This window comes from Felis catus, chromosome A1 (assembly GCF_018350175.1).
Source record: "Felis catus isolate Fca126 chromosome A1, F.catus_Fca126_mat1.0, whole genome shotgun sequence".
Classification (NCBI taxonomy): domain Eukaryota; kingdom Metazoa; phylum Chordata; class Mammalia; order Carnivora; family Felidae; genus Felis; species Felis catus.
The window spans coordinates 94580750-94824542 of record NC_058368.1 but is presented as its reverse complement, the minus strand read 5'-3'; the positions used below and the strand labels follow the sequence as shown (position 1 = coordinate 94824542).

Genomic DNA, 243793 nt, shown 5'->3' with positions numbered 1-243793 from the left:
TCTCTCTCTCTCTCAAATAAATAAACGTTAAAAATTATTTTGAAAATATATTTCAGGAAGAAATTATCTTCTCAGTTGGAATTACACCTTCTACTTGTCCTTTCTTCAATGCCTTTGGTCAGACTTTCTTGTACAAGACTCATGGAGAGAAAACTACCTACCACATTTTTGTACAGGTTTAGATATACTCTTTAGAGAGCATAAAAGCAGGTCTTTTAGGGAGCGTAAAATGAGCTACTAATCGAGAATTTCATTTTGGAATGTCACATTTAATTTAGGTACCTACACTGGGAGTTAAATTGGCCATTAAACCAATGAAAACTTCTACCTAGCCATATGGTCACTGTCAGGAAGGCCTAACAAATTTAACTTGAGATGATGTATGTTTTGTTGCATATAAGAAGTCTGAAAGAATATTTACCAAAATGTTTAAGCAGTCAGGTAGTTCCCTCTGGAAGTGGCAGAACACAGCATAAAAAAAATAAGGCGGCTCCCATAAGCTGGATATGGAAATAAAGGCCATTATATTATAAATATGTCTTCCTGATACCTTATCAATGGAAGTTAAAGTTAAAAAAACTTTTCAAATTAATCAACTATGGACAGCAACTATAAATTACTTTCTGACATAATCCAAACTCCCAATTCTAAGCAACATTATAGCACACATAAATAAAGGCATAAATTCCATATACTGAACATTTATTTGAAAGGCTTTCTGGGTCTTGTATTATGCAGATGCATTTAATCCTGATGGCTCTGTTTGTTTAGCCACAGGACATTTCTGAAATCAAATTCCTTCATATGAACAAAGTTGTGCTTACGGGCACTTGGGTGGCTCAGTCAGTTAAATGTCCGGCTCTTGACTTCGGCTCAGGTCATGATCTCATTGTTCATGAGTTTGAGTCCCACAGCAAGTTCCAAGCTGACAGCATGGAGCCTGCTTGGGATTCTCTCTCTCCCTTTCTCTCTGCCCCTCCCCCGCTCATGCTCTCTCTCAAAATAAATAAATAAACTTAAAAAAATAATGATACAGAAAGTCATGCTTGACTCAAATTAATCTCTAAGTCTCTATCATTTTCTCCTCTCCTCCTCTCCCTCTGTCTGTCTCTCTGGAAACAACACAGAACAGATATTTCATTTCATAAAAAATCCAACTGATAGTATTGCTTTTAGAGGCAACCATACTCACATTTATATATAGTCAAAGCATAAAACACTGTGGACTTCAACTAATTCTAAAACATAAAAATTTTATTGACTAAAATTAACATATTTACAGAAATAAAGTGTCAAAGGTATCTGTTTCAAAATTTTAAGGATACCCATATTTCACACTCACTACAATTATTTTTACTTACGATCTGAATCTGTCTTCCATACTATGAAGTGAATCATTATTAACTTGCAGTACAAAGAAAAGAGCACAAAAACCTAGACTATTATTAAATCATTACACTCAGAGAAAAAATTAAAGTGCACAGAGAAGCTCACACTGGAATCAACTGATGTACCACAACCAGCTCTAGTTTAAATTTCTTTCCTATGTTACTTCCCAACCAAACATACTCATTATATTCAAGGAAAAAGGAAGTTTCTGATTGCATTTGGTTCTGTTCTTGCTTTTGTTAATATAAATAGCCGCATTCTGTATTCCGAGGTACACATTATACTTTGCATCCATGGACTATCCACGAACCCTCCTTGATACATAAAGGTGTCATCAAAAATGTAAAAAATAAACAGGTCAGGCAATAAAGCAAAAACAAGACAATAAAAACAGTATGGTATTTACTGCTGTTTCATTTATTTTTTTTCCCTTAAAATTTAAAAAATGTTTTTATTTATTTTTGAGAGAGACGGACAGAGCATGAGCAGGGGAGGGGCAGAGAGAGAGGGAGACACAGAATCTGAAGCAGGCTCCAGGCTCTGAGCTGTCAGCAGAGAGCCCGACGCAGGGCTCGAACTTGGAACTGTGAGATCATGACCTGAGCGGAAATCGGAGGCTTAACCAAATGAGCCACCCAAGCACCCCTATTGCTGTTTCCTTTAAAGCAAAAGTATTCTTAACAACTGTTTGCCGCTGGTTCAAAGAACGAGGGGATGTGTCCTAGAAGCTCTGGAAACAATGATCTCCCTTGGCGGTTATTTCTCTCAGAAGTGATAAGCCGGGTAATTTACAAGAAGAAAGCTACTGAATCCTTCTGAAAACACAACCTGGCAGTCTATCTTCAGGGCGGAATGATGAGGTGGCAAGAGTGTGATGGGGAAACCAGTCTTCGAGAACATCACGTCAGGGAATCCAGCTGTGCTTGTATGGTCTCCAGCTATTTATAAAGATAAAACAAGAGAACAAGTTGCTGAAAGCAGAGAAATGCTATGAAGGTTTGTTCAGAAACTTGCAAATAGAAGGGAAAGAATGGCAGTGGCAACCGTGCATATTAAATCCATTTACACAGCAACAGATGAAGCAGGCAGAAAAGTTTTCTTCTTATGTGAAGATATTACAATTCACGCCTGCAATTTAAGTTTGCAAATTTGTAAAGGAGGATTTCTAAACATGGTTTGGGGTGTCTGGGTGGCTTAGTCAGTTAAGCATCCGACTTGGCTCAGGTCATGGCCTCACAGTTTGTGAGTTTGAGCCCCGCGTCAGGCTCTGGGCCGATGGCTTGGAGCATGGAGCCCGCTTCAGATTCTGTGTCTTCCTCTCTCTCTGCCCCCATTTGTGCGTGCTCGCTCTCTCTCTCAAAAATAACTAGACATTAAAAAAAAAAAAAAAAAAACCTGGGGCACCTGGGTGGTTCAGTCTGTTGAGCATCCAACTTGGCTCAGGTCATGATCCCACAGTTCATGAGTTTGAGCCCCCACATAAGGCTCTGTGCTGATGGCTCGGAGCCTGGACCCTGCTTCAGATTCTGTGTCTCCTTCTCTCTCTTTGCCCCTCCACTCGTTCTCTCTCTCTCTCTCTCAAAAATAAAAAAAAAATACACTTAAAAAAAAAAGGGTAAATACAGTTTTAAATATACTCAGCTGTTTTAATTTAAGTGATCACTACACAAGATTTCTGAAGGTGGGGAAGAGGAGGAGGGGGAGTACATTTCCCTGGATTACAAAGTCAGTATTTGTAAAGAAACATAACATGCACTCAAAGTTAAATCTTTACAGTTTGGCACCTCCCTTTTTCCTTGGGCCCAGAATTAAAATATTTAATGTTAAATTATAAAGTGCCAGTGTGGCTAGGTACCACATAGTTCATTCCTTAATGCTTTACATTAAAGTAATAATCCTATTGCCTTAATTAAAACCATTTCCACTTTCTTCCTGATTTAGGCTGTCAGATTCTCTCCATCTCCACAAAGCTTCCTGCTGTGAAACATAAGGTGTTTACAAGGGATGTTTAAAGAACTTAGCGCCATAATAGGGCATTTAAAAATAAGGATTCATAAAAATGAAGGAAACATTATGCAAAACCCCACACAGCAGAAATTATTTGAAAAATACAGACCTTGTTATAGAAATCAAACAACTCCTGGTGACTGAATTCCACAAGAACTTTCTCCATGCTCTGCAAGGAAGAACAAGAAAGAAGAAAGAATTCAGTTGTACGCAATTTGCATTGCATTTTTTTTTCTTTCTCTCTCTGGCTGGCCCCAGAAGATGCCCTATTATTCTCTGAGTGGTTTAAAAAAAAAACAAAACAAAACACTCACCTGCTCTACTCAACCCCACTGTTCCTAGAACTCACAGCTGCACTTAATAATGTTCCACTTTTAGCAAAAGGTTTCAACTCTAGAGGGACATCTGTTCTTTAAAGTTGACTCCACAGAGGTTAATAAAATATAAGCCGGCAAGAGAACAATTTCATTATCTTTTTTTTTTTTTTTCTAGACCGAGATACGTGAGATTGTATTTCATTTTTCTCAGCAGTCCATTTGAAATCGAGTAAATACCATCACACAAAGACATTGGAGGCGGCACGTCTGATTGAACTCATCTAGGCATTAATGCCTCCCGTCAGCACAGCTGCTGCCTCTACGCATTAATCTAGCAGTTATGATCTTAACATGCTGAGATGGTTACCTTTCCTAATGTACGGACTCAGCAAAAGTTCGCAATTAACATGACAGCTTCAAAGCGGAGACTCAAACACGCTCTTTCCTTTTGCTCCAGACGTGACGGGGAACCTTCCTGGGTGCTGTGGGCACCAAGGAATACTGTGCACGTACGTGTGATGGTGCAGCAAAGCGCAGCGGTAATCCAGCCCACCCCAAGCTACTTTTGGTTCGTTTTGTAAACTGAGGCATCACTTTGAGTAGTTTCTGAAGATCGGCTAAACATGTCTTTATTTTTATTTGTTTTTAATTTAAATTCAAGTTAGTTAACAAACAGTGTAGTCTTGGTTTCAGGAGCAGAACCCAGTGATTCCTCTCTTACATAGGACACCCCGTGCTCATCGCAAAAAGTGCCCTTTTAATGCCCATCACGCATTTAGCTCATCCCCCACCTCCTCTGCAACAACTCTTAGTTTGTTCTCTGTACTTAAGAGTCTCTTTACTCTTTACTCAAGGTGCCTTTGGGAACTGAAAGTTAATAAGGAGAGAAAGCCAAGGACGTGCTACCCGCTCTGACCAGACTGGCACCAGGGAAGGCACCTGGGTGGCTCAGTTAGCTAAGTGACTGACTTCAGCTCAGGTCTTGATCTCACTGTTAAGGGTTCGAGCCCCGTGTCGGGCTCTATGCTGACAGCTTGGAGCCTGGAGCCTGCCTCAGATTCTATGACTCCCTCTCTCTCTGCCCCTCCCTGCTCGTACTCTTTTTCTCTCTCTCTCTCAAAAACAAATAACATTAAAAAAAAAAAAAACCCAAAACAGGCACCAGGAACTGAAGAACTGGACAAATGTTGAAAACAACATTAATTCATGTACTTAATCGCTTGTGATCATTTCCAACATTCTCTTAATTCTACTTCTCAGTTTCTATGGCTACTTTTTTTCCCTTTGTTTTATCTGTTGGTTTTTTTTTTCCTGATTTCTTTTTTTAAGTTTATTTACTTATTTATTTTGAAAGAGACAGAGACAGCACAAGCAGGGTAGGGGCAGAGAGAAGGAGAGAAAGAGAATCCCAAGCAGGCTCTGTGCTGCCAGCGCAGAACCTGATGCAGGGCTCAAGCTCGCAAACCATGAGACCATGATCTGAGCCAAAACCAAGAGTCAGAGGCTCAACCAAGTGAGCCACCGAGGCATCCTGGTTTTAAGGATTTCCATTTCTGTTGACAAAGCCAGCATTTTCAAAACAAGTTCACTCCAGCACACCCCAGGAGAGTCGATGGGGCTATCTTCAGATACAGCATTTCCTTTTTCAAAAAAGCCAACGCACCGGAGCGCCTGGGTGGCTCAGTCGGTTGAGCGTCCGACTTCAGCTCAGGTCACGATCTCGAGGTCCGTGAGTTCGAGCCCCACGTCAGGCTCTGGGCTGATGGCTCAGAGCCTGGAGCCTGCTTCCGATTCTGTGTCTCCCCCTGTCTCTCTGCCCCTCCCCCGTTCATGCTCTGTCTCTCTCTGTCTCAAAAATAAATAAATGTTAAAAAAAAAAAAAAAAAGCCAAGGCACAGAGGATCAAATTCCACACTTCTTCCTTTTCTCTAGTAATACCTACTAGAAGAGTTAAACTTTAAAATGAATAAGGACACAAAGCTGCTTTAAAGCCTCATCCTTTAAATGATTAAAAAAAAAAAAAAAAAGTAGGCTAACTGCCACACATCATTAAACCCCAGAGGTTGAGATCAGCATTATCTAGCAGTGCTGTATTTCTTTCCAGCAGTTAAAGGGAGAGGGCAGGCCTCAGTTTACCCTATGGAAAATCAAGGCAAGTTCATTACTCTCTCCACAATCCAACTGTTAGGAGGGACTGAAGACTGAATTAGTATGTGAACAAGTGATTTGCTGTATGGATACTTACAGGTAGTGGTCAAGCTAGGTTCTTGTTTCCTGAATTTTGCTTTGTTTCAAGGTAGTGTTTTTCTAAAATGTTACACTGAGGAAAGGGAAGGAAGGCAACTTTGAAAACATACTTCTTGAAATAACAATAGCTAAAATGATGTGTGTACATACACACACACATGTGAGTATGTGTATGTATGTATACATATATGTATACATTGGGAGAGATATGTATATATTGTCTTGGTTTATTGAAATACTTAGCCCCAAGAAGGGAAAATGCTGATACCTGAGATAAAATATGCAAAGAACTTATACTGATGTCTGGTAGGTATAATCACTGGTAGCCATTATCATTATCATTTCCCATTCAACCTGCAATGATTTAGGGAAGACCAGGAGAATTCTGGAGAATACAGGAATGGTTTTAAGTGTTGCATATCTACGTGTATAGAGATTATCCTTAGAATTTGAGAAGCTATGTTTACCCAAGGGGTGGCCAAGGGCAGTTGTTTTAGGGGGGGGGTCATGATGGAATTTAGTTGTGTAGGACAAAAAGGAAAGGGGGCTGGCTAAAACTCAATTCCATAATGTCATGCTCTGACATGAACTTCATGGAGTCCAAGAATTCTAAATTCAAATCTTTCCTTCTGGGACATTACTGAAGGTATATTATCACAAAAAGAGCATAGGTTGCATCTATTTAATAGTTTGAGAGCTTTATTTATGACATTAAATTTCGGTATATGGCCCATGGCCTCCATTTTTACTCATGCTTTAGGTCCCGCACATATTAGGAACAGGTGTGGTCAAATCTTTCCTTGGACCGTGACATTTTTCAGAGGAAAACACACTCTGAGCTTTATTTGAGAATGTAATTAGAAAGTCACAAATGTGCTTTATCAAACCACAATCAACTCTCTACCTGCATTGCTCATTCTGCAGAGAATGTATGGAAGATTCTTTTCACTAAGGAAGCATGTTTTCAAACAACTTCTCTTTAGTTTCATGTCCGGTCACAAATCAGTGGCAGTCCAGACCCAACAAAAATGTAAGAAATGCATTAAGTTAAATGTCAGTCCAATTATTGGTATTTCAGGGGTGCTTGTGCTTGGATTGTTTAGCTCTGTAAACACTCCAAGACTTTGACTCAACTCATGGTTCATTAATATCTTTGTTAAGGCAAGAAGAGAAAATGAAACTGAAATTCAAAAATGCCATCTCAGCTATCAGTAGCAGCTCTAACAATAGGCTTTCAGAAGGACTATGTAGAAAATCCTGGCTACTGTAGTTTTATAGGCTGTATTTGACAATGGGTTTAAATATCCATGTGCTTCCTGTCTATCACTGTCAATAGATAATGAGACTTGACTATTTGGTCCTATTTTTTTTTCCCCTAAAGAGTCAGAAAGATAGTCTGGATAATAAAAAGTAGCCTGTTATGTCATAGTAAATAAGAAGAGAAATATCTTTGTGACATAAAACTACAGTGGCAAATAATCACAATGCACTGTCATCTTGTCAATCATATATGGTAAGTATTTTAAACTTGAACTACATACCTCTAAATCACACATGTGTATTTTTCATATGTGTGCATATATATACACATCTTTAGATAGTACTGTGCCTCACTTTTTACATAGTCAAATGTTTAGGAAAAAGTTTATGAGAACATTATATCCCCATTCTTCCAGTAATTAGATACAAAAGATATTTACATATAAGGCAAACTATATTTTAAGTTAAAAGAATTTAAAAAAATGAGAATTCTAACAGAGAGTTTATACTGTCTTCCAGAGGAATATAATAACTAGGTAAGTACTAAAAATTATTTCTGGAAGGGCTTTTCATTGCTTGTGTGTTTAACAGGCCTATCAATGGATACTGCTATTATCCAGGATAGCTCATGGGTAACATTTACTAGATTTGGTGGAAAAAAAAAAAAGAAGTAAATTCAGACATAAAGGAAGAAAATGACAGTAATACAATAATAGTAGGGGACTTTAGCAACCCACTTACTTCGATGGATAGATCATCTAGACAGAAAATCAATAAGAAACACTGGCCTTAAACAACACATTACATCAGTTGGACTTAACTGACATATAAAACATTCTACCCCAAAACAGAATACATATTCTTCTGAAGTGAACATGGAACATGTTGTAGGAAAGGTTACATGTTAGGTCACAAAACAAGTCTTAATAAATTTAAGAAGACTGAAATCATATCAAGCATCTTTTCCTACCATAATGGTATGAAAATAAAATCAATGACAAGAAGAGAACTACAAAAACCATAAACATGTGGAGGCTAAACAACATGATAATAAACAAACAATGAGACAACAGAGAAAGAATAAATAAATACCATGAGACAAATAAAGATGGGAACACAACAGTTCAAAATCTATGGGACACAGGAAAAGTACTTTAAGAGGGAAGTTTATGGCAATACATACCCATCCTAAGAAACGAGAAAAAATTTAAGACAAACAATCTAACCTTACACCTAAAGGAACTAGAAAGAGAACAAGCAAAACCCAAAGTTAGTATAAGGAAGAAAATAATAAATATCAAAGTGGAAATACATGAAATAGAGACAAAAAAAAAAATCAACGAAACTAAGAGCTAGTTCTTTGAAAAGACAAACAAAATTGTTAAACTTTTAGCCAGACTCCTCAAGAAAAAAAAAGAGGGCCCAAATAAATAAAATCAGAAAGGAAAGGGGAGAAATTACAACCAATTCTGCAGAAATACACAGGATCATAAGACACTACTACAAACAATTATATGCCAAAAAATGGGATAACCTAGAACAAATGGGTAAATTCCTAGAAACATACAATCTTCCAAGACTCAGTCCAGAAGAAATAGAATATGTTGACTCATGACTAGTATTGAAATTCAATCAGTAAAAAAATAAACAAAACAAAAAAACCTCCCTAGAAACAAAAGTCCAGGACCTGATAGCTTCACAGGTGAATTCTACCAAATATTTAAAGAAGAGTTAATGCCTACCCTTCTGAAACTATTCCAAGAAAAGGAAGAAGGAATTCTTCCAGACAATGCTTCTGTGAGGCCAGCATTACCCACATACTAAAATCAGACAAAGCCACCATAAAAAAAGAACACTACAGGCCATTATCCCTGAGGAACATTGATACAAAAATCCTCAACAACATATTAGCAACTGATTTTAACCATACATTAAAAGGATCACACGCCATGGTCAGGTAGAACTTATTCCCAGAATGCAAAGATGGTTGAACATCACCAATTAATCAGTGTGGTACACCACACTAACAAAAAAGGATAAAAATCATAGGATCATCTCAATAGGTGCAGGAGATGTATTAGATAAAATTCAACATATATGTATGATAAAAAGTCCCAACAGAGTGGATACAGAGGGAATGTACCTATGAAAGACCCACAGTAAACATCTTACTCAGTGGTGAAAAGCTGATAGCTTTTCCTGTTAAGATCAGTAAGAGCCAAGGATGCCACTCTAGCCACTTTTATTCAACACAGTATTAGAAGTTCTAGCCAAAGTATTTGTACAAGAAAAAGGAATAAAAAGCATCCAAATTGAAAAAGAAGATGTAAAACTCTCACTATTAGCAGATGACATGATACTAAATATATAGAACCTTAATAAAAGACTCCACCAAAAAAACTATTAGAGCTAATAAATTCAATAAAATTGAAGGATACAAAATTAACATATGAGTCTGTATATACAATATGCGTAAATGTAATTGTATAACTTACGTACTATATATAAATTGTAATCTATACAATTACAACAAAATATCAGAGGGGCCCCTCGGTGGCTCAGTTGGGTAAGCATCCAACTTTGGCATAGGACATGATCTCACAGTTTGTGAGTTCAAGCCCTGCATTGGGCCCTGTGCGGACAGCTCAGAGCCTGGGGCCTACTTCAGATTCTGTGGCTCTCTCTCTCTCTCTGCCCCTCCCCTGCTTGTGCTCTATCACTCTCAACAATAAATTGTAATAAAAAAAAAATACAACAAAATAACAGAAAGAGAAATTTAAAAAACAATACTATTCACAATTGCTTCAAAAGGAATAAAATACCTAGTAATAAATCTAATCAAGGAGGTAAAAGAGCTGTACTCTAAGAACTACAACACATTGATGAAAGAAATTGGAAATGACACAAATAAATGTAAAGATGTTCTTGCTCATGGATTGGAAGAAATAACATCATTGAAATGTTATTACCCAAAGCGATCTGCAGGTTCAATGCAATTCCTATCAAAATATCAATGGCACCTTTCACAAAAACAGAACAAACAATCCTAAAATTTGTATGGAACCAAAAAAGACCCCAAATAACTTAAAGCAATCTTGAATAAGAAATGGAACTAGAAGTATCACAATCCCAGATATCAAGATATAGTACAAAGCTGTAGTCATCAACCCAGCATGGCAGTGGCACGTAAGTAGACACATACATAAACAGAACAGAATGGAGAGGCCAGAAATACTATGCTTGTACAGTCAATTAGTCTTCAAAAAAGGAGTCAAGGGCATACAACAGAGGAAAGACAGTCTCTTCAATAAATGGTGTTGGGGAACCAGGACAACTTCATGCTAAAGAATAAAACTGGACCACCTTCTTACACCATATACAAAAATAAACTCCAAACAGACTAAAGACTTAAATATTAAGACTGAAAATCATAAAACTACCAGGAGAAAACACAGGCAGTAAGCTCTTAGAAATCAGTCTGAGCATTATTATTTTGGCTCTGTCTCCCCATGCAAGGGCAGTAAGAGCAAAAGTAGGCAAATGGGACCACATCAAACTACAAAGATTTTGTACGGTCAAGGAAACCATCAACAACAACAACAAAAAGCAAGCTACTGAGTGAGAGAAGATACTGCAAATGATATAACTGACAAGGGGTTAATAACCAAAACATATAAAAAAAACTCACACAACCACCAGCAAAACCCCAAACATTATGATTAAAAAATGGGCAGAGGAACAGAATAGACATTTCTCCAGATGGCCTACAGACGCATGAAAAGATGCTCAACATCACTAGTCATCAGGGAAATGCAAATCAAAACCACAACGAAATACCACCTCACGACTTGTCAGAATGGCCATTAACAAAAAGACAAGAGACAACAAGTGTTGGTGAGGATGAGGAGAAAAGGGAACCCTCATGCACTGTTGGTGGAAATATAAATTGGTGCAGCCTCAACAGAAAACAGTATGAAGTTTCCTCAAAAAATTAAAAATAGACCCACCATTTGCTATGGTCTAGTAAATCCAATTCTGGAAGTTTATGGAAAAAAAAAAAAAAAACAACCCAACAAAAAACAAATCACCAATCTGAAGAGATACATTCACAACTATGTTCACTGAACATTATTTATAATAGCCATCATCAGATGAATGATCCATCAACAGATGAATGGAGAAGATATGGTGTATATATATTCACCAGGGAATATTACTCATAAAAAACAATGAAATCTTGCTTTTTTTGAAAACATGGATGGGCCTAGAGGGTATTATGGTAAGTGAAATAAGTCAAACAGAAAGGCAAATAGTATGTAATTTCACTTATAAGTGGAATATAAAAACTAAAACAAACGAACAAACAGAAAGAGACTCATAGATACAGAGGACAATCTGGTGATCGCCAGTGGGCAGAGAGGGGAGGGGTAGGTGAAACAGGGAAAGGGGATTAAAAGGTACAAAAAACTTTCATTTATAAAATAAGTAAGACACAGGAATACTATGTACAGCATAGGGAATATAGTTAATAATATGTTCTAATTATGTATGGTGACAGATGGTAGCTCGATTTATCATGGTGATCACTTTGTAATGTACAAAAAGGGGATCACTAATGTTGCATAACTGAAACTATAGGTGACCCTTGATCAACATGGGGGTTAGGGGTGCTGGCCCCCCATGTAGTGGAAAATCCATATGTAACATTTGACTCTGTCAAAACCTAACTACTAATAGCCCACTGTTGACCGGAAGTTCATTAATGTATATTCTGTAAGTTACATGAGCTATATACTGCTTTTACTTTATATACTATATGTATGTACCATAAAGTAAGCTACAAAAAAGGAAACGTTAAGGAAATCACAAGGAAGAGAAAACACATTTACAGTGCTATACTATATTTAAGAAGAAAAATCTGTACCTAAGTGGACTGGCACAGTTCAAACTCATATTGTTCAAGGGTTAACTATAATATAGTATTGCACATCAACTATATTTTAAGAAAAAGAAAAGAAAAAGAAAATTCACCCTAGGGCTTTAGCTGTAATGGGTAACTCCCAGGAAAACTCTTCATAGAGATGGACCACATACGTCCCACAAAAATTGTTTGGTTGTATGTTTTTATATCATTCCCTTTTCCTGTTAATATGGATAACATTAAATTCCATAAATGTGATTTTTTTTATTTATTTATTTATTTATTTATTTATTTATTTATTTATTTTGAGGGAGAGAGACAGACAGACAGAAAGAGTACACATGAGCAGGGGAGAGGGGCAGAGGGAGAGAGAAAATTCCAAGCAGGCTCCATACTCAGTGTGGCTTGACACTGGGCTCAATTCCACGACCCTGGGATCAAGATCCAAGCCAAACCAAGAGTTGGATGCTCAACTGACTGAGCCACCCAGACGCCCCATAAATGTGATTTTAAATAGAAAGCACTGCAGTTGTTTTTCTCACACGAATAAAGAACAGGCTCATGTGGTTATATACATTCTCAAAGTCCTGACACTGGTAACATTTCAAAACACTTTCACCTACATTACTTCGCATTAACTTTAAAATAGTCCAAGGAGGTGGGCATGTCATACAATATGACCCTTTAACAGATGAGGGCACAGAGGCACACTGTGGTAAGAAAGCCACCTAAGGAAAACAACCATGTAACAATGGACAATGAACTAGAAGAGTCAGAGCTGGAAATTAAGGCCTATTCAGGACTGTTTCTTAATGTGACACAAAATACAGAGAACAGTATCAATAGGTAAATGTCACTAGGAAAAAAAGGGCAGTAATTTATGATAGCCAACTAGGTCAAGATATTATTATACATTCCCTTCCACATAAATGAAGAATTTTTCAAACATAAAAGTGAAGTCGGTAAATAAGATAGTTGTGTGTGTGTGTGTGTGTGTGTGTGTGTGTGTGTCTGTGTGTCTGTGTGTTAGTTTGCTTTGTTGCTACTGTTTGGTTGGGAGGAGAGAGGGTGGGTGATTTGTATGGAGTCATCCACACTACTGAATGGTCCCTTTTTTGAGACAAAAGTACCAGTACTCAAGATGTTTTGCAGGCTATTGTAAAAAAAATTTTTTTAATGTTTACTTATTTTTGAGAGACAAAGACAGAATGTGAATGGGTTAGGGGCAGAGAGAGAGGGAGACACAGAAGCAGAAGTAGGCTCCAGGCTCTGAGCTGTCAACACAGAGCCCGATGAGGGTCTCGAACTCACGAGCTGTGAGATCATGACCTGAGCCAAAGTCGGATGCTCAACCGACTGAGCCACCCAGGCGCCCCTTTGCAGGCTATTATAAATGATACTTGCTCATGTGACAAAAAAGCAGAATAACGTTTTTCTTACTCTACACAATCCTCCTAGATCTTTTTTTTTTAAATGTTTATTTATTTTGAGAGGGAGCACGTGCATGCATCAGTGGTGGAAAGGCAGAGAGAGAGGGGGAGAGAGAATCCCAAGCAGGCTCCGCACTGCCAGCCCAGAGCCTGATAAAGGGCTCGATCTCATGACCATGAGATCATGACCTGACCCAAAATCTAGAGTCAGACACTTAACCGACTGAGCCACCCAAGCACCCCTCGGATCCAACTTTCTGTTTTTATTTCCCACAAGGCCCTCTCGCCACCACCCTCCACCCCTGCCCACCAAAAGACCTCTGTGCTCTAAGCAAACTATTGTGCTCATTCTCTCCCCGATATCCTACACTTTCCTGCCGGTTTTTATTCATGTGGTCTCCTCCTTCCAGATGGACTGTACTTCTAAATGGTAAGTCAAGACAAAAAAGCTAAAAGAAAATACATGCAAACTTCTCCATAATCTTGGCATATATAGAGACTCCTTTAAAAAGACATGAAGATATGTGTTAGTTCACAAGTAAGCTGTGAGCAGATATACCAACTCTAAAGAAAATGACTAATAAATGAAAATATATTAAAATCTAAAACTTCCATTCATCAGGACACATCAAAAGACTAAAAGGTAAGCCACAGAGACTCAATCAAGAATATACAAAAATTACTACAAATTAATGAAAAAAGAGGCAAAACGCCATTGAAAAGTGGACAAGAACATGTACCCAATCATTGCGTTGTACATCCAAAACTAACACAGAGTTGTGTCAATTATAACTCATTAAGGCAAAAAAGAAAGCCACCTAGGTGGCAGTGTTAGGCTGCAGTGAAGAAAGAAACTATCAGTTCTAGGCACTATATATACATTTACATAATGAGCCACAGAGACAAACTATCATGATGCCACATGAGATTCTTAAAAGGGACTCCAGCTAATGTGCTGCCCTGGAAACCTGGCTCTGGGGGGAATACAAGTGGGAAAGAAACTAACAATTACAGACAGTCCTCCTCTTGGTAGGTTTCCCGGAAGTTTCCCTGCAGAGAGGGGTACCTCCAGGCTGCTCAAGAGTGCCCTGGCTTGGGGCGCCTGGGTGGCGCAGTCGGTTGGGCGTCCGACTTCAGCCAGGTCACGATCTCACGGTCTGTGAGTTCGAGCCCCGCGTCGGGCTCTGGGTTGATGGCTCAGAGCCTGGAGCCTGTTTCCGATTCTGTGTCTCCCTCTCTCTCTGCCCCTCCCCCGTTCATGCTCTGTCTCTCTCTGTCCCAAAAATAAATAAACGTTGAAAAAAAAAATTAAAAAAAAAAAAAAAAAAAAAAAAAAAAAAAAAAAGAGTGCCCTGGCTTGACAGTCTTGCTCTGATTAAAAAAAAACAACAACAAAAGCAAAAGAAGACAAGAAAAAAGAAAGAAGAAAAAAAAGAAGACAAGAGACTTGATCAGTCACTTCGCAAAAGCTGAGGTCCAAAGAGCCAAAACCACAGTAACACATATTAGTAACCATACTGCTGGAAGGAGTGGAAATCTGTATAATTATTGTGAAAACTTCTTTGGTATAATTTACTAGAGCTGAATACACTCATGCCCCATTACATCCAAATTTACACCTAAGTATGAGCGTTGTGCTCAATAGAAATGTGCACATTTGGACACCATGAAACAGGTATGAGAACGCTGATAACACCAATATTCAAAAGAACCAAAAAACGGAAGTAATGAGTTTCTTTCAACAGAAGAATGTATAAATCAACTGTAGTACAGCAACAATGCAGACATGAAAATAAACTAGAGCTAAATACGACAGCATGCATAACTCTCAAACATAATGTTAAAAGTCAGAGGAAGGCACAGAAGACACATTGATTGGTTTCATTTATGTGGGGATTTAAAAAACAATAGTAAAAAAGGTTTCAGAGACAAACGATTGGGTGGTACAACCATCCAAGCTATAAAGTAACAAAGCAACAAAGATGTTACCAGAAGTATCTGAGTAGTGATCACCTCTGGGTGACTGGAGAAAGGAGGTCATAATTGAGGGGAGGCCATTCTGACGTAATGGCAATAATGTATATATTTCTCGATCTTGGTGGTGGGTAAAAGGTGCTTTTTTTTTCTTATGACAAATCACTGTGCTCTTTTTCTGTATGTGTGCTATATTTTCCCAGTTAAAAAAAAATAATAATGGCATTGCTAGGTGTAAAATTCATTCATTCATTCTTACTCAACAAATACGAATTAAAAGCCTACAAGGGTTGTTCTAGGCACTACATATACATTTACATATTGAGCGACAGAGACAAAAATGTCCCACTTTCTAGTTGATGAAGACAGAAAACAAACAAGATTTGTGATAATAATAACGGTAACAATCCATATACATACATATAGAAATGTCTGTTGGTGTTAAGTGCTAGGAAGAAAAAGCAAGGATAGAGAATGTGTTTGGAGGTAGGAGGAGATTCAGTGGTAGGTGGTCAGAAAAGGTCTCACTGAAATGGTGACATCTGAGTTAAGATTTAAAAGAAGTGAGGAAGAAAAAAGACAATTCACAGAATGGAAGAAAATACTGCAAATCACTGTCTAATAAGAGTCTAATACCAAGAATATATAAAGAGCTCTTATAATTCAACAACAAAAAGACAAGCCCAATTAAAAAAAAATTTTAATGTTTGCTTATTTTTGAGAGAGAGACAGAGACAGAGTGCAAGTGGGAGAGGGGCAGAGAGAGAGGGAGAGACAGAATCTGAAGCAGATTCCAGGCTCTAAGCTCTCAGCACAGAGCCTGACGTGGGGCTCAAACCCACAAACCCAGAGATCATGACCTGAGCTGAATTCGGATGCTTAATTGAATGAGTGACCCAGGCGCCCCAAGCCCAATTTTAAAAAGGCAAAGGACTGGAACAGACATTTGTTCAAAAAAGATATGCAAATGGTTAAGTAAGCACATGAAAAGATATTCGAAATCCTAAGTCATTAGGGAAATGCAAATCAAAACTGCAATGAGACAGCTCTTCACACTTAGTAAGAAGGATATATGGTAAAACCTTGGATTGGGAGTAACTTGTCCTGCAAGTGTTCCACAAGACGAGCAAACATTTCTGATAAATTTTTTAATTTGATAAATGACTGACGTCTCACAATACAAGTAGTATGTGATGCTGAATGTCACATGATCACAGCTGAGCCAACGGTTTTTGAAATTCGCTTTGATATGAGCACTATGGATTACAACCATGTTTCCGAAATGCACTGTGCTCACAAACCAAGGTTTTACTGTTATTTTTTTTAAATGGGGAGGGTTGGGGTGGAGAACAAGTGTTGGTGAGGACACAGGGAAATTGGAATCCACATACATTGCTAGTGAGAATATAGAATGGTGCAGCAGCTGTGGAAAGCACTGGCCATTCCTGAAAAAGTTAAAGAAAGAATTTCCATATGACCCAGCAATTCCACTCCTGGGCATCCACCTGAAAGGAATGAAAAGAGGAACTCAAACAGATACTTGTGCACCAATGTTTCCGGTATCTTTTCAACAGTATTTTAAGGTAATATGTTGACCTAATGACAGTTAAGATTTCGATGAAAAGATAGGAGTGGAGGTAAGACCATAAGGAACATAGAGACATTACTCAGAGTGGTACATTCTGTACATGTTTACTCCTCCATTGACCATCAGTTTAGGCTCTGTTGTGGGCTGAGTTGTGTCTCACCCCAATTCACATTGAAATCCTAACCCCCAGTACCTCAAAATGTAATTGTGTATAGTGTTAGCATCTTACAGAGGTAATTAAGGTAAAATGAGGTCATGTGGATGGGAGCCCAGTCCAACATGACTGGTATCCTTGTAAGAACAGGAAATTAGGACCCAGACACACACACAGAGGAACAACCATGTGAAGACACTGGGGGAAGATGCCATCTACCAGCCAAAGATACGGGCCTTAGAAGAAACCAATCCTAATGACATGGTGACCTCAAAACTTCTCATCTCCAGGCTGTGAGTACATAAATTTGTTTTTTAAGCTACCCAGTCAGATGTACTCTGTTATGGAGGTCCTACCAAACTAAGATAAGCCCCAATACCTCTTTGGGGATGGACAGAAGAGAAGATCTGTCCTCTAAGAACAATGGAAAGCCACTGGAGAGTGTTAAGTATAAAAATTATATGATTACATCTACATATTAACAAGTGCCCTTGGCTTCTATTCCCCTCACTCCCCTGCCTTGGCTTTTCTTTTCTTTTTTCATTTTTTAAAGTTTGTTTGTTTATCTATTGGGGGGGGGGGGAGGCAGCGAGAAGATTTGAAGAAGGAGATAGAAAGAGAATCCCAAGTAGGCTCTGCACTGTCAGTGCAGAACCCAATGCGGGGCCCGAACTCACAAGCTGTGGGACCGTGACCTGAGCCAAAAACAAGAGTTGGACGCTTAACCAACTGAGTCACTCAGGCGCTCCATGGCTTTTATTTCTAAATGGAGTTGGCCAAACTCGATGTGAGAAACCAATGCGGAGGCTACTGCATCAGTCCCGGCAAAAGACAGTAATTTGATCTAATGTGATGGCAATGGTGATAAAGAAAAGCAGAAAAACTTGAGATGTGGATTAGAGGTAGAAGAGACAGTACTTGGTGACAGATTTGAACGGAGGTGTGTGTGTGAAGGAACAATAGTCAGAATGACTCTCAGGTTTCTGGCAAGAGAAAGTGGACAGAGGCAGTGGAGATAAGGAAACTCTAGAGAAGATCTGAAGAAGGAGAGCATCAAAGGGGCAGTTTAGGACACAATTAGCTTGATATGTCTGTGAGACTTCCCTGAAAATAAATGAAATAAGTCTACGAAGCCAAAAAAGAGACTTAGGTAAGAGATGTACATTTGATATTTCCATATTATATATTGATATTTAAAACTGCAAGACTGCAGGATGCCCAGCTGGCTCAGTTGGTAAAGCGTGTGACTCTGGATCTCAGGGTTGTGACTTCAAGCCCTATGCTGGGCATGAAGCCTACTTAAAAAACAAAACAAAAAAACCCAGCAAGAGTAGATGTGACCGCCCAAGATAAGAATGCTGTATGAGAAGAGAGGCAAGCCTGGGGCGGAAATCTATGGAATTGCAACATTTAGGGTAGGTGGATGTTCCAGAAACAGTAAGTACCAACAGGTCCACAAATGTGTTCTGTGTGGTATGTGGAAATGTATGGTGGGCATACATTTATTATTACATGGATTATTATGTGGATCAAAATAATTTAGTGAGTTAGTATACAGGCAATAAAACTGGGTAGCTTATTTTTAAATATGCCTTCAATATTGCATTTTCCAGTAAAACCCATTAAAGTCACTAATATTGTTAAGTAAACACACAGACTAGAAGATTTACTCTCTTTCTTCCGCCTTATGCATATAAGATTACAGCCAAGAACCCACTTAGGAAATTCATTACTTATGTTGCCTAAGCTGGTCTCCCGCATTAAAACCGAACTTAGACTTTCTGCGTCCTATCTGAAAAACACCACAAAGTGAAAATCGAAGTGCAAAGATTAAAATTCTGCCAATTTCTTAAAACAGAAGAAAAATGTATTTGTTTGCCCATTCCTTTTCATTTTTAATTTGTAATCCTGTCTACAAGTACCTGGGTAATGTTGCACATACCCATTAGCAAAATTCCCATGGAAATAAAATGTAGCGAGGCCTTCAGAGAGGTCTAACTTGATGAAAGCTGACAGTAAAAATATCCTCTGCCTTCCCATTAGTTAGGAATTAGGAACACCTATACATTTTCCAAGAGAGAAGTGCATTAGCCTCTGTACAAATTACCCAAGTAAAAACAGCCTCTAAATCATACAGATATAAACTGGGTAAGAGTTAAACCACATTTACAGTGCTTAGCTTTTAAACTTAAGTTGGATATCAGAATTAGAAATGATACAATTAGCTTTTCACCTAGAAAATCAGGAATAAAGAATGCCAGGAAAAGAAAAACTACTAATCTCATGTTCTGACTGATCTAAAAATACTTTTCTAGGTATTTCAAGAGGAAGTTTTCTCCTTTTCAGTTACAGAAATGAAGGGCAAAGATAATATATAAGTATTTCAAGTTCTACTGAATGCTCAATGGGTTTATAGCACATAAATTATTAGGCACCATTTAACAAATATATCTAGAGATTATGTTCTACATAACTATATACAATATGTTAATTGTGAATATATTCTAGTATCTCTATTATTACTTGTTGACTATCTTCACTATTATTGTTCAAAAAACCCTGGGGTGTAATTTAAGCTCTCACCACCAAAAGAAAAAAAAAACCCATGAAATTCTACTGATACATACAGGCATTAGCCATTTCCGTCACCTGTAATATTCCATCATTCAATAAACATTAGAGAGTGCCAATACAAAGGTAAACAGGAACGTGTGTACCCTTGACCAAAGAAAGGTCGTTCTCTAAGCAGGCTGGTTGCCCTTTACAGCTAAGCTCCCAACTACAGGAAGAAGGTACATAGGAGAGAAGGGACAAAGGGATCCTCTGCCCATCTGTCAGATCCGTGGAATCAATCCTGGCAACCAAAGGGGGTAACAGATGTTACAATGGGCTCTGATTCAGAGGGTGCCAGCTTCAGAAGGGGCAAGCAAAAGCTTGCTGTAGGTGGAGGGAGAGCAAATTTCTACTCTTCTTTGAAGCAGCTTGACTATGTGACCTCCCAAGGTTCTTTTCAGTTCTATGGCTTGACGATGTTGGAAGGTGTACCTGACATAAGCAAATTAAGCTAGTGAGCTGAGAATCACAAAATGGTAGTAAGAAAGAGCTTCGGCAATAACCTAGCTCAACCCTTTTGTTCACTAAATGAGGCAGCAGATCCCACAAAGATGAACTAATATGCAGTATATCATGGTGAGACCAATCGCTGTTCTTTCTGCTTTACTATTATGATAACTCAAGATAAAACTGCACTTTCAAGCTAATTTAAAGAAAACATTTCTCTCCATGAATTTGCACATTTATGTCCCCTGTCTAATTCTACACAGAAATACATAAAAGCTGTTCTGAGAGTACATATTTTGATAAATATGGCTACATAAGGTAATGTTTGTCTTGGTTAAATTAATTAAAAGAAGAAAAAAAAAAAAAGAGGAGCGCCTGGGTGGCTTGGTCGGTGAAGCATCCCACTTGGGCTCAGGTCATGATCTCACAGTTCTTGAGTTCGAGCCCTGCATCGGGCTCTGCACTGACAGCTCAGAGTCTGGAGCCTGCTTCAGATTCTGTGTCTCCCTCTCTCTCGCACGCTCGCTCTCTCTCTCTCTCTCTCTCTCTCTCTCCCTCTCTCCTCTCTCCTCTCTCTCTCAAAAATAAACTTAAAAAAAAAAAAACCACTGGGAGTATTTCACAGAAGTTAACACAGCACTCCACCATGCTCAAAATTCTAATTCCAAACACACAAAAATATGTCAGCCCAATGGATAAAGTACATGAATCAGAGACAGAGGAAGACAAATAATCACTTGCACCTGAATATGGAGCTGATGCCTGTTGCTCCACTGACCCCTGTGATTCCAAAGGCTCTTCATGAAAACTACTGCCCGGTCCAGCAGGCCCCCGACACCTCCTGGGCATGGATGGTCCTGCTGCTGGAGGAGGGTAGTAGGCAAAGTGGAAACCCTGAGCTTTTATCAAGGCTTGTTAAAAGTCATAAAAGGACAACTTCAGCAAAGAGATGGAACACAAGTTACAAAAGGCATTTATTTCCTGGGGTTAAGTCAACCAAATTCGAACTTTCCTTTTCGCCGTCTTTGAAAAAATGCAGCTTGACAAAGGCACTTGTCCATTTAAGAATACAGTCAGTACATACACAACAAAAGCAAATTTCATGCTTGTTAGCGTGGCAGTCAAGACTTCCAAAATCTGGCCCCCAACGCTGCCTACAGCCTCGAGTTCTAGCACCCTCTGAATGCACTGTGCACACCTGCAGTCCTAGCAGGCTTTCCACAATGCCCTTTGAGTCTCTGTTCATGCTGTTCCCTGCGTTCTCTCAGCAGCACTCCCCACAGCTCTTGTGCATGCACGGAGCACACACATGCATTTGTCTAGATCTTTGAGTCCTTTTTTTTTTTTTTTTAAAGTTTATTTATTTTGAGACAGAGACAGAGACAGAGACAGAGAATGAGGGAGGGCTGAGAGAGAGGGAAACAGAGAATCCCAAGCAGGCTCTGTGCTCAGATGTGGAGATCGAACTCACAAACCATGCGATCGTGACCTGAGCCAAAAATCAAGAGCTGGACACTTAACTGATTGAGGCACTCAGGCACCTCCAGATCCTTTAACTCTCAATTGAGTTGACCTAATAGCTCCTTGTGCATATGTCAGTCACTGCCCTTCCCTAATACACTGTATGGAATTGCCTACCTTTGTACTATAGATGGGAGGAACTTCAAGGGCAGGGCTATGCTTTCTTAGATGGGAGGAACTTCAAGGGCAGGGCTATGCTTTCTTTATTGTAGACCAGTAGCCTAGCTTGGGATTGATCACCAGTACCCGGTATCACAGATGTTTATTGAGCTCAATTTTAAGAAAAGGTAGCTGGTAAATTTAAAAAAAATTTTTTTTCTTTATTTTTGAGAGAGAGAGCCAGAGATACAGAGCATGAGTGGGATAGGGACAGAGACAGAGAGGGAGACACAGAATCCGAAGCAGGCTTCAGGCTCCAAGCTGTCAGCACAGAGCCTGACACAGGGCTTGAACTCACAACCTGCGGGATCATGACTAGAGCTGGAGTTGGATGCTTAACCGACTGAGCCACCCAGGCGCCCCAGGTAGCTGGTAAATTTAAATTGACTTTTTCCCCCATGGGGGAGAATACTATATAGAGAGTATCAAAATAATTGGATTTTGCCTAAATGATGACAATATTTTCCAATTATACTATAATATTTGCCCTAGTGATGACAGTAGTCTTGTTGGTCTCCTAAGTCTTGTTTATTCAGCATGTATGTGTGCTACAAAGTACAGTAATTTTGCTATTGATTTCCTAGTTAGCTTGAAAAATGGCTTTTCACACTTGAAGGGTCCTGCCTGAGCTGGTGAAATCAGAAGATTTGAGGTTTTGCACATATTTAGCTAAAACCACAAATTTTGGCTGTCAAGAGAACAATAAACCATTTTTAACCAGAAACCTTTATTTAAGAGATAAGTGGTGTCAAAGTGTCCATGCCATATTGTCACAAAATGCTTAATCAGAGGTAACTATTTCAGCTGTGAGGACACTTAACCTGTTTTCTGTATGGGCCCTTTGCATTCTGGCTAAAATATTACTTCATTCTTGTGTAGACAAACAGTGTATGGCAGTCATCTCACGACCACATTTTCTATCCTCTGAAAAATTACAACATTCTGGGCTCCTGGGTGGCTCAGATGGTTAAGCATCTGACTTTGGCTCAGGTCGTGATCTCACAGTTCATGGGTTCAAGCCCCATATTCAGCTCTGGGCTAATAGCTCAGAGCCTAGAGCCTGCTTCGGATTCTGTCTCTGTCTCTCTGCCCCTCTCCCCCCTTGCACTCTGTCTCTCTTAAAAAATAAACATTAAAAAAAATTACAATGTGCTATGCATGAGCAGATCACAAACTTGGAGCCAATCACAATGCACCTCTTAGAGTATTCATTAACTGTAATTTATTATGTGTATGCTGATATGTCATTATGATTTTCAGCTCTGGTACTGAAATATTTAGCTATGGTTGCTGAATATAATCAGCAAGATAAGAGGTTTTGAATATGATTACAAGAAGCTCCTTAAATGTAGTGAGAAATTATGTTAAGAGCACTGACAGCTAAAAAAAAAAATGGAGCATTTCTCTGTAATAAATATTATAGGTGATGCTATCTTTTTCTGGAAATTACTCTTTATTCTAATTATAAGCACTTATCTGATTACTGAAGCATTATCATTACAGATTTAGAATGGCTGCATTACTTAACTTCTCAAAACATGTGTTAGTATCCCAGTTGAGGGATTCCGGGTAAACTAGACACTAAATTGAAATCATGTTCCCAGTGCGTGGTTTCTAAAGACTATGAGCTCAATGCCCAAATTGGGGTTTCTCCTTTGTTCATAAAATCACTTTATTGTATTCAGAGACAGAAATTTGGATGATGTGTGTGTACTTTCAAGAGCTACCATGCATTCTGCATCCTAAATTAAATAACCTAATATAATTCACAGTGTTAAGAAAAAGGTAATTAAAAACATATGTTGGTTTCATTTTTTTCTGTCTTGTGCCATCACGTCAGTCTTCAAGGAAAAGAAGACCACTATGTGCATCTAAATGAGTATTAATTTCACAATTTAGTTACAATTTATACTTCTTATTGGCTACCTGGAGGCTCTGTTTCCGGAAAATAAACACAAGGGTAAAGTCAGCATTTGCTTCATGTTCTGAAGGGCGCTGAATGTATCATGTAACGGGCACCCAGAAAGGCACCGTTTGCAAATCTGCAGCATAATCAGACACCCCTGATTCTATTCTCAACCCTTAGGGATCCTAAGTCCTAGAGACTGGCGGGAACAATAACAAATTTCATCATGGAGTTAAGGCAGTAACTGTCTATTAGAAACTGTTATCTTGTAATCATGTTCCATTACAAATTTTTAACTTGTAATGGTGACAGATGAAGACTGAACTCATTTTTCCACCCACATTAGTTCCCTGCTAACCTAATTACCTGATTACGATTTGCAGAATCCTCTTGGAATCATGAAATTAACTAACAATGCACAGTCCAAAAATGAAATGGTCCTAATGAGTTATTACTTTTCTATAATCCTGAGTATATCCGGAGCTTGTGAATAAGGGTGCAGTATCTGTTCGTACAGATTAGTTTTTTTAAAAAGTTCATGCTCGGGACACCTGGCTGGCTTAGTTCGTTGAGTCCGACTTTGGCTCAGGTCATGATCTCATGGTTCTTGGGTTCGAGCCCCACGTCGGGCTCTGTGCTGACAGCTCAGATCATGGAGCCTGCTTCGGTTTCTATGTCTCCATCTCTCTCTGCCCCTCTTCTGCTCTCACTCTGTGTCTCTCTCTCTCAAAAATAAACATTAAAAAAAAATTTAAAAGCTGATGCTCTTTGATCCAGTAAATACTCTTCCAAGAAATCTACTCTAAGAAATAGGAAGGTTGAAAGAAGATTAATTTCAAAGAAATTCACTGCCATTCAATGGAACATTACATAGCCAGTAAAAATTGTATTTACAAAACTTTTTTTTAATGTTTATTTTAGAGAGAGAGAGAAAGAGAGAGAGAGAGAGAGACCACGAGCAGGGGAGGCGCAAAGAGAGAGGGAGACACAAAATCCAAAGCAGGCTCCAGGCTCTGAGCTGTCAGCATGGAGTTGGACGCAGGGCTCGAATTCATGAACTGTGAGATCATGACCTGAGCTGAAGTCAGATGCTCAACTGACTGAGCCACCCCGGCGCCCCCAAAATAGTGTGTTTAAGTGAGGCACTGATATGGGCAAATGTAGACACTATAATTACTACACATTAATGGGGCATACTACTGTGTCTGGCCTTAGCTACTATGAACTCAACACAGAGAATGCTGGCAGACAGTTCACTCTGTGCTACGGTACTTGAGGAAAAGGTGGAACATGGGTTTTATTTTCAATCTAGGGAAAATAATAACATTGGAGAATTTAATATTTTTTTAACTTTATGGAGATATTAATACACCACACAACTTGTCCCTGTAAAGTGTGTAATTTGGTGGTTTTGAGAGTATTCACAGAATTGTACAACTATAAGCACAATTAATTTTAAAGCATTTTCACCACCTCCAAAGAAACCCCATACCCTTTAGATATTATCCACCCACCCTCCTAACCCTAGTCCTAGGCAACAAGCAATCTGCTCTCTGTGCCTGTATATTTGCCTATTCTGGAAATGATATAAATTTTAAACAGATCCCTCATGCACACCAATATTTAAGGAATGGTATAAGCAAGTGGAACTTTGTAAACACAAAAGAAATGAGGAATGCCTTGAAAGGTAGAATAAAAAAAAAAAAAGAATAAAAAACAACCTAGAAAGTGTTATCATGGACCCTGAGGAAAGAGTTTTAAGAAGGAAAGAATAATTCAAATGTCAAAGGCTCCCAAGAACCAAGTGAGACAAGTATTGGTAAGTTTTTATTTCAGATTAAATGACAAAGAGAAGGTTAGTGACACCAGGGGTTGATAAACTCTAGTCCACAGGCCAAATCTGGCTTGCCATCAGTTTTTGTAAATAAAGGTTTATTGGAACACAGCTCCGCTCACTTGTTTCGGTACTGTCTACGGCTGCTTTTGGGTTACAAGCTTGAAATATTTACTATTTGGCCCTTTGCAGAACAAAGTCTGCCAACCTCTTGTAGACAAATGTCTCAAATCATTAGTGCTATTAACCAAAAATGACCCAATCATCATCCACATTCCATGGTACAGTCACTGCTGCCAGTTTTAAAGGCCTGGTTGTTTATAGGCAAGGGGACAATTCAGCTCTACTGAAAACAGAGTAATCGCTACTCATCTCAAGGTTGACAACTTCCGACTCTCTTTACCACAATCCGATGTACTGCTGTTTTACAGCACAGGCTGGTGACAGGTGCAGAGGCTGTTAGATCACACCTTCCGAATATGTAGGCTACATCCCTTAGTGGCTCCTATTTATGTAATTTCTCAAACATGAGTAAAATCTGATCTCATGCACACTTCCTTAAGAGAACACAAATGTGATTTATAAATTGATACTCTGTAAAAAGTAAATGCTGGCTCAAGTTTTATCTCTTTTCTAAAGTTTACTACTCACAAATGCTTTTTTGAATGATTAGTTCCAAGTGTTTTATTTTAACGAGCCGTGTACTCATATGAAGTCCATAAGAACTCCGTTCAAGTGTTTGAGTGCTAAAGCTCCAGTGTGTCTACAAATAGAAGTAAGAAACCAAAGGTTTGGGTCAGAAGCATTAAAACGGAATTGTACAGCTTTTGCTTGTCCTATGTGGTCTCTGCCTGGAATGACTCATAACATAATAAAGCTACACAATTTGGTTTAATGCTTTGTATCTGTTGATGATTAGAGAGCCTTAATGCCTCGCTAGTCTAGTCATTAATATTAATGAGTTTTGTGACCTAGGCCAAGTTAATAAAAATAAAACTTTAAATATCCAATTAAGAAGTTCTCAATAATTTTGAAGTTGAAATTACTTTACGGATTTTTTTTTTATAGTGCTGGAAAATAAACAAGGGTTTCAAAGGCATTTCCTATCCTGATGGGGGAAAAAAAATGACAGAATGGTAAGAGCATCTATCAAATACCACTTTTTGATTACAGGTCACATAGGGCTGCTTCAAAATCACAGATTAATGGAAGAGGGAATTTAGATGTACATTATTCCACAGATGACTGGAATACAGTATTGGAAGAGGTTAGATCTGTTTAACCCCAAAGCGATTACAAGTAATTTTTACTTTCAAATCAGATCTGAGTTAATAAATGGAAAACTGATAAGGTTGGTGAGATTTACCCAAGTAGCTGTGAAACAATTACTCATTTGTGGCACGGAACTGGAAAAAGTCAGTGATTTTGTAAAAATATAGAATGTTTGTGTGAAGCAATGGGTATTTAAGGTGGGGTGAAAGAAAGATTTCTCTTTTAGACATTTATAAAGAGACTGGCTTAAGCAAAAGTTTGCAGAAACCTGTAGAAGCAGCCAAAGACTGTGTTGCAAATCAGAGCTCTGCCAAATAGACAGGCTCCATGCAGACGGGCCAGACTTAATTTGAAATCTGTATTGCTGGTAACAGAGCTAACTGATGTTCTTGGAAGATCATCTTCCACATGGATGACCATATTACTGGTCATGATCTTGGCCTGGTCTGGGTTTGGAAAGGTTAACCCAGTTCACGGAGAGGGTTTATATTCAAAGCATTAATAGCCAGATCTGAGAGAGGCAGTATACAAAATGCATTAAGCAGAATTGGTAATATACTCGAACATTCATTCCAGAACGCTTACCAAAAATAGAAGGAGCATTCCTTCCCCTTTCCTCTCTATTCTCTATGCCACCACCTGGTCTAAGAACTTATTTAACAAAACCCAGAATGCTGAATTTTCTTAACTTCCATCTCTTCAGGGGGCACCTAGGTGGCTCAGTCAGTCGGTTGAGTGTCCCACTCTTGACTTCAGCTCAGGTCGTGATCCCAGGGCGATTGAGCCCTGCGTCGGGCTCTGTGCCGAGCATGGAGCCTGCTTGGGATCCTCTCTCTCCCTCTGCCCCTCTGCCCCACATGTGAATGCTCTCTCTAAAATTAAAAAAAAAAAAAAAATCCATCTCTCCAGTTTCATCATTCTCTAGATCATTCTAAATACTGAGGCCAAATCCAGTTTTCTACGTGCCACTTCAACAGACTGCTCTTCAACTAACAATGGTCAGTATTGCCGCCGTTAACATCAGTTAAAGTTCTACCTCTTTTGCCTTAGAGCTCCAAACTTTCCATAAACTGGTCCTAGTCCATCTTCTCCTTTTAAATTACAAAATATTTAAAATATTAAAATTATAGGGACTGATTTGGCAGATACTCATGTATTCCCAACACTCATATTTATCTCATATTTACTATTTTGTCTGTCGAAAGAGTAAATATACAGTTAAAGTCTGACACCATCCATCAGATTTCTTTCCCTTTAGTAGGATGAAGATTTACTGGAGATTAAGATATAAAGTAGGAAACAGGAGACAATGAACAAAAGACTTAAAAATGTAAAAATATAATTATTAACTACACTAAGATAAGAACTCTTTTTAATTAAAAAAAATTTTTTTCTTTATTGTTGAGAGAGAGATTGAGAGACAGAACATGAGCGAGGGAGGCGCAGAGAAAGTGGGACACAGAATCCGAAGCAGGCTCTGAGCTGTCAGCACAGAGCCTGATGCGGGGCTCAAACTCACGGACCGTGAGATCATGACCTGAGCCAAAGTTGGACGCCCAACTGACTAGGCCACCCAGACGCCCCAAGAATTCTTTTTTAAAAATGGTATCCATTTCTTAGTCTTAGATTGAAAAGTTGAAAATAAGAAGGAAACAACAAAACGGCAGTTAATATCTCTTTTTACCTTCATTTCAAATTTGCACAAGAGGTGAAGTCAGACTTCGTGTTTCAGGATGGGATTTGAATATTCAGAAATAGGGTTAAGAATGCTCAGGAATTCTCCCTCTTCTATCCCTTATTCTTCTAACAAAATGTAGAAAATGAAGACTGGCAAGGCATAGATCAGAAGTGGTTAGAAGTTAATTTTCTTTAAAAACCTGTATGTGTGTGGGGCACCTGGGTGGCTCAGATGTGGTTAAGTGTCCGACTTCGGCTCAGGTCATGATCTCACAGTTTGTGAGTTTGAGCCCTGCATCGACAGCTTGGAGCCTGGAACCTGCTTGAGATTCTGTGTCTCCCTCTCTCTCCACCCCTCTTCCACTCATGTTCTGTCTCTCACAAAAATAAACATTAAAGGAAAAAAAAAAACCTATATATGTGCAAACCAAGATGGCTTGCAAGCTGTAGAACCAAAACACAGCAAAACCTTGGATTGAGAGTAACTTGTTCTGCAAGTGTTCCACAAGATGGGCAAACATTTATAATAAATTTTAATTTGATAAATGGATGATGGCTTGTAATACGAGTAGTCTCTTTAATGTTATAAATATCAGCAAGTTACAGGAAGAGATTTAAAGTAAAAAGTATAGTGAGAGTAATTCTTTACTACTACTGCTATTTTTTTTTTTTTGAGAGAGAAAAAGAATGCAAATAGGGGAGGGGCAGAGAGAGAGGGAAAGAGAATCACGTGGGGCTTGATCTCATGAGTCGAGATCATGACCTGAGCCGATATCAAGAGTCAGAGGCTAACTGAGCCATCCAGGCACCCCAAGAGTATTCTTTAGAAGGTAGGTTTATTTTTGTTGCATTAACACCAAACCTATTAGTTCAGCTACAGATAGTGTCTTTTAAAATCAGACATAAAACATTAAAATATATAAAATATTTTATAATATCTTTACAGGAAAGTGACGTTAATGTGTAGCACCATGGCGAGATTCTAGTTTGGATAATTCTCTTCATTGAACAATTCTCCTACAGTTAAAGAAGAAAAATGTAGCGATTCAATTTTAAGATAATCTACAATTTGGATCTATAATTTTCTAACACCTCCAAAATGATGTAAAGTTTCCAATTTTAAATAAAAACATGTGTGTTATATTCAAGGATCTGTTGAGCACAAAGATTTTCCTATTCTATATATTCAAACTAACTGTGGCCACTCTCGTTTTCATTTAGTTACAGAGTAAAATATATTTTAAGTATGTGATGCAATTTCTATCTATGCTCTCTGCCCAAGTTTTAAAAAGTTCCCGGGCCACTCTCCCCTTCCCACTTCATTTCATCTAACTCTGACCACGGACTTCTTTCTCTAGGGTTTAGGTCTTGTGAAGATTCTCCATTATGGGCAGAAGTCCAGATTCCTCAGGTTACCACTTCAGTCCTTCCACAACTCAGGTTGAATTATCTTCTTCCTCTTACTTCCCCAAGGATGTTATTATACAAACTTGCTAATTACTACCCATGAACACTTGCGTTTTCTCCAAACAATGCCTTTGTTCCCAGTGCCTCCTTCAATGAGAATATACTCCTCTAACTACCGTGTGGCAAAGTCCTGCCATTCTTCAAGGGTTAGCCCAAACACCTCGTCTATGAGGCCTTCCCCCACCTCCCAAAAGGAATGCATCTCTCCCTCTGAGCTCCAATATCTTCCATACTTGAGGTAGTAATGTAGCACCAGAAAAATTCTACCCAGTACTGATTTTTTTTTCCCTGAATATATCATCCCCTTTCTAGCAGGATGAAAGCTTCTGTTGGGTAGGGTCTTGTCTTCATTTTAGTATGGCACAGTGGTTAAGAGTGTGGCCTCCTGTGTCAAACTGCTTGTGTTTTAAACCAGTCTTTGTAAGTCATCGGCATATTTTATGCTCCGCGTATACTTAGCCCAGAGCCTTGAATGTAACAGACGTTTCATATATGCTTGCTAAGTTGAATAGAATTTTTTTTTTAGCTTCTTAAATCGAATGGAAAATAAAGCCATGTGTAAAATACTGAGTAGGGAAAATAAAAAACAAAAACTCCCTCCAATGTAACATTTTAAATAAGCAGTAAATAAATAATTAAACACACAGAGTTATATAAATGTTGTCCAAATATATTACTTTTTGGAAAGGGTGCAAAATCACTGCTTGGATATAATCTAAATATGGTTACAATTCTGAAAGCTATTTTCATACCTACATGTTGTCTGAGAGACCCTTTACATGTAAAATTAAGGTCATTGGTTTCAACAGCATTATCAGAACTGCACAAAAAATCCTGGCTTGGGGCAAAGAATGAAAAAAAAGCCAGTATGTAGAATACCGATCTAGGCAGAGAACATGGGGAGTGAAGGCTTCCTTTCCCACATGACACTACTTCTTCTTAAAATTGCAACTTCCGGGGATGCCTAGGTGGCTCAGTCAGTTAGGCGTCCGACTTCAGCACAGGTCATGATCTTGCAGTCTGTGAGTTCGAGCCCTGCATTGGGCTCTGTGCTCACAGCTCGGACCCTGTTTTGGATTCTGTGTGCCCCTCCCCAGCTCATGTCTGTCTCTCTCAAAAGTAAATAAACATTAAAAAAATTTTTTTTTATTTTAATTGCAACTTCCAGCTATTTTTATATGTAATGTCTCTTGAACACAGACCACCAAACAATGCAGAACTAGGTTACTGTTTTGTGAAGTAGACAAAAATGACTTCAATAGGCTGACTCTATGGAGTTCATTTCCACCGGTGACCTAATCCAGAGGGGAAGCCATAATATCGGTATCAGAAACATTTTCACTGCTCTTTTTCATGAATAACGTGCAAGCAAAATGAAATGCCAACTATTCCAAATATAGTCAGTATCCGAGACATTTTACTTGAACTTACTTGAATCTGGACATGAACTTACTCGTGGTAAGTACTATATAGCCATATGGTACAGACTTGTACTCCAGGACAGACTTGTACTTGAAACAAACATAGACTTGTTTTAAACAAGTACTGTATTATTCTCGATGGCAAGGCAGATAAATCAAATGATGTCTCAGACTGAAAGAACTGACCACATTTTTCATGGAGATGACACCTACCTTTCAAAGAGTTCAAGGTGTTTTGCAAAACCTGACAGAAACGGGATTTCTCCCCATCACGCTCCTAATTAGGAAAAATACATGCTAAGACAGGCATGCGAGAAATCAATACAATGCAGGGTCACAATGGAGCTCACAATGCTGTGTCTGTTACGTCAACAAGTAGGTCTTGAAACTGGATGCTTCTATTTTCAATTTAGGTTCGTGTTTTACGTGACACTGTGGTTGATGCACTTTTCTCTTCTGATAAGAGAAGAAACTAAGACTTGTTGAAAATCCAGCCGTCACATGCTGAGCACTGTGGTGGGGGTAACGGGTGGCGGTAGGTGCTGTGAAGTGTTACAAAATGGCAGTCAGATTTTGGTGAAGGGATATCTTCAGTAGCTGAACCTGCACCACGCAGTACATTTTCTAACTACTGAAGGGGATGAACTAGAATATTAAACAGTATTATGGCTTCCTCCATACATTCACAATTTGACCTGAATTACTACTGAACAAATCTGCAAGATTTGTTTCATCCCCACAGCACCATGTCCTGCATTGTAATCACCAGGGGAAACGTACACCCGAGAAAGTACAGCCAGATGAAGCCGATCTGGCAAGAGGCAGGCAGAGCCTGGAACAGTCTGGCCTGATTTAGGGGCCACACTAGTAGTGAAAGGCTCTTAAGTGCTGGCATTTGAAAAACCAGGTTCACACTCTGGATCACGTCCAGCTCTCTTTAGTTCTTAATCTTTCCGGCAAGTATGGTTTGCTGCAATTCAGATACATTTGAGCATTTAACACATGTTCAAGGAAAGTCCTCGAAGAGCACAGTATGAACTATGCATTTTCTAAAATGCATGTGTGTCTAAATAAAAGTTTATCTGTTAGTGAAAAACCATAAAACCATAGAAATTTTCAGTCATGACAACCAGATATCACAATTCAAGTTTTTTTTTTCTTTGCTACATTAACTGTTTCTATTACAGAGACTAAAGAGACAATTTCCAGAGCACCATTTTTGACTTTTATACTTTCTTTTTTTTTTTTTTTTTTAAGTAAGCGTCACGCCCAGCATGGAACCCAACATAGGGCTTGAACTCATGACACTGAGGTTAAGACCTGAGCTGAGATCAAGAGTTGGACGCTTGACTGACTTGAGCCACCCATGTGGCCCTTATATTCGTTTTTAAAAAGGTAGTAACATGCCTTATAATACACTGGTTGCTTTACGTGCAAGACTGTAAAATATTTGACATAGAAATATTGCCAAATATTGTCCAAATGGGCCTAACTTGCACCTCAGATTGTTTTGGAAACGAGGAACAGAGTTCTGAAAAATTGTTTTTGTTGTGCGGGTACAAAATGCAAAGAACAAAATGCAGAAGCATTTTTATCTTTGACTCACTTCAGAATGAAAGACTTGGGAACGCATACATTTGGGCCTCACAACCAATACTCAGGCAGTAATCTGTTTCTAATGAATAGAGTCATACATTTCCATATAATGAACAATGAAAAAACTGGGCCTGGATTCACTCTTCAACTCTAAGAAAATCATACCTTAATCGCTAACGATAAAATCCAGGCATTATAACGTCTTGTTACAGTATTGGCAATTAAGAAATAAAGATTTATGGATAAAATAAAAACGCATATGTACGCCACCTATAAATCCTCTTAGGTCTAACTCTGAACCCTGTGATGATTGTTCTCCTTTCAATTTCATTCCAAAGGACAACAAAAAGAAATTTGTCCATAACATGTCCTCAAGCTTCCACTCTTGCAAATTACACTACCCGATATTTGGACAGTTTTGAGGGATGTAGAAAATTTTAACATAATAGGTAAGTGTGGGTCAAATGAAAAATGTAAAAACGTAGACTCAAACAGAAAATGATGAGAGGAAACACTGATTCAAAAAGCAGCAGAGCTCTGAGAAGTTAAAAGCACTGACTCTGGGGTCAGACTGCCTGTGTCTGAATCCTGGTTCCTCCAGCTACTGAGTGGTGAAACTTCACAGAAAATAATTCATCTCTCCGTGCCTCACACTCCTTATCTGTAAGTAACTTAGCTGAGGACTGTAGTGAAGATCTTATGTCATTTAAGGTCTTGGAAGAGCAAATGACACAAAGTAAGTGCTCAATAAGTATTCGTTAATATTATTAAAAACTAAGGGAGACGGTATTTCTGATGCCCAAACTCTACAAATGGCTGGCTAGTAATACCAGGGGTTGACGAGAGATCTAGAAGACACAGAACAGGGGCATGGAATCTGCTGGTAAATCTTAAACCAGAACAACTAGAATTGATAAGTGAAGATAAAATGAAGGCAAACTAAAACTCAGTGCAGGTTGACAGGAATGAAAAAGCCACAGATCTGTACATATGCAAAAGGCTGCAAAATAAAAATTAAAAAAGGGATGAAAATAAAGAAGAGGCAACAGTCAGGTGTTTTGGTCAATAAAAACCACAAAGATGTCAAATAAATGCACTGAAATGAAAACTATACATAGTAAGATAATTTTTTTTTCATGGTAACATATCTTTGAAAGGACCCAGCTGCAGGCTGTACTAATCAACTTGATAAAAGAATTTTACTAACATATAAGAAGAGTACATATTAACATCACTCTAACTTTACTAAAAACTAAGAAACATCACCTCCCTCCACACTGCCCCCCCACTCTCCCCAAAACCAAGAAAATCCTCCAAATACTTGTAGAACTACTTAGTATTACCATGGCAAGATTAGCCAAACTTAAAAAGGAAATAGCAATTGTCACATCAAGATTTTTCAGATTCGGTATCTCCACGGGTACATCTCTGATTTCTGATTGCATCCAGATTTTCTGTTCAATAAACAGTTTTGAACATTATAATCAGCTTCTTTTTAATCAAAACTAGTCATATTGGCAAATTAGGTAGTACTGAGAAATGTAATTCATTATGGCAGTTTTCTTTTTAAGTATGTTTTTAATCAGTTTTGGATGCAGGTGCACTTTTAAAAGAAAAGCAGCAAATTTCCATGGGCGACTGAGGTCTCTAAAGCAGAAATTGGTTTTGGTAGAAAAAGTAAAAAGAAAAATGAAATCAAATTTTGTAAGTCTCCATGAGGCCGTTCGTATACAAAACCACTCGGACTGATTTGTTAATAATTCCTAACTTTCATGTTGTTTCATGTTCTCCTATTTCTGAAGAGTTTCATGGAAAAGTATATAATACTTATACCATAAATAAATCAGTACTGTACAGTGTAAACTAAACTCTTTACTTTTTCTCCTCTAAACACTTATTAGCAAACTTTGTTTCAGAAAACAATTATGAAAAATATGACAAATTCAAGCCTGGGGTCTCATATTAAATTGCATTCATTTTTCCAGAAATGTAATTAATTACAATGAGGTTATAAAGAAATCAATCTGTCCATTTTAGCAGATAATTGATTTACTTGCACAGATTAGCCGCTGCTTTGCATGACTATTAATATAATCCCTGACTTTCTCTTTCTACTGAATTGTGTCTAGAAAAAGACAGTGAAATTCTTTTATAATGCCCACTAAAGTATGTGTTTACTTCTCTTAATGTTGATAGTTAAAATGTACTGATCAAAATGTTGATACACCATGCTACTTTTGAAAATAGCACGCCTACGTAATAAATTGGGTCAACAGAGAATACTGAATATATCAAAATAACCCATGTTACCTTGGACTAAAAATACCACTTAATTGGGGCACCTGGGTGGCTCAGGTGGTTGGGCAACTCACTCTTAATTTCGGCTCAGGTCATGATCTCATGGTTTGTGGGATCGAGACCCGCATCAGACTCCTGATTGGCAGTGTGGGACCTGCTTGGGACTCCCTCTCTCTCTCTCTCTCTCTCTGCCCCTCCTTCACACACGTTCTCTCTCGAAATAAATAAAACATTAAAAAAAAACCCCACTTAAACAACTTTTTCTTAAATAGGATGACTAATAATAATGCCCAAGAAATGACTCAAATCTCAGAAGTCGACTTTAAATCTGCTTTCCGGGGGCGGGGTGGGGGTGGCGGGGAATGAACTCACGAAGAAGGTTAATGCTAAATAAATAGCTTTTATAGATTCATTACGTACTATAAACATTCCTAACATTTTCCTCCCTTTAAAATATGTTGATAAGCCTCCATTAAACGGTTTCATCATTTTGCCAGTTTCTCTTAATTTCAAAGTCTGTACTTTTTTACATTTTATTTTTGAGAGAAAATGAATCACGATGGCAAATGAGGACACATTTACCTCTTTCAGTTTCCCTGAAATTCCACACAGAATGTATTAAAAAATAAACATTAATAGTTTAGGAAAACAAGAAAGCATACCATTGCAGAACAGAAAATGAGAGGAAGTTCTATAAGCTAAAAAGCAGAGGAGATTCGATTAAAGGGAAAAACACCAAATCAGAGAAAACTGGAGTAAAAACAGGCAAAGGAGAAGCCATTACAGAAGCTCACAAAAACAATGCTCCTGATCAGTAAATAATAAAAGGAGGAGCATATTGTCTCACATGTGCTTCGTGACCGTGCAGAGTCCCAGAATGCAAAGCGGGATTAGAGGAACAGAGCAAGGTGTCAGGTCACTTATGGGAAGGAAGTCTCAAGCCCAGATGCCATATTCCTGCAACAAGGCACACCCAGCCCTGTAAGTCACTGGCTGAAGGCTTCTGTAGTAAGAATCTTCTTATCCCCAAAAATGAAGAGGAACAGATTCCCATTTGGATTGAGGAGTAAATACCCTACAACCACCAAAACTGTTCTACCTTGAGTTTCAACTAGACATACAAGTAACCAAGAATCACAATCACTTGAGGAGAAATTAGCAAGAAAGTCATCACATTGAAACTAAAGAAATAGGGGCACCTGGATGGCTCAGTTGGTTGAGGGTCTGACTTCTTGATATTGGCTCCGAGTCATGACCCCAGGCTCATCTCTCTCTCTCTCTCTCTCTCTCTCTCTCTCTCTCTCTCTCTCTCCCTACCCCTACCCCTCTCCCCTGCTCATGACTCTACAAAATTATATATATAAAAAAGAGAGACATTCTTAAGTGAAATGAAAACACATCAATGACAAAAAAGAAGGAACAAGCTCTTGGTATTTTGATAGGATCTCATTAAATCTATGTTAAATCTAATCCAAAGTAATCTATAGACATTTTAACAATATTAATTCTTCCAATCTGTGAGCATGGTAAATCTTTGCATTTGTGTGTGTGTGTGTGTGTGTGTGTGTGTGTGTGTGTGTGTGTGTGATCTTCAAGTTCTTTCATCAATACCTTACAGTTTTCAGAGTACAGGTCTGCCACCTCCTCAGTTGAATTTACTCCTAGGTATTTTATTCTTGTTGATGCAACTGCCACTGGGATTGTTTTCTTAATTTCTCTTACTTCTACTTTATTATTACTGTACAGAAGTACAAGGCAGAAATGTAATGTATTTTAGTTTTGCATCCTGCAACTTTACTGAATTCATTTATTGGTTCTAATAGTTTTTAAGGTGGTCGTTAGGGTCTTCTATATATATAGTTTCATGCCATCTCCAAATAGTGGTACTTTTACTTCTTTCTTACCTATTTGGATGTTTATATTTCTTTTCCTTGTCTGACTGCTGTGGCTAGGACTTCTAGCACTAGAATAAAAGTGGTAAGAGGGGCATGTTTATTTTGTAGGAATAGCTTCCAGTTTTTCCCCATTGAGTATGATGTTAGCAGTGGGTCTGCTATGTAAGTCCTTTATTATGTCGAGGACATTCTTTCTACATCCACTCTGTTGACAGTTTTTAATCATTGAACAGATGTTGAAGTTTGTCAAATGCTTCTGCATCTACTGAGATGATCATATGAGTTTTGTCCTTCATTTTGTTAATGTGGTGTACCATGTGAACCGAGTTACAGATCCTGGATCATTCTTGTATTCCTGGAATAAATCCCACTTGATATTGCTGAATAATCCTTTAAATGTATTGTTGAATTAGGTGAAAGGTGAATTAAGAGGTACCAACTTCCAGGGGCGCCTTGGTGGCTCAGTCGGTTAAGCGTCCAATTCTTGATGTCAGTCAGCTCAGGTCACGATCTCAAGGTTTGTGAGATCAAGCCCCATGTTGGGGTCTGTGCTGACAGCGTGGAGCTTGCTTGAGATTGTCTCTCCCTCTCTCTCTGTTCCTCCCCCATTCCCTCAAAATAAATAAATAAAACATTAAAAAAAGAGAAAGAGATACAAACTTCCAGGTACAGAATAAGTCATAGGGATAAAAAATTGTTCTTTTTATCCTATAACCCATAAGGAATACCGTTAATAATATTGTAATAACTTTGTATGGTGACAGATGACAGCTACACTTACTGTGGTAAGCACTGCACAATGTATGGAATTGTTTAACCACAATGTTGTGCACATGCAACTAACAGAAAGAACACTGAATGTCAACTATGCTTCAATAAGAAAGACTCTTTTGAGAAAGTCCTACTCAGCTAAAAACATGATAAAATGACAAAACAAAGCCAAAAAAGGGACTGAAAATGTAAAGGACCCATCTAAAGATCAAATTTTTGAGTTTAGACGAGGACAACAGAGTCTCCACAATCCATTGCAAAATGAGAAAAACATAAGAGAAATGGAAGGCAGATTTAGAAGCTCCAGTAGCCACCTAACGGAAGGATAAGAGAGAAAGAAGTGGGTGAGAAAGTAATCACAGAAATAAAAGAAAAAAAATTTTCACTTGGCTAAGAATAGATTTGGGCTTTCAGACAAGAGTGGGTGGAGGCACCTAAAGGAGAATGCTAATAATAAAAACTGATACTTAATCACATGTTTGTATAACAGCAGAACTCTGGACACAGATTGAAAAATCTTATGGGGGGGGAGGGTAGTGAGGAGGGGAAGAGACAGAAAGAGAGGGCAACAGGTTATTTACAAAGGTATGAAAATTGTATGGATATCAGAATTCTTTTTAACAAAATCAGATAATGAAAGTCACTACAGCAATGTCTTCACAAATCTTCAGTGCATAATTGTTAAGTCTAATAAGCAGTCAAGTGAGAGATTAAATAAATGCACACTTAAAGTCATGCAAAAACTCAGGCTAGCTTACACCTTCAGATATAATCTTAAAGAATTGCTGAGCCACCTGGGTGGCTCAGTCAGTTAAGCATCTGACTCTTGATTTTGGCTCAGGTCATGATCTTACGGTTTGTGAGTTCAAGCCCCACATCAGGCTCTGAGTTGACGGCATAGAACTTTTTGGGATTCTCTCTCTCCCTTTCTCTCTCTCAAAAATAAATAAATAGGAGCACCTGGGTGGCTCAGTTTCTTAAACGTCTGACTTCGGCTCAGGTCATGATCTCATGGTTCATGGGTTATAACCCTGCGTCGGGCTCTGTGCTGACAGACAGCTCAGAGTCTGGAGCCTGCTGTGGATTCTGTGTCTCCCTCTCTCTCTGCCCCTCCCCCACTTGCACTCTGTCTCTCTCTTAAAAATAAATAAACATCAAAAAATTTTTAAATAAATAAACTTAAAATAAAAAAGTAAAAATAAAAGAATTACTAAGTGGTCAATTCTAGTAAAACAAAGCAAAACAAAACAAAATCAATGAGGAAGATGTAAAAAAAAATGCAATGTCCAAAAGCAATGAAACTAAATTTAAATAATTATTGATAAAGTTAAAAAGAAATAACAATCTAAAATTAAAGTACAAAAGTACTTTAATGAAACCAGGGAGGAAATAATCTATACGAAAAAGTCTACATACTATTCTAAAAGAACACCAACATTCAGTAAGAGAAAAGCTTTTGGATAGCCTCAAAATATCCCATTTAAGGAGTTATACAAAGAAATGCCAAACAGCGAAAAAAAAGATTCAATTTCTGTGCTTTTATAGTTAAAATGAGTTTGCTTAACTCCAGATATACCCATATTTAAGCAGAAATAAATCCTTACTGGTATGTAAACATCACCATTATACTGTTCCTGGAGCTATTGAGCCCTCTTTAAAACTAAGTAGACAAAAATGATAATATATGGCATTGAATGTATGGAGTGGAACCAAACAATGAAATCAGATGTATGGAATTGTGATTTGAAATGGTTCAGTATTAATTCTTGGAATATACCTCCCCCAAAGTTCAGATGACCACAGAAACTTTTTTTTTAGGTTTCATACATTTTATTTTTTTTCAGTTTCTATTTAAATTCTAGTTAGTTAACATACAGTGCAATATGAGTTTCAGGTATACAATACAGTAATTCAACACATCCAAACAACACCCTGTGCTCATCACAACAAGTGCACTCCCTAATCCCCATCACCTATTTAACACATCCCTCCAGTTTGGTAACAATCAGTTAAAAGTCTGTTTCTTGGTTTGCTTCTGTCTCTTTTTATTTTCCCCTTTGTTTCATTTCTTAAATTCCATATGTGAGTTAAATCCTATGGTATTTATTTTTCTCTGACATTTTGCTTAGCATAAAAATGTCTAGCTCCATCCATTTCACTACAAATGGCAAGATGTCATTCTTTTTTATGGCTGAGTAATATTCCATTGTGTCTCTGTGTGTGCGTGTGTGTGTACACACATCTTGCTTATCCATTCATCAGTCAATGGATACTTGAGATGTTTCCATAATTTGACTATTGTATATAACGCTGCTATAAACATCAGGGTGCATGTAACCTCTTGAATTAGTATTTTTGCATTCTTGGGCAAATATCTAGTATCGCAATTGCTGGACTGTAGCATAGGTCTATTTTTAACTTATTTAGGATTCTCCATACTGTTTTCCAGAGTGGCTGTATCAGTTTGCATTCCCACCGACAGTGCAAGAGAGTTCCCCTTTCTCCATATCCTCACCAAAACCTGTTGATTCTTGTGTTGTTGCTTTTAGCCATTCTGGCAGGTGTGAGGTGATAGCTGGTTGTAGTTTTGATTTGTATTTGTTTGATGATGAATGATGTTGAACATCTTTCCATGTGTATACTGGTCATCTGTAGGTCTTTGGAAAAAATGTCTATGCATGTCTTCTGCCCATTTTTAAATTGGATTATTTGTTTTTTGGGTATTGAGTTTGATAAGTTCTTTATCGATTTTGGATACTAACACTTTATCAGATATGTCACTTGCAAACATCTTTTCTCATTCTGTAGGTTGCCTTTCAGTTTTGCCGATCATTTCCTTTTTTTTTTTTATTTTGATGACATCCCAATAGTTTATTTTTGCTTTTGTTTTCCTTGCCTCTAAAAATAAATCTAGAAAGAAGCCACTGTGGCTGATGTCAAAGAAGTTGTTGTCTGTGTTCTCCTCTAGGGTTTTTATGGTTTTAGGTCTCACATTTAGGTCTTTAATAATTTTGAATTTATTTTTGTGTATGGTGTAAGAAAGCGGTCCTGTTTCATTCTTTCGCCTGTTGCTTTCCAGTTTTACCAACACCATTCACTGAAGAGACTTTTTCCCACTGGATATTCTCTCCTGCTTTTCAAAAATTAACTGACCATATAGTTATAGGTTCATTTCTATGTTTTCTATTCTGTTCCATTGATCTTTGTGTCTATTTTTGTGCCAGTACTATTTGTTTTTATTACTACAGCTTTGTAATGTAACTTGAAGCACAGAATTGTGATGCCTCCAGCTTTGCTTTGCTTTTCCAAAATTGCTTTAGCTATTCAGGGTCTTTTGTGGTTCCATACAAATTTTTGGATTGTTTGTTTTAGCTCTGTGAAAAATGCTGTTGATATTTTGATAGGGATTACATTAAATGTGTAGACTGCTTTGGGTACTATATGCATTTTAACAATATTTGTTTTTCCAATCCATGAGCATGGAATGTCCTTCCATTTCTTTGTGTCTTCTTCAATTGCTTTCATCAGTGTTTTATAGTTTTCAGGATACAGGACTTTCACCTCTTTGGTTAGGTTTATTACCAGGTATCTGACAGTTTTTGTGAAATTGTAAATAGGATCGATTCCTTGATTTCTCTTTCTGCTGCTTCAAAATTTGCACATAGAAACGCAGCAGATTTCTGTACCTTGATTATCCTTCAGCTTTACTGAATTCTTCTATCAGTTCTGGCAGTTTTGGTGGAGTCTTTTGCGTTTCCTATACAGAGAATCATGACATCTGCAAAGAGTGAGTTTTACTTCTTCCTTGCCAATTTCGATAACTTTTATTTTTGTTTTCTGATTACCGTGGCGAGGGCTTCAAGTACTATGTTGAACGACAGTGGTGAGAGTGGACATCCTTGTCTTGTTCCTGACTGTAGAGGAAAAGCTCTCAGTTTTTCCCCACTTAGGATGATATTAGCTGTGGGCTTTTTTTTTTTTTTAATATGTGAACTTTATTATGGTGATGTATGTCCCCCTGTAAACCTACTTTGTTGAGGGTTTTTTATCATGAATGGATGTTGTACTTTGTCAAACTCTTTTCCTGCATCTATTGAAATAATCATATGGTTCTTATCCTTTATTTTATTAATGTGGCGTATCATGTTGATTGATCTGTGAATACTGAAACACCCTTGCAACCCAGGAATAAATACAACTTGATTGTGGTGAATGATTTTTTTTAAATTTTTTAATGTTTATTTATTTTTGAGAGAGAGAAAGAGAAAGAGAGAGAGAGCGCGCGCGCGACAGAGGAGGAGCAGAGAGAGGGAGACACAGAATCTGAAGCAGGCTCCAGGCTCTGAGCTGTCAGCACAGAGCCCAACACGGGGCTCAAACCCATGGACCGCGAGATCATAACCTGAGCTGAAGTCGAACGTTTAAGGGATGGAGCCACCCACATGCCCCTGGTGAATGGCTTTTTTAATGTATTGTTGGATTTGGTTTGCTAGTATTCTATTGAGAATTTTTATATCTTTTGTTTATCAGGGATATTGGCCTGTAGTTCTCTTTTTCAGTGGTCTCTTTATCTGGCTTTGGTATCAGGGTAATTAATGCTGGCCCCACAGCATGAATTGGAAGTTTTCCTTCCATTTCTATTTTTTGGAATATTTTGAGAGAATAGATATTAACTCTTCTTGAGATGTTTGACAGAATTCAGCTGTGCAGCCATTTAGTCCTGGACTTCGGTTTTTGGGAGTTTTTTGATAACTGATTAAATTTCTTTGCTGGTTATTGGTCTATTCAAGTATTCTATTTCTTCTTGTTTCAGTTTTGGTAGTTGATATGTTTTGAAAAACTTATCCATTTCTTCTAGTTTGTCCAATTTTTTGGCAAATAGGTTTTCATAATATTCTCTTATAATTATATTTCTGTGGTGTTAGTTGTTATTTCTCCTCTCCCATTTGTGATTTTATTTATTTGGGTACTTTCTCTTTTCTCTCTCTTTTTACATTTTTTAACGTTTGTTTTTATTTTTGAGACAGAAGGAGACAGTGTGTGAGCAGGGAAAGGGCAGAGAAAGATGGAAACACAGAATCTAAAGCAGGCTCCAGGTTTTGAGCTGTCAGCACAGAATCTGACATGGGGCTCGAACTCACAAACCCCGAGATCATGACCGAGCTGGAGTCAGATACCCAACTGACTGAGCCACCCAGACATCCCTCTTTTCTTTTTGATAAGTCTGCTAGACTTTCATTAGTTTTATTAATTTTTGCAAGGAACCACCTTCCGGTTTCATTCGTCTACTCTATTGTTTGTTTGTTTTTTTTTTCAGTTTCTTTATCATTTATTTCTGCTCTAATCATTATTATTTCCTTCCTTATGCAGGCTTTAGGCTTCATTTGATGTTTCTTATTATAGCTCCATTACGTGTATGATTAGTTTGAGATTTTTCTTGCTTCCTGAGGTTGGCCAGTATTGCTATAAACTTCCCTGTTAGGACCACTTTTGCTGCATCCCAAAGGTTTTGGACTGTTTGTTGTGTTTCCATTTTCATTTGTTTGCTTTTTTTTTTTTTTTTAATTTCTTCTCTAGTTTCCTGATTGACCCATTCATTCTTTAGTAGCATCTTGTTTAACCTCCATGTATCTGTGGTCTTACCAGATTTTTTCTTGTGGTTGATTTCCAGTTTCAAGGCACTGTGTTCAGAAAAGATGTGTGGTATGACTTTAATCTTGCTGGATTTGTCAAGGCCTATTTTGTGACCTAGTATTGTGATCTTTCTAGGGAATGTTCCCTGTGCACTTGCAAAGAATGTGCACTCTGTTTTAGAATGGAATGTTCTGAATATATTTGCTAAGTCCATCTTTTCCAGTGTATCATTCAAAGCCACTATTTCCTTGTTCATTTTCTGTTTAGACAATCTGTCCATTGATGTAAGCAGGGTGTTACAATCCTCTACTATTACTGTATTATTATTAATTAGTTCCTTTATGTTTGTTATTGTTTTATATATTTGGGTGATCCCACAGGTGCATAAATATTTATAATTTTTTGATCTTCTTATTGGATTGTCCACTTTAGGATTATATAGTGCCCTCCTTGGTCTCTTGTTACATTCTTTGTTTTAAAGTCTAGTTTGTTTGATATAGGTATTGCTACTCTTACTTCTTTTGACATCTATTTGCATGATAAATGTTTTTCTATCCCTTTACTTTCAATCTGCAGGTGTCTTTAGGTCTAAAATGAATCTCTTATAGGCAGCATATAGATGGGGTCTCCTTTTTCCATCCATTCTGACACCGTTATGTCTTTTGATTGGAGCATTTAGTGCATTTACATTCAAAGTAATAAATGACAGATATGCATTTATTGCCATTTTATTACTTGTTTTGTCATTTCTGGAGATTTTCTCTGATGCTTTCCTGTCTTTGTCACTTTGGGTCTCTCCTTTCCACTCAAAGAATCCCCTTTAATATTCCTTGCAGGGCTGGTTTAGTGGTCATGAGCTCCTTAGCTTTTGTTGTCTGGGGAAATATCTCTCTTTCTATTCTGAATGATAGCCTTGCTGGATAAAGCATTCTTGCTGCAGATTCTTCCCATTCAGCACTTTAAATATATCATGCATTCCCTTTTGGCCTGCAAAGTTTCTGTTGAGAAGTCTGCAGTTAGACCTTATGGGTTTTCCCTTGTAAGTTAAGGACTTCTTTTGTCTTTCTGCTTTTATTTATTTACTTAAGTTTATTTACTTATTTTGAGAGAAAGAGAGAGAGAGAGAGAGAGAGAGAGAGAGAGAGAGAGAGAGAGAGAGAGAGAATATGCACATGAGTGTGGGAGGGGCAGAGAGACAGAGACAAGGGAGAGAGAATCCTAACCAGGCTCCACGCTTGCAGCATAGAGCCCAATGTGGGGTTTGATCCCATGAACTCTGAGATCATGACCTGAGCTGAGATCAAGAGTTGGACACTTAACCAACTGAGCTACCTAGGCACCCTAGTCTGCTTTTAATAGTTTTTCTTTATCACTATATTTTACAAATATAATTACAGTATGTCTTGGTGTTGTCTGCTTTTATTGATTTTGATGGGAGTTGTCTGTGCCTCCTGGATCTGGGTGTCCGTTTCCTTCCCCAGATGAGGGAAGTTTTAGCTATTATTTCTTCAAATAAATTTTCTGCCCCCTTTTCTCTCTCTTCTTCTTCTGGGATTTCTATGATACAAATGTTATTACTTTTGATGGAATCACTGAGTTCCCAAGTCTATTCTTGGGATAATTCTTCTCTTTGGTTCAGCTTCATTATTTTCTATTATTTTGACTTCTGGGTCACTACTTCATTCTTCTGCTTCTTCTAGCCTGCTGTTCATTGCATCAATCCTGTTTCCAATCTTGTCTATTGCACTCTTCATTCCTGACTTTTTTTTTTTTAACCTTTTTTATCTCTGTGGTAAGGGTTTCACTGATGTCTTCTATTCTTATCTCATGCCCAGTGAGTAGCCTTATGATTGTTGCTTTAAATTCTCCACCAGGCATGTTACTTGCATTTGTTTTTCTTAGATCTAAGGCCATGGCCTTATGTTGATTGGGATCAATTATTCTGTCTTGGCATTTTGTCTAAGTGTCTGCATTCTTCTCTGTGTTAGAAAGGCCAGTTCTATCTCTTACTCTTTCTTCAGTGTGGCCTCTTCTCTGTCTTCAGTTGTAGAGTTTCTTCTGTCAGCCTTCAGGTTGATTCCTGGGGTAGTTAAGATGATTTGATAGTTATCTAGTTGTGTTTGCGGGATGAGGTGAGTGTAGGGTCCACCTACTCCACTGTGGTCTTCCTCTCCTGACCACAAAATCTTGATTTTGGAGTTACATTGTATAAAAGCAGTCCAGACATGAGAATATCCAAATTATGTAATGCTTACATTCTAATTAAAATTGACCTGAACCCACCATAACAGCCTTCTTTTGTTCAGTAAACAAGTTTAACATCTTATTTTTATTTCTGAGAAATGTACATAATTTTGAAAATAACAGGTATTTGCTAAAAAGAATAGCAAGTCCTAAACTAGCACCATGATTTCAGAGAGAGGGCCCTCAGTGCTAAGAATGCTCATGGAAGTTAATTTTGAGGGTCTAAATGAGCCTTCAATGTACAATGTTCTCATTCAGAGCAAACCAGTGTCAAAAGCTGTTTCATCTTCATTGTTGTATTAAAATGCCTTCTGCACAATCTCCTTTCATAAATTTCAGATGAAAGTAAATAAATGTTTTTATAGCACAGGGCATCTGGATATGGGTAATATAGGTTTAAAATATAAAATAGAAGAAAAACAAAAGAAGCCTAACTTCTTATTGTTAAGAGAGAGAGAGAGAGAGAGAGAGAGAGAGAGAGAGAGAGAGAGAGAGAAAGAGAAAGAGAGAGAGACAACAGGTTCAAAATGGAGTCACTTGTGCTAAGTCCATGTCAGGAAAACTAGAGGTAACACCTAACTTAATTAGTTTCAACCTCTCTCAGAAGTGGAATCCTAAACCAGTCAATCTGCAACTATTGGTGAGTACTAGTGAGATCATCTGCCTGACAGACCCCCGTCATCCCCTATAGGAAGTTAACCAGAAACAACAGACTTCTTGCTAGTAACTTTCTTGTCCTGGCTCCTCCCACCTATAAAAATCTTTGTGCAGCTCTTTGGAGCTCGTTTCTGTTAGATGAGATGCTGCCTGATTCACAAATGATGAGGAAGAAAACTAATAAAGTCTTCAAAATTTACTCAGTTAAAAAAGTTTTTTTAAACACTACTCAGTAAACAATAAGCTATATACTTAAAATATCTAGAAAGGGTCTTTATAAGATTTGGAAGACTTGTTTGTATCTTGTTTTGAATGTCAATATGACACAGAGGGGAGATGATCCCCATCCTCTGGCTTCTTGAAATACAAATCCTAGGACCATTAATCAAGGCTCTTTGGATCTCAACTGTCATATACACGCATGGAACTAGTAATTTCTGTAGCGCTCAGAATAAGAAACATAAAAGTCTATTACAGATTAAAACCCATACTCAAATTATACTTCAGCATCATCTTGTCCATACTTACTGACCTTTAGGAACAGATATAACAGTGTTCTTCATATACAGTAACTCCAAAATGAAGAGAAGTTGGAAACTACCATGTGAATTTTCCCCCAGCTTCTCAGTTCAGTCTCATTCGGTGATACAAGATCATCTTGGACTTTACAGCACTACGGTTAACTTTCAAAGATTCTTTTCTTCTGATCAAATATCCATCCAGAAGCCAGGCACAGCATGTTAATACAGGAAAATATTATGGACTTGCCACCCTTGGGATATTTTTCAGATGCTTTTGAACATTTTTATAGAAGGTAATTTCAGTCATGCATATTTGGGCTAATTTATTTAGCTGAGAATGAAGACAAAAATAGCTCCATATGCATATCCATGAAAATTTAAGAAAATGAGAAAAATTAAGATTGGGTCTAACTGCAGTGTTTCTGAACATTGCAACTCAATTCGCATTAGTAAATGTTTTAAAGACAAGAAATATGTTCTTCTCTGCCACTTAATGAGATCAACATTTCTCAATGTTTTAATAAAGCATTTTATATCTCTTACAGGCAAAAAAGAATACAACCCAAGAGTCTAAACAAATGTGAATTTGCAGTTAGCATATACATACACTATTAAATATCAGTGCCAACTCATGCCATCATTAAATTCAAACTAAGATTATGAAATGTAAAGACTAACTGTTCCTAGATCGATCCCCATCAATAGATGAGCAAATAAAAACGTCTTCAAAGGGAAAAAGTAGTTTCTGGTAGAAAAGTAGTCTCTGGCCCTAAGGCTGGGCCACCAAAAGTGAAATTACTCTTGAAAAGAGAGTCTGCTGCAATGTGTGAACAATCTGTATGACCGGGAAGAAAAACTTAACGAACGATAGAAATTAAGATAACAGAACACAAAAGCCAGCACTTGTAGTAATATGATGGCTTCAGAAACAACAGACCCGCATAATAATGAAAATAAGTTTCCTCTGTCATTCTGCCTGATTGGTGGCGGTGAGTAGGAGCTCTGCGCGCACAGGTGCACCCGGACGCAGGCAAGCTCCACGTTAGGCAGGAGCCGTGGACAGCAGATAGGAGGCCGCCTGCCAGGCTCCAAGCCCTCAAAGGCTGGAATAATGCAGGCCTATCTGTGCAGTGCCAAGGTGCACAAAAGAAACCTTTCCCCTTCCCACCTGGTTTGCTCCCTTTCTCCTGGGACGAGGCTCTGGCTTCGGCCTGGGGATGTGGACGTGGGTAAGGGCGCCGACTGTCCTGGTTTCCTGTACAGATCTGTCATGAATCCTCCTGTTTTCAGCTCTACATCGTCCTCCTGCCCTCCCTCATACCCACAGACTGTCAGTGCTGAGGCTCCTTTGGGTTCGGCCGGGGGGGTGGGTTTCTTCTCGTCTCTGTGGCCCCTCATGGCTTGTTTCAGCCATCAGCTCATTCCTCTCTTCTCTCACTACTTGAAAAGCTGCAAGCACTAGTAAGCCTCTCTGGTTTTCTTTGCTGCATGGATCTACTCCTTTATGTGCCTCTGTGTGTGTCTATTTTCGTGAAGTCTCAGAAGGGGCAAGAAGTCCACCCTTCTGCTCAGGCCTCTATCCCACACTGGCTGGGACTACTTGTCAAAAAATTTTTTTTTGCTATTTATTTTGAGAGGGAGAGAGAGAGAGAGAGAGAGAGAGAGAGAGCGAGCAGGGGAGGGGCAGAGAGAGAGGGAGAGAGAATGCCAAGCAGGCTTCACGCTGTCAGCACAATGTGGGGCTCGATCTCACGGACCATGAGATCGTGACCTGAGAAGAAATCAAGAGTCGGGTGCTTAATCAACTGAGTCATCGAGGTGCCCCTACTTTTCAAAAATTTTAACCAGCCTACTTCCATCTAGTGCCTGGAACTGTGTATAAAATCTTATCCGCTAACTTGTAGCACGGCTAACCTTTCTCAGTTCTAAACACATTTTAAAACTCTACAGCATTTCAATTTAACATAAATTGATGGGAAATCAGCAGTTATTTTCATACCTGAATGATAACAAATTACTCTTGCTACACCCAATGCTTACTGAAGAAAACCCAATCCCTCCAGTGAATCTCAAGAAGATTCAGCTTCTGCTTCAAGTTCAAGGGTGTCTTTACAAACTAAAAGATAAAATGTATTTTTTCCAATTATCTCAGCAAATGAATGATTATCAATTAGTTGCAAGATAACGAAAATAAAAATCTTGTTTTTTCCCCAAAAGAAGGCAATGAGTCAAAAGGATCAATGACAATAATAATGAAAGTCTGGGGGAATAGAGTTTACCATTATTCATAAAACCAAATTAGAAAAAACAGCAATAACATAATCCTTAAAAATTCTAGAAACAGACACTAATTTTATGACAAACACACCACTGAATAACAAATATGATTGTTAAGTGACTTATGTGAATCACAATTAATTGAATCATTATGTTGATTTATGACATTACTGCCATTGTCTCATTGCTGGTTCATAAAAGCAGATGCGGAACTGATCTCTGGCCAAGAATTCCCAGCGAAACAGAAGGATAACAAGAAGCACAAGCCCTATAAAGGCAGCTTAAAGTCTGCACCATATTATATGCTAGTTTTAAGATTTTAATAAGCTGTAGAAAAACATTCTGAAAAATTACCAAACGGTGTAGTTTTATGTGATATAAACCCACAGAACATCTCTGCCATGCTGGCATTATCTCTTAATCTTTCAGAATTCAAATTTAATGTAGTGGAAGAGGAGGGCCAAGGTGGCGGTGGGAAAAGGGAATATACTGACCGCCACAATGTCTTCTTGGTGCTAAATTCACTACTTGGTTTCACAATCTCAGCCCTTTATTTATTAATGCTTTAGTATCATTAGAAAGAAAAATTACTTAAAAAAATTTGTTTTTATTTTTTTTTATTTTAGAGGGAGAGAGAGAATGTTAAACAGGATCCACGCCTGGCGCAGAGCCCAACGCGGGGCTCGATCCCATGAACCTTGAGATCATGATTTGAGTTGAAATCAAGAGTTTAATGCTCAGCCGAATGAGCCACCCAGGTGCCCCAAGACAAATGTGTTTGGAATAAAGATCCTACATGAAGACAAATAAGCACCAGAAAAAGCACGGCGTGGTCTGCTGTGGCGCATTTACTTTACTCACGTGTCCTACAGATGAAAGATCTCAATGCTGATTTGCAACAATCACTAGAATAATGTTTGGGAACATACCTAACTATTGTTATAAAACAAAAAGTAAAAGATATTTCAATAAAAAGGAAATATCTACTTGTAATCATTTACATATTTGAAGTAGCCCAAACCCTAACAGTCCTGAACAGACCAAGGTAAAGACAGCATGTGATACAAATTTTGACTTTAAAGGAAGAACACGCTGATAACCGTGCTTTGAAGTGAACTGATAACATAGTTCAATAAATGTGTTTTCTTACACTAAAAACAATAAAAACTGCTAAAGACAGGATCACTAACATGTAACACAGCATAAAACTCTAATAATGTACAGAAAGAGAGTGGGGGTGGGGGAGAAAGAATGTCAAGCAGGCCCTGCACTGTCAGCGAAGAGCCCGACACGGGGCTCAAACTCAAAAACCATGAGATCACGACCTGAGCTAAAATCAAGAGCCAGAAGCTCAACTGACTGAGCCCATCCAGGCGCCCCTACTTTAGTGTTATTTTTAAAGACTGGTGGGAAAGTAAAGAATAAAAGATTATCTGCACAGCCAGGCCACAGTGGTTTTCAGCTCGGGTTCTAACAGAACCAACAGGGAAGACTATTTTCTTTGCTCAGGGCCACTCCCAAAGACTCTGTAAATCTTTAGGCTAAGATAGATACGTTAAAACAAACAAAATAAAAAATTACATCAACAAAAACACAATTGTTCTGATGCCTGCTTAGGATCTGGAATGCCTGGCACAGACCAGCTTTACTCTCTCACGTTTTCCTCGACCTTTCCAAGTCTTCGGTGCAAAAATCTTTACTCTTCCTCTGTCATCCAGTTTACCTTTCCTAACTTGCTTTCGATTTTTAAGTTTACTGTAATTCCAGTATAGTTAACACACACACAGTGTGTGTTAGTTTCAGGTATTCAATATGGTGACTCAACACTTCCTTCCATACGTCACCATCATCACAACAAGTATACTACTTAATCCCCATCACTTTTTCTAACTTTCACATTGTACTTTCTCTGATTATTCCTTTACAGGGTTGCCCTGTAGTGAAACTTCAGGGTTGCCCAAAAGCTACACTGAAGTCAACCTATGCACTCTAAACTTTTTTTTTAATGTTTATTTTTTTAAAGAGAGACAGAGAGGGGCGCCTGGGGGGCTCAGTCAGTTGGGCGACCGACTTTGGCTCAGGTCATGATCTCACAGTCTATGAGTTCGAGCCCTGCATCGGGCTCTGTGCTGACAGCTCAGAGCCTGGAGCCTGTTTCAGATTCTGTGTCTCTGTCTCTCTCTGACCCTCCCCCGTTCATGCTCTCTCTCTGTCTCAAAAATAAATAAACATTAAAAAAAATTTTTTTTTAAACTAAAAAAAAAAAAAAAATAAAGAGAGACAGAGACAGAGTGTGAGTGGGGGAAGGGAAGAGAGCCAGGGAGACACAGAGTCCAAAGCAGGCTCCAGGCTCTGAGCTGTCAGCACAGAGCCCGACGCAGGACTCCAACTCACAAACTGTGAGATCACGGCCTGAGCCGAAGTTGGACCCTCAAACAATGCGCCACCCAGGCACCCCCTAATCTTTTTTTAATGTTTATTTATTTTTTAGAGAGAGTCTCAACTTTTATTTAAGGGGAATTCAAGGTCACAGAGGGATGACTGTTTAATGAATATTCTGATGTGAGCACACGGCAGCAGAGTCTAAGGAAAAATACTCAGTGTTTAATTCTTTATTCAGTTAAGAAACATAATACATGACAAAGAGCATGAGTTTATGGTGACAAGTAGTGCATAATGATATCTCAGTTTACACCTGGCAGAGTTCACTGGGTACCCCAAGATAGGTTTGGATCTCAGCAATCTGAAGAAAAAAACTTTGATAATCTTTTGGTCAAAAGCATCTCTGAGTGCTAAGAGAGTTTTCATCAGTCATGATAGGGGAATCTAATGTAGTGGCCTTGCATGGTACCTCTCTTTTGGATTTAAACAGATTATGTGGCCTAGAAATGGTTAGACGTATTGAGGTCTGGTTTGAAATTTGTTTCCTCTAATCTCTGATATTTTGGGAAATTTTATAATGTTTTTGCAACAGCTTTTATTCTATCTTAATGATTTCTAATTTCTTATTCTGCAATTGGTAAGCTCCTATGAATATCATAATACTAACTCTGATCTTATGATGCTAACATACATAATTTATCAACCTTCAGACTACGTACACATGTCACTGGAATACATACACTTTAGCAGTTGCTCTAAGTACAATGAGTTCTGCCAACAGCAGACTTGCGCCTTTGTTTTTCACTCCTTATATCCATGTCTAAAACGTTTTACTCTAGTCCAAATGCATTAAAACTCCATTTCATCGGAATTCAAATTTTCTGATAATTATGTAATCACCTCTAAAAACTAATGGCTACATAGTGGAGGTTATTGGAAAACCAGATGCTTAAATAATTCCAGGAAACCTATTTCCTTCTTGATTGTTTTGAAACCTAATTAATACTAAAATATTCTTTAAATTGTTTTTCTTTTGACTTTACCCTCACATACAGATTAAAGAAAAAGAGGATTTTATTTTTGATACAAGGGAATACTCTTAACACTAAAACGATAATAACTTAAGAGCCAGAAATAACCTCTATTTTCTACATTTTTTTGGGTAAAGATTCCAAAATAAGTTGTCCAAGATATGAATAGATTAGAAGGTCAAATAAACAGACAAAACTGAGTTTGTTTTGAGCTCAGAGAAGATTTCTTTTAAACTATGTCAATTCCTGCACAAAACAGATAATCTAAATGTGCTTTTATCCCAAAGCACCATTTGTAAAAGGTCTAACTTTGGGACTACTGATCCCACATAAGAAGCTTTGTGAAAAGGAGAGAAAGAACCAGATGACATTTATTGTGCTTAGTGACTCAAGTCATCATAAACCACAAATTTACATATTGGAAAATAGAAACATTCTTTAAAATACAAAAGTCTCGGCTCAGCTATTTAAAAAAGGGAAAAGAAAACTGCCATGTTTTTTTCTTAACATTTCATGGTTAGTTCAAGTCTTTAGTCTATCCGAGCAAATCTCATAAACATAAGAAAACCTTCAGACAAATGTATGATGCAAGGACCTGTATGGTGAATCATTTGAGGATTCAAAGTAGGGAAATAAAATGATTGAAACTACATTTTGGGAAAAAAAATCAAGTATTTGCTAAGTGGCTATCCTAGGCCTAAATAACTCAAGGCTATGTCCCTTCCCAAATTAGAATTTGTAAAAATCTAGGGAATAACTTGTCTTATAGACTATTTCTTCAAAATGTTATCAAGCAGATTTCCAAATAAAACTTTCTGCCTGGACTTTCAATGAGTGAGGTTTCCTACATGACACTACTTACTTACTTACTTATTTATTTAGAAGATCTAGTTGGCTTTCTTAAGTGATTCATGAATTGGGCAGTATTCCATCTAGCAAGTAGAGGGGGACCCCCTCCTACGTGACAGTTTAAATAACTTACTTGACAATATTATTTGATTCTAAAAAGGCTGACATAAAGTGTGGTCTGTATAAATCAGGAAATATTTAATATAATATTGGGGTGTGGGAAAAAAGACATCTGTATTTAATTATTTTCTTATTTTCTAGCTTTTTTAATTTTATGTAAAAATGGGTATACCGTATACATAGTATACATATGATACATATAAATAAATGATATGTATATACACTATGCATATTCCTACATTTTTGTTGACAGGACATACAATCGGGGAAGGCTGGAGTAAAAAAAAAAAATTTCCTCCAATAACATTGAAGAAAATTTCATGACATTAGAATAGAATCATTTCTTACATAGGACACAGAAAGTAGAAACCATAAAAGAAAATGTTGAGAAATAAATGAGATAAATTGTACCACAGCAAAATTTAAAATTTCCTTTCTTCAAAAGATACCTTAAGACAGTTTAAAAGCAAGGCATGGAGTGGAAAAAGAAAATTTCAATATATACAATCAACAAAGGGCTTGTATCTAAAATATCGACAACTCAATATGAAAAACAAGACAACTTGGTAGATAAATGGACAAGAGATTTGAGAAGGTACTCTGTATCAGTGGATATCTAAATAGTCAATACACATGTCAAAAATGTTCAACTCACTAATAATCAAGGAAATGAAAACTACAAGTCCAGCGTGACACCTGTCTACAAACTCACCAGAAATTAAAAACACAACAATACCGAGATTTGAAGATATGTAGCAATCACAGCTCTCCACAGCTGGTGGGAAGCGAATTGGTAGAGCCAATCTGGGAAACGTGGTTATCCACCAAAATTGAGCCTCTGATCCAACACTTTATTTTTCATTTTATTTTTTTAATGTTTGTTTATTTTTGACGGAGAGAGAGAGAGAGACAGAGCATGAGCGGTGGAGGGGCAGAGAGAGAGGGAGACAGAATCTGAAGCAGGCTCCAGGCTCTGCGTTGTCGGCACAGAGCCCGACATGGGGCTCGAACTCACGGACCACGAGATCATGACCTGAACCGAAGTCAGACGCTCAACCCACTGAGCCACCCAGGTGCCCCTGATCCTATGCTTTATATCTAAGTATAGTATACTCAACAGAAAGGCACGCGTGTGTGCTTCAAACACAGTACGAACTGAGATTTGCATCAATATGAAAAATGGTTGAATATGCTGTGGTCATATTACATGAAATACTACGCAGCCAGGGACATAAAGTAGGGCCACACAAAATATGGAGGAAGCTCATACCTACAAAGTTACACAAAAGGACCTAGAGGCAAAACAGTACATTCTGACTGATTCAGTTTATAAGAAGTTTATAAAACAAACAAAACTAATCCAGCATATTAGAATAGTAGGGAAAGGGGTTAACTTCAGGGAGGAAAGGAGGGAGAGTGGTTAGGAATTGGTAAGAGGGCTTCTGGAAGATGCAGGTAATGTTTTCTTTCTTCAATGCGTGGCGGTTACACAGGCATATTCATTTTCTAGTAACTCACAGAGCTACAGGTGTTATACTTCATTAAGACATAGGAACACCAAAGGCTAACTTTAGCAACTTTAGTCTGAAGATGAACTTATTATTTTCTTAAACAATGGGCCAATTGTTCTTCTGACTGTTCACAAAATCCTGATGAGAGGGAAAGAGGAAGCTATTTCAGCATAACAGCTAAAATGTTCTCATTTAAAAAAAAAAATCACCAGTAACAAGTGTATTTTCTTATTTTAATTTTTGTAGAACTTGTCACCGGAAACTTACAAGTCTTCAAAGAAACCAACAGGGAAGTAACAGTTGAACACGAAGACCTGAGCAATTCCTTCAATCTAATCCAGAAACGAACAGATGAAGAGGGATAAAATGAAATGTGTTTAACATAAAAGTCAAGTTGTAAAGAACTATTTAAGATCCGTATGAAAACAACTACTTCTGAAGGGAACAACAGTACTTCACACTCCCTCCAAGGCCGGGAAGTTATCTAAATTAGTTGTACTCCACTGTGTCAAGCTCAAGAGCCACTTCATACTGAGGTGAATTTTTTCTAGTTGCTGGAGAGCCACAAACTTCACTTGTACACTCTCAAGGGTTTGCCCCTAAGAGCAAGCCAGGATTGCATACTGTATCTGTGTAGGAAGTCGGAGTTATATTTGCGTATTTGTTTTGTTACCCGCAGCATATACGCTGCCTTTTGTGAGGCATCCATTGGCATAATGCTTTGAACCAAACTGGGCTGAACCAAAGTGGCAGCTCTGATTGGAGACGGAAGGCTTTAAAGATGTTACAAGGCCGGGGGCCAGGGGTCGGGGGGGCTAGAAGTGGGTTGATGTGACGTTGTTGGGACATACAAGTTAAATATCTCTGTCCTAAAGAAAGTTTTTTTATTTTTCTAATTAAAAAATTTTTTTAAACATTTTTACCTATTATTTTCAAGAGACAGAAAGACAAAGAGCACAAGTGGGGAAGGGGCAGAGATACAAGGAGGCAGAATCCCAAGCAGTTTCCAGGCTCTGAGCTGTCAGCACAGAGCCCAACACGGGACTGAGACACCCAGGTGGCCCTAAATAAAGTTTTTTATGCCGAAGTATCAAAGTCATCCTAAGGAAAAAAAGATGAACAAATGAGTTAGAATAAAATTCAATCCATGGTATCAGGACTAGTACTCTGCTCAAAAGTACCTTAGCATAAATACTCAGAAATAACAATGCTTAATCACCTACAAAAAAAAAAAAAATGACAAAACCAAATGTGATGAGGTTGAATATTTTCTTAGGCATAAAATTATAAAGCACTTATATGTGTCAGACACTATTAAAATTGCTATATGTTAACTCATTTAATCCTCAGGCAACCTCTGAGGCCTGAGACACAGATGCAAACTAAGTACATGTATGTAAAATCACATGAAGCCTATTTAAACTCCAGTAATGTGATTCTAATTCCATGCTCATACTGCAAGAGACTGGTCAATTCTAGCCAAAATGTATGCCCGTGTAAAATATGGAGCATCGTAGCATTTATTATATTCATTAATTCAACAAATATTTATTTATGATGTGTCAGGCACTATTCTAGGTGCTCAGAAAAGTTTATAAAACTAAAGTTCCCTGTTCTGGTGAACTACACGTTCCAGGGGAGGGTAACAGACAATAAACAAACAAGTAAAATATATAGTTTACTTAAGTAAAATATATAGCTTCTCTGAAGCCGTGAGGTAGGAGGTATGCTAAAAATATGATGGGGGTGCCTGGTGGTTCAATCATTTAAGTTTCCAACTCTTGATTTCGACTCAGGTCATTCATGATCTCACAGTTCGTGAGTTCGAGTCCCACCCAGGGCTCTGCTCAGACAGTGTGGAGCCTGCCTCAGATTATGTCTCCCTTTTTGTCTGCCCCTCCCCCACTCATGTTGTCTCAAAAACTAAATAAACATCAAAAACCCCCTGAAAATATGATGAATTATTAGTTCCTACAGGAGACAGGGAAGGCTTCACTGGTAAGGTGACATTTGAGTAAAGACTTGACACAGAAGCAGAGGAATGCACCATGAGCTTATCTGGGAATAGAACATTCCAGACAAAGAAATCAGCCAACTACTAAAGTCCCTGAGGAGAAAGTGTACATGATGCCTTTTTTTTTTTTTTTTCAACGTTTATTTATTTTTGGGACAGAGAGAGACAGAGCATGAACGGGGGAGGGGCAGAGAGAGAGGGAGACACAGAATCGGAAACAGGCTCCAGGCTCTGAGCCATCAGCCCAGAGCCTGATGCGGGGCTCGAACTCACGGACCGCGAGATCGTGACCTGGCTGAAGTCGGACGCTTAACCGACTGCGCCACCCAGGCGCCCCACATGATGCCTTTTAAGAAACAACAAGGAGGGGCACCTGGGTGGCTCAGTTGGTTAATCGGTTAATCCTCTGACTTCGGTTCAGGTCACGATCTCACCCTTCCTGAGCTCGAGCCCTGCATCAAGCTCTGTGCCAACAGCTCAGAGCCTGGAGCCTGTTTCAGATTCTGTGTCTCCCTCTCTGCCTCTGCCCCTCCCCTGCTCATGCTCTGTCTCTCTCTTCACAAATAAATAAAAAATTCTTTTTAAGAAACAACAAGGAGACATTATGACTGGGACACAGTAACCAAGAGGGAAATCATTTGAGGATTCGGGAAGAGACATTGTTAGGATTCCACTGTTAGGATTTTGGCTATTTTTAGATGGGAAGTCAATTGAGGGATTTGTACAGAAGTCCAAAATTCAAAATATTTCGGGTTTTAAGGGTTATAAAAGAATCCTCAGCAGGGTGCCTGGTGGCTTAGTCCATTAAGCAGCCGGCTCTTGGTTTCTGCTCAAGTCATGACACAGCAGTTTTGTGAGTTCAAGCCCTGCTTCCGGCTCTGCACTGACAGTGTGGAGCTTGCTTGGGATTCTCCCTCTCTCCTCTCTCTCTCTCTCTCTCTCTCTCTCTCTCTCTCTGCCCCTCCCCCACTCGCGCTGTCTCTGTTTCTCTCAAATAAATAAATAAAAAAGAAAAAAAACTGAAAAGAATCCTGGGCAACTAGAAAATGGAGGTTTCACATTAACACAACGGGTGAAGAGTAATAAACGAAAATAGGACGATGGAGTGAAGTTAACAAGGCTGACGGTCGGGATCCCTACGGGCAGTAAGGAAGGACGTGAGGCGAGGCCACAGCTTCCCCTGGCACTGGGGCTGGGAAGATGGGTCTGAAACGAAATCTGCTGAGGATGCCAGTGTGACAGTGGAGGCAGGAGTAACCAGGAAAGGCACAGGCAGCAGCACACAGTGAATCCCTCAGAGAAATACCGCCAGGGAAACACAGAGAATGTCATCTGGACAGCTCTGCTTACCAACAGACACTCTCAAGGCATTTGAAAGACTGTTCTAGAAACAAAGGAATGGGTAGCATTGAAAAGGAAACAACTTCAATTCTGCAACAATCATTAAAACAGGGTCATCAAAGCAGGGAAATACTTCACATAGAAATTCTCATGGTGGCAATAATCTAATGCATATGGCCTTGAAGATGGGTAAAACTGTTTCTTTCATACAGCAATAGGGGTGAATAGAGAATGACAGAGACTGCTTAGGCAAACACAGTTGAAATGAGGTAAAAAAAAAAAAATCAAGTGTTCAATGGACAAACTATTGAAGTGTCCAGTAATGATGCATTTAAATAGGGCAATTTGGCTGGAACTGTACTCATCTGTAAATAATTTAAACACAGATCGAGTTATGAACTGGCTAAAAAAATAGTATGAGTTCTAAAAACACACCCAATAGGATAATTTCATCTGTAAGGTTAAAAGAGCCGATTTTAAAAGGGTCTCAGAGTCCCTTTTGTGCAGAGATCCCTTAAAGTATAAATGGCTGATGGAGCACAGGAAGGAGCTGACAAGGAGCCGGGGGGCGGGAGTGGCGGCTGGGGGAAAAGGGGAAAAGGGCAACAGCTCTACTAATCAGCCACCCAGAAAAGAGTCTGGGTCACAGCAGTCTGTGTGGGGTCTGAGACTTTTCTTCTTGCTAGAAAACCCTCACCCTGTCTATCCAACTGTCTATACCCTACCAATGAACTTCAACCTTGAAGGTACCATTTGTAACAGGACACAGAAATCAATCACTTGTGTGATATGATTTCAGAGCTGTGCTTTTTATACATTACTTCACCCTTTATTTTTTCCAGTTGTGAATGTGCCAGAATCTACTCATTTACTTTTTCTGTTAAACAAACAAACAAACAAAAACACAGACACAATTAAGAAGAGAGAGTGTGGGCTAACAATAAGCTCATTTAAAAATATACATTAAATGGAGAGAGTAAATACTTTTTAATTCCTTTGAGGCGTCTCTGTGGTCCTTCTGGATTCAGAATTATAAACACTGCAATTGCCTTTGGCTGCTAATTGTGGGACTGTTGTGTGTTCGTCAGAGGTTGAGTCCCAATTTGAGTCGGTTGCCTTCTCCGATAGCTGCGAAGCTGCCACGTAAGTATCTCGGGCATCTGACTTTCCTATTACACTCCTGAGGCTAGAATCCCTGTTACTCAGCTCTCATCTCTTCACCTCTTGTCATTTTATTGGAGATGCACTTTCAGAGTTTTTGCTGTCGGAATTATCTTTATTTGTGTTCACATTTCATGGATAGTGTCGCTGTGCATATATGTTTCTAGCTTCAAAACCAGCCTCGTATATTGGGACGCCTGGGTGGCTCGGTCGCTTAAGCAACAGACTTTGGCTCAGGTCATGATCTTGAGGTTCATGAGCCCGAGCCCCGTGTCGGGCTCTGTGCTGACAGCTCAGAGCCTGGAGCCTGCTTCGGATTCTGTCTCCCTTTCTCTCTGCCCCTTCCCGGCTCACACTCTGTCTCTCAAAAACAAATATTAAAAACAAAACCAGTCTCGTATAGAGCCCTAATGACCTTTTCTCCATTGTGCCTTGGAATTTAGGGTTGCTGATGAGTTTAACAGTTTGATTCCTGTTCTTTTGTTGGTAACTTTTTTTTTTCCTTCTTTGGTATCTCTTAGGATTTTCTTCTTTATCTTTGGCATGTTGAAACTCCAAGAGTATGTATTTACATGGCAGTATTTTAATTCATTTATTCTGCTTGATACTTGTTTAGCCCTTCCATCTGAAAATTAATAGCTACCTTCAGGTCTTGTGATTTTTATTATTATTATTATTATTATTCCCTTAACTTCTTTTCTGTAGTGCACATACATTATTTGTGCCCATCCATGATCTTTGAACAGCCTTCTGTGTTTTATTTCACACATTATGTTCTTAAATAGTAAAAATATTATACAGTAGGTTAGAAAGTGATAGACCATAAAGCAGGAAGTCCCTGGCATGTGTGAGGAGCAGTAAGAGGGTTATTGTGGCTGCAGGGAACTGAGTGACGGAGAGAGAAGACTGGATAATAAGATCAGAGAGGAAACCTTGAGCGGACCGTATCATTTAGGATTTTGTAGGCTAACATAGAGACTTCTCAGTTTGAATGAATGGCAAGTCTTTGCAGGGTAAAACGTGTGGTTATATCACACATTTCCTGAGACACACACGTCGCTTAATTAGTGACTGACTTGATTTCAGCTCAGGTCATGATCTCACAATTCATGCAATTGGGCCCCCCGCTTTGGGCTCTGCGCTGACAGCACGGAGCCTGCTTGGGATTCTCTCTTGACCTCCATCTCTGTCCCTCCCATGTGCGTACTCTCTCCCTCCGAAACAAAACAAAACACACTTAAAATAAATGGCACATTTCCTCTTTCATTAGTATTATTATTAAAACAGATTTAGTGTTCCAGTTATAAAAATTATGTGATTTATATTTAACTTATTTCTATCATAAGCCCGGAAATTTTGAAAAAGAACTGTACCACACCATGCCTTTATTCTAAATTGAGGGATGCCAAAACAAACAAACAAACAAACAAACAAACAAAATTATATGCAAGATCTGTAAGCTGAAGTACTCTTTGAAAAGATTTCCATAAGTAATCATCGTCTCTAATGGGCTTTTTATTAAATGGCCAAATTATTACTTAGCAAAGTTCAGTTGGTTATATTTATTTTTTTAAATGCAATAAATACATCCTGCATTTCCTCCAAAGTCAACACTGTTGTTAAATCTTACGTTTCCTGATCTGTACTATCAATTAGAGTTAGGCTAATGGTGGACTTTTCGGTAGTCAATGACAGCAAAGCTCAGGGGTCAGAAGATAATATCACTGTTGTTTCAAAGCAATTTTCTTAGTTATAATCCAAGTAATTTTAATAAAACTAAAAACAATCTGGTTGTACAATGTTACAATCTCCTGTTTTGAATAAATTCATATTATCTGGAAATCAATAAGGCTCACAGTTGCATACAAACCAGGTCTGAAAATAGTAATGCCCCAGAGCTCCAACAGGATGCCATATCCTTGAACTTTTTTAGGCCAATATGAAAGGCTATTTTCTGGAAGAAATGATGCTTCTGAGCAAGACATTTCTTCAAATGCTATTTCCAGAATGGCTTGCAACCACCATAATAAAACATTATCAGGAAATCGTCAGCCTGGTTGTTCACAGCATTGGTGACACAGAAAAACTGCCCAAATTTTCTGGAGCACATGATAATTAAGAACAGAACATTTTCATGATTAATAGGCTAAAAGGCAGGAGTTTTCAATGAATCTAGACTGGGCAACTTTCACATCTTTGATGATTGTCCTGACCACTTTTAACTGGTTTACTACAATTTAAAAATGTTTCCCTAAATGTTACATCTGTTAATGGTTAGAAACCAGGCTATATTCCCATGAAGTTTTATTTAACAAACCTCAAGGTTCTGTGCCAAGAACCTCATAAGCAAGTACCCTCTATGGTGTAACAGGATTAGTAGTGTATTTCAACATTAATCTAACAGTTGGTAAAAATCTTTTTTTCATGTGTAGGTTCTCCAGGAGTTCATAGTGAAGCAAGTAATATCAGTTCTACTTAAGGTATAGAAACCCATTTCTATGGGCAACAATACAAAAACCCAGACCCAGGAACAAATTCCCAGGAAAAGGGCCCAACAAAGCACAGGACCAAGACCGTGATGGAGACTTAACTTAGCTCTGACAAAGTACCACTGGGTCATACTTAAAGCAGTAATCACAAAGGTCATTTTCAAATACGGATCTGTTTAATGCCTTCCCTTGTTTGGACCCACCATTTGGAGGATCCCAAAGTGCTTTGAAGCCTTGGCATTTAGCTGTCCAAGTTTTTGTTTGGCTTTGTTTCAAACTTAGAGTAGTTCAAGGCACCCTCTAGTAACATATTGCATCAACAAGTTGATTTTTAAAAAATAAATATCTTCCACTAAAGAGATCAGTGTTCTTAACTACTGTCTCCTTAATTAAAGGAATGGGAACAGTAAAGCTTACTTCTAATGTCAGTCATGAATCTTTACTCAGTTTAAATCATGGCTTTCAACCACAACTGCTATACTAACTTAATTTTTCACTCAAGGATCATCGTGTTATTTACCCACTCCTAGTTAACTAACAACTGTCACAATATTTGTTAATTAAAGTTAACAACAAATATTTTAACTTTGTTTTTTAATGTTTATATTTTTTGGTTTAGTTCAACTTAAAGAGAGACAGAGAGAGAGAGCGAGCACACAGGGGAGGGGCGGAGAGATGGGGAGACACAGAATCTGAAGCAGGCTCAAGGCTTCAAGCTGTCAGCACAGGGCCTGAGGCGGGGCTCAAACTCCCCAATGATGAGATCGTGACCTGAGCCAAAGTGGACGCTAACTGACTGAGCCACCCAGGTGCCCCTATAACAAATATTTTTTTTAAATGAACCTCTATTTCACCCCATCCAAACTCTTCCATCCACCCTTCAACTTTGTCACAGAAAAATGAACATAAGCAAAGCCAGGCAGAGAAGAGAATGACAGAGTGTATCCTTTATTAAACTCAATAAGGGGAAGACACAATGGCACATGAAGGAGGCACATTAACTATGAGAAAGGAAGTGAATACACGTGAATGCAAAATGCAAGCAACACGGGAGAGGAAACGGAAGAGGTTAACATGGGAAAAGGTGGACAAATGGAGAAAGGAATACAGGAAGAGAAAGTAAAATCAGGAGGCCAAAGAGAAAACAGAATGGAGCAGAGAGAAAAGAATGGAGAGGCTTAAAAAAGGAAGTAGAACTTGGACAAACAGATCAAATTCCGATTGAGGTGAAGGAACTTGTCTGGTGTCGCATTAATAAAATCATTTGAATTTTCAAATGCTAATGAAAATGTTTGTTTTTTTAAAATGTTTCCATGAATCTCTTCCCTTATGTTTATAAAATAATGCTCTGGACAGAAATTAAGGCCATTACCTGAAGTGCCAGTGACATCCAAGAAGGACTACTGACGGATAAAAAGAAAAAAATGGTCATATTTTTAAATTATGATAAATACTGACCACACCATGAATAGAGAAAAGTGCAGTTGTGGTTACTACATTCTGTAACATGTTATGTCCTAGATGTGACCTCGGTGCTTTTAACGCCACCACACTACAGTCAGAAGAAGGCCAAAACCACACTGTCTCAATTTGCATTTGAAACAGGTTTTCAGGGAAAGCCTGGTTACCAAAAACAAAACCTTCAAGTTTCACTCTGTTGAACTGGAGAATTTCTTGTATTATTCATGGCCAGGAAATATCACCCAGAGAAGCGAAAACTGAGATACCTTGATTAAGGAAATAATGACTTTGAAGAAAACAGATCATACTAAAATATAAGACTTCCTATTTGCCCGACAGTGTTAGTCTCCCAACATCCTGGTGTTTAAGCACTTTAGTATAATAGCCAAAAATAAAATAGCTGACATTAAAAAGCTCTATGAAAAACTGTGACACCAAAAATTCCAGGTGAATAATTTAGTGAGTTGTTAACCAGATTAATGACTGTATTTCATGTCAATGACATTTAGCCAAAATGACAGCACTAATACCAACCACCAGTAGCTTGTGGCATCAGCTCGACTTAATTGTAGAATTTCTGAGAGACTCTAAGAGTTGGCAAAACCATTTCGAGAGTGTGTATTTTAGATTTGAACCACTCCAAGCTACGAGCTTATGGAATGGGAGGAAATACGTGCAAAAACATATATGTGATAAGGGGTTAATAGCCAAAATACAAAAGGTACATTTCCAACTCAATAGCAAAAAACCAAATATTTTTTAAAATAGGCAAAGGAACTGAAAAGTTATCCACCAAAGACATACAAATGGCCAACAGGTATATGAAAAGATGTTCAACATCACCAGTCATCAGGGAAATGCAAACTGGAACTCTTGTACCCCACTGGTGGGAATGTAAAATGATGCCACTTCTATGGAAAACAGTATGGACGCTCCTCAAAAATTAAAAAAAACAAATGGAGGGGCGCCTGGGTGGCGCAGTCGGTTAAGCGTCCGACTTCAGCCAGGTCACGATCTCGCGGTCCGGGAGTTCGAGCCCCGCGTCGGGCTCTGGGCTGATGGCTCAGAGCCTGGAGCCTGTTTCCGATTCTGTGTCTCCCTCTCTCTCTGCCCCTCCCCCGTTCATGCTCTGTCTCTCTCTGTCCCAAAAATAAATAAATGTTGAAAAAAAAAATTAAAAAAAAAACAAAAACAAATGGAAATACCATATTGCACTTGTGGGTATTTACCCAGAAGAACTGAAATCGGATCTTGAAGAGATATATCTGCATTAATGTTCACTGAAGCATTATTCACAAAAGCCAAGATGTCAGAACAACCTCAAATGTCCATCAACAGAAGAATGGATAATGAAAATGTGGTACATGTGGACTGGAATGGAATATTTTTCAGCCTTATAAAAGGAAAAAAAGAAAAAAAGAGGCAATGCTCTCAAATGCAACAACATAGGTGAACTTTGAGGACATTATGCCGAGTGAAGTAAGCCAGTCACAGAAGAACAGACACTGCATGATTCCACTTAGATGAGTCTCTAAAACAGACACACGGAAGCAGAGAGAAAGCTGCTAAACAATAAGCATAAAGTTTTGTTATGTAACACAATTAAGTTCTAAAGATCTGCTGTACAACACTGTGCCTATTTACAGTTAACAATATTGGATTGTAACTCAAAACTTGTTGAGAGTAGATCTCATGTTAATTGTTCTTCCAATAACAATAATAATAAAACAATCAAAATCTCCTACACCGTTACCATTTAGAAGCAATGGAGAAAACAATAAGAAAAACAGAAGGTAGTAAGGATGCTTGACCGCATGGCCTCCTTACACAAAGCCAAGCAGGTGACTGTCCTCTTTGAGGCTTACTTTCTAATAAACCCTTCAGAATACCTGGACACTGGAAAAATAAACTATGTTTAGAATACACTGAAGACTTACTGAAATGAAAAAACTAAATGAAACTTTAGGATATCATGGGAAAAGAGAGAATCCTGGATAAAATCTAATAAAGTTTATATTCAATAGACTGAGCCATTAAAAGGGAGTAAAAGATTCTTGAATTTATTACTGTCTCACGTAGGAAGTGATCATGTATCTAACTGGTGTTTAGGTTGAGCTAAATGATATTTTAAATAAACATCTTTTAAATGACTTTTTAAGTAATCGAAAGTCTCAAATAACCCGGGCTGTGTGACTCCGTGGCACCACACAGAATTTCACATGATACGAAAATATCTTCTTACTTGCCAGACGGATGGCAAGCGGCACATCCTTTGTGGCACAAAGCTACACTAGAGTATATATATTGTTGTACTTTGTTCTCCAGCTGTTTCATATATGGATGGTCTGTCTCCCAAATTAGATGATCAACTTCTTTAGAGAAAAATCACACTGTCTTCTCCTTTCTTTATCTGTTAGCAGCTAACACAGTGTTGGGCCACAGGACTACTCAGTAACTGCCTGTTGAAGCGAACAGCGCCCTTAATCGCTGTCATTTCTGTTCTCTGAAGTACAGCTGAATGGATTTAATGCTGTGGTGCTGTCAGCTTTTATACTTCGTCCTGCTTCTGTGACCGCCGTTAGAGAAGAAGGCAACTTCAATCTTTACATTTATTCAATCAATGCTGCTCCTGCCAGGATTATCCACAACAATGACAATCAATGCCAGTTCAAGTGGTGAGTTTTATTACACGAGAGTACCTTGTCACCTAGAGATTGAACCCAAAATATCTTTACCAGACTTAGTCATTATTAGCCTGCACCTGTCTCAACACAAATGATCAGTCTTAAATATACAACCACTGCCTGTATCTTTCATTCTCTAAGTGGGAATTAAAAAACTGTAAAAAGGGAAATAATTATTTTTAAAGTAGATAAATTGTAAGTGTTCTCTATGTACAGGTGTGTTTATGACCAAATGTGAAGGTAATATGAATTATAATGTCTATAGGCAGATATTTACTTTACACTATTTTATAAAGAGCTAAAATCATCAGGATTCCTGGGTGGCTCAGCCAGGGAAGCATCTGACTCTTGATTTCGGCTGAGCTCATGATCTCACTGTTCTTGAGTCAGAGCCCTGTGCTGACAGTGTGGAGCCTGCTTGAGATTCTCTCTCCCCTTCTTCTCTTTCTGCCCCACCCTTGCACACTTGTGCACTTTCTCTCTCCCTCAAAATAAGTAAATAAACTTAAAAAAAGAGAGAGATAAAATAATTGACCTTAATCCTATCATAAGCTGGGAGTCAAAATAAAAAATACGATTCTCATAGTAAGTGAATCTTCCAAATAGAAGCCCATGTTTCAATGCTTATTTACTTACGGTGAAGAAATTTTTCTTTGCCAGTACAGAAAGATTTAACTGAACTACCAAGTAGTTAAAACTTGTTTATAATCAGGGTTAAATTAGAACATGAAACTATCAAGGAAATAGTCACAGTGGTCCCAAAAGGTCCTATTTTAATAAGCTCGAAAGGAAAAGGATCAGAATCCAGGCTTAATTGTCATTTACAATCCTACAACTCATGACAAATTTATGCAGCCATGAAAACATTCATTTAAAGTCAGAGCAGGATTATATCATCTCTTCAGATTTAATTGAAATTTTGAAGGAAAAAAAAACCCCAGTAGCCTATTTAAGGTTCTTTGACAAATCTATTTTATTATACCTTTTTATCTCTAATTCTCTTACTTGAAATAAGAAATGACTATATATGAACATGATACGTGTGTTATTTCCTTACATTAATTACTTTGCCTAAAGTGATTTAAATTAAAATTAACATCTAGTTTGTGTCATGCAAAATCAACAATAATGAAAAAAATTGTATTTTATTTTTCCAATTTTAAAACTCTGGCCTAGAATATAAATGATGTTAGTATCAAAATGGTGGTTTTGGGGCTCACACTATGCTGTTTTATTTCTCCTAACCCACTTTTTAAAGGTGAATGGAAAGTGTGTTTTTAAATCAAGCCAGTACAATGACTATTACCTATTTAGCTGAAAAACTCCTATCTGTACCAACTTCCACTGGAAAAATTGAGATTTTTTTTTTCTTCTTATTTAAGGAAAGCAGGAACGAGGCCAAAATGAACACCTAGGAGTCACAGTGACAGTGACTGTATTCACATTTATCACCACAATGAAAAAAACAAAACAAAACACCCTTCTAATCCTGATTCCTATAAAAGATGTTAAGCTCTACTGAAACGTAAGCATCTGTGCATTATTCCGATGACATTTTATTCCCTTTCTTGCCTTGTTGACATTTCTAACATGACCCGGTTCAGCTGAAATTACCATAGTGAAAACGTAGCTGCACTGTGATAAGTGATTTTACCTAGACATGCTGTCTGGTTCCCAGCGGTATACACACGCTGACATCCCTGGGCGAGAGAGACTAATTCCTTCTACTTGTCTTTTTCATGATAAAAGGCATCGATAGTGACTTTTTTAAATTCCTTGCTTCTAAATGGAGAAACTGAAAAGCTGTGAACGCTTGGTATCATCAATCAAGTCAGAAAACTAAGCCCTGTAATAACACTAGCTAAAAAAAAAAAAAAAAAAAAAAAAAGTCCTGAAGCCAATACCTTGGGAAATGAAGATAAGAAGAATGAAATCACCTAAGTGGGTGGGCTTAGGATTTCTGGCCGTGTTCCCTGTTCCCTGCAGGTAACAGCGGACTGGCGCTGGGAGGCATCTGAGACAGGCCATAAATGTGGAATTTCAAGGACAGTACTATTCTAGGTTAAATGATTAGGAAGTATACATGTAAAAAGCCTCTGCGGGTAGCACCACGTTACAGATGTAAAATCAAGGAGTCGTTCAAAGATACCGTGAAAGATAGAGAAAGCAAAGTGGAAGAGGTCCTCAAAGGAACTGATGGAAGGAAAAGGCAGAGAAGGGGTAACTGTAACCAATTTACCACAAAGGTATTAGAATTACTGGTGGGAATAATACTGTCTGCTCCAAGAGACCCAAGCCTTGTTGATGGCAAATGCGAGGCTCCATCGAGGAGGAAGCTAGCTAAGAGAAAAGAATGTGTCTGCGGCCTGAATCTAGTATTAAAGTAAGGATTATTTAAAAAAAATTTTTTTTAAGTTTATTTATTTTGAGAAAGAGGGAGAGAGAGCACAAGTGGGGGAGGGTCAGAGAGAAGTCGACACAGAATCCCAAGCAGGCTCTGCAACATCAGTGCAGAGCCCGATGTAGGGTTTGAACTCATGAACCATGAGATCATGACCTGAACCAAAACCAAGAGTCAAATGCTTAACTGACTGTGCCACCCAGGTGCCCCAGAATTCATTTTAAACGATCAACTCTGACTTATGTCAAGAAGGGTGAACCTGTCGTACTGATAGAAATGGGTGCTGCTTACCACCCTCATAAAGTAGAAAGGCCAAAGAGAGTGAGAGTCAGGCAGAGTGAGCAGAAGAGGCACATTTCCCAACACCTTGGGCCTTGAACACAGAAATAACGTGAATTTGTGCAAAATCAAAGAGAAGTTAGATGAAGTCTGACAAGTCTTTAATGTCTTCAACTGTCAAGATTAGCAACTTGCCTATATGATAAACTCCTAATAGTATATGAGGGGTATGGTATAATAAATCATCACTGCAATTTTGATGAATAAGTATGGAATTTCAGTGTGGCTGAAGTCATGCTGGGACCCAGAGGTATCTGGATGTCCGTGGTGGGATGGGATGGGAGAATAGGGACATCCCCAAGTGGACGTACGGCCTCACCCGCACACAGAGCAGAAGCCTAACAACACCTGGTGGCAGACGAGGACAGGTAAGGGAGGAAAAACTAGGGCTAGGCCTATAGACAAAAGTTGTTTTCAGGAAGGATTCTGTGAGACCTGGAGTCCAAGCACAGCAGCATTTATTAAAGTGAACGCAATGCCATTTTGGAAGCTCCAATAGACATTAACAGACAGCATCTTAATGAGGACGAGCCCCCCAGGGCAGGCATTACAGAGGTGGTGGCAAGGGTCTATGCTCCTGCAAATCCATGACAAGACAAGAGTAGGGGAACATGCGGAGCCTGTGTGCACTAGTGACACCGTCCTGGGGGGCTACCAGAAAAATCTGGGGTAGGTGACAGGTAGGATATGAACAAAGATCACAGGGCTATTCCCATTAATGTGACTGGACACTGACTCCCAGAATGGTGTGCCTTGAGCCTCTGAAAATGTTCTATTCTGACAGATGTCATGAGGGAGAGAGAATCATTTTGCAAAGAGTGGAGGTCAGGGTAAGAGTACATACCCCAGAACAGACTTCTAAACTTCTAATTCTAGAATGCTTAAAAAAGTAGTCTTCCCCCCTGACACTCTTTATAGGATCTCTAATGGTGCTGTTGGGGCGGGGGGGGGGGGGGTGGTTTCCTTAACCACAATGATGACAACCACAACCAATGATATCTGCCTAGTGTCAGCTGCCGTGAAAAACACTTTAGTATGCATTAACACACTGAATTCTCATAATGATGTTAGTTGGAAGGTGACGCTATGATTTAACCTCATTTGATAATGGAACTGAGCTTAGAATTTGTCCGAGGTTCCGTGGAAGGTAAGAGGTGGTAGGAGCTTAGGGATGTTTTGGTAAGACCTGTGCTCCAGAAGCATATTCTGTTTGGCGGCCTAACTGAGAGTCCACAGAGTGGAACTCTGGGAGCATCATTACCTAAGGCTAGAAGCAGCAACATGGCAACGGCCGTGAACCATGATCCCAGTCTCCCCGTTGAAGGTGACCAGGAGAGGGGTAGAGTTTAAGTATTCTGAGTAGGGCTGTGTAGTACTTAAAGTGTTTCTCCAATATGCCGGAATTCTCCAGGTGTTTCATCCATACCGAGAAATCACTGCTCCTCAGGATAAGGGCAGAAGATGAATTTCCTCCAACTCAAGGGGCTTGCAGTGAGGCTAAGAATGAAGGCGACTGAAGTCTTGTCAGGCTGATCTCCAGTTTCCCCTCCAACCTTAGGAACTCAGCCTTCTGCAGCTCACAAATGGGAATGTGGGTCCCACAACTTGGATCCTCCTCACAACCTAACCATGTGAATATGCCCAACTGTCTGTGCTCCACTTTGGACCCAACTACCGCTTGGCTTCTAAAAAGTGAAAGTCAGAAAATGTTTACCACTCGAATTATAAAACTCTTGGTATGCGCTCCATAGGAAACAAACTATATAAATTCCTCAAAATAAGCAATAAATGGTAAGCATACATGACAGGAAATATCACAAATGAGAAGACTGAATACAAAATGGTCATGCTATTTTATGTACAATCATTTAAAAATGATAAATCTTTAAGCAGGACATAATTTCAGTTGATAAGTAGTCTGGAACAGTGGCACTTAAATTTTTAAGACACATTTACAGTCTAATGTTACATACTGAATGCTGTATTTAACAGTCACAAAATAAATTTATGGCCACATTTAAAATGCAAGATTAGATAAAATCAATTACATTTTACAGGTTCTTTTCTTCCCCCCTACAGACATTCTAGCTTAAGCTGAGCTACTTGTCCAAAAACACTCTAACTTTCATTGAAGAAGTTGGTAAAAACTGAATGCTTACTATGGACCAGACAGTGTGTTTAGGATCTCCTACCCTCATGAAGTTTAAATTTTAGAAAAACAAAAATACAAGGAAACAGGCAAAAAGAACTGCAAGCCATAATAACAGGTAAAAATGAAGGTAACAATGGACCAGGATGGGTATGGTGTTCATGGTACACCTTTCTAAGGACATCTATTTGAGTTAAGAAAGTAGAGGGAACGAGTTAGCTGTGTGCTAAGCTGGAAAAAGAGTTCTGGGCAGATGAAAAAGCATTGTGATTCAAGTGGAGCAGAAAGATGCCAGCATGTAAGGAACTACAAGGATATCAGTATGATTGGTCGATGAATGAGATTAGGTGGGAGAGCAAGAGAGTTGGGCCCACTGGAAAAGGTATCATAAGCAAAAAAGAGTCTAGATGTTATACTAAGTACAATGGAGAGTTACTGGAAAGTGGTTTACGCAGGGAGTGAGTTATCCAAATAACATTTTAAGAAGGTCAACTGTAAACTGTGTAACAATGGATTAGAGAGGAAAGTGGGAATCTGGAAAGTCAAAGAACAATGACACTTTGGAACAGGTGGAAAAGTGGATTCAAGATATAATTTGAAGAGATAAGCAATATGGCTGAAACACGGATAGGGGGAATGAAAGAAAGGAATTGAGGACTGAGTCCTAAGTTTCCGCCTTGAGTAAACTTAAGGTAACAGTACACCAAACATCCAAGTCCCAGTGTACTCAAAGGGCCTTTTTTTTTTTTATTTTTATTTTTTTAATGTTTATTTATTTTTGAGACAGAGAGAGACAGAGCATGAACAGGGAAGGGACAGAGAGAGAGGGAGACACAGAATCTGAAATGGGCTCCAGGCTCTGAGCTGTCAGCACAGAGCCTGACGCGGGGCTCGAACTCACAGACCGTGAGATCATGACCTGAGCCGAAGCCGGACCCTTAACTGACTGAGCCACCCAGGCGCCCCTCAAAGGGCCTTTTAAAAAAAAGAGCTATGATTTAGGACAGGACTAGTTAAAGAAAGAAGGAAGGGAGGGAGGGAAGTAGGAAGGGAAAGAGAGAGAGACAGCAGGAATCTCTGCCGTTATTTGAGACATTCCAATATCCCAACTTTATGTTACAACACTAGACAGGGTATTATACAATGTGCCTAGGGTGATTCTTTTTGTTTATCTGCCCATCTCCAGATCTCTTTTCCATTTAGTAGATAATGTGCATAAAACAAGCACGCTCTAAAATTAAAATGAAATTAAAATTAGTTTCAGGTTGGAACAAATTTCTTCTACAGTTTTTAGAAAAAAATCACAACCACATACTTACTGATGTTTCATTCCAAGTAAATTTTAAAAATATGTATTTTGCAGCTTATGGAGACTCTGATAACTGAAGAAACAAAAGAAGCTGTATGTGCTAATCAAATATAGATATAGAGAGTAAGAAAACTGTATGATTTTGAGGTGGGATGGTTTCTTGAAAGAGACATGAAAGCTTTTTTTTTTTAAGTTTATTTATTTATTTCTGAAAGAGAGACAGCATGAATGGGGGGAGGGCAAGAGAGAGAGAGCGGAGGGGAGAGAGAATCCCAAGCAGACTCTGTGATGTCAGCGCAGAGCCTGACACGGAGCTTGAACTCATGCAACAATGAGATTGTGACCTGAGCCGAAAGCAAGAGTCGGACGCTTAACTGACTGAGCCACCCAGGTGCCCCAGGACATGAAAGTTTCTTGGAAGTCACACCATTCTAAGTTTTCTGAGGAGGAAGTCAACTTAGGTATACCAGAACAGGTGGGGAAGCAAGGTTCAAGAGCTAGTTCTGACACTGCCCATTAGTATTAAACCACTTGAAGTGTTTTAACTGGTTGCACTTGAGTTTTTTCGTCAATTAAGTAAGTAGATTGCAGTTCTAATCATTTGTTCTCTTCTTCCAGCTGTGAAACTCAGTAAGTTCATGGAACTATATCAAAATAACTAATAATAGAGGTAATATGTTGGAAAAGCTGGAGAAACAAAAGTCTGACTCTTAGAGAAAACACTCCCACGTCAAAGGACAATAACATAACATTACTGTTTACTGATTTAACCTGGGAACAGTCAATAAATTCTGGCCACGTAAATTCATGGTTACAATGCTAGTCATCGCAGAAAACCTAAAAATGGGTTAGTTCACAAGAGAACAAAGTGTTCAACAACACAGCAGGACCGAAAATTTTCCTTTGAGAATAAAAATATTTGCCTTGCCTTTTAATTCTCAGTTCTCCAGTAACCACCACGACCAATGCCAAACTATTTTCCACCCAAATGCCTAGAAATCTGACAGTGGTGAGGAGTCAATAGTGGCTTTAGTTGTACTATTAAATGCACAAACATACAAACTGATAGAAGCTGCGGAGAGCCCATCAGCTAAAATAGAAATATGCTAGCCCTTAAAAAAGAAAAGGTATTAACTATCAACATGGAAATGGAAGAGTTGAGGTATAAGTTAATATCAAAAAACTTCACTTAAATTTGAACATTTAGAGGTTTCTTTCTTTTCTTTTCTTTTTCTAATATGCACTATTAAAATCAACTAAGTTCACGTTCTGGTCATGACTGAAGTGGTCACACAAAATGCCAGAGACAGCAGTGAAAAAACACTAGATTAAAATGCAAACAAACTACATAAAGACGCTGCCATCACTTTTACTCAACAATGTACAGGTAGTTTTGGAATGTGAAATACCGTAAGAGAGAAAAATGGAAAGCAAACACATTTGAAAACAAGTAAAGTGTTTGTATTCTCAGGTAACATGACCCTTGTATGTAGAAAAACCCGAGAGATTCGCCCCCTCCAAAAACTACTCGAACTGAGAAACGATTAAGTCATGGGTTACAAGGCCCGTGTAAATTGTATCTCTGTGTACCAGCAACAATTCAAAAGTGAAATTGAGAAAATAATTCAACTCATAAGAGTTTCTAAGAAAATAAAATCCTTCGCAATAAATTTAGCAACAAAAGCATAACATCTCTTCACTGAAAGCTACCAAACTGATCTTAATATACATATGGAAATGCAAAGAACGTAAAGTAGGCAAAATAATTTTGAGAAAGGAAGAAGGAATTATTTAATGCGATTTCAAAAACCTGCTATAAAGCTACAGCAATCAAGATGATGTGGTATTGGTCTAAAGATGGACATTTAAATCAATGCAGCGTAACAGAGTCCAGAAATAAACCCTTCCATTTATGATGAGCTGATTTTAGACAAAGGTACCACCAGGGAATTACATGAAATAAAGAATAGACCATACAGCTATCTAATTGTCCCAACACCCCTTGTTGAAAGACTATCCTTTCCTCTATAAAACTATAAAATTTCAGGAAGAAAATATAGAAAAAAAACTTTAAGTTTTTTATTTTGAAAGAGAGAGAGTACAAACAGGGAAGGGGCAGACAGAAGGAGAGAGAGGATCCCAAGCAGGTTCCATGCTGTCAGCACAGAACCTGATTGTAGGGCTTGATCTCATGAACCATCAGATCATGACCTGAGCTGAAATCAAGAGCCTGGGTGGCTCAGTCGGTTAAGACTGACTCTTGATTACAGCTCAGGTCATGATCCCAGGGTCATGGGATTGAGTCCCCAGTTGGGCTCCGGGCTGGGCATGGAGACTGCTTAGGATTCTTACTCTTTCTCCCTCTGCCCCAGTCCCCTTTCCCCTGCTCACACACTCTCTCTCTAAAATATAAATAAATAAATAAATAAATAAATAAATAAATAAATAAATAAATGGCATTCAGACAAAATATGAATAACCATATTCATCATTTTTCACTTCACATATTATCTTGTAGTGAAAACCTTTTCCCCTGGTATATAAATTTAACTTATTTTACATTCGCCATTAGTGAATAAGTAGAAATACAGTGACATTTCCAAAGTAGCTCCTAGTTTTCACTTCTTCTTTCTTTCAAAACACTTTCTCTTGTTTTTTTTTAATAAAGAAAAAAATCATTTAATATAGAATATATCTGACTCCTGTAAAGACGTTCAGTATATAATTTACAGGTGGACAGCAAAAATACAGTGAAAGACGTCAACTTGAAAGAAATAACAAGCACCGACAAAGAAAACTAAAATAACACAAAATACTATTAAATATTTTATATAGTATACTTAATAGCAGTCTGCAAACACCAATCAATTAAAATAACCATAACATTAAAAGAAAGTCTAAATGTTGTTTTCTTTTGAATTCTAGTTTCTTTTATGAACAAAAAGGCCAAATGAATAACTGAGGTAATTTCTTGTAAGGTTATCTTTCTGTCCAACCTCATGTTTCTGAAAAGAATGTTAAATTTGCTCATAAAACACTGTGTCAATTTACAATTACAAGGAGATTCTGTTCTACTTTTAAAACCACATTCCCATTTAACTAGATGAGTCAATGAGTCAATGTAAAACCCTTTGGAATATAAGAGTTTCATACTCTAATAGGTACAGAAACCATAATTGTTAACCATATTACAAGTTTCCATGTTTTCTAATAATTCTAATCCATAGTACAAGTTTCCATGTTTTCACCAAGAGAGATTTCAGGATAAGTGGATTTCCAAATTAAACTTTAATTAAAATTTAATTCCAACAGTCAAAACCTACTTTTCTTAAGATCCACGTAAACTGCCTTACTATTTATTCTTTTCAACTTGGGGAACATTTTCATGAAAACAGAGTAGCAGGCTTAAATGGAGCTCAATTATCCCTAGACAGTAAAGACATCACAATTTCTTCTTGATTGTATTCTGTGTCCTCCCCAACTCCTTAACACCCCAGGGAGCATTCATAAGTGTTCCACCCTCGATCCCATGTCTAGTTGCAATATATTCACATACTTAGCAATGCTGGCTGGTGTACTAGGCATCCCTACACCCGTGCGCTCACCGAAGGACATACCGAAGTATGAAGGGACTCGGTACATCTTCTCACAAACCTGCTGTGCAGGTTTATTTGTTTTTGTTTCCTGGTTGAACTGTCTGTCTGTCCTCCCATCTATCTATTTATCTATCTAGTTATTCTTCCTCTGGGAAGAAAAAAAATCTCAGAAGATAAAGGACTCCAAAAATCAACCTCTACTTCCTTCTTGACTTACAACCCATTTAAACAAAGAACAGTGGCTGAAACTGAAACCTAACGTCCAAAACAACCGGGAGAGCCACCTCACACATAGCTCACTAAATTCAAAGTACAAAAAGAAAAAGTTTTTATTTAAGGACAATTTTATAAAAACAGAAGCTATCCTGTAACTTTCAAAAAGTGACAGTATACCTTTCGATCTATACGTAACCTGTACTGTGTATACGTATCTCTATGTCTAGAGATGCAGGTATCTATACTTTTTCAAAGTTAAACATCAGTAATTAGTACTGTAAATCTCAGAAGCCTTTTTCATAGCCTTTCTAAGGGATCTGGAGAACACAGGCTCCTACCAGGAGTCTGTGACTGACTGGGAGTGTGAACATGAGGGACTGTATCACCATGAATATCCTCAGCAGTAAGATGAAGGGACTGGTGTTTATTTAGAAGACGGTCGCTTTAAAAACACAAAAACAAGACACTTGACATATTCCCATGGGACAAGAAGTATAAGCTCTTATTACTTGTTGCTTAAAAACATGAACGACTAGATGTTCCACAAATTCAAAAACCTAATTGTTCATTTGGTGATTGAGACGGGTTATGAAATAAATGAGTATACGTGAAAATCTGAAGTAACAAATGTGTGCCGTTTTATTTTTCAGTGCTCAGATACTGCTTGGGTTACATATAGGTCAGTGGATCCTTAGCAATAACCGTCTTCTTCCTTCTCTCAACAGAGTCCAAGGCCATCAGCTCAGAAACTGTGATCTATACCAATCCTTCCTTATCATCCCCTAACTTTCCTGAAGTTTATGATTCTATGATGCCTACCTCATCCAGGCAAGAACAGAATGGAATGAAAGGATCACGAGGCAAAGATAAGTATGGTCAACTCTTCATCACCCACTAGGACATTTTCCAGTGCCTTAGAGTTTGCTTTCTGACTGAATGTCCCATAATGCACGTAAGTCTTCACTCCTCAAGAACATGGATGGAGTGCAGTATGTCTGAGAAATTCAATACCTGGACTTGTTACCTGATACTATAATACCTGATAATGCTCTATAGGTAATTATAGATGACGCTGGATGCACTCTTATGGCTTAGTATCTAACTCCTGCCCCTTTTATGAGGTCTTTCTACTGCTTAAGAACCAACAAGGGGTGCTGAGTGGCTTGGTCGGTTATGCATTTGACTCTTAATTTCAGATCAGGTCATGATCTCACAGTTCATGAGATTGAGCCCCACACTGGGCTGTGCACTGATAGCCCACAGCCTATTTGGGATTTTCTCTCTCTCTCTCTCTCTCTCTCTCTCTCTCTCTCTCTCTCTCAAAATAAATAAACGATATACATATAAAAGAATAACCAACAACAGCTCCCAAATGTCTATCATAGGAAGGTTCAGCTTTGATGACCGGTTTTCAAAGTTGGCGTAATCTGGGCTCCGGCGACATAGGTAAACAAATCTGACATAACCTTATGACCAAACCCTGACAAAGACAGTATAAATAAGGAAAACTAGAGATCAATTTCATTCCTTCATACGGTAAGAAAAAAAAATGTGAAACCATCATCAAATTATTATCAAATCCACTGGGGTATTAAAAAACAAATTAAAATACCAAAATTAAGCAGAGCTTTTACAAGAATAACACGATGGTTCAATGATAGAAAAATCATCAATATAGTTCATTATTTCATAAAACAAAAGCCAACAGCGTAGGATACAAAACCCTCAGATGGCATGGATGATGCCCAACAGGACTTGGTAGATTTAGTCGGTAGATGGTGTTTAGTGTGCTACAACTGTGGTAGCAAACGACCACAAACTTGATGGCTGAAACAACACAAATGTATTCACTCACATGTCTGCAAACAGATGCACTGGGCCAAACCCTTAGTTGTCACAGGACTGTACCCTCTGGGAATCTCCTTCAGTATTTCTTGACTTGAGGCCATGTCACTCCAGTCTCTACCCTAGGGATCCCATCAACTTCTCCTATGTACGTCTGTCAAATCTCCCTCTGCCTCTCAAAAGGAATCTGTGATTACGTTTAGAGCCTACCCAGATACTCCAGAATAATCTCTCCATCTCAAGATCCTTAACTTCATCAAATCTGCAGAGATGCTTTTCCTTATTAGATAATATGCACAAGGTCCAGGGATTAATACCTGATATTTTGGGGGAGCCGTTATTCTACCTACCACACTTTTCCTTTAAAAAAAAACAAAAACAAACACAAAACGTTTTTCTCAAATATTAGTTTGCTAGAGCTGCCACACCGAATACCACAGACTGGGTGGCTTAAACAACAGAAATTTACTTTCACAGTTCTGGAAGAAATTGAAGATCAGATACCAGCAGGGTGGGTTTCTCCTGAGGCCTCTCTCCTTGGCTTGCAGGTCGCCGCCTTCTTGCTTTGTCTTCACAAGGCCTCTTGTGTGCACACGTATCCCCGATCTCTCTTCCTCTTCTTAAAAGGACACTAGTCATACTGGATCAGGAACCCACGCTTATGACCTCAATTAACCTTAATTACCTCTTTAAAGGACCTATCTCCAAATACAATTGCATTAGGGGCTAGGGCTTCAACATATGAATTTTGGGGAAATAAAGGGAGTCCATAACACTCTCTAAAGAAGGTTCATGTGGGGGAGGAGTCAAAGCCCCAGTCAAGGCTACTTAAAATGTTCTAATGATAGGGGCACCTGGGTGACTCGGCCACTTAAGTGTCCGACTTCGGCTCAGGTCATGATCTCATGGTTCATGAGACTAAGGCCCATGTGGGTCTCTGTGCTGACAGCTCAGAGCCTGGAGCCTGCTTCGGATTCTGTGTCTCCCTCTCTCTCTGCCCCTCCCCTGCTTGTGTTCGGTCTCTTTTTCTCTCTCAAAAATAAACATTAAAAAAAAAAAAACATTCCAATGATAAAAAACTAAGTGTAAGGTTTTTTGAGCTCTTTATTACTCTACCACCCACGACTGGCCCTAAAGGGTTCTCCTTTTTTTTTCTACCCTGTCTTATAAGAGACTGCTTCCTAGGTATTTGGCTCCACTTTTCCTGCTTCCCCCAAATTTATGCCAAACCTGGATCAGGGAAACTCCTACAGCCAGCCCATGTACTGTTCCTAAAGGTCCAAATAAAGACCTGTCAATTATGTTTACTAAGTTGGGTCAGCTTATTCAGAAAATTGTGTTCTGTTTTCATTAGTAAGTATCCTCAGAAACTATGCAAGGCAAACCTGTTTCTATTGTGTAAACTTATAAACAACCCCAATCTACACAGTAGGGAATATTTGTAAGAAGTTTACCGTTAAGAGTGGTTGATTAGGGGTGGTGGAACTGGGGGGAATTTTTTTCCTTCTTTATACTCTCTGTATTTTCTAAATCTTCTATAATGGTCATCTATTATTTTCAGAATTAATAAAAAACGTCTTTTGTAAAAATATATGTCATTGTTTCTTCATGGCTATTTAAGCAATGTGTTTACTCAAAAGTATCTTTAAAACGCTCTATTAAAACCTCTTCCTCCCTAAATCTTTGTGAATCCTACAATCCTAATTTAAAAGTTTTCACCTTTGTGTTGGTAGTGCAGGAACTAAAAAAGATAATATAAACTTGAACAAAATTACAATTCCATGCTGGTATGTTTAATTTATACCCCGTTTTGAAAGTTCCGTGCTAAACGTGATAAAATTTACTGCTGATTAACTGTGTTGTTTATAGTAATTGTGGTGAAAATATGGGTCTTCTTCAAAAATATAACTGAATGCTCTAAAAACTGTTTCTATGAGAATATCAGATTTGTCTTATGTTTCCACTAAGTGCACAAAAAAACATTTCTGGTTCATGTAAAGGTTGTACACATATACACCCTGTACGTAATCTGGGTGATCAGCTTTAATCTCATCTTTGTAATGCAGACAATTGAGCAGTGAGTAAAATAATCTGAATTAACAGAAACACAATAGGAAATATTACAAATAAAACTTCTGGAGAAATTCATATTTTCTCCCGAATGTGAAATCTTTGGATCAGTTTGCTACCTAGTCTTTTTCCAATAACAAAAACTATAGGTCATGGTTAAAAATACATATCAAAGGAAAAAAGATTTCCTTAACGTTAAAGTGCTTTTTTTGTCTGCAAAAACACCGAATCCAAAAATTTGGACAATGTGTTCTTTTAGGATTAAACTTCTAATCTAACTGGAGAAAAGAAGTATCAGTGCTGTAATGGTCTGGGATGTCTTACTTCAGAACAACTGTCCCTTGATATTAAATTCTGTAAATGATAAGGCTTTTCCTTTCCCACAGGACAGCAACCTCAACAGGAGCTTTTCCATTTTAACCCTGATAGGAAGAAGTAAAAAAAAACCGTTTTCCTTCACGGCACTCAGTATATCCCCCGATATTTATACCCAAATTTTCCTCACAAAGGAAATCTTCAAGGAAAAAATAAAAAGCTCTTCATTCATCTACAAATAATTAGGCAATATTAAGATATCAAAGATAAACAGATGAGAATAAGGGCAAAAGCCATTTATATTTAAACTAAATACTATATACATAAGCAAAACACTGAATAAAACCCTCACCAACATCTTTTTAATTGCCCCATTTTATAAAAGTTAGATATAACAAGGCTTGGCTCAATATTATTTCTATTGTATTCCTCTCAATGAAATGAACTTGACCATAATGCATCAATGCTAGCTAGCTATAGTGCTTAAAATACTCTGAGGTACTCTCTTTAATGTAAGTAAACTTTCTTTATATACTTACATCTTTATAAGACAATGCTGACGACACATAATAAAACTACATAAAACATCGTTCACATTTTATCCATCACATTCAGTGACATTGCATTTGCATTAGATATGAATTCACATAAAAAAGAAATACCAGTAAATTATGAAAAGGCCACAAAATGTAAAATGAAAATGACACTGATAAATAAACTCACACGGTATCTTAATTTCTCCAGATGTATATGCTGCCTATCAAGGAAATGAGATGGCAAATGTTTATTCAATGTAAAAGATCTCTGAAGAGGTGAGGAACGCATCGGTCCTTACCCTTTCTGGATTTACAGACTTGATAGTCCTTGTAAATGCTACAGGCCTCTTCTCAGAAAAACAAACAAACAAAAAGGGTATAAGGGTAGGCAAATAGACACAAAATGTAGCAGATAATTTTAGGAGCTTCACAGACCTTCTGAACACAGAACCCGTATCCTTACACAGACTCTTGATACTCAATGACCATTTTCATGGCAACCCAAGGTCCAGGTCCTGCGATAATTTGTCACTTTGCTGGAGCACACATTTGAATTACACTAAAACAAAGTTCAGAGAGCGATGTGAAGGAGGAAGCCCCCCAGCTAGTTGGGGGGAGGCTGGCATTCACATCTCAGTTTGACTCTGGCAGCTTTACGACTCATCATTAGTAGAATCATTATCAAGAAGTGTTTTAGTGGCAGTCATTAATATCTTCTGAAGGTCTTTGAATTTCTCATAATAAAAAGAGTACGCTGTGCTTTCATATCCTAAGGCACCTCGACAGTTACAACACAATGATTCTCTAAATGAAAGCAGGCTTATAAAAGATAACCAATAAAAATAAATAAATAAAGTATATTATCTCCATAGACAGTCATTCATTAACATATTTATTAAATCCCTATTTTGTGCAAGATCCTTCCTAGTCATTGTGCAGTTTAGAGACGTAAAAAAAAAGCAAAAAAACAAAAACATACTCAATCTTCTATGAGCATTCAATATTATCCACTACGTTTATTTCTAAAAATATTGACCACAAAGAACCAGATGGCTGAAGTTTTACTATGGACACCCTAAAACAAGTAGTTACAAGTGACAGATACATTTACTATATTCTCCAATTCCCAGAACCATTAAAGTTCTAACATGGGTTTGCTGATAATCGCCTTCAATGTCTGCATTAACTTATGTCATATGAAGACAAACCATGAGACATCCAGTTAGTTTTCTTAAAATAAACAAGGTTGGGATCATAAAATATGATTGATTCATTATCTGATTTCAATGAAATGCCAAGATAATTTCTTGAAATAGTGTATACTTGGCATGTTTGCTGTCTGATCAGAAGTTCTATTTCATCTATCACCCTGGCCTACCCTTGACACCCTCCTTTACCCATCTCCCCAGCCAACATGCTTTCACCCCACACGTGCATGGTGTTTCAGCATCTCTTAATGGAACCTCATTTCTTTCCTTTTTTTTTTTTAAATGTTTTATTTATTTTTGAGAGACAGCGAGAGAGAACAGAACGTGAGTGTGGGAGGGGCAGAGAGAGAGGAAGACACAGAATCCGAAGCAGGCTCTAGGCTCTGAGCCGTCAGCACAGAGTCCGAAGTGGGGCTCAAACTCACGAACTGTGAGATCATGACCTGCGCTGATGTTGGACGCTCAACCGACTGAGCCACCCGGGAGCCCCGGGAACCTCACTTCCAACCTTCAATTCCCTTCTAGTGCCCCCACAAAAAGCTCCAGCCCCAGGCAACCAGAGCCACCACCACTGGCTTAGATGTGTGGCTTTATTAAAAGGTGTTAAGGGTGCCTGGAGAGAGGATTACTGCTTCTATTCCTAGAACTTTATAGGAGAGAGTGTTTCTGGTTTTTCAAAGAGGAACTCTGACTGTATTTTCTCATCACACCACTGCTACAGATGGTTGCTTCACTCTAGGTACTGTTTACATTACTCTGAGTTAAATGATGGATCAAGTCAACTTTGGAGGGCTGGGATGGAAATCCAAATGATATTTCTCAGACTGCTTTTCAGGAGAAAGAAGTTAGACTTAATATACTGATGGTTTACCAAGTATGCTAGGTATGAGGCCCTGACCTTAGCTGTTTACATAGATTCTCATTTAATCAACACAATGAAGCAGGAGGTATCGCAATTTACCAAGGTGTGAGAAAACCAGAGGAAGTTCAGTTAACTTGCCAGGGCTGGAATTCAAAGGCAGTTCTTCCTGATCCATGTCTGTTCTCTTAGCTGCTCCACACTGTTGTCTCTTATGTATATTTCAAGTTTTAAACATCACTGTATAATATAATCTTTAATATCACTGTATAATTATTTTGTGAGTTGTTGAGTGTATGGGTAAAATGTAGTTTATTTATTTTTAAAGCTGATTTCACTTATTTTGAGAGAGAGTGAGAGGAAAAGCCCAGGAGGGGCAGAGAGGGAGGGAGAGAATCCTAAGCTGGCTCCACAGTGTCAGAGCGGAACACGATGTAGGGCTTGAACTCACCAACTGTGAGATCATGATCCGAGCCCAAATCAGGAGTTGGACGCTTAACTGACTGAGCCACGCAGGTGCCCCCAAAATGTAGTTTAAAATAGAGATGTATTAAAGTTTTTTTGATCTTCAAATTCCATGTATTTAAAATTCTGCATATATTTGAAAAAGTAATTGAAAAATAAAAATGTCTGTATATGTGATTTGGACCTTACTAGAAATTCCACGAGTCGGGACGCCTGGGTGGCTCAGTTGGTTAAGTGTTTGAGGTCAGCTCAGGTCATGATCTCTCCATTTGTGAGTTCAAGCCCTGCGTTGGGCTATGTGCAGACAGCTGGGAGCCTGGAGCCTGCTTTGGCTTCTGTGTCTCCCTCTCTCTCTGCCCACTCCCTCCGCCCCTGCTCGCACTCTGTCCCTGTCTCTGTCTCTGTCTCTCTCAAAAATAAACATAAAAATAATTTCAACAAATTTATGTGACTTACTAATGAGTAAAGACAGAAAGCTAAATAATTACCAAATTCTTTTATTTAACATGATCTCATGGTAATATATCAGGCAACAAACTGAAATTCTGCTGACTGCAATTTCAAATAACGTTAACTTATATGCTTTACTTTTCTTCCCCTAAATCTCTAGTCAAATCCTTGCAGAAGAAAGGAACCATACTATATTCTCTGTAGGGATACTACTGAGCGATGAGAGTGTTTCAGACTTGCTACTTTCACCATATTTAAAAAAGAATACTGGGGGCGCCTGGGTGGCGCAGTCGGTTAAGTGTCCGACTTCAGCCAGGTCACGATCTCGCAGTCCGGGAGTTCGAGCCCCGCGTCGGGCTCTGGGCTGATGGCTCAGAGCCTGGAGCCTGTTTCTCATTCTGTGTCTCCCTCTCTCTCTGCCCCTCCCCCGTTCATGCTCTGTCTCTCTCTGTCCCAAAAATAAATAAAAAACGTTGAAAAAAAAAAAAAAAAAAAGAATACTGTTGTTCTGTTTTAAAATTTGACAAAATTGTTGCCAAACCGTACACTTCATTTTGCAACTTGCTTAAAAAAAAATCAGCACTGTTTGTTGAAATTTATCTCTGAAGATAACACAGAAGTCGAATTCTTCCACTTTGTTCTATCTCACGGTACAGAGACCTCTTTAATTATCAGCTTAGAATAGGCGTTCACATTGTTTCACTTTGTCACTATTAAGATGTAATGATCATCTTATACATGTACAATGCTTTCTGGTATTGACACACAGAGGTGTGAACTTCAGGCTGTTAGGGTTTGTGCAACTCCAAAACTCCTAGGTAACTGCTTTTTAAAGTGCCTACACCAGGGTGCCTGGGTGGCTCAGTCAGTTAAGTGTCCAACTTTGGCTCACATCACGATCTCACAGCTCATGGGTTTGAGCCCCGCCTTGGGCTCTGTGCTGACAGCTCAGAGCCTGAAGCCTGCTTCGGATTCTGTGTCTCCCTCTCTCTCTGCCCCTCTCCCACTCATGCTCACTCTCGCTCACTTTCTCTCTCAAAAATAAATAAATGCTAAAAAAATTTAAAAAAATTAAGTGCCTACACCAATTTCCTTTGCCACCAGAAATGTATAAAGAATTCTCATTTCCCTACATAAATATCTGGCAATACCAGGCCTCCGCATTTTTGCCAATTTGATGGGTATGTCAAATGCTATCTCATCCGTGTTTGGTTTATCACTCCACTGGCTCATGAGTGAAATTCATTGCTGATATAAAATTTTATTTTTCTTAGTGCTGACAATGCATTGTGATGGTGTTTACATATTTCCACAGTCATTTTGGAGTGCTGTCATTTAAAAGATTTAAAAATTGAACTTTTCAGTCTGGAAATCTAATTTCTCCCTCTTATATAAAAGTGTTCTAGTTCTGCCTTTACTTAGGCACAATATCTGTTAAAAAGTGCTTGGTGTATTCATCACAAACTTACCTGGTTTTGAGGATTCTATTAATTAAAAAGAAAAGTACTTTTAAGTTTTACACTATATAAACGTTGGCACTTACAACAAAGGGCAATATTAAAGACATTAAAAGTCCTTATAATGTCATCTTTTTACACATACCTCAATAAAATTAATGATTCCAGCTTCTGCTTACTGAAAGCATTTTATACATCACGTATTCTACTCAGCCCAATGTTGCTTTGTTGCTCTTTCATTACGTTAGTTCTTCTAAGGCTAGGATTGTTGTGTGGTAATGTCTTTAAATACAAAACGTATTTTTAAGGTATAAAACATTGGAGAACCCGAAAATTTCTCTTCGTGTCCCCCTCCAGTGCTATGCCTTCTAAGGTAAATACTATCCTGACATCTAACAACACAGATTTGAACTTCAAAGAAGTAAAATTATCGAATACATATTCTTTTGCCTTTGGCTTCTTTCACTCAACGTTGTAGTTGGGTGATTTACCCATGGTGTTAAATATAGCCGTAGTATTTATACTGTAAATGGTGTATAGTATTTCATTGTATCACCATACCACAATCTATTCATTCTACTGTTCATGGGCATTTGGGTAGTTTCTACATTGCGGCCCTCATGAAGAGTACTGCCATGAGCAACACCGTTCGTGTCTCTTGGTGATCAACTCTGTACTTCAGTTGGGATTCACCTAGAAGTGGGATTTCCAGGATACATGGCATATGTATGTTCCATTTTAGACGACAATAACAAATAGTTCCCAAATAGTTCCCAAAGTGGAATACCAAAGTCTAATTTCTGCATTCATTCATTCATTCATTCTCTGATTTTTAAAAATTAAAATGTGTCAAGGCACTGTGCTTGATGCTGGTGAAAACGGCCAGCACCACGTTCCTGGATCTCTGCAGCAATCACTCCTTCCTATATTCACTTTCCTGAATACCTGCGGTAGGCCAGGCATTGTTGTACATTTGGAGACCATCAGATTAATAACAAGGACAAATCCCTCACCCTCATGGTACCCACATTCTAATGGGAAGACCAACAATTAAACAAAGCTAATATGTAAGCTAAAAAACAGAAAGAATATCAAAAAGTAGAAACGCTATGGAAAACAAATAGGATAAAGAGGAAGAATGTGGAAGTGGGAAGTGGGGTCTTATTTTAGATAAAATGCACAGGGAAGGTGTCTCTAAAAAGGTGAAAAAAGGTTCCAAAGGAAGGAAGTAGTGATAAAGGTAGGGAGCAGTGACATTTAACATATGCATATTCTGAACGTGGAGACAACATGATTTGTGATGGACTGGATGTGGGGTGTGAATACACTGATTATGACAGACTATTCATGAATGTTTGACTGGATGAATAACAATATCTACTAACAAGTTTGTAGAATGATCTATTACCTGTCAACAGATGCACACTAATTTATTAGGCAGTCCTCAGAGTACAGAGTATGTTCTCTATAATAATACTTAGACTGCATTTCAAATCTTCCTCTGTTGTCATCCCAACAATCAGTCGATAGTTACTTTGTAAACAAAGAATTATTATTCTTCCTGGAGAAAAAGATTTATAAGTGAAACAAATACACACAAATATGTCTGTATATACGTGTGTTTGTGTGTGTATATACATACATAATCTTATTATCGCCTTTTAGGTCACTATTACCAATTACTATTCTATTTTTAGTGTTGACTTTTTCCTCAGGGTTTTGATTTTGACTTCTGGTAATTCAACAAGGAGGTAGGTAATTTGGTTTAAGTTTAGTGATACCACCACATGAGAGCCAGTACCACTAACCTAACAATATGAATAGACAAATAACAAGTCTAACTCTTCTAGCTTACTTTTGCGCTACAAGGTAAGAACAGCAATACTTTCACGTTACTTCTTTAGAACTAAAAATCATACAGAGTACTCTGCAGCTTTGCTTTTATTATGCCAAGAAATACTATCTGGAAAATCTGTCTTAACTGACAGATTTGTTGCACCAAAATGGCAGCCTATGTGGTTGGTGGTCAGTTCAGACAACCTTTTCTCTTGAACAACAATAAAAATTTCAAATGCCAGGTTTACAAAGCCTTGGTATGTACTTATCCAGGAAGCGTTACAGTTGATTCTTGTTTCTGTAAAGAAAGGAAGATTACAAAAGAAAAATGAAACATTCCACATAAAATTAGAAGAAGAAAGAAGAATATTTATTAATCTACTTGTATAGCTGTGAAAGGCATTAGAGCAAGACGGGAAAAGGTGAATGGCTATGGGAAAGGAATCAAATGTGTGTATGCTAATAATTGTGAAAAGAGAGTAAGAATCTCACAGAAAAATAAAAAAGCAAAACAAAAGTAAAAATTCAGAAAATTACCACTCACAATAAAACAGACACTCCCAATGTTTAAGCTAACAAATGAGCTACAATTGGAGAAATTGCACCTGCATCCCACAAATACAGTGAGAACTGTAAACGTTTTAAGAAGGGAAAAAAAAAAGGCAACTCCTTCTACAAAAGGTTCAATAGAAACAGGTATGCCTCTGAATCTAAAGCATGAGATAATAGGACAGTTCTGACAGCCCTGTTTGTTCTTAACCACATAAAGGGCCTGGTGAGAAAAAGCTTATGCTCACTTCTATTGAAAGTGGAAATTGTTTTTACTTATTTCCATTATTAAATGCCTACCGTGTAGACTGCTATAGTCTCTTCCCTTCTAAGGGCTTACAATAAGAGACAAATAATACACAACTGAAAAGACACCATACAGTCTCACTCAAATAAATAAATGAATAATCCCCATTAGCAACATGTACAAGGAAGGAGTAACTGCCCATGACTACACAGTGTGTGTAACAGGGAGTCCTGGGTGTTACATGTATGGCTATGTCCAGCCAGGAGACGTTAAATAAGGAGCTTTTGAAATAAACAAGGAAAGGTGAACAGAGTATACTCCCAACATTATAGGAGAGCTGGGAAAAGGCTCCCAAAGTGAAATAAAGTGATTATAAATTGAATAAAGCTGGTCGACTCACTTTTGTGGGTTAAAGATAGGAGCCCAGATGTTCCCTTTCCTAACTTCAGTGTGATCGGTGTTATCTCATTTAAGCTCTGCTTTATCTCATTTAATATAGAGTTGTGATATTCATTGTAGAAGGGAGGAACCTGACACAGATGGTTAGGTGACCCATCCAATCACAGATGGTTAGGTGCAACCAAGAGTAAAACCAAGGTAGTGTGACTTTGGAATCTACATTCTTACATACCGTATCTACTAAATCGCAACTTCATGAAGAACTATTATGGTCACTTATTGGTAGAGCTTTGAACAATGCCTGGCTCATGGTAGGGTCTAGTTAAATAATGGCCAAAAGAAAGAATGAAAAACAATACCGGAGGTGGTGAGTGCGATATAAAAAAAAAAAAAAAAAAAAAGAGAGAGAGAGATTTTCACCCCTCTCTGATAAGGCAATGTTCTGAAATTCATTCAGAAAATCTGACGAGTGAGATAGAGCACCTGTCTTATCTTTATGCAATCTCTTGAAGGACCAACAAGAAGAATCCAGCCGTTCAAGAAATCTCTACCCCTACTACTATACTGGAGATTACTCATTTCAGTGGGCCCAGACTTGGTTATATAGATTCATCTCAACTATTAGTAAGAAAACATAATGCAATTCATATCAATTCAAAACACAGCTATTAGACATTTATAATACCTAGAAATTAAATTATTATTTCAACATTATAGGAGTAAAAGGACCAAAAGTATTCCAGATTTTAACATATAATGCAATGCACATAGTAAGGCAACAATTTTATTAACGGAGAAATCTACCCAATTCAATTCAATTCAATTCAATTCAATAAAATAAAAAGTACTTCAGATGGTCTCTTCAAGTTCACTAACCTTAATTCTTTCTTTTAAAAGCTTATTTATTTTTGAGAGAGAGGGGGGAAGAGAGAGAGGGGTGCAGAACATCCGAAGCGGGCTCTATGCAGATAGCAGCGAGCCCCATGTGGGGCTCAAACTCACGAACTGTGAGATGATGACTTGAGCCAAAGTTGGACACTCAACCAACTGAGCCACCCAGGGGTCCCCACTCACCTTAATTCTTAAAAAATTAAAAAGGTTCACTAAAATAGGGGAAGAAAAAAGCTATATCATAGTGTTGCAGTTATCTGAACACAACATTTCCATTCATAATATTTTGAGAGGAAGAAAGAGGGGGAGCGCTGATTGCTTCCTCGTGCCTGTCAGCCCAACATCACGGAGTGTCCCTGCTTCTCAAAGGAAAGTCAGACAGAAGAAGAACCTGTCTTGGTCGGAATGTATCTAACTCAAGTATCGGCAAAAGAGGTTTGCTTCTGATAGTTTATTTCCCATAAAGTAAATATGAATTTTAATTTTTATTTCACCAATCATATTTTCAGGAAAACACCCTCAAAATGGTCTCCCTCCTTTAAATATAAGCGAGCAAACTCTTCTAACTTCTACATAGTTTCAGGGCTGGAAATCAATGATAAATGTGTGCATGGGTTCACCTACACATAAGTGAAGTGGAAACTGCTATTTCAACTCTAAGACTACTCAGTGGAACAAATGGATTAGCAAGTTTAAAAGTTCAGCTGGCCCAAAATTCACGATCAACCTGCGGAAATCTCCTTCAGGAATAGTGCACAATACACGGGCATATACTGCGACTATCAACTAATTTTGAACCACCTAGGAGCTGATATGCTGAATGCTTGACTTGAAGACAATTCAGCAATGAGCTAATAATTTCAGGCAACCATCTTCAGAATTAAGAATGATGAGATTTTATTCAGCTTTGTTTCCGAATTTCCTTTTCACTTTCAGATTCTAGCATGTCAGTAATGCATGTAAACTAACAAAGGAGAGAAGAGAAGCAGTGGAGGTGGAATGGAAAGTGTTTCAGACAAATAAGGAACACTGCGAATAACAGGAAGCAAATATGTAACTGAGAGGATGCAGAAAGAAAAGGAAAAACCAAAATGTCTAAACCATATTAACAATCCTCAACTTTTCCTAACATCTGTGTTGTGAAGGTGCTCAAGAAACTGATGTCATGTCTTAGGTTTCTTTAAAAGAAGCCACCACAACCTTATTTTTTGGTTGTTATTTTATGTTTTACCAAGGTATACAATGCTATACTATTTAGACAGGAACACACACACACACACACAACACACACATATGCATATATATAAAATACATACATACATGTATATATATACACACAACATATATGTTGTGAACATGTCTGTATGTATGCACATGTGTATGCATGCATGTGTATATCTTTGTAATGAATCATGTGCCTGAATATACACTTTTTGTTCAACAAATCATGTAATGAAAGAAAGACGAGAAAAATTACCAAATGAAACAGAATGGTGGAATCTTCCTCCAGGTAAGGAATGATTACCGTGCCGCTTCTAGATGCCGGCGAAAACTCAATAACACCAGATGCTACCATAGGTAGTATGGCTAATTAAGATTTAATGTACTTTTCTGCTCCAGCAATTAAATGGGAGGGACTGTAGGGAATCGTTTTATATTGCCAGGCAAATCATATGATGGTCAGAAAAGTAATGATAAATTTCTACCAAAAATTCTGTTTTCTTGCATTTGTTGGAAGAACGTGTACACTTATGAGGAAGCTCCCTCCTCCCTTGCACTTGGAGTTTAAAATGGACGTCGTGGATTTTAGCACTTTCCGAGTAAGGTTTTAGACACACCATATGTATGACCATCTAGGAAATCGATGTTTAATGGAATAAAAAGGAGAGCTGCTGGAGCCTGGGAGCCATTTTATTACCGTCTGATTTAGCAGCATCTAACAGAGATGGTAAGTTTTATCATGCACCTTTAGCTACTAAATTCACAAAACAAACAGAAGGCTTACCAGGGGAGGTAGAGAGTGATCAGACTCTATCCTCTAGTTACTCTTCCAGTAAAGCAGCATGTGTTGCCTAAAATTGCTGTGGGAACCTGGGAGCTCATAAGGCAAATCAAGTTCTACTTGAATGTCTTCTTTAATATCCTATATTCCGACCTCCACAGTAAATAACAAGTTCACACGCAGACATCCGTTATAAGTAAGTTCAAATATTCATGGGAAAATGAAGTACAATGATGCTAAACTTTGCAATTTAATTATCGTGCTGAATTCTTATTAAGCATATAAGCTGTGACTGCATGATGCTTTTGTTTGCATATTACAATTGATTTTCATGTATTCTGTAAATTCCAGTGAGCAAAAGGAAAGACACATTTGTGTTCCAGTTCTCCTTCTGCCTATGATATAAGAAAGGGTTACATTATTAGACATTATTTTTTCCTCAAAGCAGTACAAATACTTGCCATTTATATGTAACTATTCAGCAGAGGAAACAGGTTCAAAAGGAAAATCAAAGAAGAAGGTACAGAGAAGAGGAGAAGAACAGAAAACACCTAAATCAGTATAGGATCAGAAACACTAACTTAAGCCTCAGTGTAACATTTCCCTATATGAACCAGTTTATATTCCTTTTATTTTTTTTAAGTGTATTTATTTATTTTTGAGAAAGAAAGAGAGGGAGCGCACAAGCAGGGGAGGGGCAGAAATAGAGAGAGGCAGAGAATCCCAAACAGGCACTGTCATCACAGAGCGAGATGCAGGGCTTGATCTCAACAAACCGCGAAGATCATGACCCGAGCCGAAACCAAGAATTGGATGTTCGACCGACTGAGCCACCCAGGCACCCCTCATATTCCTTTTCAGAAAAGTAGAGTTTAGCACGGGAGAAAGAAAATTGGATTGAGAGTGCAAAAATTTAGGTTCTAGTCCCACTTCTGGCATTCACAGGCTATATAACTTTGGATAAATCAAAGACCTTCCAGGAATCTGCTTTATAGACTCCAAACCAAACAGCAACTTCTTATTCCCTTCCTTTAATGCTACAGTATTGTCAGGGTGTCAGCTTATGACATTACAATGATTTCCACAGCAACCAAACCGATGTCAGTACAGTATTAGGAATCCTTTATAGCATCAGGTAAAGGCAAGACACTGGCAATCACAGGTGAACATCTACTGGAAAGCACACATCTCCAATATATAGCAAGGATGAAATCAAATTGTACTTGACAATTAAAGTGCCCCCTCTAGGTTTCCTCTTCTTTCTCCAACTGTAACTAATAATTGAAGTCTTTCCCTTTAAGGGGAGCAATGGACATTTCTGAAGATAACTTGCCTTAAGGCTTGAGTTTTTCTAGAGCTAATCAAAACTGCGTGTGGGGTGTGTACATATGCAGTGGAAAAAAAATGACCAAAATTCACTGAGACTATGTCTGTGAGGGGAGGGGGACACGATGTGGGGCAACTCGCTTTACATCTTTGGTTTCAAGCCTTCCAGGTGATAACCACGAGGAAAGAAAGCACCTATCGCTCTGGCTCTGAACTGACTTGAGAACCGGGGCTAGTAGGCTTCAAGTCTACCTCTACCTCTAGCTCCACACTTAACGTAGGCAGGTTGTGCAACGTGCTCCCCATGCTTCCATATCTGAAATGAATTCTGCTCAGACGGTAACTGGCCACCTCCATGGGGGCCGATATGGTAACTGAGACTTCACTGCACTTTCATAAAGGTAGCTAAAGTAGCGGAATTCTTCCACAGATGCTCTATTTCTATAAAAATAAAATTCTGTCCTCGGCTGTACTTATAATTCTTATTGGCAAGAAAGGGAAAAAACAAACTGTTTACAAGAAAAGTCAAGGACATTTGAGAAAGTATAAAAAAAAAAATGTTACCCAAGGTGTTAATTTCATAGTAAACCTACAAAGCACATTACCATCAAATGGACGGGGGAATGAATGAAATGACCTTTATGGTCTCTTCCAAAACTGAACATGATGAAGATCCTATCATTGTAAACCACATTATGTGAAATGTGAAAGACATCCTCACATTAAAAAATGCCAGAAGTGTTTACTGCAGAAAAGATAAAAAAAGATAGATATTTGGCAGAAACAATTACCCTTTCTTGATTATATACTTCTGATACAAATTTACTAACAATCTATAAAGGGAAAACACTCAACATCAAGATGTTACTCATGTACATATTGAAAGACAGGAATACAGGTATAGCAACGCTTCTAAGCTTTATTTAGAAAATCATCTGTCACACAAAACCAATATCCATTATTTGTTAGGTTTTTAGTGCCTTCTTGGTAAATTTGAAAATTAATAATATGCTACCCAGGCACATAATTCAGAATATACCGTATTAGCTATTTCCCCAATCATTACATTAGACTAGAATGAGCCATTCATATACACATACATATTTCTGTGACTAATAACACCATGAGGGATGTTTGAAAACAGCACGCCGTACACAATTTATACCCATAAATAATAAAGTGTACTTTCTTTCTTTTTTTTAAATTTATTTAATTTGAGAGAGAAAGAGAAAGCATGGGAGGGGAAGAGAGAGGGAGAGAAAGAGAACCCTAAGTAGGCTCTGCACTGTTAGCACAGAGCCTGACACGGGGCTCGAACTCACGAATTGTGAAATCATGACCTAGCTGAAACCAAGAGTTGGATGCTCAACCAACTGAGCCACCCAGGCGCCCTTAACTTTCTTTCTTAAATGAAACCAGTACAATATCAACTTTGTAACTCTGACACCTTAACCTCATGGGATAATCACCTACATTAACCAGCACAGGCATAGGGAGTATTAACAGATTTGGCTATTAAGATTTTTATACTAGAAAGTCACCCTTATGGCTCTGTGTGTAAGATTATTTATCCACGATTTTTCTCTCACTGACAACAAAGCAGTTGAAAGTGGAAAATAACTTTTGCAAATATGCATAAGTACAATTACTCTAAATTCTCTGAATACAAATAGCCTTTAAAAATATCCATCTGAATCATGGGAATCTACTCCTGAAGCCAAGAGCACACTGTACACCCTGTATGTTAGCTAACTTTAAAAAAATTTAAAGTTATTTTATTTAAACCCTTAAAAAATATCCATCTGCACTGTATATTATTGATAAAACCAGGGACAACAGATTCACTCGACCACCTGCAATTTGGCTGTGTACATGTATCCTGGCATATCTGTGCAGCTTTCATAGAGATCCGCGTTCACAACGATAAGAGAGTCTCCAGGAGAATTCCTTGCCTGCTTACCATAACCACACTTCCTCATACTGAGTCCACCAGCCCACCACTATAAAGGGCCGCAAGTTTTGACAGGACTTTTAAAGTGAAATGCTAAACATCTGAATACACAGACAAAATGAAAAAGCTTGAAATTTCACGTGTAGCTCCTCCCAGTTAAGCAGCCCCCAAAGCAAGCCTCCCAGTTAAGCAGCCCCTAAAGCAAGCCACACGATCATGATACAAGTTCTTATACAGCAGTCAAAAGCCTCCGTGAATATACTTTATGCATTCATTAAACAGATTCTGACCCTTATTCGTTGGACTGCCTGCCCCTCATAAAAGGTACAATGGGATACAATTTAAAGACACAGCAAATGGAGGCTAACTCCACTCAAGAAGGAGTTCTACAAAAATATATTTTCTTCATGTGGAAGAAAAATATCTCCATGGACCCAATGTCATGAACAGCACTTAGGCTTCCAGATTCTGGTAAAATTCAATGTGGACCTTAACGGGGCTGAACTATGGAACCGTTGTGAACTCTTGATTCTAGGTAGTTGGGGACTGTCTAGAAACAGGGATGGCAGTGGACAAATGTTGATTATTAGTGTTGTCAGTAGGCAGAGTAGTGTCAGCAATCCCTTACTGGTCGTCCATTATGTGCTAGGCATTGCGACAAACGCCTTACGTAGTTTACCACTAATTTTCATATTTTCACTGTATGAGATAGGTATCATTTTTACCTTACAGGTTTAAAAAAAAAAAATCAAGCTTTGAAGAATGACGTGACCTGCCTCAAGTCATACAGCTGGGGAGTGGAAAAGTCATACCCAGGTCCACATGGCTTCCAAGGTCCACTCTGTCTACCCCTTGGCCACATGGCTGTGCTTCAAAATACGTACTTTACTTTCCACGGCCCAAATCCCCAGTCCTTCAACACAGGTGATCCCGGCCATAAATCAGAAGAAAGTATTCTGCTCTAATTGACACTGAGCATAACTAAACTAAATCCTACCAGGAGCAGTATTTTCATCTTTTAAAAAGGAGGCAACTTCACTGAAGTCAAGAACGGTACAGTAGATAGTGAAGGAAAAGTAAGAGAACAGCTTGCTGTGAGAAGGAGATCAGCCCTCTTGAAGAGGACACGTGTACTTTCCTCACTGGCATCGTTGCTTTTTTGGAAATATCACTAGTCCAGTTCAGTGCGATACTAATCAATCCTGTGGCCTCCCCCCAATCCTGGTGACAAGGACCAAGGAGGGTCAGTGCCTTTTTTTTTTTTTTCCCTAGAGATTTTTGATTGCCACTTGGAAAAACAACAGTCATTCACACTTATCTGAAATCTGGGACTGTGAGAATGATATACATCTGGGCGCGTGCCGTCCATGGACGGTACCTGCTGGAGACAAAGCCGACAAGAAGAAGGCAGTGCTGAAGGATGCAGACCCAAAGCTGTGATGACACTGCCTGAGCCCCTGAATCCTGCCATGACTGAGGTTAGAGATTTGCGTCTTCGTGTTTCAGAGCTGCTACCTGACCCGGTGACTAACTTCATGTAAGTTAGCTCACAACAGGATGTTAGCACCCAAAAGAATCCTTACTAACAGGCTTCTGAGGGTTTGCTCTTGAGGTCATCCTCCCTGGGGAATGCCTTCATTTATTAGTTCTTTTCTTCCTCCACTCCAGTGCCCGAGGATGTGGGAACCAAGAAGGTAAATGAAGAAAAGCAGTTTCAATTTCAGCTCAAGATGACTAGTGAAGGGTGAAAATACAGGGATCTAGAACGAGTTTGGGGCAGTTAAAGGCAATATTTATAGATAATTTTAATGTTTATTTATTTTGTGCACATGTGTGAGTGGGGGAGATTCGAAGCAGGTTCTGCGCTGTAAGTGCAGAGCCTGAGGCTAGGCTCAAACTCATGAACTGTGAAATTGTGACCCGAGCCAAAGTCAGACGCTTAACTGACAGAGCCACTCAGGCATCCCTACTTAGGATATCTATCTATGTACAAAATCTGAAAGTAGTATGACTCTGTTTCATGAAGTCCTATTTTCCGTGATGATGTCTGATAGAAAATCACAATGGTACAATGTCAAAACCAGAGACAGTTATATAATAAGGCAACAAGACAGTATAAAATGTAGGGAAACGCTTATTACAGATCAGATGTCTGCAAATAATCCAGCAACTGTCTGTAATATGTTTGTTTTAATTTTATTCTTTTACATACACATTTTACATGACCTACCTATTCTTTTTAAGTTTGCATTTCCCAAATTCATGTTTGAGAGATTTAAATCATATAGAAAGTAAAAATGCAGCTACTTCAAAGTGCTTACAGAATTGAAGGTTTGAATTTTCCTAGTCATCTCTTTCTGGATTCGTACGTCACCTTCAAGTCTTAGCTGCTTTTCTTTATTAATATTTCATATATGAAAACAGTATGTAATTAAGATATAAACTAAAAGTTAGTCTTAAAATGTTGTTGCAATGTATCATGAAAAAATTCAAGATGATGCAGCATTCACATTCCAAAGGAACTAGAACTCTTGATTGCCAGTGACAAAAAACCTAACCCAACTGGCATAAGCAAAAAGGTAGTAACGTTGTCTCACAGGATTAAAAGCGTAGGAGGGGCGCCTGGGTGGCTCAGTCAGTTAAGCATCCAACTCTTGATCCTGGCTCAGGTTACCATCTCACAGTTCATGAGTTCGAGTCCCACACTGGGCTCTGCACTGATGGCATGGAGCCTGCTTGGGATTCTGTGTCTCCTTCTCTGCCTCTCCCCTGTTTGTGTGTGTGCTTGCTTTCTCTCTTTCTCTCTCTCTCTCTCTCTCTCTCTCTCTCTCCCTCCCTCCCTCCCTCCCTCCCTCCCTGCCTCCCTCCCTCCCTCTTGAATATTATTTTTATTCAAAATAAATAAATAAGAAAATGTTTTTAAAAAGTGGAGGAATAGGGATAGCTTCAGAAATAACTGGATTTAGGCTTCAAAATATATAACCACGACTCAGTTTCTCTCTCTCCATTCTCTTAGTTCTACTTCCTGAGATGTTGGTCTCCTCCTCAGGCCCCCTGTGATGTGTGAGGCTATAGTAGACCTTGAAGGCGCTGCATACTGATCTGTACTTACTCAACCTGGACCAATTAATGTGTCCAAGGAGGTGCAAGGTGCTTGCTGCTGATTAACGTAAGTCACATACACCATCTCTGAGATGGGTGGTCAGTGAGACCTGACCCCAAGAGCAGGGAAACGGTGGATTCTTCAAAGGAAAACCGAAAGGGTGTTTTTCAGGATATCAAGAATACATGCCTATTACAAATTACATCTTTTCATAATAAAAATTATGTGAACAGGGGCACCTGGATGGCTTGGTCGGTTAAGTGTTAGGACTCTTTGATTTTGGCTCAGGTCATGATGCCACGGTTCATGAGTTCGAGCCCTGTGTTGGGCTCTGTGCTCACAGGAGGCCTGCTTGGGATTCTCTCTCCCTCTCTCTCAAATAAACATTTAAAAAAATTACGTGAACAGACAACAACATCTACAAAAAAATTCTGTTAGTTTTCTAGTGTGCTGAAAACTAGGAATACTTCCTTGAAAATTGTAATTCATTATTAGACTTTCATTACTGTTTCCTTCTGATACCACGACTCAAAGCATTTAAACTTCTATTTTCCATCCTTCAAATTCCCTAGTACTATGTTACCTGAAATACAAGGTTTTGACAGCTATGGCTGCCAAAAAAAATAAAAAAGGGGGATAGATTTCCAAATAGAGATTGATTTTTGCCAAAAATCATTGTACCAGTTAGAGTTCTTGGTTGCAGAGAACTTAAACAGAAAGGGACACAAAAGGATGATGGTGAAGAAACAGAACTGGGAAACAAGCTGGAACTAAGGGGCACCAGGAAGCCAGAGCTGTGACCAAAATCATGCGAAGGATGGGTCACACTAGGAAGCACCTGCTCAAAGTGCTAGAGCCATCACTGCTGGCATCAGTGCCTCCACTCAGTGGGAGGAGGGACCACAGCAACTAGAATAAATCCTGACTTATAATGAGCCTTGAATAAATGTAATTTATTATTCTCCTAAAAGCAGAATTTAAGTAATTATGCGGCACCATATGATTGATAGATCGCCATTAAAAAGGAACACAACAAAGGTAATTTCCCAAATCACACAATTATTGGTAGAACGTAAGCACACGGATTATTCCGAATCAACTATTTAGCTCTAATTCCAGCAGAAAGAATTCTATAAACTCCCATTTCCTGCCCCCTTCCCTAATTTACCCCGCGAGTACAACATGCTTTACTTAAGTCATGCGGGCTTAACCATGCAATTGATAGACCTGGAATGCAATCAGAGTTTGGCTTCTGAGGTGGGTTACGGCAGGTCACGTACAGGTTATTTCCTTCTCCACCCTGAGTGCAACTGGTCAAGCAGTCAGTACCAGTGTGCATCTAGGCTGCTTTCCATTATGGCCAGTGGAAATGAACGGGGTCACTACTCTGCTGTCCACTGACAGAATAATTGCAGATCCCCGTCCACACCACGGATCTACACACTTGGAGGGGAAAAGGTGTCACCTGGCTCCTGTATTACCAAACTGCTTTTGTGGCTCCAGGGTACAGTCCACTATTACTCTCTTAGAATTCAACCCCGAACACGGAACTATAATTTAGAGAAAATAAAGCATAAGATATAAAGGAAGTATTTAAGAGGAAAACTTGGCTTGCAACATACAGTTGTTTTCATTAAAGTACAAGTACTTGGAAGCCAGCTATATTATTTATAAAAAAAGCTTTTGTTTAAAAAAAAAAAGAGTTTAATTACCACAATATGTTTTCTCAGCTCCGTTAAATATAAACTACAGTCATTTCTCCATTTATGTTGTGAGTTTGAATTGAAATACGCTAGGAACATATTTACATGTAAATGTGAATACATGAAGTAATTAAGAGATCATGTAATCTACTTTATAGTAGAGCCCAAATAGTGTCACTGTTCTTTGTCATATTCATACGTAGATAGGTTGACAGGGGATTTTTTTTTTACACCAATAAAGTAGCTGTGCAAATAATTTAAAGGTTATTCTTGTTTTCTAATTTTTTAATGTTTATTTATTTTTGAGAAGGGGTGGGGCAGAGAGAGGGAGAGAGAGAATTCCAAGCAAGATCCGCACCGTCAGTGCAGCGCCTGACGTGGAGCTTGAACTCAAGACCCTGAGATCGAGACCAGAGCTGAGCCTGACTTAGAGGCTCAACCAACTGAGCCACCCAGGTGCCCCTCTAGTTTTTTTAAATGAGCAAAAAAGCAGAAAACCATAAGGAAACAGTATGTATACTTTGCAGCTATTATGTACAATTGACTACACTGTAGTCATAAACTCCAGTAGAGAAACTAACAGTTTCACCTCCACTTAAAACTTTTTACTCTACCAAGGAAAAAGAAGTTCTCCCAAGGCCAAAGACATACTGATCTACTGAACTAGGGAGAGATAAAGCTGTTCCTTTAGTCAGTTGTTTCTTTCTTTTTTTTAATCTTAGAGAGCAAGAGTGCATGCGAGCAGGGGAGAGAGAGAGAGAGAGAAAGAATCTCGAGCAGGCTCCACGTTCAGTGTGGAGTCTGACGCTGGACTCGATCTCATGACCCTGGGATCATGACCTGAGCCGAAATCAACAGTCGGACACTCAACCGACTAAGCCACCCAGGCACCCCTACTCAGTCATTTCTTAAACATATATTCCTTGGACTCCTTACGAGTACCAGCTCTCATGACCAACGAGATGCCAATTCTCTAGAAGCCACATTGAAAGACATAGGAAGAAAGGCAGTAAAAGGATAGCCACAAATGTGACAAGTGATATGAAGAGGGAGTTAAAAAGCAGGAGGACCAAGCCTGGTCAGGTCGGGTCAGGGGAAAACTTCTCTCAGGAGATGACCCAACAGAAAGTCTGATTATTGTTTTCCAGGAAGAAGGAACAGAATCTGTAAAAACCTAGTATAAGTAAAAAAGTAAGTATACATGAGGAAATGAAGGCCGTGTGCCTGAGCGGAAAGGAGGAGCAGAAGGGCGTGAACATAAGGCAGCACATGTGAGACTCCCTCATGCGGGAACACAAGCTGCTGGACATTAGTAAGCAGGGAAGAGAAACGCATTTACACAAGCAGTTTGGGTTATAGGAGGAGAAACTGCGTGGACCATGAAAATAAACAATGGATTTTAAATAAAAATTCATGATGGGCCACTGGGTGGCTCAGTCGGTTAAGCGTCCGACTTCAGCCCAGGTCATGATCTCCCAGTTCGTGGGTTCGAGCCCCACATTGGGCTCTGTGCTGACAGCTCGGAGCCTGGAGGCTGCTTCAGATTCTGTCTCTGTCTCTCTGCCCCTCCCCCACTGTACTGTGTGTGTGTGTGTGTGTGTGTGTGTGTGTGTGTGTGTCTCAAAAACAAATAAACATTAAAAGTTTGTGAGACAAGAGAGGGCTGTACCTCAAGCAGTGAATGGGCTCAATTGTTATCTTCATGTGATGCTTGGGCTCCTTTGAGCATGTTTATTTACATGTTGTCAGTGAGAGGCCAACAGAGAAGAAGACACTGAGCACAGAAGGCAGAGGGGCCACTCAGAGAACTGGAAGAGACAGAAGCCAGAGCTCAGAAAACTACAAGCAATGAATGCACCCAATGTGTGTGTTATCTTCTCCAACAGTGCTGGATGGCAGAGCACACACAGACAGATTCACCCAGAGTCAGAGTTCTCGTGGGCGGGTGCAGGGAAGGGTAGTAGGGAAAGAGCTGGAGAACACAAGAGTCCAAGATGGATAAAGAAGGAAAATCCAGAAGGGTCAGCTAAAGGCAGAGAAGAAGTCATCAGTAGCTGTTACTTCAAAGTTAAATCAAAATTTCTGATAACGGCTCAAAAGGTGGCTCTGGGGGCGCCTGGGTGGCGCAGTCGGTTAAGTGTCCGACTTCAGCCAGGTCACGATCTCGCACTCCGTGAGTTCGAGCCCCGCGTCGGGCTCTGGGCTGATGGCTCGGAGCCTGGAGCCTGTTTCCGATTCTGTGTCTCCCTCTCTCTCTGCCCCTCCCCCGTTCATGCTCTGTCTCTCTCAGTCCCAAAAAAAATAAATAAACGTTGAAAAAAAAAAAATTAAAAAAAAAAAAAAAGGTGGCTCTGTGTGAGTGATCAGCTATAGAGGTAAAGAGGCCAAGGAACGTTTCCACCAGGAATGCCCTCCTCTGTGCACGGGACACTTGGCTTTCCATGCTTTGTTGGCTGAGAACTCCACCAATAACACAGCCTGGAAGTGGACATCCTTCCCTGCCCCACCCTTTCCCACAAACTTTAAAAGGCTGAGGGAAAAGCAGAGTGAGGCCTGAGGGAAAGGGAAGTCCAGGAATGGGGTACCTGAGCCTGCTTCGGGTTGTGCAAACTTTTCTGAAAAACACAGACCCTTTTGTTCATTCAATACCTTCCATGAAAATACAAAAGGTAAAAACAGAGAGGTAGAGCTGCTCTGCCAGAAGGTAGACTGGGGCCTGTTAAATTGCCCTTGCACGACCTCCTCCTTCCTATACGTATCCTTCTATCCAGCAGCCACCTACAACCTCAGAGCACAAATGGACCTTTTGTTCAAGGCAAACAAAAATATAAAAAAATTCCATGCCTTTCTCAAACACACATCCATGCTAAGATCATAGTGGACCCCTTAGGCTGAGACAATCTAGAGGTTTATGAGCACAAAGCTCTAGCGAATCATGCAGAAACTTTTTTTTTTTTTTTTAATCTCTCCCCTTCTATATTTAGCAGCAGAATCTATTTTTCTTTGGGGGAAAAATCTACATGTGCTGAACGTTTCATTTGGCATTTTCTGTATGTAACTGCATTCGATTCTCACAAAATTCTTGCCAGGAAATCATATTATTTCCATTTTGCACAATAGGAGGCTGAGGCCCGGAGAGGTCAAAGTAACCTCCACACAGTTATAAAGCTAGTAAGTGAAGGGGGTCAGGATTCGAAGCACTTCATCCCAAAGACACCAAAGCCATCACATTACCTTGCCTCCAAGTTTATAAATGTTACACTGTTCCTCTATCACCACGTATATATAAAATTCCCAGCTATAAGCCCATAAAGTGTGTTCTCATACATAACATTGAAAACAGCTCAACCCTTGAGAATTTATCACATAACTGTTTTTCAGTAATGGCACATAACATAGTCACTCTAATAGACCTCCGCTCAATCTGTTTTCTTTTGGTAAATAATGATCCTCCCCACAGGTGCCAGAGTAAAAGGTGATGTTGCTTCTTTAATGTTCACTATGACCTAATTCTATATCTCCATGATTGATGAGGTTCCATCCTTGTGGTCAGGGTAAACCACTACTGTGATCCAGAAAGGCTGGTGGAGAAGAGTCTGCAACCACTAAAATGTGTCTACGTAAAAGGAACAGAGGTTGTGGAGACAAATATTTGAGAATATAAACACTGAATTACAGGAGCATGACAAAGGGAGCCCAAGTCAATTCATATTATTCTAGAAGAAAGTTTACTGTAGTCAAGAAAAAAGAAGAGGAGGGAAGGGAAGGGAAGGGAAGGGAAGGGAAGGGAAGGGAAGGGAAGGGAAGGGAAGGGAAGGGAAGGGAAGGGAAGAAAGGAGACAGGGAGGGAGGGAGGGGGACAGAGAGAGAGAGAGAAAGAGAGAGAGAGAGAGAGAGAGAGAAAGAAAGAGAAAGAAGAAACAAAGAAAGAGAGAGAGGGAAAGAAGAAACAGAGAGAGAGAGAGAGAGAGAGAGAGAGAGAGAGAGAGAGAGAGAGAAAGAAAGAAAGAAAGAAAGAAAGAAAGAAAGAAAGAAAGAAAGAAAGAAAGAAAGAAAGAAAGAGGAAGAAGGAAGGTCAGACACATAATTAGCATAAATAAAGTATGGATCCAAAATTAGGGAGTGAATACAAAAGAACTGATCTGCTAGATAAAAAAATACAGAGAACTATGGAGCAGAGATGTGTGTCATTTTTCCACATGTGACTATAGCAATAAGCATATCTACTGGACTTTTAGAAATGAATCCAAGTAAAATGAGGTCCTGGGATAGGTCATCTATCATCCATAAAACTTCTTTCAATAGTCATTGATAGTATTTGTTCTCAAAAGCACCATGAACTCAATCTTTTACTACTTGGAATTTAGGAACAACACAGTCAACCATAAATTATTAACTTTAAAGAAGATACTGATCAAAATAATTACAATCCACAAAAATTCTAAGAGGAATTTATGGTGGCTTAAAATAACCAGTATTCTCTGTGATGCATGGGAACACATCATCTGAAAAATGTCCTACCCCATTTCTGACCATCAGCACTATTTCCATAACAGCCTTGCTACAGTATAATACCTGAATGCGATAATAGGAGAGACTTCGCCTCAGGCACCGCAACTGAACTGCTTTGTAGGGTATCAGCTTCCCACAAAACCCCAAACTGTAAAATTCATATTCATCCAACAAGTATTTACTAAAAGCTTACTATGCGTCCAGCACTGTGTCCAGTATGGTGAGCACGCATATTGGGAAACAAAACAGAAATGGTCTGTTTCTTTCTAACGTAGAGTAGGGTTCTCTCAGAACAAAGCTTTCTTTCGCAAGAAAGTCCCGAGTTTAAACTGAATGCTACTCAGCAAGTCTTCACCCTTATTAATTTCAAGAAGGCCTATCATTCACTTTTGTAAGGATATGAATCATTTAAGTACTTCTAAATAAGGACTTAAAGAACTGGGAAATATCACATTAAAAATAAAAACAAGACTGACTTTCATTTTAATGAGTTCATATTCTAAGTAGTCATTGAAATTCTCAGCCATGAGCTAGTTAAAACCGGAGTTTTAAAAACTACTCAGGCATTGAAAGTTTATTCTCAAGGAGTTTGCTAAAATCTTTAGGTTTTAGATCCTCTAGAAACTTCTTTTTCTTTCAATTCTGGCATCATCTCTTTAGTATATCCCATGAACATTAACATCTCGTATTTCAACCATAGTGTTAGATGTTCTGTGTCTATAGTAATTATTTTCTGTATTATCTGATGAGCCAATGGCCTCTCTCACCAACAATCTCTTGATGATTATGTATTTTAATTTATCATTTTCATGTGCCTTCTGGACAATCTACCTTTTTCCACTTTAACACTTTTTTACTTGACTTTCTAACTTTTTAATCTTTCTGGGGGGTCAAAGTACATCAAATCCCCCCAAACAGATTGCTTTTTGCTAAATCCTTTGATAGCCTTGGTGCTTCCCTAGAATACTGCTTTGGCTCCCTAAATTTTATTAACATTTGAGGGATCTCCTAAGTTTCTCAACAATAATTAAAGTTTCTTCTCTATACAATTTTACCTTAATATAGTAACAATTTTAATCCCCTCAACTGACCACTTCTTGGACCAAATTCTCAAAACAAAGCTGAGCCCCACTTGATCCTAAACACACAACCTTTCCCCATTCCCATAAACAATACTGCCATTCATCCATTTACATAAGCCAGAAACCTAAGGATTGCCCTTAATTTCTCTCCCTTTCCCTCACCTCCCTCGGGGCTCCCAACCCCAAATTTATAAGCAAGCTAGCCCACTTCCAGTTATAAGAATAAAGAATTCTAATCTTGCCTCAGGGTCTATGGCCATTTCATTATCCCTATTGAAGTAATGTTCCTCTGTCCTTTTTTAAGGTTTTTCTATTATTTTTTTTTTTAATGTTTATTTATTTTTGAGAGACAGAGACAGACCACCAGCAGGGGAGAGGCAGACAGAGAAGGAGACACAGAATCCAAAGCAGGCTCTAAGCTGTGAGCTGGCAGCACAGAGCCTGACTCGGGGCTCAAACCCATGAACCACAAGATCATGACCTGAGAGGAAGTCCAACAACACCCAACCGACCGAGCCACCCAGGCGCCGGCCCCTGTTCCTCCCTCCTAAAAGACCTAGTTCCTTCTCTTTAGGGTTTCAACTTCATGGCATCTCTTCCGCCACAGCTGACACAGTTTACTCTCTGATCTTCTCAATCTTCTTCCCCTTGTGTGTGTCCTTCATATGACATACTTCACCCAGCAAATACATCATTTGCCTATTTACCTGTTTTTGCCCCTATGTGCCCCCCAGGAGAATGTGACCTCCATGAGGGTAGGAGCTACATCAGTCTTATTCTTTCTCCCCTGTTTAAAATATGCCTGGCACATATTAAATGTTTAGTAAATATTTATTGAAAAACTGAATAAATACATTGGCAAGTTTAGATAAAGAAATGCTGAGATGCTGGTCAGTTTTATAATACATACAACTGTGGTAGACAAGACCAGGGAAGCTAGAAGTTAAAAATAACTTTCTTACATTAGAAAATCTTCCTTCTTGGGGCGCCTGGGTGGCTCAGTCAGTTATGTGTCCAAATTTGGCTCAGGTCATGATCTCACGGCTTGTGGGTTCCAGCACCGCATCGGGCTCTGCGCTGAGAGCTCAGAGCCTGGAGCCTGCTTCCGATTCTGTGTCTCCCTCTCTCTCTGCCCCTCCCCCGCTCATATTCTCTCTCTCTCTCTCTCTCTCTCTCTCTCTCTCTCTCTCTCTCTCAAAAATAGTTAAACATTAAAAAAAAAATAAAAAAGAAAGAAAATCTTCCTTTTCATTCTCATCTTGATGGCTTCAGGTAGGTCTACCCTGGACCAGCAGTACCAGGACCACAGTGCTCTTTCAAAATGGCGGTCCTCTAACAATGTTGACTTCAACTGAACAGACTCCCTCTTATCATTTTCCTATTACTTTATGTGGAGTTTCATGATTAACTATGCTTTATGCTTTTTAAATCTGTGACTCAGAAATAATACAGCCTGTACGGAGGTTAAACTACTCTGACTTCTACTAATATCTTACAAATTAGTTACAAATCACTAGCTTACTTTTAATTTACTTTATATTGCTATTTCACACAATTGCAGAAGATGGCATATAGAAAGCATAATCATGGTCTATAATAAGGACACTGATAAACAAACATCCCATAGCATAAAAATCAGCTTTAGAAGTCACATACTGAATATCCATACACCATACATCCACATACTACTACATTTCCAAAGATCTCAATATATCCAACAGAGAAATATAGTAGAAATAAAATAATTTGTGATTAAAATAGATGCATGACAAGAATAATAAAGATTTATCAACAAATATCTCTCCATTTTCTCCTCAAAATGACAACAAAAAAAGTTTTTAATATGACAAGGATAAACATGTAGTCATGGGGTGACAGGATACTACAATATACAAAATCTCCCTAAATGTCCCTGAGTTAAAAGAACTGATTTTATGAAAACAGCTTTAAAAACTCCTTTTTTTAACCCAGAAAATTGTTCTCTTTTTTAAATTTTAGTTTTACTACATTTTTCAAATGAACTTTAAGATTGAGGCCACAAACATAAAAGCTAATGATTTCTCAAAAATTTATGAAAGAATTGCTAATAGAAAATTCAATGGGTACCTGGGTGGCTCAGTCGGTTAAGCATCTGACTCTTGACTTGGGCTCAGGTCATAATCTCATGGTCATGAGATCAAACCCCCAGTGGGGCTCCGTGCTGGGTGTGGACACTGCTTAAGATTCTCTCTCTCTCTCTCTCTCTCTCTCTCTCTCTCTCTCTCTCTCTCTCTCTCTCTCTGCCCCTCCCTTCCCCCTGCCTCAAAAGAAAGAAAGAGAGAGAGAGAGAGAAGGAAAGAAAGAAAGAAAGAAAGAAAGAAAGAAAGAAAGAAAGAAAGAAAGAAAGAAAGAAAGAAAGAAAGAAAGAAAGGAGGGAGGGAGGGAGGGAGGGAGGGAGGGAGGGAGGGAGGGAGGGAGGGAAGGAAGGAAAGAAGGAAGGAAGGAAGGAAGGAAGGAAGGAAGGAAGGAAGGAAGGAAAAAAGGAGAAGGAAGAAAGAGAAGGAAGGAAGGAAGGAAATATTACAATAAGCTTTACTTTCATTTAGGAAAGTATTATTAATGATGTGAGACACCACTAGCATCTTATATGAAAAAGTAAATCCATTATTCAAAGAATAATATAGGAAAAAAATTGAACTGAAAAAAATGCCCATTTCTTATATTTTCCTCTATCCTGGTGGCCTAGGATCTAAACGAAAGGTAAATGGATAACTTTACTAGAAAAGGGAACTGGTGAATGTGTTAACAATGCATGCTAAACAAAGAAGCAGTGACAACTACAGATTCAGCTATATTATTGCTGTTCGATTTAAACCATATCCATAGTGGTTTTTATAAACTTGAATGTAAGTAGCCTTCCATTCAAAGCTGTTTATATGTATAAATGAAAAATGCAGAGATAACCTAACAGTCTCCAAGTGTACACAACAGGTACAACTGATTATTAACTAAATTAAAATGCACACATTTCATTATTGACTATCCAAAGATATGGGAAACTCCAATTAAAACCTAAATCCTATTTTAGTTTAAATGTTAATACATTTAGGGGCAACTGGGTGGCTCAGTCGGTTGAGCGTCCGACTTCGGCTCAGGTCATGATCTCACGGTTCATGGGTTCGATCACCTCATCAGGCTCTGTGCTGACAGCTCAGAGCCTGGAGCGTGCCTCGGATTCTGTGTCTCCCTCTCTCTCTGCCCCTTTCCTGCTGGTGCTCTGTCTCTCTCTCTCTCTCAAAAATAAAAAAGAACATGTTAATACATTTATAGTAAGTCTTCATTAGCACTCAGTAGTAATTCTTTTAATATCAAGACCAACAGGAAAAGCTTCCTCAGTTCTCATTCTTAGAATTGGAATGTATACGATTCTACTTCAAAGCTAACTCACCACCATACAACCGGCACATGAATATGCGCCAAATTACGGCATCATGACTCTATTCCAACAATGCTTTGCCCAAAACCCACCTTTCAGATGTTAGTTTCTCTTTCTGCTTTTCAGAGGCACTGTCATGAAAATGACCTCTTCCATGGCCCTATTTATCTTCTAAGATTTACGGACTGTATCTGTGTGGCAAGCCCTGAGCTAGCTAAGCACTTTTCCTGGCTTTATTCAATGCTTGCAGTAACCCCCACCTAAAATGGGGGTACTATTACTATTGCCTTTCACATAGGAGGAAAATCGAGTGTTAAAAGAAGATGACTGTAACAAAGCAAGGTGGAGACAGACAGTGACCTTCACTGTAGGTCTGTGTGGGCCTGAGGCCCATGGTGCTCTTAACTAGTGCTCAGCACTGTGACATTTTTAATTCATTCTTTTCTGTCTCCTCTTTCAGCTCCTCTTCTTCACCCTCTCCCCTACAGTTGTAGGTAACATTGCCAAGACCGTCTCCTCTCTTGCACCCCTGTTTCTTTAGTGCACTCATATCTCCTGACAATTCCAACACAGTCATATCGACAAGATTCTAAAATCTCTATTTTGGCCCTTTCACTTCACTGTTATGTTTCCAAATCCCCAATGGATACATTTAGTTGGATGATATAGTATTTATCCCCCAACTCAGCACAGATGATTTCCAAAATCCTTCATTTACAACTTGACTTTAAGTTTTCACAAAAAACTCAATACACGTTGGTCTTCATCCAAGTTATTTTATTTCTGTCCATGGAAATACCATTCTTCTACACTCTTCTACCCTTCATTCTCTTTATAAAACTACAATCTGTGGCTATTGTTTTCCTCTCCTAGAAATGCCTTGTGGGTTTTAATTTTCTACTTTATTCCTACTACTACAACAACCTGATAACCCAACCCACCCTGTCCTTGAGTGATCTTACTTCCATCTTTCAAGGTCACCATCACAGACTGATCTTCCCAAAACATAATTTTTATCAAGTGAGTCCATTTGAGAGATCTATAAAAGCACCCCAGTACCAAGAACATAAAAATCTACCTGGCTTGCAAGGGCTCCTTATCCAACCCCAGGTTAGTAACAGTCCCTACTATGTGCCTTCTACCCTCATTAGGCTATTCCCTCTGTTGTTCCCCAAGCCTTCCGACCTCTCTCCATCAGGAAACAGCAGCTCTTCTCCCCAGAATCTAACCCTACCCTTCAAGAACTCACTTCTTCCTTGGGTCTTGAATCAAGCCCACCCATACATGTTCACAGGGGCTTATAAACAGAAAGTACTACAAAAAGGCTACAGTCAAGAAGCCTGGGTTCTACCTCTGGTTCTGACATTATCCAGTGGGACTCTGGGCAGATTTCTGAGGTAACATCTACTCCAGGCTTCTGCTTCCTCATCAGTATAACGAGAAATGGAATGAGATTATCTCTAAAATCTCCTTTGGTTTGAAAATTCTTTAACTCCTACCATATTTAGTGCCTTACTATTTCATTCCACACTTAATCGTACATAAAATGTTTTATCTATGTTTAATCTTCTTTACTAGGTTATAAACTTCCTGAGGATAAAAGTTATGTATTATATGTTTCTGCAAACTCAACAAGACATAGCACACTGTTTGATAAGAGGATCCTTAATAAATATCTGTGACTGATTAACTGTGACAACTCCTCTGGTTATATCAAGCAAGATAAATAAAGAAATAGCCTTTTAAATAATAAAACCTTAAAATAATGTCATGATTTTCAAAATCATGAAATTAGGATATGGGGGGGGCAACTTGTTTTGCTTTTTAAATCTTCCCTTCCTTTTGTTTTCTTCAATTAACATAAGTAGCAAATGATAAAGTGAGAGTTTCTTTTTTAGGAAAGCCATAGCATGTATTTGCTAATAGTTATAATCAGTATTTCAGAAAATTATTCTGTGGCAAGAGTGGCAAACTCTAGCTGAGCTCGTTTGGCAACCTCTACAGTAAAATACTGTTCTTTTCATACTAGTTCCCTTTCAGCTGTTTTATTTTGGTTATGGGATCGTAAAATTACTTGGATAAATATGGGCCCAGAATTACGTTTACGAATTATGTTTAAAACATGTTTACTTTGGAGGCACCTGGCTGGCCCTGTGCGTGGTCAGTAGAGTGTGCAACTCTTGATCTCAGGGTCATGAGTTCAAGCCCCACCTTGGGTGTGGAGCCTACTTAAAAACAAAAACAAAAACAAAAATAAAGCCATGCTTACTTTGTATCCCTTTAACAAAAAGTGTCTGGAATCCATATGTCCCTGGTCCAGGTGCATTATAGAATAACCAAATCTAATGCAACTGGATGATTAAGGCATACCTTATTATATGTTTCTAACTCTTAGGAATGGAAGACAGTTTCTATGAATATATTCTAGCGGCTGTTTTCACAGCTAACCACTCTTGAAGATATGTCAGGGCATCAAACCTTTTGTTAAAATCTTATCAAATCAATTTTCCTTAAGGCTACTAGGAAAAGCAGAACCAACCGCAAAAGGCCTTACATAGGCTAGAAAACAAAGTTTGCCAAAGAGGATGTATTTCCTGGCACTAAAATTTTACGTGCTCTTTAGGAACTAGAATGGTAGTTTTTTCAGATACCGGAACTCAAAAAAGGGACATCACCACCAATATTATATTCATGTGCCAATTTTTTAAATTATAAATTTATGTGCCGATTTTAAAAATTATAAATAGGCACACATACGTTTTTGTGAGTAAAAGTGTGCATGTGCAGACATATAAAAAGATGCATTTTTTGGTATCGTCAAGGAGTACAGCATAGTGTTCACTGTATATTATATAGCCTTATTGTATTTTATGTAATGTGACAATTTTACAACAACTTTATATTTAAATATTTAACATAACCACCCACTTTAGGAAAACATTTAGATAACTTTTGTGTAAAGCCTAAATCTTACAAAGTAATCACAGAATATGAGATGTGAAAGAGTACCCAGAGTCACAGATGTAATACTATGGTACATATAAGGGGCTCTTAAGTATCTGTCTCCTTGATTTGGGCTCACTTTTACCTTGCTTTTCTTAGCTCTAACTTGCTCTACCAATCCCACGGCAATATATATTGAAGGATTAGGAAAACAGCAGTATAGAAATTAGAGTATTATTTCTTACACAGGTATAAACACACAGAATCCCAATAATTCTCAATCATAGCGTTTATCCTTCTGAAGTCTATTTTTTCAAGTTACGGCAGATGACCATGTTACATGAGTGAAAAACTATTTGAAGCGAAGTATGCGTGGATGTGGTTCATTCATTCACGTAACAAACATCTGAGCCCTACTACGGGCCGTGTGGTACATTAAGTACCAAGGTGAAAAGACGAATAGGGTGCCATGGCCTGAAAGTGTGTGTCCCTCCTCCCCCACCGAATTCACATGCTGAAATCCTCAGCCCTGAATGTGACGGTATTAGTAGATGGGGTCTTTGGAAGGTGCTTAAGTCAGAAGGATGGAAGCCTCATCCATCTTCTTTGCCTTGACCAAAGAAGATCCGGAGAGATCCCTAGCCCTTTCCACCATGTGAGGGTGCAATGAGAAGTCTGAGAGTCAGAAGACAGCCCTCACCCCGTCGTGCTGGCACCCTAATCTTGCTTCAGCCTCCAGACTACGAGCAATACAGTTCTGCTGTTTATAAACCATCGGTCTGTAGTTTTGTTATAGCAGCCGGAACAGACTAAGACATAATGTAAAACAACAACAACAACAACTCAGTTCCATGTGGGATGAGACATACATCAACAAACAGAAACATGCTGAAAGTAACGTGGTCACCTGGCACTGAGGAAGACTTGGGCAAACAGGAATGGAATAGGTGACATTAAAGACGTAAAGGACGAGAAGGTATTTTCCAGGTGTCAAGGTAAGTAAGGGACACCAGAGGGGACAAAATATGCAGGGAGGAAAATCATGTCTGCAGATCTTAGAGAAATTCAATACAGAAAGTGTCTCAGGTGGCTGGTGGAAGGCAGACGTCCAAGCTAGAGGGCCTTGTATGCCACCAGAGGAGCTTGGAGTTACTCAGCAGTGGGGGGTGGAGGTGAGGGTCATGATAGAATTTTAAGTAGCAAAATGTCATGTCAGATCTTTATTTTTTTTATTTTTTGAGAGGGAGGGATGGAGGGAGCGAAAGAGGGAGAGGGACAGAAAGACAGAGACAGAGACAGAAAGAGAGAGAACCCCAAGCAGGCTCTACACCCAGCATGGAGCCTGACATGGGGCTCAATCTATAACCATGAGATCACTACCTGAGCCAATATCAAGAGTTGGATGCTTAGCCAGCTGAGCCCCCCCAAGTGCCCCTTTATTTTTAATACTAGATGAAAGAGAAAGATTCCGAGGGCAGAAAGACAAACTGGGAGATTAATGTAGCCCCCTGGGATGGGGATGATGAAAGCCTAAGCTAAAGCAATGAGGTTGAGAGGAATATATTAATAGAAGCAGCGTTTACGCTACTGGTATGCATTTTAAACACATGAGGATTAGAGGAGGGAAAAAAACAAAAAAGCTTTCTCTTGAATCTCCTCCTGTCCTTTCTCACACACCATTCCAAACATGCCAGCTTCTTTCTGCTACACCCAATGCCATCAGCCCCTTTCAGATTCTCTGTCTCCCTCAGTGCTCTATGCATACGATCCCTGACCCCCTTGCTGTAGCCTGCACTCCGGGCCCCATGCTCCGAATCAGTGGCACCCAGCATGACCACCCAGCAGCCTCAGCTCGACTATGCCCCACAGGGTTGTTTCCTGCTTGCCTAGTGCCCAGGGACCAACACTGGCCCCGGCAACGCAGCAAACTTCTCCACCGCCCGAGAGGCTACAATCACATCTTCTCCAGAAAGGTCTGAACTCCAGCTCTGGATAGGGGTCCCCTGTTTGGAGGTGTTCCTTCCTTGAACACTCTCCTCCAGCCCTAGGGTGTCTATTACCATTCTCTTTTACATCTTACAGTTATTCGCCTATTGTAGCCTAATAGCTCTATATTAAGCTTCTCCTGTTTAAATCACTGTGTAGTTTCTGGGGCACCTGGGTGGCTCTGTTGGTTAAGTGTCCGACTCCATCTCAGGTGATGATCTCACAGCCCATGGGTTCGAGACCCGCATTGGGCTCTGTGCTGACAGCTCAGAGCCTGGAGCCTGCTTTGGATTCTGTGTCTCCTTCTCTCTCTGCCCTTCCCCCACTTGTGCACTCTCTCTCTTTCTCTCTCTCTCTCTCTCTCAATAATAAATAAACATTTAAAAAATTAAAATAAAATCACTGTGTGGTTTCTGTTTCCTGATTAGACATAGAAAGCTCTGACAGCAACAGTAAAAAGTAAGTAACTTACTACTTGGGAAGGAAGAACATGAGAACTAATAACTAGGAAATTTTTTTTTCAGAAATAATAAAATGAGAAAATGAAAGTAAACCATCTATTAAGGGTACAACCTGATAGGACTTAACCATCAGGAAACGGAATTTAAGGCTTTAGAATAAGAATTTGAGATACATAAAAACATGCTTAAAATTACAGAAAAGAACCACAATAAAATTGGGTTTAAGTACCTAGAAATGAGGAAATACAAAATTAAAGTCCTCACAAGAGTACTGGTAAGATCCCAACACAGTGAATGTTAGTAAATACTTCAGGTTCTGTTTGTTAAAGCCTAAAGCAGAACCATGAAAAAGCCCAGAAAACTGAGAAGGTCAAGGTGAAATTCAAACTCAGACTACCCTGCTTTCAGGTCCATTTTTCTATTTTTCTTTTTTAAATTGTAGTACAATAGACATAGCATAAAAGGTACCATCTTAAACATACTGAAGTGTCCATTAAGTGGCATTAAGTACATTCGCATAATTACGTAACCATCACCACCATCCATCTCCAGAACTTCTTCATCTTCTCCAACGGAAACTCTGTACCCACGAACACTAATTTCCCATTCTCCCCTCCCCCCAATCCCTAGCAACCACCCTTCTGCTTTCTGTCCCTATGAATTTCGCTACTCTAGGTACCTCATATAGGTGGCATCATAGAGTAATTTGTCCTTTGTGACTGGCTTATTTTAGTTAGCAAAACGTCTTCATGTTGTAGCACATATCAGAATTTCATTCCTTTTTAAGGCAGAATAAAATCCCATTTTATATATATTTACCATATTTTAAAACAATTTTAACGTGTATTTATTTTTGAGAGACAGAGCGTAAGCAGAAGAGGGGTAGAGAGAGAGGGAGACACAGAATCTGAAGCAGGCTCCAGGCTCCGAGCTGTCAGCACAGAGCCCGACGCGGGGCTCGAACCCACAAACCACGAGATCATGACCTGATTCGAAGTCGGACGCTTAACCGACTGAGCCACCTAGGCATTCCTGTATTTTTATCCATTCATCTGTCAGTGAGAATGTGGGCTGCTTCCACCTTTTAGCTACCATGAGTAATGCTGATATGAACATGGGTGAACAAACGTGTTTGTGCTCCTCCTTTCACTTCTTCTGGACACATACATAGAAGGGGAACTGCTGGACCGTAGGGTAATTCTATGTTTAATTTTTTGAGGCGTCGCGATATCATTTTCCACAGCAGCTGTGCCATTTTATATTCTCCCTGCCAATGCACAAGGGTATCTGTTTTTCTTCGCATGCGGCCACTTAATAAACACCAATTCTGTGCCATCCCGGGCTATACTTTCACATAAGGACATATGCTTAAAACCATTCATTCGATTCACGTGCAGTTACTTACTGTTAAGTACCGTGTTAGACTCTGGCACTACAACAGAAGAAAAAGCAATGCCACTACCCTTATGGAGTTTATATTTCAGTGGGGTGACACAGAGACAAAAATAAGCAACAATGACAGATGATGATAAATCCAGGAGAGACAAACAAAACAAGGTAAGGCGATAGAAAGAAAGGGAGGAGTGCTTTATTTTTTTTTAAAGTTTATTTATTTTGACAGAGAGTGAGAGAGAAAGAACGCACATGTGAGCAGAGAAGAGGCAGACAGAAGGGGGGGGAGAGAGAGAGAGAGAGAGAGAGAGAGAGAGAGAGAGAGAGAGAATCCCAAGCAGGCTCCATGCTGTCAGCACAGAGCCCGACGTGGGGCTTGATCCCGCGAACTGTGAGATCATGACCTGAGCTGGAACCCAAGAGTCTTGAGCTGAAATTAAGAGCCGGATGCTTAACTGAATGAGCCACCTGGGCACCCCAGGGGCAGCGCTTTAAGCGGAGTGGTGAGAGAAGTCCTCTCTGAATGGTGCCACGTGAGGAGAATGCTGAGGGAGGAGACATTGCTCTTAGAGGCTGAAAGAGCAAAAGAGACTTGCTCCCCAGCAAACTAGTTCCCCACGGCTTCTAATCAGCAGGCTCTATTTTATCCTATCTGCCATAAAATACAATTATTTCAAAGAAAGAAGTTAACCTTCTATTTTAAATGGCTTAAAAGAATTCCAAAGATCTGGTGAACATTCAGAATTTGGACATTTTCTTACAGAAAAGTTAAGATGGGCCACATCAACAGACTTACAGGAAGGTTGCTAGTTTTGATAAACATTAAGACACAGGGGCTACAATGTGGGGGATCACCAGAATGAGGAAGAAAAGGTTTCTGTAAACATAGTAAACGTAGCAAGAGGCAAGTGAGAGAGACGTAAATTTTCCAGGTAAATTCTGGAGTCGTTCTTAATCACTCACTTTCTCTCACACATTATCTCTAACCAACAAATCCTACCACCTTTACCTTCTAAGTATTCCAGAATCCCCCTTCCACCTCCTGTAGCACTTTCATTCTGGTCTAAACCACGATCACCTTTTTTTGTTTTTTGTTTTTTAAAGAGAGAGAGAGAGAGAGAGAGAGAGCGTGTGCATGTCCATGAGCTGGGGAGAGGGGGAGAAAATCTCAAGCAGGCTCCACACCCAGCACAGAGCTGGGCTCCGGGGCTTAATCCCAGGAACTATGAGATCACGACCTGAGCCAAAATCAAGAGCTGGATGCTCAGTCAACTGAGCCACCCAGGGGCCCCATAAACCACTATCATCTCTTGACTGAATTATTGCACTAACCTACCAATCAGTCATTCTGCTCTACCACAGCGATCCTTGCGGACTTTCATTCAGATTCCTGCCTCTCTTTGGCTCCATATCCTCCACTCAGAGAAAAAGTTTTTACCAGGGCCTATATAAGTCATTACGGGATTCCATGTCCTCCGACCCCTATTTTTACCCTCACCAAACAACTGAAACTCTTTTTCCCCCACACATTCTACCCCTGCCACAGTCATTTTACTATCCTGGGAATACTTACTGCAAGCACACTTCCATCACAGGGCCTTTGCACTTGCACTTGTTCCTACTTACTAGATTGTTCTTCCTGGAGATACACATACCTCTTATGGGTCTCCAGTTAGATATTACCTTATCAGAGAGCACGGCCTTCCCTGACCACCATACCCAAAACAGCACCCCATTATTACTCCATATCTCCCTATTCTACATAGATTTTCCATCATAGCATTTATAACTACCTCAGAGTGTACACTTATCCAATCCCTGTATGTTCTTTCTCTACCCACTGGAATGAAATATCTAAGAGGACAGGGACTTTGCTTTGATTGCTAATATATCCTCAATACCTAGAAGTGCTTGGCACATGGTAGGCTTTCAACACATGTTTGTTGAATGAATAAATGAGTGAATGAATCCCTCTTACTAGCAATCTGACTGTCCTTATTGGGAAGAGGAACAGTTGAAAAATACTTCAACAAGGAAATAAATACCCACTGCACTGGCTTCTTCAGATAGCACATACAATTCTATTGGTATTTGTACAAATATACGTACAGAAGGTGGATAATTATTCAACTGTAACTCCTCTACAAAAAATCTGACTGCAACTTTTGGAATGACTTCTGGTCATAGCCAGAGAGGTGAAAACTGAAAGCTATCAAAAGTGAAGGGCAAACACCAAGTACTTCATTATCTACAATGCAAATTAGTCTTTTTTTAAAAGCTATTCACAGTGCAATGGCTGAAAATAACCACTACCTCTTTGAATATAAATACATCTATACTGTGGGAGACAGCCAAAGCCTAAGAGACTCTTAAAAACGGAGAACAAACTGAGGGTTGATGGGGGATGGGAGGGAGGGGAGGGTGGGTGATGAGTATTGAGGAGGGCACCTTTTGGAATGAGCACTGGGTGTTGTATGGAAACCAATTTGACAATAAATTTCATATATTGAAAAAAAATACATCTATACTTACTATATAAATTAAATTGCATGATCCAGCCCACCAAAGGAAAAAGTTACAATTTAAAAAGTCAGGAAATTCTAAAATTTATTCTCCTACTCTGATATTAACTTCCTTAACTAGCCTCATGTAGCATTTGAAAGGTATATACAACAGGAAAATTGAAAATTACTACACTCACAGAAATAATATTGAAATATGGTTGCTGAAGGAAGTATCACTTAAAAATTTCCTCATTTCTAAGAAAGAAAATTTAATGCCAAAGCTTTTCCCATTTGTAAACTGCTTTAAAAATGACAAAAAAAAAAACAGGGAACAAGAGACAGCTGTTAGATGAATTAAGATTATATGGCTTTGTCTTGACCTTAACTCACTGATTTCCTAAATATTTTCATTTTATATTAAAAGAAAACAGGAATACAAAACAGAAGGTTGTATGTAATAATCTCCATTATTATAAACACTAACGAAGACTGCCGTACGGACATAATTTTAGGCAATTTAAATCTTACAAATTTTACAAGAGCCGAATACAAAGGTTTGATAATATTAATAAAATTATTAAAGATGTCTTCTCATACTAATTCATCTATGTATTACGCAAAGTTTTACAAGCCTAACAACACTGAAACATTAAACACGCTTTCAAAAAGTTAAAAGCACAGAGAGTTCAAGCCCCAAAACCTCATGTATTCAAATGGGTGGCATAAGTTAGTATTTTTAACTTCAATCTACATACATGCATAGTCAGGACTCCAGGGCACTGGTCCCGGTAGCCCTGTGCTCCATGGTTTGCAGCCAGGCCCAGGGCTGTGGCTACAGAAGGAGACACCCTAGTGGCAGGATGGCTTCGTAACAGAACACTTTAAGTAAATTCCTGTCTCCAGTTGGGAACTCAGCTCTGTTTCTTATGGTAGGAGATTAAAATTCTGTAGGAGTAAAGAAAAAGCCCTTAAATATCTCCTACCTAGGATAGATACCATACAGCAATAGCTAGTCTGAACAAATGCTCCAAGTCTGAGGAAAATCTTTTGTGGAATCAAAAACTAAAGGTGCCTCTTAATCTGGGGTAGCAAGTATAGAGGGGGGAAAAGAATACAATTAGCATCACCATAGAGTTTTTTCTTTCTCTTTCTCCCTCTCCTTACCCCTTGGTAGCTCCAAGGAGGGAGAATTTATACCCTTCCCAGTCCTCTAATGATCCAAAGCTTTTTTCTCCTTTTCTCCCCACCTCCCTTGAGCCTTAGATATTAACTTAAATCAGATTTTTCTCTCTATAAAAATACCAGTTGGTAAGGCAATACAGGATGTTTCCTTAACATTTTCAAACTTATCAATATGTAATATGCAAAGTGGCTGGGCTAAGAGAAGTAATTTTCCAGTCTTGGGTTATTCTTCTATAAGCTCCAGACATATCACAAAGCAAAATCTTTTATTTGGGGCACCAGCCACCAGCAGCTGAGTTTCGACGTGCTAATTCACAGAGCAAACCACAGTATTTGGGTGGACTGCACAAGGTGGTGTCAGTAAACTTTGTGGGACTTTCCCCAGAGTACCTGCCCATACAGAATTACAATAATCCTGGGAAAATGAGCATGTCTGGCCACGCACAGAATCCTAAACTTGGAATTAGACGATTTGGGTTCAACTCGTTAAGCTTTGCAAATAAAGGAACACTGAACGCCTTGATGAAAATAACTCCTCTTTGCTTCTGACTTTCCAGTTCTTAAAATATTTTCCCTTCAAGAATCATGACCAGTAACCACTCTGTGGAACAATGCTTACCACTATTTTAGAGAGAGAAACAGACTCAAGTCCACAGAGCTGTCTGTAGATGAAGGGATGAAAAATAGCTCCCAAAGAGCAAAGAACAAGCTTAGAGAATATGCTATCGCAGTCAGTATACTCATGGTAATGCAAGTCCCCCAGACCTCATTTGATCAAAAAGTGGGCCGGGGCGGGGGGCATCTGGCAGGGGCACATACACAATGTGTGCTCCCCCAAATTCACACGAGGCTGTTATTTGAATAGGGCCTCTAAGGAAGTAATTAAGGTCAAATGAGGCCACAACGCACAACACAACACAATGAGGCTACTATGATACAATCAGCGTCCTTCTAAGAAGAGATAACAGACAACTCACTTGCTCTCTCTGAGCGCAAACACTGAGGAAAGTCAAACAAGGACACAGTGGGAAAGCAGTCATCTACAAACCAGGAAGAGAGCCCTCACCTCACCAACAATGTGCTGACACCTTGATCCTGAACTGCCCAGCTTCTGAACTGTGAGGATACGTGTTTGTTGTTTAAGGCATCCAGTTGGTAGTATTTTGTTATGGCAGCCAGAGAAGACTAATAATACACTATGGATGCAGGAGCTAGAAGAATGGCTAAATTATGACTTTATGATAAGAAAGTACAATTACTAAAAATAGAACACGGTCACCTGCATTCCTGAATAGAACTGTACTTGGAGCCGAGAGGCAAAACCAGGGAAGTTTAAAGGGTATGATGTTTTCACGGCTTGAAATATCCTTCTCACAAAGGTATGCCCTCAACAAGAGAACCTGATCATTCAGACTTTTGTGAGTTAAATTTCCTTTCTTTACGCCCTGCCAATTATGGTCCTTGTCTCAGAGGCTCTCTTTGGACTTCAACAGCACAAGACCACCTTAGCAACTTCAGAGGGGCACACACTTCCTTTGCATATGTTAATAAATTGGAAAAGCTATAAGCTATTGACTAAGATAAATACTGACTGTAACAGCGACTTTTCCTATCTTGGCCATGATTCATTGCGTGTATGGACAAGACAACTCTCACAGGGTGAAGTGTTTTCTTCATTTCCAAGTCTTTAGGTGTGCTTTACTACACTCCAAGGACTTTAAACAGATTCCAAGGTTCAGACCTATAACCACCGTTTGTTCTATTTTGCCAAGAGCACATTACAGCTTATTAAGGGGCTGTGTGTAAAATACCCTATTTGATCAGTACAACAAAATCTCTCCTGAGAAAGATCTAAACATTTTCCCCCCAAAATTATGGAAGTGAGTCTTAGCAAGCAGTACAGCCCAGAATCACAATCTTCTTTTTACTACTTTATATATTATGAGTATATAAATGAAGTGACCCATAGGGAGTCTGGGTGGCTCAGTCAGTTATGTGTCCGACTTCAGCTCAGGTAATGATTTCACAGTTCATGGGTTCAAGCCCGGCATCAGGCTCTCTGCTGTCAGCAAAGAGCCCACTGTCACCTAGAGGACAGATCCTCTGTCTCCCTCTCTCACATAAGCCTTTCCCCTGCTTATGTGCACTCTCTCTCTCAAAAATAGACATTAAAATAAATGAGTGAAAGAATGAAGTAACTCATAAATTTCTTTGTAATAAAGATATACGTGGAGGGGGCGGTCCAAGATGGCAGCACAGGATAATCCTAAACTCACCTCCTCTCACAAACACACCAAATCTACAAGTACATATGGAACAATTCTCTCTGAAAAATCTCAACTAGCTGACTGGTTTTTCACGAGAAAACAATAAAAGGGCCACACTGAGACAGGTAGGAGAGGCAGAGACAGAGTCTTGCCAAAAATCCCACCCCTGAAATGCTGACCAAAAATCAGCAGGGATCTCACAATTCTGGAGCTTTTCCCTGAGGAGTGAGGGGTTCATGCCTCACATTAGGCAACTCAAACCCTTGGGACCTACAATGGAGAAATGAGCCCCCAAAACATCTGGCTTTGAAAACCAATGGGGTTACATCTAGAAGACGCAAAGGATTATAGGGAACCAGGGCTCACACACAGACTCACTCACCTTAGGGACCAGCACAAAAGCAGCAGTTTGAAAAGTACCTTGACTATATAGGGAGGTTCATTTGCTAACCTTAAAGCATCCGCTTGAGGGGCAGGGGCCTGTTCGGACTTTCTCCAGGTATGGAGGTGCTAGCAGATGCCATTTTTGTGCTCTCTCTCTCTACCGTGATAGCACTGGGGGCACACCCCAGCCTCGTACTCCCGCACAGCCCACTCTAAAGCTTATAGCTGTACCGTGGCCCTATGTACTGCTGCCCCACAAACGATGGAGGGCACACCCTGGCCCTGCACTCTCTCACTGACTCAATAAAGCCAGTGGGAGCATGCAGTCCACACAAGGGATGCTCTTTGATCACCTGGCTCTGGTGGCAGGACAGATTATATTCCTGGGCACCAAGGGACTGTACCAATCAGAGACCATTCTAGGCAGGCTATCACATCCCCACTCTTCCCATGAAAAATGCCTATTTATTTATCCGGCCTGAGGGGCAGATTTCAGGTTTGCCACACATCTAGAGGCTACAAAGGTGATCTTAGGGAATGTAGGACAGGGAATGCCATCTTTGTGCTCTTTCTTGAACTTGCTACAGCTTCCATACTTCCTCAAAAGGAGCACATATGTTCATCTAAAGCCCCAGTTTTTTGCAACTGTCACCTAGAGGACATTTCCAGATTACCTGGTCTGGAGACCAGCAGAGATTACACCTGCAGTCCCACAAGATTATATATATTTGCATACTTTAAAAGCAATTGCGTCAGGGTCTGGCTTCTAATCAGCCTAAAACTAGGTGCTGACTTAAATCCCTTACTTTGGAACAATGACAGATCTTGGCACACACTCAACAACTGGACCTATCAAGAATGAATCAGGCCACTTAGCCTAAGGTGAGAGAGTTAGGGCAAGGTTGAAAGATAAGGCTCACTTCCTATGTAAGACCCCTTCTTCAAGATTTGGAGAGGTAGCAGTTTCACCCCATACATAGGAAAAAAAAAAAAAAGTCAAGCAAAATTAGAAAAAAGAATATGCTCCAAACCAAAGAACAACATAAAACTTCAGACAAAAATTTTCAAGAAACAGAGATAAGCCATTTACCTGCCAGAGGGTTCAAATAGTCATAAAGACACTCACCAAAATTGGGGCAAGAATGGATGACCACAGTGAGAACTCCAACAAAGAGAAGTAAAATATAAGAAAATATCAAACAGAAGTCAGAGCTGAAGAATACAATAAATGAGATGAGAAATATAAAGAGATGCAACAGCAGAGTAGATGAAGCAGACGAAAGGATCAGTAATCTGGTAGACAGGGTAGCAGAACTCAACCAAACTGTAGCACAAAGAAAAATGAATTTGAAAAACTGAAGATAGCTTAAAGGACCCACTGCAAATCAAGCAGAGTAACATTCATATATTAGGGGTCCCAGAAGAAGAAGGGGAAGAAAAAGAGGCAGAAAATTTAGTTGAAGTAATAATGGCCAAAAACTGGAGCACCTGGGTGGCTCAGTCCATTAAGCATCTGACTTTGGCTCAGGTCACGATCTCACATCTCACAGTTCATGGGTTCAGGCCCAGTGTCAGGCTCTGTGCTGACAGCTTGGAGCCTGGAGCCTGCTTCAGATTCTGTGTCTCCCTCTCTCTCTGCCACTCTTCCGCTCATGCTCTAGCTCTGTCTCTCTCAAAGATAAATAAATTTAAAAAAATAAAAAACAAAACAACATAACATAACATAACATAACATAACATAACATAACATAAAATAATGGCTGAAAACTTCCATAACCTGGCAACAGAAACAGACATCTAGATCAAGGAAGCCCAGAGAGTTTCAAAAAAGATGAACCCAAAAGTACCATATCACCATACATTATAATTAAAATGTAAAAAGTTAGGGGCAACTGGGTGGCTCAGTCAGTTACATGTCCAACTTCAGCTCAGGTCATGATCTCATGGTTCATGAGTTTGAGCCCCACATTGGGCTCTCTGCTGTCAGCACAGAGCCTGCTTCAGATCCTCTGTCTCCCTCTGTCTCTGCCCCTCCCCACACCCTCTCTCTCTCAAAAATAAATAAATTTTGGAAAAATGTCAAAAGCTAAAGATACAGAAAGAATCTTAGAAGAGCAAAAAAAGAACAACTTGTTACATACATGGAAACCCCTATAAGACTATAAGCAGATTTTTCAGCAAAACATTGCAGGCCAGAGGGAGTGGCAAAATATATTCCAAGTGCTGAATGGAAAAAACTTCCAACCAAGAATACTTCACCTGGCAAAATTATCACTCAGAACTGAAGGAGAGATAAGGAATGTTTCAAACAAGCAAAAGCTAAAAGAGTTCATTACCACTAAACTAGCCTCACAAGAAATGTTAAAGGGACTTCTTTAGGGGCGCCTGGGTGGCTCAGTCGTTTAAGCGTCTGACTTCGGCTCAGGTCATGATCTCACGGTCTGTGAGTTCGAGCCCCGCGTCGGGCTCTGTGCTGACAGCTCAGAGCCTGGAGCCTGCTTCGGATTCTGTGTCTTCCTCTCTCTCTGACCCTCCCCTGTTCATGCTCTGTCTCTCTCTATCTCAAAAATAAATAAACGTTTTTAAAAAAAAAAAAAGGGGGGACTTCTTTAAACTGCAAAGAAAAAGTGTTAATTAGTAACAAGAAAATATATGAAAACATAAATATCGCTGGAAAAGGTAAATATATAGTAGAGGTAGCGGATTAATCACTTATAAAGCTAGTGTGAAAGTTAAAAAACAGAAGTACCAAAGAGAACTATAACAACATCACTTAAGGGATACACAAAATAAAAAGATGTAAAATGTGCATTAAAAACATAAAATGTGGGTTGGGATAAAAATATAGAGGAAGGTGTTCAAACATAAGTTGTTATCACTTAAAATAGACGGTTTTATATACAGGCTGCTACATATGAGCTTCATGGTAACTACAAAGCAAAAACCTACAGGAGATATACAAAAAATTAATAACAAAGAAATCTAAGCATAAAGAATGTCATCAAACCCCAAGTAAAAGAACAAAACAAAGACACAAAAGAACGACAAAACAGAAAACAATTAACAAAGCAACACCTAACAATAATTACTTTAAATGTAAACGGACTGAATTATTCTCCAATTAAAAGAAGACCCATTTATTTATACACTGCCTATAAGAGGCTAATGTTGGATGTAAGAAGGACCCAACAAACTGAAAGTAAAGGTATGAAAAAAGTATTTCATGCAAATGGAAACCAAAAGAAAGGTGACGTAGCATTATTTGTATCAGGCAAAATAGACTTTAAAACAAAGAGTGTAGGAACGCTTGGGTGGCTCAGTCAGGTGAGCATCCAACTCTTGATTTCAGTTCAAGTCATGATCGCAGGGTCATGGGATCAAGCCCTGTGTCAGGCTCTGTCCTGAACATGGGTATGCTTAACATTCTCTCTCTCTCTCTCTCTCTCTCTCTCTCTCCCTCTGCCCCTCTCCCCCATTCATACACTCTCTAAAATAAAATTTTAGAGTGTAACAAGAGACAAAGAAGGGCATTACATAATGATACAGGGGTCAATCTAACAAGAGGATATAACATTTGTAAATATGTACATACCCAATTTAGGAGCACCTAAATAGATAAAGCAAAAATTAAAGACCTAAAGGGAGAAAAAGATAGCAATAATAATAGAGGACTTTAATATCAAACTTAGATCAATGAATAAATCATTCAGACAGAAAATCAATATGGAAACATTGACCTTAAATGACACATTAGACCCAATGGACTTAATATATACAGAACATGCCATCCAAAAGCAGCAGAATACAAATTCTTTTCACATGTATAGAACATTCTCCAGGATAGATCATGTGTTTGCCCACAAAACAAATCTCAATAAACTTAAGAAGATTGAAATTAGAGCAGACATCTTTTCTGATCACAATGGTATAAAACTATAAAAAATTATAAGACAGAAACTGGAGAAAATACAGATACAAGGAAGCTAAACAACATGCTACTGAACAATCAATGGTCAACAAAGAAAAGAAAAATAATAAACACCTTGAGACAAATGAAAACAGTATTACAGCTTACCAAAATCTCTGTAATACAGCAAAAGCAGGTCTCAGAAGGCAGTTCATAGTAACATACGCCTACCTCAAAATAAGATCTCTAACAACGCAAAGTTATACCTTAAGAAACTAGAAAAAGAACAAACAAAAACCAAAATTAGTAGAAAGAAAGAAAGACCAGAACAAAAATAAATGAAATATACACTAAAAAGACAAAAGAAAAGATCAATGAAACTAAGAGCTGGTTCTTTGAAAAGATAAACAAAATTGACAAATGTTTATCTAGCCTCATCAAGAAAAAGAGACAGGTCAAATAAATAAAATCAGAAACGAATGACTAAAAGTTTTAAGTGATACCATACAAATATAAAGGATCATAAGAGACTAGCATGTACAATTATATGCCAACAAACTGACCAATGGACAGGTTCCTAGAAATGTACAATCTTCCAAGAATGAAATATAAAGAAATAGAAAATCTGAATAAATCAATTACTGATAAAGAGATTAAATCAGTAATAAAAATTGCCTAACAAACAAAAATTCAGGACTAGATGGCTAAATTGTTGAATTTACTAATAACTAATAAACATTTAAAGAAAATTGAATATCTATCCTTTTCAAAAAATTGAAGAAGGAATGCTTCCAGAATCATTTTATGAGGTCAGCATTACCTTGATACCAAAAGCAGAGACAAAAAAAGAAAATTATAGGACAATACCCCTGAGGAACATTGATGCAAAAATCCTCCACAAAAATCCTCCACAAACCAAATTCAACAATACATTAAAATACACCATGATCACATAAGATTTATTCCAAGGTTTCATGGATGGTTCGATAAACATCAAACTCAATGTGGTATACCACATTACAAAAAGAATTAAAATCATATGATCATCTCAACAAAAGAAGAAAAAGCATTTGACAAAATTCAACATCCGTTATGATAAATACTTTCAAAAGAGTGGATAAAGGGTTAATGTACCTCAATATAAATAAGGACATTTACAACTGACCTACAGCTGACATCTTACTCATTGGTGAAAAGCTATAAGCTTTTCCCCTAAGATCAGGAGAGACAAGGATGCCCACTTTTATTCAACACAGTACTGGAAATCCTAGCCACAGTAATCAGACAAGAAAAAGAAATAAAAGGCGTCCAAATCAGAAAGAAGTAAGTAAAATTGTCACTATTGGAGAATAACATGGTTTTATATACAGAAAACCCTAAAAACTCTACAAAAAAACTGTAAGACCTAATAAACCATTTCAATAAAGTTGCAGAGTACAAAAACAACATACAGTAACAATGGATTTCTATACAGTCACAATGGACTATCAGAAAGAGAAATTAAGAAAATAATCCCATTCATAATTGCATTAAAAATACCTAGGAATACCTTTAACTGAGGAAGTGAAAGACCTTACACTAAAAACTGTAAGACACTCATGAAAGAGGGGCATCTGAGTGGATCAGTTGGTTAAGTGTCCAACTCTTGATTTTGGCTCAGGTCATGATCTTGAGTTTTGTGAGTCTGAGCCCTGCTTGGGATTCTCTCTTTCCCTCTCTCTCTCTGCCCCTCCCCCACTTGCACTCACACACTCTCTCTCTCTCAAAATAAATAAATGTTAAAAAAAAAAAAAAGATACTCATAAAAGAAACTGAGAGAGACACAAACTGGTATCTGTGCTCACAGATGGGAAGAGCTAATATTGCTAAAATTGTCCATATTACCCAAAGCAATCTACAGATTCAATGTAATTCTCATCAAAATCCCATCACTTTTTTCTCAGAAAAAGAACAATCCTGCAATTTGTATGGAACCACAAAAGGTCCCAAATAGCCAAAGCAATCTTGAGAAAGGAGAACAAGGATACAGGTTCACTAATTTCAAAGCTATAGTAATCAAAATAGTATAGTATGGGCATAAAAACAGAAACACAGATAAAACAGGCAAGAGTCCAGAAATAAACCCACATATATACAGTCAGACAAAGAGGGTAAGAATATAAAATGGGGAAAGGACTCTTTAATAAATGGTGCTGGGAAAACTGAACAGCCATGTGCAAAAGAATGAAACTAGACTACTATCTAATACCATATACAAAAATTAACTTAAAATGGATTAAACACTTGAATGTAAAACCTGAAACCATAAGACTCATAGAAGAAAACAGGTAGTAAACTCCTTGACATCAGTCTTGGAGAGGTCTTGGAGATATGACTCCAAAAGCAAAGGCAACAAAAGCAAAAATAAACAAGTGAGACGATTCCAAACTGAAAAGCCTCTGCACAGGGAAGGAACCTATCAACAAAATGAAAAGAGAACCTCTTGCATTGGAGAAAATATGTACACATCATATATCCAATAAGGGGTTAACATCCAAAATACATAAAAAAACTCATACAACTAAACAGCAAAAAAACAAAAACAAAAACACAATATGATTAAAAAATGGGCAGAGGATCTGAACAGACATTTTTCCAAAGACAACATACAGATGGCCAACAGGTACACTAAACAGGTTCCACATTAGTAAATCACCAGGGAAATGCAAATCAAATCCTATTGTAGTCTTACTGTAGATATCACTTCACGCCCATTAGAATGGCATTATGAAAAAGATAAGAAACAACAGCTGCTGAGCAAGATGTGGAGAAAAGGGAACACTTGTGCACTGTTGGGAATATAAATTGGTACAGCCACTATGAAAACAGTATGGAAGCTGCTCAAAATATTTAAAATATAACTTCCATATGATCCTAGCGTTCCACTTCTGGGTATTTATCCAAAGAAAATGAAAACACCAAGTGAAAAGATATATGCACCCCTATGTTCATTTCATTACAGCAGTATTCATATAGCCAAGATAGGGAAAAAACCTAAGTGCCCACTGATGGATGAATGAATAAAGAAGACGCAGTGTGTGTGTGTGTGTGTGTGTGTGTGTGTGTGTGTGTGTGTGTGTGTGTGTGTATGTGTGTGTGCATGTGTGTGAATATGTATAGATAGATATTGATACACACACACACAATGGGATATACTCAGCCTTAAAAAAAAAAAAAAAGAAAGAAATCTTGCTATTTGCAGCAACATGGAAAGACCCTGAAAGTTTTTACTAAGAGAAACAAGTCAGACAAAGGAAGACAAATACCACAGGATCTAACTTATACATGGAAAAACAAAGAAACAAATCAACGAACGAACAAAACAAAACTCATGGATACAGAGAACAGAGTGGTTAGTGCCAGAGAGGAGGTTGGGAAGATGGGCAAAATGGGTGAAGGGGATGAGGGGGTACACACTTCCAGCTGTAAGATGAATAGGTCATGGTGACAATGGGACTGTGGTGCATAGTTTAAGCTGCTGGGAGAGCAGATACTGAAAGCTCGCTCATTTGCTCATGTGCTCTCACAAACACTATATATATATATATATATATATATATATATATATATATATATATATATTTTATAGCTTCATAGCTTTCAGTATACGAACATTATATAAGCTAATGTTCGTATACTGAAAGCTATGAAGCTATAAAATATATACACACATATATATTTTGTAACTTTTATGCTGACGAATGGTGACTAGACTCATTATACTCATTTCCCAGTTACACAAATGTTGAATCATTACAATATACACCCAAAACTAAGTATAATTTTGTATGTCAATTAAATCTCAATAAAAAAATAAACTAAAAAAATGGAGTGTCTGGGTGGCTCAGTCAGTTAAGCGTCCAACTCTTGCTCTCAGCTCAGCTCTGAATCTCAGGGTTGTGAGTTCAAGCCCTGTGCTGGGCTCCATGCTGGGCATGGAACCTACTTAAAAAAATTACTATACTATACTATAAATAAAGAGATATATGCAGTTATTTGCAAAACATGACAGCTAGCTTTTATAGTTCATGTTTCAAAAGCTAGACAGGTTCTATTTTAGCTTAACATTTTTATTTCATTACCAGTAATAGCATGAAGATTTGAAAACAAAGACATGCTCACTTGGAGGACTTATTCCAAACTAAGGAACATTTCACCACAGATCTATCCAAAGCTTTGTACAAACAACCATCAGTTATCCACACTTACACTGAAATCGGGGAAAGTTAACCAGTAATTCAAATTAGAGACTAATCCAGAGTTAGTGTTTATTGGGTGGGGAAAATAGCTACACAAATTATTCTTAATGTCGTTATAAACCAATATATAAAAATATAAAAATATAAAGTAATCCCATGTAGCTATAAACTAGTAATTTCAACAAAGGAAGGAAGAAACTATGTTTGCTTACTCATATGCAAGGCCAAACCAAAAACTTATAAATTTCATTCGAATGGAATTTGGGTGGGTTTTCTTTGCACATCATTTAATTTTTAAATTAAAACAGATGCAACATCTATCTTTTAACACAACAGTCTTCTTTAAAAATATTTTTTAACATTTATTCATTTTTGAGAGACAGAGTGTTAGTGGGGGAGGGGCAGACAGAGGGAGACACAGAATCCAAAGCAGGCTCCAGGCTCTGAGCTGCCAGCAAAGAGCCTGATGCGGGGTCTAGAACTCACGAACTGTGAGATCATGACCTGAGCCAAAGTCGGATGCCCAACTGACTGAGCCACCCAGGTGCCCCAATACGACAGTGTTCTATACTAAAAAGAGTAAAAGTAAAATATCACTACTTGATATTTTATTTATTTTTTTTTTAATTTTTTTTTTGTTTATTTATTTTTGGGACAGAGAGAGACAGAGCATGAACGGGGGAGGGGCAGAGAGAGAGGGAGACACAGAATCGGAAACAGGCTCCAGGCTCTGAGCCATCAGCCCAGAGCCTGACGCGGGGCTCGAACTCACGACCGCGAGATCGTGACCTGGCTGAAGTCGGACGCTTAACTGACTGCGCCACCCAGGCGCCCCTCACTACTTGATATTTTAAATATTAATACTTAAATATCAATACTATTTAAAATATCAATACTTTATACTACAACAACAAAAGAGCAATCTCATACTGATTCAAGAATTTAATTCCACAAAATAAATCCAACCATAAACTATAAGCCATTCACAAAATAACCAAAATACCTTCCTCATGTAGATTTTTGAGTTTTTAAAATTATAATTTTAAGATCTTTTCAAGAAGAAAAAGTCAACACCATTTTAAAAATAAATTTTAGGGGGTGCCTGGGTGGCTCATTCGGTTGGGCATCTGATTTCGGCTCAGGTCATGATCTCACGGTTCGTGGGTTCGAGCCCCACATTGGGCTCTGTGCTGACAGCTCAGAGCCTGGAGCCTGTTTCAAATTCTGTGTCTCCCTCTGTCTCTGCCCCTCCCCCACTTGCGCTCTGTCTTCCTCTGTCTCAAAAATAAGTAAACATTAAAAAAAATTTTAAGAAAATTAAATAAATAAATAAATAAATTTTAGTAAAATGCCTTAAAAGATCTAAGCGCACCTATATAAAAGATACTAACAAATGTGTTTTATATTTTGATACTGTAAATATTCACATATATCTATTTAATCGAGGTAAACATTTCCACTAAGGTAAATAATTATTTCCCTTTAGCTTATTCTTTAAGTTGAAAGATTCCTCTTTTCTTATTTAAATCTCTAAGAAAGTGGTAAGGAGCCCTCAAGGTGGTAGAAAGATTTCCAGGAATTGAGGGGGAAGTGTGAGTTGGCCAAATTTCTAACAATGCCTGGTTCCCTCACTCCAGCTCACTTAACAAGACTTGCTCCATTTTTGTCAAACACACACACATAAAGAGTTGGGGGAGGGTCTGAATGCCAATTTGAATATCTTATCTATTTGAAGGCAAAGTCCTATACCTAAAATAGCTGCAAAATTATTGCTCCAAAGTAGATCCTACAAGGTGTCTCTGTGTGATAACCAGTGATGAGGACATGTACCAGTTTCTCTTCCAAAAGACATCTGTGTCTCAACTTCATCTCACAAAGTTGTCACACTCTGTCACAAAGATAGTACACACTCTGTTCGTTCGCAACAGGGTGCACGTTGTATTGTGGGGCTATCCACACTTCAAAGTCTTCAACCACAATTAGCTTGAAATTAACCAAGTTCGATTATCTAGAATGATGAATATACATCATCCACCCAGCTGGTGTGGGGCTTGGTGACCTTTCAGCTCTAAAACATACATTCTTTCTTTCAGCAAAGAAATTTACCAAAAACTACTTGGTTATATCACAGCCTAGCCTGATATCTGGGAACCTAATTACAGAGACAATAGCTACCAAAGGTTATAGCCCGTGACCAGGTAAAATTTTAACCGCCCCCCCCCCCCCACATATCGTATATAGGATATAGATGACACCATATATACATTATATATAATATATATATATATATATATATATTTATCTCACTAAACGAGAATTGATTTGTATATGTTTGGTACAATTGAATTTGCTTTACATGGAAACCTTTGGATGTTTAAAGCAGTTTGAAAAAGTTTCTCTAAAATATGTAAACCCTAAAACTTCAGTAGCTCATAAACATGGAAAAAAGTATCTGGGACATCTATTCCAAATGTCGACACCAAGAAAGATTTTCTTTGACTGTTTTTATTCAACTGTCATGGCAACGATTGTTGTCACTGTAGATCAGGGCAAGCAGAGGAGTTTACTGATTAGACAGATCTATTCTGTTTCAGAATTATAAGATCGATAATGTGACCTTGGGGAAATCATTCTCTTTATAAAACTGTCAATTTATAAGAATAAGGATTAAAATGATTCATCGGAAACACAAGAGAAAAGTAAAAAGCCGAAAATGCACCAGGTCCTAATAAAGTTATCTCTGTCATAAACAAAAGCAACAGAAACAAAGATAACTTTAAGATCTGGTTCTGGGGCACCTGCGGGGCTCGGTTAAGCTTCTGACTTTGGCTCAGGTCATGATCTCATGGTTTGTGAGTTCAAGTCCCACGTTAGGCTCTGCACTGACAGTGGAAAACCTGCCTCAGATTCTCTCTCCCTCTCTCTCTGTCCCTTCCCCAGTTGTGTTTGCAAGCACTCTCCCTCTCTCTCAAAATAAATAAACTTAAAAAAAAAAAAAAAAGAGGGGTGTCTGGTTGGCTCAGTTGGTTAAGCGCCTGACTTCAACTCAGGACATGATCTCACAGTTCATGGGTTCGAGCCCCGCATTAGGCTCTGTGCTGGCAACTCAGAGGTTGCAACCTGCTTCAGATTCTGTGCCTCTCTCGTTCTGCCCCTCCCCCACTCCTGCTCTGTCTCCCTCTCTCTCATTATTAAAATAAACATTAAAAAAAATTTTTTTTTAAAAAGGATCTGGTTCTGATTATCACTGACTAACCATGACAACTATACTAGTCACTTAACCATCTTGCCTTCAGCCTTTTTTCATTTATTATTAATATTGATACGCATAGTACATACATAGAAGCATTAAGGACATAATGTGTAAAAATATTTCAGAAAAATAAAGAATACATATTTGGATTGTTACAAATTATAGCCATAAGTATAAATAATAAGATTGGAAAAATGTACTTTTAATACTTTACTAAAATGACTTATCAGTGTAAAAATGGTATTTTGTTCATTGCCAGATTTCTTTTACTATAATAATAAAATGTCAAACCTCAATGTTTCTCTAAATTTGATGTATTTTTCTTTGTTTTGTAGTTCAATCATTAACTCCCTTATCCAACATTTTCAAATAATTTAAAATCAATACAATTCTGAGTATGTACAAGGCACTATGCCATCCATGTGCCTTTATTAAGACGTTCATCAAACTGTGGACTGCCAAGGCCCTTTGCTTTCTTCATTTTTTTTCCTCTTGGGTTTACATTCCATTTGGATGGTAACTTTACCTGAATTCCCTCCACCCCCAGCTACTGCTAAGAAGAAAGAAGAGAACAAACTAAAATTATTCCACACCCCTCATGCACTTGGCACTGTGCCATCATACCTACATTATCTCGGTCAATCCTCACAATAATCCCAGGAGATAAGTATTCACATACATTTTAGAGATGAGAAAGATGAGCACCACATCAGAGAAAGCATTTAAACTACATATATGCTGAATCCAAAGCCTAGGATCTTTCCATTATGTCAGCAGTTTCCATTCCATTCCATTCCGTGTTACTTTATTTGAACGTAGGTAACACAGGATGTTACATTTGTTCCCATAATTGTATCTCACAGGCCAGTACAATACACACACACACACACACACACACACACACACACACACACACAATACTGGTGGACCTCACAACGCTGGCAACATTTTATTTTCTAAGAAATAACATATATTTTTACAAGTCCTCCTATCTACTATCACCATTACTTCCTAAAACAAAAGGATAATGTAATGAAACAGAACAGAAAGACGATCTCAAAAAAGAAACAAGTTTGACAGCCTTATAAAACAACCATATAAAAAGGTTGTCAACTGTTCGTTCTTTGGAAGGCTTGTTTTTATTTGTGTTTTGTTTTTGTTTTTGATTTTTTGTTTTGCAATTTTCACCACAGAACAGCACAGGGCCTCCAACTGCTGGATGAGAACAAGTACAAGAGGAGTAAAACACAGAAGCTAAAACATTGTCCTACAGACTCTTCCTATTTTCAGTATAGTGGTGGTAAGAACGCGTGTTGCGTTGGGGTGCCCGGGTGGCTCAGTCGGTTAAGCATCCAACTTCGGCTCAGGTCACGATCTCGTGGTTTGTGGGTTCAAGCCCTGCGTCGGGCTCTGTGCTGATGGCTCAGAGCCTGGAAGCTGCTTCGGATTCCGGGTCTCCCTCTCTCTGCCCCTCCCCCCTTGCACTCTGTCTCTGTGTCTCTCAAAAATAAATAAACGTTAAGAACACATGTTGCGTTGACTAAAGCCACGGGCTCTTTCAAAGTCAGATGTGCCAAGGTTCTGCGGACAAAGAAAATTACCAGAGGCTTAAAAAGAAGGTAAAGAAGCTCCTGGTACCAGTAAGTGAACATTTTCAGTACTGTTACAGAGAGCTGGGCTTCCTGGGGTTTTTCCTTCAAATCAAGTCTCTGCACCTGATGCAATCAAAAGAGCAGTTAAAAAGACTAAATCTATTACCTTGTACCTGAGAGACCCATCCATCTGCAGCTGCTCTCCTGTCTTCTCAGCCTTACCTATCACATTTAATTAAAAAGAGCCAGGGCTGTGTCTTTCTCATGTTTTGATGCAGCATCTGACATTAGAATGCTGTTATTCTTTGAGGATGGGTATATGATGAATTTATTATCTCACTGCCAAGCCAGAAAAAGATGCAAATAGTAAGTGAATTTGAGCTAAATTTTCAGAACAAATTTATATTTAAAAAAATTCATAGTCTGGGGCACCTGGGTGGCTCAGTCGGTTAAGCGTCCGACTTCGGCCCAGGTCATGATCTCAGGTTTGTGAGTTCAAGCCCCGCGTCCGGCTCTGTGCTGACTGCTCAGAGCCTGGAGCCTGCTTCCCATTCCGTATCTCCCTCTCCCTCCGCCCCTCCCCCACTCACGCTCTGCCTCTCTCTCTCTCAAAAATGAATAAACTTAAAAAAATTTTTTTTAAAAAATCACAGTCTGTCCTCAAGACAGTGACCACTAGCAAAAGACAACAATTCTGAGTGCATGCATCAAATAATTAGTCACTACAGTCTCTTCCATATTTAAACTATAAACACAGGGAATTTCAGATTGTATTCCAATGCTTCTCCGCTGGCATGAGAACTCTGGACGTTTCTGGATATTTCAGCAGTCTGAACAACTCACTCTTACTAATTATTCCCTTAAAGTTCCACATGTCATGGAATGGCTGACACTGTATTCTGATAGGAATACTACCAACCTTAAGAGTGTTTACGAAGGTAGAAGGAAAATCACTATATATGTGTGATATTATTCAAAAAGCAGATAAATGTGTTCCTATAATATTTCTCACTTAACACTTAACCAATGAAAACAATAATTTGCCTAATTATTTGATTAAGCCCCTTAATGTATATCTTTGTCACTAATACAAGCATCTCACAACAAATTATAAATACTCATGTTTTGATAGCATTTTCTAAAAGGAAACCTAAATATTTACCTTTTTTCAAGCACTATATTTATTTGTAATTTCACTGACTTGCCAGGCAAAGGATGGGATCAAGGGTCTAGGAAGGGAGGCACACAGACAGAAAATCACCTGCTGTTTGCTGCAACTGAACTTGGAACTGACCTCTCCAATTCATGACTATTTATAAACATCTAGTGTATCGGGCACCACACAAGGTACCTCATAGCCACCTGCCGCTCTACTATTCCATCCCGATTGATTTTCAAAAGTCTTCAGAATGGAGACTGGATGCCTAAAGCTTCTAAATGGTCACTTTGAAATAAAGTTCCTGCTTTTATGAAATAGTTCTTATAAGGCCAACGTAATTGGCAAATTCTGTCTTTTAAGGATGAAACAGTATCCTGATGCCCTACGTTTCACATGGTGCAGTTAGGTTATGTACTGACACTGCCCAAAGATTAAATAATAAAATGAATATTGTTGATTTTGTCACTGACACCCTTAAAGTCATAATATGATGTTATCAGAACAATCTACTCAATATTGAAAATAAAATGCTTTCTAACTGTTTAATTAAAAAAAAACTACAAGGAGAGTGAATTAAGCATTTTTCTGGGCTACATATTTAGGATTCAATCTTACTGAATTTCATTATTCATTCTATATGCTCTTCCCTTTACTCAGACTGTCCATTCCTTTTATCACTCACTTTTGAAGGCCTAATTCAAATGTGCGCTCCTCTGTGGAGTCTTCCCTATGGATCTAGAAAAGATCAAGCCCACACATATATGTGCTCACACTGCACTTTGAATAAACCTCCATAATTCATTACCATTTATAAGCGTCTCGTATGTCAGGCACTATTTTAGGTGCTTAACATATTTCCCACTTAACTGCACTGTTTCTGAGCCTTTCTCACATCAATGAGAGTCTGTCTAGAGGAAAAAACTTCACACCCATTTTTAGCCATGCAGTACCTATCACAGAGCATGGCACCTAAGAGGTTTTGAATGAATTTCGATACTTTATTAACACTATGCATTTTATTAAGAGAAATATACACTTGTGTATTCACCTAAAATATAAGCTAGAATTTTATCACCATCTTCAAGTTTTTTTATTCTAAAGCAAAATTTGATTCTTGATTTTCTTCTCTAGTTCAAATTGACATAAATAATTGCTTAACATCATCAGTATGTTTTCCACACGTCACATCCTCACTCCCAACATTTTTCCCCCATTTTCCACACAAAATCAACTGTTGAAATAACTTGGTCTCTAAGTCAGGAGACTTATTCACCGCATGCTTTATTACATTAGAGTGAGGCAGACCTGTATTCAGATCTCAACTCAGTTATTTACTAGCTGTATGATTTTGCTTTGTTTCTTCGTTTCTAGAATAGAGATAATAGTCTATGTTTGACAGAACTAGTGAGAAGAGTAAATTAAATAATAAATTTGAAGCACTGGGACATACTAAACACCCAGTACGTGGGCACTGTTGTCCATGTGACGCAGACTTAGCCTTATTCCAGCAATGATTATCACAGTCTTAGCTTAGACCAGTGGTACTCAAACAAGTGTATCTAACAAAGAACACAACAAATACTTGTGTGACTCTCCTGAAAGATTTTTCATTGGCGGAAGGACAAGAGAAGGTAGGTATAGGCACAAAGCTAGAAAACTATCCCCTGATGACTTTGAAATCACAGTTGAAATCACTATTTTAAAATTTTAAATTTATTAAACTTTTTAAGTCCATACACAAATCCATTTATTAACAAAATGTTAAAAGGCCAAATCTGAGTTCCCTATTTGCCATTAAAATAGACATATTTTAAGGGCTCCTGGGTGGCTCAGTCGGTTAAGCGTCGGACTCTTGATTTCGGCTCAGGTCATGATCTCACAGTTCGTGAGTTCGAGCCTGGGTCGGGTTCTGCATTGCTGAGTCTGCTCGGGATTCTTTCTCTCTCCCTCTCTCCGCCCCTCCTGCTCTCTCTTTCTCTCTCTAGGTAAATAAACAAACTTAAATAGAATAAAATAGATATATTTTATTCAACAAAATATTTGTCAACATAGCCAGCTTCCTTAGTAATACATGCTTAATTAAAATAATTATATTGATTTTAAATTCTCCTACAGATTAAGATGTAGAAAAAGTATTTCACTTTATAACCAATTCTTAACTCGGGGTTTATTAGTTTTTTTAATATTTTAATGCTTATTTTTGAGACAGACACAGAGAGAAAGAGAGAGACAGAGCACAAGTTGGGGAGGAGCAGAGAGAGAGGGAGACACAGAATCTGAAGCAGGATCCAGGCTTTGAGCTGTCAGCACAGAGGCCAACGCAGGGCTCAAATACACGGACCGTGAGATTATGACCTGAGTCGAAGTCAGACGCTCAACCAACTGAGCCATCCAGGCGCCCCTAGGGCTTATTAGTTTATAAAATCAGAAAGGCAATGAATGCCCTTGTCATCCCTGTCACTGCATGAAGAGACAGCTAACATTATCACCATGGCCAGATGTGCTCAGGGCTCAAAGCTGCTCTTCTACTAGGTCAGAAAGGTCTCTATTGGTTTTACTGTTGTTCAACTTAACTATCGAGCTCAGCCTTTTAGAACAGTATGTAAGTGTGAAATAAAAATACTGCAATAGCCACACATTCATTCTTTAAAAATACAGTAATAACTGAAGAGCTCACGTGCCAGGCACTGTTTTAGGCATGTTCCTGCTCTCAGGAAGTTTACTTTCTAGGATAGGCGAACAGCAAATACACAAATAAACATACTAAGTAATAGTATGTTAGGGGATGACAGTTCCATGAAGAAAAGTAGAGTAAGAGGAACAAAGAGTAACTATATATAAAGTGTTCAAGGAAGGCTTCTCTCTGGAAGATATTTCAGCAAAGACCTAACAGAAGGGAAACAGCAATCCATGTGGCTGTCAAGGGAAGAAGCATTCTAGAAGAGGATACAGAGAGTGCAAAGGCCCTGAGGCAGAAGCATGTTTGAAGTGCTCTGGGAAAAACAGGTTAGAAGACAGGGAGGGAAAAAGGTAAGAGATGAAGTTAAACAGACAGCATGAAATTATCTCATGGAGGACCTTACAGGCAATGCTAAGGCCTTTGGGTTTTAATCTCAGTTATAAGGGGAAGGACAAAGCGTACAGTGAGCAGAGAAATGACATAATCTAAACTATGTTTGAAAATTACGACTGCTGTGTGAAAAATAAGCTACAGAGAACAAAGGTAGAAGCAGGGAGACTAGAAGCACAGATGACAGATTCTTGTCAAATATAAATGATTAGCCACAGGAGAAAATAAAATTTCCTGGACTTAATTAATGAACATGGTGACCTCTATTCCCGGCGACAAGACTGCAAAAGATGTTAGCACCTGTTCCATGTCAAAGCACGACAAAACTGTTTGCCAACAAATTAGTCAGACCTGGGGGGGGGGGGGGGGGAATAATAATTGTTTGCAAGGCAAATGACACTTCATTTACAAAGGTTTTTCCATGATGTAGATTAATCCTTAAAGCTTTAGACGCACATGCCCAAATCTGCCAGATTCATGAAAGCCAAACTACAAAGACAGGAATGAATTATCTACTTCCAGGAATGGGAGACCAAGCCCAGCTCTCCCCCTAAGGATTAAGTAGAAAAACTTGACAAAAAAAAATTGAAAGCAAAAATTAAAAAAACATTTCCTTGAAGGCACTAGAGAGCCAACAACCAAGGGACGATTTATAGTTCAGGATCCTGGGGCGGCCCAGGGATGTAAACACATTCTCTGGGGGCACTCCTCCCTTCCTCCTTAAGAGAAGCAGACATTCAAATGACCAATTAAAAAAAAGCAGGGAGGGTGGTAAAGGCAATCCATCTTATCAGCAATTTACAAAATAAATATTAAAACCATGATAGTAAAAACCACATTCACCAAAAAGGCTACAAACTAAAAAGACTTACTGCCAAGTTCTGGGAACGATGTCAAACAATCACACGTTCTTACACACTGCCCGTGTGAGTGTATTCCGTGCAACTACTTCCAAATTAAACACACACATCCTTGAGCAGATTGTAAGAACGACCCCAATTCTTCACCCTTTGCTACAAGACATTACTCTGAAATGTGATTCTGCAGCACCTCCGAGAACTAATTAGAATCGATTTCCCTACTTTGTGACTTACTCCGGCCAACAGAATGTGACGAAAACAACAGTGTGCACGTTCCGCGCTGAGGCCTCAGGAAGCCTGGTGTCGTTTCGTGTTTCCCTCTGAACCTGGTGAACAAGCCCGGGCTAAGCTGCTCAGTGATGAAAGACCTGAAGCCCGAGCACCCCAGTCACCGCGGCAAGTAAATCCATCCAAAACTCGCCCGCCCCCAGCCAACTACCGGCACATCAGCGATACCAACTGGGCTCAGGCAAGCCCAGAGAGCAAACTACCCCGCCCACTCGCACACTCGTGACCAATAATAAACGGTGAGTGTTTTCAACCACTGAATCTTGAAGTGGTTTGTGATACAGCAAGAGCTAACGGTACCCAAAGTGAACTACAGTCATGATGATATATATGATTATATATGTGTATTATGTATGTAATACTGGCTTTGGAACCGAACAGTGGCCTAATAAGCCTTGAAAAATGGAGAGCAAACTGTTAGCAAAAGCTGGAAAAGGGAACACATTTTGCACTGGAGGCTGTAAATTTTAGGAGCCTGTGCCTGTAGTAACAAAACAAGTGGCAAAATCGTGTCACCGAGAATACCCAGAAGATGAAGAAGTTACTCGATGGACATCTGGATTTGCCAGAGATCTAGGCAAATGTTCAAAGTCGGCTCATTGTCCCTGGCCATGCAAGATACGCTAATGATGGCAAGAAAGACACAACCTAAAGAAAAAAGTGATCGCTTTATAAGGAAAATTCAGGAGGCGTAAAGAGGGGCCAAGCCTTGCTGGGCTGGAAAATAAGACGGCTTCTCATCTCCAGTCTCTCAGCTGGCTAACATTCACCAAATACAATACCATCAAGGGCTGTAGATCCAAATCAAGGGACCAGACATAAAACCCTTTGTTAACCTAAAAGAATTATGGAGGGGTCTACCAGACCCTCTCAGCTAAGCTTTCTAGGCTTAAAGGAGTTGCCTCACAGCAGGCGAATGCCCCCAAAGTAAGTCTACTAGGAAGAGGCATGTCTCCGAAAGAACTTAAAGTATGGCTTTGGGCTTATCATAAACCCAGCAATTCCACTCACAGGCATCTACCCAAACAGAAATGGGTGATCACATGTAACAGAAGGCACACATACAAGAATGCCGACAGCAGCAGTATATATATTAGTTAAAAACTGGAAACAACCAGGGGCACCTGGGTGGCTCAGTCAGTTAAGCCTCCGACCCTTGATATCCGCTCAGGTCATGATGTCACAGTTCATGTGTCCGAACCCCGCGTTAGGCTCTGCGCTGACAGTGTGGAGCCTGCTTGGGATTCTCTCTCACGTTCTCTCTCTGCCCCTCCTCTACTTGTGCTCACTGTCTCCCTCAAAATAAATAAACTTATTTTTTTTAAGTTTAAATTAAAAAAAAAAAAAACACAGAAACAACCCAAATGCCTAAGTAAAACATGGTTGACTCATATCATAAAACACCATACAACACAGCAAATGAACAAACTACAGCTGTATATTACATGGATGAATACCACAAACGTAACACTGAAGAATCCAGAAACAAAAGAGCATAGTCAATATAATTTGCGTTAGATAAGGTCAAAAATGAAGCCATCAAAGCTAAACTGCAGTGTTTATTTTTTTTTTTATTTTTTTTTCAACGTTTATTTATTTTTGGGACAGAGAGAGACAGAGCATGAACGGGGGAGGGGCAGAGAGAGAGGGAGACACAGAATCAGAAACAGGCTCCAGGCTCTGAGCCATCAGCCCAGAGCCTGACGCGGGGCTCGAACTCACGGACTGCGAGATCGTGACCTGGCTGAAGTTGGACGCTTAACCGACTGTGCCACCCAGGCGCCCCATAAACTGCAGTGTTTAGAGATACATGATTAGGGGATAAAAGCATAAAGAAAAACAAGAAATAGTATCATAGAAGGTAGATTTGCATGGGGGGAATTTATTTGGAAGAAGCCAAGACTTCTGGCATGCTGGCACTATTTTAGACCTTGATCTGGGTGGTAGTTACACAGATGTGACCCTTGTGAATAACTGGACATCTATGTTTTATGCATTTTTCTGTATACATATAATTTGGCATGTGTAAGAGATGTGAATAAGCGATGCTACAGGTCAGACTCAGGTAGTAAGAGAACTAAGAACATGTCTAGGTTGGCGAGCACCACAGAACAGAGCCATTTCCTAAAATGAGATGCTTTGCTGAGATTTTATTTGATACATGTAATCAAAGCAACAGTGATATATTCTGTCAGCCTGCTTAAGAATAAAGGGGTAGAAAGGATTCCTGGTGTTTGCTCCATCATGATAAAATCTAGCAGGTACCGTATTACGAGGGGAACCATCACTGTGTCTCATCAGAAGCACCATTTGCTTTCAATAATACTTTATTGAGATCTCTGTTCTATAGCAATTCAGAAAGTCCTGATAGATAAAAAATGGCTTCTTCCGTCATTTATCTAGTTGCTCTACAGAAGTTCCGTGTGAAATTTTACTTGAGGAGGAACACTTGAGTAGAATTCCCTCCTTGTGCCCTGACAGCTGAAAACACAAGACCTTTGTGCCAGGCAAAGACCAGAGATGGCAGACCCCACAAGGTAAGACCCCACTCAAGGCTTCAAAACCGTATCCCAGTTGTGTATCAACTTGACCTGTGTGATAAGAGACATGTATGGTACACAACAATATACTAAACTACCTACCTTCAATTAGAACTTTCTCTTAACCACTATAAAACAAATATACACAAAAACATACTGAAAAAACACACATTAACTCATATCTGCCCAATTCATATTCTACTGCTAAATAATTTCTGAAATCTGTAACCCAAGTATAAAAGAGTTACAGACAGATTGACTTCAGAGAATACTTTTCTTTAAAAAACAAACAAAGACTGGGGCACCTCGGTGGCTCAGGCGGTTGAGCATCTGATTCTTGATTATCGACTCAGGTCATGGTCTCTTGGTGGTGAGATCAAGCTCCACTATCTCTCTCTCTATATCCCTCCTATCCCCCCACCCCTGCCCCCAGTCATTCTCCCTCTCTCTCTCTCTCAAATAAAAAATATAAACTCATTAAACAAGAAAAAACAAAAAAAATCTGCTTGAACTGGCACTTAATACCTTTAATTAAATTTTCAGAATGTACCAGTTGGCTGATGTTAGTACGGGATATGCTGTAACACTATTATAAATAAAACTCATTTTCCGATGAATCTGTAATTGTGAAATGGGCTAGAAGATTAGTACCGTTTTATTTTTGAAGAGCATTACAAAGCAGACAATATGCAATTTTAAAATACAAGCTAACATTTTGAGATCTGTGGTCAATTTAATTCTCCAAATATAGACACAATATCTCTTATCCTTCTCTTACAATATGACTTTAAGACTTGTCCCATAGATAGGTGGGGTCAATACCCCTCCTCCTTGAACTTGGCAGACCTTTGTGATTGCTTCAACCAATAGTCACATAGAAATTATCCTATGGGGGGAGGGAGAGCCTGGGTGCCTCAGTCAGTTAAGCGTCTGACTTAGGCTCAGGTCATGATGTCACGGTTGGTGGGTTCCAGCCCTGCGTCAGGATCTGTGCTGACAGCTCCAAGCCTGGAGCCTGCTTCAGATTCTGTGTCTCCCTCTCTGCCCCTCCCCTGCTTATGCTGTCTCTCAAAAATGAATAAATGTTAAAAAAAATAAAATAAAATAAAATAAAAAATTATGCTATGGGACTTCTGGGGCTGGGTCATAAAAAGGCCATGCACTTCTGCCTTAGGCTACTAGTGTGTGGAATTTAGCTGCTACTGGCATTGAAACCAGGTGAAGAATATTAAAGCCTAGAAGGGAGTGAAGAGAGTGTTAGCGGAAGCCTAAAAGACCTGTCAAAGGATGCTGGTTTTATTTTGGAAGGAAGTTTAGAAATACTGTTGTTGGCAGAACACTTGAAAATAGGACATGTTCCTAATGAAGTCAATGACTGAATGTGCCCACTGGGCTTCTTCTCACTGTCTATGATGATGACATATGAAAAGAAAAAGAGAGGAGCTAAAGAATACACCATTAACTCTGGAGGGGCAGGGACATGTGGGATTTAACAATACAACCCTGAGGTAACAAGCACCTCCAGCTGGTAAGATGATTCTCAAAGAAGGAAACAGCTTCCAGGCAAAGACCAAATCTAGAGTGGGACTGGAAGGTCCTATGTGAAGACTTCAGAAAGATCTAACAGAGCCTCCTAGAAACGTTCAGACTGCTAAAAGGTCTTACAAAGGTATATTGGTTTTTTACTGTTATCTACCAGAAACTTAGTGGTTTAAAGCAACGTCCAATGAGTAGCTCACATTTCCGTAGGTAAGAATTTCAGTCAGGCTTGGCCGGCGTCTCCTCTGTGTTTCTCACGAGGGTATGTAATCAGGTGTCACTCACACTGGGCTCCTATCTGGTGGTTCTGGGGAAGCAACTGCTTCCAAGCTTACTCAGATTGATGCAGCCAGAATCAGAATCTAGTTCCTGCAGCTAATGGTCTGTGTTCTCCACTTCCTTGCCATCAACCAGAGAACACTCTCTTCTCCCAGGGCCTGCCCTCATTCTGTCTCACTAATTTCTCCATCTTCAAACTGGCAACACGTGGAGTCTCTTGCTGTGAAGCTTCCTGACTTCCTCTTCTACTAGCCAGTGAAAACTTTGCGTTTTTTTTTAATGTTTTAAATATTTATTTTTGACAGAGAGAGAGAGAGAGAGAGAGAGAGAGAGAGAGAGAGAGAGAATGAGCGAGGGAGGGGCAGAGAGAGAGGGAGACACAGAAATCGAAGCAGGCTCCCGGCTCCAAGCTGTCAGCACAGAGCCCAATGTGGGGTTCAAACTCACGAACCGTGAGATCATGACCTGAGCCAAAGTCGGACGCTCAACCCAGGCGCCCCAAAACTTTGTGCTTTTAAACAGTATACCTGGGGCCACCTGGGTGGCTCAGTCGGCTGAACGTCCGACTTTAGCTCAGGTCATGACCTCACGGTTCCTGAGTTCGAGCCCTGCATCAGGCTCTGTGCTGGCAGTACTGAGTCCTTTTCTGGGGATCCTCTTTCCCTCTCTGTCTGTCCCTCCCCTGCTCACACATGCTGAGAGAGAGAGAGAGAGAGAGAGAGAGAGAGAGAGAGAGAGAGAGAGAGAGGGAGAGGGAGAGGGAGAGCAAGAGTGAGAGGCAGAGCACGAGTGGGGGAGGGGCAGAGAGAGGGGGAGACACAGAATCCGAAGCAGGCTCCAGGCTCTGAGCTGTCAGCACAGAGACTGATGCGGGGCTCAAGCCCACCAACAGTGAAATCATGACCCGAGCCGAAGTCAGATGCTTAACCGAATGAGCCACCCAGGCGTCCCTAAAACGTATTTTTAAAAAATAAATAAAAATAATGAGTCAGACGGGTCAGGCCCATCCTGAAAATCTCCCTTAGGGCAACTGACTTGGATCTTTAATTAAATTTATTTAAAAGACAATTGATCTGTTTAAACAAATACCGTCATATAGTGTGAGGTTTAAAACATATGTAAGAAAAATGCATGGCAGCAGCAGCAAGAGGCTAGGAGAGGAGAAACAGTGGTATACTACTGTAAAGTTCTATTCGTTATTTGATAAAGTGCTTGGAACCTGAGGCAAAAAATTGTGTGTTCCATTCACATTATTTGAATGTATATTTTAATGGTTAATATTTTTCCAGAACATTAACTGAAAAGCTGAGACTCCTAACATTTTAGATGTAAATATTTTGTTTATATCAACAATGGAATTTGTTATAAGTTTACTTTCCTGGCTTTAATGAAAACAAACTCACCCATAATATTTTTTTTTTAAATCTACTTCTCTGCTTATGTTATTTTCAATTGAGGGAAATGGTAGGTGAAACAGTTTCTCTTGACCAAGCGCCAATCTTAAGTAATTTTAAATTAGCTTCAGGGGTGCCTGAATGGTTCAGTTGGTTAAGTGCCATCTTCAGCTCAGGTCATGATCTCGCGGTTCATGAGTTCGAGCCCCACGTCAGGCTCTGTGCTGACAGCTCAAGGCTGCGGCCTGTTTTGGATTCTGTGTCTCCCTCTCTGCCTCTCCCCCACTCATGCTGTCTTTCTCTCAAAAACTAACAAACATCGAAAAAATTTTTTTGCTTCAGTTTCACTGAAGCTTCCTTGCTTGACAGGACACCACTGTGAATGGTATTGTTAAAAAAAAAAAAAAGAAAGAAAGAAAGAAAGAAAAGAAAAAGCTCCAGAGGCAGCTGGGTGGCTCGGTTAAGCGTCTGACTTTGGCTCAGGTCATGATCTCACAGTTAGTGAGTTGGAGCCCCACACTGGGCTCTGTGCTGCCAGCTGGGTGCCTGGAGCCTGCTTCGGATTCTGTGTCTCCCTCTCTGTCCCTCCCCCACTTACAATCTGTCTCTCTCACTCTCTCTCTCTCAAAATAAATAAACATTAAAAAAAATTATAAAAAAAACGAAACATAAAAAAAAATCCTGGGGATTAAGGAGCGCACTAGTCACGATGAGCACAGGGTGATGTATGTGGCATCACTATACTGTACATCTGAAACCAATGTAACAATGTATGTTAACTAATTAGAATTAAAATAAAAATTTAAAAGAAAAAAAAATCTCAAGGTCGCTTACACATTTCCTGAACCAGTAAGTACTAAGTAAATTTCCTGAACCAGTTTTAGAAGATCCAAACAGCATGCTGATTTTATAATTATGAATACTGCATGCTGCTAAAACCATTTCAGATGAAATTTCCACAGGACTTAGTCTAAATATTTAAGAACCAAGTCAGTGGCTATTTTTTTGTAAAGAAGTATTCATGGGGCGCCTGGGTGGCTCAGTCGGTTAAGCAACCGACTTCGGCTCAGGTCATGATCTCACAGTCTGTGAGTTCGAGCCCCGTGTCAGGCTCTGTGCTAACAGGTTAGAGCCTGGAGCCTGCTTCAAATTCTGTGTCTCCCTCTCTCTCTGCTCCTCCCCCACTCATGCTCTTTCTCCCTTTCAATAATAAATAAAAACATTTTTAAAAAATTTTTTTAAAGAAATATTCATAAAAAATGACTTTTCTCTGGCTAGAAATTCAAAATTTAAAGACACTCCATTTAACTTCTGAGATCTTCATCACAAATGTGAAACTGGAATGCTGATAATTTCCCTAATTTTTATCTTCTATACTATACTCTTACCTACTTCTAACTTCTTTACTTTTATTTTAAAATTGAGCAGATATAGTCCTAGCTCCTGCCATTCATCAAACATTCAAAGTTATGCTCTCTCATGTGTTGTAAGTAAAGGGATAGGGTTTCCCTTAAGCATACAGCTTTTTGTATAGTCAAATATCAAGGTAGATTCTTAGTGGCTTTTTCTAGTTGATTCAAACAGCTAACACAATAAGCCCAAATGGTTAGCCCAACTCCAGTGATAAAAGTTAAGATTTTGCAATCCTAACAGAAAATAACAAACCAAAGCCTAAGTTCAAACAAATACCACTACCACACCTGGTCTACCAATAATTTATTTGACAAATCAGTGCGTAAAGGTACACTATCATTACCCCATACGCTCAGTTCAAGGCTACATGCCAACTAGATTATAATTAAATATCCAGTAATTTTTAAAAGATACCAACTATAGAGCCACAAATTAAAAAAAAAAAAAGTTAATGTGTATTTTTTTCTGAGAGACAGAGAGAAACTAAGTGTGAGTGGGGGAGGGACAGACAGAGGGAGACACAAAATCTGAAACAGGCTCCAGGCTCTGAGCTGTCAGCACAAAGCCCAATGTGGGGCCTGAACTCACGAACCATGAGATCATGACCTGAGTTGAAGCCAGTCGCTTAACCGACTGCGCCATCCAGGCGCCCCAAGAGCCACAAATTCAAAACAGAGTCTACCGCATTAAGATTTCTTACCAATGAGGTACTAACAGAAAACACTGACAAATTTATAGGCTTTTACTCCGTATAGGCCTCCTTGGAGGCCATTCCTCCAAAATATTCTGATGGTCCATATTCTTTGATACTTGCTAGTTTCCTTTAAATATTCAAGATAGTGCGTATATTCTAGTATCCCTAAAATTGGCATTATCTCTAAAGAGGTACATAGCTGTTAAGTGATGAGTCCAAAGTCACTATAAAAGCAACAGAACTGGATCCAGCTTTTTGCCTGAAAGTTTACTTAGTATTCATTTCTGATTTAAGTTCCAATGCTCCAGGAAAAGAAAAGAAGGTTACCAGTGCTAAAGAAGAAAATTCAGTAACGTCTTGTGACAGACCTAAACGTCCCTTAAATATGTTCTTCCAACTGCTGTCAAAAGTAATTTATCCTAAAGATATTAGAGAGAATATTTAAAGATTCAAAGAATTGTCTTCTTTATGCCTCTACTTTCACAGCCAGTTCCACTTTTGGCAAAACTCAGTAACAGCCTTATAAAGGGTGAGGCATTTCAATTTGCCTTGTCCTCACCTTATCTTTAAGGGATAAAGATATCCATGAACTAAACTGTACTGTAATAGACACTTTTGCGTTTCCTATCATATTTAGTTCTCAGACAAATCTTGCTGGGTAGCTCTTATTATCCAAATTTTCAGATTAGAATTTGAGCCCGAAGCAGATACGTAATCTGCTTGAGATTCTTCCTAAGAGGCTAACAGTGTGATTCTGAAGCCTGTGTTGTTTTCACTGAATGCCAACGCCAACGCCACCTTGAAATTCATCAACCTCACTCTCCATTGTCTGTCAAAATCTAATACGGACTTATTTATGAGCTGGATGGGAGAAATCACTTAATCCGAGCCCTTTATTTTGGACAGGATAGCACCAAGATCAGAGAGGCAAAGCATCAAATGCTTTGTCTCAGGACACACAGCTATTTAGTAATAGAGTCTAAACCCTCTCTGCAACAATATTAATGTGGAAAAAAAACAAAAAACCCCACAAATAGTAATCTTCAACCAAACCTTTTAAAATATAATAAATTAAATGTTACAGCTCTCAAAATTTTCAGGTCTTAATGTTACAATAATTGACTTTTAGAATTCTTCTTACACTAATGACTGTGATAGGTTTTAATGGCCTAGAATGAAGAAAAATAGGTGTTTAATGTTATTAATACAAATAAAGGCAAACCCCTACTGTATAAAGCGGCCTAAGTCGAGTCTACAAGAGTGGAAACCATGGGAGACAGCCGTATCTGAATCTAAATCCAATTAAAATTGCTTGGTGGGTAGCAATTAGAACCCAGCTCAATATATTTGGGGGAAACAGAGAATCATATCAGAGTTAGTATTCTTCAAACTGGCACTAATTAGGTCAAGATACACTCTGCCCTGCCAATTTAAAAATTAGCAACTATCACCTTCACTATCTTATCCCTTCCTTTTTTCACTGGGCACACAGAATGTTTATGTGCAAGGTTTTTAAAGAATATATTTAGACAACAAATACAGAATTCCGGTGAGCTTATATTTAAAGCCTTTTCTCTCTCCTAACAGGCTCTAATCCTATACATCAGTAGGAGATTGGTAACAGGCAGGGGACTTTCTTAATGAACACAGTAGTACTTTTAAATTCTCAGAAATAAGAACCTGAAGGCATAAATAAGTGAAACATATGAGGGACAAAGCACGTACAGAACAAGTATCAGGTGACACAATGGAGTGACAAGATACTGAATTTGTGAATTCAACTATGATTCCCTTATATGACCTCAAGTATACCCTTTGCAAACAGAGACAGAATCAAATAATGCAGGCAGTTAGGTCCACCATTTGCCTGAACGAGTTTAAGTCCTGGAGTGAGGTGGAAAATGTCCATCACCAGTCAATGCAAGCTGAGGTCCCATGTGGGCTAACAGCGATTCCAGTGCTAAAGGACATACATGCTCTCTAAATGTTCAACTAAAGAAACACTGAACTGTTCAAACAAACTGCCAAAGGACAGTAAAATGGGCAACTTGTCCTTACAGGAATGAGATGCTGGGGTCCAATGCCATGTGCTCCTAAGGGATTCCCCTCTGCCTAAGGGGTGCCTGGGGGGCTCAGCTGGTTAAGCGTCCGACTTCGGCTCAGATCATCATATCACTGTTCGTGGGTTCGACCCTATGTCAGGCTCTGTGCTGACGGCTCAGAGCCTGGAGCCTGCTTTGGATTCTGGGTCTCCCTCTCTCTCTGCTCCTCTCCCACTCACACTGTCTCTCTCTGTCTCCCATAAATAAGTAAACATTAAAAAAAAAAAAAAAGTGTGTTCTCCATGAGATCATCATCACCTGCATGACCTTAGACTCTAAAACCTGTTTCCCCATTAGATGAGGTGACACTGTACGTAGAAGAAAAAAAGAGATCATGATGCTTTTTAACATTAAGGTGCAAAAACAAAACTACGAGGGTTTGTGGGAGAGGCTGGCAGAAATGAGAATGTGGCAGTAATTAAGGTGGTCTGTGAATCCACTTCGAAACTGATTTGGGTCAACTTGCTGTTTGTCAATCAGTGATGAAGTAGCTCATCTTCACCATCTAAAAGAATTTTTATGTCAGAGCTTCAAAAATTACCTAAAACTGCTAGTAAACCAAACTTCCCCCCAGAGAATAATGGGGGTGAAAGGCATCCTCAGAAAACAGGTCAAATTTGCCCTCAGTCAATCCACACCATCAGCCAGTAGACACAGCATTCAGGATATGCTTATAGTTTTCTGCAAATCACTACTGCTAACTTCTGAGATCACTAACAATAAACTGCTAACTGTAAATTTCAACCCTGAATACAATATCCTCCCAGCAATTAAACAGAAGATGAGAGAGTGAATTCGGTTTTTTAAAAAAAGACAAAATATTTTACAATTTCTACTTCCTACCATTTTTGAGGGAAATTCTGTTTCCTCAGCCTAACTCCCATCCTGGCACTGACTGCAAATGATAATGTTTGTACTTTACAGTGTGTTTAGTCCACAAGTCAGCTAGCGGCTGGGTGATTGGAAAACACCAGTGCCGGGAGACCCTGCCTGGCTGCCCGAGGGCTCAAAGGCTCAGTCGGTATCTCAGCTGACCTGTTCCCTACTTGCTCTACAGCTGTGGAGATGTGCTTTAGAAAAATTCAGTGCAGACTGTTTTCCTACCAGAAATTCTCTGATGCCCTAGTACTATAAGTACTTGATCACCCAGACAGCCCTGCCAAAAAGAACAGGAACAATTCTCAGCCTCATCTCTATCAAGGTCAGTCTTTGACTCCTCACACTTGCCAAATGGAAATAAATCACCTACCCTCAGGAGATTTTCATGGCCATCAAAACAAAATGTTTAAGAGCAACGATAAAACCATAAAGACTGCTGGGGTGCCTGTGCGGCTCAGTCGGTTAAGAATCTGACTTTGGGTCAGGTCATGATCTCACGGTTTGTGGGTTCGAGCCCCGCATGGGGCTCTGTGCTGACAGCTCGGAGCCCGGAGCCTGCTTCGGATTCTGTGTCTCCCTCTCTCTCTGCCCCTCCCCTACTCACGCTCCGTTTCTCTCAAAAATAAGTAAACGTTAAAAAACAAAAACATAGACTGTGAGAATAGGCACTAGCCATGAACCACACTAAAAGCAGGAGGCAAAGTAATCATTATGTTAGAACGGTGGCTACTTTATTAAATTGTAAATTATTTTCAGTCCTCCTGGGCAAATAATAAAAAGTGACTCACTGTTTATTAAGTCCAAGGGTCCAATGAGACAAAGCATCAAAGCACAAAGAATACCTGGCATATATTAAGTGGTCAATAAAATTACCGTTATCCTCCTGCTTGCTTGAATGTGGTAGAATCTGTATAGCAGTTACTGTCTGCACTGCAGCTGCTAAGATTCAGCTTCAACCCGCCCCACCCACCCAGGCTGGCCAGAGTTCAGCAGGAGAGAAGTGGAGACAACGAGATATCTCAGACAACTGCAAATTGTATACAGTATGAAGAAGAAATGAGACGTCCCTTCAGCCTCCAAACGGGCCCTGGCCCATATTAACCGACCGCAAGGCAACTTATGGATTTGCTTCTTAGCATAAACCAAATTCCCTGGGCAGAAGACACGAAAAGACACTTTTCCAAAGAAGACATCCAGACGGCTAACAGACACGTGACAAGATGCTCAACATCACTCATCATTTGGGAAATACAAATCAAAACCACGATGAGATACCACCTCACACCTGTCAGAATGGCTAAAATTAAATTAGCAACACAAGAAACAACAGATGCTGGCGAGGATGCGGAGAAAGGGGAACTCTTTTGCACTGCTTGTGGGAATGCAAACCAGCGCAGCCACTCTGGAAAGCAGTGTGGAGGTTCCTCAAAAAACTAAAAACGGAACTACCCTACATCCCAGCAACTCCACTACTAGGTATTTACCCGAAAGATACAAAAATACATATTTGAAGGGGTACATGCACCCCAATGTTTACAGAAGCATTACCAACAATAGCCAAACTATGGAGAGAGTCCAAATGTCCACTGACTGATGAATGGATAAAGAAGATGTGTTATATATACATGTAAAATGGAGTATTACTCAGCCATCAAAAAGAATGAAATCTTGCCATTTGCAGTGATGTGGATGGAGCTTAGAACATACCATGCTATGCAAAGTAAGTCCATCAGAAAAAGACAAACACCCTATGATTTCACTCATATGTGGAATTTAACAAACAAAACAGACGAACATGCGAGAAGGGGGGGGAAGAGAAGAGAGGGAAACAAACTACAAGAGACACTTAACAACAGAGAACTGAGGGTTGATGGAGGGTGGTTGGTGGGGGATGGGCTAGATAGGTGATGGGTATTGAGGACACTTGTGATGAGCACTGGGTGTTGTATGTAAGTGATGAATCACTGAATTCTACTCCTGAAACCAAAATTACACTGTATGTTAACTAAAAAATTTTTTAAAAACAAACAAAAACAACAAACTAAATTTCCTTATGAGAAATGTTTTATCTTTTTTCGGGAATTGTCATTAAGTAGGCCCCATTTTAAACCGCATTTTTAAGCTTGTTCTGTATCTTAACCTATAGGATATCTCCCCATCTCCAAAGATCACCGCTCAAGAAACAAACAGCCAAAAGATACTGGATTAGGCAGTACTTTATTCATAAAATGCATACCATCATTGCAAAGCATAAACACACTTACATGCCAGTGGTATTATTAGTCATTGCCATGCCAACCTAAAATACCTGAGGAGGTGACTGTCATGTAACTTACAACTGACTACACAGTACTCACCCTCAAAGCTAAAAAAATATATAAATTACTCTACTGATCTGTCTAGAACAAAAAGACTTGACAACTGATATAGTTCAGTTACACTACTTTAGGTACACGCTTGCAACTTTCTTCTTGTACTTGAGAATCTGAAGAAGTCAATACACATTACAGTCGGTTGAAAAGTAGAGAAAATAGGCAAATTAAAATGAGGATGGAAATCCTGGGCATCGTCTACATGAGGCAGAAAAACTTGGTTTCCATTTTCTTTTTTATTTTATTTTACTTTATTTATTTATTATTCATTTAAATGTTTGTTGACTTTTGAGAAAGGGAGAGCATGAGCAGGGAAGGGGCAGAGAGTGAGAGAGACAGAGGATCTAAAGTGGACTCCATGGCAACAGCAGAAAGCCCAATGCAGGACTTGAACCCATGAATGTGAGATCGTTACCTGAGCCGACGTCAGACACTTAACCGACTGAGCCATCCAGGCGCCCCTGGTTCTCATTTTCAAAGAAAACCATCCTCTAATTAGCAACCGATTTTTAATAGACTATTTCTTCTCTTATTACAGTATTAACAATGAAGTGGTAACATCCTCCTCCTCTCCTAACAAATATGGATGATTACAGTATGCCTGCTTCAAAGGAGTGTTATGAGGCTCAATATTTGCAGAGTTTTGAGCCCTGCTGAAAGCTACTAAGTAAATAGAAAGTACTGTCATTGAGAATGATCAAATAAAAGCAAAGATGATTTAATATCACAGAAAATTACACTTATAGTTGGCACATTGCCATGCCAATTTGGTCTCTCAGAGCACACACTCTATGAAAGGTCACTGTGGGTTAAAAAAAAAAAAAAAAAAAGCCCCACAGCGAGTTCAAGTAGCCTACAATGCAGTATTAGCAATTAAGGAAGTAGTATTCTTCCTCCATATTCATTTGGGAATCCTTTCTACTAAGTAAGAGAAATACAACAGTGATTTGTTAAAAACGATGGCTACAGACAATTCAATCTCAATTCTAAGAGCCTGCTTAGAAGCTAGAATACTGTAATGCTGCACAGTATTTTTTAAAGAGCAAACTATCGTATAAGCTATAAAGCCGGCACTCAAGTACTTCCAAGATAATATATTCCTAAAAAAATTTTCCAGAAAAACTTATGTTCCTAACACAAGGTTAGACTACAGCATTGCAAATTCAGATTCAATTAACATCAAGTACCTACTATGTGGGACTCCCTCTAACAGGCATTTTGCTGACATTATCTCAATGAGTTCTATCAACAATAATCCTAAGAGAGGTATTACTAGCCACATTTTCAAAAAGGGAAGTTTGCTGTAAATTCAGATTCTTGCCCACATTCTAAGAATTTAAACTCAGTTTTATATTTTACCTTTAAAAAAAAATGTTTATTTATTTTGAGAGAAAGAGAGAGCAGGAGAAGGGGACGGGCGGAGGGAGAGAGAGAATCCCAAGCAGGCTCCGCACTGTCAGCACACAGCCCAACACAGGGCGTGATCCTATGAATCATGAGTGAGATCATGGCCTGAGCTGAAATCAAGGGTCAGATGCTTAACCAACTGAGCCACTGAGGCGCCCCAGTTTTGTCACTTTAAATCCACTGTCCCCTCCATTCTGTCAGACAAGGATCTCATCTGGCTGTGCAAAAAATAACTGACAAATCATTTAATCTCACTGGGCCTGACCTTCCTCATCAATAAACTTAGGAAGAAGGTTGAATTATTCCTAAAGTCAGTTTCCCTTACTCTCTTTCCTGATGTCTATCAAATTTACCATTTTAATCACTTTAAAGTACACAATTCAGTGGTTCCTGATACATTCACAATATATTACCACTCTCTGATTCCAGAACATTCCCTCACCTCAAAAAGAAACTCCTAACCTTTAAGCTGTCACTCCTCTACCTTCCTTCCCTCCCCCAGGCTCTGGCAGCTTCTGATCTGCTTGCTGCTTCTATGGATTTGCCTAACCTGGATATTTTACACAAAGGGAATCACACAATATGTGACCTTTTGGGTCTGGTTTCTTTCACTAAGCGAATGTTTCTGAGGTTCATCCACACTGAGGCATGTATCGTACTTCATTCCTTCTTATGGTTCAATAATATTCCTTTGTACGTATTTACAGACATTGTTTCTCCATGCATCCGCTGATGGGACATCTGGGACCTTCTGGCTACTGTGACTAATACTGCTATCCACACACATGTACATTACTTACTTGAGTCCTTCCTGATATATATCTAGCAGTGGGGCTGCAGAGTCATATGATAACACTATGTTTGAATTTCTGAGGAACTGACAAAGTATTGGGGCTCACCAATTTTATATTCCCTACAGCAATCACAAGGGTCCTAATATCCCCCCATCCTTAACAACACCTATTTTCTGTCTTTTTCTTTCTTCCTTCCTTCCCTCCTTCCTTCCTTCCTCTCTCTTTGTAATTATAGCCACCCCAATGAGTGTGAAGTGATATCTCCTTGTAGTTTTGATTTGCATTCCCCTAATGCCTAATGATGCATTATCTTTTCACGGGCTTTTTGGCCATTTGTACATCTTCTTTGGAGAAATGTCTATCCAAGTCCTTTGCCCATTTTTTAGTGGAGGTGTTTTGTTGTTGAGTTGCAGGAGTTCGTCAAATATATGAGAAACAAATCCCTTAGCAGATATATGACGTGCAAACATTTTCTTCCATTCTTTAGGTTGTCTTTTCATTTTCTTCACAGTCCTTCAATGCACAAAAGTTTTTCATTTCAAGGAAGTCTAATTTATCTTCTTTCCTTTGCTGTTCGTGTTTTTGATATCTACCCTAAGAATCTGTTGCCATATCCATCTAAGATCTCTTTTTGCTGGTGTATTCCATAAGCTTTTGCTCATTTCATAAATAAAGTTGTACCTGAGTAACTCTCTTTGTTTTACTGCTGGGTTATTTTGGAGTATTTATTACATTGTCCTTATCAAGGAAGTGGCAGGATTTTAAGCATGGATAAAATTACCCTGTTAATAAGATGGTCGGGCTGGAACTCCTTGAGATAAAATGGGATAGCTCTGAAAGAAACTGCTTTCTCCTCCATTATAAAGAAGAAAGGAAGAAGGGGGGAAGAGAAAGGGAGGAAGAGAGGAAAGAAGGAAGCAAACACTGTTTGAGAACCTCATGAATTAATGAACACACACATACAAATTTAAAAGCCATTCCAACATGCACCTCCATGTTTACAGCAGCATTATATACTGTAGCCAAATTATGGAAATAGCTCACATGTCCATCAACTGATGAATGGATAAAAAAGATGCAATTTGTGTATGTGTATATATACATATATATGTGTATATATACATACATACACACACACACACACAGGTATATATACACATATATATGTATATATGTAAATATACACACACAATGGAATATTACCCATCAAAAAAGAGAAATCTTGCCATTTGCAACAACATGGATGGAGCTAGACAGTATTATGCTAAGTAAAATAAGTCAGTGGGAGAAAGACAAATACCATATAATTCACTTAGATGTGGAATTTAAGAAACAAAACACACAATCATCGAGAGAAAAAGGAGAGAGGCAAACCAAGAAACAGACTCTTAACTCTAGAGAACAACCTGACAGTTACCAGAGGGGAGGGGAGTGGGGGATGGGTGAAGTAGGTGATGGGGACTAAGGAGGGCACTTGCTGTGATGAGCACTGGGTGATGTATGGAAGAGGTGAATCACTATATTGTACACCTGGACGTAATATTACGCTGTACATTAACTAACTTGAATTTAAATGAAAACTTAAAAAATAAAATAAAAAATAAGTACAATAAAAAAAAAAAGGATGTTCTGGACTAAATGTCCAAACATGATAAACCCTGGAAAGACAGCTTACCCTACAATAAAAACTCATTACTCTAGCAGTTACTAGAATTCTAACACATGGAATCATTTCTAAGATCTACTTCCCTTATTTTAACTGGCCAATAATGTTCGTGTCTACCAAAAGGCTTAAATATGGCTTCAAAAGGAAAGGCATTGCTGAAGGATTACTTGAAAAATAAACCATGTTTACCCCCCCCCCCAAAGAAAAAGAAAAGAAAAAGAAAAAGAAGATGGAATATATAAACAACACCATACTCTGCAGCCATTTAAAGTGATATTGCTGAGTAAAATTTCATTTATTGACATTGAAAGGTTGAAAGGTATTTACAATGTAAGGCTCTATGGTGGGAAACAACTAGTTTATAATACGTATACTCAGAAAGCCATATATCAATTAAAATATCACATTCAAAATTATTATCATGGGATGCCTAGGTGGCTCAGCTGGTTAAGCGTCTGACTCATGATTTTCATTCAGGTCAGGATCTCATGGTTCGTGAGATCGAACCCCAAGTAGATAGAGCTCTGTGCTGACAGTGCAGAGTCTGCTTAGGATTCTCTCTTTCTCTCTCTCTCTGCCCGTGCCCTGCTCAAATGTGAATATGCACACTCTCTCAAACTAAATTAAAAAAAAAAAAAGGGAATTTCTTTTTACACATTCACTTATTATTACATTTTATCTTCACCCTGAATAATTTGTCAGCTATGTTTTTTTGTTAACTAACCACAACCACTACAACAAACATATAGCATTTCACTGATGTTATGATATTTACTGAGTATCAGCAAATTTTATGTATATAAACTCCAAAAAGTAACAATTTATTTTTTTTAAGTTTATTTATTTTGAAGGGGGGGAGGAGGGGCAAAGAGAGAAAGAATCTTAAGCAGGCTCTATCTACCCCAACGCAGAGCTCGAACTCATGAACCGTGAGATCATGACCTGAGCGGATATCAGGAGTCCGACGTTTAACTGACTAAGCCACCCAGGCACCCCACAAAACAAGTTTTAAAAACAAAATATGACGTTGTAAAAATGGTATACAGTCGGTCACTTCATTAATTAGGATCAAAACTTTTCTGAACAAGTTACCAAGATGTGCAAAAATGAGATTCTATTCTGCCTCTTGTTTCTGCTAATAGCAAAAGGTGGGGTAAGTGGTAAGACAAGGACAGCATTGCTCCACCGGCCCGACTTGCTCCCCCTTATTTCATCTAAAAGCCCTAGCTGTGGTATGTTCCCACTGCGTGTGAATTCCACTCCCCATTGTATAAGGTGACTGAAAGTGACTACAGTCTGTGCACTAACTGAACAGCTGCCTTCAGACCCTCAGACATGTCATCCAAATACAGACCGGAAACATAGAACCTGTGACACTGAGCAGATGCTACACACAAACATGTAAACGGCCACAGACTTGCAATGACCAGGAATCTTGGGACGGCCACACTTCCAAACAAGAGGGCAGGTGACCCAAGACTTGAGGATCTGATTAAAATCATTAAAGCGCTTTATATACAGACATGCGATGTTTTTTAAAGATTACATAATTCGGGATAAGAATTAAGGATAGTAGAAAAGTTAAAACAACAACAAAAACAAACAACCAAAAAAACCAATATAAAGAAAAATCTTTACTTTCCCCAATACCATAAAAACAGTCAATAGTGCCCAAAAATTTGTTCTGAGGAGAGAAATATATAACAAAGTGAGTCTTCTTCATATAAGTTTAATTTTCTCCAAATACTTCTCAGAAAAAGGAATGAAAAAATTTTAAAGAAACACAATTTACATAATCTATTAAAGATACATTTAAGCACTCACATGGTGACATAACAGCAAAAATGCTTAAAATCTCACATAAATTAGGCCAGGAGAGAAAATTGTCATTTTTTTTTTTTTTTGCCAAAATTATCAGAACTGATTCAATATTCAACACTGCAATTTACTTGCGAGAAAACTTAGCCTAGCCAACTTTACTGTTTCTTGAATCTAAAATTTACAGTACCATTCCCAAATTAGAGTACTAGATTTAGAAAAGCAATTCAGAAAATCACCAATGGTGTTCAAAAGTTAATAAATTCAGTTGAGACATAAAACATTTACATTTTACACATTTTAATTGATTTCTGGCTGTAGTATCGTTAATATAGAGGGCTCATTGTGAACTACTCCAGTATTTTCCAGCAGCTGTTGGGTATATCATCAGCCAAGGAAGCAACAGACAAAGGCGTAGCCAGTGGCCACACGTTAAGAATTCTTAGATATGGAACAGATCTTCATATATCTGGACCACTTCAGTTTCCAAGTTGATGCAGGGCTAAACGTTCCGACAAGATCAGACGATAGGTTTTACATTTATCTACTTCTCTCTCTTAAAGGACATGCTTGCCATACACCAGACCAAGCCAAAGAAGTCTGAAGATTCAAATTAAAAACTCCCCGAGTGATCCTGGACCTAATGTGTCTGAGGGCCCTCTACACCACAACCTACTCTAGGGAGGCTGTGGCTCGGGGTTCCATTTCTGTCTCCAGCCATTTCTTCTCCAACAACCTACCCCCAACACACATTATGCTGTCTCTCTGCCTGACTCAATTTAGAATCACTCCCTTTTACACACAGGCCATCCTTTCTCCCTTTCTCCCTTCATCTGATACCCCAGGCAAAGATGAAACCCTAATTAAATCCAATTACCCACCTGCTCTACCTCTGCAGCTAAAAATGGATCAAGAAAAATGTACAACCTTCCAACAGTTCCCATTTTAAATTTATGGCCACAAATTGCAAATGGGCAATCAGCACTGTTCAACACAGTGAAGCAGACTAAAATCCCGAGTTTGTTCATTTTCCCAGTATACAAAATACTATTTCATACTTTCTCCTCTGTTTCTCAAACCTCTTAAACCTACCCACTCCCTCAGCTGCCTGGAGAAAAAAGCAGGAATCAGACACAAATTTCTCTTCCAACACTCAAAACTACATACCTAACCCATACTCTTATTTCCTATTACAACAAATGCCATGTTCTCACTTCTTTCACAGTCCATCCCTTCCATTTGCACTCTGGATCTTGCAACTTCTCACTTTCTCAAGAAAATTATATCCCTCTCTGTGCTGCGTTATAAATTTCTCTCTCCATGCATCTGCGCATCGGCATACAAGCCTCCTCTAACATCTGCAGTCATTAAATCCACACTCCCTACAGGGACCATCCTACCTCCAGGCTTCTTGAAACAGTTAACTTATCTGGTGGCTTCCACTTTGTGTCCTCACATTCTCTCCTCGGTTTAATCCAAGCAGGTTTCTTTTTCCTCTCAGTTGTAACCGAGATGACCACTGTCAAGGTTATCAGAGAGGTCCATCTAACCAAATACAACACTCACAAGCCTATTCTCTTTCCTGACCTCTCAACAGCATTCAATACTACCCGCCATCTTAAAACAGCTCCTCCTGCCCCTAGACAATGATCACCAGTGATCTCCATGTCACTGAATTCACTTTTTTATCCCTGTATAGTGATTAGAGGTTGAGGCTGTTGAGTCACACGGACCTGGATTCAAATCTTGGCTCTCTCACTTTCTAGTACTCAATCTAGGCACTGATATTTAACCACTGAGCAAACCAGGGAAAATATCAGGACCTAATTCACAGCTCTGAGGATTAAATTAGTTAATTTACTTTTTTCTTCTCTATTACCTCTTAGGAACATGTGACATAATTCACTCTCCAAGAAATCTTCTTCCTTTCATCTCAGACTGCTCCTTCCTATTCGCTGTCATAAGCTCCTCCAACTCTACTTGCCTTTTAAATTTAGGAGCTCATAGGAGACAGAGAGCATGAGCAGGGGAGGGGAAGAGAGAGATGGGCACAGAGAATCCGAAGCAGGCTCTGTGTTGACAGCAGTGTGCCCGACGCATGGCTCAAACTCACAAACCATGAGATCATGACCCGAGCTGAAGTCGGATGCTAAATCAACTGAGCTCCCCCCCCACCCCCCAGTATCCTGAGCTCATAAATGTCTATATTTTCTCCCTAAGTGATTGATCTCCACCATTCTCATGACTGAAACTACAATCTAACCCTCAATGATTTCCAAATCTCAGTTTCTAGTCTATAATTTTCTCTCAAGCCCCAGATTGCCAACCAATCTCCACCTGGATATTGCAGCTACCTCATACTCAATGGGCTCAAGAGACAAGCCTCCATCCTTTTTCATGTGCTCTTTCTCTCACCAGAAACTCCCCTGCCTGTCACAGTCTCTAACTACTTGCTGTCAGTCTCTGGGGCTCCATATATTCCCTCTTTTGTAACAGTCACTAAACTTATATTTACTGGCTTGCTAGACCGTAAACTCCATGATAGAAAATAAGACCTTCTCATATCATTAACACTTTGCCTACTGTCTCTTACATACGAAATGTTTAATAAATACTTTTTTTTCAATTTTTTTTTAACATTTATTCATTTTTGAGAGGCAAAGCACAAACAGGGGAGGGGCAGAGAGAGAGGGGGAGACACAGAATCTGAAACAGCCTCCAGGCTCCGAGCTGTCAGCACAGAACCGACATGGGGCTCGAACTCACGAACCGTGAGATCATGACCTGAGCCGAAGTCAGACGCCCAACCAACTGAGCCACCCAGGTGCCCCTTAATAAGTACTTCTTGAACAGAATCTGAGCTATTGAAAAAGTTACTGCTTATTTAATTTCTGAAACAGCACTTTATTTGTTCAGTTGTCTAATGCAGTATAAACACTTTCATATCAAAATACTTAAACCACTGGTTTACATTAATGTCATTTCTAATCCATAAAAATACATCAAACAAAATTTAGAGGTACTTCTAAATATATTCTATTATGTCTGGGGAATTCCACAATTATCAATTGCCTCTGGATATAAAAAGTTAAAAAGGCTCCAAGCTAGGAAAGACAACTAAGGGTGATACTGTTTGTTTACCTACTTTGGAATCCCACAGAATTTTTTAAAAGAATGTTAGTGAAAAGATGATATTTTAAGTCTGAAATGCATGAACTTTCTGGATTATTTTTAGAAAGGATTTTCTTCTCCAAGACTCTTCTATCATTTTCCCCACATGAATACTAAATACTATCACACTCTAATTGTGTATTAATATTCTGTTTGTTTTTACTCCTCAAAGACAGTATCCAAACAGTAATTTTTTTTAGCTTATAAAGCCTTCTCATGGTTAAATGTAGAGTTTCCATTAGGGAGCCTGAAATTTGAAAAAAGCTTGCACACACACATACGCTCTCACACAGATACCAAGAGATTCACTGTGATACCATGAAGATGTACATATATGACTTGAATACATAAGGGCTTTTAGAAAGTCAAATTGATTACAAAACCAAAATATGCACTAAATTGAGGAAAAAAATTTTGTATTGCTCTTATGTAGAAAACATGACCCCTTGAAGGACAAAATCACTGAGAAACTGATCACACTGAAAAAGGATACAAAACAAAGTTAAAAACAAGAAAACTAGAGCCACACAGCCTTAGGAATACTTAAATAAATTAGATTGCAAAGGACCAGGCTTTGTTCTCAGAGTATCTGGGCAATTATCTCACAAATAAGGGCCATTTCTATTTTCTATAACTGCCAGAGTATTTGATCAGATTGCTTCTGCACGTTCTATAATAAACCAAAACACACATAATGAAAGCTTATACGTACACTAATGGAATAAAGAAATTATAAAATGGACGATTCTCTAATATTACAAAAGTATTTGAGCTTTCAACTGATCTCCTACAATTATCCAAAGTACTTAATTAACCAGTTACGAAAGAGCCTGTATGTGAGATAGTAATGTCACGCCTTTCTCCAGAAGCTCTTAAATCCTCTGAATGCACCCTTTGAGTTTCTGAGCATGTTTCCAAAATAATTATGGAAAGCCATTTATCAAACTATAGCAAGACCTCTTTTTAGTTTATACCCTTTTACCTACTAATTATACTCCTGGGGAATAATCCTATATACTAAGGAGGCTTTATTCAGTCAGTCAGTCAGTCAGTCAGTACGTTTATTAAGCACCTACTATGTATATATACACAAATATGTTTGTCACAATATAACAGGAAAATACTGGAAACAAACCCGTTATTTGACAATGGAGGAACTGGGAGAAAACCATAGTATTTCATAGCCAGAGTACAATACAGTCATTTAAAATACATGCATGGTAAGTTGGAAGCAATACGGAAAAAGTTTTACAGAGTTACAGGACAAAAGCAGAGCATAAAATCAAAAAAGTCACAGAATCACACTCTCAGAAGAAAGTATCCGTAGAATAAACACGGAAATAAAATAGGTCAAATAGATTGGCTGCATCTTGGGGGTAAACCTCTGAGATTTTCTTTATATCTCTGAATTTTCTACAATTTCTACAATTTTCTACAATTTTCTACAAGTTTTGTACAATAAACATACATAACCTAACTAATGAAAAAAACCATAATTATTTATTTCCTGTTTTTTGAGAGAGAGAGAGAGAGAGAGAGAGAGAGAGAGAGAGAACGCGCGCGTGCACGAGAGAGCGCATCTGCACAAGGAAGGGGCAAAGGGATAGGGAAAGGGAATCTGAAGGAGGCTCCACACCCATCGCAGAGCCTGACATAGTGCTTGATCTCACAACAGTGAGATCATGACCTGAGCTAAAATCAAGACTCAGACACTCGGGTTGCCTGGGTGGTTAGGCTGGTTACACATTTGACTCTTGATTTCGGCTCAGGTCATGATCTTACGACTTATGAGTTCGAGCCCCACGTGAAGCTCTGTACGGACAGCATGGAGCCTGCTTTGGATTCTCTCTCTCCCCTCTGTCTGTGCCTCTACCCCACTCACACTGTATCTCTCTCTCTCTCAAAATAATAAATAAACCTTAAAGAAAAAAACAAAGGCACTCAACCGACTGAACCACCCAGGTGCCCCAAGAACCACAATTTTTAAAAGACAATACTGGGGCGCCTGGGTGGCGCAGTCGGTTAAGTGTCCGACTTCAGCCAGGTCACGATCTCGCGGTCCGTGAGTTTGAGCCCCGCGTCAGGCTCTGGGCTGATGGCTCAGAGCCTGGAGCCTGTTTCCGATTCTGTGTCTCCCTCTCTCTCTGGCCCTCCCCCGTTCATGCTCTGTCTCTCTCTGTCCCAAAAATAAATAAACGTTGAAAAAAATTAAAAAAAAAAAAAAAAGACAATACTTATCAATCATTTCATTTGAGAAGAAAAACCACTGACCTGTCTTCAAAATTTTCTGAACCCTAAATAACCATCCCAAATGGCACAAATGAAAATTAGTATCTTAATACAGAACTGCTGGAAGCAAAGCTCATTTTATAAAATTTCTCATCAAAATCAGTGAGTAAAAAGCCCAAGACTTTACTGAATGTTTCTTCAGATCACAGGAGACCATGTTCTAGAAAAAGCAGTAATTGCTACTTATCAAAATGGAAAAAAATTCTGATTAATGAATGAGATTATCTTCTCATAACCATATCAAGCACTGAACAGTAATAATAAAATCTCAATTTTTTCCTAAACCAAATGCAAACATCATTATTTTTTTTTAATCATTTACAAGTTAAGAGATGCAAAGTAAAAAACAACTAGAAAGTCCTATAGCAAAACATAACAGTGTTGTGGGTACGGTTTTAATTGTCTTTTTTTTTTTCCTATATTTTTAAAAATGTCCATAATAGATGCACAACTTTTAAAAAAGAGAAAAATAGAGGCGCATGGGTGGCTCAGTCGGTTAAGCATCTGACTTCAACTCAGGTCATGATCTCGTGATCTGTGAGTTCGAGCCCCTTGTGGGCTCTATACTGTCATAACAGCTTGGAGCCTGGAGCCTGCTTCAGATTCTATGCCTCCCTCCTTCTCTGCCCCTCACCCACTTGCATTCTGTCCCTCTCTCTCTCTCTCTCAAATATAAACATTTAAAAAAAATTTTTGTTAAAGAGAAAAATAAACTTAAATTATCAAGGGAAATATACTGAAATATATTTATTTATACAGATTAGATTAGTAAAAATACAGTATTTGTAAAATTCAGACCTGCTTGTGAGAGCAGCTCGAGAAATCTGAAGGCCCTTCAAAATCAGTCAATACAACCATCACTTTTAGGGAGATCAGAATACTTCACATTTCTAATACAAGAGTTCATAATTTGAACAAAGACGTATTTTTCTCTTACTAAGGAATCTGTCATAAACAGATCTAAGGATGTTTTCTTTTTAATGATATAGCCTATTTCTTTGTTCATAAGGTATCAACATCCATGATGCCATATAGCTGTTATAGTAAAGTGTGTTAATAAACACAGTCTTTAGTGAACTGAGGTAACATCAAAACATAAAGCTTTATTTACTATGTAAAAGTATTTATTAGTGTCTCTCATTGACTTTAGGTGTAAAATTATTTCAACTTAATCAGAGAAAAGCAAAAGGAAATTGAGAATCCATATGCCTACCACTGTATGGAGAACAACAACCAACAAGATACAACAGTGCGTATTAGAACACTTTCAGCAACTTCAAACATACATACATTACAGGATCGACTGCTAAGTCATTAAATAAGCAAAAGAGGCAGTATCTCAGCAATGAATAAAGTACAGTGCTCTGAAGTTAAACTGTCTGGTTTCAAATCCTAGTTCTACTTGTTTTTAGTTGTATAACCTCGGGGTTAATCTCTATGTGTTTCCATTTCTCCATCTTCCTATAAAATAGGGATAATAACAAGATAATGACAATAACAGTATAATAACAATAACAATTCATTCATAAAAGAAAGAAATCTTTTATTTTCATTTTTTCAATATGATGACAGCTTTATTTTTTTTTTAAGTTTATTTATTTATTTTGAGAGAGCGAGAGAGCGAGAGAGCATGTGAGAGAGAAAGTGCATGCAGGTGCGGGGATGGATCAGAGAGAATAGGAGATAGAGAATCCCAAGCGGGCTCCATGCTGTCAGTGCAGAGCACGATGTGGGGCTCAAACCCACGAACCGTGAGATCATGACCTAAGTTGGATGTTTAACCAACTGAGCCACCCAGGTAACCGTGAAAGAAGTATTTTATCTAAAAAAAAAAAAATTTTTTTTTAATGTTTATTTATTTTTGAGAGACAGAAAGAGACAGAGTGTGAGCAGGACAGAGGCAGAGAGAGAGGGAGACACAGACTCTGAAGCAGGCTCCAGGCTCCGAGCTGTCAGCACTGAGCCCACGCAGGGCTCGAACTCACTCGGACCGTGAGACCATGACCTGAGCTGCACTGACTGAGCCACCCAGGCACCCCAGAAGTAAAGGAGGAGATACCATGTCTAGCACAGAATAAGCACTAAAACAGGGCTTTCCCTCCTTTTTCTTCACTCTCAATAGAATTTGTCACCCATTTTGGAAATAAGAATGAAGATCTCTCACTCAACAAATTAGTACTTAAAGTCCTAAATTCACTTGAAATCGTAATTACCCACCACAAAGTACCTTGTGCAACCTGAGCATAATCCAACTTAACCTTAAGGTAAATGACAGTTCCCTTCCATGGCGATTTTATCCCAGTTGTTTCAAAAGAAGAAACGAATGAAACACCAAGATTCTTTCTTAAAAGATGTACCAAAAAATTTTAGAGTCACTGTACTAACAAAACGTGATTGTCTCCGAAGTGCAAAGTTACTGGGGGAAACATAATAATGCACAACCAAGAGCAAAATTTAAGTATTTTAGTGTTTTTAGGATATTTAAAGTTAAGGTGCTTGGAATATTCAAAATTATCAACATTTGTTAAGTATAAAATTGCTATTCTCTATAAATAAAGAAATGTCAACTATGATTAGCCTGGAAGTAGTTATACTAGAGCCATTCAACTATCTTGGGATTACTGTGTTCTCTTTTCTCACAAAGAAATTAATACAAGCGACAGAATGTTACAAAAATAGTCAATAGTGTTGAAGGCTTTTTAATAAACTTCATTTTGGCAAATAATCACAGAGAAACTAACAAACAATGAAATCATGATGATTTCATTTATTTGTTCTGTACATATCTGATTAATAGGCATTAATTTTGTTGATGGAAACAAGAGAACTCTATTGTTATATACAGATTAGAAATGTGAACACTTAGCATTTCCCACAACTACTGACTTCACAAATTATTTTGAATGTTATTTCAAATAACACTGTAAGTGCCAGAGGTTAGGTAAGCAAAGAGCTCTACTGCCCTCTAATGAAATAAACCAAAAAAAAAAAAAAAAACAAAAAACAACCCTCTTTTTGATGTATCTCAGAACAGGAAAATAATCTTACTTTGCTAAATGCAGTAGACAAACACTAAGACAATTAATTGCAAACAACTAGAATATATAAATCAAAATACTGCAAGAGAAGCTACAATCGCCCAGTTTTCATGATAAAATTAGTAGCAAAACAGGAAAGCCTTGAGACAGGAACGTTCCAAGAGAAAGGACACGAGTGCAACAGTGCTATCTAATGTGACAGCAATTAGAACTTCACTGCAGGCTACGCTTTTCATGTGTATGTTGGAAGTGAATGAGAAGAAAGACTTTTAGAAACCACACACTTTGATGAACTGCAGGAAGTTTTCGGCTCAGCAGCTCAAAAGTAAACACCATCAAAAGAGTCTCTCATAATGTTCACTGACTAACCCTTTCAGAGTTTTTTTTAAGTTTACTTATTTTGAGAGAGAGAGCAGGGGAGGAAGAGAGAAAGAAGAGACAGAGAACCCCAAGCAGGCTCCACTCTGTCAGCACAGAGCCCAACGTGGGGCTCGATCTCACAAACCGTGAGATCATGACCTGAGCCAAAATCAAGAGTCAAATGTTGAACTGACTGAGCCACCCAGGCACCCCTCTCAGAATTATTTTAATACATGAATACTTTCAGGAAAAATACCCTTTAACATACACACTTAAAAGAATTTTCTTTCATGCTTTCTGCTTTTTAAACAAATGCCAATTTCATAATATGGCAACTCTGTATTCTATGATACTTTCCATCATACACTAACCAGTGATAACTTGTCATCGTTTTCAATAAAACTTCTCCCTTCTTGGGCGCCTGGGTGGCTCAGTTGGTTAAGTGTCTGACTCTTGGTTTCGCCTCAGGTTATGATCTCACAGTTTGTGAGTTCGATCCCCACATCAGACTCTGTACTATCAGCACAGAGCCTGCTTGGGATTTTCTCTCCGCCCCTCCTCTGCTTTCTCTCTCTCTCTCTCTCTCTCTCTCTCTCTCTCTCTCTCTCTCTCTCAAATAAACAAACTTAAAAATTTTTTAGAAAAAGTTCTCCTTTCTTTTAACAAACATGGTTTTTAAAACATATTCCATATTCCTGTTCCTTTCATCTAATATTCCCACCTGTCAAGAATTCCCAAAGTCTCACACGAGTACAAAGAACAGAGTACCAGATCACAAAAAGAGAGAGGGAGAATATGAAAAGAAGAAAAAGTACATCTTCCCAACAGCAGTTCACTGAGAGAACAGAGGTGTGGTGGTTAACTGCTCCTTGGAGCTGGGATACACAGCGCTTGGAGATGGCAGGTGTCTGTCCAGGCTGACAGCTGTGATACGCTCCATTACATGTCTCTTCTTTAGCAGATATGAGAAACAGGTCAAATCCACACAATGCCATAGGGAAGAGAGGCAATACAAGGGAAAGAGGTGCACTTAAGTCTGCACCAAAATGAAAATATCGGGGTGCTCGGGTGGCTCAGCCTGATGGGCATCCGACTCTTGATCTTGGCTCAGGTCGTGATCTCACGGCTCATGGGTTCGAGCCCTGCATCGGGCTGTGTGCCGATAGGTCAGATTCTGGCGCCTGCTTGGGATTCTGTGTCTCCCCTTCTCTCTGCCCTTCCCTTGCTCATGCTCTGTCTCTCTCTCAAAATAAATAAACTTAAAAAAAAAAGAAAATATCCTTTTCCTTTGTAGGCCGCTGCTCTTCTTTGCATCGTCTGTTTGTCTATGCAAATGGTTCTCCAGCTCTACAAGTTATATGGATAACCAAACGCTCGTTCAAAACTTCAAAATAGCAACACACAGGGAGATACAAATGTACTCCAGGTTCTATCTCCCAGTGAGCTGGATTTCACATCTGTAGAGATTTTCTGAGTAACATAGATTAAAAACATGACTTTTTTACTAGAAGTATTACTCATTCATTCCTACTGTCTCAACATAGAACTGACATATAAACGTATTTTGAAGACATAATAAAGGAGCCGGAAGGACTCAGGCATCCCAAGGTCCACCACTGCCTACACAATGATGCTTGAAGTACACCCCACATACGGTCGCAACAGTTTCCTTCCAGCCTATCAATTCCATTTACCTACTCAGACTTAACGTATGACAGTCCAGAGAAATGCAACAGTGAAGGCGTACAGTCACTTGGAGAACATACGAATGTGTGTATGTACATCTGCACATACGTACGCGTGTGTGTCTTCACTCAGAATAGTTCCAGTCTACACTGGAACTAGTGAGTTCCAGACTGTTATCCCAAACCTAAAGGAATGCCTTCCCTAGTTCACTGTAAGAAAACATCAGGCTTTCCAGGCTGTCCTTCCCCTCCCGAGGTCTCAGTAAGCATAGATATGAAAAAGAAGATCGAGAACTAAAAAGGCGGAAGGGGGCAAGGAAAGGGAAATGATTCATTTCATCAGGAAATAAATTCACTGTCAGCTTTGGTTTAAAACAAAGGCATTTATTTATTCATTAGCCAAAAATAAGTTTTATTGCCGATGATGATGAAAATGGCAGCAGCCTGCATTTTTTAAGCATTTACCTAACACTAGGCGTCGGACTAAATAAGCACTCCGTACACTGGGTAACCCCGTGCGACAGGTAATGTTATCCCCGGTTTACAGATGAAGAAGCTGACACTCATAAAGATGAAGTGACTTGCCCAAGGCTACACCACTTCTAAATTGTAGAGCATACATAATATACCAGTCACTTCAACTCTTAACTACTAAACTTATATTATTTTATATATTATCGTTATTTATACTGTATTCATCAACTTAAAATGTGTGAAATGCAATACTTTTGAAACACTGAATGAATTAATAAATTATATACAGTGAGACCCAACTCAATGGCCTAAAATTTTATAGACTTGTTAACCTGGGCTACGTACTGGTCCCCATTACCATGGAAGATAAAAATGCGCATGATATATAACACATGATGAAAGTTCTAACAAAGAAGTAATACTGCTCTCATCCTTCAATGCCCATTATAAACAATAATATTTCTCCAATTATTCTCTGATTACATCCAGTCAAAGTTACCTCTCTTTCCTCAGATCTTCCTACCTGATTCTCACCTCTCTGTGTTAAAAAGAAGCAAAGTCTCCTTTATTTAGGGGGAAAAAGTCACTCCCCTTTATCCATCTTAAAAAGATAATCGATTACAATAAAAAGATAACAAATATCTTTCACTGCTATCTTAAATATATATTTCTCTATACGCTACAGTAAAAAAAAAAAAAAAAAATTCCATACCAACTCTTTTAACTTTGATAAGATGTTCAAGCTTCCTGAAATTAACGCTAAAAAAGAAATCATCACGCAGTATAAACGAATCCAAAATTCCATTTTGCAACAGCTGGGATTTAAACTCATGCACGCTATTGTTACACACACACAAACACAATTCACATCATCTTGGTAATGCAGGCATTGGCTAGACAACAAAATTCCTTCTACTATATGTAAGCAACTTAAAACACAAAACACCTACAAATATCCACAAATATCTAAATCATTAAAATCTTAATTTTATATGGCTGTTACCAAGTTTTCCCACTGCAGAATTTAAAAGAAGAGGTTATGAAATGCTCGTGCAAGACATTTCTTCAAATGAATAACAAAGGGATAAGTAACTCTGATTCTCAAAACCTGTCACAAAGATCTAGCCATTTGTTAATCCTTGTTGAATTTTAATTTAATTGTGTTTAAAATTTCAATCCAGGGGGCAGAGACTCTGCTCACAATAAAGTACAAGACCTACCTGGTAAACAAAATGCAGCATTTCACTGAGGTACCATTTCTTACCTTTGAATCTTCACCACTCACTCCCAGCTGTAACACGGCTTGAGGAGATTTTAGTTTCGCTTGGGCAGAGTGAGCCATCTGAAGGTTAAGCTGCCATCCGACCGTCTCTAGCTATAAAAGACAAGTACAGATTGGAATCAGATGGTATGGAAGGAAGAAAACAGTCAACTTTCAGCAAATCTCCCACCCGTAGGAATGAACATGGATAAGCCTAGACTTCATGGAAAGTCAATTCTATGGCTCCTTCAACCTGCGTTTTCTGCAAACTCTCCCTTTGGGCTCATGAGATTGGCCTTGTGCCAGGCCTGTCAAATTCAACAGTAAAACTCGTCTTCAAATACACTGCATTCTGAAAATAGAGGTCTTAGACTAAGCAACGAAGTACAGTAAGAGTCCATGGTCTTTAAATAGCATATTACTATTTCACAACAGTATATTTTAAAGCCAATGGTTTTCTCAACAGTTAGGGATTTTACACTTTAATGACCTCTCGTTGTCTTTCAAAACTCTGAACTGGATAGAATACAGGTAAGACTTTTTTTTTTTTTTTTAATTTAGAGGAAAATTGAAGTACGCAGATGGTAAGAGGTTCACACATTTAGACACAGTTAGCGAGACTGGAAAAGAGCCAGACCAAGAATTGGTATTTACTAGTGAGCAGGTGTTATCATGCTTTCCAAAGTACTCTAACTTATTATGGTTCCCAGTTATGACAGAAACTAATTAGAACATTTCCTATGAACTTATTAATTAACACAAGAGCAAAATTCAATCAGGTAAGGCAAAAATAGTAAAGACAGACTAAAACTGTTTAAGTTTTCTTTTAAAATATTAAATAGCACAAATGTGGTTTACTGAACTTGAGACATGATTGGTTTCACTAACCTCAGAACCTCAGTACCAGGAGTATTAAATTTCCAATAAATTCGAGAAACACTATTTAGGAAAGATGTGTGAAATGCAATTGTCACATGCCTCTCACAACATGGCCCTAATAACTGATTTAGTAAAAACTACCTTAGCTACACTGGTAAGATGGGCAGTCTCACAATTTTTTTTTTTTTTTTTTTTTACTTAACCAGAATACTAACTTCTAACTTGAAAGACTGTTCAACAGCAGAATCACAGCAGTGACTCGAAGCCAAATTGGAAAGAGAGCAATGGAAGTATTATCTATTCAAGAGAGGATGCGATGAGAAAATAAAGATGTATTTCTGTTCTTTCTGGCACTGAACCTTTGAGAGGTTATGGGTAAAAAGAGGGAAGATGTCACACGGACATAATCCACAACACCTAAATAAAAAAATCAGTGTAATGGTGTGCGTTAAGGATCTTTAACACACTGATCTTGAACACTGACCTTAGTAAGTGTAGTCTCTAATACCAGCCCACCACATTTTTTTTTTCAAATTTTTATTTAGATTCCAGTTAGTTTGGTTTCGCACACAGGGCATTTGGTTTCAGGAGCAGAATTCAGTAATTCATCACTTAAATACAACACAACACTCAGTGCTCATCACAAGTACCCTCCTGAGGACCCATCACCCATCTAACCCACCCCCACTCTCCTCCCTCCGTCAACACCCCCCAATTTGTTCTCCATCATTAAAAGTCTCCTGTGGTTTGTTTGCCTCTTTCTCCCCCACCTCCCATATGTTCATCTGTTTTGTTTCTTAAATTACATGAGTGAAATCCTATGATATTTGTCTTTCTCTGACTATTTACTTCACTTAGCTTAATACTCTAGCTCCATCCATATTGTGGCAAATGGAAAGATTTCACTCTTTTTGATGGCTGAGTAATATTTCATCGTGTAATATATACCACATTCTTTATCCATTCATTAGTCAATAGATATTTAGGCTCCCTACTCTGGGCTATTGTGGCTAGTGCTGCTATAAACATTGGGGTGCATGTGTCCCTTCGAAACAGCACACCTGTATCCCTTGGATAAATACCTAGTAATGAAATTGCTGGGTCGTAGGGTAGTTCTGTTTTTAATTTTTTTGAGGAACCTCCATACTGTTTTCCAGAGTGGCTGCACCAGCTTGCATTCCCACCAACAATGCAAAAGAGATCCTCTTTCTCCGCATCCTCGCCAACATCTGTTGTTGCCTGAGTTGTTAGTTTTAGCCATTCTGACAGGAGTAAGGTGGTATCTCATTGTGGTTTTGATTTGTATTTCCCTGATGATGAGTGATGTGGAGCATTTTTTATGTGTCAGTTGGCCATCTGGATGTCTTCTTTGGAGAAGTGTCTATTCATGCCTTTTGCCCATTTCTACACTGGATCATTTGCTTTTTGGGTGTTGAGTTTGAAAAGTTGTTTATAGATTTTGGATACTCTTTATCTGATGTGCCGTTTGCAAATATCTTCTCCCATTCTGTTGGTTGCCTTTTAGTTTTGCTAACTGTTTCCTTCGCTGTGCAGAAGCTTTTTATTTTGATGAGGTCCCAGTAGTTCATTTTTGCTTTTGTTTCCTTCCCTCTGGAGACATGTTGAGTTAAGAAGTTGCTGCGGCCAAGATCAAAGAGGTTTTTGCCTGCTTTCTCCTCAAGGATTTTTATGGCTTCCTTTTATGGCTTACTTTGAGGACTTTCATCCATTTTGAGTTTAGTTTTGTGTATGGGGTAAGAAAGTGGTCCAGGGTCATTCTTCTGCATGTTGCTGTCCAGTTTTCCCAGCACCACTTGCTGAAGAGACTGTCTTTATTCCATTGGATATTCTTTCTTGCTTTGTCAAAGATTAGTTGCCCATACGTTTGTGGGTCCATTTCTGGGTTCTCTATTCTGTTCCATTGATCTGAGTGTCTGTTGTTGTGCCAGTACCATACTGTCTTACTGATTACAGCTTTGTAGTATAGCTTGAAGTCCGAGATTGTGATGCCTCCTGCTTTGGTTTTCTTTTTCAAGATTGCTTTGGCTATTCAGGGTCTTTTCTGGTTCCATACAAATTTTTGGATTATTTGTTCTAGCTCTGTGAAGAATGTTGGTGTTATTTTGATAGACATTGCATTGAATATGTAGATTGCCTTGAGTAGTATCAATATTTTAACAATATTTTTCACTCCTATCTAAGAGCATGGAATCTTTTACCATTTTTTTGTGTCTTCTTCAATTTCTTTCATAAGCTTTCCATAGTTTTCAGTGTATAAATTTTTAACCTCTTTGGTTAGATTTATTCCTAGGTATTGTATGGTTTTTGGTGCAATTGTAAATGGGATTGATTCCTTCTCTTTCTGTTGCTTCATTGTTAGTGAATAGGAATGCAACCGATTTCTGTGCATTGATTTTATATCTTGCAACTTTGTTGAATTCATGAATCAGTTCTAGCAGTTTTCTGATGGAATCTTTTAGGTTTTCCATATAGAGTATCATGTCATCTGAGAAGAGTGAAAGTTTGACCTCCTCCTGGCCGACTTGGATGCCTTTTATTTCTTTGTGTTGACTGATTGCAGAGGCTAAGACTTCCAATACTAGGTTGAATAACAGTGGCGAGAGTGGACATCCCTGTCTTGTTCCTGACCTTAGGGGGAAAGCTCTCAGTTTTTCCCCATTGAGGATGATATTAGCATTGGGTCATTCATATATGGCTTTTATTATCTTGAGGTATGCTCCTTCTATCCCTACTTTCTTGAAGGTTTTTATCAAGAAAGATGCTGTATTTTGTCAAATGCTTTCTCTGCATCTATTGAGAGGATCATATGGTTCTTGTCCTTTCTTTTATTGATGCGATGAATCAAGTTAATTGTTTTGCAGATACTGAACCAGCCCTGCATCCCAGGTATAAATAGCACTTGGTCATGGTGAATAATTTTTTTAATGTATTGTTGGATCTGGTTGGCTAATATCTTGTAGAGGAGTTCTGCATTCCATGTTCATCAGGGAAATTGGTCTAAAGTTCTCCTTTTTAGTGGGGTCTCTGTCTGGTTTTGGAATCAAGGTAATGCTGGCCTCATAGAAAGAGTTTGGAAGTTTTCCTTCCATTTCTATTTTTTGGAACAGCTTCAAGAAAATAGGTGTTAACTCTTCCATAAATGTCTGGTAGAAATCCCCTGGAAAGCCATCTGGCCCTGGAGTCTTGTTTTTTGGGAGATTTTTGATTACTAATTCAATTTCTTTACTGGTTATGGGTCTGTTCAAATTTTCTATTTCTTCCTGTTTCAGTTTCAGTAGTGTATAGGCTTCTAGGAATTTGTCCATTTCTTCCAGATTGCCCATTTTATTGGCATATAATCGCTCATAATATTCTCTTATTGTTTTTTGCTGGAAGCCGAGCTATCCCAGCCTGATGGCAAGGCCCAGCCTGTGGACGGATTGGTGACTGCAAGGCAACCCACCGACAGTGAAGCTTCTTGGACTCCCGCTTGTAGGTAATTTGGCCTTAAGACTACCTGGGGTATTGTCTCAGTCGATTGGGGAATTGCCCTCGACAGGCCCCCTGGGAAAAGAACCATTAGGAAAGAAAATAAGGTTCCGCAAGAAACTGTGCGGCCTTACATCTAACCCTTGCCATCCCCTACGGAGACTCCTCTATTTACAGGAAGGATAGCCTCATATACTTGCCAGCTAAGGAGGCCGACAAAGGAGAGACATATGGATTTGAGAGCCCCACTCCGGCAACTAAGGAGTGTATCTCTGAGCACAGGTGACTTCAACCCCTAGGCCTACCCGGCCCCCAGAAGGCATTCCAGATGATGACTGAACCTAGTCGGTTAAGGTACAGAATGGTTCATTAATTCCTAGGTGCATTGTCTTTCTGAGAATGTGTGAGGCATGGGTTTCTAAGGTCCTTTTGGCCCCTTCCTAGCACCTGGGACTTGAGGTGTTAAGAGATAAAGGGCCTTTCATGAGAACAGCAAAGCAAATGCTTTATAGATTACAGATAAACACAGATGCATAATGAAATAATGTAGGAAATTAATCAATAATCAAAGGGTATGAGGGAACATTACGAGAAAATCGCCATGTTATTTCTTAAAGGTTGATTACACATAGGAACATTTTCAAAATTTAGGTAATGTTAGAAAACCATAGATGACATATACTACAAAAAAATCGCTAACAAATATAATGCCACATTTGCTACAATAAATCGGCCAGTTCAACACACTGTTGTTGTCTGTGTCCATTTTTATTTTAGTTTTAGTTTTTTATTTTAGTTTGGTTTTATTTTCACCGATGCCGTCCATCCTTTGGGAACCCCTGGACCTGCTGGAGCTGGACTCTGGCAGTTTTTATTTCAGCTGTGTTGGTTGTGATCTCTCCTCTTTCATTCTTGATTTTATTTACTTGGGTCCTTTCCTTTTTCTTTTTGATCAAACTGGCTAGTGGTTTATCAATTTTGTTAATTCTTTCAAGAACCAGCTTCTGGTTTCATTGATTTGTTCTACTGTTTTTTGGGTTTCGATAGCATTGATTTCTGCTCTAATCTTTATTATCTCCTGTCTCCTGCTGGTTTGGGGTTTTCTTTTCTGTTCTTTTTCCAGCTCTATAAGGTGTGCGGTTAGCTTGTGTATCTGAGACCTTTTCTTCCTTCTTTAGGAAGGCCTCCATTGCTATATATTTTCCTCTTATGACCGCCTTTGCTGTGTCCCAGAGGGGAGCTTTTTATTTTGATGAAGTTCCGATAGTTCACTTTTGCTTTTGCTTCCTTTACCTGCCCACCACTATTTTTAATAGTCACATTCAACAGACCCACCAACAAAACAAGAAAAAGCATGTCATAACCACTCTCATATATCCAAGCATTCTGATACACATCACTATCTTTTTTTTTAAATGTTTACTTATTTGTTTTGCACAGGCAAGGGAGGGGCAGGGAGAGAAAGAGACAGAGAATCCCAAGAAGGCTCCACATTGTCAGCGCAGAGCCTGACCCAGGACTCCAACTCACCAAGTGTGAAATCATGACCTCAGTCAAAACCAAGAGTCAAATGCTTAACCAATTGAGCTGATTACACATCACTGTCTTAGTTGAAAGTATCTGGAAGGTACTCATATTAACTTATAAGACACTGTCTTGATCTTATTTTACTGATTCTATCCCTGCCCTTGAAGCACTTAAGATAAATATTAAGTGAATAAATTAAAAAATACCTCTGTTGTGGTCAGGAAATTTGCATAATAAATTAATATGTTAATTTATAGTCACTATATACAGGTGGTGAAGGAGAATTTAAAAGAGCACTGAGCTTATGCTTTGGTTCATGCTTAAGCTGTCACTCCCTAGCTATGGGACCCTGGTTAAGTCACAATCTTTCAAGACTTCAGTTTCTTCATATACAATGAGAATAAATCTATCTGAACTATCTACTTTGCTGAGTTATGGTAATGACAATTAAGAAAATGCATACTCAGAGGGTGGCTCAGTCAGTTAAGCATCCAACTTTGGCTCAGGTCATCGTCTCACAGTTTGTGAGTTCTAGCCCCAGGTCGGGCTCTGTGCTGACAGCTCAGAGCCTGGAGCCTGCTTGGGATTCTCTGCCTCCCTCTCTCTCTGCCCCTCCCCTGCTTGCTCACTCACTCACTCTTTCTCTCTCTCTCTCAAAAATAAATAAAACGTTAAAAAAAAATTTTTTAAGGAAAATGCACATCCAAAGGTGTTTTGAAAACTGCAAAACATTATAAATATAAGGCATTTTGATTACCTGGTTTCTTCTACACTATCTTTTAAATACTGTAGGCACTCTATATCTATCTGTTGAATTGAATTGAAATGAGTCAAAGAATACTCCCAGGGAAAGGTAATTTTTTTTAAGAGGGAGAAAGAGCACCAGCGAGGGAGAGAGGCAGAGGGAGAGAGAGAATCTTAAGTGGGCTCTACGCTCAGCATGAAGCCCAATGTGGAGCTCAATACCATGACCCCGGGATCATGATCTGAGCTAAATGAATGCTTAACCAACAGAGCCATCCAGGTGCCCTTTGCTAGGAAAGGTAATGTTTAAGAGTCATGACTAAGAGTTGGTAGGTTGCCTTTCTTAAATTCCTGAACCTTATCTACAGAACTTTGTGATGTGAAAATATTTGTCCCACACCCACATTAAAGAGTAATTTAAAAAGTACAAAGAATTGTTAAGTTCATATTATGTATATGCACATCACACAACTACATGTAAAATTTTGTAGAAAATGACTAGTATTCAGAAGCCTTAAATGGAGAGGGAATATAGAAAGAATAAGGAGAAGTATAAAAGAATACTTTACAATTACACAGAATAGTAACAAGAAAACACACTTTTCAGTGAAACTCAGAGGCAATGAAAATCAATACTACTTGAGATAAGGACTCTTATTACACGCTTTTTACAAATTAAATATATATAACGTAAATAACTGGTGAACTGTAGCAAAGAGTATATAAACCTTCTTATGTTATTATTTCAATTCTTTTCTCTAAGTTTCAAATTACATAAAAATCAAAATCACAAGTTATAAGAAATTGATTCAACTAAGAATCATCAATGGATACTAAATCTAGGAGGGGAAAGTTTAATTTGGAATGCAAAGTCACAAAGTTTCCACCCACAACTGCTGGTTAGCTACAGAAGAAAGAAAGTAATTGTGCAGGGAAGAAAACAAAGATCTTAACCAAAGAACAAAATTAACATCATCAAAAAGTGGCAAAAGAAAACCATCATGTAGCCCTAGGTGTGAAACCCTGCAAAGACCACATTATTTATGTAGCTTTCTAGACAAAAAAAAAAAAAAAAAAAAAAAAAAAAAAAAAAATCATAACCTCAATTTGATTATGAAGAAACAAAAGAAAAATAAAATGAAGGAACATCATGAAAAATAAGTGAAACATACACTTCAGAAACATAAATGTCCTAAAAAAACAAAGAAAAGCCAAGAAAGAAGCAATTCCTTACACTGCTTACAACATATTATTATATTATTTGCCATGTCTCTAATAGGCAGCAGTAATATAAATAAGAAAAAGCAAAATCCCTTTGCGTAGGTGAAAATCATATAGTATTGTACTGAATTATTCCTTTGAGACTCATAACTAAGAAACAAATACAACAGTCATCAATATTTTAATTACATATAAAACAAGAAAATCTAGTGAAGGATTTTGACTTACATGAGCTCAACTACATTTGCTTCTATTTAAAATAAAACTCTGCCTTGTGTACAGCAGAATCTGTATATTAAAATACCAGGAAATATTTTAACATTTGTTTTCTAATTTTATGCTCAGATTTCATCTGAGGGTCCTTAGGCCTTAATCAACATCCTAGATTTTTTTTTTTAATGTTTTACTTATTTTTGAGAGAGAGAGAGAGCACTAGTGAGAGAGAGGTAGAGTGAGAGGGGGACCAAGGATCCCAAGCAGGCTCTGCACTGACAGCAGCAAGCCAGATGTGGGCTCATATTCACATTCCGTGAGATCATGATCTGAGCCGAAATCGGACACTCCAGTGACTGGGCCACCCAGGCCCCCTCAACATCCTAAATTTAAGCATCATCAAAATAACATAAAACACAAGAAAAATAAGCCACTGATTTCTTTCTCCTTCCTCCCTCCCTCCCTCCCTTCCTTCCTTCCTTCCTTCCTTCCTTCCTTCCTTTCTTTCTTTCTTTCTTTCTTTCAAGTAGGCTTCACATCTAGCACAGAACCCAACACGGGGCTTGAACTCACAACACTGAGATCAAGACCTGAGCTCAGACCAAGAGTTGGATGCTTAATCCAAGAGTTGGACGGACTGAGTCACCCAGGCACCCCAAGCCACTGATACTTTTAATGTTTTTCAACACAAGCTAAACTGTTTAAATGGTAGTTCTTACACATCTCACTAGCATTACTTCTTACCTGACAATGTTACTAAGACGTCAGTCCAAAGTATAATAACTTCAAAAACAAATACATACGTGTGTGTGTGTGTATAAAACGACTTTATTCTCTAATTTTAATTTAACAACCTCGACATAAACTTAAATTCTCATAATTGCTTTGTAAACCACCATTCCAAACACACACAAAACTCAGCCGAAATTGTGATTATATTAACCCTTTTAAGTGGCAAAAAAGAAAAGGTAAAGTTTTATACCAGATTTTAACTACTGGGGCACTCTAAAACAGAAGCCACTGTTTGAACCATACAACACAGTAAGAAATACTTTTACGGTGCAAACCGTAAAAGTTACACAGAACTAAAGTTACACAGAACAATTTTTACCCAGAGCCGAGTTCTTTAATAAGCTTTATTATGTTTCATTTTGAAAATGCTATTTGAAAACCCTCTAAATTGATTTCATTACCCAATAAACCCTAATATTTCAGGCTATCTACAGCTAGGAAAATACTGCTCAGAAACCCTGAATGAGTTTCAGGAACTATGTGCATAGGTATTCATGAAACATTTTATTATTTATCATAATAAATCATGAAAATACATACAATTAGAGCTGTAACTGCTAAAATATTAAACACTATCTATATTCTGTTGCTACAAGCCACCATTTATTTTATAACTAGAAAATACCATAAGCAGAAATTTCATTTATGTATGGCTCATTACAGAAACTATATACCTCTATTTACTCTAATGAAAATACAAAAATTAGGAAGTTGACTCAATGCTTAATTTAAGAACATAAACCTATTTGTAAAGCTTAGCTAAATGCCTGCTCTACAAATTTTTTCTTAACCACTTCTGACTTCAATGATTTTTTTTTTCCCTCTAAATCTGATTAATTCTATTAAGCTCCCAATTTAAGAAACAGTGACTTCTGGTATCAAGGGCTGTGCATCTAAAAAAAAGAAAATAAAAGCAATCTTTCCATGAACAACACCTACAAACTCTCAACAAAATACAAAGAACAACTCTCTGAGGGCTCTATAAGGAACAAAAGCACATTGACTTTAGAGAATCAAAACATAATACAATGTTAGCATGCATGAGTCAAAGAAGAAATCAAAGAGAAATAAAAAAACTACTTTGAGACAAATTGAAAATACAACATAACAAAATTTATGGGATGCCACAAAACCAGTTTGAAAAGAAAAGTTCGTATCAAAAGCTTACTTACATCAAGAAACAAGATCTCAAATAAACAACCTACCTTTACACCTCAAAGAACTTTACACTAGAAAAAGAATGAACAAAACTTACTTCAAAGAACTTTACACTAGAAAAAGAATAAACAAAACTCAAAGTAGAAAGATGGAAAAAATGAATATTAGAAATAAATGAGGGGCACCTGGGGTGGCTCAGTCGGTTAAGCAACCGACTTTGGCTCAGGTCATGATCTCACAGTTTGTGAGTTCGGGCCCCACATCGGGCTCTGTGCTGACAGCTCAGAGCCTGGAGCCTGCTTCCCATTCTATGTCTCCCTCTCTCTCTACCCCTCCCCTGCTCACGTTCTGTCTCTCTGTCTCTAAATAACAAATAAGCATTAAAAAAAATTTTTTTTTTAAATAATAAATAAATGAGATAGAAACTAAAAAGACAACTTAAAAAAAGATCAATCAGGGGCACCTGGGTGACTTAGTTGGTTTAGTGTTGAACTTCAGCTTGGGTCATGACCTAACAGTCGGGACTTCAAGCCCCACATCAGGCTCACTGCTGTCAGCACAGAGCCTGCTTCAGATCTCTATCCCTCTCTCTTTGCCCTTCCCCTGCTTGTGCTCTCTCAAAATAAATAAAACATTAAAAAAAAAAAAGATCAAACTAAGAGCTAGTAATTTTTTTTTACAATTTCTTGTCTTTTATTATTATTATTTTTTAATGTTTACTCATTTTTGAGAGAAAGAGAGAGTGGCAAGAGCCAGGGAGGGGCAGAGAGAGAGGGAGATACAGAATCCGAAGCAGGTTCCAGGCACTGAAGTGTCAGCACACAGCCCGACACGGGACTCAAACCCGTGGACCATGAGATCATGACCTGAGCAGAAGTCAGACCCTTAACTTACTGACCTACCCAGGCACCCCCTAAGAGCTAGATTTTTTTTTTTTAAAGATAAACCAAAATTGACAAACCTTTAGCAAGACTCACCAAAAAAGGGCTGGGGGTAAGAATCAAATAAATAATATCAGAAATTAAAGAGAAACATTACAACTGATACCACAGAAATGCAAAAGACCATAAAAGAATACTATGAACAAATTAAATGTCAACATATTGTACAACCTACAAGAAATGTATAAATCCCTAGGAACATACAACCTACCAAGACTGAATTAGACATTAAAAAAAAACAAAAACAGAAAATCTGAACACAACAATTTGATTTTTTTTTAATAGACCAATTCCTCATAAGGAGACTGAATCACTAATCAAAAAATTCCAAACAAACAAAAGTCCAGGACCAGATGGGTTCACTGATGAAATCTACCAAATATTTAAAGAAGAATTAATATCAATCCTTCTCTAAGTCTTCCAAAAATAAAAGATGAGGGAACACTTCCAAACTCATTTTATAAGGCCAGCATTATCACCATGAAAACCAGACAAGGGTGCCACAAGAAAAAAAAAAAAAAAAAAAAAAAAATCAGGCCAATATCTTGATAAACATTGGTGCAAAAGTCCTCAACAAAGTATTAGCAAACCAAATTCAGCCATACATTAAAAGAACCATATGCCATGATCAAGTGGGATTTTTCCAGGGATGCAAGGATAGTTCAATACCCACAAATGAATCAATGTGCTACACTGCATTAACAAAATGAAAGATAAAAATCATATGATCATTTCAACAGATGCAGAAAAAGCATTTGACAAAATTAAGCATCCATTTATGATTAAAAAAAAAAAAGCAAAAAAAAAAAAAAAAAAAACTCCCCAAGGACTGGGTACAGAGGGAACATACCTCAACATAATAAAGGACAGATATGACAAGCCCACAGCTAGCATCATACTAAATGGTGAAAAGTTTAATGTTTTTCCTCTAAGATCAAGAACAAGACAAGGATGGCCACTCTTCCCACTTTTCTTCAACAAAATATTCAAAGCCCTAGCCAGAGCAATTCAGCAAGAAAAAAAATAAATAAATAAAAGGCATCCAAATCCAACAGAAACATGTAAATGTGTCACTCAGATGACAAGATTTTATTTTTTTTAATTTTTTTAATGTTTATTTATTTATTTTCAATATATGAAATGTATTGTCAAATTGGTTTCCATACAACACCCAGTGCTCATCCCAAAAGGTGCCCTCCTCAATATGACAAGATTTTATATATACAAAATCCTAATGAAGCCACCGAATAACTCTTGGAATTTTAATAAATGAGGTCAGTAAAGCTGTGTGATACAAAAATCAACATATTTACTACATTTCTCTACACTAATAATAAACTATCAGAAAGAAGTTAAGAAGACAATCCCATTTACAATTGCGTCAAAAGAATAAAATACCTAGGAATAAATTTAACCAAGGAGGTGAAAGACCTGTACACTGAAAGTCACAAGAGACTAATGAAAGCAAATGAAGACACAAATATATGGAAAAATATCCCATGCTCATAGATTGGAAGAATCAGTATTGCTAAAATGTCCATACTACCCAAAGCAATCTACAAATTCAGTGCATTTCCTATCAGAATGCCAATGGTATTCTTCACAGAAATAGAGCAAACAATCCTAAAATTTGTATGGCACTACAAAAGATCCCTAATAGCCAAAACTATCTTGAGATAGAACAAAGCTGCAGGCATCATGCTTCCTGATTTCAAACTATAGTACAAAGCTGTAGAAATAAAAAAAAAATGACACTGGCATAGAAACAAACACATACATACATCAGTGGAACACAACAGAAAGCCCAGAAATAAGCCCACGCATGTGTGGTCAATTAATCTACAACAAAGAAGCCAAAAATACCAATGGGGAAAGGACAATCTCTTCAATAAATGGTGTTGGGAAAACTGAACAGCCACATTCAAAAGAATGAAACTGGACCACGATCTTGTTCATACACAAAAACTAACTCAAAATAAATTAGAGACTGGAACCTAAAGCTCCTAGAAAAAAACGCGGATGGTAAGCTCCTTGACATCACTCTTGGTGATGACTTTTTGGATCTGACATCAAAAGCAAATGTAACAAAAGCAAAAATATACATATACTAGTGGGACTAAATTAAACTAAAAATTTTCCGCACAGCAAAGGAAACCATCACCAAAATGAAGACAACCCACCAGGTAGGAGAAAATACTTGCAAATCATATATCTGATATAAGGTTAACGTCCTAAATATATAAAGAACCCATAAAACTCAATTTCAAAAAAATAAACAACCTGTTTTAAAAATGACCCGAGATGTGAATAGACATTTTTCCAAAAAAGACATACATATAGCCAACATGTATGTGAAAAGGTGCTCAACATCAGTAATCACGGGGGAAATACAAGTCAAAACAACAATGAGAAATCGCCTCACAACTTGTGCAATGAGTGTCATCAAAAACACAAGAAAAAAACAGCGTTGGTGAGAATGTGGAGAAAGGGGAACCCCTGCGTTCTGTGGATGAGAATGTAACCTCGTGCAGCCACTATGGCAAACAGGATGTAGGTGCCTCAAAAGTCTAAAAATAGAACTACCCTATGACCTAGCAATTGCACTTCTGGATATTTATCTGAAGGAAATGAAAACACTAACTCAAGAAGATATCCACAACCCCGTGATCACTGCAGCATTATTTACAATAGCCAAGATGTGGAAACAATGCAGGTGTCCACAGACCTACAAATGGCTAAAGAAAATGTGAGATACGCGCATGCTCGCACACAAACACACACACCACACACAATGGAGTACTATTCTACCACAAAAAAAGAAGGAAATCCTGCCATTTGCGACAATATGGATGAACTCTGAGGGCATTATGTGCCGTGAAAGAAGTCAAACTCAGAAAGACATCCCATATGATCTCACTTACATATAGAAGCTAAAAACAACAACAACAATCAAACCCAAAGCTGCAAAGATTGGTGGCTGCCAGTAGGGAACAGGGGGAATGGGAAGTGAAATGAATGAAAGTGGTCAAAAGGTATAAACTTGCAGTTATCAAATGAATAAACCCTGGAGGTATAAGGTACAGCATGGTGACTGTCGTCAATACTACTGTGTCGTGCGTTTGAAAGTTGCTGAGAGAGTAAATCTTAAAAGTTCTCATCACACACACACACACACACACACACACACACACACACACACACAATCGCTGTGCGTGGTGATGGATGTTAAGTAGACTTACTATAGTGATTACTTCACAATGCACACAAATACTGCATCATATACCCCTGAAACAGATATAATGTTATAAGCCAATTACATCTCCCATTTTTAAAATGAGACAAGTACATGCAGACTAGAGAAAAACACTTGTAATATAATGACATAGGCAGTTTGAAAGTTAAATGATGGAAAAAGATATATCATGCAAACATTGATCAAAACAAAGCAGGGAAGGCTATAAAATTATCTGAGACAGAGGAGGACATTAAATAACAATAAAAGTATGAAAACAATACTAAAGGTCTTAGCACTGCAATATATGTCAAGTAAAAATGGACGGAACTAAAAGAACTAGATAAATCCACACGTATAGTTAGAGACTTCAACACTTGTTTCTCAACAACTGATAGAGTAGCTGGACAGAACATCAGCCAGACTATATATGAATTCAACATCAACATCAACCAAAAGAATCTAATTGATATTTATAGAACGCTTCACTCAACAACAGCAGAATAAACATTCTTTGCAAACACCTACAAAACATACACCAAGATAGACCATATTCCGGGCCATAAAACATATGCCTTAACAAATAAAAAGAGCTGAAATCATACAGAATGTGTTTTCTCACCACAATGGCACTAAACTAGAAATCAGTAACAGAAAGAGGAAACTCTGGGAACTCAACAACATAATTTTAAATAATCCATGAGACTCAAGAAAAATCAAAATACACAGTGAACAACTTAAAAATAAAAAACATAAAATATCAAAATTTGTGGGATATAGCTAAGGCAATGCTGAGAAGAAAATTTAAAAGTACCAAATACTTCCGGACGCCTGGGTGGCTCAGTCAATTGAGCGCCTGCCTTCAGCTCAGGTCATGATCTCACAGCTCGTGAGTTCAAGCCCCGTGTCGGGCTCTGTGCTGACAGCTCAGAGCCTGGAACCTGCTTCAGATTCTGTGTCTCCCTCTCTCTCTGCCCCTCCCCCACGTGCACTCTGTCTCTCTCTCAAAATAAGTAAACATTAAAAAATAATATTAAAAAAAAAAACTACCAAATACTTACATTTGAAAAGAAGAAAAATCTCACATCAATGACCTAAGAATCTCAAGAACCACAGGCAAAAAAGTTAACCTCAACCAACTCATGTATCTTATACACAAATTAATTCAAAAATGTCCATGGGCATAAATAAAAAGTTCAAAACCACAAATTTTTAGGGAAATAAAAATAAAACTAAGCCACGAGTGCTTAAATGGTCTAGGATAAGGGAAACAGTTGAGACATGACACCAAAAGCAAAATCTATTATAAGAAAAACTGATTAATTGGTCTTCAACAAAATGAAAAATTTTTGCTCTCCAAAGGATCCTAATTAAGAGGATGAGAAGTCAAAGCACAGACTGGAAGACAGCATCTGCAAACCATGTACTTGAAAGGATTAGTATCTAAAATACACAAATAACTCTCAAAACTTAATAGTTGTTTTTTTTTTTTAAAAGAAGTAATCCAATTAGAAAATGTGCAAAAGGCATAAAGAGACATTTCACTGAAGAGGATCTACAGATGGCAAATAAATACAAGAAAAACTGTTCGACATCATTAGTTATCCAAGAAATGCAAATAAAAGCCACAATGAGATATCACTGCATACCTATCAGAACAATTACAATAAAAAATAGTGACAACTCCAAATGCTGGCAAAGATGCAGAGAACATGGATCCCTCACACATTGCTGATGAGAATACGAAATGATTTAGCTACTCTGGGAAATGGTTTGAGAGATTCTTACAAAACTAAATATACAGGAGTGCCTGGGCAGCTCAGTTGGCTAAGCGACTCTTGATTTTGGCTCAAGTCGTGATCTCACAGTTTGTAAGATCAAGCCCCATGTCAGGCTCCATGCTGGTCTGCTTGGGATTCTCTCTGCCTCTCTCTGCCCTTCCCCTGCTCATGCATGCATGCCTGAGCTCTCTCTCCCTCTCTCAAAATAAAGAACTTAAAAAAAAAAAAAAGCTAGAAAAAAACTAAATTGGGGCACCTGGATGGCTCAGTCGGTTCAGCATCCAATTTTGGCTCAGGTCATTATCCCCATGGTTCCTGGGTTCCAGCCCCGTGATGGGCTCTGTGCTGACAGCACAGAGCCTGGAGCCTGCTTTGAATTCTGTCTCTCCCTCTCTCTCTGCTTCTCCCCTGCTTATGCTCTGTCTCTCTCTCTCAAGAATAAACATTAAAAAAATAAAAAATAAAGTCCTTAAAAAATAAAACACTAAATCTATAACTATCCTACCACCCAGCAACTTCACTTATGAGTATTTATTCTAGAGAAATAAATATTTATGCTGATGTAAAAACCTATACACAAATGTTTATGACAACTTCAGCTGTAACAGACAAAAACTGAAAGCAATGCAGATATCTTCCAAAAGCTAAATGCTTAAGCAATCTGTTTCATATACACACCATGGAATACTATATAGCAATAAAAAGGAATGGACTATTAATACCTCATTAGGTATTAATTATAACAACCAATTCTGGTTGTTAAGATATCCAGAGAATTATGGCAAGTGGGAAAAAAAGTCAATCCCAGAACATTACATCCTGTATGATTCCATTTACATTATACTTCTTGAAATCACAGTTTTTCTGTAAAATACAGATTTTACAGAAGAAGTTCTACATAGAAATTATAGAAGAAATTGGTGGCTGCCTGAAGGGTATGGCATGGCAGGCATGAATGGGAAGAGAATCATCAGGCCATAAAGGGTCATAAAAGAACCTTGTGGTGATGGCAACGTTCTGTATCTTGACTGGATGAATGCTAATGTCCTGGCTGAGATATTGTACTAGAGTTATGCAAGATGTTATCACTAGGGGAAACTGGGGGGTGGGTATAAGGGATCTCTCTGTATTACTTCCTACCACTGCATGTGTATGTATCATTATCAAAAGGCTAATTCACTTAAAAGAGGAATGGCATGAAGAAGAGGAGAAAGACTAATAAATGTAAATAATCACAAAATTTTGCCAAATTCATCTTTACACCTCATTCTTAGGTATATGATTTTAGCACTTAAAGCAAACCTACTGCTCAACAAGGTCCCTATAATTCTAATTGGCTGTTCCATATTCTTTGTTTCCAAAAATTAGATGTATAAAAATGAAGCATGAGATAAGAACTTCTACATCTTCCACACAGAGGAGAAGGGAATTTTTCAATTCCATGTAATCTGTTTAATAAGGTTAGCTCCTTGAAGTATTTCTCATTATAAACATGTATCACCAAGAAAGCAATACCTGCTGGGAAAATCAATTTCTGAATATTTAAAAGGTCATACTTACAATCTCTCAATAATAGCATGACTGTATGTATGTATATGCAATTAATCTTTGTTTAAAATGATAGAGTCAGAGTAATTTTACATTTGTCTAAAACAGAAAAGTTTCCAGTATTTCCATTATAATGTAGGGAGACATTTCCTCAGGCAAAACAGGCACAGAATTTGCCCAAGGACACAAGACAACACCACCAGTTTAGAAATACATTTGACTGGAAACATTCTATATACCAATAAGAGTACAGATGATTATTCCTCAAATTTTGACCTTTTCTTTGGAAAGAAAATAATAGAGACTATGAATAACGGATGTATCATCAGCTCAAATAGATCCATTAATCAAATCAGCAAACATTTTAAAGTGTGTCCTTTGGAGGCCCTCCAGGAGATCCCAAGTTTTACCCCCCCCCCCATTTTTAAGCTGTTTGTGCCCTACTTACAAAGTTGCATTCTAAAACGTCTCATTAGGAACACAGAACAAATTTGCAAAGAGAATACTATTATAAATGGTGACTAAGTTACCAAGTAATTCCCAAGTAGTTCAACACAAGAAACGCCAAGTGGGTCTACTTTTGTCCTAACCAGAGCAGTTAGGACAAAATATAACAAAGCCCCCTCACCCAATGGCTAAAAATAAGTAATACCTTAGCATTAAGACAAATCTTCAATTTCCAGCATTTTATATACATGTGGCTTTCCTAAGTATTCTATACACAAATACCAGCCCAAACACAAGTATCCAGTCTGAGAAAAGCTTGGTGCTTTCAGGGTACTAATGATTCCTATCTTTATGTAAATTCCATTAAGTTTATGAAACCCACACTTCTTACCAAGAGAATCAGACTTTCATCCTAGTTTTCTATTCATTTTTGGCAAAAAAAATGATATAAAGACTGGCTTGTACAAATGGAGAAAAACAAAAACAAAAATAACAAAATTACCATTAGCTGAAATGGAAAACTACAGGAACAATTCCAAGAGGAATGTTCCAAGGATCAGTTTTTTGTTTGTTTTTTTTTAATGTTCAGTTTGAGATGCTTATTAGACATCCAATAAATTTAACAAGTAGGCGAGCGCAGGCTAGAGGAAAAAAAAATTATAAAATAGCATTTAAACCCCGAGGCCTACGTGAAATTGCCAGGGAAGGGACAAAAGAAAATAGAAGAGAACCAGGGACTGAGTCCTAGCTATATGAAAAAGTGTGGCAGTGAGTCACGGCCACGAAAGCAGGAAACATGACCAAAAAGGCAGCCAGAAAGGGGAAAAACCAAGGGAGTGTGGATCTGACTTTTATACCATCGTAGGTGCTGGTGGCATAAAAACGTATAAATTTACAATCTGTCCCCAAAGCTCTCAGTCTATTGATGAAGACAAACTATACAAAAACAATTATGATGTAACGTATCATCATATAGGCAGAAACTCTCAAGTTATCTGCTAAAAAGCTACTAAAACTAGTGGGTGATTTTAGGAAAGCTATGGCACCCAAGATTAATGTGAAAAATCAGTATTAGTTCAAGACAGTAGAAACAAATAGGGAATATAAAAAAATGCAATCCCATTTATACTAGCAACCCAAACCATGAAAATACATAGTGCCTTAGTCGGTTTGGGCTGCTATAACAAAATACAACAGACTATGTGGCTTAACAGTAAACATTTCTCACAGTTCTGGAGGCTGGAAGTTCAAGATCAGAGTGCCAGCATGGTTGGGTGAGGGACCCCTTCCAGGCTGCCGACTTCTCTTTGTGTTCTCACAAGGCAGAGGGGGTAACGCGGTTCTCTCTGGCCTCTTTTATGAGGGCATGATTCCCATTCATTAGGGTTGTGCCCCCATGAACTAATCACCTCCCAAAGACCCCACCTCCTATCATCACCGTGAAGGTTAAGTTTGAACATAAGAATTTTGGGAAGACACATTCAGTCAACAGCATAGGGATAACTTTAACAAAATCTGTGTATATCCTGATCCTTGAAAATCTACACACATTACTGGAATAAATTAAAGAAGGTATCGGTAAATAGAGATACACCATGTTCATGAATTTAAAGGTTTAACATTGTTAGAAGGTCAATTCTTCCAAAAGGGATCTACGGATTGAGAACAATCCAATTAAATTCCCAGCAGGTACTTTTTCATAGAAACTGACAAGCTGATTTTAAAATTTAAATGGAATGGAGGGGCGCCTGGGTGGCTCAGTCAGCTGAGCATCCAACTCTTGATTTCGCCTCAGGTCATGATCTCACAGTGGTGAGACCAAGCCCCGTGTCTGACTCTGCGCTAAGTGTGGAGCCTGCTTAAGTTTCTCTCTCTCTCTTTCCCTCTGCCCTCTCCTCCACTCACGCTCTCTTAAATAGATAGATAGATAAAATTTAAATGGAATGGAAATGATCTAAAAGAGCCAAAGCAGTTTGGTGTGTGTGTGTGTGTGTGTGCGTGTGTGTGTGTTTTAATTTGGAAGAACTACACTACCTAACTTTACGACTTAGTATAGGGGTGTCTGGGTGGCTCAGTCAGTTAATGTCTCACTCTTATTTCAGCTCAGGTCATGATGTCATGGTTGGTGAGTTCAAGCCCTGTATCGGGCTCCACACTGACAATGCCAAGCCTGCTTGAGATTCATTCATTTTTGCTCTCTCACTCTCTCTCTCTCTCCTGTTGTCCTCCTCTCCTCCCCCTCCTTCATGCTCCCGCTGTCAAAATAAATAACTAAACTTGAAAAAAAAATAACAACGTTTTTTAAAAAAGGACTTAATCCAAAGCCACAGCAATAAAGACAATGGGCCACTGGCAAAAGAACAGAAATACAGACACATTAGCTGACTACCGACCAAGATGCCAGGGCAAATGATGCCAGAATAACTAGGTATCTACACAGGAAGGAAATGAACAACAACCCCTACTTAACACCCAACACAAAAATAAACTCAAAATGGATCAGAGAGCTAAATGTAAGTGCTGTAACCATCAAACCTCTGGAAGAAAACACAAAAGAAAACCTTTGTTATCTTGGGATAGGCAAAGAGGTTTTAGGTAGAACATTAAAAGCATTAACCAGAAAAGAAAAAAATTATAAGCTGGACTTCATCAAAATTAAAACTTCTGTTCTTCATTTATTTATTTTTAATGTTTATTTGTTTTTGAGAGAGAGTGTGACAGAGTTCGAGTGGGGGAGGGGCAGACAGAGAGGGAGATGCAGAATCTGAAGCAGGCCCCAGGCTCTGAGCTGTCAGCACAGAGCCCGACACGGGGCGTGAACTCACGGGCTGTGAGATCATGACCTGAGCTAAAGTCGGACGCTCAACCAGCAGAGCCATGCAGGTGCTCCAAAACTTCTGTTCTTCAAATGTCACCATTAAGAAAAAGGAAAGGCAAGCCACAGACTGATCAAATAGGATTCTTACCACTCAGGAATAAAAAGACAAATCTATACAAAAATGGGCAAAGAGCGGCGCCTGGATGGCTCAGTCGGTTGAGCGTCCGACTTCGGCTCAGGTCATGATCTCACGGTCCATGAGTTCAAGCCCTGCGTCAGGCTCTGGGCTGATGGCTCAGAGCCTGGAGTCTGCTTCCGATTCTGTGTCTCCCTCTCTCTCTCTGCCCCTCCCCCGTTCATGCTCTGTCTCTCTCTGTCTCAAAAATAAATAAATGTTAAAAAAAAAAATTTTTAAAAAAATGGGCAAAGATGTGAACAGATAATTCACAGAAGAAGACACATAAATGGCCAAAAAACACATAAAAGGTGCTCAACATCTTTAGGTTCACTATCCTTGCAGCTACTAGAAGGACTAAAATTTAGGGGGCACCTGGGTGGCTCCATCAGTGAAGCGTATGACTCTTGATTGCAGCTCAGGTCCTGATCTCATGGTTTGTGGGATGGGGCCCTGTATCCAGGTCTATGCTGACAGCATGGAGCCTGCTTGGGACTCTCTCTTTCCCTCCCCCCCCCCCCCCCCCAGCTCACATGCATGTACTCTCGCTCTCTCAAAATAAATAAACCTAACCATTTTTTTTTAAAGATTGGCAATACCAGGTGTTGACCAGTATGTGAAAAAAATTACTGGCTGGAATACAAAATAGAACCACTTTGGAAAACTGTTTGATAGTAACACTTAACCAATCAATCCACTCCTGAGTATTTATCCAAGAGAAATGAAAATATATGTCCAAACAAAGATGTATATATTTAAAATAGCCCAAAACCAGAAATGGCCCAAAGACCCATGCATGAGCAGGTGGATGGACAAACTGATATATCCACAAGACAGAACAGTACACTGCAGTAAGAAAGCACGAACTACTAATACACACAACACTATGGATGAACATCAAAATCTGACTCAAACGAAGAAGGCGGACAGGAAAAAAGAACACCTGTATTAATTCTATTCATACACTGCTATGCAGTTTACAGTGACAGAAAGTGTATCAGTGGTTTCCTAGGGCCAAGATTAGGGGGAAAAGGGACTTCCAAGGGGCATGAGGCAACTTTTGAAGGTGACGAAAATTCTCTGTGTGTTGATTGTGGTAGTGATCTCACGGGTGTACATGTACCAAAATTCATCAAACTGTACAATTTAAAAGGATACAGTTTACACTATGTAAATTATAACTCAACTAACATTGTTTTTTAAAAGATACAATATACTGGAGGCGCCTGGGTGGCTCAGCTGGTTAGGTGTCCAACTTCAGCTCAGGCCATGATCTTGCAGTCTGTGGGTTTGAGCCCTGCGTCAGGTTCTGTGCTGACAGCTCAGAGCCTGGAGCCTGCTTTGGATTCTCTCTCTCTCTCTCTCTCTCTCTCTCTTTCTCTGCCCCTCCCCTGCTCATGCTCTGTCTCTCTCTCTGTAAAAAATAAATAAACATTAAAAAAATTTAAAAAAAAATTTTAAAGATACAATATACTGGGACACCTGCATGGCTTGATGAAGCAGTAAAGCGTCTGACTCCTGATTCTGGCTCAGGTCATGATGTCACAGTTCTCTCTCTCTGCCCCGCCCAAGCTCACTCTCTCTCTCTCTCTCAAAAATAAATAAACTTAAAAAAACACACAAAAAATACACTAAAGGTTTTAACAGAAGAATGACAGCTACAAATGGGAGCACATCTTCAGCCACCCACTCCCATCACCCTCTCTGCCACCCTCTAATCATGGGCAAGAACAGGAGGCAATAAGTTTCCAAGGACCAAGCCACACTCACTACACTCACATCCTAGAGAAAGAATCCTCCATTGTGACATCTGTTAAGTATAGACAATGTCAGGATCTTGGAAACGACTGCTATGTAATATGACATTCATATTACACTGATGTGAGTATATTAGCATATATCACAAAGATGCAAACAGATAAACTTCTTGAATTAATACTGGCTCTATCCTCCACCCAGATGACTGCCAACGTCCATAAAACATACTACATAAATCATAAAGGCTACGCGTTAGGCAATCTCCAGACGACATCAAAACGCCCAAAGTGACTAAGTCAATGCCCTTCGTTAATGCTGCTGCTACACTAAATCATAATAAGAGGTACAAATGCTTTACTGTAAGTATCACAACTTAGGGATACTTCCTAACTTATATCCTTAAGTTTATCTAAACATAAGGATATATCCTAGTCTCACCGCTAGGATGGCATGGAACTTAATTATACTCCTTGACTTACAGACTTGGCCAAAACACCTAATCATGGTCTTTACAAAAGTCCAAGCTGAGAAGGAGGGAAAACACCAATGAACCATCCTTCAAACTGTTTGCCACTTCTGCATACCAAGAATTTATGAAAAAGATAGCACAAGGTTGAGGACACTGAAATGTCATTCAAGTAATGCTCTCACAATTGGCAACACTCTCAAAAAGTACATCAACTCTATTTAGCAATTTCTGAATGCTAGGCACATAAGAGTAATTTTGCTAACAGCACAATTTTTGGCATTAGTAAAATCTTTATTTAATTTGTTAATGGTTCTGGTTTTGTGCAATTATTTATAAAGCAGAGAACACATTTCTGTTTCAAATAAGACTGATTAAGGAGCTCTTAGATCTACAGCTCTTTTAATTGATTGCTGCAATACAGCTAATGACATCACCTTGTTTTCCGGGAGAATTTCGGTTTCAAGCTACAGCAATTCTTTCTATATTTCCAGTTTTAAAAAGGAAAAAATGTAAATGGTTGAATCAAGTATTCCAGCAAACCTCAAGAGTCATGAAATAAATGAACCACAAAAGGTTTGAAGTACAGCCAAAATAAAAACAGAAGAATACTAGGAGAGAGGTGTCTGGCTGGCTCAGTCAGAAGAGCGTGTGACTCTTGATCTCAGAGTGGTGAGTTAGAGCCCCATGTTGGGTGTAAAGATCACTTAAAATAAATAAATAAACTTAAAAAAAAAAAGAATACTAGGAAATAAAAAATATATCCATACCCCCTTCTTATTTGGTCTTTCTCCACTAATCAGTACAAATACCCTTCTTTATAAGAAAATCTAAAGGGGCGCGTGGGTGGCTCAGTAGGTTAAGCGTCCAACTTCAGCTCAGGTCATGATCTTGCGGTTTGTGGGTTCGAGCCCCGTGTTGGGCTCTGTGCTAACAGCTCAGAGCCTGGAGCCTGTTTTGGATTCTGTGTCTCCTCCTCTCTCTGCTGGCCACCCCCCCCCCTCCCCACCATACTCATGCTCTGTCTCTCTCTGTCTCTCAATAATAAATAAATGTTACCAAAAAAATTTTTTTAATAAAAAAAAAAGAAAACCTAAAAGACTGCATTTCAAAATAGTACAACTTGTAAAGCAGAGATATTGTGCATTTATTCATTCAACAATTATTTATTGACAACCCACTATCTTCCAAGGGCTAGGGCAGTGGAAATACAATAGTGAACAAATGCCCTTGTGGACTCACAGTTTAGTAACAGAGACAGAGAATTTTAAAAATAAACAAGTGAAATATATAATGTGCTGGATAAGATTAAATGTTACGTTAAAAAAAAATGAAGTAAGAAAGTACCACAGAGATGTGGCCACTTTTCATGATGATGATCAGGGCAAGATTCAATGACAAAGATGCATTAGAACAAAAGTCGAAAAAGGAAGCCAGCCATATGAATCTCCAGGAGAAGGGCTTTTGAAGTAAAGAGATCAGAGGTGACCAAAGTCAGCCAGGTGAGGGATGTTAAAAGGAGAAGGTCAACAAGATAAGGGAGCGGACTGAGGGGTTTATAGATCATGGGGAATCCTAAGAAATTTGACCTCTATTATAAGAAACATTGAAAGTTTTTGGTGGATTTGGAGTAAAGGAGAGATAGAATAAGACTTAGAATTTTAAAAAATCACTTTTTAAACAAATTTTTTTTAATGTTTTATTTATTTTTGAGAGTGAGAGAGACAGAATGTGAGCAGGGGAGGGGCAGAGAAAAGGGGAGACACAGAACCCAAAGCAGGTTCCAGGCTCTGAGCTGTCAGCACAGAGCCTGACGCGGGGCTCAAACCCACAAACTGTAAGATCACACCTGAGCTGAAGTCGGATGCTCAACCGACTGAGCCACCCAGACCCCCCAAGAAAATCACTTTTAGAGCTCCTAATCTGGTAATGGTAGGAAACAGTTTATATTACCCTCTTTACAAATAAAATTATAACCACTATACAAAATATCTTCCAAACAATGATTTGAAGGCATTGGAGAATGGCTAAAAGCAGGCAGAAGTTAAGGGAATTCAACTCATTTAAGACGGGAACCACACAAGGCGATAGATTCACATTTATATGACTTTCCCCAAACCACCCAGCACAGGCTGGCTCAAACTTAAATAGAAACTCTCAGATCTCGCTCCAGGGGGCCAGCAAACCCTTCCTCGGTATGGATCCCAGAAAAATTAAAATATATGTCCACAAAAAGACTTGTACACAAATGTTCACAACAGTCTTAATTCATAATAGCTAGAAACTAGAGACAACCTAAATGTCCATCAACACGGGGATGGAGAGACAAAAGGTGGTATTTTTATACGATGAAATACTACTCTGCAATAGAAAAATGACTGATCCAAGTAACAACATAAATGAATCCAAAAAATATATCATGTTGAGAGAGATTAGTCAGACACATTTTTCTGAGTCCATTTACGTTATATCCAAGAACAGACAGAACCAATAGCTGGTGACGGAAAGCAAAGGTGGGAACGGAGGAACCAACATTGGGCATTTTCCGGGTGATGAAATTCTTTATTTTGTTATGGATAATGATTAAATGGGTGTGTATAATTTCTGAAACTCATCAGACTGAACTCTTAAAAATCTCAAGATTTAGTTGCATGAAGTGGGGCTCTTTCTGCCCTCTTTATATAAAGCTATTTATCCATCCTTAGGATTCCAAAAGAAATGAAACAAGGATGTCAAAGAAAATACTAAAGCAAAATAATACAGTAAATTTTACAAGTATCAAGTCCAAATGTCTAATTTCTTACACTCCATATAAAAAACAGGTATTTTTAATAGTAATTCAAACAAGCAATTAGCTGTTGCACTTAACGATAAAGTCAATTGTACTCTAAAGGCTAAAAGGGGATACATTTGTAAGAATGTTGTAGGAACAATACAACCTCAGAAACAGTGGCTATCCAACTTTAAACGGAGATTTCTCAAGAACCTGCAAGATAGGATGAAATTTCACTAGAGTACAATGCAGTGAGTAAATACTAAGAATAAATTCGCCAAGTAATTGGTAAAGAACACTCTCAGCGAGAGAAATTCCCATTAAACCTATTTCAAACAGGGTCACCTGCGTGGCTCAGTCGGTGAAGCGTCCGATTTTGGCTCAGGTCATGATCTCACAGTCTGTGGGTTTCAGCCCCACGTTGGGCTCTGTGCTGACAGCTCAGAGCCTGGAGCCTGCTTCGGATTCTGTGTCTCCTTATATCTCTTTGCCCCTCCCCTGCTCACATTCTGTCTCTCTCAAAAATGAATAAACATTAAAAATATATCTATTAAAAAAGTAAATAAATAAACCTACTTCGAACATCGGAAACAAACGTTAAGTGTCAAATATGTATTTAAGAATTCCCTAACATATAAGTGCATTTTAAGAAAAGGAGCTGGCTACTCAGAGTGCTTAAAATATGCCTTACATATATTTCTCATCATCACATCTGTTACTAACTGAGGAGCAAAGTTAATTTGGAATGTAAAATTATTTTAGAAAAATAAGCTTTTATATTCTCTAGTATCAAGTGTGCAGCTAACATCTAGGTGGTAATACAGCATAATGGCTTACGAGTGTGATTCCCTGTAATAAATCCCCATTTTGCCACTTTAAGGTCTCAGAAAATAGACAAGTAAGTCAATAGCATCTGACATATAAGTTTTTACATTTATATAGTAGGAATATATGTACGGGAACTCCTAGCAGACTTTAAGGAGTAAAATGAAGTACAGCATTCAAGTTCTGTCTGAAAGGAAATTCACAATTTAATACATGTTGTAGCACAGGCATTGTAACAAAAATCAAGAGAAGACCCTGTTAGGAGGACAATGCTGACAGAGGCAATGGTGATAAAAGAGGGAAGAATACGAAATTCAAATAAGTCATGGTGACATTTCAGTCTCAAGTCTCCTTAAAGATTAAAATAAAGCATATTAAAAAAAAGTGAAATAGGATAAAATTTAAAAATCTGTTCAATCATATCCAGCAAAAGGCTACCATTAAGATTAATTTTCAATCTCCGTCTCTCTTATTGGATCTAAATAATACAAGACGAAAGGAGGTGTTTTAAAAAATTAAATCAAAAATAAGCACCTTCGATTTTGTAACTTATTATTTAATGGAACCTGACCCTTTGAACTTAGAATTATTACCCACAGATGTTCTACTGCCAGCACTGCACAGAGAGTTCATGCACGTGAGCCCCTAAATTACCAAAAGCAGCACTGTAAATATACCTTTTGTTCATTACATAACAAGTCTCTGCCATGAACAGGATCTATTTTCACACATAGCCGGAATAAATATCAGAGCCAAAAAGGAAGACAGCATTATCGCTGCCAGAGGTAGCATGACTTAAAAGGAACAAGGCTTAAGGGGCACCTGGGTGGCTCAGTCAGTTAAGCATCCAACTCTTGATTTCAGCTCAGGTCATGATCTCACGGTTGGTGAGATCGGGCCCCACATCAGGCTCTGTGATGACAACGCAGAGCCTGCATGGGATTCTCTCTCTCCCTCTCTTTCTGCCCACACCCCTGCTTCCACACCCTCTCTCAAAATAAGTATTTAAATTTTTTTAATATTGATTTATTTTTGAAGGGGAGAGAGAGAGACACACACACAGAGTGTGAGTGGGGGAGGGGCAGAAAGAGAGGGAGACAGGGAGAGGGAGAGAGAGAGAAAGAGAGAGACAGAGAGAATGAGAATCTAAAGCAGGCTCCAGGCCCTGAACTGTCAGCACAGAGCCCAACACGGAGCTCGAACTCACGAACCGTGAGATCATAACGTGAGCCGAAGGCAGATGCTCAACCGACTGAGCCACCCACATGCCCCATTAAATAAATATTTTTAAAAAACAACAAGGCTTAAAAAAATACATCTGATTCTCAGGTCAGTTTTACCAAAAGACCAACTGATTGGGGTGATAAACTTACACTTTATGTATGAGGTTTTATTTTCTTCCTTTCCAAAGATATCCTACATAGACACAAAACTAAGTCAACCACTCTTCACAGAAAAACTGTGTAGCTAACACCTAGGTAGAAGTATAGTATAATGGCTTACGAGGGTGACTACTGTGTCAAATTTACTCAGCTACATGACCCTGAACCAATTATTCAATCCTTCTAAACCTCAGTTGTATTTTAAATATAAACTATAACTGCAAGTAGGTTTTACAAGATACAAAGCACCCAGCAGAGTATGTGGCCCTCAATAAATACAAAAAATGCTTGCTATGATCTCAAGAAACTAGAACAAAGCTGGAGGTATCCCAATTCCAGATTTCAAGATATATTACCAAGCTGTGGTAACCAAAACAGTATGGTATGAGCACAATAACAGACACAGAGATCAATGGGACAGAATAGAGCCCAGAAATAAACCCATGCTTATATGGTCAATTAATCTGAGACAAAGGAGGCAAGAATATGCAATGGGAACTACTGTCTTCAATAAATGGTACTGAGCAAACTGCACAGCTTCATGCAAAAGAAAGAAACCAGACCGCTTTCTAACACCACACACATAAATGACCCAACATGCATTAAAGAGCTAAATGTGAAACATGAAACCATAAAACTTCTGGAAGAAAACATAGGCAGCAAATATGACATGGACCATCGCAACATTTTTTTAGATATGTCACCTCAGGCAAGGGAAACAAAAGCAAAAATAAACTACCGGGACCACACCAAAATAAAATGTTTTTGCACAGCAAAGGAAACAATGAACAAAACGAAAAGACAACCGACTGAATGGGAGAAGATATTCATTCAGAGAAGATATTCGCAAACGATGTATTGGATAAGGGGTAAATATCCAAAATAAAGAACTTATAAAACCTAACTCCAAAAACACAATCTGATTAAAAACTGGGCAAAGGACCTGAACAGATATTTTTCCAAAGAAGACATACATCTGGCCAACAGATACATGAGAAGATGTTCAATGTGACTCATCCTCAGGGAAATGCAAATCAAAACCACCATGAGATATCACCTTATACCTGTCAAAATGGTGAGAATCAAGGAGACAGGAACAGGGCGAGGATGTGGAGAAAAAGGAATGCTTGTGCACTACTGGTGGGGATGTAAATTGGTGCAGCCACTGTGGAAAAGAGCATGGAGGTTCCTCCAACACTTAATAACAGAGGGGAACCGGGGCGCCTGGGTGGCGCAGTCGGTTAAGCGTCCGACTTCAACCAGGTCACGATCTCGCAGTCCGTGAGTTCGAGCCCCGCGTCAGGCTCTGGGCTGATGGCTCAGAGCCTGGAGCCTGTTCCCGATTCTGTGTCTCCCTCTCTCTCTGCCCCTCCCCCGTTCATGCTCTGTCTCTCTCTGTCCCAAAAATAAATAAACGTTGAAAAAAAAAAATTAAAAAAAAAAAAATAACAGAGGGAAACCTGGCTGGCTCAGTTGGTAGAGCATGTGACTCTCGATCTCAGGGTCATGAGTTCAAGCCCCGCATTGGGTGTAGAGCTTCTTCAAAAAACTTTTTTTAAGTAGAAATACCATGTGATTCAGTAATTCTTTAGATAATTACCCAACGAAAATGAAAACACTAATTTGAAAATATATACGCGCACCCCTATGTCTATTGTGGCACTATTTACAACAGCCAAGACATGGAAGAATCCAAGTGTCCATCGAGAGATGAATCGAGACACATGTGCTATATATACACAATGGGATAGTACCGAGCATTAAAAAGAATGAGATATTACCATTTTCAACAACACGAATAGACCTAGAGAGTATTATACCAAGTCCAATAACTCCAACAGAAGACGATTACCGTAGGATTTCACTTACATGTAGAATCTAAAAAGCAAAAGAATGAATAAACAAACAAAACGCAGAAACAGATCCATAAATACAGAGGCTACACAGATGGCTGCCAGAGAGAAACAGGGATAGGGGATGGGCAAAATGAGTGAAGGGGGGTGGGAGATACAGACTTCCAGTTATGGAATAAGTTATGGGCATACAAGCACAGGAAATAAAGTCAGTGGTAATGTAGCAGCAGTGTATAACGACAAAATGGGGCTACACTTGTAGTAAGCATAGCATAACATACAGACTTGAAGAGTCACCATGTTGTACATCTGAAGTTAATATAACATTGTGTGTCAACTATACTTGCACAAAAAAGGAAGTTTGCTACCACTGTATTAATTGTTTAAGGTATTAAAATAATGTATTAGCAGGGCGCCTGGGTGGCTCGGTTGGTTAAGCGTCTGACTTCGGCTCAGGTCATGATCTCACGGTCTGTGAGTTCGAGCCCCGCATCGGGCTCTATGCTGACAGCTCAGAGCCTGGAGCCTGTTTCAGATTCTGTGTTGCCCTCTCTCTCTGCCCCTCCCCTGTTCACGCTCTCTCTCTGTCTCAAAAATAAATAAACGTTAAAAAAAAATTTTAAAAAAATAAAAAAATAAAAAATAATGTATTAGCTATCCTCTCAGATAATCTGTATTAATAAAAGATAATTTTCTGCATTATCAAGGGAATGATGTACAATTAATCATGTCCTTACAACTTTCCTGCATGTTTTATATGGCAAATGACTAAACCACTTCTTAGATATTGATACAATGCAACATAATTTGGAGAAGAAATATTACCTTAAAAAAAGAAAAATGGGTGCCTGGGTGGCTCAGTTGGTTGAGTGTCTGACTCTTGATTTCGGCTCAGGTCACAATTCCAGGGTTGTGGGATCGAGCCCCACATCAGGCTCTGCACTGAGCGTGTACCCTGCTTAAGATTCTCCCCCCTCTCCTCTTCTCTCTCTCTCTCCCCCCATCCTTCTATCCCTCTTCCCTGCTCTTTCTCTAAAAAATAAAAATAAAAATACTATCATCTGGAAGACACTGAAAAATTACTAACGGAAGCAGAAAAAAACATGTTTAACTGTGCGAGTATACTATACTTGCATAAATTCATGAAAAAATGAACTCTATAAAATAAAATTATACAAACAGAAAACAGGCAAATATTAAAAGGCAAGTGAGATTGCTTAAAAATGGGAATGGTTGAAAGAAGAATTTCAGGGACACAAAGTGGGAAAACCTAAAATCTGTAAAGGATGTAGGGAAAAGTAGAAATTTAACTGATGCAAAATGAAGTAATGATGTGGAGAATGCTTGAGGACACTGAGAATGCAGAGTTCAAAAAAAAAAAAAAAACAGGAGAGAAATGAAAACAATAAAGGGGCACTTTTAAACACCTGTAGCTAACACCATGCTTTATGGTAAAAGACTGAACCCTTTCCCTCTAAAACTAGAAACAAGGCAGACCGTCTGGCTGGTCTGTTGGTGGAGCATGCAACTCTGGATCTCGGGGTTGTGAGTTTGAGCACTAGGCTGAGCACAGAAATGGCTTAAAAATAAACATCTTAAAAAGATAGATAAAATTGGAAGCAGGCAGGATGTCTGGAGTTCTGAGTCCTATTTAAATCATATTAAAAGTCCTACTCAGGGACACCTGGGTGGCTCAGTCAGTTAAGCGTACAACTTCAGCTCAGGTCATGATCTCGCGGTTTGTGAGTTCGAGCCCCACATTAGGCTCTGTGTTAACAGCTCAGAGCCTGAGCCTGCTTCAGATTCTGTGTCTCCTTCTCTCTCTGCCCCTCCCATGCTCATGCTCTGTCTCTCTGTGTCTCTCAAAAAGTCCTACTCAGTGCAATAGAGCAAGAAAAAAAATAAAAGCTGAACAGACTGGAAAAGAATAAAACGGTCTCTATTCATGGACAATGTAACTATCCATAAAGAAAATCACAAAAAATCCACACAAAAAAACTGCTGTAACTAATTAAGGAATTTACCAAGGTCACAGAATACAAGGTCGATATACAAAAATCAACTCTATATACTAGCCAGAAACAACTAAAAACCAAAATTTCAAAAACAGTACCATTACAACAACTCCAAAAACACAAAATACTCAGGCATAAATCTAACATAACATATGTAGGATGTGTAGGCTGAAAAATGAACAAAAGTGACATAAGAAATCAAAGAGGACCTAAATAGGTATACTCAGTACTGCTAAGAAGTCATTTCTCTATTAAGTGATCTGTAAGTTAAACATAATCAAAAATCCCAGCAGGATTTTTTAAAACTAGCAAAGCTGGTTTTTAAATTTATATAAAAAGTCAAAGAAATCAGAATATCCAAAACAATTATGGGGGAAAAAAAAACCCGCAAAGTTAGCAGACTCACAATACTTGACTTTTAAAGTTTGCTACAAAGCTACAGAAATTAAGGTATCATATTAGCATAAAGATAGAAAGATCAATGGTCTAAACAGAGAGTCCAGAGAAAGACCCACACAAACATGTCAAATGATTTTTGACAAAAGGGTGAGGCACTTCAGGGACAAAAAGATGTTATCAGTAAGTTATGCTGGACGTGTATAAATGAACATCTAAAACGAACATCTATACGCAGAAAAAAGGAAATTTAATCTGCACCTTATACCAAATTAACTCAAAATAGATTTTAGAGCTAAATGGAAAAAATAAACCTATAAAACAGAAGAAAATAAAATCTTTGTGATACTGCATTAGCCCACAAATTCTTAGATACAAAACCAAAAGGATCGATAAAAGAAAATAACTGATAAATCAAACTTCATTAGAATAAAAAGCTTTCCCGTAAATCACAGGTGAGAAAGGACACACGCCTAGAATATATAAAAACCTCACAAAAGCTGAAAGAAAACAAACACCCTCCACACATTTGAACAACCCAGAACAAAAAAATTCCCATGCATTTCCATATGCTGGGATTTACTCCTGAGACTGTCCTTTAAATTACTATAATGGAACTTCCTTATCTTTCACAATGTGGAAATACAATTAGGCAAAAGATGTGAACAAATATTCTACCAATGAAGATATATGGAGACAAGTAAGCACATAAAGAGATCATATAATTTGTTATTAGGAAAACGCAAATTAAAAATACAAAATACCACTAGAAACCTAATAGAATAGTTTTGATAAAAACAAGTGACAATGGAGGGCCTGGGTGGCTCAGTTGGTTGAGTGTCTGACTTCAGCTCAGCCCATGGGCTCACAGCTCGTGAATTCAAGCCCGGCATCGGGCTTTCTGCTATTAGCATGGAGCCTCCTTCCAATTCTCTGTTCCCCTCCTCCTCAGCCCCTCCCCTGCTTGTACTCTCCCTCTCTCCCCCAGAAATAAACATTAAAAAAAAAAAAAAAAAATGTGAGGCACCTGGGTGGCTCAGTCAGTTATACGTCTGACTTTGACTCAGGTCATGATCTCACGGTTCATGAGTTCAAGCCCCGCATTGGGCTCTGTGCTGACAGCTCAGAGCCTGAAGCCTGCTTCAGATTTTGTGTCTCCCTCTCTCTCTGCTCCTCCCCCACTCGTTCTCTCTCTGTCTCTCTCAAAAATAAAAATATTTTTGGGGCGCCTGGGTGGCGCAGTCGGTTAAGCGTCCAACTTCAGCCAGGTCACGATCTCGCGGTCCATGAGTTTGAGCCCCGCGTCGAGCTCTGGGCTGATGGCTCAGAGCCTGGAGCCTGTTTCTGATTCTGTGTCTCCCTCTCTCTCTGCCCCTCGCCCGTTCATGCTCTGTCTCTCTCTGTCCCAAAAATAAATAAACATTGAAAAAAAAATTAAAAAAAAAAAAATAGAAATATTTTTTAAAAAATATTTTTTAAAAAAAGTGACAATACCAAGTGCTGATGAGGTACTAGAACTCTCATATAATGCTGGCAAAGTGTAAAATAATACCAATCCTTCACAAATTCTTAAAGAAAATGGAAGAGGAGGTGAGAACACTTCCCAGCTCACTTTCCAATGTCAGTTGCTCTCTGATACCACCAAAGACATCACGAGAAAGCTATATAGACCAAGAGCCCTCATGAACATAGATGGAAAAATTTTTAACAAAACATAAGCAAATCAAACAGCAACATATAAAAAGCATGATACACAACAACCCATGAAACTGATCCCAGGAATACAGCGGGCTGTAAATCTGAAAATCAGTGATGTAATACAACCTACTATTAGAAAAAAGGTCAAAATCTGTATGATCAACTTAACCTCTATTAACAGTGACTAAAGGCCCCCAGCAGTTTTGAAACACTGCTGTTATTTTGTATTTGTCCCAAAGTGCTCCCTTTTTCGCTATTTGCTATTCCACACATACTGAGTACATTCTGCTAGGCACTAATACAGACACACACAATTACGTGCTTCAGTAAACACACCGTAAGACTTATACACAGGTACACCGTTAACAAGAATAGCCCACTCTGCCCAAGATAAAAAAAAAAAAAGGAAAAACAGACTGACTCATTCCTATTCTGAAGTTACAGAGACATATTTTAAACTGTAAGTAAAATTAAATCACAACGTGGTGTCCAATACGTATGGAAATAACCTTAAAGGCCTAGTGTATATATTCTTTCTTTTGCCAGACTGCCTCTGTACAAAACATGATCACCTTGAAAACCCTTCCAGTACAACCATTTTTGCCATTCTTACTGGAAAATATCGTGGGGTAGTGTAATCCTATACCTTGTGGGGAGCAAGAATCCTCTGTCTGAATTTTTCAACTGTTTCTTGACCCATAGAAGACCAAGCATTGCCGAAAGCTTCCGCTTTGTCTTGTCTGAGATGAAGGCTCTCTAACTGCTGCTGCAGAGCCGCGGGCTTCACGCTGTGATACACCGCCTAGTCACGAGAGGGCAAACATTACCTCTGTCCCTGATACTCAGACAGATCCCTTGAATTATACTCAAATACAAAATTAGTTTTAAATGATTTAAATCAACAAAAAATTTCCTATTTCTATCAGAAATGTTTTATGTATTTTTTTTAAAGTTTGTTCTTTGAGAGAGACTGAGAGAGCGAGCACGAGCAGGGGAGGGGCAGAGAGAGGGGAAACACAGAATCCAAAGCAGGCTCCAGGCTCTGAGCTGTTGGCACAGAGCCCGATGCAGGGCTCGAACCCACAAACCGCGAGATCATGACCTGGGTTGAAGTCGTACACTTAACCGACTGAGTCACCCAGGCATCCCGTAAGTGTTTTATATCTATTTACCAATAATAATATACACAACAGGGAGACGCAGGGTTAAATGGCCTAATTTAAACTATTTAGGCTACACTTTCCCACTTTTGCCTGTGTCTTAAGTAATCCTAAATCCACTTAACGGAAAAATGTCTTCTTTACGTTAGCTATGTAAGTGATACTCTATTTAAAGTATCATTTCTGGGGTGCCTGGCTGGGTTGAGTCGGAGGAGCCTGCAACTTTTGACCTCACGGTCATGACCGTGAGCCCCACACTGGGTGTAGAGATTACTTAAGTAAATAAATAATGTAAGCAAATAAAATAAGCTATCATTTCCTCATTTCACTTAACTATTTCAAAGAAACGTAGAACGGTTTCATTTCCCAACAAACAAACTTTTTCCAGGAAGCGCTTTCTCAAAACCACCTTCGTCTACCCAACTTCCTAGGTAATACATAATAAAACATTGTAAACATACGTAATAAATATTGTAAACATACAATAATAATTTACTATAATAAAATATTGTAAACATGTGAAAATAAAACATTTTTAATAATATCTGTTCTAGTTCTTAACATTATTCTGGAACGACTTTCTCATGAAGTCCATGTTGCTGGGTCCTCCTTGATTATCCTTCCTTCTACTGAAGGTTCACCAGGGTTCAGAACCATAGTCCTGTTTCTGACCTGTAATCTGCACAAGGCTGTGTGTAGTAGACGCCTGGGTACTTGTCTTCCTAACCATATCTGTTCACTAAAATGCCTATGAAGCTACAGTACTATTTAAACTTTATTTCACAAGTATTCTATGAAGTCACCCAACACGAATTTATTGAAATCTATTTTAAGTCCAGCAATGTGCTAGGTTTATAGAAGGTGAATTAAAAATATGACAGGTCCCTCACAAATTCAAAACCTAATGAAGGCTGACACACATGAAATAATCAAAGACTAACAATGTGCTCCACTCGGATGAGCCAAGGATAAAAGGAATCCAAATTAGGGCAAAACTGCCAAGTGCAAGGGGTCAAAGCTACAGTGAGAGGAGATGGGACTTGAACCACATTTAACGGCTGAAAAAGGGATGCAAAAGGGCAGTTTAATAGGAAGAAACTGTATGACAAAAAGTCCTTTGACAACTATGTCTTTTCTAAATGTTTTATCATCCTAGTCGAATAAATCCCCCCGAAATCATTTCTTAAATTTCTTAAATAAAATGCGCTCACTTCTCCAAGTTATAAACCCAGTAACAATGAATTAAAATGTTTTATACCTGTCTCAAGTCAATGAAGCCCTGATTCACGTTGTTAAATACTTTACTCATGCTACTTAACATTTAGATTGTTTTGTAGACTGCAATACGTAGGAAAAAATCATACATTCAAATATTTTTACTACCTTCAAATTCTCAAGTACAATATATTCACAGCTTCCATCCGTATACTTTTTTTGAAAAAATAAAAAGCGACAGGTGCCCCTGGGTGGCTCAGTGGGTTAAGTGTCCAACTCTTAATTTAAGCCCAGGTCATCATCTCACGGTTCATGAGTTTGAGCCCGCATCAGGCTTTGTGCTGACAGCCTGCAAAGGCTCTCTCTACCCCTCCCCCTAGCTCGCAATCATGCGTGTGCTTTCTCTCTCTCTCAATATAAACTTAAAAAAAATTTTTTTAATTAAAAAGTACGTAAATAAAAAAAATTGATAGCTATCATAGCAATACAGATATGCAGTAAAGAAAGCATGTTTAGGAGGTTTGGGGCAATAAAAATACCTGTTCTAAAATGAATGATACTGTTTCAAGAACTAGGTGAAGATCTTGTTTCTCTAGAGAAAATGCAGCCTGAAGCTTTTCTTCTTCTTCCTCACTGAAACTGTTCTCAGCCTACAACACAAAAAGCAAGCTATTAGCACACATGCAGGTATTCAAAACTTGGATACTCCACAGAAGAGTATCTGAAGATTCCTTTATTCACACATGGGTGAGAAATGTTAAGAAAAAGCGAAAGAATCTGATGTGTTTGTAAATTTCAACAACTCAAAATCATAGTACAATTCATTATCTGGATCATGCCAAATGAATAAATAAATAAATTTAATTAATTAATTAATTAATCTTAAAAAAACACATTACTTCAAGTTCTATGATTTATAGGAGGTGGAAACTACCAGTATTTACCAAAAGAAATGGATGTTTAGAAAAAACAATACTAGAAGGTAACCCCCCAAAATGTTAATAATAATTAACAGTAATGTCCACCTTCCTCATTCAAATATATTTACTGAGTATCTGTTATGTGCTACAGAGAAAGGCAGTTCATGTCCTCAAGTATACGGTACTCTAGTTAGACACACAAATACAAATACTCATTCATGTAATTTTCATTTTGATGAGTTCTGCAAAAATGTGAGTTATTATAAGAGCATACATAAAGCAAGAAATTAGGTCTTTTTTATCATTTTCATACATATTTTCCAAAACTCACACATTATACACATTAATTTTATGACCAATACGTGAAAGAAGACAGCCATCTTAATAGAACCTCTGAGAAGTCTTCTTTCTTTTGTATCCAAAATAATCTCCTTGATCTAAAGACATTAGTTTATTACGTAGGAAAAACGTGTACCACTTGAACAACTTACAAATAAAAAGAACTCCTTTAAAAATAAATGAATTAAAAGAAAATAATATAAAATAAGATATAAAATAAAATAAATAACCTATATTATCCACATATACTAAAAACAACTCTCCCTATGGCTGCCTCTCCCGAACAGCAATAGGGAGAAAATTCAGAAGTTCATAAGCCCTCCCTTGACAGCGTACGATGATGTACACCTACCTGGCTGTTCAACCAAAGCTGCATTAGAGCTTTAAGCTAGTGTACTTTTGGAGGCTACTCACCAGAACTTCCAGGCTCTACTACCTGTTTTATGACTGAGAAAATCATGAGCCAAATTTAGCCAAAATGCCAATTACTTACCTCAAGAGCAACATTTTGACTTAAAAGTTTCAGAATTTCTGTGACTACCATATGTCTTCTTGAAATAATGACCTAGAGTACCAGATTTCATCAATGTGAGGAAGGTAATGGTATTACATGTATATAATCAGAACCACATGTTGTATTAAATTCAATGGATATTGGGGTGCTTGGGTGGCTCAGTCGGTTAAGCGTCCAGCTTCAACTCAGGTCATGATCTTACAGTATGTGGGTTCGAGCCCCACGATGGGCCCTGTGCTGACAGCTCAGAGTCTGGAGCCTGCTTCGGACTCTGTGTCTCCCTCTCTCTCTGCTCCTCCCCCACTCATGCTGTCTCTCTCTCTCAAAAATAAAATAAAACATTAAAAAAATAAATAAATAATAAATAACAAATAAATTCAATGGATACTTATAATTTAACCAAGTCAGTCAATCTGATGCCTTGGAACACATGCTAAATAAGCTGTTTTCACAAAATTAATAATAGTGATTGAGGAGGTACAAAAATAAACTTTCAGTGTCCCCAATATGTACAAGGAAGGGAAATTTGTTTAAAAAATACAGCAAACAAAAAGAGAGAGAGAGAGAGAGAGAGAGAGAGAGACATTCTCAAGATTTCCAAGGGCATTATATTAATAAAGTGGTTTGGGGAGGGGCACCTGGATGGCTCAGTTGGTTGGGCGTCTGACTTCTGCTCATGTCATGATCTCACAATCTGTGAGTTCAAGCCCCTCGTCAGGCTCTGTGCTGACAGCTCAGAGCTTAGAGCCTGCTTCAGATTCTGTATCTTCCTCTCTCTCTACCCCTCTCCCGTTCTTGCGCTCTCTCGCTCGCTCTCTCTCTCTCTCTCTCTCTTAAAAATAAAGATGCAAAAAAAAAATTTTTTTTTAAATAAAGTGGTTTGGGGGGGCACCTGGGTAGTTCAACTGGTTGAGCATCCAACTCTGGATTTTGGCTCAGGCCGTGATCTTACAGTTTGTAAGATCAAGCCCCTGTGTCAGGCTCCATACTGACAGCACAGAGTCTGCTTGGGATTCTCTCTCTGACTCTCTCTCTGCTCCTGACTCATTCTCTCTCCCTCTCTCAAAACAAGTAAGTAAACTTAAAAAAAAAATAAGGAATGCCTGGTTGGCTCAGTCAGTTGAGCATCCAACTCTTGATTTCAGCTTAGGTCGTGATCCCAGGGTCAGGGGACCAAGCACTGTGTCAGGCTCCATGCTGAGTATGGAAGCCTGCTTAGGATTCTCTCTCTCTCTCTCTCTCTCTCTCTCTCTCTCTCTGCCCCTCTCCCCCACTCACACACTAGCTCTCTCTCTAAAAAAAAAAAAAAAAAAAAAATTTAAAGAAATGTTTAAAACAAATAAATCAATATTTAAAAAAAATAAAGTGGTTTGGAGTGAAGGGGGCTAAGGGAATATTTACTTTCCCCCATCCACAGGTACATCAGGAAAGCAACCTTAAAATAATGGAGTGTAAAATATGGGAGCAAATAGAGAATACAGCTTTAAAAAAAGTTCCAAACACATATTCAATACCCTGCTCCAAAAGCAACCTTGGGTCAAATAAATATTAAGCATGAAGTACCTCTATCTGCTTCCAAAAAGCAGCAATTTAACTTATTTCTGTCTACCAAAAGCAACCCACACATATCTAGGAGTAAAAGAGAAGGTAAACAAGATACATTCTTTTTTATCCTCTCAATGGGAAAAAATTAAGGTCTAGGTTTATAAAATTAGAGAACAAATGTCCAAGAAACTTAAATTTTATTTTATTTTTTTTAACGTTTATTTATTTTTGAGACAGAGAGAGACAGAGCATGAACGGGGGAGGGTCAGAGAGAGGGAGACACAGAATCTGAAACAGGCTCCAGGCTCTGAGCTGTCAGCACAGAGCCCGACGCGGGGCTCGAACTCACGGACCACGAGATCATGACCTGAGCCGAAGTCGGCTGCTTAACCGACTGAGCCACCCAGGCGCCCCAAAACTTAAATTTTAAGATGGAAAGTGACAGGGTGCCTGGGTGGCTCAGTCAGTTAAGCGTCTGACCTCGGCCCAAGTCAGGATCTCACAGCTCATGAGTTCAAACCCCATGTCGGGCCCTGTGCTGACAGCTCAGAGCCTGGCGCCTGCTTCAGATTCTGTGTCTCCCTCTGTCTCTGCCCCTCCCCTGTTTACACTCTGTCTCTGTCTCTCAAAAATAAACATTAAAAAAAGTTTTTTTAATAAATAGAATGGAAAGTGGGTATTAATTTTTTCTATATATTTAAAGAACATATGCCATAAATACACATACACAAGCAGAAAGGAAAAACAACACATGAAGAATATAAGGCAGTGCTATATGAAGTGATGTGGAAAGGTCTCTTAAAAAAGTGGCAAGCGAGAAAAGGTAAACAACAGGGCAATATATACAGTACGATGCCACTTGCGTAAAAACACACAAACTGCACATTTCTATGTGTATGTGTATGCACATGTGTACGCACGTCTGTATTTATTAACACATGAAGAATCTAGAATAAAAACCAAATTGGTAACAAGGCTACCTCTGGGGAGGTGTGGTGGTTTTATTATATCTCAAAATTCTTTAGCACTCCTCCCTTCAAAGGATGGAGCCTCATTTCTTTCCCTTGAAAGTGATCCAGACGGAATGACTTACTTCTAACAAGGATAATATAGTAAAAGTGAAGCTCTGTGACATCAAACGCGAGGTCACAAAAAGGACAGCACCTCCCTCTCTTGGGTCACTGGTTCTGGAAGAAGCCAACCTCCATGTTGGGAGGAAAGGCCTGTGCAGCAAGGAACTGAGGCCTCCCACCAGGTAATCATATTGGAAGGAAATCCTCCAACCTCGGCCAAACCTTCAGATAAACAGCAGCCCCAACAACATCTGGCAGCAACTTCACGAGAACCCCAAGCCAGAACCACGCAGCTAAGCCAGAAACAAGCAGTCAAGCCTCTCCTACATTCTTGACCTACACGAACTGCGAGTATAATAAATGTTTACTCTTGTTTTAAGGTGCTAAGTTTGGGGGTCATCTGTAATTCAACAATAAATAACTAATAAAGGAGAGAATGAAGATGAAAGGAGAGCCAGAGTTAACCAAGGGGGCATTTCAGGTTGTCCACACTATGTAAATTTCTTAACACAAAAACTTACTCATAAACTATTTGTGAAATCTAAAATTTGTTATCAAGATGCTTAATTTAAGCACTCTAAGAATTTTGAACTAGAAAGCCACAAAAAAGCAAATTAAAAAATCCATTTTTCCGAATTGTCTTTTTCTTATCTTTTTTGAAGAATTCATTTTCTTTTTTTTTTTTTTTTTTTTTTTTAATGTTTTATTTATTTTTGAGACAGGGAGAGACAGAGCATGAGCAGGGGAGGGTCAGAGAGAGGGAGACACAGAATCCAAAACCGGCTCCAGGCTCTGAGCTGTCAGCACAGAGCCCGACACGGGGCTCGAACTCACGGACCGCGAGATCATGACCTGAGCCGAAGTCGGCCGCTCAACCGACTGAGCCACCCAGGCGCCCCAGAAGAATTCATTTTCTTAACATGCATGATGAGTAAACTAACCTCAGTAGTTGCAATCAGGTCACATTCCTTAGAAAATTAAATATGTCTTCTACTCTATGAAGATAGTATATTAGGTAAATAATTATGAAAGCAATTAGGCTTTAAATACTCAGAGCATGGGGGGGACATCTGGGTGACCCAGGCGGTTAAGTGTCCGACTCTCGATTTTGGGTCAGGTCAATGATCTCACGGTCATGACACAGAGTCCCTGGTCAGGCTCTGTGCTGAGCATGCAGCCTGCCTAAGATTCTCTCTCTCCCTCTCTGCCCCTGTCCTCTGCTCATGTGCTCGCTCGCTCTCAAAAACAAAAACAACCTCAGAGTATGGATTTAGAAACAGAGAGGCCTGCTGTCCAGAGCCCAAGCTCTGAATCACATTCACTGTCTTACGCACAAAACCTCAATGGAAGAACACACAGTACTACTATTTTCCAAATATTATAATTCAAAGTGTATATATATCATTCTTACCCAATAAACCCATGTGTAAGAAGACCTTACACATCCTATACTAACTTATACCATCTTATATTAACTACAAAATAAATGTATTTTCAGAGATGAACTGCCCTTTTCTTTTTTATCTAGATCGGTGGGGCCAATTCTCTTTTGCGCAGGCCTCTCCTGCACACAGGACCCTTAAAGTCCCAGGCATTAAATGCTAGTGGCACCCTCCATACATTATAATAGCCAAGAAAAATTCTTAGGCATTTCTATAGGCTGAGATTCACATTTGTGATTGTCTTTTATGTTAATATACTGAGACTTCTCTATCTGTCATAATGAGGAAATACAGAGGTTCCACAAGTGAATCTATCAAATACAAGAATTCTTTTTCCAACTTATGAAAGCAATCTTTCTAAAACGTATCACACCCTTGGGGCGCCTGGGGGGCGCAGTCGGTTAAGCGTCCGACTTCAGCCAGGTTACGATCTCGTGGTCCGTGAGTTCGAGCCCCACGTCAGGCTCTGGGCTGATGGCTCAGAGCCTGGAGCCTGTTTCCGATTCTGTGTCTCCCTCTCTCTCTGCCCCTCCCCTGTTCATGCTCTGTCTCTCTCTGTCCCAAAAATAAATAAACGTTGAAAAAAAAAATTAAAAAAATAAATAAATAAAATGTATCACACCCATTCTCAACTTTTGTAAACAAAGTATATTGGTTTAAACTAATTTCTTATGATGAGTCCGTCACAATGATGAGCATCAGAATTCTATGAACAGTATTGCAAGGAACTCTTAAGATACACTAACGATTTTTCACTTCAGGAAAAAATAAATAAATAAATAAATAAATAACCCTCAGATTTCTGGGCATTTACATTTCTTGTGTCTGATTTTTATAAGTCAATTCTTGAAACTGCCTTCACGCCCATCACAGCAGCATCTTCACCCCCCAGTTTGCTGTTTCTAGTTTGCCACAGCCAGGTATCCAAAGAACTGATCTCTCAGAATTAGACATACAGTATAGCTGGACCAACAGGCTTTGTGTGATGGCCTACAAGTCTCTCCAGTGGAGCAAAGTATGTGAGCTTTTTTAATTGCATGAGTTGTGACAGCTATTTTTTTTTTCTTTTAAACTCAGAGGCCATAAATTGTTCTTTCTAAGTCCCTAATCTGACTTCTGTCAGTGTTTCCCAATGCAGACTCCATTAGCATGCTGGATGGGACAAACCTTGTGGGACCATTCTGCACAATACAAGACATTTAGTTCTCAGGCATTAGTAATAACCCCCCAAAACTTCCCATGTATTTCTATATGCTAGGATGAGCCAGAAAGATGACCAGTTCAAAGAGGACTCCCAGACCCATGCTTAAGCACACCCATATTCCATGCTTAAGGCTTCTCCCTATGTTTATTCCAACTAGGGATTCCAAGGAACCAGTCTGGACAAAGCCCATAAAAAAATGAAAGTGTTAAGCTGATGACATTTAGAAGAGCAACCCAATCCCTAAAATTCTTCACCTATGCACCTGCATCAGGTTTCACTGTTCTAAGAGCTCTGCTTGTCTCAAGGCAAAGGCCAACTTAACAGACCAAGAACACAAAAAGAAATCTGGCAGATCCTGAATGTCACTGCAAACTTTACTTGCTACAAACTCTTATCACAATAGGAACCCCTCTAGAAGAACACTGCCTGAAACTGTCCAGGAAAAAAAACAAAAAAAATGCACCTTTGCTTTCTATCTTAGCTGGCAAAGTTATCACCTGCATACGTTTCTGTTCTCAACTGCTTCAGCTGTCAACGACCAGACCTCCTCATGTTCACTCCCCTGCCACTGATGGCATAGCATCCAAGCATCTCTATAGAATGCTCTGGCCACCCACTTACTCTAAGATAGACGCTAACTTATTCACAACCCCAGAAATGACTGAGAGGATCAAAGACAAACTACATATCACCGTTTTCCTACAAATTTCCTATCCTCCCTCATCATAAAGAACAAAAGATTCGTTTGAGAGTTTTTTGTCCCACACTGTTTTGTAAGTTTGAGAAGACAGCTACCAGCTCGGGAAATCACAGCAGAACTTCTGGACTGATTGCTTACATCATTCACTTTTGTACTAACTTATATACTGTTTTGTACTCTTTCCTGAGGTTGATTGTAATAAACAGGGATGGATTGAAGGGATGGATTCTGGAACCAGGAAGCTTACTAGCTAGGTGTGTGTCCATGCACAAATTATTTAACTGGTGTCTAACTCAGTTTCTTCTTGGATGAAATAAGGATGACAATAGTACCTACTTCCTAAAGTTGCTGTAAGGATCAGATGAATTAACACCACAAAGTCATTAGAACACTACCAGAGGGAGGAACATAACTGAATCACAAATACTTCAGAATGTGGCTGCTATTATATTACTTTGGTGGCTCCTCCTGTCTCTCCATCTACATCACAAATTCCTTATAGCCCGGAATTTAGAGGACCTGCATTTGTTTTGTGTTTCCCATGCAAGGATAAGAATTAACTGCAAGAACAGCTACTGAGTGCAGACCATATAAGTGTATTAGGCATGGAAAATATAAAGACCAGTAAGACATGATGCTCAAGATCTTCAAGGTCAGCAAAAGACCCTGGCATCATAAAACAAATGCTTACACTGCAGGACTAAAATGAGATGACAATGAACCAAGTGTTTTAGAAGCACAGAAAACAAAGTGCTGAGAGTGAGACAGCAAGATCCTTGAGACATCCAGTCTATTCAATAAAAAAGGGGAAAAAAAGACATTGCAGGTAAGGGAAAGAGTATATGCATAGAAACAGAGTTGGAAAAGTTCATGGCATATTCCGGTAAAAGTGCACAGCCCGGTGTGACTGGAGCACTTGCAAAATGGGAAAATAAAGCCTGTGGCCATATTATAATGTTGTTATAACGTGATTACAATACAATTCTAAAGATTTTGAACTTTTTTCCATGAGGCAATAGGAAGTCAATGACGACTTCAAACACTGTAAAGATACACTGAATTCTTTTTTTTTTTTTTTTTAGGAAAAAATATTTGTAGAGATAAATGGACTAGCATTATGAAGAAGTGATAGGAGGGAGTAGACTTCAGGTAGAGGTAACAGTTTGGAGGCAGTTACTGCAGCCTAAGGCAGGGACATTAAGGATCTGAACTAAGACTATGAAGAGAAATTGGTTTTGAGAGACACTTAAGAGGGAGAAGGGACTCGGAAGTGAGCTGGCTTCTGAGGAAAAATAAAAGAGGGTCCAGGTTCTCCAGGTGAAGTATGGAAGTGCTGTATCACTATATTCTACGCCTAAAACTAGTATCACACTGTATGTTAACTCACTGGAATTTAACATAAAAACTAATTCGGGGTTGAGCGTCCGACATCGGCTCAGGTCGTGATCTCACGGTGAGTTCGAGCCCCGTGTCACGCTCTGTGCTGACAGCTCAGAGCCTGGAGCCTGCTTCGGATTCTGTGTGTGTCTCTCTCTCTGCCCCTCCCCCACTCATGCTCTGTCTCTCTCTCTCTCTCTCTCTCTCTCTCTCTCTGTCAAAATTAAACATTTAAAAAAATTTAAAAAAATAAAAATAAAAATAAAATAAAAACTAATTAAAAAAAAAAGTCCATTTAATTTTCATTTAATGGTGATGCCATGTACCACCAGGAAGAGCAGTTACTAGATGCTCCATAAACATGTGTTGGATGGAATTAAATTTTTATAACCTGAAAAAGAAGTTAACTTAGGTTGGTGACCAAGCAGTGAATCACTAAACATTAATCTGTCCAAAATAACCACACCCTTGAAATAAAAGTGAAAGGGAAAGATTAAAGGAAAGATTAAATACTGGGGTGATAAGAAAACTACAGCATTTTTTAAAAAAATTTTAATGTTTATTTATTTTTTGACAGACAGAGAGACAGAGCTTGAGAGGGGCTGGAGCAGAGAGAGAGGGAGACACAGAATCTGAAGCAGGCTCCAGGCTCTGAGCTGTCAGCACAGAGCCTGACGGGGCTCGAACTCATGAACCGTGAGATTATGACCTGAGCTCTGAAGTTGGATGCTTAACCAACTTGGCCACCCAGGAGCCCCAAAAGCATTATTTTTAAGAGGAAGAACGAAATCAGAATATTCCCAAAGCATGTTACATGGAACCTGAGTCCCAAAATATATACCATGAGACATCAGTTGCAAGGTCAAACTTGTTTGAAAAGTTGTGCACATCATATTCACCCTTAAATATTTACTGTAAACACTATCATAAAATATACTCTGAAATATATATATATATATATATATATATATATATATATATATACACTCTGAAAACTTACACATAATAAAAAAAGATTAACTTTAATGAAGACAGAGTTTCCCAAACTTTTGGGACATTACAAAATTTTGTACAGAGCCTGTGTTCCCTAGGACACACTGGAGAACACTATACTTCACAAAAAGTTTTTCAAATACAAACAAAAGAGTTTCAGTGCAATCACAAGAAAGTATTATAAACTATAGAAATGCAAAAATACAAACCTTCAGATGAAGTTTTTGAAGAATTCGGGTGAGCAATCGTGGAAATCTTCCTATGTCTATTGCATTTATCAGCGACACTGCTTTTTTCATGCTAAATAAATGTGTAAAACAGAAATTTAAAATGAGTTTTCCAGGTGGAACTGTACTTGCTATAAGCATGCTTGTCTACAACTGCAGTTGTCTTTAAGTTTCCATTTCAATAACTCTGATTGCTATAAAGAAAAACAGATGATGGCCAGCAAAAGAGGCAGGACATTTCCAAAGAGATGCCTCCCAAAAAGTATTTGTGTTGAAAAAGTCCATTTGGCAAAGTTTCTCTTTCTTTTGGGCAAGGCAGACAACTAGGGGAAGCTTGCACTCTGTGGGGAATGCCATTAATCACTCAGCAGTAAATATTTAATATCCACTTAACCCACAATGGAACTATGGAAAGAGAAGGAGGAAAGTGGCAGTTACACCAAAATACAAAGCAAAGAATACTGCATGGCAGATAATGCGATAAAACAACGTATATATGACATGAAATCATTTAGGGTAACAGCACACAGATGTTTTAAAACCCTACTTCTCCTGTAATCATCAACTTTAAATTATGTGATAAGAACAATTCTGCATCATACTGGATATGGCTTAGTGACGTGGCGGCTCTTAAGCAGGACACTGATATGAGGAGAACAACTGGCTGTCAGAACTCAAGGAATCCAGGAAGAAGGGAAAAAACTTTAAAATGACAGCTCTCTTCGTCAAGATTCCTGCCCAATTCAGGCGCAAGGAAATTGTTACTGTCCAACTTTTTCCGCATCACTACCTGCACTATTACTTGTTTTTCATGAAATGGGAGTCATTTCTACTTCAATAATTGTATTTTAAGACAGAACTTTATATCACCACCCTGGACAGCCGAGCTTCCCTACCATAAGTAGAAATGAGCTAAAAATAAGTTTTAAAATGAAATCAAAAGCAACGTTACCAAATTCTGCTTAGGCACCTTACTAGCCCAAAACGAGGCCTAGTCCATCTTGATTGAAAAGGGGTAATGGCACGTGTTAGGAATTAAAGACCTTCCAGCTCTAATGGGAACCTTTCTCGTAATCAGGCCTGAAGGAGAGTTGAAAACAGAAACTGTTTAGCTCTCCACGTGCTTCAGCACTACTCCAGGCAGACTTGGGTACTTCTGATCCCACACTCTGGGAACAGTGACACACATCACACACTGTCCTACTGACCCCAGCTGCCAGGCGCATTGTAACCCCCACGTAAGTGAACCACCGAGAAGGCGAGACACCCACAGTCCCCCGCACTCCTGCAGGGCCGCACCGCGGTATCTCCAGCCCAGGGCCCGCCCCGCTTCGGAGCCAAAGGCGACAGCTAACAAGGGAGTCTCTGCGTCGGTCCCATCCATGCCACCTCTGGCGACTACCTGGGGCTCTCCGGCAGGATCAGCGCCGTGGTGGCCGCCATGTTTGAAGCTCTCACGCCCAGCCGCCGCCTGTCAGCTGTCTCCAGCTCAGCCAATGGCGGCGGGTCTACGGAACGCCGGAAGGCCCAAGCCCCTCAGGTTCGAGGTCCGTGTCTTCTCCTGCGGTTCTCCAGGCCAAGGGAGGGTCGCAGCCACCCTCCCAACCGGCAGTGTTCTGCCTTAACCCTGTTCGCATATTAACTTATTTATATTTATCTATTTACTTGTTATATATGCACATTTGATCGTTGAGCACCTGGAGGTTAAGGGTGCCTCTCCGCCAAAAGTCAAAATTCCACGTATAACTTTTGATGTCCCCAAAACTTCAGTACTAATAGCCTACTGTTGACCAGATACCTTACTGATAACATAGTCCTTGCTTGTATTTTGTATATTTTTTACGTACTGCGTTATTACAATAAAATAAGCTAAAGCAAGCTAGAGAAATGAAAATGTTACTAGGAAAATGCATTATGGCACTGTACTATGCTTATCAAAAGAATCCAAGTATGAGTAGGCATGCACAGTTCATATTTGGATATGAATGTGTATTTTTATGGAGTAGGTGTGTATAAACATATATTTAGGTGTGTGTACATGTACATACACGGTTTTTTTTAACGAAGAGTGAGCACCCCATCCCAGCCAGTGTCTGGCCTGTGCTGCGTGGGGGCAGGAAGGGGAACACTCTCCCCCAAACCAGTGGGGGGTGTCACACAACATCCCGCAGTAGAAGTCTGCGCCATCAGCCTAGGCACTGTGCGATCAGCCCTTCCAGTATCTGCCTGCCTGGAACTCTGTAGGACACCCCACAGAGCTTGTAGTATGTACCTTCGCATGTAGTATGTACCGTAGTAGTTACTGAGCACCAGACCCTGTAGGCAGGCACTATGCTAGGCACTTGGGATGCAAAAGACCAAAATTCCTGCCCTCAAGGCTTGCCAGCAGTTCAAAGGGACAAGTTTTATTGTGCCCCTTTGGGGTGCCGCACTGAGCTAGGTACTGCTTAATAGGAGAGACGCATCCCCGCAGAGGCTGCTCTTTAGAATCTCACAGTAGAGCAGGGATACAACATGGGTTCGCGATTACCTTTGTCGCCTTAGAGAAAAACACGTAGTGTGTTAAAGGGATTCAGAGGTGGGAAGAATGGTAAAGCATGGGAGGTAGAGCATTAGGATGAGGAAAACTTCCTGTTGCAGGTGGCATGAAGTCTTGAGTGATAGATTATGGTGTGTGCACTTGAGCTAGTGAGAAATGGGGAGTCATTAATGTTTTCCAGTAAAGAAATTTTTGTGATGAGAGCTGCTATTGATTACGCGTGTGTGTGCGTGCCTGTGTGTTGTTTTTCGTCTTTCGAAGATTACTGTCAGCAGAATGGTGATTGGATTGGAAAGAGGTAAGCAGGAAAGTCAAACAGGGAACTATTGCAATAATCTATGGAAAGCATTAAAATCCTATGGTAGTAAAATAGCATTGGAGAATGGAAAAAAAAAAAAGCAGGGAGTGAATTAGAGTTCCATTTCAGCTGTAGAATCTTCAGGAGCTGGCAAAAGATTGAATGTAATTTTCTTACCTAATTATGTTTTACTTAAATTATTATTTAAATTAGTTGGCATTCCTAGAGCAGCCCAAAAACATCCTAACTGAAGGGAGAAGCCAGATTGCAAATTAAAAGTGAATAATCCCCACATGGATAATTGAGTCAATTATACAGTGTGTCGAACACATACAAATACATTTAATTCCACAACACGCCACACGCTCCCCAATTTATGCACTATCTGAAAAAGAGGTATGCGGATTTACATAAATTATAGGTCTCTGATACAAACACAGATTACTTTACCTGGCATAATTTTAGAAGGGTCCCAATTCCCTCGACTTCTGAATAATTTCCCTTTTGTCTCCATTCATTACCTAAAGTAGAGCCATTAACCAGCATTTTTGACTCTCTAGTGAAGTGTACCTCCCTGTTTCCTTCAAAACCATAGCTGGGATTTTGAGCAAAAGGGCATCAGGGTGGTTTGAGCCCTGAATCCATGTAACTTGGAACAGAGCACTTTTTCTCACTTAAATTTCTTATTTCTGATCTGTAAAATGGGGATGAGAATAATGTCTGCTCCCTGGGCTGTGATAAGAGTTTAACAATGTGATGTATTTGTGCGAGAAGCATTCTCCCCTCCTTTATAACACAAAGCACAGACTTCCAAGGTTGTACCAAAAAAGTGGTAATTCTCATCATTTTCACTGACGGGGTGATCACTTCTTATTGGCACTCATTGCTATAAAGGCTTGATGCAGAGAATAATTTCACCCCTTACATGAGACTCTCACCCAAAATGTTTCTGTGGTCTCTAGAGTATAGACATATACATTTCCATGAAAAAGCCCTTATACTTGGCTACCTGTTACCACCTGCTAGAGAACAGGATATGTACCTTCTAGAGACACAGTTCCATGACCACACTTTACCCCTAACCCTCGAACGTGTCATCCCAACTTTATGATGGATCCGGAGCCCAGAATGGCTGCCCTTGATCTGTTGTGACTACCAAACATGCTGAATGCTCCCAATTTTATTTCTTCCATAGTGTTGTCTTCACTGTAACTTTAACCAAATCTAACATTGTGTGTGTGTGGGTGTGTGTGTGTGTATGTATGTTATACAAGGTGGCATGTTATCCAGTTGGTTATAGTGTGGGACCCAAGGAATTTAACAAAAATCCCCTACCCCTGGACAAGCAGAGCAAGACTAACTCCATTTTGTGTTACACCCACCATCTCATGTATAACCCCCACATGACCTACTTATTCCTTAAGACACTCCCCCACCCTAGTCAAGCCGCTGAGCACACCCTTACTGGAAACCGGCTCACATAGGAATGTGGAACCCCTAACCACCAAAAAATGTAAACCCCGCCTTTTGCCCGCCAAACTTGCACACCAATTCTTAAACCCCGCCTTTTGCCCGCCAAACTTGCGCACCAATTCTGACCAGAGTGATACGCTAGTTCAAACAGTTACTATAGGGTAAATTGTAATTCAGTTGGCCACCTGCGTGTGGACTGACATGACTATGCAACTTTCTGTGTGTGTTACAATCTCAGTGGCCACTGGCCCCTATAAAACTGCTATGCCTCGTTCAGCGTCGCTCCTTATCAGGGAAATACAAATCAAAACCACACTCAGGTATTACCTCACGCCAGTCAGAGTGGCCAAAATGAACAAATCAGGAGACTATAGATGCTGGAGAGGATGTGGAGAAACGGGAACCCTCTTGCACTGTTGGTGGGAATGCAAATTGGTGCAGCCGCTCTGGAAAGCAGTGTGGAGGTTCCTCAGAAAATTAAAAATAGACCTACCCTATGACCCAGCAATAGTACTGCTAGGAATTTATCCAAGGGATACAGGAGTACTGATGCATAGGGCCACTTGTACCCCAATGTTCATAGCAGCACTCTCAACAATAGCCAAATTATGGAAAGAGCCTTAAATGTCCATCAACTGATGAATGGATAAAGAAATTGTGGTTTAGATACACAATGGAATACTACGTGGCAATGAGAAAAAATGAAATATGGCCTTTTGTAGCAACATGGATGGAACTGGAGAGTGTGATGCTAAGTGAAATAAGCCATACAGAGAAAGACAGATACCATATGGTTTCACTCTTATGTGGATCCTGAGAAACTTAACAGGAACCCATGGGGGAGGGGAAGGAAAAAAAAAAAAAAAGAGGTTAGAGTGGGAGAGAGCCAAAGCATAAGAGACTCCTAAAAACTGAGAACAAACTGAGGGTTGATGGGGGGTGGGAGGGAGGAGAGGGCGGGTGATGGGTATTGAGGAGGGCATCTTTTGGGATGAGCACTGGGTGTTGTATGGAAACCAATTTGACAATAAATTTCATATATAAAAAAATAAATAAAATAAAACTGCTACGCCTCTTAACCTAGGGGTCCAATTCCCTGCTCCGCTGTGTCGGGTATACTTGGGCCCAAGCTCGAGCTTGCAAATAAACCCTCATGCGTTTGCATCGGTATCTGCTCCTTGGTGGTCTCTCGGATTCGAAATCGGGGGCATTACAATAGATTTAAAACCCAGTTTATTTCTCGGTACTGTGGGATATTTCCAGACACACTATTTTGAGTTACTGTGTCTTAGAACCGCCAGGAGGTGGGAGTGAGGGGAAAACAAATTTGTCTGCAGACTCTTTCGAATCTTCTGTCTCCTGCTGGTCACAATTTGTGCCATGGCTCATACCTCCCCTGTCCTCCCGAGGTATGTCACCTGTTGCCTTTAGGCATCATTGGAAAATCCAGAGCCTCCATGAGTTTGGTAGAGTACGATCCAAGTCCCAAAAACTGTAGAAGAAGCGAGCTCATGCCCATACCTAATCCAGATGTGTCCTCTCCCACCCCCTACCCTGCCAAGGGTGGCAGCAAATGACAAGGGCTTTAAGACCATGGGAACAGTTCAGAGTTCCCAGCAGCCACTTTGTCAGGGAAGTTGAACAATACACTGAAGCCTGGGATGCAGTAAGGTTGAGCATACCTGGGGGTGAGGGGGGTGCATAACTCAGAGACCATTTAACTCCTTGAGTGGCATCTCAACACAAGAGTTGCTTAAGCCTTGAATGGTTTAGCTCTTTGGTGATGCAGCCTTTTTAGTTCACATATGCCTAGTTGTTTTACCAAAGTCTATGACAGCACAGGTTGGAGCAAGGTCCTCTGTGTCCTGAGAGCTAACACTTCCTTCTGGGTGTGACCTTTGTCCGGTTTGAAGTCCCTCCCTCTGGGTGAGTTCCATCTCCCAGGCCCCATGGGCATTTCCTGCAATATAGTCTACACCCACTCTCTACCTGCTAGGCATGATTTATATCTTTGGCACTCAATGGATCTGAGCCTTTCCCTCCCCTCCAAAAGTCTCCTCCAACCCTTAAGTAAACCCTGGGTACACCTACGAGCCCAGCCCAAATCCGCACCTCAGTATTCCAGCTACCAATGCAAATGGTTATCTTTGGAGGAAAGGTAACACCTACTCACCCAACAGACTAGTATCTGAGCCCCAGGAACCGAGTTCAGCTGAAACAACCTTGCAAGGAAGCTCTTGATATATATGGTCAGATTGGGGGTATGGGCATTTTATTACACACCCAGATTATTCTGGTAGTGGGTTAGCTAAGCATCTGGCCCAGGTCCTTAACCCTGTGAGTATCTGTGGTCCAACAACTCATGTTGAGTGTCTCGGGTGAACTTTCAAAGGTAGCTTAGAATCGCATAGGCAGAGGGCTAAAACTACCTGCCACTCATGTCCTATCAAATACAAAATTCATATTCAGCTGCATTTGCTTGCAGAAGCCATTGGCCCAGTTTTCCTCCTCCTCAGCACCACAAGGAACACACCACCCCCTCTCCACACCACCACTCGGTCACAGTTGCTAGCCCTGTTTTTAGCTCAGTAGTCAGCACTTGCTTTATGACTGCGAGTGGATCAATCGGAGTAGAACTGAAGAACGCCTTCTAGACGGGAAACATGCAACAGTCTGTTCCACAGCTTCTCCAGAGATTCTCCGGGGAATGGAGTTTCAAAATTGGATATTTTTATTTATGAGGTGGTTATGTGAATGTGCCTGATTGAGGTGAGATCCATCAGGAACAAGGAACGCAGGAACATAATCTATTCTCTGAGTATTTATTTGCACGCCAGGCTGCGATGTGAAAAGGAAGAAAGAAGCTTAGGGGAAAAAAAGAAAAAAAAAAGAGAAGAAAAGAAAAGAGAAAAGGAATAGCATCAAAGTTGCAGGCCACATTTGCCCAGAAAACAAAACAAAACAAAACACAGTATTAACCAAATGGAGGGTGGGGGACGGTATGGGAGGGAAATGTTTATTAAAATGTAACAAAAAATATACTTTGTGATCATGAACAGATCCCTTTCTAATCCATTTTTAAATTTCTTTTGATGTTTATTTATTTTTGAGATACAGAAAGCATGGGAGGGGCAGAGAGAGAGGGAAACAGATGATCCATATCGGGCTCCATGCTGTCAGCACAGAGCCCAACGCAGGGCTCAAACTCAGGAACCATGAGATCATCACCTGAGCTGAAGTCCGGTGCTCAACCCACTGAGCTGCCCAGGCGCCCCCACCCCTCTGTTTTAATTGGCACTTGCTTTTCTCCATTCTACTTCCCAGAGGCCTATGTCATTAACAGGACTGATATTTACACACAGGACATGTGAAAGATTTAATGGATTCTTCAGTAATTTCCACCAGCAAACCCAGTAGGAAGAGAAGCTGATGGCAGTTCCCCCATAGACATATTGCATGTGGTGCTGGTACACATCCCTTTGACCCAGTGACTCGTAAAGGAAATAAAGGCAGTAGACACCTCGAACACGCAACAGAAAAAGAAAAACCCACCCATCAACAGCAAACGAGCAAAGAAGCCTAACTTAATAACACACTTAAAGAAGTGTCTGCCGGGAAAAGAAACAAAGCATCTGCCGGTCGAGATGGACTTGAAAGGTGATCCCCCACCTGCTGAAACAGTACTGAAGAAAGGTGTCCACAAAGCCATGAGAATTCCCCAGTGTATGTATTCCCCGGTTTAGAAGGGAGCAGAATGGGAGAGAAATAGGCAGCCAAGGGGAAGGCTTGGGAGATCTGTGGAGGCTTTAAGCGTCTGAGGGCTGATCCAGCACTCAGTGGAGGAGCCTCCAGGAGTCACACGTTTATTGCCTCTGGGCCGAGGGGAAAGTAGAGCATAGAGAGGTAAGGCAGAAAAAAACAAAACTGTATCTAATTCTCCAAGTGATGAAGGAGTTGGAAATCTGAAAAGAGAAAACAAGAAGCAAAGATACCCATAGACAAAAGCCAGGGGGAGGTTACATTGCAGCTGCAGTGAAAATAGCCTTCCCTTCCCCCACTGTTAACACTGGCTGAGGCCCACAGGCACCCCAGTCCTCCACTATAGGAAGGGGAAATGAAAGAATGAAAAAAGTGAACATCAGGGCTCAGGAGGGATCAGAGGGTCTGGGGTGCCACAGTTAATGAAGGGCTGATCTAAAGCCTGGGGCATCCCAGGTGTGCCTGGATGGCTCAGTCAGTTAAGCCCCCAACTTCAGCTCAGGTCATGATCTCACAGTTCGCAAGTTCAAGCCCCACGTTGAGCTCTGTGCTGACAGCTCAGAGCCTGGAGCCTGCTGTGGATTCTGTGTCTCCCTCTTTCTCTGCCCTCCGCCCGTTCATGCTCTGTATCTCTCTGTCTCAAAAATAAATAAACATAAAAAAATTTTAATTTCAGTCCCTGCTCAGGGACTGAACTTGCCCCCTAAAAGTGGAGTGAATCTGGGATGCCTGGGTATCAGTTAAGCATCTGACTCTTGATTTCTGCTCAGGTCATGATCTCATGATTTCATGAGTTCGAGCCCCACATCAGGCTCTGAGCTGACATAGCAGAGCCTGCTTGAGATTCTCTCTCTCCCTCTCTCTCTGCCCCTCCTCTGTTTGTGCTCTCTCTCTCAAAATAAATAAATAAACTTAAAAAATAAAAGTGGAGTGAATCCTGCTACAGGACAGTGAATAAAATCTCCAAGTTGAGAAACTGAAAGTCACACCCACCAAAAAAAACAAAAAAACAAAAAAAAACGAAACAAAAAAACCAAAAAACTGTTACCCTGGGTCCCAACTTCCCCTTAAGCTTTTTGTAGACAAACAGATAGAAGGCAACACTGAGCCATCAAGCTGGCATCCTGAGTGGAAAAACAAACAGATCTCACAGTGGCAGGCACAGGCACTGGAAAATTCTGGCACCACATCAGAGGTCTGGGCAGAGCTGTCCATGACCCACACAAATTGGATGAGAAAAAGGGACGCGGCAAGTACGCAATCATCCTACAGAAAGAAATTTACGAAAAAGAGGCGAACGGTACGCAAAAAAAAAAAAAAAAAAAAAAAAAGAGCAGATGAAAATAAAACAATGGAATAAAATAATGGAATCTGGAATAAAATAATGACCAAAGAGGCAGCAGCAAATCCCATGTGAATGTTCAAGATAGAACTTAATAAGGAAATAAACTTGATGGAACAAAAACTGAGAGACAACTTGAAAAAACATCCAAATCGGCGCAGAAGGCATTGTGAAACAAAAGAAAGAGACCGAGGACCAAAAATATGCCATTTCCTAACTAATACGTAAATTAGACAGAGACAAACAGACTAAACACAATTGCAAATTCAATTTCTTTTATTTTTTTAAGTTTTCTTTTAAGTTTTTTTTTTAATGTTCATTTATTTTTAAGAGAGAGAGAGAGACAGAGCGTGAGTAGGGGAGGGGCAGAGAGAGAGGGAGACACAAAATCTGAAGCAGACTCCAGGCTCTGAGTTGTCAGCACAGAGCCCGACACAGAGCTCGAGCTCACGGACCGCAAGATTATGACCTGAGCCGAAGTCAGATGCTTAACCAACTGAGCCACCCAGGTGCCCCATATTTTTTTAAGTTTTATTTATTTATTTATTTTTATTTTGAGAGAGAGAATGAGAGTGAGTTGGGACAGTAGAGAGGGGGAGACATCCCACTCAGGCTCCTCACTGTCAATGGGTGGCTCAGCCGGTTAAGCATCCGACTTCAACTCAGGTCAGGATCTCACAGTTCATGAGCTCCAGCCCTGCATCAGGCTCTGTGCTGACAGCTCAGAGCCTGGAGCCTGCTTCTGAACCTCTGTCTCCCTCTCTCTCTGTCCCTACCCAGCCCCCTCTCTCAAAAATAAATAAATAAAACATTTAAAAATATACATATACATACAAAAGAAAGCCTCATTATGTGAGTAATTAACCGTTTCACACCTTCTTGGCATCCGTGTACCTTCATCAGGCTCTGCACCAAATCCAGTTCCAGCTGGGGGTGGGTGAGGCTGCCTCATGCCTATGGGAAGATTACAGCACACATACACCAGAAGACACTTTCTCTATAACATTGGAAACCCCGTATGTGCCATTTGATGGAAGAACGTATTGTGTTCTGAAGAGCCTGATATAAAATGGTGAGGCTGGGGCAAATTCTGGTCAAGTTCTCAACCTCCAAGGATAAAGAGACAATTCTTTGGGCATCCAAATGAAAAAAAAAATAGAGGAAAAAGAATCAACCAGCCTCCGACTTCTTCCCTGGCAACAAAGTTTTGAGAAAAATGCCTAAATCCAGCCAATATGCTATGCAATTATTAACCAAAGTTCCCATGTGCTCAAACGGGATTGCATTTGTAATTTTTACATGTTCCTTCTGGGGAAACTGAGAGTTAAAAACAAGCCAACCAAGAGATTAATGAAAACAAACGAGTCAGGAATGGGGGTCCTTTAGCATGTAGTGAATGTTAAATCCATTGTAGAACTAAGGTTTAATTAAACTCTCTACATACTTCACCCTATCTTAAAAAATTTTTTTTGACGTTTATTCATTTTCGAGAGACAACGAGAGACAGAGCATGGGTGGGGGAGGGGCAGAGAGCGAGGGAGACACAATCCGAAGCAGGCTCCAGGCTCTGAGCCGTCAGCAGAGAGCCCGACGTGGGGCTTGAACTCACAAGCGCCGTGAGATCATGACCTGAGCCAAAGTCAGACGCTCAGTGGACTGAGCCACCCAGACAACCCATATGAAATGGGGTGAAATACATCACTCAGGCAATAAATTGACTAGGACTTCTTAGTCTATTCTTAATTGTCGCAAGGGTAACAATCTAGATACTGGGCCACGGACTGTGGAGGTATTTTGCTCAATTTGTGTGACCGACTCAGTGAGGACACAGGCAATGTAATCCGAGAGATTTTTATTCTGGAAACAATACTAAGCAACTTAACATTTACAGCTTGCTTTGTGACTTATAGTCTATGCCCAAAGCCACTTGAGTTTGAGACACCTGCTTTAGAGGAGTATTTTAGGAACACACAAACCTTTCTTTGTTGAAGAAACAACTACCTAAAATAATTTCTTCAGTTTCTTTTCCTTCTCTTATCCACTTGAATAAAATCATTTCTATTTGTCTATATGTAGATTGCATGTATCCTATATAAACTGAGATTTAGATATAAATATGCATACAGAGATTACTGGAATTCAGTTTGGCAAATGTTCACAATATTTCTGGTGGGTAAGATTTTCTATAATTTGGGGGGCGCATGGGTGGCTCAGTCGGTTAAGCATCTGACATCTGATTTCGGCTCAGGTCATGAGTTCACAGTTCATGAGTTCGAGCCCTGCACTGGACTCTGAGCTGACAGGGCAGAACCTGCTTGGAATCCTCTCTCTTCTTCATTCTCTGCTCCTCCCTGGCTTGTGCTCTCTCTTTCTCTCTCTCTCAAAATAAATAAAGCTAAAAAACTTAAAATAAAGATAACAATATTTTCTATAATTTTTCACCATTTACTGTGTACTTCTTTGTATTGCTGAACTTTCTGATAATGAGGATGTGTTATTTTTACAGTAACAGTAAAGTCATGATTCAAAACAGAATGAAAATAAATGAATTACTGTGTGCCCAGGTTTCTTTTTTACATTAGGTACATTAGGTACTAAAAGAGGTTACATATCACTAACATTACTTTGAGTGACCCAAATATTAACATTATTTCTCAGGGTAATTTGTAAATAATTTTAATTCATTAATCATCATCAAAATTCACTTAAGGGTGATTTGTGTGTGTGTGTGTATGGGGAAAGGAAAGCTCACAGTAAATTATGAACACTATTGCCTTTAAAAAGAATGCTGATCATTTCTCTCTTCGGTATAACTGCTTTTCTTTTGTTTACACAGGATTTTAAGAGGTTTTCCCTTTAGCGTCTGTTTATGTTCCTAAATTGATGAGAGGGGCATAGTTAGTTTTCTTCAGAACCAGTCAGCGCCGCATCACTGAAGATAAAGTGGTCCTTCTAACAAGTCAAATAGCCAGAGAGGTCCTAACTGGTCTCAAGAGAGCCCCAGGTCATTCACAGAATTTGTGTGACATGTCACCCAACCTCATTGTTCTAACAACCCATCCTTGGTTCTGTGTCTACACTGGAGAAGTTTCTCCTTTGTGATACAGTCTCAAACAGAAAAAGGACATCGGCAAAAGCTAATAAACCTGACAAAGTACGCATTTGAGTTAATAGTAATGTATCAGCATAGGTTTAGTAATTGTAAAAAATACTCCAGATTAAGATCTGAGATTTTAAAAACACAGTCCGCCCACTCAAGGAATTTACAAACCAATAAGAAATTAAAGGGGCGCCTGCCTGGGTGGCTCAGTCAGTTGAGCGTTCGACTTCAGCTCAGGTCATGATCTCCCAGCTCGTGAGTTTGAGCCCCGTGTAGGACTCTGTGCTGACAGCTTGGAGCCTCAAGCCTTCTTCGGATTCTGTGTCTCCCTCTCTCCCTGCCCCTCTCCTGCTCACACTTTGTCTCTGTCTCTCTCAAAAATAAACATTAAAAAATTTTTTTAAAAAAAGAAATTAAAAAAAAAGATATAAGGCGGAAAAAAAGTGTCATGATTGAGGTGAACACAGGCCACTGTGGATGCTTGGAATACACCATGAGAGCCACAGTTTATCAAGCTATGCTTGTGCCCAGCTTTGTTTGAAGAACATTATTTCATTGTACGTCACGACAATCCTGTGGGCAGATCCACTGGAGTGGGTAAGGAAATTCACAAACCTTAGAGGGTTTGCATAACTTTCCCACAGTCACTCACTCGTCCGTGGTGGGTAGAGCCAGGACCTAAACACCATGTGCTAACTCAAGACCTGGCTCTCAGCCACTGTCCTGCTGAGAGATCCAGAAAGGCTGAGGGTATCAAGGAGCTTTACTTTCACAAGGGCTCACGACAGTTGTGATGAATGCATAACAGGAAAGGCTGAGAAGGAACCGTCAGGGAGGAGAGAGGTACAATCAAGGGTTGAGATGGTTTCAAAAACAAAGAGTGTGGCCAGCAGCATCAAACACCAAGAGGAGGTCAACCAACATAATGATATAAAGGTTCTTGGGCTTTAACCACAGTGGGGTCGTTGGGGATCTTGGCAAGGGAAGTTTGGGTTGCATGGGGTGGAGGACTAGAGTGGGAGAGGCGGGGCGGGGGGGCAATGCAAAGAACATAGTGAGTTGACAAATGGAGAAATAAGTGACAGAGAAGTGGATACACTGAAGGGCGCCTGGCTGGCTTAGTTGGTAGAGCATGTTGCTCTTGATCTCAGAGTTGTAGGTCCGAGCCCCATGTTGTGGGTAGAATTTACTTAAAAGCTAAAAAAAAAAAAAAAAAAAAAAAAGATGGATACGGCAATGTTTGAATATTATTTCTAGAAGCCTGGCTGTTCAGATAAAGGGAGGGGTCAGCAATAGACATCAACCTAAAGAGAGACCTTTTATTTTAATATTTTGTTTTTTTATGTTTATTTATTGTTGAGAGGGAGACGGAGTGCAAGCAGGGGAGGGGCAGAGAAAGGGGAAACACAGAATCCAAAGCAGGGTCCAGGCTCTGAGTTAGTAGCACAAGGCCTGATGCGGGGCTCAAACCCACAAACCTCAAGATCATGACCTGAGCCGAAGTCGGATGCTTAACCCACTGAGCCACCCAGGCGCCTCAAGAGATATCTTTTCTACAACTGGTTTTGCTTTGCTTTTTCTAAGAATGGAGAGACCAGAGCAGGGGTTGTACATGGGCAGTGAGCTGACCCACCTAACTTTTTGTTTCTCAGTTTTGCAACAGCTCCTGATCTTATTTGGGTAAATCCCCTTCTCCCTCTCCATGCTGTCTTCTTGGGATCTTTAGTCTGTGAAGGGTAGGTTCTGATCCGCCTCAGGACCACTCAACAACTTTCCCCAGGGACTCTAAAACTCCAGTGATTGACCCCAGGAGCCGATTCACCCCAACAATGAGGAGGAATCCAGCTCCTACTTAAAAACCTATGTGTGATCTTTCAGCCTGACCACAGGCAATTTCAAAAGCTTTCCCTGGCAGACTTCAGGAGGGAGGTTGCCCGCCCCATGGCAGCAGGGTGTGCGGCCACCGCATTGAATTTGGCGAAGTCGCAGTCGAGGACTTGGGTGCCTTTGGCACATGCTCTTGGCACATCTCAATTTCTGGCCAAGTGTCTTCACTCCTTGGTCTCTATGTCTGAGGCTTTGGGTACACACACGTCTTCTTTAGGCACTTTGGGCAGGGGTTGCTTACAGAGAGGAGGAGGGAATCTGAAAGACACCTTTCCCCCCTCTGACTACAGTAGCCATTACTTTTCCAGCCATTACTGACTACAGTAGCCATTATCCTAGACCTGACCCCGCCCCTCCCCGCTTGTCGACCCCAACACAGGGTGTGTGAAACTGCAGAAGCCTTTTGTTCAGGGCTCGTTGGCAACAATTGCCCAGATCCACCTGAACTCAACTATTAGGAAAATGGAACAGGGGGAGTCATGCTTTGTCTGGTTTCAGTCTCCCTCTAAAGGGAGGCAGTGATTAAAAGCTTACGTCTTCCGGGGTGCCTGGGTGGCTCAGTCGGTTGAGCATCGGACTTAGGCTCAGGTCATGATCTCCAGGTTCCTGAGCTCAAGGTCATGATCTCGCCATTCCTGAGCTCAAGCCCCGCATCGAGCTCTGTGCTGATGGCTCAGAGCCTGGAGACTGCTTCTGATTCTGTGTCTCCCTCTCTCTCTGTCCCTCCCCCACTCATGCTCTGTCTCTCTCTGTCTCAGAAATAAACATTAAAAAAAAAATTAAAAAAAAAACCTTACGTCTTCCTCTTTGGCTTGTTTGTTGCATTAATTAGCTACTGGGACACCTAACAACCTGCCTCTCCCCCAGCTCACCTGGCAATTGGTCCTGGAGGACAATGCTACCCAGCCCCACAGAGCTGCCTGGGCATCTGCTCTTCCCAAGGCCAGCTCTTGTACATTTTCTTACATGGGATGGACCCTTTTTTGGCTTCAATTAGCCCCAGCTCCTTGTAGTTGCAAAACCCCAACTGTCGTAAACATGCCTACATGCTGATCGTGGAAAAACAATGAAGAAACTTAAAAAAACAAAACAAAACACATATCAGTCCACTGGGTACCTTCACCACCGACAGTTTGAGAGACACGTGAGTTATGCATTTTATCTGAAATATTTTCTAAACTATTTTTCTGCTAAATGCCTCCTGTTTTCAGGGATAGTTCTGAAGCAAAAAGAAAAAAGAGTAGCAAAATAAAAATATATTTACCAAACCTAAAGAGCTGTCATAAATTTGGAGATGTTAAACTAAATGTTGAATTGAACTTTCAGGGGAAAAGAATCCCAAATCTATTTCGGTGATGGAGTCTCTTGTGTAGACTTAAAGTGCCCAAGAATGGCCAGCAGAGGGAGCCAAAACCATACATGTAATTTTTTTTTCTTCTCTGCAAACCTTTTAGGAAAATGGGTTATTAAAAACTGCAAAATGCAAATGAGCCTCATTTTCCAAAAATATATGCAAAAATCATAGAAATCATATAATTTAATGGTACTCTGCTGCCAAGTGCTCTATAGAAAATTTTAAAGCTGGAAGGAGATTCTGAATCTCAAGCAGTTCTAAAGAGAAGCATTCCCCCACCCTCTTTCCTTCCTCTTTCTCTCTTCTGTCTCTGGGACTTGCTTGCAATAACTCCTGAAAAGTAGGTAATTTGTATTCTATTTCAGCTGACACATTCTGTGAGTTGTATAACAACACGTTTTCAATTGCCATTGCAGGAGCATACCGGTTCATACTGGAAACAGATGTGTTGAAAAGAACCTGGAGAGCCTCTAACTCAGACCTCTTAAATCAGGCCTTAGGTATACCTTAAAAAAGAAAAGGAGCACGATTCTCAAAAAAAAGTTTGTTGGAAAGGAATTTGCTGCAGTTATAAATGTCTCTCCATTTTCTGGGTGGTACCTACACTAGTTAGGGTGTTTGGTTTATAAACAACAGAACCCAATTCGGGCTAATTTAAGAGGGGAAAGGAATTTATTAAAAGGATACTGGTTTGTACTCTCCTTTTCGTAGTTTACAGTTAAAATTAACGGAAAATATTTTATAGGTAAAATGATGAGTTTATTTTGTGTGACGTAATGTTCACAAAGTTGAAAATTTAAATAAAATGGGTTAAAAAACAAACCTTGAGGCCCAAATGGCTTTACTGCCAAGTTCCAGCAAGTATTTGAGGAAGAAAAATGTTATCTGAAACAAAGCCTTCCATAGAAGAAAGGAGTTCCCACTTCTTTTTTTTTTTTTTCAATGTTTATTTATTTTTGAGAGACAAAGAGAGACAGAGCTTGAGTAGGGGAGGGACAGAGAGAGAGGGAGACACAGAATCTGAAGCAGGCTCCAGGCTCTGAGCTGTCAGCACAGAGCCCAATGTGGGACACAAACCCACGAACTGTGAGATCATGACCTGAGCCGAAGTGGGACAGTTAACCGACTGAGCCACCCAGGTGTTCCAAGGAGTTCCCACTTCTTATGTGAAGCCAGTATTACCTTGATATCAAAACCCAAACAAGGTTGGGGTGCTTGGGTGGCGCAGTCGGTTAAGCGTCCGACTTCAGCCAGGTCACGATCTCGCGGTCCGGGAGTTCGAGCCCTGCGTCTGGGCTGATGGCTCGGAGCCTGGAGCCTGTTTCCGATTCTGTGTCTCTCTCTCTCTCGGCCCCTCCCTGTTCATGCTCTGTCTCTCTCTGTCCCAAAAATAAATAAAAAACGTTGAAAAAAAAATTTTTTAAATAAAAAATAAATAAATAAAACAAGGAACTTCTGCTTATAGGAAGTTGGGGTGTATGCACTTTTTCTATTCCTCTAAGTACAGCTGGACATTACATATACAACAAACATAAGATGTCTCTGAAAGCAGGAGATAAGCAGGCAGGTGGATAGGGGCCTCAGACAAGAGGAATGATAGTGGGTGGGGGGTTCCTTTTTACTTCAGATAGCCTGGGGTTTCTTCTTTCTTTCTTACACCTCATATCCCTAGTACCTAATAAAGTGTCTGGCAAGTAAGAGGTGCTTGGTGAATGAACAAATAAATAAATGAATGAATGAATGGATCTATTAAGCATGAAGGGCTGTTGAAAGCACTATTGAAGAAAACCATTTAAACCCAGTCCTTGATCTCTTTGAATTTATTACATATGACCTAAACACTGGCGAATTTAAAAAGAACACAGACGGGTGCCTGGGTGGTTAGGTCAGTTGGGTGTTCTACTTCAGCTCAGGTCATAATCTCACGGTTCATGGGTTTGACCCCTGCATCGGGCTCTGTGCTGACAGCTCAGAGCCTGGAGCCTGCTTCAGATCCTGTGTCCCCCTCTCTCTTCCCTTCCCTGCTCGTGCTCTGTCTCTCTCTTAAAAATAAATAAACATTAAAAAAAAACCAAGAACATAATCATATAAAGTGTAAAACAGCTAAAACTACAAACTGTAAACACAAAATGAACTGTTTGTTAGGCATGACTAGTGATGATAAGCCCATTGCCTTCTATAGGATGAAGGAAAAGTACCATAGAAATAGGCAGAATTTTAGGAAATCTGTCAATTGGAAAAAGAATATTCCAAATACAGGATTAAAATATAGAGATTCTGAAAAAGAAACACAGAGTAAAACTGCTTAGCCTGGATCATAAATATGGGCCACTCTCCTGAATGCTCCTGAAAACTGACTTCTGCTGGTGTAGACACCGGGAAGAAGGAAGGAAAAGAAATAAGATAAAAGGATTTTATCTACAGGGTAAGCTAAGGCACTCAATGCCTGGCACATATTAAAAGTGTCAATAAATGCAAGCAATCAAGAAATCCACACATCAGGGGTGCCTGGATGGCTCAACCAGTTAAGTGTCCAACTTCTGCTCAGGTCATAATCTCATAAGTTTGTGAGTTTGAGCCCCACATAGGGCTCTGTGCTGACAGTACAGAGCCTGCTTCAGATCCTCTGTCCCCGTCTCTCTGCCCTTCCCCTGCAGGCGCTCTCTCTCTCTGTCTCTCTCTCAAAATAAACTTAAAAAAGAGAGATAGAGAAATCCACATATCCAATGGCACCTGCCTACAGGGCCACTTTGCTGAACAACTAACTGTAGGAGGTGTGGTTGGCAGTGTAGACTATGGGAAAGGAATCCCCTGGGCACATGCGGCAAATAACCTCTATGACCAAGCACCGCAGACCCACTCATACGTTTCAGTTTCAGAGGCATTATGGAAGAACAATCTGTGATATCTACAACTTCTATACATATTCATGAAGACATATGCCAGGATTGAAAGATAGCCAAGCAAGAAAGAGGAAAATCCTGTTACAATGACAAGACAATTTCCTTGGTTCGTGTCATCAGACGGGACAGCTACATTCCTTGGCTAATCTGAATTTAGTTCAGATCACTAAAGAGCTTTGTTCATTTTGTGATAAAAATTAGACACTTGCAAAATAAATTTCTGACAATTCCCCTAGATTTATTTTTGCCATAATCATTTAGTGCAGGAGCCTTTTAAAAAATGCATAGAAATGGCATTAGATCAAGATGAAATAATGTGGTTCCTAAAAAAGCACTTCATCAAATGTTTTGCTAGGTTTCCATAAAAGCAGTAGGAGGTGTCTGCTTAGTAACCATTCAATTTTTTTACTTTATTTTATTTTTTGCTTTACTTGGAGAACTTACCGACATGGTTTACCAACACACTTTTTATTTTAATTAAAAAAATTTTGTTTAATGCTTATTTATTTTTGAGAGAGAGACAGACAGACAGAGCACAAGGCAGCGAATGGCAGAGAGAGACAGAGGGAAACACAGAATCTGAAGCAGGCTCCAGGCTCTGAGTTGTCAGCACAGAGCCCGATGCGGGGCTCGAACTCAGGAGCCATCAGATCATGACCTGAGCAGAAATCGGATGCTCAACTGACTGAGCCACCCAGGCACCCCCAAACCAGTTAAATCAGATGATCTCATCTAATGTTTAAGACTCAATGATAAGAAGAGACCAAAGGTAAAGACACTTTAAGGTTAATTTGCCTTATTTTATTTTTAATGTTTATTTTTGGGGGAGAAAGAGAGAGACAGCGAGGCAGGCATAGGGAGAGAGAGGGACAGAGGATCTGAAGCAGGCTCTGAGCTGACAGCAGAGAGCCCAAAGCAGGGCTCGAACCCACAAACCGTGAGATCATGACATGAGCCAAAGTAAGATGCTTAACCAACTGAACTACCCAGCTTCCCTGCCTTATTTATTTATTTATTTATTAACATGAAAATAGGACAGCTAGCAATACGGCAGTGTTTCTCAAACTTACTTGATCATTAAGACTTACCTGGGGTGCTGGAGGAAAAAAAAAGTATGGATTTCCAGGCCCCCTCCTTGGAGGCTCTGATTCCTGAGGTTTAGGGTAGGGATCAGAATGAGTATTATTAAAAGCATTTGAAGGAATTTCATGATCAGGCAAACCAGGGAAATGCTTGGTTTCATGGAAAGAAGACTGACTTACTACTGGGGTTCAAAAATACCAAGAGTGGCCAGGTCTTCTGTGTGTCCTTAACTGAGTCATTTGATCTCATTGGGGCTAAATTTCCTCGCTTGTAAAAATCAAACAACACCAAGACAGGTTTTAGTCCAAAATCCCCTTGAAGACAGGAACCCACTGGACTATGCTCACAGCTGGATCTCTGCCTAGCCCAGTTCCCCAGCACAGGACGACCTCTTGGTTATTATTTGTTGACCAATTCACTAGCTCGACAACATAGAAGATTCCTTTTCAAATTTAAAACCATATGATTCTAAAATCAATAATAAAATAATCCATTTGGTCAGCCATTTGCAAAACAATATTCTCAAAACAAAACAAAATATAAACAAACAGACAAAACAGCTCCCCCCACTCCTTTGACTGGCAGGTGGCTGGTGAGCCTTTCAAAGGATCAGACCTGGGTCACTGGGTTTCACGCCTTCTTCACAGGATGGTGACGGTTCAAGGTGATGAAGTGGATGCACTTAGCATCACGTGTGGCTCACAAATGTTAAGTAGAGGCTCAGTAAAAGGGAGTTGAATCTGGAAAACCCAGGAAATTATGTGGAAAACAGAGTAAGTTCTCAGGCCATGTACACAGGAATACCATAGTCATAGCATAACTTTTAGGATTTTTGTTAATTTAGTCCCAAAACATACTGTCAAGTAACAAGTTGAGAATCATTAGGAACCTTCCCTGGCACATATGCTTGGGACACTGATAAAGAAGGAAAAATAAACCCTGAAAACTCTTGTTTATAACATTTCAAGTTTATTCTAAAATCAAATACTAATTTTTTTTACATTTATTTATTTTTGAGAGATAGAGACAGAGTGGAAGTGGGAGAGGGGCAGAGAGAGAGGGAGACACAGAATCTGAAGCAGGCTCCAGGCTCCGAGCTGTCAGCACAGAGCCCGATGTGGGGCTCAAACTCACAGACCGCGAGATCATGACCTGAGCTGAAGTTGGACACAACCGACTGAGCCACCCAGGCGCCCGATACTAAATCTTTTTTAAAAAAAATTATACATTCCTCTATTTAAAGGCTTCCATATATTATATAGTTCATATAACTTGAATTAATGGTTCTGCAGGTGAAATGCACACACCAGCAGCATCACCTTGGAAATGCGAATTCTTGGCCCCAGACCTAAGGCATCCAAAACTCTTGGTGGGGGACAGCAAAATCAATGATGTAAATGTCTTCCAGGTGGTTCTGTTGCACTCTGAAGTATGAGACCCCTGACTTAGGGTAAACAGGATTCTGTTACAAAAGCAGAGGATTCTGTTACAAAAGCAGACCCAGGGGCGCCTGGGTGGCTCGGTCAGTTAAGCATCTGACTCTTGATTTCAGTTCAGGTCATGATCTCATGGTTCACGGGATGGAGCCCCGCCTTGGGCTCCATGCTGAGCTTGGAACCTGCTTGAGATTCTCTCTCTTCCTCTTTTTCCCTCTGCCCCTCCCCCACCCATGCTCTTTCTCCCAAATAAAAAGGAATTAATTAAAAAAATAAAAGCAAATCCAAAGAAGGCTCAGCTCAAAGGTCTGTATAACCTTCTACAATGTATCAGAATTGAAAAAAATCACACCATCTACCTAGTCAACTAACCTACAACAACACACTTTTACATAACTTGTTTCCTCCTTTTGAATAATCTTGAAATACTGATCCTGAATTGCAAAGAAAAAGTCAACCACTGGCGTGTAGGATACTGTCATCCTAATTTCTCAATTTTGCAAATAAAATACAAATTTTTCAGGGGCGCCTGGGTGGCGCAGTCGGTTAAGCGTCCGACATCAGCCAGGTCACGATCTCGCGGTCCGGCAGTTCGAGCCCCGCGTCGGGCTCTGGGCTGATGGCTCAGAGCCTGGAGCCTGTTTCCGATTCTGTGTCTCCCTCTCTCTCTGCCCCTCGCCTGTTCATGCTCTGTCTCTCTGTCCCAAAAATAAATAAACGTTGAAAAAAAAAATTTAAAAAAAATACAAATTTTTCATAAAAATACTGCCAGGTATTACCAAATTTAATTTTAATGTTATCAACATATTAACAATAAAAAACAAGACAATACAGTGCAAAGTCACAGGGTGTGGGGGTGTATTTTTAATTCAAGAAGCGAGTCGGACTTGGAACTTGTGTGTAAGGTTGGAAGGATAGCTAGCTCTTACAAACTTATGATTGTATGTTCTCTGTAAGGAGAGCTCTCAGCTACAGAGTTCTGAACATCTTAAAACTACATCTTCTCAGGTACCAGTAAAGACGAAAGACATTTTTGACTTGAGGGCAGAGACGGAGATGTTCGGGCGAGGCGATGCTGAGACCATGCACTGTCACCCTTTGGTCACAAGTGAAGGCATTGGAGCGACTACCCATTCTACATTGTTCTACAGTTTCAGAGAACATGAACCTTCAGCATCTTCTCCCAGCATTTCCCCCAAGCCCTAAAACCCACGAGAAAGAGGTTGGCTTCACTGTCTAGAAGAAACAGAAAGAAGAAACAAAGCTGTTCCCAGGGAACAGCTCCTAGTCAGGAACGGGGTATGGCAGTGTGCTGACCACCTCCCCAGATTCGGTGACAATGGCGTCATAGACCCACCGACGGTTGCACCGGCACTCGGGCCCACACTTGTTGGAGTTGCACTTGGGACAAGGGTAGAAGCAGCCCAGACAATTCTTCTCCAGGCAATCGCACAGATCGGCGTCGTTACAGATCAGCCGGCCACTTTTGTCGTACTTCTTCCTGACCCTGCCGAGAAAGCAGACAACAGTCCCGGTTTCCTCAGCACGGAGAATGAAGGATTATGCAGCTCACTTCAAAAATACAGCCCGTCTATTCTGAGCAAATGTCATCCTCAAGATTACCCAGCCATGCTCCAGAATGTGATATGGCAGCGGTGTTTGGGGAAATTCAGCCAACATGCCACGGATTCCCAACACGGCCAGGCTAGTCGCTTCGTTTTCCCAGCATGCCGGGGAACAGAATATTCCACCAAAGCAAACGAGAAAGAACAGCTGAATAAAAGCTTCTTCCTACGAATGCCCCCAATTTTTCTTCAAAACTGTAATCATCCTTGATGAAGTTTTCCCTGAAAAATTGCACTCTTTTTTTCTTTCTATAAAAAAACAAAACAAAACAAAACAAAACAAAACACTAGAGGGAGGGGCACCTGGGTGGCTCAGTCGGTTGAGCATCTGACTCTTGGTTTCTGCTCAGGCCATGATCTCACAGTTGGTGAGTTCGAGCCCCGCGTCGGGCTCTGGGTTCACAGCGTAGAGCCTGCTTGGGATTCTCTCTCTCTCTCCCCCTCTCTCTGCCTGCCCCTCTCCCACATGCGCATGCACACGCACTCTCTGTCAAAATATATAAACTTTTTTTTAAAGCACTACAGTGAATACAGTTATATTTTTAATAACTCGAGATAAATATTAGAACTGTGCATTACTACGCCATCATCATTAAGAAGAAAGACACACACGTGCACTAACAGTCCTTTGCTACCTAACAGTCTCCAGGTACCCTTGCTTCCCTTCCTTTCTGATTTTGTTTCTTACCCAGTGGAAGGAGAGAGAGCAGGTGATCAAGGTGGTAGGATCCGTCGTGAGCTAAGTGAAGGCAATTCGTTCTGTACCCGAGGCGAGCAGCGGAGCCCACACCCGGCTCTAAGTGCCCACACTTTCTCTGTCAGCTCCCGCAACACGTCCAGGAGGCAAAAGCTTCCACAAGAATTCTGCCACCCTCTCCAAACAGAGCCCTTCTGAAATAAACCCTTCAAAAGTGAGCCGCATGAAAGCCTCCGTGTGACAAAAGTGCCTCTATATAGCTTGTATCCCTTATTAACAATTGGAAGTAAAAAATTAACAAGGGCTGGCCCTAAGCTGGTGTGGTGAGACTGTCCACTTTTCTGCTCCCTTTATCCTCAAACAGGCACAGAATCTCCTCTCTTCCGGTTCAGCTGAGTAACGCTATTCCTTCTTCCTCCCTCTCCTAACAAAGCAGGGGAGGCTGGGGATTACTATGGAAACTTGCTGCCCGATTTTCTCACTTTATCGGGAATACCTTCCAAAGAGGATTTACATCTGAAGCACTTTGTCTGTGGGATGCACAGACCACCCCCTCCCATGTCCACCAGGAAATCCAGGTGCCAGCAGACCAGGAGATTTAAAATCTAATATGGGGGCGCCTGGGTGGCTCAGTCAGTTAAAAGTCTGACTTTGGCTCAGGTCATAATCTCACAGTCCGTGGGTTCGAGTCCCATATTGAGCTCTGTGCTAATAGCTCAGAGCCTGGAGCCTGCTTCAGATTCTGTGTCTCCCTTCCCTCTTTGCCCCTCCCCTACCCATGGTCTCTCTCTCTCTCTTTCAAAACTAAACATTAAAAAATAAATTAATAAAAAAAAATCCAATATGGAAACCGTGGTCATGAAGCCACCAGAGAGCACATACCAGATCTTGTCCTTGTCACCTTGCCTTAACCCAAAAATATTCCTTTGCCTTAACTCTGATACCAACACACAGATTTTATAGTTTCCTGTCCATCTGATGCTTTCTTTTATAAAACTCTCAAATATCAGACATACAAAAGTATGCAAAACAGGGGTGCCAGGCTGGCTCAGTTAGAAGAGGTCTTGATCTTGGGGTCATGAGTTTGAGCCCCGTGTTGGGTGGCAAAGATTATTTTAAATGTTTATATATTTATTTTTTGAGAGAGAGCATGCGAGCACATGCGTGAGCCAGGGCAGGACAGAGAGACACAGGGAGAAAGAGAATCTCAAGAAGGCTCCACACTCAGCACAGAGTCTGATGTGGGGCTTGATTCCACGAACCGTGAGATCATGACCTGAGCTAAAATCAAGACTCGGATGCTTAACTGACTGAGCCACCCAGGCGCCCAATGGGATTACTTTTAAATAAATAAATGAACTTAAAAAATAAAGTGTGCAAAACATAAATGCAAAGGTAAAGAAGAAGAATAAACCAAATCTCCACTTGCCCACTGCCCAGCTTGATAAAAGGGTATTATGGCACTGAGGTCCTCTCCATGACCCGCCCACAGCATCCCTCAACCCCGCCCTCCAAGAGGAACCACAGCTTTAAGTAATAACAATCCCTTGGGGTCTTGAGTTGGCTCAGTCGGTACAGTATGCAATTCTTGATCTTGGGGTCATGACTTCAAGCCCCACATTGGGCATCTGGGGTGCCTGGGTGGCTCAGTCACTTCGGTGTCCAACTTCAGCTCTGGTCCTGATCTCGTGGCTCGTGAGTTTGACCCCCATGTTGGGCTCCATGCTGACAGCTCAGAGTCTGGAACCTGCTTCAGATTCCTTCTCTCTCTCTCTCTCTCTCTCTCTCTCTCTCTCTGCCCCTTCCCCGATCACTCTCTGTCTCTCTCTCTCTCTCAAAAATAAATAAACATTAAAAAAAATTAAGGGGCCCTGGGTGGCTCAGTTGGTTAAGTGTCCGACTTCAGCTCAGGTCATGATTTCACGGTTTGTGGGTTCGAGCCCGGCACTCAGAGCCTAGAGCCTCCTTAGGATTCGTGTTTCCTTCTCTCTCTGTCCCTCCCGCACTCGTGCTCTCTCTCTCAAA

The 243793-nt window shown here is 39.2% G+C and overlaps 2 protein-coding genes across 8 annotated transcripts in view; both read right to left on the bottom strand.

Moving 5' to 3' along the window:
* Positions 1–2114: 2114 nt before the first annotated feature.
* Positions 2115–219803, bottom strand: COMMD10 (COMM domain containing 10). 6 transcript variants are annotated; one of them, XM_003980668.5, is made up of 7 exons: positions 219675–219803; positions 218255–218345; positions 208478–208588; positions 206210–206365; positions 171436–171546; positions 3506–3565; positions 2115–2327 (listed from the first exon to the last, which is right to left on the bottom strand). In XM_003980668.5, exons 1-7 carry the CDS (start codon positions 219713–219715, stop codon positions 2289–2291), a joined length of 609 nt encoding a protein of 202 aa, XP_003980717.2. In that variant the 5' UTR covers positions 219716–219803; the 3' UTR covers positions 2115–2288. The 6 variants fall into 6 exon arrangements, with proteins under 6 accessions (XP_003980717.2, XP_044913741.1, XP_044913718.1 ...); XM_045057806.1 differs by having other exon boundaries at positions 219572–219691; XM_045057783.1 differs by lacking the exon at positions 219675–219803 and adding an exon at positions 219544–219592.
* An 18145-nt stretch (positions 219804–237948) lies between these two features.
* Positions 237949–243793, bottom strand: part of ARL14EPL (ADP ribosylation factor like GTPase 14 effector protein like) — an 11672-nt gene continuing 5827 nt past the window's right edge. Inside the window, exons 5-6 of one of the 2 annotated variants that reach the window (XM_045057777.1) lie at positions 240804–240953; positions 237949–238750 (exon numbers count right to left, since the gene is read on the bottom strand). In XM_045057777.1, the coding sequence (XP_044913712.1) occupies positions 238699–238750; positions 240804–240953 (202 nt within the window). In that variant the 3' untranslated portion in view covers positions 237949–238698. Of the gene's footprint in view, positions 238751–240209; positions 240954–243793 lie in introns of those variants that run through there. The other variant, XM_023254342.2, reaches the window with a different exon arrangement.

Coding starts and splice junctions, on each gene's coding strand:
- COMMD10 (XM_045057794.1), bottom strand. CDS start 219,656: ATGGATGGGACCGACGCAGAGACTCCCTTGTTAGCTGTCGCCTTTGGC. Junction 171,547..206,209: donor GGATTCTTGCTCCCCACAAG/GTATAGGATTAC, acceptor TGTCTTTTATAG/CTAGAGACGGTCGGATGGCA. Junction 87,890..171,435: donor TGAGTGGTGAAGATTCAAAG/GTAAGAAATGGT, acceptor CTTTCTTTACAG/AAACAAGAATCAACTGTAAC.